We start from the raw sequence: 287,200 nt of genomic DNA on the forward strand, positions 1-287,200 counted from the left end.
TTTGTCAAGCTTTTCAAAAGCTGGATTGTTGATCATCCAAACATACCATGATGTGGGGTGACTTCATCGATTGCTCCCTCGACCAATCAGGCTGATCAGATGGATCTGTGTGAACCTCCATGAATAATGCCTGCACTGCCCACTGCAGTTTGCCAGGCCGTTGTGGATGAAGGGGCACAGAAACCTCCTTCAGGCTCAAGCAATGTAATTCACTACCTTGTGTTCAAGTTTGCTGTTTCTTTCAGCCTTGGGAACACAAAGACCACCTGCCTGATCTGCCTACGCTCCTCGAAACTTGTCTCACTGAAGACTTTTCCTCCTCATCTGAAACTCACGTCTGCTAACCTGTCTGATCTGCTGATGCTACTTGATGTTTCGTATTGCATTACTAAAAGAGACTTTCTGCCATTTGGGCACAAAAACTGTCGCGGCTCAACACATTAGTTGAAGTCGCCATGATCGTTCAGTCAATAAAATCATGCTAAAAGTGCGGTATGAAAAGGGAATAATTGCATGCGATTCTATAGGGAAGTGATACTGAGTAAACAGTTTATTTTTCAAGCACCTGGTTCTTTCATCTCTCACTGACTATTGGATTGAAATCTCTCGTGAGCATCATGTTCTTTCTTCTGGTAAGTAGCTTTGATTCTTACTTTTGTCCTGTAAGATATTTAGATTTATAAGTCATGGTCAGGTAGATTGTTATCAGGACTTTTGTACTGAATAAACAAAAGTTCTGCCTCCATAAAATAATGTTTATATCATTTAGTATCATGTTTCTTGTTCCGAGTGTAGCTTATCAGGGTGTGAAACTGCACCCACCGTAACGACAGCTGTTTCTAACATTTGGTTACCTACAATAATATGCTGATCAGCACTTCCACATTGTATGACTATTTGGGCATTAAAAAAACATATGTTCAAGCTGATGATTAAAACAACAAAACATCTCTTGAAAAATTAACCTCAATACCTCCCAGTATGTGCTGATTCAAGTTTTTCTCAGATGCTTTGGTACATTTCTCAGCTCAGAATTGAACTTCTCAAAACTGTTACTTTCAATTTTCACATTATTGTATCACTTGTGCACATCATAAAGCAGTCTCTCATTTCTTTGAACAAGTTGCAAATGGTTTGGCAGATCCATGCAAGCGATTATGTACAATCTCTGCTGTTTCCGACATTATCAATTACCGTACTTATGTCATGTTGATCAAAATATATATATATAATGAATTCGATCAATGTTGAATTGCTTCACACCCCACAACATTTTGGCATAAAAGTCCATCCATCCGTTCATCCATTATCCCTACGACTTCATCCTGCGGGTGTGCCATCTTTGGGCAGTAGGCGGGGCACAGCCTGAACTGGTTGCCAGCCAGTCGCAGGGCACACATAGACTAACAACCACTCCCACTCCCACTCACAGCTAGGGACGAAATCGAAACCTGCACCTCTGCACCGTGAGGATGACGTGCTAACCATTCGGTCCCCATGCCGCCATCATAAAGCAATGTGACTCTTTCGTCCGTGCACAACGACTCAAAGACTCCTTTTGATGGCACTGACATGTTCAGTCCCACAAATATTTACTTTTGAAAGATATACTCAGGGTTTTGACACCGAAATGGTTTCTGCAGAGGAATCGTGTAGTTTTGTTATTTGTTTATTTTGAGAAACTCACTTACTGTTTTACAAATTTCAATTCCGGTCTGAGAAATGTTCAAAAGTGACTGAGAAACTCACAAAAATTAATCTGTCATGGGTATGTGGGTAGATAAATCCTACTCATTTAAAAACACACAAAAAAGATAATTTGTCATCATTGGATTATATTTTAGCTTCATTTAGATTTTTTCATTTCCGCTCCTTTTAAGCGATGGGAGTCTTGGTGCCATCTCTTGACCAGTATCCACTGCGATTGACTTTCTGTGCTTCCATACAGATGGGCGTGGCACTCCTAGGGCTTGTCGGCTGTCCTTCCAAACGGGCAGCTATCACTTTATACCCCAAAACTCTGCCATGCAGTGTAACTGAGTTCGACAACGGGAGCTCGGTAAAGGTGGACTGCAGCGCAAGAGACCTAAAGGACGTCCCAAAAGGCATTCCAAGAGACACCACCAATCTGACGCTCACCATCAACCATATACCCAAGTTGAACTCTACCTCTTTTGGCAGCTTGGAGAACCTGACTGAGCTTGACATGAGGTGTAACTGCATGCCCGTTAAAATCGGATCCAAAGATCACATCTGCACCGAGAGTTTGGTGATCGAGGAAAATACGTTCACAAGCCTACGGAATCTACGAGCGCTCTATTTAGATGGAAACCAACTTAGCAGCATACCTAAAGGACTCCCTTCCGATCTAGTTCTGTTGAGCTTAGAAGTCAATCACATCTATCAAGTTTACCGCGCAAATTTCTCCACAATCAGAAGCGTTGAGATGCTTTATCTTGGTCAAAACTGCTACTATCGAAATCCGTGCAATTTTTCCTATCAAATCGAAGATGGCGCCTTTTCACAGTTTTGCAATTTGACTCGGTTGTCTCTCAAGTCAAACAACTTATCTCTTATTCCGCACCAACTGCCTACAAGTCTGAAGGAGTTGTATCTTTACAACAATAAGATCGAGAAGGTCACAGGAAACGATTTCAAAAACCTAACCAATTTGGAGATTTTGGATTTAAGCGGAAACTGTCCACGATGTTACAATGTTCCTTTCCCATGCACACCTTGCCCGAATCAGTCTCCACTTCATATAAGCAAGTCAGCTTTTCAAATGTTGACCAAACTCAAGACTCTCCGTCTGCACAGTAACTCTTTGAGGTTTGTGATGCCTGAATGGTTCAACGGTACAAGAGAACTGAGAGTCCTTGATCTCTCACAAAACATTTTAGCAGGAGACATCGAAAGGACACATTTCCCACATTTTCTGAGCAAATTGGTAGAATTGGACCTTTCATTTAATTATGAACTACAGCAATATCCCCAAACTCTAACTTTGAGCAGGCACTTTTCCGAGCTTCAGTCTCTTAAAATCCTTCGCATAAAAGGCTTTGTGTTTCAGCAGCTGACACCGGAGAGCATTGCTTCATTAAAGACTCTCCTCCACTTAGAAGTTGTAGACCTGGGCACAAACTTTATTAAAAATACAAACCTTAGTATCCTAACGGGATTGCCAAGTTATAAAATGGTCAGTCTCTCTGACAACAAAATATCAGCCTCATCTGAAGAGCCAAATGCCGTTGGAGGAAATGAGAAGTCATTGCTCTGGCCTCATCTACTGGCCGACTACCAAAAAAAGGAAGTGCGAGAAATGCGGTACTTCCGATACGATGAAGATGCACGTAGCTGCAAAGCTAAAACTAAAGAATTTGGAGTCGCTAAATCTTTTGCCAAAAAGGAATGCACTAAATATGGAAAAACACTGGATATCAGCAGGAATAACATATTTTTTTTGCATGCGGGTTTTTTAAATCTGTCCGAGCTGCGGTGCCTTAATCTATCGGGAAATGCGATGAGCCAAAGTCTGAATGGTTCGGAATTTAGCTACCTGACTCATCTCAAATATTTAGACTTCACATTCAATCGTCTGGACTTGCAGTACGCCACTGCTTTCCAAGAGCTGAAGAATCTCAAAACACTTGACATCAGCTACAATGACCATTATTTTGAATCCGAGGGCCTCATTCACATGCTGAACTTCACAAAGCACCTAAAAAAACTGCAAACACTGCGCATGAACCACAACAAGATTTCTACTTCGACAAACACCGAGATGGAGAGTGAATCTTTGGAGAGACTTGAGTTCAGAGATAACCGACTAGATATGTTGTGGAGAGACGGGGACACCAGATTTGTCAATTATTTCAAGAAACTGCTGAACCTGAAGGTACTTGACATCTCCAAAAACAACCTCAATTTTATCCCATCTCAAGTGTTCAGCGGCCTGCCAGACAAGTTGTCGGAGCTCTACGTAAAAACCAACAGATTGAAATCGTTTCCATGGGAAAAACTGCAGCTCATACGATCGCTGGAAGTCTTAGACCTCAGTGAGAACAGTTTATCAACGGTTCCAAGAATGCTCTCAAACTGCACCAGATCTCTCAAGAAGCTCTTCTTGCAAAAAAACCAAATCTTGACCCTCACCCCAAACTTCCTCAAGGACGCACATAACTTAACGTATTTGGACGTTAGTTTTAATCACATACAAGTCATTGAGAAATCGAGCTTTCCGGATGACGTCGTCAATCAGATGGTAATGCTACTTTTGCATAATAATGATTTTATCTGCTCATGCAACGTCACTTCTTTCATCACCTGGCTCAACGACACCAAGGTACCAATCCCCAGACTGGCCACAGATGTGACCTGTGCCGACCCAGAGACACAACGAGGCCAGGCCGTGATCTCGGTTGACCTGCTGGCCTGCCAACACAATGACTTGTCCATCATTCTCTACACGCTCAATGCTTCCCTGGTCCTGAGTTTCCTCATCCTGTGCATCTCCAGTCATCTTTTCCTGTGGGACGTCTGGTACATCTACCATTTCTGCCTGGCCAAGCTCAAGGGCTATAGCCGCTTACACTCGCAGAGTGCTCTCTTTGATGCCTTTGTGTTGTATGACAAAGAAGACCCCGCAGTGTATGAGTGGGTTACAAAGGAAATGTGTCTCCATCTGGAGGAGCGAGGAGATCGTCGGGTAACTTTGTGTCTGGAGGATCGAGACTGGATTCCCGGCTACCCCCTGATTGACAACCTCTCACAGAGCATCCAAAAGAGCAAGAGGACCGTATTCATTCTCACCAATAAATACATCAAAAGCGGGAACTTCAAGACGGCTTTCTATATGGCCCAGCAACGGTTAATGGATGAAAAAAACGACGTTATCGTCCTGATCCTCTTGGAGAAAGTGCCTTGTAATTCCAAGTACTTCAGACTGCGGAAAAGGCTGTATAAACGCTCCATTCTCGAGTGGCCAACAAACCCTCAAGCTCAGCCATATTTCTGGTTCAGCGTTAGAAGCGTTTTGGCCACTGAAAGCCACAAGCAATACAACAGCCTCTTTAAGGAGACACTGTAAAATAGTCCAGTAGGACCAGTTTCGCTGTACTAACACCTCCTGCTGCATTCTCCATTAGGTATCTGCTTAAGAGTGATAAATTCTAACTTGTACTTTTTTCTTTTTCTTTTTCTTTGTTTTTTTATTTTTTTGCTTAATGATATTGTTTAACTTCTCTTAATAATACAGTTCAGAATGTCAAAATGCTACATTTCCTGTTCATTTAATAACTGTTATTTTGGTGACAGTTTGAACTGTCATAATTTAACCCTTTCATGTGCCCTGTAACCTGATAACATGATAAGCTGTCCACTGTAGCGACCGCTGTCCCTGAAAGGGTTAATTCACTTTACAACCAATTGCCTACGAGACACTCAATCATTTTCACGGAATTGCGTTCCACTTTGGATGGTCCACTATACGAGCGTTTTGATGATCGTATCGAAATGTCTATTGTAGAAAGGCTCCGCTCTGAGGTCGGCAACAGATCTTCATGCTCAGTCATACTTGTGGGTCAACTTGCAAAGTGTTTCAGCCATCGCCCCTGAAAGCCACGAGCGGTGCAAATTACCTTTAAGATTTGTTAAACGTCCACAAATGATGTTTTGTGCACTGTGAACATTCTACCATCATAATTCAAATAAAAACAACACTGTAATCACATGAATGTTTCCTTGCGGCCATCAAACACTTCTCATTTGTTCACCTTTTTATGAAACAGGGAAGTGATGCACCAACGCACTTCTTCTTCTTTTCTATTTCTGTAGCAGAACTCAGTGTAGGAACCTGTCTGAGGGTTGGCACCTATGTTTGATTAGGAGGGGAGGTTATAGAAAAAAACCAACTATTTAAAAAAAATTTTTTTTACATGTGTTTCCAGCATTTATAGCCAGACAAAGCATTTGGGAATCCAAAGGAATCAGTGAAGCATCCGCAATGGTGAGTGTCACAGATCCAAACTTCTCTATACATTTTTCTAGTTGTAAATGTCTCCTCCAAGCAATACGCAGGCAGAAATGTTTGTGAACGCCTTTGTTCATCTATCAATCGGAGACCTTTGTTTAATAAACCTTGGTTTAAGGGCCACGTGCGTCTGTTCCTGGGCTGAGAATTTAGGAACTCCACCTAAAACGAGTCGGAAGATGCAATAGTTATTCAGTCACTACCATCCCTGAGACCACTTATAGCATAGTTGTCAAACTCAAGGCCCGGGGCCAGATCCGAGTCACCACCTCTTTTTATGGCGCACACGAAATCAAATAAAACCAACTTTGTCTCTTGTAAATTCGATGCATTCCTTTAATTTCTGCAGAAAATCTGGACCAAATTTTCTGTTCAATTTTAACAGATATTGCAAGCATTTTGACTTCTGATCTCCAATCCATTTTATTGTTGAAAATATAACATCAATGCCTAATCAAATGCAGGGCCAAATGTATGTAGTATTATTTTCAAATTGGCCCTCTGAGAAAAACCAACTACAGTGAGGTCTGTGACAAAAACTACTTTTGAGACCTATAATTTACCCAAACTCAAAAGGTTGTCACATAGAGATTGGGGGAGTTGGGTAAGGAAAAGAAAACACAGTTTGGTTTTTCAAGTTTGTCATTTCTTATGGAGAAACGAAAATGCATTTGCTCAGTGGAATATATACTGTATGACTGAAGGTCCAGTTGTTTATATCTTGATTGTACTATAATGTATGTGAGTGCTTCCAACTCTGATTCAAGAAGAAGTACTGGACTTTTTTTTATTTTTTATAGTTTGAACTTTGCCTTTTTCATACAACTATGTGATGAGCCCTCATTAATTATCACTGAGGGGGCTAATAAAGACAAACCAAAAGTGCACACTCTACTGCTATCTGCTGGACATATCTGATACTACTTGACCTGGTGAAATGTAACGTCAGGAAATAGTTCAAGCAATTTTTTTTGACTTACTTTTCTTGTCCATCTACAGACTGCCAGATGTTGGATGAACTTGCTGGTTCTCTGTGCGTATTTTTGGCCTGTTGCGAACAAACCCGAATGGATGTTACCCCAGTTCCCTTGTGATGTCACGGTCAAGAAGACCTCAGAGGTCATATTTGACTGCAAAGGGCGTAGACTCCAAAAAATACCATATGGGATAACAAGTAATGCAACAGTGCTGAAATTATCAGAAAATCAAATCAAGCACATTAAATATACGTCCTTTTCTGGCCTAATGAATCTCACTCATATCTACCTGAACCAGGCAAACGGGAAGCAGTCAGTGAAGATTGATGACAATACGTTCAGAAACTTGACCAACCTGCGTGTGCTGGAGTTGAATGGCAACTGCCTATCGGCAGTGCCGCTCACACTTCCTCTCAGTTTGGATGACTTTGAGCTCAAGACCAACAGGATTTTGTCTTTGGATAACAGCAGCCTGATTGGACTGACGAATGTGACAAAACTATTGCTATCCAAGAATTGCTACTACTGGAACCCCTGTGGGACAAATATGAACATTGCGGATGGCAGTTTCAAGGCAATGAGCAAACTGCGGAATTTGGACCTATCCTTCAACAACCTAACCAACGTTCCCAAAGGACTGCCCTCATCCCTGCAGATGCTACAGCTAGCATCCAATCAAATCCAGTACATATCGAACGATGATTTCCGTGGCATAAATCAATTAAAAATCCTCAAGTTGCAAGGGAACTGTCCAAGATGTCAAAATGCTCCCTTTCCCTGTGTGCACTGTCAAAACGATTCTCTTGCCATTCACGCGGACGCCTTTGAAGATCTCACGCAGCTCCAAACTTTGAGCCTGGCAGGGAACTCACTGACGAACATTACCTCATCCTGGTTCAAGAATCTAAACCAACTTAAAGAGCTGTTCATCTCATTTAACTTCTTACAAACAGTAATCACAGAGGAGGCGACATTTCTGACATACCTTCCCAAACTTGAAAAACTTGATATCTCCTTCAACTTTTTACTGAAGATCTATCCCCAAACATTAAATCTTTCACATTATTTCTCACGTCTAGAGTCACTCAGAACTTTGCATTTAGCAGGTTTAGTATTCCAAGAAATTGGAGCGGAGACACTCAAACCCCTGTACAAGCTTAAAAACCTGTCTGCACTGGACTTGGGGACCAACTTTATCATTCAGTTCGATTCCAGCATATTTAGCAAATTCTCCAACCTGAAGATGATATACCTTGCAGAAAACCGTCTCTATCCGACTAAGGTGAAAAGTGTAATGCATTCGAGTGAGGGATACCACTCCATATCAGCATTCAGAAGCCACCATCAACACGAGCAACTCTTCGAGATAAGACACGGCCAAATCAAACAGGAGTGCTACGATTCCGGGCGAGTGCTGAGCCTCAGCTCAAATAATCTGTTCTTCATCTCCCCGCAGCAGTTTGAAGGCTACATCAACATCACGTGTCTCAACCTCTCGGGGAACGGATTCTCGTCAGCGCTCAACGGCACAGAGTTCTCCTCCATCCCGACGCTGACATATCTGGACTTGTCCTTTAACAAGCTCGATCTGGCCTACGACAACGCCTTCAGTGAGCTTAAGAATTTACAAGTACTGGACATAAGTTACAATTCTCACTACTTTCAGTCCTACGGCATAACACATAATCTAAACTTTCTAAAAAACCTGCCTGTTCTGAGAGTGTTGAATATGAGCCATAACTCTATTTCCACATTGACAACAAAAGAATTGTACAGTCGATCGCTGTCGGAACTGCAGTTTCAAGGCAACCTTCTGGGGCATCTATGGAAAGAAGGGGATCACTCATACATTACACTTTTCAGATATCTCACAAATTTGACCCTATTAGATATATCTGGTAATCACATCACCAGAATTCCCGACAGCGTTTATGAGTTTTTACCACAAAACCTGACAAAGTTACGTATAAGTCGAAATTTCCTAACAGGTTTCGGGTGGGACAAGCTAAACCATTTCCTTCAGCTTCAAAGTCTGGACCTGAGCTTCAATGTCATATCTGACGTAAGAGGTATCAACTGGAGTACTCCCATCACGTTGATCTCCCTGGACCTCAGTCACAATAACATTTACCACTTAGGCGATGGCTTTCTGAAAGGCGCCAAAAGCCTCACGACTCTTTCCCTTAGCTTCAACAAACTGACCCTCATTAATCAATCAACCTTCCAACTTAGCCCTGACTCACCAATGCAAAAATTGTTCCTGGGGAATAACCCATTTCAGTGCACCTGTCACATGTTAGACTTCATTCTATGGATTGAAAACACTGGTGTGCACATCCCCCGACTGACTACTGATGTGAATTGTGACGCACCAGAAAACCAGAAGGGCCGTGCGCTCATTTATTTTGACATCTACCAGTGTGTGAATGACGATCATGCTTTTCTGCTATGCTTGGTCTCGAGTTCCTTCATCATTGTTTTTTTGTTTGTGGTGACGAGTGCTCACTTATTTTACTGGGATGCCTCCTACATCCTACACTATGTGAAAGCGAAACTGATGGGGTACCGCACTCTGAACTCGAGCCACAACGTTTATGACGTTTTTGTGACTTACGACACCAAAGATCCACAAGTCTCCGAGTGGGTGATGAGGAACCTAAGGGTGAAGTTGGAAGAGGAAGGTGAAAAACATCTTCCTCTGTGCCTGGAGCAGAGGGACTGGCTTCCTGGTGTGCCCCTGATGGATAACCTCCTTCAGAGCATCCGACAGAGCCGCAAAACCATGTTTGTCCTAACAGAGGGCTACGTCAAGACCGGGGTCTTCCGGCTGGCCATGTACCTGGCCCACCAACGGCTGCTGGACGAAAACGTGGATGTGATCGTGCTGTTGATGCTGGAGCCCGTGCTGCAACACTCCTACTTCCTGCGGCTCCGAAGAAGATTGTGCGGCAAAAGCGTGGTGGAGTGGCCCAAAACGGCCGCCGCTGAGCCTTGGTTTTGGCAAAACCTGCGTAATGTTATTCGGGTGGACAATCAAGTCATGTACAACAAGACCTACTCCATGTACTATACCAATAGGTGATGCAGTCAGCATTTTGTTTCCAACAACAGTGAGGAAATGGTCTATAGCATGTTGTCAGATTTGTAAAGAAATCGTTGAAGTCTTGCAATTATCCTGATCATGTTCAGTTAATTATGCTTTTTTTTAACTACTTCCCTTTAAACCCAGATTTATGGGAACACAATAAATGAGAATGCCTTTATGTCAAGCCTGTGCCCTTTACTTGATGTCTAAATTAGTAGAAAAATATTTGATGGGATAGATAGATAGATAGATAGATAGATAGATAGATAGATAGATAGATAGATAGATAGATAGATAGATAGATAGATAGATAGATAGATAGATAGATAGATAGATAGATAGATAGATAGATAGAGAGATAGATCTCAGGACACTTTACACATGAAGCAGGTCAAAGATCTCACTTCTCATTTATGAAAAGACAATGTCGCCATTACTCCATTCGCCCAGGCAGCGTCACTGCTGTAGCCTTTTCCAATGCGAGAATGTTTGGGAGCTTTCAAAGTCGTTCACTTGAGAATATTTGAATGTGGAGCAAAAATATTTCCTTTCTTGCACCACAAACTTTAATCAAACTCCGGAAAGAGGAAAAGAGAAATTCATAGCTGACAGACAAAAATGGTTTTATTTAATAATGACGGCTGCTGTTAAAAAGAAAGAAAGAAAGAAAGAAAGAAACGATTCGCACTACGTGTATTGGGTTACAGAGAGTGTTGAATCAATAATTAAAATATTAACAACAATATGCCATTAAAAAGGCGAGCCGCGTCGTGACGTCATGGTTATTTTGCATAACTCATCGTATATAGATGGTACTAACGGAAGTAAACGCCAGTACGCCACTTCTCCCACCGTTAGATTCGACGTGCTACATCGCGCCACAGCTGGTGAGTACACACCTAAAAATAATATATTCTATAGATCTATATATAGAGATAGATATTATGCGTAACGGGTCCTTTTTGCAATTATTTGGTTGACTTCATCGCTTATTTTGAGAATGTTGGTGTGGTGCCACATCCGTTCTGTTATTTCTATATGCGTGTTATATGGGCAACTTGATCTGATGTTCAACCTGTTCGAAGTCGACGTTCGTCATATAGAAAATGACACGTGCACGTCTTTTGAGTACATTACTGTGTGTAGTTAGTTTGGGGGCTCCGGGTATATGCTTTTATGAAGCTCGCACAAAGGGCGTTGGTTCCGCATCTGCACGTTTCAACTCGGCGTCTTTCTTCAGTCACATGCTTTTTGTTTCCCAAAATCTCCAATTTGTTTTCACCTGCATTATCTGCTTGTTCAATAATGCAACTGAAACGACTTTATTTTTAGTATACGCCACCATGTGTGACAAACCAAGTGTCGACGAAGTCACAACCTTTGACAAGACCAAGCTGAAGAAGACCGATACCTGCGAGAAGAACACGTTGCCAACAAAAGAGAGTGGGTACATCTTTTTTTTCCACGAAAATTGTGTTGCATCAATATTGAGCAAATGTTTCTCTTTCAGCCATCGAGCAGGAGAAGGCAGCGTAATGGGCGAGCCCAAGTGCTGTACATACCACAAGCCCTTCGGCTGAACTCCACCTGCAATGACTGGCCAAACGCCACCCCATCACTCGGCTGTTGATCACCTTTTGGCACAGTGAAGAATGGCTTGTTCACATGGGTCCACGGTCTTGTATTTTTGTGGAGGCATCTCCACTGTGCAAGCTCACTGCAATGCCTGGAAATGCTTCCACCTATTTTTTTTTTTTTTTTGGAAATCTGGAATACATGTTTGTTAAATATGGAAATTAAAAATTTATAAAGGGTCAGTTGTGTCTGGATTTCATAAGATGAAATGCTGGTTAAAACAATGTACATGCTTGAATGGTTAATCATGAGACTTGGAAGAAGGTATATTGGCAGATTTGATACAATGGTGTGAAAACGCTTTGAAGCCAACTTACATCTACCCTACTGTGTATCTGGGTGGGGAAATTTGCTTGAGGCTGAGTGATGACTGCTGCATCATGTGTGTGCATCAGATCATTATGCAACTTCCAACAGGCCTGTTAACAGCTGTGCCTTCACAATGAACTCTGCTGTGGGATTGACAGAAGTTCCCATTCAGCCTTATTCCTGGGAGGACTGCATTTAATCTAAAATCAGTCTTGGATTGCAATGGTTTAAGGGCAAAGTTTTTGGGGGGGAGGATTGTATTTTTAGTTAAAGGTCTCACCATTCCTGCCTTGTATGCACAGCTGGGATCTCCAGCTGCAAGAATGTCATGTAATGCGGTAAATGTGAACTTGACTCCTTTTAATAAAAAAAAAATGCCAGCACCTGTCAAACACGAATTTGTAGTAAGGAGACATTTTTTAGCACAAGGCCTAATGCGATATATGGACTACTTATTCCAGGATCAAATTGTCACCATCATAAAACCTTTCAACTGCACAGAAGTGGAAACATTCTGAAATTGGCATACAAATGTGAAAAGGAATCAACCATATCCACATAAGACAACACGGGTAACTTCACAGTGTGATTTTACTGTTGAGTGACTTGTGGACAGAAATGTGTATACAGTACCAACTCACCACTCAGCTAATTTATATAAGACACCAAGCTGACTGGACACTGAGGTCTTGTAAACTGCAAGGACGAGCCAACAAGGGTATTGGGTAGGTCAGCGGTTCTCAAAGATTTTAAACCAAGTACCACCATCATGACCAACATTAAAATACTGAAATGTTGCAAGTTTACTATTCATCAAAAACAAGGACTGGAGTAACCTTAAATACATATTATTGTAAGCTACTCTCAGGTTTTGGACAATCCGGAAAACGTGCAGTATATTAGGGAGGAAATAATCAACATTGCAATCCTGCCAAATCGAAATAAAAGTCAGCGAGGTTTTGTGGGTTTCAGCTCAGCGCACTGCAAGAAACTTTCCCTGTTTGGTTGGCAGGTTTGGGGGAAGGGGGTGGTACAGCGAAAGAATGTTATTCGAGTTAAGGCATTTTGTTGGGGGATGTGCAACCAGCTACTGAGGCAAGACAACAGTCCTATCTGATATAAACAGCAATGTTCTAAATAGCACAGGCAACAAAGATCACCTGTTCAACTTCACAACTGGCATAAAATGAGAACTACAGAGCAGATGCAACAACATCGTGTCGATCAACAAAACTATACTGTTTGAATGGCGAGCTAGGGGCTGACTGCCAGAACAGGAACAAGAACAGGAAGTCAGACAAACACACACTGAGGAAATGACTCCCCCAAAACAGCACAATGAGGATGACAAGACAAGGTTATTCAGACAGATGAATTTCACATTGGAGTCACTGTTCTGTATCTAAATACATATTGGAAAACAAAGAATGACTTTCAATTCTATCGGGTTAGACACATCCAGAGGAAAACTTGAGCAAAGGGTTCGAGACATGAGGAGTTCCACAGCAGTGCCACCGCAATTAATTTATACATGGAAAAAAAAATAAGAATCACATCCGCAGCATATTGCGAAAGTGTGATTATAATCCGCAACGAAGGCTTTCTGTCGGTCTTTAGCGCAGCACTAAGAGAAGAACAATTCCTCTTTGTCTTCATTATCATGCTGGTGGTGGGAAAAATCTGTGCAGCTATTGTGTGATTGACGGACACAAAAGTTGAGGGTGGGAGCTCTCCAATCCAGTCACTACAATGGCTTTCTGTGACCGAAACATTCCTAGTGCTTTATTTCAGGTTTCATGAAAGATTTCTTTGGAGGCGTCTCTCCCGAGAACTTCAAATAATAACCTTGGAACTGAGTTTGATATGATCTCCCGATTTTAAATGTTTTACCGCAATCAAAGACAAAAGAGGAGCATGTTCCTATCTACTTCTTGCCTTGGTGGCTTTTGTAGGAATGAAGTGCATAGCAAGGCGAACAGCCAAAGGCCTTTCTGACTTGTAATGTGAAACATAAGAACTTACTAAGTAAGGGAGGAACAGACAGGAGGGAGACCAGACATTCCGAAACGCTGAATCATATCAACTTGAAAAAAAGAAGAAAAAAAAGTAAAAACAAACACAAAATGTCTCCAAACATCTTAAAAGCTGTTTTTTTTAAGTCAATGGAAACTAACTCAACTCTGTGTGCGTCCAGTGAAAAAATTGGCTTTGTACAATACAGTATAGTACAGTACAAGTGGAGGCTTGAGATCTTCTTCCATGTCCAAATTAATAAGTTCGCATTATTTCAAGTTGTTTTACTTATTTCTACTGTGCAGGGTGATGGTCATCATGAACATTAGGCGAGCGTTGCAATTGCAATATTGAAATGACACGTGCATATGTGCTTGGGTGTAACAAAGTGTACAAGTTAACTTTTTTGAATATGCACATTGTTTAGAGCATATAACTCATTTCACATTGTGGGCCACATACGGCCTCGGTAGATGTCAAGTGGGCTTAACCATTAAAATTATACCATACTCTGCTATAAATAACCAAAATAAGATGTCTTTCCTTTGTTTTGGTCGAAAGAAGCACAAGAATATTCGGAAAATGTTGAAATTTAATGAACATATCTTTTACAAAATATTTCAAGAAGCACCTTAGATTTTCTTAGACATATGTGCAATTGACTTAGACCATTCACAAATATGCATTGCAACTGATCCCACTGATTGTACAAAGGCACAAAATTAAGAAGTAATTGATGTTGAAAAATATAGTAATGCACTAAGATTAAACGAGATTTATAAAGAAAGGAATTTTTAAACCATATACACATGTGCATATAAAATCTAAATTTAATTCCTGCCTACACCTTACAAACTAAGGAGAGTGCTATTAAATGTGTAAAGAATAAAGTATTCACATGCCCTTGACAGTGTCTGCTGTGTTGGGTCTGTCTCAGTGACAGACTGAGGCTGTGCTGCTGTTGTCTTCTTCTCTGATCAAAACAATGTCGTCTTCTACTCTGATCAAAACAGTGTGTCGCCTAGCGGATACTCCATGAATTGCACCTTATTAAAACTATTCATCCCGTGTCTTTTATGCATTTCTTCACTTTTCAATTATCCTGCGGGCCTGATCGAACCTCCTTGGGGGCCGATTCCGGCCCGCGGGCCGAATGTTCGACACCACTGGTTTGGGGTCGCATTTATTTGCATCATGCAAGGTGCCGGTTGTCATGAAAAGCTAGCGTTACCTGGGCCTAGGGCCTGTTTAATTTAAACACAATGCTGATATACTCACGGGAATGGATATATGGCTGGCAATAGTTGCTAAGATAGGTTTATTGTATCTTCTGTCATCAAATGGAAGAGCGTTATTATTCTGCCTTTCGCTCTACATTGCTAGCACAGATAAATACCCAAAGGTATGTTAGAAATTACTCCAAATTGTCAGACAAAACAAGTGCAACTGGATAATTTGCTGATGATCTCTCACGGCACACTAAGCCCCGTGGCTGACGATTACTGCCCGACGGGGACATATTTAAGAAAACATCTAGCAAAACGGGTCTGAAGAAATGACAACATTGTCTCAATGAACCTCGTTCCCACGAATCTTGAAGCGAACACTGTCATATTCTTGTTGTCAAATGTTTTGAGACTCCATAATCTGTATTATAAAAATGCAGTTTTCCCCCCTAAATCATACCTGTACATAAAATATTTTTCTTTACCAAAACACCACAAAGAGACATACATGGTTGCTTTTAAAATGAAAATAATTGTATATTTATAGTTAACTTCCATTTGAGGGGCTCACAAGTGTCTGACAACTGTCTTCTTCAATTCATTCACATGCTATACATGTCAAGGATAAATCTGAACAACTCTGTCAGTCTCCAAAGAAAGCAGCTATGAAGTGAAACATGGTGGTACGAAAAAAAGGAAGCTCATGGAAAGTAGCAAAAAAACAGACAGTGTGTAAAGTCAAAGAGGAACAAACTGAGGCTGAACTCAACCCTCTCAGCAGGGTCACACATTATCCAGTTAACGCAGAAATGATCCACTGAGCAAACCGGAGCCTGCAATCAACGGGACCTGAACAAACCGCATTAGCAGAGCTCAGTTTTGGAAGGATCTAATGCCTAATCATCAGTTTTGCTTTTTCCCTGATTTTATCGTAACTTGGCCACAGACGGACTAGCTACTATTTGTCATCTCTTGTCATCAAAGGCAGTTTGACAGTGGGCCCAGAACTGTTCCACTGTTTCATGAACCGTGAACTTCATTTTGTCTTTATTGTCAAATGTGACACATTTTCTTTTCTCAATACCTCAATGTTAATGTTTTTCATTCATTCATTCATTTTCCGATCCGCTTTATCCTCACGAGGGTCGCGGGGAGTGCTGGGGCCTATCCCAGCCGTCTTCGGGCAGTAGGCGGGGGACACCCTGAACCGGTTGCCAGCCAATCACAGGGCACACAGAGACGAACAACCATCCGCGCTCACACTCACACCTGGGGACAATTTAAAGTGTTCCATTAACCTGTCGCGCATGTTTTTGGAATGTGCGAGGAAACCAGAGTACCCGGAGAAAACCCACGCAGGCACGGGGAGAACATGCAAACTCCACACAGGGAGGGCGGAGCCGGGATCGAACCCACAACCTCTGCACTGTGATGTCGCCACGCTAACCACTGGACCGCCCTGTTAATGTTTTTATTTTATTTTATTAATATATTCATATTTCATTCTGGATTAAACTATTCAGATGACTTTGGGTGAGGGGTAATACCTGGACTGGTCGCCAGCCAATCACATGGCATGTACAATATGGATAAGCATTCACACTAGAGCCAATGGTTAACATGAATGCTTTTGGAACGCGGGAGGAAGCGGCTGTATCTGGAGAAAGGCGGCACAGAGAAAACATGCAAACACTACAGAGGGAGGCTGGAGCCGAGAGTCAAACCCTGAACCTCGGAACTGTAGGTCAGCCGTGCTAAACACTACGCTGCCGTGCTGCCCTTCCTGCATGACTCTTGCGTATTTAAACATCACAAGTAAACATGAACCCTCTGGTTAAATTGGACTGTTTTCTTGCAGCTCTCTAACTTCAGTTCAAAACAAACTGCAGCGTGTCAACTTAAAATATGAGAATAAATTATTTCGCAACATTGTGAAAGACATAGCTGTGAGTTAGTTGAAGGCGAACAAGCTGAGCTTCTTTGAGTTGCTCTTGAAGGTTTTTTTTTTGTTTTTTTTTTGCAATCCAAGTATGAATCAGGCAGATGTGTCCTGGCGGCAATGCGCTGTGGTGTGATTCAAAGTGACATGTGCATGCAACGTCTCAGCAGAGAGCTAGACAGAGGCATCAGCCTGGTGTGCACAGTAGCTGAGAACGCGGCAGCCAAATCCCGCCTAATGTCTCCTTCCACATATAGTATGCAGTGCATGTTAGGACTAGAGTGTTTCAAGCTTGAGCTTGAGCAAGAAGCAAATCACAGACAGAAAGTCAGGAGGAAGTGAGACGACTATCACGCCCCTCTGTGCAAAAGGAGGAAGACGGCAATTGCAAGACAGTTTTAATCATGTGATTCCCCCTAAGGGAAGAAAGGGCTTTGTAGAACATGGTGTATTTTGATAGGTTGCTTGATGTAAGTGTGTGACCTCTGGAGCCAAAACTGACCGTGTGATTTATCGTGCCTGAGAGCAGCTTTGAAGTGACTGATTAGCAATGGGGCTGGTCGCTGATGAAAAACATTGAGTCCTAATGACATTCTAATGAGTATCCTTGACCTCATGATCAAATCGGATGTCAAGTCGCACCGATATTTATCAAACTGTGACTGACCCCCACTCTTATTTTTCTTAGTGTTTACTGTACTTGGAGATGACAAATAAGGCATACCAAAAAATTGTGCGTCAACAGTCGAGAACCTTATCCTCTAAACTACGTGATGAAACATAACTTGATGAGATATCGTGGACTCACAACAGAAGAACAACAAGCTAGGCTAGCAGTTAGCTTATATGCTAACTCAAATGGCCTATTTCTTGCTGTACTTTCTGCCTGTCTGCATATATCAATTTCTTGATATATGTACAGTCACATTGTGACTTTCATTTTGGTATGTACCATGTGAGCATTTACATCACAAGGTTTGAATTTTGGTCGCAGATGATGCACTGCAACAGTATGCAGTGGAACGTCAATTGTTTAACTGAATTCATTCCAAAACTGTTTGCGAACCAAAGCGTCTGTGAAACCAAAGCAAAATGGGTAGCAGACAAAAGGAACATATTGTGGCGTTCACGATGTAGTGAGGAACAACTGCACTTTATTTTCGTAAGCGGAAGGACAAGCTCACATTTTTCATGCCTCAGATAATGACGGGTGTTGGCAAGTTGTTAGCCAGCATGTCATGTGTAATCAGTGTCACCTAAAAACTAAGATTACAACAGCAGACAGAATAAAATACCCGCAAATACGAAACAACTGCAACAATAACTGAAGAAATAAATGGCACAAACCATGCATATAAACACTATTTACATTCTTAGTGCTGCAAAGCATGCTGGGGGTGCATCCATGCTGCCAGCGACGCTACAATGTGGGATCGAATAAATTGTTGTCATTTTTTGTCGACATCGTTGTAAATCTCATGTGTCAAAGGACAGCCTCCAGGTAAACTTTTTCTATAGCTTTGTCACTTATTTTTAAAAAAATAAGGCTGTCACATGAGATATTAGTTAGCAATATGATGAAACTCAAGGTGGACTATCATCCCGTAAAAGACTGTTTAACTTCAAAGGTCCAACTGTTGAATCTACAGTATTTCTCATGATCCTTACAGTGTTAGAATTTTTAAAACAGCTCTTATATTGATACAGTGAATTATATTTCTTAAACAGGGCAGAATTGTTTTTTCACCGCCAGAATGGAACTTTTAGGGATTTAAACACTCCTCATTTAACTGCAATGGCCCACATTTTGGGAAAAAAGTGTAGTTTATATGTCTTTCGCCTTTTTATAGGTAAGACCTTGTCATGATGCAAGCTTGTTTTGGAAATAGTCACAACTCACTCGTTCGCCTGTTGCACACAGCTGTGTTGCCAAACAGGATGTGGCTTTTCAAACGCTCAATGAAATGTAAGAAGCGCATCGGGTAAATTATCAGTAGGGATGAATTTACGAAGAATGCACTGATCCGAGTTTCCACCTGACATTGTCGTGAATGCTTGAATTTCAGTGAAAGTGGACCTTATTTTGCAAATTGTGTCGTAATGTCAACCTATATCTCAGTAATCTCAGTTGAGGCAAGTTTTTGCGTGTGCAAGCCGAACGCCTGAAGAATGTACTTGTCTGCATTCAGCATGCCTAAGATAGAAGCGCGTCTGATGAGCACGGGCATGTGTTGACAGCGTTTTACGATGCTTTGCAAATACTTGAACTTATGTTTCGTTTTTTTTTTTTGTGTGTGTGGGTGTGCATGTGGGTGTGGATGGTGTAATGCATAGTTGGGTTCAAAGTTTATGAACACCGACTCCTTTTGCAGACAATTTCAAGTACTTGTCACCTAAGAGGGGAAATATTGGACAGTTAAAAAAAAAAGTTGAATCTTGTTTGTTTTTTATTTAATCTATGCATAGTTTAATATATTTTACAATTTGTCTCATGTATTTGTGTTTCATTGATATTTTGTAATTATGTCATTCATTTGGTTTAATGTCCTTATCAATTTCCCCAAAGCATTAATTTTAGCTTCATTTAAGACTGAAAATTATCCCTAGGTATGAATATAAGTGTGAATGCGTGTGCAAGTATACCCATGACTGTGCATAGTATGATCTAAATGACTTCTCAGCAATGTTGTTTTACTTGCTCTGGTGTGAGAGTAAGGTCATATTCGAAAGACAGATTCACACCTGCCCCAAAAGACGCCGACTCACTGTACATCTGCGCTCTAAGCCAGATAGATGGCCAGTCGAGTCCTGGCTCCAGCTCACCCACATAAGGAGGAAAAAGGGTATACAAAATGGATGGAAGGATAATAATGGGCACGGCTAGTCTTGTTCCAAAACAAAATGCTAGAGAATCTCAGATGTCTGCCATCCTAGTACGTGTAATCAATATCACTAATATACCGGTAACTGGAAATACTCTGCAATATTAGTTGTTTGCGGACAATGGAATGGAATGGAATTCCAGTTCAAGAGTTATAAAAAATTCAGACTATACAAAACTAATAACGTTCAGTTTAGCAATAACAACAAACTCAGCCCCAGCTAGAAACAGGAAATGAAACTTTTCTTGTCATATTCATAAGGCTTAGTTGATGGCCACATACTTAAAACCAAACAAAGTAGGCACACAGAGGAGCCAACGATTCCAGCAATAATAGAGGTATTACGTTAATCTGATGTTGGAGCAGGTTGAATTGCGCATGTTCTATGAGCATCGAAGCAAGAGAGGATCGGTTCAGGCAACACAGTCTTGTAATTTAGCCCAACAGAACCGGTTGTGTGTCTTTTTTGGCCCTGGAGACATTTTTAACAGATGAAATGCTTCTTCACAAATATATTGATCCTCACAGTAAAGCCATCCTTGTTCATGCAATTGCACTACAAGTTGACAAGTATTTTGCATGTCACATTGGTTGTTGGTGCTGGTGTCCTCATGGCTTCCGATTGTCTGCCAGCTTGCTATATAAAAGGATGGGTTATGTGAAAAAGCAAAGGCAGCTCATTTTGGGACCACCTGCTAAAGCCATTTACAGGTCTGGAAAAGTCATCAAGTCTTATCTGTGCTCAACATCCTTGCTGAACACTGTTTTGATTTGCTCGTGTTGTTATCCTTTTCCTTGGGACAAAGTGAGCAAAGTGTAGAGTGTTTACCCTGTGCTATTTCTCGGGGTGCTTTCTTCAACATGTTGAAAACATCATTCCATGCATCCTTCCATCCTTTATCAAATCCGCTTATCCTCACGAGGTTTCGCGGGCGTGCTGGTGCCTATCCCAGCTGTACACTCTGAACTGGTTGCCAGCCAATCGCACAGGACACATAGATGAATAACTGATAGAGAAATCTATGAACAAAATTGCATGTCTGGACATGCTCAGCGCAGAGGTGTCGGCCGTTTGGACGGAGGGCCTTTTCTTGAGTAATCACGTCAAAGCAAGGGGGGGGGGGGGGGGGCGAAGGCTAGATTCAATCACAGAGTGGGAATAAACTAATTGGGAACAAAGAGTTGTTGAATAGCAAAAGACAGTTTGGGAACAGCTGTCGCGCCCAGGTGGACATTAGTTATCAACAAAATCTGTGACTTGTGTATTCGGGTAGATCAGATCACTACCGAGAGGCCGGACCGGGGGGCGCGGTATGCAAATCTCTGGGGCAGTGTCTTTCTTGTATTTTGCAATAAAAGTTCGAACCGGCGGAGAGGGAGCCGAGTGTGTGATCGCGGAGCAACTAACCGTCGTTCGCTCTCAGAGATCCGCTCCCGCCGATATTGAAGACAATTTTCCTGTGTGCCGAGTCATTTCTTTAACTTTGTCCGAGAAAATCTCTGACAATAACCTTTCCCACTCACAATTATACCAAGGGACAATTTAGAGTCCTCCATTAACCTGTCATGCATGTTTTTGGAATGTGGAAGGAAACCGGAGTCCCCGGAGAAAACCCACGCAGGCACAGGGAGAACATTCAAACTCCACACAAGAAGGCCGGAGCCTACACCTCTGCACTGTGAGGCAGACGTGCATGCTGAATTATATTCTAAATTGTCAATTGGTTTGAATGTCAGTAAGAATAGTTGTGTGACTGTATGCGCTTTCCGAATGAGTGACAATTAGACTAGGGCGCACGCGGCTCACACGCAAAGTCATCTGGGGAAAACGTCCAGTGATACATGACCCGAATGAAGATAAGTGGAAATGATGATGAATGAATTGAATAAGTGTTGCCAGCAGAAAAATCTAAACACACACACAGAGTGAATCCTTTGCAATTGATGAAGTGAGCTCTAGTGAGGTACAATGAGATTTGCTTAAAATGTTTCTGTGTAATTTCTGAAACTTATTTAGGGTAATATTCTATATTATGTGACAATTGGGGCATTCAGATTTTAAGCTTCCACTGTGTCATGATGTGGCAGGAAGTGATAGTCACTTCACCAAAGTACATTTGCTCTTGTTTTGTAACGTGATAGTAGGTCAGCATTACACTAAAATCACTAAAAGAAGGGAAAAAAGTGTTACCACTTGGCATCTGAGACAGAATTAATGTGACACTATCATCTTTTAGACCAGGAAATCCCATAAAAAACAACAACAACGGTGAGTCACTCATGAAGCCCCAGGAGGGGCAGAGGACGTCATCATGAAGCCTTCATCCCCCCTGTGGTGCACTGTGTTTGCTGCTGCATTCGTAACGTGAGGAGGAGAGGCGGAAGACGTCAAGCTGAGGACAAAACAAAGAGTGCGCTTATGCCGTCACAAGGGTAAAGTTTAGAGGGGGGCTGTTGGCATCTGACTATACCCCAAGGTGGTTTGGGGGCTCACTGATCGCACTGGTTTCAAGCCACTCAAAGGCACTCTGTCATTGTGTGCAGCCGATCTAAACAACAACCTGAATAACAGGATGAGAGGCAGGCCTGTTAGGTGATAAGTGATGACAAAAAAAGAGCTCGGAATTGTCGCCATATTTTTTACAATCCTGCACAAAAGAATCAAACTACAAGGGAGAGCATGTAAACTTCACAAAGGAAGGCCTGAATTCGAACCCAGATGTGTTAACAGGAATGTGTGCAGTTTCATGTAATTTGAGCCCTCATCACTTGAATCCTCTAGAAATACAAACATGATAGAAGAGCCAAATTCACCATTGCGCAAAACGACACATTCAAGTAAACAAGAAGTAGAGCCTCGACCTCTGTTGAAGCAGAACAATGCTAAACCTGCCCCTCTTACTTGTTTGATTAACCCCTTCATGCACCAATAATGACAACCTGTAACCTGATAACATGAAAAATTGTCCACTGTGGTAACAGCTGTCCCTGAGAGGGTTTAAAATATATATATAAAGACTTGTTCACTAACTAACTCACTATCAAATTAACTAACTACTTTGTTGGTTAATGACGAATTGACGAACGAACTGATCCAAAGGTAACTTTTCACACTCGGGATGGAATAAAAAGATGACGCATACTATTATATGCCTTCAGCCTCCATTAAGCTGAAAGTAGATAACCTCTAAGTATATTTTATTAGCTCACTCTTATTTCAGTCGGCCTTGCAGACTGTGTATGTCATCTCCTGCTGCTGCGGGCAGGATGTGGTTGCGTTCGCGCATTACAAAGTCACCCATCAACTGTCATGTGCCTCCTTTTATAGTAAAAGCCTCGCTCTTGATCACTCTGAGTGGATGAGCGCGCGTCTCCATGTTGACTGGGAGGCGGCGAGTCCAAGAACGCCATTCACTGCGTGATCAAATTACAACTAATTGTTTGAACGCTCCGTGTCACTTGCAATTGTCTGAATGAGTTTTAGTGGAGCGATGGGGTTGCCCACTGTGTAGTGCTTGGGTTAACAAGGCCTACGACATTACTGTATTGGCAAATTGCATTTTCAAAGACACAGACATGAATATGAGCTATGTTACATATCAGATGCATTAGATGCTTTGGTATTGAACACTTTTAAAATACTATTCGGAAACAGCACACAATCGATGGCCGCCTCGCCTTGCAATTCAGCAAATGACTCAAACCAAATTGATTGAAAAGTATAGTGTCGACACGTTTTTGTAGCTGTTATAGAGCCACCTGCTTTTCACTGGACAGAGACAATACGCAAAGAAAGTGAAGTGGGGCAAACCACGAGGTCCCTGTCAAGAAATACAACTGCACCACCAGATGAAATATATCATCGCATCAAGCCATATTTACATAAAAATATTACAAAGACGAGAAACTATAAAATAAAATAAATACGAATGCTGCAACAGATCAACTAAGCGCCAGTGTAATAATTTAGGATAATCTTTGCCAAAGTTTGTAACCCATATGACAAAACATTGCAACCTTCACTCTGGCCAACGACTGGTTCCTTTCTTGAATGTTGACACTTGTCTCCCCCTAGTGGTTAAAAATTACCTTTGCAATAAAGGTGCTAAAAGCAAAAGCATAATAAGCAAACAAGTTGGATACTCACAAATCGGAACATTTTTGCTTCATTCATCAGCTAAGTTTCAAAATGGCTACTCACAATTTTAATGCTATAATAAGGAAAGAGCTTACAGTACTATATCATAATCAATACATTTTTGTTCCACCGTGTCAAAATATAAAGACTCATTTTAATGTTTATCATTAAAACTAAGTGAAATATCAGCAGTTGCTAAAAAAAAGGGAGGTTTCTGATGGATTCGACAGCTTTACCACTCCGAGTTACCATTGACGTGAACTTGAAATTCGGGGTCCAGATGTCTTTTAGCAGCCTTTAAATCACACTGGGGCCACATTTGAGGTATTGTGGACCAAGCCACAAAAGCCCAAATGGCCACTTCAGCTACACTACAGAGATTTTTCACATGACCTTGAATTGCTTCCTTGCTACCAAATATCCACGATCGCCACGATTTATATTCATGCCGATGTTTAAATACTATCGCCCATGTTCTATTAATTTGTTAAAAGAAAGAAAAAAAACCTTCACAAATGAATGGTTTGATACTTTCATCTTGACACTGATTTTTTTTTTTTATCTTGGATGTTCAAATTCCTATTTGGTGAGAGTCAATGATGATGATGAAAAATGTATTCATATTTAATTTTTTTTGTGTGCCAAAATTACTGTAAATAAATTAGATCAATGAAGCTGATCAATCATTCATCAATGTCTCAGTCACCTTATTTAAATATTTGAGATAATTTATTTCCATTTTAAAAATAATTAGTGTATAATGTAATCCATCCTTCCATTTTCTAATCCGCTTATCCTCACAAGGGTTGCGGGCGTGCAAGAGCCTATTTCAGCCGTCTTCGGGCAGTAGGCGGGGGACACCCTGAACTGGTTGCCAGCCAATCACAGGGCCCACATAGACCAATGACCATCAGCGCTCACGATTATATCTAGGGACAATTTAGAGTGCGATTAGCCTGCCATGCATGTTTAAATGTGTGTGTGTGTGTGTGTGTGTGTGTGTGTGTGTGTGTGTGTGTAACTCTGCCTCGATCAATTCAAAATCGCGTTACCCCACCTGTGCCACAACTTAGACCTGCTTTTAACTACTCTAAAACATAGTGTACTTTTGGTCACCAAAATGGCATATATACAGTGTGTATATATATATATATATATATATATATATCCTCTCCGTGAGCCGTCACCTTACCGTGGTGGAGGGGTTTGTGTGTCCCAATGATCCTAGGAGCTAAGTTGTCTGGGGCTTTATGCCCCTGGCAGGGTCACCCATGGCAAACAGGTTCTAGGTGAGGGACCAGACAAAGCACGGCTCCAAGACCCCTTATGATGAAAAAAATTAAAGGATCTCAGTTTCCCTTGCCCGGACGCGGGTCACCGGGGCCCCCCTCTGGAGCCAGGCCTGGAGGTGGGGCTCGTTGGCGAGCGCCTGGTGGCCGGGCCTACACCCATGGGGCCCGGCCGGGCTCAGCCCGAAGAGGCAACGTGGGTCCCCCTTCTCATGGTCTCACCACCCGTGGGAGGGGTCGAAGGGGTCGGGTGCAATGCGAGCTGGGCGGCAGCCAAAGGCGGGGACCCTGGCGGTCCGATCCTCGGCTGCAGAAGCTAGCTCTTGGGACATGGAATGTCACCTCTCTGGCAGGGAAGGAGCCCGAGCTGGTGTGTGAGGTAGAGAAGCTCCGACTGGATATAGTCGGACTTGCCTCCACACACAGCCTGGGTTCTGGTACTAGTTCTCTCGAGAGGGGTTGGACTCTCTTCCACTCTGGAGTTGCTCATGGTGAGAGGCGCAGAGCAGGTGTGGGCATACTCATTGCCCCCCGGCTCAGTGCCTGTACATTGGGGTTCACACCGGTAGACGAGAGGGTTGCTTCCCTCCGCCTTCGGGTGGGGGGACGGGTCCTGACTGTTGTTTGTGCATATGCACCAAACGGCAGCTCAGCATACCCACCCTTTTTGGAGTCCTTGGAGGGTGTGCTGGAGAGTACTCCTGCTGGGGACTCCCTTGTTCTGCTGGGGGACTTCAATGCTCACGTGGGCAATGACAGTGAGACCTGGAGGGGCGTGATTGGGAGGAACGGCCCCCCCGATCAGAACTCGAGTGGTGTTTTGTTATTGGACTTCTGTGCTCGCCACGGATTGTCCATAACGAACACCTTGTTCAAACATAAGGGTGTCCATATGTGCACTTGGCACCAGGACACCCTAGGCCGTAGTTCGATGATCGACCTTGTGGTTGTATCATCGGATTTGCGGCCGCATGTTTTGGACACTCGGGTGAAGAGAGGGGCGGAGCTGTCAACTGATCACCACCTGGTGGTGAGTAGGCTCCGATGGTGGGGGAAGATGCCGGTCCGTCCTGGCAGACCCAAACGTATTGTGAGGGTTTGTTGGGAGCGTCTGGCAGAATCCCCTGTCAGAAGGAGTTTCAACTCCCACCTCCGACAGAGCTTTTCCCATGTTCCGGGGGAGACGGGGGACATTGAGTCCGAGTGGACCATGTTCCGTGCCTCTATTGTTGAGGCGGCCAATCTGAGTTGTGGCCGTAAGGTGGTTGGTGCCTGTCGTGGCGGCAACCCTCGTACTCGCTGGTGGACACCAGCAGTAAGGGATGCCGTCAAGCTGAAGAAGGAGTCCTATCGAGCCTTTATGGCCTGTGGGACCCCAGAGGCAGCTGACGGGTATCGACTGGCCAAGCGGAACGCAGCTTCGGTGGTCGCCGAGGCAAAAACCCGAGCGTGGGAAGAGTTCGGTGAGGCCATGGAAGCCGACTTCCGGACGGCTTCGAGGAAATTCTGGTCCACCATCCGACGTCTCAGGAGGGGGAAGCAGTGCACCACTAACACTGTGTACAGTGGGGATGGGGCGCTGCTGACTTCGACTCGGGACGTTGTGAATCGGTGGGCAGAGTACTTCGAAGACCTCCTCAACTCCACCAACACGCCTTCCTTGGAGGAAGCAGAGCCTGGGGACTCTGAGGTGGGCTCTCCTATCTCTGTGGTTGAAGTCACCGATGTGGTTAAAAAGCTCCTCGGTGGCAAGGCCCCGGGGGTGGATGAGATCCGCCCGGAGTTCCTCAAGGCTCTGGATGTTGTGGGGCTGTCCTGGTTGACACGCCTCTGCAACATCGCGTGGTCAACGGGGAGAGTGCCTCTGGATTGGCAGACCGGGGTGGTAGTCCCTCTTTTTAAAAAGGGGGACCGGAGGGTGTGTTCCAACTACAGAGGGATCACACTCCTCAGCCTCCCTGGTAAGGTCTATTCAGGGGTGCTGGAGAGGAGGGTCCGTCAGGAAGTCGAGCCTCAGATTGAGGAGGAGCAGTGTGGTTTTCGTCCCGGCCGTGGAACAGTGGACCAGCTCTACACCCTTAGCAGGGTCCTCGAGGGTATGTGGGAATTCGCCCAACCAGTCTACATGTGTTTTGTGGACTTGGAGAAGGCGTTTGACCGTGTCCCTCGGGGAGTTCTGTGGGGGGTGCTTCGTGGGTATGGGGTACCGAACCCCCTGATACGGGCTATTCGGTCACTATACCACCGATGTCAGAGTTTGGTTCGCATTGCCGGCAGTAAGTCGGAATCGTTTCCAGTGAGGGTAGGACTCCGCCAAGGCTGCCCTTTGTCGCCGATTCTGTTCATAATCTTTATGGACAGAATTTCTAGGCGCAGCCGAAGCGTTGAGGGCGTCCGTTTTGGTGGCCTCAGTATTGCATCCCTGCTTTTTGCAGATGATGTGGTGCTGTTGGCTCCTTCAAACGGGGCTCTCCAACTCTCACTGGAGCGTTTCGCAGCCGAGTGTGAAGCGGTTGGGATGAAAATCAGCACCTCCAAATCTGAAACCATGGTCCTCAGTCGGAAAAGGGTGGAGTGCCCCCTCCGGGTCGGGGGAGAGATCTTGCCCCAAGTGGAGGAGTTTAAGTATCTTGGGGTCTTGTTCACGAGTGAGGGCAGGAGGGAGCGAGAGATCGACAGGCGGATCGGTGCAGCGTCTGCTGTGATGCGGACGTTGTATCGGTCTGTCGTGGTGAAGAAGGAGCTGAGCCAAAGGGCGAAGCTCTCAATTTACCGGTCGATCTACGTTCCAACCCTCATCTATGGTCACGAGCTATGGGTCGTGACCGAAAGAACGAGATCCCGGATACAAGCGGCCGAAATGAGTTTTCTCCGCAGGGTGTCCGGGCTCTCCCTTAGAGATAAGGTGAGAAGCTCGGTCATCCGGGAGGGGCTCAGAGTCGAGCCGCTTCTCCTCCACATCGAGAGGAGCCAGATGAGGTGGCTTGGGCATCTGATTCGGATGCCTCCTGAACGCCTCCCTGGTGAGGTGTTCCGGGCATGTCCCACCGGGAGGAGACCCCGAGGAAGACCCAGGACACGCTGGAGTGACTATGTCACCCAGCTGGCCTGGGAACGCCTCGGGATCCCCCGGGGAGAGCTGGAAGAAGTAGCTAGGGAGAGGGAAGTCTGGGCTTCCCTGCTAAAGCTGTTGCCCCCGCGACCCGGCCCCGGATAAGCGGTAGAAGATGGATGGATGGATGGATATATATATATATATATCCATCCATCCATCCATCCATTTTCCGAACCGCTTGATCCTCACTAGGGTCGCGGGGGGTGCTGGAGCCTATCCCAGCTGACTTCGGGCAGTAGGCGGGGGACACCCTGAATCGGTTGCCAGCCAATCGCAGGGCACACAGAGACGAACAACCATCCACGCTCACATTCACACCTAGGGACAATTTAGAGCGTTCAATCAGCCTGCCACGCACGTTTTTGGAATGCGGGAGGAAACCGGAGTACCCGGAGAAAACCCACGCAGGCCCGGGGAGAACATGCAAACTCCACACAGGGAGGCCGGAGCTGGAATCGAACCCAGTACCTCTGCACTGTGAAGTCGACGTGCTAACCACTGGACTACCGGGCCGCCTTATATATATACAGTATATATATATATATATATATATACATATATAGAGAGAGAGAGAGAGAGACTCGCATACACACACACACACACACACACACAGAAGGTTTTAATGCTGTAAAACCATCAGAGATCCAGTGTAAGTTAAACAGACATTGTTGGCTATGAAACAATTGCAATATCCTATTTAACATAATTATGTGGTTTACAACAACTATGATGATTGAAGTTGGTCACCAAATCACCATCAAAGCTTAAAGCCATCCATCTCTGAGGTTAGAGAGGACCAGATGTTGACATGTGAGAGCCCATTCAACACTTTTAGTTCTGACGCCAGTGTGTGTGTGTGTGTGTGTGTGTGTGTGTGTGTGTGTGTGTGTGTGTGTGTGAGGTTGCACTTCAACAATTAACTGCTTACAGCTCATGACATTATCAAGCGCAAACACAGGTCAGGCAAATGCATGTAACATTCTCACATGTAAGACAAAAACTGGATCAATTTGACTTGCTTTCACCCTTTTTGCAGACCTGCAGTAGGAATTCCATGTGGTATGTGTATTGGGTTTCAGTGAGGAGACATAATCCCCACCCCGCTTACAAACCCACCCCTACTTCACCACCAACCTAGTCCTCCTCACTTCTTTATTTCCAGAGAGGAAAGAGCAAATAATGGGACACTGAGTGGGGCTGCAGCTTTGAAGAGAAAGAGCTTTTTTTTTCTTCCCTGGAGGAGTTCTTGTTGTGGAAGTAAATGCAACACAGCGTACAGTGTGCAAATAGAAAAGCTTAAGATCTGCGGGAGCAACTGAGAGAACGTCTTAACAGCAACACAAAAGAACTCCCAGCGATGAATCCAACCACTGTTGTCAGTGCGCTTTTGTTCCTGCTCCACATTTCATCTCAAGACGCAGAAGCACATAGGTGAGTTGCAACCATTATAAGCATTTCGTCGCTGTCCTGAGAAAAACACATAGGTCCATTTTTGCCATTTTTACATGAATGGGGTACCTGTGTTTCAGACATCCCATTAGTGTATTTTTTTTTTAATGACAAAAGTGGACATACGTGTTTTTCACAGGACAGTGACGATTTGTGGGTTCAATGTTTTTTTTTTTTTTTTTTTAAACAGCATTCATTTAACTCTCATGCTATATAATCAACATAATGGCATATTTCACTGTTCCAACTGTCGGTTAAATGGGGCAACGGACAATAATACCTAAAGAGCACCTGTCACTCTCCCGTGGGCTATTTTGGTTGATTTAACTCCTGTCTCAGATTCCTCAAGTTCCGCCGGGGCCGAGACCCCTTTTAGGGGGTCGCTGCCGGCACCCCAAAACTGAGCCCGATGGATGTAAAAACATGGCGACTCATCTCATTATGCATACCTAAAATGTTGAATCTCTGTGTAAAAAGACTTCATTTACTTCAGGTTCTAAATATACACATGTAATGTCACCTCTTTGCACTGTACGTTATTCTAAATGTGATGCATGCTGATGCCAGGACAGAAGTGGAGGAAGATGCCGGCCCACAAAAACAGTCTACACTAGAATATCGCTCATTGGAGCGTACAGACCTCCGCCAAGACCATAAAATCATGGCGCGCATTACTCGAGTTTGTTTCATCCATCTGTTTGTCAGTTAAGATCCGAGCTCTTAGCTCATGGAGGATGACGAGAAGTTGCAAACGGATGGCCAGGATGCCCTTTTATTTGGCATGCCGTGGAGGGTCCCATTGATGGCTTGCCTTGGCATCATCAAAAGTTTTGTAAGTGGCTCGAAATGGCAAAAGTGAAAATAAACTCCTGTATCAACACCTTGACCAAGATCCTCGACAATATTTCATGGCAGGCGCGGTGACATGAAATTCAGTTCCGTCGTATATTTTATGCGTAATCGTGCAACCACTCCAACAAACTGACAACAAAACGGCACTCAGTCGAGTGCATTTACACCTCCGGCCACCGAGGCGGAACCTGTACCACCTGTCATACTGTCGCTGGCAGGAACAACTACAATCTTCAGCTGGTCACTTTAATCAATGTCATTTCTGAAAAACCCGAGCTTCGCAGCAAAATCTAATTTGGCTTGTAAAGTACAAATATTCAAACACAACCATGCGCTCTGTGCTCGGTGGAGGTAATTAGGTGTTGCGTAAGGTGTCAAGGTGCAGGAAGCAGGAAGAGTCTGATTAGGGTGATTTTCAACATCCTGTCAACTGACTGTTGCTCTTTGGGGAATCCCACTTTTATGACCAAAGGAAGCATTGAAGGAGGTTTGACATTGTTTTCATACCACTGCTATAATTAACATGAAAAAAAAATCTGCCAATTTGTTCGACTATGGATATGTTGGTATCCTTCTTTTCTTCCCTTTTTTTTCTCCTTTGGACATGCTTACACGGACCACCAAGCTACACGTGTTTCAATGTCAAGAGAACATTTTGCTCCAAGCAACAAATGCAAACTCTCCATGTGAGCTATAAATATTGGTCGGTCAATAAGATTACACGTCTTACCTTGAACCTCTCTGTTCTTCTCCAAAGGCAGCTCAGACAAGTTTCTACTGGAAACCAACCAGGTGTGTGTCGCTATGGCAGGAGGCTGGAGTGTTGCTACGGCTGGAAGAAAAATCGCAGAGGCCAGTGTGAGGGTAAGAAAGGTCAAGGTTGACTGATTCATTAAAATTCATTATTCATTCATTAAAAAAAAAAAAAAGAATAATAAAAATAATGGGATATTGAATTATCATTGTGTCTTGTATATATCATCGTATATATCATATCTGATACCGATCTCCTAATCATAATCAAAAGTGGATTGGGCTGTGTTGCCTTTGCTCTTCCTGAATCTTACAAAATCCACATCAAACAGAATCATACATTGCGTCGAGAAATTTTGCACAACTGGATACTTTTCACTTTGTGGGACCGTCTGGTAAAGACCAGTCTATGAACAAAGCACGATTGTGCCTTTGTGAACAAGCAAGGGTTTGGATTAGGAATTTGGTATGGAAGAACTTAACCTCAACCACATCAAACCACAAAAAGAACCCTGTAACATGTAAAAGCCATCATTTCTGCTTTTTTTCTTTGTCTCTTTTCCGAGTCACTTAACGGCACCGCCAGAGAATGGAGGAAACCAAGTTGATCCCATCTGTTTTCCAGTATTTTATACGCATGCCAGATGCTGCCACTGACGTTGTCGAGCATCTAATTATCTAACCATGGGATGCCTTGTCATTGTGTGAAAGCACACACACTTGCTGCAACGTTCCACATCGCTAGGTTCTGTATTACAAAGTCACATTAATGCAGTATCTTCTGTTGCAAGTTTGCACCAACTCTGTGTCGAAGTCCATATGGATCAAGTGATAGCCAGGCCATCTCTAAACTCCAATACAAATCCTCAGACAAACTATTTAAGTCCAAATCTCCAAGACGTATAGATCATCGTTGTCCATCATACACACAAGTATGAAGTGCAGTTTCTTAAAGGGGAAGTCAACCCCAAATTTTCTCGACAATATGTTCTATGCGCCTCCACGAGTCGAAACGCAGTATTCTGATTTAATAATACGTTTGTGGAATATGAGTTCAGCAGCAGAATGTAGCCGGTTTTAGCCGTCTCAGGGGGCGGCCATTTTGCCACGTTCTGACAACTGAGAATGACATCACATTTGCTCAGGGCTCAGCTAACGAACAATCACGGCTCACCCGTTTTCTGAAGCCGACTACTAAGACTGATCTGCTTCTTCATGCTAAATGTTTTTTCCAGCTCAGTGTGAGCCAGGCTGCAAGCACGGCGAATGCGTTGGACCCAACAAATGCAAGTGCTTCCTGGGATACACTGGAAAAACATGCAACCAGGGTGAATATGCATTCTCGGTTATAACTTTTGGATTGAAAAGTGCTGCTTCCAGTTGACGAAATGGGAAAAAATACATTTTCCTCATTTGAAGACTTGAACGAATGTGGCTTGATCCCTCGTCCGTGTGAACATCGCTGCATGAACACCCATGGCAGTTACAAATGTTACTGCCTCAACGGATACACCTTGATGACTGATGGATCTTGTGGCAGTGAGTCTCTCCTAACAACTGTCTTTGCAAATAATAATGTGTAAGATTTTGATCAAGGATTTTGTGTGTGTGTGTGTGTGTGTTGCTGAACATGCATGTTAGATTCCAGGACCTGTTCGCTCGCTCATTGTCAGTATGGCTGCGAGGAAGTTCAGGGCGAGACTCGCTGCCTCTGCCCCTCTGTGGGACTGCAGCTGGCAGCAGATGAGAGGACTTGCGTAGGTGAGGAAAAAAAAGTGACTTTCAAAGAAACTGTTGCACAAGTACATTTGTCGAACATATGGTGCAATCAAAGACAGTAAGAGGTCGGAAAAGAAACTCGGGATGCAAAGAGGGGAAGGAATTGACCTTGGCTTGATTCCAATTCGTTGGGGATTGGGGGTTCATGCAAAGTCAACAGCTCTATCAAGATTCCTTTATGCGGATATTGCATGCTTGGCAGGTAAATCAGAGGGAGGCAATTAGGTTTGTAGTTCCAAAGCACGGTATGGGCTGAAACAGAGACAATTTGGTGGGGGTACTACTAAAACATAGGGACAGAGACAAAGGAGTTGGAGGCCTTTCAGATACCTGAGTGAGCCAACAATCATTTCAAAAATGCTGTACATCTTCATATTTCAGCCTATTTGCCATTGCTGACGTTTACAAGGCCCTGTAAGACAGATGCACTCATAACGGGAGGCATCTGGACAAAGAGAGCCTCACCTAAAGGCAAAATAGTTGTCTCGCTGGCTTTAGTTAAACCAGCAGTCACTGGCATTATTTATGAACACGTGCACGCACTCATGCTCCATGTTATCCTATTCAGAGCTGACAAGGTTAAAATGTTCTAGTCAAACGTACGCATGAAAAACATGTCCGATTGCTTCAACGAGCGATAGATAGGATGTCTGTCCGTATGACATCAGTGTGGTTGTTCATCTCCATAAAGTCAGGTGCTGAGCAGTCCAGGTTGGAGGTCACATTTCTCATTGTGCAATTTTCTGGCATTGCGCAATCATGAAATAGAGCAGACAAAGATGAGAAATGTGACTTCCACGGCATTATATTTTGGTGCAGCTGGCTGACTCGGCCCATGATTTTTAGAAGTTGCAGTGCATCCGCATCAAAATTAAGAGGAGGAAACAATTTTTAACATGCAGTTGATACTCCCGGGGATGTAATTGTTACGATTAGTCTCGTGACTTGGCATCGTGTGCTTGATTTCCCCGCAGATATTGACGAATGTGCGACTGGAAGCAACCTGTGTCCATATAACAGGCAATGCGTGAACACCTTCGGCAGCTATTTCTGCAAGTGTCGGGATGGATTTGATCTGAAATACGTCGATGGAAAATATGACTGTGTAGGTAAGGTAACCCTAAAATCATTCAGGACTCACACCGCTGTGTTTATTTATGATCCTAAAGGTACAAAAGGCTTGTTTTTTCCCCCCCAATTTCCAGACCTTGACGAGTGTGCATCCAGCACCAACAAGTGCAGCCGTCAAGCTGTCTGTCTGAACACTCAAGGATCATACAAGTGCAAGTGCAAGTCAGGCTTCCGAGGCAATGGCTTTGAATGCTCCGGTGAGTTCCCAGACATGATATCCTAGACGGAGTTACAAAGCAACTAGTCTCAGGGGTTTCATTTGATATGTCCTAAATCTTCAAGCAAAGTGTTCAACAACATACTACGTCTGTCTTTTTCTGACCACTCCGCTGGACCGACAGACATTCTACGGCTGCATAGTTTTAGTTTGAGTATTAACATATAACCAGTCTGTCCGAGACTGATTTCCTGCACTCGGAGCCAGTAAGATTTTGCAGATGTTGGAAGGAGTGAGCCAGAGATTGTCAGCACACTTCAGTAAATATCTTAGTGTTTGGCACTTGAAGAAAAATGGCAAGACTCATTAGCCTTCGTTCAGGTGACGCTTACGTACAGTAAAGTGATATCGACCATCAGACAGAGGGTCTTGATTGAAATAAAGGTGCTTTTATTTCTTGTAGTCAAGCCGTTTTATCAGAGGTCATGGAATGGAAACAAAGACAGGGCAGATCATGTCCTTAATGGTGAGACTGTGTGGAATTCGAGACGCTGCTTTCACTGCTACCTCCCTGCCCGGCAACTCCATTAACCGCCTGCTTTCTCGACTCTTTCCAACAAGTCGTCTTCTTGACTTTGCTCGTGGCTGGTCATGTCGTCTCACAGCACATCATGTTTGAAATCAGGCCTGCAAACTGCCGCATGACCTTTGACCATATAATGTACAAATATCGGTGTGATTGAATGCTTTTGTCAACAGGTAACAAATCTGAATGACATTAGTATTATGATGGTTCAGTTGCATGTTAGTCATTGCAAATATATGCAGTCTTGCCTTTTTGTTAATAGTAATACGCAAAGTATTCAGAAGATGCGCTGATGCATAACATCTCGTGAAACACTGTCGGTTTGAAGTCCCACGCGCCTAATTTGGTTTTTGTCTTTGCCTATAGCCATACCAGACTCCGAAGAAAGGCCGGGAAATCTGGGCGGTAAACTGGAGAATGAGGGAATCAAAAACATTATTCCTGAACCAGTTGTGACCCCGCCCCCGAGAACACACCAGCAGCCATTTGACTATGCTGGAGAGATCCACACGGGCAATCCAACTGTGGAGACACCAGTGGATGAGTTTCCTGAGGAAGAAGAAGAGGAAGAAGAAGAAGAGGAAGACAACCAGCTTAATCCAAGAGGAGATGTTTTCAGTAAGTGGCTTCTGCTCTGTGTAAATGGTAACGAGAAATCCATTTGTATCGCGTTACCTTCAAGGTACTCTAAGCACTTTAACACTGTGTCTCATTCAACTACGAGTGATGCAGCATCAAGAGCCACTCCGGGTTTGGTATCTTGCTCAACAACACTTTGAGATGGTCATAACTGCTCAAGATTGAAACCAAAACCTTCAGGGTGAAAGACCACACGACCACCGGAGCGTCGCACATTCCAACAAGGCTCTTATTTTAATTGAATCATAGTACCCTGAAATCCTAAAATGCCTTCGGTAGCACGCCCGGAATCATTCAGATACAATTCAAAATGCCACGCCTCAGATCTCAGACCACGGAGACAAGTCTTGTTCCTTTTTCTTCCAGAACCACGTACGTTCATTCTTCTTCGCAAGGAATGTGTCAAGGAAATTCAATCAAAATATTTGATTTCTTAGAAAGTGCTTTGTTGATGTCTTGTCATCAATCAATGAAACCGGTAGAATTCTGATGTGACAGTGCAAGATGATTGGTTCATGCTGTCAAGAAATTGGGGCCGTCTATAAAACAAAAACAAAAAAATGGTGGACAGTGCGGTCTGCAAGTGGTATGTTTGCATTTTACTTTAGGCCGCATTTCACCTGTAATCTTTAGGGAAACAGTCTGTGAAAGACATTGCATAGCAAGAGACAGGCCTTAAGGCATCCATCACCTACTGGAAAGATTTTTTTTTTTTTTTTTTTAACTCTTGGCAAGTGAGAGCTGAGGGATAACACTCGTCCTGGATCAGTTTCCCATACCCTGGGAGAAGGTTAAGAAGCCTTTTATGACGCTTTCCCCAAAACAGCTGTCGTTCAAACAGAGAGACTCCTAGTAGGAAGGTCTGTCGTCAGCACTGGAGATCTTTCACTGCGCTCGACCACTTCAGGTTCAATAAGCCCAGCTGTGACTTGTCTAAATGTCTAAAGCCGCCTGCCTTGGGGGCGGTTTGCTACAAGAGCCCTTAAATGCTTGGGGGCTGCATCCTAAAGTCATAGTTCCTCGCCACTCAGGACACAAGTGACAGCAGGGCAGGTACAAGCCTGTTGGTTGAAAGACAGTGTATGGCTTTGGCGTCAGATGTTCAAGCCAGATAGATGTGTTGTGATAAAGTCATCCACCATTTTTGCATGTATCATGTTCAGCCTTTTTTTTATATAACTGGTACCACAATACAAGATTACTCATACTTGTTCTCTCTCAATGTAGCATCAGAGGACTTTGAATCAGTTTTTGGTCCAGCCAGAGAGGTCAAACAGTTTGAAACAGCGCCACCTCAGGAAGGTATAAAAATGACACTTTTATTGCATGCTTTGGAGTTTAACGTAATTATTTCACTAACGATTAGTCCACTATGCCGTCCTTGTTCATGCTAACCATGCAAAAAATAAAAATAAAATAACCCCCCCCCCCCCCCCCCAAAAAAACACTATTTGAGCTGCTTATACTTCAAAGGGTCACGGGAGTGCTGGAGCCTAACTGAGCAAATATTTTCCATCAATATAAATATTGTATATACGAACTGTTGTACAGATGTGGAAAGAATTACTCTTAAATATAAAACAGAAATACAACAAGAGATATATGAAAGACAAAAATACAGTATGCCAATTTTGTAAGACTTCTTGAAAATGTAGGTCCAAATCTGCATTGATTGACAACCCCTCTTTTAGATCACTACATAATGAGTTTTGACAAATTGGATGATGACAACTATTAATGATGACAACTTTTCTTTCTTGGCACTAGAGTTTATCATGGACTGCAACTTTGATCAGGGAGCATGTGAGTGGGTCCAAGACAAGACTGATGACATGGACTGGAGCGTAGCTTATCATGGAAGAGGTAATGACAAATGTCTTATTTTTACAAATAATGGTCGAAGATTACTACTACAGTTGTTACCAAGTCTATTTAATGGGAGGCAGTTTTGGTATAACATTAAAAAATATTATTGGTTCTGTTTATTACAACTTAAGTGAACCAAACTTGAGTTGAATACAAAATTTAAAGATGACTATTTTGGAGCAGCAAAACCGCAACAAACATGCTGTTTAGCCCAATTTAAACATATATACAAGCAGACACTACATTCAATTTGTTCATTGGCAAATACTTGCAACTCTATGAATATTGAGCTGTTTTTTCAGGGGCTGAGTACTACATGTCTATGAGTGGTCTACTTGGGGAGGAGGAGGACGTGGCTAAGCTCAAATTGCTGCTCAGTGATCGAACCACACAGGGCAGCTTCTGCCTGACCTTTAACTATCGTGTGGTGGGTCATAACGTGGGCACGCTCAAGGTGCTGCTGGATAACAACGCTTACCCGGTTTGGGAGCAAAGCCACAGCAGGAATCAGGAATGGCAGACGGAGCTCCTCACTGTGGCCTGGAAAGAGGAAGCACCACAATCAGTGAGTCATTTGGTGATGATGTATATCATTTCAATACTCCATACAATTCGAAAATGATGTTTTCAGACAAAGAATAAAAATTCGTAACACAATGTACTACTACAGATGATACCAATGAATGTTTTGAATGTCTGATAAATCCTCAAAATTTTAGGCACGACTCTTATCAAACCTTAACAGATTAAACGATTTAGTAAACCAGTACAAGATTGAACACTGATGCTGGGAAGGTGTTGTTGTTGCTAGTCTTATTAGATCTGAGTGCAGCGCTTAATGTGACACGTGGTGTCCCTCAAGGGTCAGTCCTTGTACCCCTTTTGTTCAGTTTGTATACCTGTTACCCTTGAGTCAAATGCTTCAAAATGCTAATGTTAGCTATCATCGCTATGCAGATGCCACATACACTGTAGGTATATTTAGCAGTTTCCCGAAATGACAGCAGTTCAATTGATATGTTGGGTCACTGTCTAAATCCAGGTTAAAAACTATGCTTTTTTTCCACATTCCTTCGATGAAGGTATTGTAAGCATTTTTTTTTTTAATCATTATTCACTGTAAGGTCTGCTTGTAATTTCAGGGAGCTTTTTATTTCTAGCATTTGCTTTTAACTGTCTTTAAATCTTTTGTTTGTAAATGTGTTTAAATCTTGTCAAAGTACATTCTTGTTATCATTTTAATCAGGTACTTCTTTTTACTTTGCCTTTGAATATCTTCAACTGTTGTGTTTGTAAATATGTTTCGACGGTGTGCTTTTTGTGGTGTGAAGCACATTGAGTTGCTTTGTGTACGGTACGAAATAAAAGAAGTTGCTTTGCCTTGCCTTATAGATCATCTTTGAAGCTCAGCGTGGGAGACATGTTGGAGGGGAGATCGGGCTGGACGATGTTGTGTTGACCTCGGGGCCGTGTCAAGAAGATGACTCTCCGATCTTTTAATAATCAAATGTATCAAAGTCATATCGACAATGTTTCAAAAAGTTAAGACATTCTAAGAGTCAGTGATTGCATATTAGCTGAAATGGGATGGCCTGATTTTTTATAAAAATCTTAAAATACTGAAAGGCCAACACTTGATGGTCAAGTTCAGTCATTATGTATAATAGATTGCTTTAAGAATATTTTTTGTTGTGTAATTTGAAACTTGGTGTGACATCAATAGTTAGGCTACTTTGTATGATTTTATCAAAACTATCTGTGGATTATTGCTGTAAATTCTGCTTTCACATCTCTCTGTAGTTTTACATTAAATCTCTTGTTTTATATCTCTGTCTCTTGTGGCTGTACTGTGAATACAATGCATTACAGTGGGCATCATCACAGTTTAATACCATGTAGGAATTGTCTACTAATTGAATGGTATTGACCATGTATGGGCGGCACGGTGAACGACTACTGGTTAGCACATCCAACGACTGGTTTGCACCGCCTGCCACACAGGACAGACGTGCAGGGTTCGATTCCGGCTGCGGCCTTCCTGTGTGGAGTTTGCATGTTCTCCCCTTGCCTGTGTGGGTTTTCTTCAGGTAAAAGTGAGGTGAGGCTGCTATACTTACATTTTGACACGAGTTAGAAAATTATAAATTGGTCTGAAAAGTTCTGGTCCTTTTATGTTTAATGATCACAATATTATAATAACAGTGGCCCACTGAAGACTATTTTTTCAACTGAACTGTTTCGGGAATGCCAGAAAGATTGAGACACAGCCATGAGCTCTTTTCTGTCAGATGCGGAAAAATGTCCATAATGGTTCGAACTCTTAAACTGTCTTGAATGCCCTCACACAGAAGTGTAGCTCTGCCTAACCCATGTGACAATGTGTGACCTTATGGTCTTAACCGGATTCAATTCGCTATGTGTGCCACAGAATGCCATAGATAAGAAAGCCGAGACAGAGAGGTCTCAGTAATACAACAGCCTAGTTCAAGTCACCTCTAATTATCTAATTATTTGTTCCAAAGAGACTTAATCTAAATGGAGAAAAAGACATATTGTAGCATGTCAGAGTTTTCTTTTGTACAAATAACGTGAATCTATCCACTACTTGAAAGGCGCTTATAAATAAAATGTATTATTATTATTACAGTGGCACATAGTGACAGAAAGAACAATGCAATGTTCTTCCACTAGATGACACTAGAATTCCTTTTTTTCTATTCAAACAGTAAAACAGCTGTGTTCAACTAAGCAGGCCCACACTTCACCCCGAGTAATGATTTTTTTGAGAAAATTGAAAGTAGCATCATGATTTCAGGAAATATAATGTTTGTGGTATTTTTCTTTGGTGGTGTGGCATCATATGTGTGCCTTGTTTCAATAAAGTTGAGGAAACACTGCTTTGGACTGCGGTGCATCTATTGAGTTGTTTGTTTCCATATTTGACTGCTTAAATTATGCTATCTTCAGTCGGTTAAAGTAAATGCAAACATGCTTCCGTTTAAAGCCGGTTTCTCATTGAGCGGCGAATGTGCAGGTGTGTGAGATACGGTAAGGGGATACGTGAATGCCGAGGAAAGGTAGTTTCTTCTTTTGCACATACAATTTATGTGTCTTTACTTGTTATCGTATCGTAGAAATGACATATTACCGCGTGCGTGAGATGCCATTCAGCTAATCTTGCAGCGTGAAGCAAGCGCATCTGTCACCTGGGGTCGGGTCGCAGCTAAAATGTCGCTACTTATCGGTTGATTCAGACGGAGTCGCTGATTGGTCTGTTCTGTCACGTGACCGGGACTGTCTGTTGCTTCCAAGCTCGCTATCGTTAGCATCCCAACAGGCTAGGGGCGCTAGCATCGAGCCTTCGGACTGTCAAGGAAACGACCCGTCATTGTCGATCTCGGCCAACGAAAAAAAGGCAAGGAGGTGACACACACATACACCGCACATCTTTCTTTGATTTCGCGGCCAAACCGGCGTGGACGCGGTTAGTTACATAGACCGAACTGCAACGTAGCGATTTTTCTCTGAAGTAAACTTGGCTAACGTCACACAACTAAAAATCTAGTTGCCTTCAAAACAGCAAGCTGTGCAGATGCCTTGCTGTCCTATTTATTGTTTGGGATCTGCCAGACCAAAGCGAGCTTGTGAAGTATTATCCGCGATCGCAGTGTGTCATCGGCATACTACGTACGTTCATGTACATATCGCGTCACAGCTATGCCATTGTATGATTCAACTACATATCGGGGGCGTTTCTATGTAGTACGTTTTTCTACGTCCGTAGCGAGCTGCCCAGTTGAAGAAGCGGTCTCCTGCCGACCATTTACAAGCAAACAGCTGTGTTGTAGGCAGTGCAAGTGGAGTTTACATGGCCGTCCATTCCAACACTGAACAAACGAGCATGTGACTGACTAGCAGGGTCTGCACCACATGATCTGGACCAGTGGAGGAAGCCTAAATCAATCAGTGGTGAGTCTCCAACCAGCCATCACATCTCGTGATTGTGTTTTAGTAAAAATAAGCGCATTTGTTTGTGATAGTCTTGTATCAAAACGACTTGATGTGTTTTGTGGTCAATGGCATTTATTTACTCAGCCACAAAGAGAACCAGTTGACTGCACACGTATGTCAATTAAAAACCCGTTTGACTGCATCTTAGTTCGTAAAACCCTGCACCAAAAATGGCAGATTTTTGCACCAGAAATTAGGGCTGGATGAATATCGAAAATGTAATAATCATAGAAACGTGTCTCTGTGTGACATCCACCACTGTGTGTTGCATGTGTGCATTTTAATGCTTTATTATGTATGTATGAGAGCCATTGATCGTGTACGAGCACTCATCTAACTTTGGTGCAGGCAGCCCGGGGAGGGTGTCTGTCTCTATATGTGCACTGTGATTGAGTGGCGACCAGACCACACAATCACACAGCGTTTATTCGATTGAAGGCTACTATTTGGAGAAATACAGCTTTTCTTGTTAAACAGTGACATGTTGCATCATTTAAACAGGTCATACCTTCATCGCAGTGATTTGCCACGAGCAGCCATGTCGAACAAAACGTCTCTGCTGAAAGTCATCCTCCTGGGCGACGGCGGCGTGGGAAAGAGCTCCATCATGAACCGCTACGTCACCAACAAGTTCGACGCGCACCTTTTTCACACCATCGGCGTGGAGTTCCTCAACAAGGACCTGGAGGTGGACGGCCACCAGGTCACCTTGCAGATCTGGGACACCGCCGGCCAGGAGCGCTTTCGCAGCCTGAGGACTCCTTTTTACCGTGGCTCCGACTGCTGCTTGCTCACGTTCAGCGTCGACGACAACCAGAGCTTCCTCAATTTGGGCAACTGGAAGAAGGAGTTCATCTACTACGCGGACGTCAAGGAGCCGGAGAAGTTCCCTTTCGTCGTGCTGGGCAACAAACTAGACGTTAGCGAGAGGCAGGTGTCCACCGAGGAGGCCCGTCAGTGGTGCCAGGAGAACGGCGACCATCCGTATTACGAGACCAGCGCCAAGGACGCCACGAATGTAGCGGTGGCCTTTGAGGAGGCGGTGCGCAGGGTTTTAGCGATAGACGAGCGAGCAGACCACCTCATCCCCACAGACACGGTCAAGCTCCACAGGAAGCCTCGCTCGGCCGCCACCTGCTGCTCATAACATGCAAGTGGCTGTCCGAAATGTTAAATAATGCTGTTAAAGTGACAAGGCTGTATTAACACCTTATTGGAACTTCTAACATATTTGATTTGTTCTATCAGGGTTTGCTTACAGATGGGTTCTGTTTAATCGGGGAAGCACGAAGTGTGTCTTAGTACAAAAGTACACTGAATCCTTCACTCAGTTCAAAGGTCACGTTTTAAGAATGAATTAACTGCATTTCACATTAGCTTTGTGTGGGTACCTAAAAAAACATGGCTATCTGTAGATGAGTGCAATTACATGAAGATTTTGTTAATATTTAGATTGGAATCTGTTTGTTTTTTTTGAGCGCTTGGGCATGTTACTAACAAATCAACCGATTTTTCACACTGCACGTTTTTTTGCCTCGTGAATTACTTATGACTAAGTCCTCAAAGTACAGATGCTCCCTAATCCATTTAAACATTAAAACTGGAAACTTCTATTATGTTATTTAATCACTTGTACAAGAAATTAAGATTGGAGGACAACCGCCGACTGCCCGAAGGCAGCCGGGCGAGGCTCCAGCACGCCCGCGTAAATGGATGGACAGTATGGGTGCAATTCTGCCGATTATTCAAGATTACCTTTGGATTTTGGGTCAGTTGATTTTGGGGGATTGTCTTGGATATTGAGCTTATTGTTTGTGTTTTTAACTTTCCAGTTAAAGTTTTTTTTCCTAAATGAAATAAAATGCTCATGTGCATTTCTTGTTCATCATCCCTATGCCAACCAACAAATAAAGCATCTGAGAATCTGTAAGTGTGTTTTGTGGCCACTCCAAACATGAACTGATGACCTGAAGAAAGGACAAGCATTCTGGATGTTGAATAAAAGGGTCTTACGGGTCTGACCACCCCAAAAGTGACTTATGTTGCAGCGCCATGATAGAGCCAAAAAATATCTGAAGGGAGATTTTTTTTTCAAAGGTCTTATCGACTCATGAGATAAGAGTGACTATTGATGGACTCATCAGTAGCACGCACAGAGCACCCCTTTGATCATGGCGGAGGTGTTGGGTAATGGCTTGGGCTGATAGCAAAGATTTAACAGTTGGACTTTTTCGGGTCATAAGAGGGACTCAATGTTAACTCTCAAAACTACTGCCAATTTTTAAAAAATATTCAACAAACCGTGGCAAGAAGAGTGATTTTTATGCACGACAATGTTCCATGACTAAAAAGTAATCAATTTTGTGGCTAGCACATAAAATAATGCCTGTTACACAATTCCACGAAATTCTAACAGAAGACCCAACACTTATCAATCCTATCAGTAGTAGGCAAGCAGGCAAACTATTACGAATCAAATTAATAGAAAGGTGGTTCTAAAAGGAACCGGTTTTCGATTCCCATTCAGACTTGTTGGACAGCGAATTAATTTGAACAAAACATCGCGGAAGAAATGCGTTACAGCCTAAGGTGTCACACCTCTATCTCCACTTTAACTGCATTCCTTTACACACGGGCTCCCTCCTGCCTCTGATATTGTGCAGGCTTCTTTCACCCAGTTTGTACGAGTACCATTAATACAGGACAGCATCATGAAGAAAAAAAACTGGAAATTAACTGCTTTTACAGGCTGCGCAAACTTTCTTTTTAAGACATAAAGCAATGACCATAATGCAAGTATTGCAGTCACAAAAATGCTTTATGGACATTATTCACAAGACACTTAAAAAAGAATGCACAATCCAGACAGCAACATTGCATTAATAAACATGTTGCACTGAAAACACTGTGCACGTGACATACTTAATTAAGAAGATGTTTCTTTCCAAGAAACTGCACTTTTCTCTCAAATGCCGTTGAGCGGATTGGTGCGTTGGTCTCATAGAATGGATTCATTGCAAACTGAAAGGCATAGAAACAAAACATTAAATTGGCTAATCACCAACAAACTCTCTGTTGAGGACCGCCATAAGACAGGTGACTAACCTTAATGTATAAATCATACACATCATTAAAAAAGTTCTTGATTCCATCTTCTTGTCGCACATCATGCAGCATGATGAATCTTATATGTATGGCAAGAAATTAAAGAAAACAAGACTACAAATCCATAATGGATGTGGACAAATTGCATACAGTGGGGTGGGGAAACACAACATAATACAATAAAGGATATGTCCTGCAGTGACAAAGGCGGACACAAACCACTCGTTGAACTTGTCCACAGTTTTTAAGTACATGTTGTTAGACAGCCACATGTTTTCATCCACCAAATCCAGGGCTGCATGTGCAATAAACTGGTTTAAATGGCGGTGGTCATCCTGTGCTCAAAAAAAACAAACCGTATCAGCCACTGAAATTACAAGCATCTTCCCTGACAAGTTCAACAGTGGCAGCATAGTCATATTAATCATCATCTTACCTTGCATTCAGGCTTCCCGGATGGTAAGAACTCCATCTCAAATACCGGGTTGTCATGATGACCAACCATGACAAAGTAAAAACAGCCTGACATTTTTTGTCTCTATCTGCCTCTGCAGTGGAATCACAACAAGCGAAATACCAGTGAAACAAAATCCATTATTTGATCCTCTCGTCCTCAGTGAAACAACAGTTACTCCATAATATTAGCATCATTTGTAGCGCATTAACGACAGGCACAATTTGCTAACTACACTTAGAATTTCTGGCTAATGGACACAGGTATATAAAAGTCAGCACCAACACATCAAATAAATGTAGAAATGATATATAGTACATTTCAAAAACTCGCCCATTATTAAAGGTCCGAAACGTTTGTTTACCTGCTGTTGTTACTTCCGGTAAAAGACGACGGCTGTCGCATGGAGATGACGACTTTACATGGGCTTTTTTTCTAATAAATTATTTTCGTGGTGGTTGATAATAATACTAGTTTTTAAAAATGAATGCAAAACTACCTAATCAATGCCGTAAATAATTTTGCCAACATTTTATAAATGCATTACTGCGTCGTAACTCCTGATGACCGTTGACAGATTTAAATCTCAAGCCACGCCTCCTGCGTCACGGGGACTCGATTCTGTCTCCATGCGCAACCTAAAGAATTTAAAAAACAACAAGACCGAGATTAGTTATTATAATGGCGTAACATTGCACAGAAAGATTTACCCCTGCTGACATCGGGTAAGAATGCGCTCTGAGTTACCGAAAGTCGTCGTGTCAATGTACTTCTGATCGCTCGCATTTTAGGACCACGAATTAACCTAATAATGTCAGCCAAGGAAGATGTTATATCCACAGACGAGCTGAGGAAGAGGCTTTATAAAACGCTGAGAGATAGGGGAGTGCTGGATACACTTAAGGTAAGTCATGATCCGTGTCTTAGTCGTAGTCAATGATTGACTTTACTTTCAATCACTTTTTTGGGGTGTGTTTCAGACCCAGCTGCGCAACCAACTTATCCACGAGTTAAAACCAGCACCATTAAGCGGAGCAGAACCATCCCTGAGATCAGATTCATTTTTAGTCTCAGCCTGCAACAACATAGTTGCTGACTATCTTCTTAACTCAGGCTATGAGTACTCATTATCTGTATTCTGCCCTGAAAGTGGCCTGTCCCAAGAGAAGGTAACACAAAATTTATCATAAGCCTTGACAGCCCGAAAAGGCAATCATATTTTTGGATAATACCATATTTGTTTGTATTCTGCTAGGTGTTCAAGAAAGGAGATCTCCTGCAGCATCTCAAACTCAGCCCCGAGTCACCACTTTACAAATTCCTGGTAATAAACAGCAAACGCTGAAATGTGTTGTTGTTTTGTTAAAAGTGAGTCACTGTATTTTCGTTTCTTCCAGTCTCCGAGCATCGACAATACAGGTAGGCTACTCCAAGTATGTCATGTGCCATTCACTATTGCCTCTTAAAGTGGCCTTTCGCAAAGCCAAACATTGTTTAGGGATATACTTATTTAGCCAGGCCTTTACTTTATGATCAGGTGTCTTTTAGGGACTAAAATCTAGCTAGAGCTGTTGTTTATTTTAAAAAATGTCGAAATCCTCTGATTTCAGCTTAGCTATGGTAATTATTCTACTTGATGAAATACTACATTGTTTGCCTTCAGTAAAATGAAGTCATATTTTTGATATGTTTCATATTTTCTAAACAGGCTTTTTAATCAACCTTGTGTCACACGTCACCGACCATCAACCTGCTGTTCTTCACTGCGACGCAGACACTCAGACATACAGCTCAGCTAGTTACGAACAGTCTCTCGGTATGCTTATTTAAAAAATATATTTTCAAAACAAAATGCTGATGTTTAATGTGGCCTTTCTTTGTTTGCATCCACAGTTGAGAAGATGAAAATGATCGACAAGGAATATGAGAACGTGAACTGCAGCGGGGAAAAGTGGTTTTCATTTCAGTCTAAACTAGCTTCCTATCGGAGAGAATTAGAATCCCAGATGCAGACTGAAATTAACACAAAGGTACTGAGAAAAAAACAACAACTCAATCTTAAAATCTCTTTGCCACCAATTTGGCCTGAATGTTGTCGTCATTTGCCAAAGATGCAGCATTTTAAAGAGGTTGAACTCGCCAAGGTGAAGATGGAGGAAAAAGTGCAGTTTCAGAAGGAGTTTGAGAAGTTCAAACAAGAACTGGAGAGAACCTATGAAATGAAGACGAAGGCGCTAAACACCAGGGAGAAACACGCCATTGAACGGCTTCAAAAACAACAAGAGGTAAAAGAACGATGAAAGCCGTTTTTCTCCTGTGGTTTACCTTTCCTGATGCCAATGTGGAAACTTTTTGCTGTCTCAGATCGAGGAAAAAAATGTCTACATGCAGAGGCAAATGGTGCTGAAAGAAATCGACACGCTGCGTAACAGAGAAAATGAGCTGAAGTTGCGAATGGAGTCTTTTGAAGAGTATGTATTATTTAACAGACCAACGTACTGTTGATGACTGCCTAGTCAATGATACTGACCAACATTCGGAATGCAGGACTTGTCAAATACACAAAGAGAAGATGAAGGCCGGCGAAGATCTTCTGAGGAGGCGAGAACTGGCAGTGAAGACAATGGAAGAAATGTATGACCAAAGGCTGAAGAATGAACTTTCCAGGTATTTCAGTTGTCCACCGGGCCACCCTTTTGAGAAACAATTGAGGCATATTTTCCAGATTATTTTTTTGGGGGGGATTCCATTGTGTAATGATCGTAAGACAACCGCAAACCATCTTTCATGAAAGCAGACTGATTATCTTTGAATAAAACATTAAATCAAAATAAAACATTTGCTTTGCCGAGGTAACGGACCACAACAGTACCTGAATAATAATTTATGTTTGTGCATTTTCTGCACTGTCAATTTGACATTATGTGCTGTTTTTTATTTTTAAAGAGGGAATTCAAATCACACCATGTTTTGTTTGAATCGGATTGATTGACTCATCAACAAAATGATCGACACAATCCGCTATTAAATGAATAGTTAATTGCAGTCCTATTACAATGTCTCGTGCATGTGACCTTAGCTATCAGCTGGAGCTAAAGGAGGATTACAACAAGAGGGCAGAGCAACTCGCAATGAGTGAGAAGCTAAACAAAGGTAAATCTTTAAATAAATCCAGTTTTGTTCAATGTCTTTGTCAGCATTCAGATCATGTTTAGCCTTCTTTTCCTTTCTTAGAAGAAAGTATTCGCCTTCGACACGATTCAGCTGCAATGAAAGCCAAATTAGAGGAGTACAATAAAGCCTGTTCGGATACGAAGCGACTGCAGGTAAAGGCCTTGAAACGTTCACGTTACTTAATGAATTGCACGATGCCCGGTTTCAACGAATCTCCATGATGTCCGTCGTCTTCAAGGGGGAGCTCGATGTGGCACAGCAGCAAACGTGTCTGCTCCGTCAGCAGAATGAACTGCTGAGAGAAAGACTGGAGAGTATGAGCGACTTCCCCAGTTTGAAAGACGAAACTGCACGCCTGCAGGGGCAAGTGAAGCTTCTGAAGAAACAGCTGGAGGAGGCCCAGGAGGAGAACGGGCATCTCCGTGCAGGTCAGCAAATACACCCGACGGCCATTTCGAAAAGGGTATTTAACATAAGAGCTATATGATGAAAACAATGTTTTCATCGCCACAGTCAGCCAGGTGTTAATTTAACAGCACTCCAGTAAAATTGTACTGCATCGTAATGATGGCTTTGCTTCCCTCAATTAACAATGTAAAAAGTTATCATCGTTATTTCTCTAGAGGCAGAATGTTTGATGCAGTTCTCGAGTACGGTATGATCCATTATGCATGTAAAAATGCGATAGGAGTGATTTTCTGAGGTTAAATTAGGCGAGACCGAAAATAGCAATCCCGAAAGTAAACTTGTGCTTTTCCAAACAAATCTGTTGGAGTGTACTCATTTATGTTGAGCGTACCTTTGCCAGACTTGGGCAAGCCTTCCGAGGAGCAGCTGGCCTTGCAGGTGGAGGTCCGCAAGCTTCAGAGTGCCCGCAAACTGGATGAGGAGGAGTTTGCGAACCAGAAGCACGAACTGCAGAAACAGCTCCAGTTAGAGGTTACACGCGTTTGAGCCTCAGGCTCGTCTTTTTCTGCTCCATATTTTTTTGCATGGAGTAACGCGTGCTGCATTGCGGTAGGCGGAGCGATGCGGCCAGCTGAACATGCAGCTGACGGAGTGTGAGGAGAAGCTGCAGTGGACCACCGCTCACGTTGAGGACCTCAAAATGCAGCTTCGCCAAACCCAACAAGGTATCTTGCCCGCAAGAACTTTCCTTTGGTTCTCAAGTTGACACTACAAAACTGGATAAAATGTATGAAAACAAAGTTATGAAAAGAATAGGCAATTTTTTTCCCTTGTTCTTCCGCAGCTCTTGAAAACGAAGTGCTGCTCAACCCCAAGCCCTCCCTGGTCGACCTCTCCGTGTTGGAGTTCACCGGCGACAAGCTGGTGCCCCCCGACATCTACGTGGACCGAGCGGCGCCGAGGCCCCCGGCGGCCTACGAGCACGTCGGCGACGTAGATCAACTCGTGCGCGGCGACTCCAACTCCGACTTGGAGATGCTGGCCGAACGTCACGCTCGTATTCGAGAGCTGGAGAGGGAAGCTGAAAGCTTGCAGGAAAAATGCATCAAGTACCAGCAGAGGGCAGCGCGCTCCGGCATCTCAAGGAGGCGCCCCGCGACGCCTTCAAGTCGGGCCGACTCGCCTCTGCTGACTCTAATTTCTGACCTCTCCCACCCTTACACCGCCCAGCCGTCAAAGAGCTTCACGAGGCCGCCGTCTCCTGAAAAAGCTCGAACCCCCTCCCCAGAAGCCTATGATGCTGGAAACGCTTTCCCGGCTGCTCACCACCGAGTGACCTTCTATCAAGACCAGCTTCACAAGTCCTATGGCATGAGCAGCCTTTCGTCGGCAGAAGCTCAGTCTCCGAGGCATGATGACCTCCCCAAGGAGCAACACTCGTTCACACATTTGTCCTTCCCCACCAGGAGGAAGCTTCAGCGAGACACGGATGAAGGTACTGAAAGATATCCAGTGAATCAAATCATGTTTAACGTAATACAAAATGTGCTTCAATTATTCAATGGAGGCGTTTCAGTACTGCATTTTGAAATGATTAGAACAAACTAATTGAATGTCAAAAGTAGCAAATCGAAACAATGTCTAATTGAATAACATTAGTGATTTGGATCTTAACCGAGTTAAAACGAATTGGAATGTGCAAGTGGCAAAAACTAAGATCCTTTTATATTTTTTAGATCTTGATTACATTTTGACATAAAGCTCCACATTCAAAATGATTCATCATCCTTCTAATGCATGTACGGTTGCTGATACATTGATAAGTTCATTAGAATGTTCTTTATAGTGCCAGAAGTTATCGAAAAATAACATTGAATAAGGTTACGTTTTATTATTTCGATTTCGTGTCATTCTCAGCTAAAACGGTTATGACAGAAGGCAAAATGAAAAGGGACAAAAGGATCTGAAACCAATTTGATGCAGAGCAGCTTCACACCATGTTGTTTGATGAATAGAGGGCTCCGTCCTTTTAGCAAACATTATAAGCAAGATTCGTGTATGGCTTGTTTATAACAGCCCTCCAATATGGCCGCCGGTAGTGCATTGTGGGTAATTGCTAAAAGGACGGAGCCCTCTATACCCATCAGACAGTGTCGAAAAATATCAGGGCTGAAATTATTTGTTGAAAAACTAAATAATTCAGCCAACTTCCCCATTTGCTGACTTCCACCCACGTCACTCACCAGGCCAGGCTTCACCTTTTAAAGCCACACGCACTCAAACGTCACAGATATCACAGTATGGAACACGTGGACTGCAGCACCAAGTGGACCATCATCATACTTGCACATCACACACATTGTCAATTAATGATGCAAAATCCATTTTTTGTGTGACTATGGGATAATCGGTAGAATAATCCATTCTAAAAATATTTGAAAGCTGCAGCCTTCATCAAAAATGGAGCAATTTCGTCACGCTAGTGTCTTTGACACATCTCTTGCTGTGTTGTATGCGATCTCGTTAGCTTGTGTAAGTATACCAAATATTATGTCCAGCAAATGTACGTCTTACCTATTTCAGCATTGTAGTGTTTTCAGCAGTTTCACTCTTCGCCGTTGCTAGAAGCCACTTTGTCGCCATTGTTCCGGGACTCACACGACAGCCGCCTCCCCTCGGCCAACCGCGACGACGCGTCCAGCTCGAGTGAAATCTCCCCTGGGCTGAGCTCACCTCGCAGCCCTCAGCTACAGAGCACCGTGCGAGATCGACGCAGGTTACCATCCGGCGCTGCTCTCCCCGTTTGTATTTATTTATTTGCAACAAGAGTGACTTTGTTTAACCTGACAGTGAATTATTTTCCTTTCAGTCTTCCAAATCGACAACGTGTCTCCTCCAGCTCACATTCTTCCCCGCAGCCCGAAAGGATAAACGTTGCGGATCTCACCGGCATTTCACCAGGTAGCCCAAAGTAGTGCTTCTTCTTACCGCTCTGTTAATTCTGTTGACGTTTTTCTGCACGCAGCACAAAAGTGTGTTTTGCGTTGAAATCGGAGGAGCACTTTTGACTCGTCTGCTGCTTGTTCTATACTTTCAAACAAGTGCACTGTATTTTGTTTTGTTTATCAGAAAAAACAAAAAGTCACAAAACTTGAAGACTTTTCCCCTTATTCCAAAATATGAAGAAAAAATCTCTTTGGTTTTAAAATATCACGTTAAAAACATGTTTTATTTTATATCTCGCATTTTTTAATTTTGGAGGGGGTCTAGGATATATATATATGCTTTTCCAAGCTCTACTGAATTGAATGCATTGTGGATTTTTGTTTTTAAAAGGTACTTATTAATTGTATTAATAGTTTTCATTGGGTTTCATTAAAAATATTTTAGTGTAGATTTTCTTTTGTGACTTTCCTTACGATTGCAAAATATCTTGTATGGAGGTTTTGGATGGTGTACAGATCCTTTAATGTGTGTGTGTGAGCAAAGCTTCACACACAAGAAAGAAGAAAAAAAGCCTGTCCAGCTTTTCTGGCCCTGTTTAGGAGGGGCGGTGGGCAAAGCATAAAAGATCCCTTTGTGAATGTCTCCCTCTAGAACCCGGCCACATTCCAGAGCTTCTCTTGGACACTGCCGTCCCTCTCTACTCCTCCGAGGCCCCCGGTGGCCCCTCTGTCCCCTGCCCACAGTCCCCACGGGACCTCCCGGAAGCCGCGACTGAGTCACGGGGCCAAATAGGTGAGTGACCAGAACAGCTGACGAGTACTTGTATGGTCCACACAATTTAATACTTTATTTGTTCCAGAATCCCTCCAAATCTCAACGGCCTCAGAGGTTGAGGATAAAGAGGATGAGGAACAGCGATGGGAAAGAGAGAGAAAAGAAAGGCAAGAAGTGAGGCGACGGGAGCAAGAGGAGGCCAGAGAGAGAGAACAACAGGAAGCGGAGAGACTGGAGAAAGAAACTGTAACTAACTGATTAGTCCTCTATTTTTGTTTGTTTGTGTCTAAACTACTTGTGGCACTCATTGACTGCACGTGTGCCCGCCTAGCTTTTGCAACAACAACAACAACAACAACAGGAGGAGGAGGAGGAGGCAAGGAAAAATGAGGAAGGAGATTGGAACAAGACGCAGGAAGTCCCGAGTGAAAACCCCTTGGAGAAATACATGAAGATGGTTTTGAAAGCCAGAGAGAAAAAACAAGACAAGGTAGATCACTTTTGTTTTCCTTAAAGTAGCAGTATCTCAATTCCCCTTTAAAAAAAAACACACACACAAACTAAATATTACGTTTAGGACATTGAGAAAAATATCATTCTACTGCATTGTACTTTATTTTTAAAAAAACGTATAGTGGTCATAATTACATGGAATGTAAACATTTAAACAGTTGGCGCATCATGCTCTCATGTTTTCAATGCCCATTGACGTTTGTGCCACGGCTTCTGATGTGCTTGTTTTCGCCACCAGGGGGAAGTATATTGCAGACAATCAGCTGCAGTTGTGTTAGGCTCATCTGTTTGTTTGGGTTTGCTCACGTGGGGCAGTGTGTCCATCTTTACAACAAGTAAAAAATAAAAAAAACAAATGATAATTGTAACCCCGCAGTCTTTTAAATTATCGCGTGACAATGATGAAAACGTTCATCGCCACAACATCCCAAACACAGAATCATAATTATGGCAAAAACCTTTGGTACGAAAGCTCAGAGAATCTAACTTTCATTAAAAATGGGATGCAATTTATTATTATTTTTTAAATATGTATTTTAATGAATTAATAACTTTGTTTAACCTCACCAGGGACACTGTGATATACTTCATTGGATGTTAGCACTTAGCAGACTTACGTTAAAAAGTTTTGGAATGATATCACGACTCAAACTGAAGTCTGAATTTTTTACTGTCGTTTAGGTGCGCGAGCGTGTGTGTGTGTGTGTGTATTTATTTTATTTATTATTATTTTTGTCAGAGCTCTGGTGGCGAAGAAGAACACATGAGCCCAGAGGTCAAGAGTTTGTCTGAAGAGAAAGATAATAGGTAGGGATTTCCTGATCCATTTTAATAATACATATATAATCCTCTACAATCCATCCCCAAATGACATTTCATTTATTTTGTGTTTCCTCTTGTTTTAAATTTTGCTTCCCCCCCTCCCCTTCCCATTTAAAGTCCCACTTAATGAGCTTGTCTTTGTTTCCGCAGCATTGCAGCATATTCGCACAAGAATGAAGATGCCGACGATGATTTTTGGTGATTGCTGGTGATTTATTTTTTTTATGCTTTTATAGGGTGTGGATAAATGAATGCATGAACACATTGCCTTGTGAGTTTTTGTAGTAGCATCAAATAAAAGAAGAGATTTTGTTTCACTTTTTATTATTTTCATTTGAAAAAAATAACAGGCCAGTTGTGTGGGGTTTGTTTTTTTTCTCCAGCAAAACAAGATGTTAGTTTGTTTGTCCTCCTGTTGATTGATAGCATTTTTTTTTCTTCTTTATGTTTTTGGTTGTTGCAAAAGGGGACGCTTTCCATCCACACTCTGGCTAATAGCCATGGCATAAATGTCAGTGTTTGTTTCAAAGTTGTAAAATGAGTTACAATTAAGTGGGGGGAAGCCCTTCAACATTGATAGAAAATATTTGTAGAAAATGTCTACTAGAACTAAGATTTAAATACAGTAGGATAAAGTAACATGAACGTATCTAATTACTGAGCTAATCATTTGTATTAAACAAAACAAGAACAGGCAAACAAACCCTGTCTACGATCACAAAGTCAGAATACGCCATCACGTTGCAACTATGCATTCATACTCCAGGCAACAAAAACAAACAAGTTAGCGCGGCAACTAATACAATAAAAGATAACGCAACAGTAAGTATAACACATCAAATTCCGATGCAATTATAAAAAAATGATGAAAAAGTGTTTAGAAAAAAAAATCTGCACAGGTCAGACATTTAAGCCTCTTTAGATCAGGGGTCCCCAACCTTTTTTGCCCCACGGACCGGTTTATGTCAGACAATATTTTCACGGACCGGCATTTAAGGTGTGGCGGATAAATACTACTAAATAATATGCTAAGAGCTGCATGAAGACGGGGGGGGGGGGGGGGGGTTCGAGATAAACACGAGGAGCGTCCAATTTGGCCGCAACACTCTGATCGCTACGGTCTTAATGCCTTCAAAATACGATACAACACAAATTCAAAGTGCATGAAAATCTCAACTCACCACAATGCTGAATCAGTGCGAGCGCCGAGCTTGATTTTCTGCAAGCGGGCGGTCCCATCTCGGGGTAATAGGAGACAATGACACCTGAAGTGTGTGTCTCATGTCGAGTCTACTTCGTCATTTTGTTTTAGTCGCTGTTGCTGCACAAAATCCCCGCCTCACACAGGTAGCATGTCGGAAATGGCAACAGTGCAATTGTGGCGATCTCAGAATATTCAGCCATAACTTGAATCCAGAACACCGGCAAAGTTGTTGCCTCGAACGTACTTTTGAGTCCGCCGACGTTTGCGATCTCCAGCAGTTTACTCATTTAGCAAGCTCTGCTGTTTTGTATTTAGCGTAATCAGTCACGTGACGGAGAAGCGTGGTTTGACGTGTGTCAGGTACCACAACCGGATGTAACGGAGAATCCGGTATTTTTTCAAAATAAAATATCTTTCGTATTCCAAAATAAATACGACGGAATTAATGTAAATTCTTATTGTGCGGGCCGGTACCAAATGCCCCGAGGACCGGTACCGGTCCGCGGCCCGGCGGTTGGGGACCCCTGCTTTACATCATCCAAACTTGTTCCATTGGTACCAAAGCACACTTCAGGTTTGATAACACTGTCGAGTCACTGCGACTCATAATAATGAGCGATAAACAGCAAGTGTGTGGACTCAAATTCTTATTTTTAATTAATAGCTGCAGTCCATATTCAGCAAGCGTGTTGTTATTATGGCAAAGAGTCGCATGCTGTGATGCAGTGTGTGACTTAAGCTATTAAATCGTACTCACTGTCTGCAAAATGACGTTACAGCTGCAGTCTCTAATGCAGGGGCATCAAACTCATTTTTGTCACGGGCCACATTGTAGTTACGGTTTCCCTTGGAGGGCCGCGATGAATTTTGGGAAACCATATAACTGTTTAATCGCCTCCACATATTGCATACACAGCGCACAACAAATTGATGGTTAACCAGTTTTAAAATCTGAAGTCAAGAATAATGACTGTTATTGTGGATGACATACGACAATGTGAAATTTTGGTTCAGACTTTAGCAAGCATCATGGAACTTGACATGCTTGATTTGCTTTCACGGGCCACATAAAATGATGTGGCGGGCCAGATCTGGCCCCCGGGCCTTGACTTTGACACCCGTGCTCTAATGTGAACCAATACAAGAACTGTGCGGAAAAATTCCGTTCAAACATAAAAATGTGATTATTTTTCTTAGGTGTTGTAAATCTTGTATATGCGTGAATATACTCACTATTTGGCAAGTTTAAACGACTTTATATGTGTTCCTCCGGTCAACCAGACAACTATCAGTTACAAGAGGCAAAGGATTTACCTGACTGTAAAGTGTAATATATACATTTAACAATTCATTACTGACATATGCGGCTTGCAAAGAGTTGGGCTCACTATTTGGCAAGCGTTAGGGCAGTCCAAGAGTCGAGTAAGTCTTCATGAAGCAATGGCGAGCCACTTTAAAAGAAAACTCTTAACATAAACTGGTAACAGAGAGATGGTTATCGAATTATTAGAATCAACTTGACGATAATAGAAACAGTATTGTTACATTAAGACTTATTGGACAGTGTCCTTCAAACGTGAGCAGGATTATGACTGTAAAAAATAAAAAGCGACAGCTCTTGTATTGGATCACATTCATGCGTTTCAAACTGCGAGCGCTTTGGGGGAGGCACGGCAACATGAGGAAAAATGATGAAAATGCGTATTCCCTGCCTCCAAACATTTTAAAATAGCTTCAGCTACATTGGTGAGAATAAATTGAAATAAACACCCTGGAACTAAAGAGAGAGCTCATTTAAGGATGCATATTTTTGGTAAGAATCAGCCTCGTTAAACCAATACTTTCTCGGAAAGTGTGAATTTGAAGTGGACAAAACTAGGAAGCCATTGCAACCTCGACAACAGTAATAGGAGGGAAAATATAAAATTTGGACTGTATTCTCTGTTTGGGTGTATCGCAATAAATAAGAATGTCATATAAAAGTCCATTTACTTCAGGAGTTCAATTAAAAAAGGGAAAAGTGTCATGCATCCAAACATGGGAAAACACTTTTGAAAAGACTTTGTCATTTCTTGTGATATTAACCCTCTCATGCCCCCTGTAACCTGATAACCTGAGAAGCTGTCCACTGTCGTAACCGCTGTCCCCGAACGGGTTAATTTGGGAGTTTTAGTCCACTGTAAAATATAATCATGCATATTATTGAAATGTTCAATTGTGAATCGAAAATCGGAGTCTCACAGTTTTTAACTGAACTGCTGAAAACAACATTTCTACAATTGTAATTAAAATTAAGATTCAAATTTAAATAGCCTGGAGGACAATGAGAGTCCCACTCCGAATTCGATTTTGCAGGTCTATTCTTATGTAGCGGCTTCATGAGCAGAACAATGATCATACCAAACTATCGTTTGTACAATACATGTTTGACATTTTCCACGTTCATCCAGCTCCAGCAGACCCCCTGAGGTAGAATTAATGCAGGCCAAAAAGTTCATACGTTTGCACACAAGAGCACGTTGAACTGCCTCCATGCACATTTTTACACTGTATCTATTTTTTTTAACCTGTTCAAATGAATTCACATTGGGGTTTTTTTTTTGTCCATATCAAGATGGATTTTAGCAGACTAAATAAACTTGAGGGGGGGGTAACAATTCAAATGCTTGTCACAATTCAATTTCACACTGTGGTCACTGTGTGTGCAACCCCAATAATAACGTCTCAAGCTTCACCTTGCAAAAAGTGGTTAAAAATGGACAGCCAGAGACAAAACAAGACAATCAAACGCGCATGTAAAAGAAGCACAATACTGCATGTTGAGTTAGTGCAGAAGCTGCAGTGTGTTAGTCTGTTAGTAGGGCACAGGTGGTTATTGTAGCTCAGCCTGGTCCCGACGGGCCAGAACGATCGGCCTCGCGTGCCCTTTGCATCAATGTGTGCGTGTGCGTGTGTGATTCCCTTATGTGTAGGAATGAAGGCATTCCTTGGAGCGTGACGTGATGTCCTGCAGCTCCTGCTCCTCTTTCATTTTGATGTCTTGGTAGGCATGCATTTGACTGGCGTCCTTAAGGTAGGCCCAGTTAGCGGAGAGAATCATGAGGAAGTGGATCTGCAAGAGAAGGGTGAAGGCGGATGGCAGGTGAGCAGGTCAAAGAGAAGAGGGCAAAGCAAAAGTTAGTAAAAAGGAGTCCCAAACTACAGCGCAGTGGACATCTACTCATATCACAAATAGCAAAAACTCCCAAAATAAATGACAGCCTTTATAGTTGCATTGAAAGAAAAACAAAACACGCACACACGCATACTGTAAATATACATGTACGCGTGTGTGTGCGCGCGCGATAGACCCTTTTCGCAGTGACGTCAAAAACTTCAGAGCGTTTTGCGGTGTGGCGAGACATAAACAAATATAAAAAGGTCAAGTGAGATTCATCGTGTTTTTTTTTTGTGGCGAGTCAAGCCACAAGTGGCGATAAATGGGTCCTTCGTATCCACGGTGACTGCCCGGGAGGAGTTCATGAAAGTGTGAGCTGATGAATTTGCAAAATCGCTCAATTCTTGGTTCCACTTTGGTTCGAGAGGCTTTTCTGTGAGTCAGTGTCGTTAGTCAAACTGGTGTCGGAGGCTAATTGCTTTTTGTGGATCCCTGAAATGATCATCAAACTTTGACGCCTCATATTCTGCCCACACTTGATAGTTTAAACAACAACAACAAAAAAAAGCTTTGGAATTTATGGTTGGCCATTTGTGTTGGATGTCGTTCAGCTTTGGGAGCATACAAGTTTGTTTTCGAAAGACCCACCAAAATGACCTCTTCAAACCAAATTGGCCAACTTCTTGTTTCTTTTGCAATATTTTTGGATATTTTTTTTTTTAAATCATGTGGGCTGCATGTCTCCCGGGATTTGTGGTAATCCGACATACTGGTGGAAGAGACGTTTTTCATAACCTCACTTTTTTGATTTGTGCTACCTCAAACGAAAGTTTATTTTCCAGATCTGCAATCCTTTTGTCAAGTAAATGTTTGTTGGTTGGCACAATGACCCAAAACATGTTTTTGTCACCACTCTCTGCCAATTAATCTCACTTTACTTTTCACCATTCATTTATTCACGCTCAAAGTTACAGATTAAAAGTGAAACTCGGAAGTGGTCTGACATCAAAAGGGGGCGATATTTTTTTTTTTTGTAAGGTGTTGCTCCATAATAAAAATTAAAACACTACAGGAATGAGTTTTTAATTGCATGCGGGTGAGTAGAAAAAGAAAGCCAGAGGTTGCAAGCTTTTGGAGGTTAGTGCAAATAGTGCGTGCGCGCGTCAGAATTTGTGTCGCTCTGACACATTTTCATCAGGACTGAAAAGAATGAAACAAGGTAAAATTTCTTTAAACAAAAATGGTTTATTTTATATAGAATGTAAAGGCTACAGTCTTCAAAGAAAAAAAATACGTGGAACGTAATTAAATAAAATAAAGAAAATTGTAAGTGACCATAAACAGACGTTTAAGCATGCAGCCTAGTGTTAAGATTTGTTTTTTTAATGGCTCTTTAATGGCACTTGGAGAGGAAATGAAGGACAAAAAATGTCTCGCGGAGGCAAAACCAGCATCTGCGCTTATGTAGAAAAAAGACAGTAACTCGATTTACTGAAAATAATAATGGTAAGGAGAAGGCGTTTTAGGGCCACGCTGAAACAAACAAAATGCAACGAGAATTAAGTTGTGAAGTGAAAAGAAATCCAAGTCATATTTGTTTTTTTAATTGTGTTTTTTTTAAGAAAAAACAAGTCATAATCGTGAGGGAATGTATTTTTTTTAAGGGAAATGTGTTTTTTTTTAAAGAATAAAGTTGGGTTTACGAGAACACATTGTAAGAAAGAGAATAAGAATAAGTACAGCAAGAACAAGAATAAAGTTGGAACATTACGAGGAAAAAAATCTGAATAAAAAAGTAATTTTATGAAAATGAACTAATTTATGAGAATAAAGTTGCAATATTATGAGGAAAACAAATAGTCATGTTACATCCATTAAAGAAACAATTTTACAAAGAAAAAGTAGTTTGTAGGCCTAATAAAGAACGGATTTATGAAAAAAAATATGTAAAATTTTATACAAGTTGTCAAATATGTCATTGTTTTTTATAAATATTAATGTTCACATCTTGAAAGTACAACTCTTTTAATGTTGCAACTTATTTTTCCTATAACAATGAATTTTTCTTGTAAGATTACTTTTTTCCTGAAAAAAAAAAATTATATTATCAATTTCTTACCAACTCTGACTTTTCTGAACAAAAATAAATAAATAAAATGCGTTGCTTTCAACAATCTGCCTTTTTTTTCCTCACAATATTCTCGTATGAATCCAGCTCTTTCTTCCCCATAGTTTTACCAATTATTTTCTTTTCAGTGTGGCTCTAATACGACATGAAAACGTGACTTATACCAGATATGAGCCCTTGTGTGCTCGATGTAAACTATACAAGACGCAAGTGCTCACGTGACAACTTTAAGGCCTTCAAATTAATCACGTCTGATATGTAAACCATTACAATGATTTGCACTTACATATTGTGTTGCATTTGATCGGATCCAATGACGTCGAGTGAATACTGATGACGAAATACTGTCCTCTCTTTGAGCATGTGAATTGAAGAAGATAAATAACACTGGTGTGGTTTTCTAGGCGTGCACGTTGCGAGAAAATCAGGCGACATCATCTAGAAGCGAGTGGGCCAAGCTAGTCATCTAAACGCTCCATTCTTAATAACAAGTGTCATTAGGCGTCCTCGCGAGAAATTTTAAAAAAAAGGAAGAAAAAAAAAGCAATCAGCAATTTACATTTTGTTCTACGAGAGATTTCCTGTCTATTGTTTTCTGTTGTTTTTTTTGGGCGGCGAGTGCCGCCCTGTTGTTAAAAACAACAATAACAACAACAACAACCAAAAAACAAAACAAAAAAATGAAGTTAAAACTTAGTGCAGCAGTCTTCTCGACTCTTAAACTTCAAAACGGCAAAGTTATAAGTGGTAGCCATCATGTAGATCAGCTGGTGGAAGAGAACAAGAGAAGGTGGTGAGAGAACATGCCGGCGTACTTGGAGCGCTTCATTAAAAAAAAAAAAAAAAAAGTCACCTCACAAAGGCAATGACAAAAAAAAAAACAAGACAAAAAAAAATTAACCCAACAAAATACTTAACATGAACTTTAATATTAGTTGGAGTATATAGTTTTACTGCTTTTATTATGCATCTTATCATGTTCTTCTCTTAACGGCCCTAAGTGGCTGCTCCTCAGTTTGAAGTATGATTAAAAAAAAATAAAGATAATTGCATAAAATAATTTTCTCAGTGCAAGAGTAAACCTTAACAACACAATGTAATGTTTCCAAAACCTGTCCAGGCATGAGTAATGCTTTCTACAACAAACCAGTTTTTTTTTAAAATTTTGTTTTATAGCCATTAGTAATATTTTCCTTTCTGGCTAAACATCACTGATATTTGTCTTGGTTCAGGTTCGAGATTCCTGTTTTTTGGATCATATTTTCTTGAAACTTGAGTCGTTCCATTGCCAAGCTGATTGTGCTTTTCTACAATTTCCCACATAATTCTCCTGAGTGCGCATTGCTAGCATATTTGCAGAGGGATGGCTAAAATGGAATGAAGAGGAACTGCAACATTTACACGTAACACATTTTGTGTCAAGGCTTTCCTTACCAGAGCTATCACAGTGGCTCCGGCTCCGGCACAGGCAACGATGTACAAGTGATATGACAGGTAGAACTGAAAAAAAGCAGAAAACATAGTTTCAATAAAAATGTTAACCATAATAAGAATGTTCTGACAAATGCCCTAGTATCATTGTAAAACCTTTTATTTCTGTAAGGTCTATCAAATCCATCCACGTTGGGGCCGTACTGTTAATATCCATCCATCCATGTATTTTCTATACTGCTTATTATTGTGAGGGCCACAGATGACCTGGGGCCTATCCCAGCTGATTTAGGGCAAGCCATCCTGAACAGGCTGGCAGGTAATCACATTATGTCACATAAATGGAGGATGTGATAGTGTCTCACCTCGCTGGTGTTACAGATGTCACCTAACGTGGATCCACAGGCCTTCCCCGGTGTTGCGCTCCATGGGATGATTCCTGAAATCGTAAGTTACAGGTTATTTTCAAACTCTGAAATTAACACTCACAGTTGAACACATTTTATAAACTTCAAACCGCTGAGTTAAAATTTTAAATCATATTCCAAACTCGGTGGAGGTCTTTTGGAACAACTCTGCTCCCATATTTGTCAAGATGGCTGCCCTGATTTACCGTATTGACGAACGTCCACGCAGATGGAGTCGATGTCGGTGAGGTTGGATATGGACGACTTCATGGTGGCGCAGGTGGACCACATGTTGTAGAAGAGGAAGACGGGCACGGCGGAGAAGCCGAATACGCCGAGCCAGGCCACGCCCAGAATGTAGGTGAGGAACACAAACTGAGGACACACACAGACAACATCAGAAATGGTCACAACTTATCATGTGTTTTACGTGACATTTGTAATTATGTGCGGCACTTTCTTTCATTTGTACAAGCTCTCTAAGTAAAATTGAGTTGAGTTATTTTCTGTCAACAGTTTAAAATGAATCAACCATTACTCTCTTGAGTATAAAAATAATACTGACTAATTTGTAATAGGATTTTTTTTTCAAAGTAAGAATTCTGTCATTTTTACAATAATTATCATTGAATTTAAATTTTTGGGAGCCAACAAAAGGTAGTCATTATTACGATGATGATTATTACACGTAAAAGAAAACATATTGTGCTTTATGAAAGGGTTAGTACAGTATTCATTTTATCTATTCATCCATACATCCATTTCCAGCGCCGCTTATCCTGAACAGGGTCGCGGCGAGTTGCTGGAGCCTATCCCAGCTGACTTGGAGCGGAAGGCAGACTACACCCTGAACTGGTCGCCAGTCCCTCGCAAGGCACGTATAGAGACAAACAATCATTCACACCCACATCCACACCATCACTGAGTCGGAACGGATCCCACGCTGCCCGCACACAAGTCAGGCGAGTGTGCCACTACACCAACAGCGACGTATTAATTTTATGTCAAAGTCAATTAATTGTTAATGTTAATAATCATTATTATTGATGAGAATACTTTGATTTACAAAACTGTTATATTACAGCAATAATAATAATAATAATAATAATATGTTACGTCAATAAAATACTTAAAATGTATGTTTACTAGGAGTATGCTTTATTTTTCATTTCAGTGTGAATCCACACATAAACAAAATAAAAATGATAAATTATATATATTTTTTTCATACAACATAAATATTTCTTAAACAAAATGTATTTATTAGTAATTGAATGAAGAAAAAAATTGTGATTTTAAAAAATGTACAATATCATCATTGTGTGTATTAATACCAAAACAACAATGTAACATAACGTACGTACGTAGGGCCGCACGTGTGCATGCATACATTGATAGATGGGTCATCCATCATCCTGTCGAGAGATTTGCTTTAGCGTGTCTGCAGGCTCAGAGGCTATAAAACCACGTTTGCTCCATCTCATCTGATCTAGTCGTACCTTTTATGTGGGAATTAGCCTCATTTTGTTCCCTTCTATCCTTAAAAAGACCTGCTTAGGATCCGCGTCTGTTTTGGAACTATGAGGTGTGCTTGACTTTCCCACAATTCATCTTTCCTCTGCACGCTCAATAACTCCCAACAATCAGCTGCGACATGCCGACGGGCTGTTTCCAAAAATACCATTCCGCTGATGCAGCGCCCGCAGATGGTGGTCTTGAACTCGCTGTGCAGTTCCTTGACGGCGCTGGTGGTGTAGAAGCCCTCGGCCAGCAGGATGATGCCGTACAGGAAGAAGAAGGAAGCGATGCCGTAAATGACGTACTGCATCAGCTGTATTCTGAAACGAGACAAGAACAACTCTTGGTCCAAGGGTAGAGAGAAACTTGACGATGATGTTCCTGCAGAAGATGGATGGACTTTACGAATCAACAGAGGCCTCTAAAATCACCAAACATGCTCAGCCCTCGTCATTCCTCTTTTATTACAGAGTCTAATGGACGCTTTTGTAACAAGGTCCATATTAGGACAGCTCTGGTCCAGCATTTGGAAAACACAGCGGACTAAAAATAACCAGAATGAAGTCATTCAAGGGGTTTGCTTCTCAGACATTTGGCCTTCTGTGATCCCGGCTGAGGAACGTGACATCACACACTGTGGATTCAAATATTGACGTGCAGTTCTAAATCAATTAATTAACCAATCAGGAGTTGAGCAAGACCCGTGGACTTGTCATCTAAACAGCAAAGACAGTTTGGGGAAACACGCGTCCAACTTTGTGGAAACGCTTCAGGGAAAACACTCTTCTGGTCGAGCATGAAGTCATGCTGCTTTCACGAAAACCGGACAATCGGAAACATCCTGCCTGATATTGGAGCGTGTCGGAGGAAGTCAAACAAACAACAAAACATGACTTTTGGACTTGTTTGGGTTTTTTGTAGTCGAATGGGTTGCAATGAATCCATTCCCAATATCTCTTAACCTCAATAAGGTCACAGGTGAGCTACACACCATCCCGATGTGACGTGGGAGAACTTGACTCAATCTGATAAAGACTTTTGGGAAGAACTACAACAAAGATTAGACCCTTTCTCAGGTTCAAAATGAAAACATCTAACCCAAAAATGGTCATAATATTCAACCAAAAACATATTTGCATGTGTTTTGTATTTAATAAACTGAAATGGTCCCTGACAGAAGAAAGGAACCTCACAAGTGGGAACCAAATCATATTTTCCACCATTCACAACTCCTATCAGTGCAGTTTCCAGGTGTCCCAAAATGATTTTAATATAGGAATTAGGAATTTGTATCTTATTAGGAATTTGTATTTTCCCGCGTGTTGACTGAATCTGCGTATGCGTTTCACTTTTTGAATATAACTGCTAAAATAATGAACTTTACTATTCAACTCAAATTTTCTCATAGAGCACTCCAAAATCAACCACAGCTGAATCAATGTGAAGTTCATGAATAACCATCCAACAATTGAGCATAAACTATTTTTGAAACAATTCAACAATAATTTCATTGGGAAAAAAACAGGAAAAAAGGACAAAGTCTAATACTGAGTTGCCAGCCAAGAGAGTTATACTGTATGCTCCCTCTTACGTGTTCCAGTTAAGAGGCGAGCATTTTAAATCAACTGGAGAGCCTGGCTGACTCCAAAGTTAAAGTCATGAGTTCCTGTTTCAAAGGATTGCCGTGCATCATTCCACTTACATATCGGTGAGCATGGCGTGATCACTGGCGACCTTGGAGAAGTGACTTTCAAGGATGCTGACGGTTCCCGTGAGCGCCACGTGACCGCAGCCGCAGAAGAGGGCCACGCCTGAGAAGCACAAGATGGTCGCCACCAGCGACGCGTACGGCACGCCGCCTAAACATTTGATGCAGCACTCGAAGCAACCTGCACACAAAGCAAAAGCAGAGAATAGCAGTCAGAAAAAAAAAAGTCATTCACTTCATAATGAAGAATGCATAACCACAAAAAATCAATCCGATCTAGGCTATCAGTGTCGAGAATTTGGGGAAAATATGTTCATTTTCCCGAATGGCCAATGTATTTACGGGCCGGTCCTGGGCATCACGCCCTCCTCACGAGTGGTCGCGTGAAGCCGCAATCACATGCAAACCAAACGACCGTGCTTGTGTTTTCCATTTCCTACGCGCATGTGTGCGTGACAGGATGTTGTCGTCTTCGGCGTCCTGCTTATGTTTGAAAGCGTGCGTGCATCCAAATGCACTAAAGATGCTTCGCGATGACATCACCGATGTGCAGTACAACATATGCCTCATCTTGACCGCAACTTTCTGCATGCGTGTTTCTGCTTCTTTCTGCTATCAATTCCCCAAATTTTATTCTTTTTTTTTTCTCCATGAGGCTTTGATAGTTGGAAGCTCAATGTCTTGAGTACATTTAAGCTGATATTCAACCACTGGAACTTTAACTCCACCTCTCATTCGGACTGTTTGTGTAGTCCGGGGTGATGGTAAAATATTTGTCCCAGGCTGGGAATCAGAGGCGTCTGAAAAGTGTTCCGGGCTTTTCTGTTTTGCTGGAGCAAACAATCTGACAGGAAATACTAGCCGGGCTAAACATTTGCTTTCTTTGATGGAGAGCTCAAGGTATAGGATTTTCCTTTGCAAGGAAGAAGCAGAACTTCGAATCTGAGGAGAAACTAGAAGATGATCTACCAAGAAAATGCAAATACCAGCAAATGAAATACACACACCCCAAAAAAAAAAAAAAATATATATATATATATATATATATATATATATACACACACACATACACACAGGATATACATTTTTTTTTTCTTCCCCCAAACCTACTCACCTGTTAACTGTGATCTTTGAGCAGATTGGGTTATAGTTATGCACACCCATTGAAAATGTGAGTAATAAATTTAGTGTCATTTAAAACCACACCGTTGTAATTTTTAAGGTACCGGTATGTGAAGTTTCTACTACACAATTATTACCAAAATTTAAATCTTGCACACATGAAACACACAAAATTTAAAAAAAAAAAAAAACGAATACAGTACTTAATCTAAAACGAAGCATTGTCAAAAAAAAAAAACCTCAAACTACCGGTAACAAAAAGTAACAACCCCACTCTGACAACTACCGGTAATTAAAACTAAAGTTTAGTCATATAGTTTCATCCTGGAAGGAATAAGTGCATACAAATTGTCTCCTGACTTCAGGGCAGCCACTTTAGCACACTTCCTGAACACACTTTCAATGTCTCTGATGGACACATACAGCATAGGGGAAAAGGTGCCAGGGCTCCACACAGGATATTGAGGCCAGCTACAAAGTTATTTGAGACCTTTGAAAGGAGGAAACGGTGCGTCAATGAAGCGGGGCTGACTGTAAATTGGCTGTGATCCATCAAGCACTCACAATGGGAAGCAAATGTGTCGAAATGGATGGATATTATGATGGACCTTTTATTAAATATAAGCTTGATTTGAAACTTTCCCCACAGTGTTTTTTTTTAATATAGAAATGCAAATAATATAGAATATGGAAGTACTGATGGAAATATAATGTTTCTATGAAACTTCAGAAATGTATTTATTTTTTATTTGTATTTTTTTTTCTGTTTTACATTTATATTGAACTTGACTTTGTTTTCGTTTAAAGATCACAAGTAAATAGCCATTCAGTTCCAATACAATTCCGGTGTCCGTGTTTGCTCTACAGATGTATCCCGTGTCTCCTAGTGAGGGCAATGGGGCCCAAGATGAGTCTTTAAGTTACTTATGCACTAGATCCGAGCATGCACTGGTTCATTGCGAAGGTTCGTAAACTTAGAGGGTTGCTCAAATTTGTTGTTCAGGCAGTCCGACTGGGGACACGGTATTTTTTAAAGTGGATCACTTTAAGTAAATGAAGAAAGAAAGAAAGAAAGAAAGACCCACATTTTCCCCCAAATTCTCCCAGTCTCCCCAGGGGGTCAAGAAGAAGAGGACAATGGGAAAAATTAGCTCGGTCCAACTCCTGAAGGAACATTTACCGCAGCTCGAAAGTGTGGAGACTTCAAAAGTCTGCAACCAGTTTTCTCCAACACGAACAGGGGAAAACAGTGAAGTGATGCGTGCATACAATTTGGGAATTTCTGTCACACTGATCAGTGTGTATGGATGGGGATACAAAGACATAATCTATTGGACGGTAGAATGCAAACCTCTACCTTCGGGCAAATTCATACCTTGTATGCAAGCCACTAACACGAACAGTTTGTGAAGACAATATAAACCTCCCAAACACAGTCTGGAGGACGCATGAAGTCAGCTGTTACGCTGCGATATGCTGCCTGGAACAACTTCAATATAAAAGCATGCCAAGGCATTGATGTCAGAATCAGAATCAGAATCATCTTTATTGGCCAAGTATGTAGAACACACAAGGAATTTGTCTCCGGTATAACACGCTGCATTAGTATCATCGTAAACAACAAATCATTGAACCATTTTAGAGTAACCAGTAGCAGTATTTGTAGTACAAGAAGGGTGACTACGTCAGTGACTGTTTAAGGAGTTAATGGCTCGAGGGAAGAAGCTGTTTAAGTGTCTACTGGATTTGGTGCGCATGGATCTGTAGCGTCTGCCTGAGGGGAGTAGCTGGAAAAGGTGGTGGGCAGGGTGCGGGGGATCCAGGAGGATTTTCCGTGCCCTTGTCTTGATTCTTGCAATGTGCAAGTCCTCAAGAGTGGGTAGGGCGGTGCCAACGATTTTTTCCGCCGTCCTAACTGTCCGTTGAAGTCGGATTTTGTCCTTTTTTGTGGCGGCCCCAAACCAAACCGTGATGGAAGAACACAGGATTGATTCGATGACTGCCGTGTAGAACTGTCGTAGCACCTCCTGTGGCACCTCCTCCTCCTTATACCGGAGACAAATTCCTTGTGTGTTCTACATACTTGGCCAATAAAGATGATTCTGATTCTGATGTCCTTATATTACAGTATTTGGTACGGTGAGGTTTATTTTTAAGTTGACTTTCTCACCATGTTAGTGGCGTGTTACTGTCATGTATAGCATGAACTTTGTTTGCTGCGGTTGGCTTGACTTCTATTTCTTGACATTCAGGTAAATAAGCAGGTACTCGAGGTGGAAGAAAAATGCCTTGGGAACAAAGTATTCAAATTACTCACGCGCCTTTTTTTAGGTCAAGCACTCAAATTCTTTCGATGCTCATTAGTGGGGTGTAAAACAAGATTAAAAATGTCTTTCCACATGTGGAGTAGACATGTCAGCTCCTCTGCGATCAGTGTGTGTGACACATACGTTTAAAACATCAGCCATGCACCTCGCATAGGTGGCCCATGCCAGCACTTCCCCTTTCTGGAGTGAACATTTGAGAAGACGCACATTTACAAGCTGTCCTACACAAATACTGTTCTCAGCCCTAGAGTCAAATCAAATCCACACTGCAGATGGCCAATGCAGCTGTGTGAATTTGACAAAGATATATGTTCATAATATACGTGGAAAAACCTACTAAACTGCTGTTGGCTGCACAAAATGGCCCCCGTGAACACGAACAAATGTAACCACAAGCCCATAGTCTTTCTTATACATAAGGTTTCTTAGTTGTGGTCAAACGTTTCAAACAACCAATACTCTTTAAAGTAAAGCAATAAGAATCTCACTGGAAAAAGTACACGCACATGGTGAGCATACATAAATTTCTGGCCACTGCGTTATGTTGACAGTGCAAGATACCGGGAACTGTGCCAAAAATACCGGAAAACAAAAAAACAGCACAAATTGGAAAGAGTCTGGCTCAAAAATATGCTTCTAACATTTCAAAGAATTTTGAACGGTCCTCATGTAACATTGCGTGAGACAGGAGATCTCAGTTCAGTGTTTCTTTTGTTTTTTCTTTGGCTTTTTTGCGCGATGGAGCAACCTCAACGGGGAATGTTAAGAACACAGTGACAAGAAATGAAGAGATGAAGCAAATGTTTTGCATAAACTTTTCATCACATCGGGGGTGGAGCATTGTCCATAATATCACGTGTCGCCTTTGTGTTTATATGATTATTGTACTGTATATATGCTTTCTCATCGAGTTTGACAGCTGACAAATCCCGTGGGCGATAATCAAAATCACGTTGGCAACTTTTTTCCCCCTCCGTCTTTGATGACTTTCACATGGTTCCGAGATCGCCGTTGCAGAGCCCTCCTGCTCGGGTTTAGATGCGTGGAGGCGACAGGAGGATGAGGAGGAGGAGGAGGAGGAGAAGGGGCAGACAACTTGTTTGTGTTGAGCTTTCATTTGTCACGCTGGCATCACAAGGAGAGAGATACTTGTGAGTGTCAGTGTGTGAGAGAAACGGAAAAAAAAAAAAAACAGAGGCAGAGGCCAAGAAGTTTGAAAACAAAGACCCGTCTGTGTGGGACTCTCCGCTCTCCATCACGTCCAGTTCATTCAGAGCTCCACTGAGAACCACAGCGAGGCCTTTTCCGGCCAACCGCTGGGCTCCAACCCGAGTTGAACATGCAGCGCTTGGCATCATGGGACCACTTCACACTTCCCCAAAAAAGTGCCTCCAACGTGGAAGGAGGATGACTCAGAAGGGTAGCTTTGCTTTATCTCACAGAGATCACGCAGGAACAATCCTGCAGCTGGATACCCCCCTTCCTTATGTAAACCCCCTCCTCTACATCCATGCATTCATCACTACCAACCACAACATGACTACGGGCTGTCATCACTGTCAAGCCAAAAACCTTTCAACAGCTGGGAAGTGTAAATAAACGGCACCCTCGGGATTATAACACAATCCAGCCATCCATTTTCTACAGTGCTTGCCCTCATTAAGGTGAGCTGGAGCCTTGCTCGGCTGACTTTTAGTAAGCAGCACGGTACACCCTGTACTGGTCACCAGTCAAATGCAATCACATCTCCACTGATGGACAATTAACATTTGTTAATTTTCATTTTTAATAGAGAGGAGAAAACCCACACACGCACAGAGATTATTGAGATTCAAACCCAGAGCCTAGACTGACTATGACTGACGCATCCAGCAGAATTCAGTGACCTTTTTGTTTAGTGGGACATTGATCTGACTATAATAGTAGTGAAAGGAAATAGCGTACTTTCTTTAAGGAGGAACCCAGGGACAGCAAAAACAATGAAATCATCATGGGCCCCAGAATTGAACCCTGGGGAACACCATACTACAGGGTTGCTGTTGCCGTGTTTGTATTCCTCAACAAGTTTGTGGAGCACAAAGTAATATGCACTGTTAATATAAAAAGTGAGTTAATATACATTGGTATCTTAACATACACATTTTCTGTGTGACTCAGGTTTTTATCTGAATATCTGTAGATTTACTTTTTCTGTTTTATTGGACTGTCATGTAAAATTTATTTGGATATCATCCGTGAGGAGCCCCCCCCCCCGTGGGCTGGTATCACTGTAAAAAAAAAAAAACACCATCCCCATTCTAATCCGACGTGTAGCCCTCATTGCTAACAGATGTGTCTGTTTACAGCACGCTATTGTTTGCTAGTGCGCTGACGGCAGAGCTGCCAAAACACTAACATATCTCTGAGTTTTATTTTCCAGACTCGCTCCACTTTGAGGGCGACCATTAAAAGAGCCATGATGGCCTCTAATGGCCTCCGTCCAGAGACGAGGCCAGTCTGAGTAAGGGGAAATTTGTCAAAAGTGGCCTCCTTGTTTACTTTGCTGAGACGGCAAGCACGAGTTGACCGTTGATAGTCGCTGACTGCACCTCATCCATCCACAGCTGAATACTCAACAATAAAAACGGATTAAACGCATAGGCAAAATCTACAAATAAATCGAGGACAATGGCAACAATGTGCAGTGGGCGAGGTTTTAATGTGCCATTATTGTGGTTGCAGATCACTGCACTGCAAGTTTCTAATATTTGGACTCTCATGATGTTAAATAAGGTTACCAACAATAAAAGCCACATTTTAAGTACAGGTTCTCATAGAGTAGACCTCACTTGTAAGTCATACTGCGCCTAATAAACTGGCCAGTGACCATGGCCGTAAAATGATGACTATATAAGACGCAACGGTTCATGTCAGTAGATATAACCAATATAACTCTCACGATTGTGACACATCTGAACACATGAACAACTGATAGGTTGCATTTCATTGTTTTACTGTATTATTAGTTATATGTCTTTAAACTTCATTGAGTATTTTTGTCTTACTGACGAAGGTAGATACATCATGTCAGTTAAAAATGACACACAATAATGCTATCAAATTTTAGTTTCCATAACGATTATGAGCTTATTGTATGATTTGGATTTTATTTGTACTCTGCACTATTTCTCTATTTATTTGTTGAGACAGATTCTTCATCTCCATTAAAAATTTACTGGCATTGTTATTTATCTGTATAAATGTGCACACAACCAGTAATGATTCAATCCCACAGCTGATTCCTACCACTTGGGTGAGCGAGTGCACGTGATATATTCCTCATTAGTGTGCATGGTACTTGCAGCAATCTGTTTGCAAGACAAGCCATTTATCTTAGTCCTGGACAACCCCTCTCATCCAACTCATTAATCACACATCCCTCACAAAAGACCGATTTAAATGCTCCCGAGGTTTGATTGATCGGATTGCGCAAGCGCGTCTTTGTCATTAAACGTTACGTGACACGAGAAAGATGGCAGTCATCAGCGTGCGTGATGAAGGAGGATGACCAGCTGAAAATGCTCCTCGTTATGATTCTCGTAGATTCACGTCAAGGGCATCCAAAGAGTTAATAAAGGCATAATGCATCCAACCATCCATACATCCACCCATCGTTCCAACTTTTTCAATACAAGTTATCCTATTCAGAGTTGGGGGAATTGGAACCTAGCCTAGCTAACTTTGGGTGAAAGGCAGACTACACCATGGATGGGAGGCCAGTCAAACACGGCACATTGAGAGAGACAAGCATTCACACTCACATTCAAACTGCCGTTGAGTGGGAATTGAACCCAAAAGCGAATTGTAATGCCATCCAAAATCCTACAACCGTTGTCCATGTACTTTATGCCCTAACTTGATATCAGTTATTCAACACGTAAAGAAAGTGGGCTGCTCCCAGACTCTTTCAGAGAGACCAAAGTAGCGCCATGAATATCAATGCAGATAGATTCCTATTGGAAAGGGGGGGCGAACCCAAGTAGGACCCCAACTCTGTGGTGTCAAGAAGCTGTGTTTCCCATGTGAGGTCAGTCAAAGAGGTGTCGGTGATGAGTTTCGTGTACTGCTGTGATCTTCCATTTCATATTTGGGTAAAACAGCAAAGAAAGTTGAAGAGGAACACAAAGAGGACGGTGACGTTTTCGACGGCGCACACAAAGCAGCTTGTTAAAAATAACAGACAGACGAGGGCCGATGGCGAGGGATGACCGGGGCGATGGGGGGGTGGGGGGGGGGGGGGGGATCTTGGCAACGATGTGGAGAGCGGCCCCTGGGGGCATGCTAATGAGAGAAAGGCCTTTCAGCTGGGAGTGGGAGGAGGGGGGGGGGGCTGAATTGGGGTCTTCTCACGGATACCAGACTTTGGAGAAAAAGGGGGAGCCTCAGGGGTCAGGGAAGCGAACTTAGCAGGGATCCCACAACACAGCAACAAATGGCCGCACTAATCTTCAGCCTTTTTTTTTTTCCACAGTCGGCCCTGTTGAACACCAGGAGAGCTGACATCATGCTTGTAAAGACGAGATGCTTCGTTTGAACCCTTTTTATGGTCACGTTAAGATGTTTATTGGATCTTTATTTTGTAATAGCCAAAATCTAATTGCCTCCATGAGTTCAAGCACATATTAAAATGACAGGATGAAAAGTACCGAGAGCAGCACTAATCAGCACTATCCCTTGCAAACATGGAAAAAGTATTTCAAGTGGGATTATTTAAGGTATATTTACAGGGGATCCTTGATTTGCACGGTTGTGACATTTTAGTTTTCATGGATAAACACGCAATCAATTTCTTGTGCCACGGCAATAGAATTTGTGGTCACTTGGCAAAAGAAACACTCAATTTCCATTGGGGGTTTTTTTTCCATATTGACGGCCTACAAATGTTTCTCATACAAATATTTACTGTCATTATGAATTTACTCCAGTGTTAGCATAACATGTGACAGACTAGGACAAGTTTTGACTTACTGTGAGTATGTTTGTGTTATGGCACTGCAGCCATACGCAGAGGACCCTCTGAAATGTAAATATATTGTAGTACTCACAGAATGATACAAGTGACAATAAAGTACCATAACAAAAGAGTAGGAAAGTGAATTTCTCGTCAATTTCTGTCCTGGCTGCTCAGTAAAATATGGGGAATATTAAAATTTGGAAAAGTTGACAATAAAATTCAATAAAAAGAATGATATGTACACTGGAAAGTGAGATTCACCTCCAAGGCACAAGCAGAAACCTCTGAACACGACTCATTGAGCTTGTGGGTTTTTTTGGGGGGGTTTTTTTGCAACAACAACAAGCTACTGTCTTACATTTGTACAAGGCTTACAAAATGTGTCTGTCCAGTCATTCGGAGATGACTTTTTGTCACTAAATGTATTTTTGACACTGATTTTAAAGAAATGCTTTGCTTTTGTAGCACATCAGGTTTTACCATGTGTTGTTGTGGTTTATTATCATTATTATTAGTAGTAGTAGTAGTATCAGCAGCATCAACACCATCATGAAAACATGATGTGCTAGAGAAAAACAAAAGGACAGTGAAGATTTGGAATCAGCACCAAAAAAATAATCTTTCAAAATGTAAAAAAAAAAAGAAAATAAGGTGGCCAATGCTATTATTTTGCCAGTCTTACTTTTGTTGTTTTATAGTTTGAAGTGTCACAAAAGCAGAAAAAAAGTAACTGTTGCCTTTGTTTCTTTTCACAAAAATCTTGTTTTCTCTGCTTTTTGGTCATTAACCATAACTATTTGTTTTTTGGGGGGCGGGTTTTTTTTTTTTGTTGGTTTATTTGTGTTTTGTCGCCGGTGGTTGTATTATCACGGGACATTACACAACAATACTCTGTGGGTCTTGAAAGATTATAAGAAACAATGTAAGGAACTCTGCTTTGAAAACAATGGGCAGTGAATGACTTGAAGGTTTTGTGATTTCAATTTCCATTGGTTTCTATCAGGAAAATAAATTCTAAACTAGAACAACGTGGAATTAATTTACTTTGGAATGTAACGAGAACACACAAAAAAAGAAGAAAAAAAAGAAGTTTGAGATAAGGAATAAGCGCCAAGTGTGAGAGTTGCACACTCAGGACTTCATCTGAATGAGGATGAAGGCCCAACAGAGAAGGCCTCATTGTGGCTTTCCCACAGCGAATTTGGCGGCAGTGAATGCTCCTGTACTCACCCACAAAAGACCCGCACCCTCAGTTCTCAGGCGGCCGATTTGGTGCCATTTAGCATGTCGCAACAAAAGCATAGCAACCAAGAAGCACTGAGGCTGTGGTCCACTGGCAGTGGTCTACTGGTAAACACCGTGGAGTGAAGTGACACAGTTCTAAACGCCAACACACTGTCTGCCTCCAATCAAACTCATTGATTGGTTGAACAAAAGCGCAGGACATCAACTCAATACAGCGATCCATTCATTTGTTTTACTGACCCACTTATCGCAGACAAGTTCGACATGTGAAAAACAAAAAGAAAAACAGAGAGTTTCAGTTGGTTTCAGGTTCGAATGGGCAACCAATCAATCTCGATTGAGTTGAGTGTCTGACGAAGTGTCGGTTTATCTGAGCAGGAGGAAATACGAGTAAAGGGGAGAAACCACAAAGAGTTGATTTATATGAAGCCTCGTGGCTCTTTTGGGGCTCTGTGAAAAAAAGAACGGCATCCTTCTCCGCTCGAATGCCTTCAAAGGCTCTTTTGCAACGCATGTTATGCTCACATCGCATGACTGTAAATCATCAGCGGACTCGTGTTGTTTCAAAGCGGTCAGAAGCTCACAGAGCACCAAACAGAAGTTATTTGGCAGAGGCTGCACTGTATCCAGCTTTGTGCGCTTTCCATAGTGAGCCTCGCTATTGTTGTCTTGAAGTGACGTCACACTTCGGGTTTGTCATGAGTCAGGATCTCACTTCGGGAAAATGATTACTTTGTCAAATCTACAAAAAATATTTTTGTTTTCCATGGCTAATTCACTGTATTTTGTTTAATTATTTTACTTGGGACATAAAAATATTTCATTAGGAATGTTCTGAAATTACATCACTCTTGACCTTGAAAGCATTCTCTTTTCTCTTTTTTAAATGAAATAATAGTTATAGTTACTTTGATGGTTTTCTCCGGATACTCTGGTTTCCTCCCACATTCCAAAAACATGCATGGTAGGCTGATTGAACACTCCAAATTGTCCCGAGGTGTAAGTGTGAGCGTGGATGGTTGTTCGTCTCTGTGTGCCCTGCGATTGGTTGGCGACCGGTTCAGGGTGTCCTCCGCCTACTGCCCGAAGACGGCTGGGATAGGCTCCAGCACACCCGCGACCCTCGTAACGAGAATGGATGGACGGACGTAATGTATGTTGAAACAGATCTCTCAATTCACTTCACAGGGCCTTCAAAGCTGCGCTTGGCTTGCCAAAGTAGTCACATCCTGACCAGAGAAAATTTTGCGGCACTATAGTAGTAGTTTGCTCCTCAAATTTCAACCCTTTCCCACTGTTATAACGAGCCTTTGGTCAAACAATGGCCAACAACAGTGCCTGACTCAGCACCATTCTAATTGTATGTTTGTGTTAACGTCGTATTAGGTCTGGGAACACTCTGCGGCCATGTTCAGTCAGTCCTTCTTCCAAAAAAAACCCCCCACAAAAAAAAGAGCGAATATGTGGCTCATCCACAGGCGCTGTGGTTTTGCTTCGCGGCACGTGGCAGCAAAAGTGTGAGACAGATGCTTTGTGTTACTGTTGGCACGCTTGGAAATTGTGAGCAAACTCACAATTTAAAAATGTTATTTGACTCATTTTAAAGAGGAATGTGCATTGCTCATTGCATTTCCCTGAATAGTCTTTGTACTTTTTTTTTTTTTTAATGTGCAAACATGCAATCCTGTTTCCGGGCTACAGAGAGCTCATCTTACAAAAGCTGACAAAAAAGAGTAACTGAGAAAATACATCATACCTCGATTTTCCACTTAGGATAATGGAGGATAATACGGTTGCTTGCTTTGGAATTCTCAAATTACAGACAAGTATAATGACAAATACCCCCCCCCCCCACACACACACACACCAGTAGAAAGTGCCATAACAGGAAAAAAAGATTATAAACTCAACACATTTGAGTTGCGTATTTTACATATTTTTATTTTTAATTATAAAAGACTAATATAAAGTCATAAAATCATCATGAAAATTTGTAAATAATTTTTAACAAATAAATCATCTTTCTTACTGATCATTTTTAATATTACTTACTAATTGTATTTTCAATTTCTTGTCATAATTTTACTTGGGTTGGGTATTGAAGTGACCATTACAGTATTATATAAAAATCATAAATTATACATCGAATTTCAATTACAATGAAAAATTATGAACCATTTTCGTTTTTTTCTGTGATTGCATTATATCCAGCATGTCTCGAAGCCTTACCTGACAATAAATCCCATTCTGTGCGGTTAATCGCTTACACACGCCAACCTCCATTGCCATAAGCATCTTTATATTTATCTTAGAACAAATCAGCAGGCCTGAGTGACAACGTATTAATCTTGCCCTCCAATCTTTGTTAAATTAGCTGAACTCCACCATTGTAAGAAAAGTCATGCAAGCGACTGTACTTGGAAAACATCCATCCATCCATCCATCCAATTTCAACACCGCTTATCCTAAACAGGTCGCGGGAGGGTCCTGAAGACTATCCCAGTTGACGTCGGGTGAAAAGCGGACGACACCCTGAACTGGACGCCAGTCAGTCTCAAGGCACATGTAAAGACGCACAACCATTCACACCCACATTCACACCATCACAAAGTGGGAGCCGATCCTACGCTGCCCGCACACAAGTCAGGCGAGTGTACCACTACACCATTAGCGACTACCAAGGATATTTCCCCCCGTTATCGGTGAACAATGTGTTGACATAGAGGACCGATATCTGTTATCCCTTACATGGACGTGCATTGTGAACCGTCATTCAACCCTGACTGATTATGACCACAAGTACGTGCAGACCTTTGCCAAATGCTACAATACACACAGTGAGTACATGTTCACAGTTAACAGTTTAAACAGATGCGGGATTCTTGTGGACCGAAGGTATCAGAATTGGACCGCACTTCCAATGTCAGTATGCAGATCCATGCCAACACTCTTCACAAAAGTGGGAAAATAATTTTGGAGTGGCGTATTTGTGTTCATTTGCGTGGCTACTTCCTGGTAAGATAATGAGACCGTACCATATTTGATTCTTGGATACGGGAGAGGGCTACCATTGTGACTCAAAGAATAAAAACCTAATTGTCTTGCAAAAGTAAAATGAAAAACGCAAAGTGACGTACAGTATTTGAGTTTGTTTGTCAATTCCTATATCAGCCGGCTACTTCTTGGTTCAGCGATTCACGTTAAGGAAGATGAGGGGACCATACCATATTTAATCCTGCGGTGGCGCGAACTGTTAAAGTAAAACAAAATTTATTCAGAATGGTGAAAAGTCACATTTGTTTGCTTGTCTTTGTGTTTGCTAGATTGAACCCCGCTTGGCTCATTGAGAATGATTTGACCATATTCATTCGTCAGTGTAGGACGGCGTGGGGATGGGGGGGGGGGGGGGGGGGACTTTCATTGTGACTCAAACAATAATATTTAAATATATGGGTGTAGTGGCATATGAAACAGAAATTATTCTTTGGGGGGGAGCATATTTGTGGTTGTGTGTCAGTCACAGACTTATGACTGGACTAACAATTGTCGCCATGCCCATCTATATTAGGCTATTTCCAGTTTCATGGCGAATAACGTAAGACATTACAAATAGGCTGACTGGAGTCTACCATTTGCATTTGGGGAGGGGGGCGGGGGGGGACAAACATTTTGATTGCCGTTGCCATGGGAAACCAGGCGACATCATTCATTCCGTATGATCATTTCTTCAACACAAACATTCTCACAGCCCAGCTGCTCGCCTTGACACACACACACACACACACACACACACACAGAGCTGCACGCATGCACAACAGACATAATGGAGATAGCAGCGGGGGTGGGGTGACGAGGGGTGTTTCCCATGAACGGAGCGCTCCCTCCTGGGATCTCTATCCGCTATTATTCCTCAACCTCACGCCGCCAACCTCTCACCCCTGACCCACCACTCGGCTCTGTCTCAAACACTCCTGGACACCCCGCTGCCCCCTCTTTCCACAACCTGTCACAACCAAGTGGCTCAGCAGACCTCTTTAATTCGATTATTGGGACAGAAGTGGCGTAAAGCCCACATCCTGGTTCTGGATCCTAGAAGGCCAAAAACCTAGCCAGAGACTGACCAGACAAGGGCAAAGGGGATTCGAACAAGTGGCCGATGTCCACTCTACTGTCCTTCTGTAAGAGTGGCTCAATCCATGGCATTATTGTTTAAAGCGCTGAGAGGCAGCCAGCCGTGCAAAAGAATCCAGTGTGCAAAAGTGAAAGCCATTTGGGACTCCATCGGCTAATTTAATGCAGACTTTCATCACTCTCTGTGTGCACAATCCATCAGATGAACATTCATAACAGTAATGGTATTATTAGTGTGTCTCATTAAATAATGCCATTGTTTCTTTACATTATGAATTTCATGCTGGTTAAATGTTATCATTTGTTGACTATTAAAAAAAAAAATGTGACTGGGTGTGTTTATTGATTCCACTGCAGTGTGCCAGGCATTTATGAAAGGCATTCATTGTATTAGAAGAGAGCTTTATTTGTATAAATATAAAAGAATTAATGTTCTATATAAACAATAAACATTCTGTATTAAACATTGGTGTCGATTTTTTTAATTTATTAAAATTAGGAGGTACGTGTAACATACTAGGAACATGAAATCAGTCACATTAGTAAAAATGAGCCACACAAGTTAAAAAAAAAAAAAGGTTTACCACAGATTCCAACTTGGCTCTTAATGATTTTTTTTTTTTAATTTTGTGACGGTCGTTCTTTTAACACAGACCTACACAACTTCTGGGCAATGTGTTGACAAAAGTATTGGGACAGCTAAACTTAATAAAAATATGCAGTTGGAGTCCACTAAGAGGTCTGATTGATTGAGTGGAAGGCGTGTCCTTCGGGTTTGGCCCATAAAAGGTACGATCACGTGCATACATTCTCCACTTTGGGAACAGTCGTAAAAAGTAGCTTTAGGCTTTCCAGATGATGCAGCAGTCTTTTCCCATACGGTGGGGGTCAAAAAGCTTAAAATGACTTAAGAGACATTGATGTCATATTTATGACAAGACCCTCTTTGGGTCTGTGTGTGGTTTAGGGGGTCACACATCTGAGATTTCCCTGCCCCGAGGCTGCTGTTTGCTGCCATTCATCTTTCTTCTGTAGTTAAAACAGAAGGGGGAAACTGCCATACGGTCGCTTTTTGCCCAAGTCTGCGTCATATTTAAACCTACAGCTCTTACAGATGATCATCATTCATTTGCACTCTAAAAACGCAACTGTTCATGCAATCGGCTCTCACTCCTCCACTCTGCTGTGGCCTTCCAGCCAGCATCTGTCACCGCACAAAAGCTCAACTTTTGCAGACTTTCGACAGCTTGGCAGAGAAGCTTCCTGTGGGCCTAACGCGCCTTCCTCTCGAGAATTATAAGCAGACAATGAGAGCTCTCGCATGGAAACAAGTGAGAGAGAAAGCAGGTGTGTGCAGTGGCCTTTAACTTGGCAGCCTTGAGAGCACAACATCAGGATGAGTCATCAAACTTTGGCGCCATGCTCCGCCAATGAGGAATAACGTAAATTCACATCCTTTATACTGTGGCATCGTCCATTTGCATTAAATTTGAGGTTCAATTTTAGGAGCAATCAGACGGAATGTCTCGGCCAAGTTTGTTTCTAAAAGTCACTTCAGGTGAAACTGCATGGGTGAGGTTGAAGTTGTGACAAAAACTCTTTTTTTCAATTGTTTTAAATTCTGGCACAATCCAACAAAATCGGAACTTTTTGAAGTACCTCTTGAAATAGGAAAAATTACCTTTGAACGGCAAACCAAAATGGCAGACTTCCTGTGCCTTTTGGAGTATGGTTTCTTCGACATTTTTGTGGGCCAACTCATTATGGACATGCCAACCTTGAGACCTTTTTGTGGTTCTGCTTTGTAATAACAAATGTTGTGTGTGCCGAAGTGACACTTGGTTCAAGGTTGAATTAAAACTATTCCGTCAAATTTTCATCGTGAACAAGCCTAGGAAATACGCTGAGCATGGAGTTATTTGGACATACTTCAACAAGGTAACTGTTATCTCACCTTAAATAACACCACATCCTAAATTTTACCAAGGACAGCAGCATTGGAACATCTAGATGCTGCAATACATCCATCTATTCATCCATTTTCCGATCCGCTTTATCCTCACAAGGGCCGCGGGGGTTGCTGGAGCCTATCCCAGCTGTCTTCACCCGGAACCGGTTGCCAGCCAATCACAGGGCATACAGAGACAAACAACCATCCGCGCTCACACCTAGGGATAATTTAGAGTGTTCAATCGCCCATATTTTTGGAATGTGGCAGGAAACCGGAGTACCCGAAGAAAACCCACACAGGCACGGGGAGAACATGCAAACTCAACACAGGAAAGCCCGAGCCAGGATTAAACCCACAACCTCTGCACTGTGAGATTGACGCGCTACCACTCCTCCACCAGGCCGCCCTGCAGAAACACAGCAGCCTTTAATTTTGTCTTCACGCCAGCCACAATGTGCTGTCAGGCTTTGCTGCAAAGGACCGAGCACTTCTCAGTGGTGTGCTCGGGCGGAGGGGGGTATGGGGGGCGACCCAACATGCTTTTGTCTTATGGTTGTTTAGCAGCGTCGCAGAAAGCGGTGAGCACAAAGGCCGATCTGTGGTGCCTTGAATACACTCGAGCGGGCACAAGGCCAAGAGCTCAGTCCTTGCAGGGGTCCCACAGTGGATGAGCCCTCTAATGAATTTGCCTCTCGCTCACTCCCCAACGCAAATGAACTTGCAGGAAGAAATTAGCTGTAAGGGATTCTTCTCTTGCACAATTCATTTCTACTGGTGGTGCTGAATGGAAGAATCGCATGGAACTGGTCACTTGAAGGCTATGAGCTTGACAACCAGATCCAATCCAAGAGCTGAATCAACATTTTTGCTCTTTTTTGATTGACACTGTCAGAACGGGATTCTTTAGTTTAGGTGTTTAGGATTGGGGCGGCCTCACAGTGCAGGGGTTCAGGGTTCAATTCCAGCTCCAGCCTTCCTGTGTGGAGTTCAACTTCATAGTGAGCATCACACAGCAAAGAGTTGTTTCAAACTGAGGCTAACAACTTGCTTCAAGCTTTTTATTGCAACTACCAGTTTAAGTAAATTGTCAACCTAAACATTGAAAAAAAGAGAATTACACGTTATATTTAACCAAACCAAATAACTTTGGCCTTGTGAACGTCCGCGAGCTTAATGTTGACACACAGTGCAAATTATCACAGCCCAAGAAAAGTGGCATTGATTTCGGGCAGTTATAGCCCTTTAAGCAACAGAAATATGAATGTGTGGTGCAGCAACACATGTAGAAAGACAATATAGTAATATTTACGGGCGCATGTTATTTATCCTCTGTGAAAAAAGTCTCTCTGGCCCAGATTCTGACCGGGTTCTCTGGGCTTTTGTGTCTTGGTGACCAGTCTACTCTCTTCAACACTGCATGCTAGCAGCAGAAAATAGACAGTTTACTTCTGCATTAATATTTCCTTGCGTACTGCGCATAGGTGGTATGGAGCAAGTCTACGAGTGAATTCAACTGAGCTTAAATGGCAGTTGAATGTGTCAATGTCGGGCTGCATGCTTCCATTGTGTCCCCGCGGGCCTTCCAGAAGAATCATCTGACTGTGAACAAAAACACTGATGCAGACCTCTACGCCACTGGCAAACAGCAGAAGTACAAGCAGCCAACGTATTGTGGACTCGTAGAATAAGGCTTAATTAAAAGCTTTATGATGCACGTGTGGGGCAAGAGGGTTAAGTCTTTTGGGCAAGATAAAGTTTAGATTGTGTCTTATGCAGTTGCAAATAAATGAAGCGGTCATTTCTAAATTTGCTGAACAATGAAAAGTCAACTGACTTATTTTCAAGTACAGTGCGAGGCACATATACAAACTGTTTTCATTCCTGCACCGGTCACCTGATTTTGTTTCAAATCCTTGGTGGTGGTTTTTAGATCCAAAAAGATGAGAATTGTGTCGCTGGCCCGATATTTATGAACCTGATTGTATGAGACTGGCACTTAGACCATGCGGATACTCGAATAAGACCGCACATCATCACACAGTGGACAGGCTTCCAAGTTGGGGTCAAGGCCAATGCACATGCTTGAGCACAGGCATCCCCAGTCAGGACCTTCGACTGCAATCACTTCACAAGTCACAATAGTCAATGGGCTTGCTTTGTCTTTTAACAGGTCAGAACTTTCCACAACATTAACATGCAAGCAGCGCGGCGCAGTTGCCGCAGGAAAGAACAAAAAGTAAAGCCACAAAAGTCCAAACTTGGGAGTTCACACCATCATGTGCGAAACGCGATGAGGTCTTTTTCTTGTTTTGTTTTGTTTTTTTTGGGGGGGGGGGGGGGGGGTGGACTAATTCCTCTTTTTTTGCTTGATTCGCTCTATTCTGTCTGTCAAAGCACTTTATTAACATGTGTTTTTAAAGGTGCTACAAAAATGAAATTAATTTTGTTGTTATTATTATTATTATTTTTATTATCTTTGTTGCTGTTATCCTCAACATCCTGCCGACCTACTTGATTCCCGCCAACATTTGCTAAGGCGTCCTTGCAGAATCTGCACGCCTGATCGTGAATGACACTGATGGGTTTCATGACATCATCGCTCTTGCGTTGATTGACATCGGAGTTGTTTGGTTTTGCACGGAAAGGTAATGCGCCATCAAATGATTTGCTGTGATACGTCTCCAAGTAGGCTTGGCACTATTTTTGTCGAATAGCACTATAGTCTTAAAGAGCGCACGCCATTTTTAACACTTTCTGGTAGTAAAGTAAAAAGATGTTCGAATAACAAAAACACATCAGGAATGGCTTATAGCATAGATTTGTGAAAAAATATGAAATTTCCCAAATATTATTCTATATGCAATGTTTTTAAAATTGCCTTTACTTTTGATCAGGGACTTTTTCTTGTTGTTGTTCTAATGAAAGCAAGTTGGATATCATTCAGCATCTCAGAACTGACTATGTTTCATTTTGGAGCTTCCACTGATGAGACAAAAAGCAGAAAGGAAAAAAAAAAGTTGCCTCTGTATGAAAACTGAATGCGGTCTACTGTATTTTGGGTCCCAAGTGGAAACGAGCCCAGAAATGATGCAAGCGTGGCAGCAGCCACCTCATTACTGAGAATCATTGCTGCAATTAATGCCAACAAACTGTAGATGTGATGGTGTTTGGGGCTGATTGATGGGGACATACTGTTCAGCCATCAGAGGTAAGCGCATTTGAGGCATTTTTTGGACGACCAAAATGGCGTCTATCTGCAGCTGAAACGCATCTCGTGAAAATTATGGCTCACAAACAACCTTCCACAATCATATCTATGCCTGGACAAGTTAGAATCTTCAAGAACCGAACGTGCCAGGTCAGAGCCCAGATTTGAATCCCAAATTTTAGTACTAACCACTAGTCCACTATGCCGCCCTTGTTGATGCTAACGGTGAAAAAAAACAAAAAAACTTTCCTTTGCTCTGAGTCAGGATGCTGGGTCACATCGCAAACTCTCCACCACCGTGTGTGTGTGTGTGTGTGTGTGTGCGTGTGTGTGTGTGTGCGTGTGTGTGCGTGTGTGCGCGCGCTGACGTGACACTTTCCAGATACCCACAGAGACTGGACAGGAATGTGGAAATCAGAGACGGCAGACTCCTCTTCATCGACATAAAATCATTACAAAGCGCGTGTGCGTGCGTGTGTGTGTGTTATCTCAAAGCGAACTCTGTAACATCTGCACTGTCAAAGGCAGCTGGAAAACATATTTCATCACCCAGGCATTATACGAACGTCAGCTGAGAAGCACTCACTTCTTATTTAATTTCTTGTCCTAAAATCTGGACCCGATTTGGACAACCTTCACCTCAAGCGTGTTCACAACATGGGAAAGGTTCCCGTACAGGATGAAAAGTGCGGATTTTACGATGAGTGTCTGGCTCCAAGTACAAATGGTGTGCTTGCGTTCGATTACATAGCTCTTAAACGTGACAGGTGAGAGAATCTTCACAAAACAAACACAAACTAAGCGCTACAAAAATGTATGTATAATGTATGTATTAATGTGTTTAATGAAAGTGTTTACATTTTTAATGTGCTGTGAGTAGAAAGTAGCTTTAACGTAATTAAATAAAAAATATAATAAAATAAGAACATGACATTATGATGAACAATTAGTCACTGGGTGAGTCAACCAGATGCACAAAGAGACACTCAATTAGATTTAAAAAAAAAAACAGACTGCGGCAGCAATTAACTCGGGACGTAACCGCAATTTTTCACACACAGACATTAAAAAGTCAAGACCATTCGAATGGCACTGCTAACCAAAGCAGTAGCAATTACCCATGCCATTTATTAACAACCTCAACACTTGAGACTTGCAAACAAATTCACTTGACATTTGCTCTTTGCAAAGAATTTAAAAAAAATTCATTTTAGGTTGGGGGAATCTGTCTGTGCATTTTCTGAGCTGTTTGCATACCAGAGTCACATTAAAACACAAAAATGCTACAGCTTTTTTAGGAGCCTATCCCAGCAGGGGTACAACCTTAACTCTTACAACAGCTGAGTTAAAAATGACCCAAATTGGGTGAAATGGCTAACCCAGTGTTGGGTCCAAAAGGGACCAAGCCAATGCAGTATGATATAAACCCAGCACATTGGGTTGAGAGTTTGACCCAGCACGTTGGGTCAAGATTTTAATCCAACAAGGAGTAAAAACTGCTCATACTAACGAGAAGCACCCATTCAATTTCATCCTGGAAAGGGCATATAGTGTAAACGGACCCAACTGGATGCCCTTGACCTAGCTTTGAACCCTGACCCTGTGTCCAAAGTCATCCAGCCACCACCAATGTTTTTGCAAAAATTAAATTCATTTCAACTTCAGAACACAACAAAACTGTCTATAATGGCAACCAGCTTCAGATCAATAGCCCGCCCAAATTAAATCCAGTGAGTGGATGAGGAAAAAAAACAACACTTTTTTTGTGTGTGTGGACTGTTGGCTAGTCAATCACAGGGCACATATAGACCAAAAAAAAAACACAATCACACTCACAATGGATCAAATTTTGCATGTTTTGGGCATGTGGGAGGAAGTCGGAATACATGTGTGACGAAATGGTGGCAACATGTGACCACACAAGGAAATGCCCTGCGGCTGAAAATTTGGTCGGATGAAGGCGAGGCATGAAGTCTCAAGCAACCAAGTACCGCATTTATGATTTGAAAGCCATGATGTTCTCAAATCCCTGTGTTAACCACAAAAAAAGATGTTGGTGTGAGGAAGAAGAAAGAACAGGGGAGTGTGCGGGGATTCCGTTCAAAGGCCATGTTGCTGTGAGACTCTTGGGCGATTCAGTGAACTTGGGCGTTCGTGAACGGAGGCGCCACACAAAGGAGCGCCTCCAAATTAGGAGCACAAAGACGCCACTGTGGGAGCCTCCCAGTGAATTAATGAGCACTGATACATATTCTCACAAACGCCTCATAAGATGGGGTAGTGCTGGGGGGTAAATGGGGGTCACGGGATTGCATGCTTGCGGCCATTTTGTGGTAAAATAGCCCGAAACTGAGACGGTTTGTCGTTACTGTTGTTTACCTCTACAATTTGAATAAAAACATATATTGTAGCCTAATTTATGAAAACATTAAAACATTAATGTCGAACATTAAATTCCTCCGCTCGTACTGATATTCCTGGTGTATGCACGTTAACCACCAGGGGGCAGCAAAATGCAGATATTCAGAGAGACCGGGAGCCACTCAAAACTCCTCAATAAGTCGCAGTAAAATGCGTCAATCTTCACAGAGGAAAAAGAATGTATACCAGTGAGTATTGTTATATTATCTATCTACATGTGTCGCTCCACCATTGGTGTTGAAATTTTAACATTGCTACACTGATGCAATTGGTGTTTCTGTCGATTGGATTTTGTGCAAAGTTACGTGGTCGTTTAAAGAGCAGAATATGTTATTCTTTTCTAATTATCTTGGTAACTCCTTTTTATACTTGAAAGACAGCAAAGAAAACGTTTTATGACTGCATCAGTTTTTCTATGGACCAGATTTCTATTAATTTCTGGGAACATTTGCTTGGGTTTCTAAAGACTGAATTCCAACTTAAGTTTTTAAGATTTTGTAAAAATCAGATAGGCAGAATTACACAACATCAACTCCTCAACTGGTTTGCATTAAACTCTGCTTCAGGGTGGGGCCCTGCAAGGAGATTTTATTCCATTTGCTGCTGATTCGGTTCTTAGATTATATTCCATTTCATGATTTATTTTCATTGGGTTTTGTTATTCTATATCGGTTGTAATTAAATTGGGATTAAAAAATATAATTTTCCACCAATTAACAAGAAATGCATAAAAGAGTATTAGACATGTTTGCATCATAACAAAATTAAAAAGAGGGTTTGCCCAGGGTTTTCCCACTTTTATTAACATTACAAAGAGATTTTTTAACCAGAGATGTCTAACATTACCAATTAGATAGATAGATAGATAGATAGATAGATAGATAGATAGATAGATAGAAATGATAAATATTGGGTGTAGAGCATAATGCCGATGCATTATGGCAGTATTATTCCACACTATGAAAATATTAATCACATCGGAAGGTTGGCCCAGGATTTTCCCACTTGCATTAAGCATTTTAAAATGTACATTTCCCCCTTATTGTTCCGAGTACGTGATACATCAATATTGAGTGCACAGCATAGTGCTGATGCGGATGTGTTTGGGTGTGAGTGTGTCGGTGTGTTGGGGGTGTATGTTAATAATATTAAAAACATGTGACAGCGTTACTTCAGTTAGTGCAGACATGAATTCACTATGACTGTTAATTTACTTTCACCCACTTGACTAGAACAATGCCTCTAGAAAACAATCAAGCACTGAGTGATTGAATCACGCTGCTGATCAATCACTGATTGGCAAAAGCGTGCATCCAGTCTGTGATAGTAAACATTGGGGAGAGAAAGCCAAACGAGCAGTAAGAGTTGAATAGAGTGGGCGAGCGCACACACAGGCACAATCCTGCAACACTTAATCTCTCTAATCCCTTTCCTCGACTCAATCCCACTCTGGACCCAGCGCATACTCCAAAACACAACGCCACTACATTTTTGGGCAGTTGATTCGAAGTTGGAACAGACTATTACGAACGAGAAAAAGTTTGCAGAGTCAAACAAGCAGGCTGCCCGTTGTTTCTTGTGGATAATAAATAAACAAAAAACACAACTGGGCTCACCCATGTTGAATGATCTTCCGTGTGAGTCCGAGGGTGTAACAGTCAGATGCAAGTTGTCGAGCTGTTTCGTGAGCCCCGCTCCTCGCGAGTCCAGAGATGCGCACGAACTGGACGCCCGCAAACACTTTGGAGACAGCCCTGGTGACGTCAACACCAAGAGTGGGCGGGGTCTAGGATCAGGGCAGAGAAGAGAATGAAGAGGGTCATCGGGGAAAGAGTGGACAGCAGAACGTGTGCTAATAAATGCGTTCAAATGAAAGAAATACGAGTTTACAGAACTGTTGTGCCTTTTCATGTCACCCCTCCTTAGAGATAAGGAAAGATAACATAGCATATTGATTTGGAGCAAACAACTTATTTGCTGTTGTGCTAAAATCATTAACATTGTTGCCATAAATGTCGATTATTTACATTATGAAATTGGACAAACTTAAATAAACATTTTAGCCCAAAAAACATGGTTTTTGTTTGTGCTTTTCACAGTGTACTTGGTGTATGAGGGCACACATTGAGAGAAGCATGTTGGTTGAGGAGAGAAATAAAAGAAAAGGAAAAACATCAGCAGCGACAACCTCTGACCATTTGAGAGGAGACAGAGAGAAGCGAGAGAACAAACATTAATAATAAGAAAAATAATTACTAATATGTGGTTTTCAACAAGGCAGGTAGACGAGCAGAAGACAGACAACAACAGCCGCAAAGCAGTTTGGCATCGAGAAGAGATCGTGGTGAGCATCGAGAAAAAATCGTCACTTGCAAAAGCTGATTGAACACGACTTAACATCAACACAATATATACACGAAAAATGTGATTTAAAATAAAGCATGTGCTTATGCACAAACAGCAGACTTCGCTTCAAACTATCCTCAAGTGACCTCTTTTCCCTCCTCGTATTGACTCTGAAGAAATATTTCTCATGTTGGACATGGGCTCAGAGAGCCGACTCAACGATTGTGTGTTGTTTGTCTCACTGAAACCGGTCGCCATCACTTCAGTGTGCAGGCATCCGGTAACCAAGGAGGTCCCGGCGGCCCCCGGGCCGCTCCGGCCTTTTCAGCAGGGGCCAAGTGGGCAACTCTCCATGGGACGTTTCATCACGACGTGATCAGCACAATAGCCAAGCAACACTTTTTTTTTTTGTAAGTGGACCCTGACACCTCCGGGAGTTCAATTTTAAGTCATGTGAGACTTTAAATCTTGAGATATATACATATACCTGTATATCTATATATATATATGCATTCCACTGGTTAGCGTGTTGACCTCACAGTGCAACCGGGTTCGATTCCAGCTGTGGCCTTCCTGTGTGGAGTTTGCACGTTCTCCCCGTGTTTGCGTGGGTTTTCTCCGGGTACTCCGGTTTCTGCCCACATTCTAAAAATGTGCATGGCAGGCTGATTGAACACTCCAAATTGACCCAAGGTGTGAGTGTGAGTGCAGATGGTTGTTCATCTCTGTATGTCCTGCGATTGGCTGGCAACCGGTTCAGGGTGTCCCCCGCCTACTGCCCCAAGACGGCTGGGATAGGCTCCAGCACACCCTGTGGCCCTTGTGAGGATAAAGCTGTTCAGAAAATGGATGGATGGATGGATAGATAGTCCACATGGTACAAAGTGGACAACAGAACTTCAGGTCAGCTAAGCATCCTCCCTTGTGTTTACATCAAGGTCAATGACTTCACTGCTCATCATCTGGTTTAGCATTTGAGAATTGGAAAATTTAGTAAAAACAATAAAAATAAAACACTTGTTGACCTCATTTAAATGGTTTTGACAACAGTCTGTCAGACACGGCAGATTCGTATACAGATGACACCAATTATCCAAGTATGTATTGTGTCTCAGCATTTTCCATCCAATCCACACAGCACATTCTCTGCAGAGCGAACATAATTATTACTCAGCTTTGGCTGGGGGTTCTGCAAACACTGACACCAAGCTCATAAAACTCAAATGGACTAAAACAGGGTTGGGAGGGTACAGCACGGGCCTGCGCGGTCTCCAGGTCGCACAGGAAGTCACATCTTGGATCTTACGGAGTTCTGTATCGCATTCCCGTGGATAAGCGCACTTCAGCCGGGGTGTTAAATTGGGAGAGCAAACACATTTCAGCAGTCCTTCATGCATAACAACGCCACAAACCATATTTGCAGTGTGCCCCCTACTCTCTTTGTACTTCGTACCGGTGCGCTCATAGAGAGAGAAGCCATTTTTTTTTGTTTTTTGGGAGGGGTCACATTTGAACGAGTCATCACAAAAACAAAAGAGCAAGTATGCGCGTCCTCGTGAGGCTAACGCACAAGTGGGTCACCGCGACTCGTTAGTCACCACACAGGATGCATCATGAGTGGAGTGAGCAATGGTTTCCACTGTAAAAAAAAATAATAATCATTTTAAATTGCAGCGGGCCGGCAGCCATGAACTGGAGACGGAAAGCACTGATTCTTTGATGCCATGAGGGGACATGATACAAAACATGCCTGGTCTCGCTTTTTTTTTTCCAACTCATGTCTGAGTTGTATGACCTGATGGTCTTTTTTCGTTCAAATGACCCCAGAAATTAAATTTCATGTCGAAACTGCATTTTGTATTTGCTTGGGTAGTCCCTGTGTGATATTAAAAATAGGTTCGTTGAACGGAAACCTTTGTCTATGATAAATATGCAAATTACACAGAAATCAGGAAGAGGGCAAATACTATTTCAGACCACTAACGCAGCTTTAGAAAGGACAGCAGCACCAGTGCTTTGTATAATGCTGTCATCTAGTGGTATAATGCAGTACCAACTGAAATGAGGTCAGAAACAACTGAGGAAAATTGACACTTTTTTTTTTTTTTGCTTACTTTGCACTGCTGTTATTATCGGGTTCAGTGCAACTCCATCCATCCATCCATCCATTTTCCGAACCGCTTGATCCTCACTAGGGTCGCGGGGGGTGCTGGAGCCTATCCCAGCCGTCTTCGGGCAGTAGGCGGGGACACCCTGAATCAGTTGCCAGCCAATCGCAGGGCACACAGAGACAAACAACCATTCACGCCCACACTCACACCTAGGGACAATTTAGAGCGTCCAATCAGCCTGCCATGCATGTTTTTGGAATGTGGGAGGAAACCGGAGCACCCGGAGAAAACCCACACAGGCCCGGGGAGAACATGCAAACTCCACACAGGGAGGCCAGAGCTGGAATTGAACCCGGTACCTCTGCACTGTGAAGCCGACGTGCTAACCACTGGACTACCGGGCCGCCCTCAGTGCAACTCAAAACAGGTAAAAGAAGAATCAAGCATACCATTAAAAAATCTGTTCAAGAATGCAAGAACTACAATGATATTATTAAATGTTTCATATGTGTATATTAATCGGATTTATTTTATTGTACCGTAATCCCTCGTTTATCGCGGTTAATGGGGACCAAAACCACCCGCGATAAACGAAAATTCGTGAAGTAGCGTCCAATTAACATAAACAGGTAAAAAATAAATAAATTAAGTCCACAAACGGTCCGCGAAAAGCTGCAAAACAACAACGAGTCACATAGAGCAACATATGCAGTACTGTACTCCATGTATATTTTTAAAAAAAAATCCTTATGTTTGAAAAAATCCGTGATGCACTGAACCCGCGATAAACGAACCGCGAAGTAGTGAGGGATCACTGTACTGTATTATTATTATAGGGGCGCCATGACTCAGTGGTAGAGCGGTCGTCTCCCAACCCAGAGGTTGGGGGTTCAATCCAATCCATTGCGACCTTGTTGAAATGTTCTTGAGCAATATACTTCAGCTCATCTGTAGGTAAAGGAGGTAACATTGTAACAGTTCTGAGATTCTGGGTTTGAATCTTGACCCTCATGCATGTATGGTTGTTTGCCAATGTGCCGTGCAATCGGCTGGCGAGCGGTCAGGCATACCCTGCCATCACTCCCAAAGTCAGCTGGGATCGGCTCTACCTCACCCTTGACCCTGATTATTTTTGGTCGATGTTGACATCACAAATGCAGCTCAATACACTGCCTGTAATTTTTAGGATTTTTCAGACTCGAGCGGGGATGGCACACACACACACACACACACACACGCACGCACGCACGCACGCACGCACGCACGCACGCATGTCGACATAAATCAACATTTTCAATTAACAAGCAGCACTGAGATGTGTGTGTGTGTGTGTGTGTGTGTTTTTCTCCCCTGCTTCGTGGAAGTAAATTTCTCCAGAGGACTCCGGTTATGTTCCCTGACAGATTAAAGGAGTCGTGCGCTTGAGTTTACCTGAGGGAAATTATCAAGTCATTGGCTGACAGGCGTCTCATGTTATTTGAACGGTATCGCCCGCCGGCAGGTGTTTGCTCCTGCGAGTTGAAAAAGATGCAGTGTGGTTGGTGTGCAATGTATCTCTGTGCTTTTTCGCCTTTTGAGATCCACCATGTCTGTGCACGCGGCTGATTGTTGGGCAGTGGGGAATTGTTTGAAATGAGGCTCAGAAGTCATTAGGAAGTCTTGACAGCCCATAAAACTTCATTTTTAAAGGACGATATTTTCATATGAAGTCATTGAAATGAGGCAGGCAAAATATTAGGAATATTTTTGAAAACAAATATTTACATTAACTGCGTAGTTTGTATTGTTACCCATCGATGTGTGTTGTCAGTCGTTCTGGAAGTTTTTATATCAAGCACCATGATAAAGACCAACATTCAAATACAGTAGTGTAGTAGGCGCAAGTGTTTCTGAAAGACAAGGCAGAGGTTTTATCCCTAAAAAGTGTCAAATAACTTCTTTATATTAAATAACGCTTTTTGTACCGTGTCACTTAAATATGAACATTATTTTTTGTTAAAAACAAAAATCTTGATACATCCCTTGTATGGGATCTTATTTTGCTGTGCAGAATCAAAATATTGAATGAGAAAAATCAATGTTGTTTCAAATTGAAAATTATGTTTAAAAAAATAGTTGCACGCCTCAATTCTGACGCAAGAATACATCTATTTAGATGATTCCCCAACGACACGATGTCACCGCTGGGTCTGTTCCACACACACACACAGTCGATACTAATTAGAGACCATCACATACTTTATTCATTTTAAGGTTTGCTGACCTTCCAAAGGACATCACTGTGAGAAACACGACTTGTAAATCACAAAGCATTGATTTACTCCGCACCGGTGACGACAATTTAGAAAAAAAAAAAACACGATTTGAGGGTGAATATGATGATAACATTATTTTCACTTTTTTTTTTAACATCAAACAAATCTCACAGAAAAGCCCTTTTCACTACACTCGAAACAATATGCTTTTTATGTCGATGCCACTATTTACGCTCAGGCGCCGCTTGGCCTCATGGGAAATTGCGCTGCTATATTGTGAGATAATAGCTGATTGTCCTACCGCTGGCTTGGTTATCGTGCCATTCATTATGACATGCAATTGTTTAAGCAATAGCCGATGACGCTTTTATGAGCTCATTTGGGATCAGCCACAATGGACTATTTTTGCCCAAATTTCTCCGCCTGCATTGCCTTTTTGCTCTGTAGAACATTACGAGATGTCTGATGTATCATTAAGCACTGTTGTATTTGGCTATGGGTTATAAAACAGTGCTCTATTTGGCTGGAATAGACTCAATGTGCTGTACCCCCTCCCCAACTCCCCTCCACCCTCCCGAATGAGGCTTCATTAGAAAGACATTAGCCAAGGACACTTCATCACACACATTGATCCTCAAATTATAGATCCAAGTAGTCAGTCAGGACATAATACAGGAAGCTTGGATTTCGACAGTCAAATCTGGTTATTTTGCTTTTTGTTCTAGAATGGATTTTATATTGAATAGAGAATACATTTGGGAAATGAATGTTTTTTTGAATGAAGGGCAAGTGGGGGCAGTTTCTCACCAGCTCCAGCAAATGTGCTGCTGTGGAGTATGTGTTTGTATGCATGTGCGTGTGTGTGTGTGTGCCTGTGTGTGTAATAAATCAATTTGTCAATTTGCAGATTTCAATTTTTTTTTGAGTCAAGGTTGGAGGTGAGATGGAGCAGTGCTTCCCAAGATGCAGCAGATGGCACTATGGTGACAAAAAGTTTCCCTTATGGTCTAGTATCGATTTAATATTTTCCACAGAGCAGAAGGATCAGTTTTAAGAGGCAAGGTCCACCACGGACTGGTCATCAGTCAATCGCAGGACCATGGGCGTAGCTACAAATGTTTGCTTGTTATGATGCGGAAGTAATGATTTTGATCGCAAGCTGACTGATAGAAAGGAAGTCTTTACTTCAAAACTTTACTTAAAAAAAAAAAATTCAGCTGAACTGCACATAATTTTTTTTATGCCGTTGATATGAAAAAAAAACAACAAAAAAAATAGTGGTAGCGTATCAAGGGGACTAAGAATACTGCATCTACAAGAAAATGGCAGAAAAATCGCAGATTTTAAAATCTGAATCAGAATCAGAATCATCTTTATTGGCCAAGTATGTAGAACACACAAGGAATTTGTCTCCGGTATCCAGTCGGATCTTCTCAACCTCGCTCACCCAACTCTCTCCACACCCTATGTCCTTGGCCCCAAATGAATACCCGCTTTTCCCTCGTGCGGTTGTGCCCGGCTCAGCCCCATGGGAGCGGGCCCAGGCGGCCACCCGGCAATTGTTATTGTGTCCCACCACCAGGTTTGGCTCCAGAGGCGGGCCCGGGTAACCCACGTGCGGGCCAGCGAAATCAAGGTCCAAATATTTCATTCATTATAGAAGGTCTATGAATATTTTGTCTGATTGCTCATGGTTTTTTTTTGTTTTGTTTTGTTTTTACAATGGGTATGTATTCCTGCCAGGGTCATAAATCTCCAAATAACAGAGTTCGTAAAGGTGACGGCTCTGGGACCGGGTCCCCTGACATGTTTGTATTTTATAATAAATAAAAAAAAGTAATAATAAAATATTGCCATGTGTGCTTCTTCACAGTGTGGTGCAGTCGACAAGCTGTGCACTATGTTTTGGGATGTCAAGCATGTTGTGTGCATCCCATGGAGAGCCCCAAAGGCCACAAATGCAGGGGGTAGGGGGGCGGTGGGGTCTATGGGGGACAAGCTGAAGCATCTTCGAATCCCAAATTATGTTGGTAATAAGAATGCACATTATGTTATGCTGACCTTGATGCATTTTTCAAAAGAAGCCTTATTAGTAATGCGTATCTACCCGACATTATTTAGTGCTGTCAAATCGAAATGTCTCTTATTGTCTCACCCCACCCTACCTGTGCCCTGATGAGAACAGCTACCAGAAGATCAATACGTTCATTTGGAAAGTCAAAATCGAATTGGAAATGGGTGCCTATTTTGCCGACGCCGAGGCGGCTGGCAGCAGACAGTAAGGCGAGGGCTCGATGGCAAGAGCCAGATAAGAGTCGTTCGTTATCTGCTCTGTAATGAGAACTCAAACAGATTCCAATTGGCCGCGTTTAATTGTGCTTGCCAGCCGAAACCCCTCACCGATTTTTGAGCTTTCATTAGTCATCGGAGAAATACAGCTGCTCCAATCCGCTTATCAATGTGTGTCTGGGCCGTGTTTCCATGGCAACTGTGTTTACCACCCCACAGCTTTCTAAAAATGGTACCATGGCGATAACGGCGCAGGGGGGAAGCGGTGCGACGGCGCGACTGCCGGCGGGAATGATTGACAGTTTAGCAACAGAATGTAAAAATTTGCCTAAGTGTGTTCTGAATTTAAAAAGAAAAAAAAACTTTCAGTTTTGGTTATTGGGTGCCAGGCAGTTCTCAACTGAGGGTCTCTCACCCTGCACGCTTCTTGGTAGCAGGTTATGGAGTGGTGGTGCATCTGTTGAGGGGAACAGATTCCAAATGAGATGTAAATTACAAAGTTGAAGTTGTGGCATGAAATATTTCAAAAGGTAATTAAACAATATAAACACATCTAATCGATAAAACCTCATTACAATGACATTAGGATGTCAGGAAAAACAGAATAAAATGATTTACAAATTATTTTCTACCGATATTTAAATGAAAAAACTACTAAGACAAGATAATTATTGTTCAAACTATATTTTTATGTATTTTTTATTTTTTGGCAAATATTCTCTCATTTTGGCTTTTATACCTGCAACAGGTTCCAAAAAAAAAAAAAAGCCGCGACAAGAGCAACAAAAGACTGGGAAAGCAAAATAAATCAATAGAAAATGAAAAATATATTTGTTCCGAATATTCCACAGGTGAGCACGTTCATTGGAACCGGGTGAGTATCATGATTAGATCAAATAGAAGCAACCCCGAAAGTCTCAGTTGTTCACAAGCAAGGATTGGGGCGACGTTCACCAATTTGTGAACAATTGCGTCAGCAAATAGAACATTTCTCAATATACAACTGCAAGGAATTTAAGGATTTTATCATCGGCCCAAAATAAAGGTGAATGAAACTTCGAGTTCTTCGAAACACGAGTTCTTCGAAACACTTTACTCATCCTCCGCATGTAGGTGGTAACTATTTTTAAAAGCACCTCATCCATCGGACCAGAATAGTCTGCCTTCTATAGAAGCGGATGCTTCATGCGAGCATGACAGGCCGTCCTCTTCATGTGCTCTTCACTTTTTGACAGGGCTGCGTGCTAATCACTTTTGTGAAGCCATGTTTGTGCAAGCACAACATATCTCTCGTCTTCTTTGCCATGTGATGGGAGGATAAAGCCACGCCTGATAACGACACTCCCGGGCTATCCACATTGTCACACATTCATATTCAACGCATGTCTCTGTGCGCGGGGGAGATTAAATTCTCCATACATATGTAAAAGCGAAGGCGAATCAGCGAATAAGCTGTTCCTCTGTGTAAATGGTGGCTTCGCATAGTTCTTGTAAGCGCCTGTCAAAGGACGATCTGGGGGAAACTCGCCAAGAAACACGAATCATCCATTTTGCATTAGTCTGACGGCCGCGGAACACGGCGACGACGCTCACGTGCCGGAAATGGATAAATAGTGAGCCAGAGTAAACATGGCTTTGAGATGAAGGCCATCGCATGAGAAACACGGGGGGGATGGTGCGACCGAGTTAAAATGATACGTGAGCACAGCAGGGATTGTCTTTCTTATATGGATTCAATAACTGGGTGAACAAAGAAGGCGACTTTTGTTTTTAAGGGCCAGCTTCCTTCCACCACCACATTGTCACACATGGACACAAACAGTTGGCGTGGAAGGTGGTCTCCAAGGGCCCACTTCACAGCTCTGTGATTTCTCTGGCCACAACATTTCATCTTTTGCCCGCGGAGATCTGTTTGCAGTTCAGTGCTTCGTGCATTTCGACCTCTTGCATGAACTCCAGCAAATCAGTTTCCTCCTACGCCCTGTCGAGGACCGTGCGCATCTTGTGCGCGTACTTTACAGGGAATGAGAAGAGTCGAATAATCAAGTCTGCTGTGCTCACGCCCACAACGGCGAAAAACGCCTGTTTTTACAAAGTAGGCCTCCTGAATTTTTTTTTTGGACCTTTTGCCACATTTCAGGCTTAAAACTGATTTTTTGTTTGTTTGTTTGTTTTTTGTTTTTTTGGTGAAAGAATCAACACAGTCGGGAAGTGGGACCAAATTCATTCAATATATGAAACTGGTTTTTTTAGACATAAAAAGCTGGAAAGCGAGTTTTGCAATATTATTCATATCTCAATTATCTAGTAAATAGAAAAGCTCGATCATCCACATCAGAAAATGGCTGGATGATGGATTGGTATTTGATGAAAGTGACATAAAATTTCCAGACGCATATTGAGAGTTGTCGACTGAGCATCGGTTCAGCATGACAGTCGGTTGAGCCGCCAGAGACATAAGGGCTGTGACTGACAGGCGAATCTGAGCTCAGAGCTTCAGGCTGGGGATGAGCAGGCTCAAGGAGAAGCATGCCGGTTAGCATTTAGAGCGTGCTTCGCTCCAAATTGTTGCCCTCAATGCTGAGAGCGCGTGCTGAAACATACAAGCAACCGAAGGGCTCGGTTTTACGACGGCGGCGGGATTATGATAATTGTGTTGTGGCGCAAGAGAATTAGACAGAAAAAAAAATCCTCTCTTCTCTTCAAGAATCCTCTCATTAAAGCCTTGGCATCCTTTTAGCGGGCATGTTGGCAGCCAATCGAAAGAGCTCCCAGTTATTCTGTTTCATCCGTGCAAGGCCCGAGATCAGCCCCCATGAGTGGTATTAGAGGGCAGAGAGCGGAATAAAGGCATGAGGAATCGATGGGGCAGTGGATATTCCGTTGTCTCAGATCCACTGCACTGGAACGTCAAATATATCGGATGCACGTTGGCTTCCAGGTGAGCTCTTCCGGCACAGTCAAAAACAAGGGAAGGAAATCAATGACAGCCGCCACCAAGGCAGGCAACGTGAATTTTCCAGCGCCATCTGTGTGCACCAAAGCAAGGCTATGATTTATTTTGAATTTGTTGAATGGTACAAATTATTTGGAGGGATCATTTTGAACTCATCAAGTGAGCGGGATATTCTTCTTCGACAACAATACGCCGGTAATCCCCAACTGAATAACAACACCAATTTTGTGCGTACGCGTGGGCAGCTTTAAAATTGCTCAGCTTGTTAAGAGGCTACAATTTTAATGACTGTGTGGATAAATGACATTTTTTGGATGCCCTTTCCCAGACAGACGTTACTTCTCCTCTTAATGATGCGCGGATTTGACTTTCCCTCCTTTAATTGCATGACCCACCTGGCCTAAAGTTTCCCCCTTATTAAACTAATGGCCATTGGCGCCATTAAAATGACACCAGAAGCTCTGCTCTGGTGTCATTATAGAGCTGCAGCAGCTCGGAGACAATGTGAAAAGTCGAAAAGACACCGTGGTTATTTTTGCCACAGATCAGTCGCATAAATCAGGACACATTATGCGAGCCAAGTTTGCTTCACTTCCCATGACGCACTGTACCTATATGACGTCTCCGGTCAAAAGCAGACATTTTGAAATATAGAACAATAACATATCATTTAGGCTTGTTCCAACTATTACATGTATTGTTTGGCTCACGGTTGGTTGTTTGGTTGGTTTGTATGGTTGGTTCATTTGTTCACTCATCATCTGGCAATCAGTCACTTAGTCAATCGAGACAATAGTTTGTCACCTAGCAATTAGTTATTCAAGCCATTCATAAATGAGTCAGTCAGATCGTCAGGAAGCCCACACTGATTTAAAAAAAAATAGCAGCACAGAACAGCATGGTTTTGATGTGTTTTTGTGCTGTTCTTGTTGGCGTTACGAGCTCCTAGCATGCAAGCAGGGCAACTGCGGCATGCTAGACCAGCAGCAAAAGTACAACAAAGGAGCCAACATTCAAGCAGCCAAGATATCAGTTACTGGGCAACCCGCTCTACCATCTGAGCCACAGCAGCCCAGCAGGGCGCCAGCATGTTGCTGGGGCCCCGCTCGGAGCTGGTGATAGCTGCTGACGGCTGAGGTTTTGCTGGTATGAGCAGCTACAATAGCATGTTAGTTCTGTTGGGTGGCTTTAGTTCTGATTGCCCAATCACCAAAGATTTGGTGCCATCCGTGTGTTTGGTCGATGATATCATGCAAAAACTATCTTGAGGGGTGGCGTTGAGTGGCAAGTGGGGGAAAAAGTGTGTTTGTTCTTTTGTTAGTATGCCACTTTTCTGAAGTTGTAAGAATTAGAATTAGCGAGGGAATGGTTCCATTGTCATTATTAGATTATTTTTAATGTACTGTATTGCTGATTTAAAAGAAAAACAAACCCAGTAATTTCCGCATAGGACTTTCTCACAGTAGTGCACATGCAGAATGAAAATTCCATAGCAGGCATTCGGCGTTCAAAGGGTTAAACATGCTTTAGGCTTCTGGTGACACCCAAAAATATATGAACCGACACACAAATAAAAGCTATAAGCAGGCCGCATATCCGCCACCGTGAGATGCAATGTGACACTGGTGACCTCAGCATTAAAAGAGGAGGCTTTTCCGCAGGCTCCCAAAGGCCATGATGATAGGAAGCCGGTTACGAACCGAGCAACACGCCAATATGGCCCTGAGCGTGTCACAGTTTGAAGCACCGTGACTACACTCGCATTACACAGAGGAGAGTGAGCATATTTGGAAGTAACTGGAATACTTTTTAGCTCTGTATCCTTCTGCACGTTCACAAACGAGTCACTTCACAGTCCACTCACACACTATGAGGCCCAAATCACAGCATCTATAGTTGACAGTGAAACCTCACAAATGGCTTGTTCTGTTAACTTGTGAGATTTGAATCGTAAACTTTTTTTTGGGGGTGGGTGGGGGGCATAAATCGTCAGTATAGCTCTTCAGATTTCAGTTTCTTTCAGCAAAAAACACACAAGTACAAAATGAGAAAACTCTCAAGCAGCTGCTGTTGCCCACAACTCACTTCCAGACTCTCACGTGAAGATTAAACAGCCAATCAGACCCGAGCACCTAACAATCAAAAATGAGAGAGTGTGTGAAATTATGCAAACCTATCAGGGCGTTGAAGAGTTCCCCCATTGTTTTCATCCACCACCACGCTCCGATCCGCTTATCCTCACAAGGGTCGCAGGGGGTGCTAGAGCCTATCGCAGCCGTCTTCGGGCAGTAGGCGGGGGACACCCTGAACCGGTTGCCAGCCAATCGCAGGGCACACACAGATGAACAAACATCCCCACTCACACTCACACCTAGGGATAATTTCAAGTGCTCAATCAGCCTGCCATGCATGTTTTCGAAATGTGGGAGGAAACTGGAGTACCCGGAGAAATCCCACGCAGGCCCGGGGAGAACGTGCAAACTCCACACGGGGAGGCCCGAGATGGAATTGAACGTGGTACCTCTGCACTGTGAGGTCGACGCGCTAACCACTGGGCCACCGGATCGCGGGTTGTTTTCATTTGTTTGAGAAATGAGATTCCGAATTAAGGGATCATTCGGGACATGATTCAAGTCAAGTCAAGTCAAGTCAACAGTATTTATAGAGCACTTTCAAACAGCCATCGCTGCATACAAAGTGCTGTACATGGAGCAATTTAACATGCACAATAAACAGTAAGACAAATCGGTAATAAAGGCGGTAGAAAGCACCAAACAGTAAAACCAAGAACAAATCTAAGTCATGCTGAGTCGAATGCCAAAGAATACAAGTGAGTTTTGAGGAGGGTTTTGAAGATGGGCAGCGAGGAGGCTTGCCGAATGTTTAGTGGGAGGTCATTCCAGAGAGAGGGACCAGCAACAGAAAAGGCTCGATCCCCTCTGAGCCTCAGTTTAGTTCTTGGTACTTCTAATAAAGTCTGGTCCACAGACCTGAGGCGCCGGGCAGGTGTGTAGGGGCGGATGAGCTCAGAGAGGTAAGGTTCAGGATTACCTTCACATTTTCTGCTGAAATGCTTTCATCGTTGACTGAAATGCTCTCATAGACAGGACTGAATTTGTTTTCACTCACACGTTTTAGTATGGTGTGTGAAAGGATTTCAGTTGTGTGCTTGACAGCGTGTCAGAACGGGGCATCTAAAATTTTCCGTTTTTTGTATGTGGTGTGGGGAAAAAAATCCATTTTGTGTATGAGAATATTTCAGTAGGAAGTGTAAAAGGTTATCCTAAATTGCACTCCTAAAACTGCCTTTGGTCAAAAGTAAACTAAAGTGGATGCTGGGTCATTTGTACTCAGCGCATTGGTTTGAGGATTTGACCCAGCACATTGGGTCAAGATTGTGATCTAACAACAGGTAAAAAGTATCCATACTGACAAGTTAAAGCTACCAAGAAATGGATTACCAGGCATGCTATCAGTCGTAGTAAAATCAATGCTAATTTGATCACCAACATTTTCTAAGTAGAAGAATAAAAAGAAGAAGCAACTTTCCCCTATAAGGCGTCACCAGAGCAAGTCTGAAAGGGTATTTGAATAATTCAGCAATTTAGCCGCCACCACCAGCCACCACTTTTTAAGAATTAACGTCACTTTGATTTCGGCGGAGCACACAACAAAATTGTCAAAAAATGGTGATCAGCTTCAGCACTTTAGCCTGCCCAAATCCAATCTTTAACCCAATCTGCTTCGTCAAAAACAACCCGACCATGGATAAAAGGATAACCAAACCTGCTCAAACTCATCAAGTGGATTTGGAAAACAAACTAGGAATGTGTGTGTGTGGGTGGGTGCGTATGTGGCATGTGCGGGCTCCCAAGTCGTCATTAACAGCGGTTAACTTCTTTTTACACTTGGATAATAGTCAAAAATATTAAAATGGCATACTCAAGTCATACCCTGCGCAACTCCTAAAGGGTTTATGATGACCACTACGGTAACAGATGATTAGAATTCTAATTGATCTCAATGGGAACTGTTAATCCCGGGGTGGCGACACGAGACACCTCCCGCTCGTGCAGCTCCGCGCAGGATCTCCACCTCCCTGTCTGTCACTCACATTTCATCTCGTCTCGCTCGGAGAGACCAACCTTTGCGGCGTCTCCAATCATATGCCTGAGAATCTGTTTCCACGGTAACCAGGCCACCAAATACTCTCCATCTCACTGACTGGAGGACCCTTTGTTTAAAGTGTGTATGGGCTGTGGCGATGAAACAGGTGCGCCACGCACACACGCGCACGCACTCGCAGATTCTTTTGCAAAATCTGGCAAAGTATGTCTAAAAACGTGCAAAAATAGTCAAAGCACTAGAATGCTTGATTCCAAAATAGATACATCTTTGTTACATAACATTTTATAGAATACTGTACCATGTCGTGTGCGCGTTAGATTGGAACCCAACGCACGTCTGCCACTTGTGCGCGTGCGCGTAAAAAAAAAAAAACTCCAGAGAGAAAAGGCGTTCCTCAGTCATTCTTCCACTGTTAGTGCTTCCCCCAACGTGCCTCCCGCTTCTCCGAGGGAGTAAAATGTTTTGTTTTGTTTTTTAGTTTTCAGCCCCCTCTTCTTCGCGACCCTTTTTGTCCTTTTTTTTTTTTTTTTTTGAAGAGTTGTCTGCAACTAAAGTATGCGGTGGTATGCGTCGCGCGAGAGCTTGGCCATGCGGGAGGAGAGCGCTTTTTGGGTGAGCACTGACAGATGGAAGAAGTGAAAAAGACATCGCCCGGAATGCGTCCCTCTTCGCTGATGATTTGGGGAGCTTTACTCTTCAACTTCAGGTAGGCTGCTGTGTGGAATTGACGCAAGTCTAACGCACTTGTAGACTTTTTTTTTTCTTCTACCCGAGGTCTGACAACGATTTCACTTCAATTTCAACACAAAGCGCGACGTGATGCGCCACGTTCCTTTCTCCTATTAACACGCGCAAAGAAACCACACCGCGCGTCATGCGTTTTAACGCACGGTCCCACCCACCTGACACGCGCCGTGTTTTTGATCGCTGCCGTGTTTTCCAGGCTCGTGGACGCCAAGGAGCACGACCCCCGGTCATCGTCCAACATGTCTCCGTCCGACTTCCTGGACTCGCTCATGGGTCGAACGTCAGGCTACGACGCGCGAATACGACCCAATTTTAAAGGTTTGTGTTCACCTTTGGACTGACTTCATGTAATTAATTCAACACCACTAAGAAACAAGTAAGCAGCTCTTGTAATCGCTCCTTAATTAATTGATTAATTGATTGTTATCCGGAGATACAGGTAGGTAGTAGAATTGTGATTCAATTGTGGACACTCACTATGGCCACTTCATTCCGTACACTTACGCAATTCAACACTCAATAACTCCTCACATGCTCAAGTTTCATTGACACTGTCAGATATAAATTATTGAAACTGAATCTTTATCAATCTGGTTGTGTAGTTTGCAGTGGTGAGCTGACGACTTTGTAAGTAACAGTCAAGGAAACAAAAATGTCACAAAAAAAAGTAAAGTAACCGTATGAAAAGTTCAAATGCAAAAGCAGACATCTGAATTGTAAAATAAGTTATACCTGTATAAAAATAGTCTTTCCAAGAGGTCTTTGATGTCATTTCATCACGAAACCAGACAGCTCCAATTTTTTCACATAACTAAAAATACTTTAATGTAAGTATGCTTCGTGGTATATATAAATAACAGGTGAGTTATGAGAACTACAGTCCCTTGAACTAACCCTTAACTAAAATAAATCTTTAAGAATAGTCCCTGGGCCAAATGACGTTGATTGCCGACGTAATATCTTCTTCGTTGCTGCAGCCCTCAAGTTGCTGTCAACCTGTGTGATTGCTAACAACATCGAAAGGCTTCTTTGGAGAACATATGCACCTTTACTTAGTTGCATCAGAGGGTACAAATCCAACCACAATAATAACAGTGACAGTGTCAAACTAAACTCAGTATTATCATGTTTCTAAATTCTAATACGAGTACCCTAATGAAGTGGCTATAACTTCTCACCCTAACGCTGCATGTTTTCCCCCCCAAACATCCCACCATCATGTGCACAAATGCAAAAAAAATAAAATAAAAAATGCAAAAACTAATGAAAGGAGGTGTGTAAATACCAGAGTCCGCCGGGAGGTGTTGATGAATGCTCGCTACAGGCAGGATGGGGGGTGTCACCCTGACAGGTCCAAATGATGGATGGTGCCCCCATGGCAAGGCTGCAGGCTTTCCGTCTTGTGGTGTTGAGATGCTGCGGAGACACAAACAGCAGCTGTCATTGGAAACATAAGGAGGGTCCCGGCTCGCTACCAGACGCGTCTGGTGGGCAGGGATAAGTCCAGATGTTTTTTTTGGGAGGGTCTTCCTCTAGTTTTTAATTGGAGTCAAATGGAGCAGCTAGAAATTGAGTATACAGGAAGGTGTGTGCGTGGTTTTTTTTTTCTTTCAACGATCATCTGTCACGATAAAGGTGTACCATGACCATCATAAAAAAAGGTGAAAGGACAGTGGGGCAAGGGGGGTTGACATTATGACAGTTAATTTATAAAATTATTTACATAAAGTTAAGTAATACATTTGAAATATTAGGGCTTTTTATAATTTTAAAAATAGGACTTTATTCGTCTCACACCATCTAAATGTTCTCGATTTTTTTCAATGTTATTTTATATATTATTATTATTTTTTGCTTAGTGCTGCAAGCCAAATTTGAATTTTGAGCTGCAGGTATGGCACCACTTGGCGGAAGTGGGAAGGGGAGCGGTGGTGGTGGGGTGGGGGGGGGGCAGTTCAAAGTCATCCATGCACTTCAAATCTGAACAAACAGCCAAATACAAAATGAAAACAACACTTGCAAGAAGCTACAGTTGGCCACAACTCACACTCAGAGAATCACTAGGCCACACCCCTTAAAGGCAACACTACAACTCTTGAGATGTACAGTAATTACACTTGATATCTACAGTGCTGCGAAATAGTATTTGCCCATTTTTTTGTGTGTGCGTGTGTGCCTTCATAAATTAAATTAGCATTTCGAAAATGCTTTTTTTTTTTTATTTCCTTGGGTTGTCTATGTGTGATATTAAAATTCGTTTGAGTAACTGAAACCTTTGTGTTTGATAAGTATGCAAAGGACACAGAAATCCGAAAGGGGGCAAATACTTTTTGACAACACTGTATATTTTTTTTACAGCTCTCTCTTGAAAAAAGTCACTACTCTTGTGGAATGATTCTTCACAAAAAAATACTATTAATACTTTTAATTTAACTATTAATACTTTTTTTTTCATCTAGAGTGTGGCTCTGACTCCATTTTCATAAAATATTTGCCGATGAATCAAAAACACACCTTTTCCATATGAAGCAATTTCCACTCGGTGCTTGTCACACCTTGACAAGTGTGTAGCATTGCTGAAGGATGACCTAGATTTCCTTTTGCTGACATTGTTGTGAGCTGCTTTTATTTTCCTGCTCGCCCCGTTAAGTCTTAGTCAGCTGACAACAAAGCGAGGCAAATATTAATACAGAGTCTGATGCAATATTGATGGGGAACGTGCGGGGAATAGGGCAGCGGCAAAGGCTGACAACCTCACTTTGCGCCTGTCGGAAGTTTTGCTGGGACCTGAAATGGCAAACGCTTGCATGCCTGGCTAGGAGACTTTTACTTCAATGCTCATAAGAGCAATGCTGGAAAATGATCTGATTGAGGCGGGAGGAGACTGGAAGGAAAGCGTTTCGGTGCTCAGACAAGAGTGAGGGGAAAGTCATGTCAAACGGATTTCATTTGGGAGTTATGAAAGAAATTAGGACATTCAGAGCCTTTGCATTTTTTATGAGCACTTTTGCACATTAAAAAATGTCCATCAAGGCATGCATGCTCCCTGGCCAAAACATTAGGTACACCAGTGCACAATCTAATGAGATCCACTATTAGAGCTGTTTTGATTGGGCTTGATTGTGATTGGTCTGGTTTATTGTAACAAACCGACTTCTTCACGAGCACTCTAAATTCAATTTCATTCATTTGATTGGTGGAACGTATGTAAAAAGAACTGAGATGTGGGAAGCACTGTGATCATCTTCAACCCCCAAAATTCCCCTGCAGAGGGAAAATAAATGTCTTTCAATTCAACATGTCGCAGAGAAGAAGAGTGTTAACAAGCCTGCCAAATTTGGAAGTTTAAAAAAAAACCCGCCAAGCACATAAAATGAGTCATAAAATTCTTAAAAATAAAGCTATTGTCTCCGCTCTCAAATGCTCTCATGGATGTGTAAAACTGAATAATGGATGCATACATCCTACGCATCCTTATATGTTTTAGCTGTGAAAATCTACTTGAATATATACGGTTTCTATATATTAAAGCCTTCATTGGCTGAAATATATCCCAAAATCATCGCAGGACTTTAGCATGCCACAACAACAAGTAGCTCCGAAGCAGCCACACCAGCGCAAAGCCCCTGTCAAGATGCTGGCTGCCAAGTCAGACCTAAAAATAAATAAATATATAAATAAAGGCCTTCCTTGATATGGCTGAAAAGGCTACTTTTTCTGTGTGAGGTGCACGCACTGGCAGCTGACAACGAGGCGCTATAAGATGGGAAAGCTAGCAACCTAACTGCATGTCACAATTGATCCAGATAACCATGATGCGAACGAAGATGCTTAAGTTCTCAACTCATGCCAGATTTCACATTACGTTACTGGACCTTATCTTATTTGCTTTTATGTTAGCATAAAGCTAACCTCCAAAACCAAAACACTTGTATAATAAAATTTATATACTTATTGTAAGACAGATTGATTTATTGCTTGTGTTTGTTAAAAAAATACTTGTGATATATAACAATCATATTAAAATCAAAAGATCGAGGAAAAACAATTGCAATTCAATTATTTTTCATAATCGCACAGCCCCACTAAATAGTTCTCAGCAATACATTTTCAACATTTATAATGTGGGTGATGAGAAACAAATCTCTGAATTGACTTTACAGGGTCTTTCTGTCAAAAGTGGTGGGGAGTGGTTGGACTGCATTGGATGGTGTCCCTATTGACGTGTCCAGGAGGTTATAAACAAGCACGCTCATCCTTCATTGCCACTACCGAATCAATGTGTTTAAGGCGTGTCATTGTCATTCCATTCCACAGGTGCCCCCGTAAACGTTACATGCAATATTTTTATCAACAGCTTCGGCTCGGTCACGGAGACAACCATGGTGAGTTCTCCGGCATTGCGGCTGCTCTACTGTGCACAAGTGTGAGTGAATGTGTTATCTGTCCCTCAACCTGCAGGTCCGCCCGTTAACGTTACCTGCAACATATTTATCAACAGCTTTGGTTCTATAGCTGAAACTACTATGGTGAGTTGAGGGGTCGAAAACACTGAGTGAATTCATCATTTTAAAAAAATTGATATATATTTTTTAATCATCCTTTCATAAAATGCAATAATTGAGCGGTGCCTTGAGATACAAGTCTAATTCGTTCTGTGGCTACCCGTCTAACTCAAACCACCCAAATCTTTCGTTATCTTTCCGCATTCAGAATTTGTGTGTGCGCCATGGCCACTTGGGGGCAGTATAAAGCAGATGAGACAAACATGAGGTTTTTACAACTGACTCAATATGCCTATTTTATGCAATATCAATAATTTTAGGCTAAAGGATAAAGAATATATGCCAGTAAGTACATTGTCTTTCTACATGTGTTGATCAACCATTTGTGTTTGAATATCCGTTGCCTAAAGGATAATTATGCAACACAGATGCTATTGGTTAGCCCATCTACAGCATTTTGCATTGTTGATTGTCTTAAGTGCACACGTAATTCTATTTGTTTAGATTGGCAGTAAACATCAACTGTAAATGGGAATAAACTGTTTGAAGCCTTTTTTTGAAGAATAGTTTGCTCTCCGGAAAGCTGATGCTTGTTGTAAAGTCATTTGGGTTCTCTTATTAGCCAACATAGAGTACAGTATTTCAAATTTCTCAACGGAAAAAAAATGTCAGAATAACGGCTTGGATATCAAAAAACCTTGAAGTTGTGTCACTGGTATCTCAAGGTGCTTATACTTCCTCTCTCTCCAAATGACAAAAAAACTGATCACGAGAGATGTGTGGAAATATCAGCAGTTAATCCAAGGATTAACGTGCATGTTTTATTTTTTTTTTTGCTTTGTTTTTTTTTTGTTGTTTTTTTTGCAAAACTTGATTAAAAAAGCTATTCAGTCATCACGAGAAATAGGCGCACAAACAATCATGGTTCCCTGAGCATCCTTCGACTTTTTACAACACTTACACCAAATGATCGTCATCACAAGAGATGTCAGCGAATCATTAAAATACACAACAACACAGTTCAGCAAGCTCCAGCCCGGCCGTGGTAAAAGTGAGGATAGTGGCACACAAAATGGACGGCTATGTTCCTAAATGACAAGAACTGATGTTTCTGTTTGCATCGTTTTCTCAGAGAAAATTATTGGTTAGACTTTCCTTTTTTTTCCAATTAAAGGAGTCTGTTGGAGGATCACGCAGCGAATATAAATGACACATTTTGCTTCCAGCTACCATGATTCCCCTCTTTTTTTTCTCATTAATCTAAAATAATAATTCATTCAGTAAACCCCAGCTGGTAAATCTCCACCAGTCCAGCCAATAACGGCGGGTGGCGGCTTGAGCTTCCAAAAGCGCTGATATGCTAAAATATCCCTGCTGCTAACGGGATCAAAATACCCCCCCAAAAAATGGTGAGGCCGCACGGCAGTGCCCCACCAAAAGCTTCATAATGGCTGCTAATCACCACTTAGATCATGAATGGAGGATGTTAATTTGGGCACGGGCTGGCAATTACTCGGATTACGACACGGGCGCGAACGCTCGCGAGGCGCCAACACGCTGATGAAATGTCAAACAACATAAGAGCATGTCATTGCGCCGACACGTGCTTCCCATTGCTCCGTGCTTTGCTCCTCTCCACGCGCCGTATCTAATAAACACATCATTTGCTTTCTATTATGGCTCCTACATGATCGCGCTTAATGAGAAAAGTTGGCGCAAATTGGAACGCTCCCAACTTTTATTAAAAGCCAACATATTAAAATATTTGACAGGGACATCTGGATGATGTGGATTCATTTTCACTCCTGGTTCATTTACAGTGCATCACGTGTTGTTCTTTCATTTTTGGGTTGCAACTTTTTGGATCGGTGTTGTGAGCATGCGAGATTGTTTTTCTGTTTTCAAGTCACTTGATTTCAACAAATCGCTGTAGTCTCCCGCGAAGCGACAGATACGACAGGTGACAACAGGATTGTTCGTTTTGTCCCAGCAAGACCGATTTTGAATGGCATGAAACACAAATTGGCCGTGTTCAGAAATCAGCCAGTACGTGCTCGTTTTCATTCATCTTCCAGGTCATAGCCCAAAACAGTGTTTCCCAACATTTGAGCCAATGTACATATTAATTGTTAGAAAAAGCGCACAGCACACCACCAAAATATTACCAAAAGCATATTGCCACTAAAATAATGATGATCTTGTCTCCCAAGTTTACTTCCTATGAAAGCTGGACCTGTTGAGTTGAACCAACGGATGCACAGGTTAATTGTACCTTCTGCCATCTAGCGGAAGAGAATTTCATTGTCACTATGTGTCGCTGTCATAGATGACAGGTGAGCAAAAATCTAACCATTTTTGTACTAAAGAAATAATAATTTTCAGAGCAATTAAGTGAAATTGGATAACTTTCCACATTTCAGGGTTAGCAAGAAAGCTAATGATTCCAAAACGTATCTTACCCAAATTGAAATCAAACATCAGCTCAGAAAAGTACGACTATTTGCCGTTTTATCTGTTCTTTACATTATCATGCATCATTTCTCAAGGTCAGACCAAGAGCGCGACATATTTGCAAGAGTACATGGAGTTCCTTACCTGCAGTGGCGGCGTACCACAAGTTATCGGAAATGTGCCGTAGTCTGTCAATAATCTGCGGTAACACATTAGCAAAGTGTCAATTTTCGTCTATACATGTAAGAAAAACCACGGACGCCCGTCGTCATGAACCGAGGACCTCTGTATACACAAGAGCCAATGCGGTAAAATGACTGTACCTGAGGTCAATTATCCTGCGGTACTACTTTCTCGATGCGCTACAAGGCACTCGATTCAGTTATTTTAGCTGTAAATCACTGCAAGCCATTTTTCTTCTTCTGTGTCAAAACAAGACCACGAGAGATTATAAAAGAGATGAGATATATCGATAAAACGAACTGTTTATATCTATACGGAGTTTGACCTCGATAGCTGAGGTTAAATGTCAGATTGATAAGCACACGGAGCAGCGTTGTACTGCACGGAATTGAACTTTTTAGTCGTGATTCCCGCTGTGGCAAAACAATGAGACTATTGATTTTGGAAGGACCCGTGATCCCAGACGGCAGGAGCAGTTTGAATTTGATCCGATCAAAAGCTGTGCGTTGTTGTTTTCTCCGCTCTGCTGGGCAGAGTTGAAACTGAACTTTAAACCTTCAGGCAAATGATGTCGATAAACAGTGCAAGGAAAGGAATGGAGGTTGAAGGGTGTACGACATAATATGGCGGTGGAAGCTAATATCAAATGTCAGATGAAATTACTTTTTTCTACAGGGCGCAGGGAATGCTGATCTTGAAAACATTTAACTGTAACTATTACTTTTCATGTCAAGGCAAGAACCCCATCGATTTCTTTCAGATCGCAAGGGTAGAGGTGTGGTGTCAGAAAACTGAAATTAATTTTTAAATTGCAAAAAAAAAAGAACTTTATGGATTGGCACGGATCTAAAGGTGCATGCTACTTTCTCTACTAAGTAAACGTAAAACATTCGTGCCGTACTGGCTCCGTGTCAAAGCACCAGTTGCTCCTTCAAGCACTTCATTGGCCTACTAATCATTTCAAATTGATCATCCAAATTGAAGGGGTATTGCATTTTCAGCCAAACAAAAATCCTGTTGGTTACAAAGTATCTCTGATATGAGATATTGGAGGTGATTCGGGCTAGACCAGTCGGTCCATTTTGCTTTTTGAAGTGATTCAGGCTGCCGTTGGTCAAGACAAATTGATCGCCTGAAATATAACTTGAAACAAGGAACCTATTGATTTGGGGTGATATCCTCGCCAAAGTCAAATCAGTCAGACTGACAAATTGCAACGTCTATCCTGGGCCAATTTTCCTCACCAGTGATCACTTCGCGGGGATTACTGTTGTCTGTGATATTACCCAGCAATTTCCCAATACACTAAAAATAAAAAAAAATTTAAAAAGAGAGAGAAGCTATTGTATGAAAAAAAAAACAATGCAGATGACTGACTTTGTATCACCAGCGTGCACCCTCTCCCATAAGCCCAATAGCTGCACCACAAAAATATGCAAAGCCGCTTGTCATGTCTGCAGGATTACAGAGTGAATATCTTCCTGCGGCAGAAGTGGAATGACCCCCGGCTGGCGTACAGCAAATACCCAGACTCCTCCCTGGACCTGGACCCGTCCATGTTGGACTCCATTTGGAAACCCGACCTCTTCTTTGCCAACGAGAAGGGCGCCAACTTCCACGACGTAACCACGGACAACAAGCTTCTGAGGATCTTCAAGAACGGCAACGTCCTCTACAGTATCAGGTGAAAGACGACAAAGAAATGATGTTGCAGTTCAGTCGCGTCGGGTCGCATCGCTCAGCGCGCGGCCGGCCTTTGGTCGCACTTCTCAGGCTGGCGCTTGCAATGATAAGTGACTGGTTAAAATTTGTTCTGCCTTTAACTGTGGTGCATTATTAATAGGTACGATGAAAAAAGGAAGACAAAAATGCTCAGTGATTTGATTTAATTTTATTAGTATTTACTGTTAGTTGGAGTTTAACCTACATAAGTGGTTGGTACCCTTCTTTTCTTGCATAAAAGTCAATTAAAAGTAATTTTACATACATGGTTGGCAAAATTGTTAGTCGAATTTATACAACATGAATATTAGTTCATTTCTTTTTCTTCAACATCGAAGATTGAATAGAGTCACTTTAAATGTGATTTGATTCCATTGCGATTGTCCGCTTTGACATTCCGTAATTCACCGCATGTAGATTTGAAAAAAAAAAACATATTTTGATGGAATTAGTGCATGGTAATCTCTGAGAGGTTTGTTAGGGACTGAAAGATTTTTTTTTTAAATAATAAAATGGAACTTCATGCCCAGTTTGCATGGATCCGTGGACTCCAAAAGAGTTCCAGGCAGAACTCGGGACTTTAATTAAGGCCAAATAGTAAGTATGAAAATATTTCATTCCATTTCTGTATCACATCAAACAGCAGCCCAATTCAATCTTCTCGACACAGAACTGAAAGCGTTTCAGTCTATTACGGTGGCTGCTCGGGGCTGAGTGGCGCTCGGGTGGAGAGGCGGAGCGGGTCGACGGCAGAGATGAAAGCTGGTTAGCCTCCATCACTGTTCGCGGCAGGGAAAGATGGCGGGGGGCCCAGTGGGTATCCGAATGCATCAGCGAGACAATAAGTTGCAGTAATGAAAGTGTGATTGGAAGCCGCTGGAGTGAATCGTTGCAGAACCCAAGTATCACTGCGCCACGCTTTACCTCAATGGCAATGCCCGCTTTCTATTATTTGTCTCTATTCATTGGCTTTCTCGTGGTCGTTCTAGGTTGACTCTCATCCTGTCCTGTCCAATGGATCTGAAGAACTTCCCTATGGATGTCCAGACGTGTACGATGCAACTGGAGAGTTGTAAGTATCCACTTTGGTTTGCTACCTATAGCGTCACAACTACCGTAGACTTTTGGTTTTGGTCTCGCCGTAGTCGGCTACACCATGAACGATCTGATCTTCGAGTGGCTGGAGAACGGCGCCGTGCAGGTGTCAGACGGTCTGACGCTGCCTCAGTTCATCATGAGGGAGGAGAAGGAGCTGGGCTACTGTACCAAGCACTACAACACGGGTAAGCGGATGCCGCACGTTGCTGTATATGAACCACAGCGACGTGGTATCAGAAACCGGGCTCGCGATATTTTCTCGACAGGCAAGTTTACTTGCATCGAGGTGAAATTCCATCTGGAGCGTCAGATGGGCTACTACCTGATCCAGATGTACATCCCCTCCCTCCTCATTGTCATCCTCTCGTGGGTGTCCTTTTGGATCAACATGGACGCCGCCCCTGCTCGAGTGGCGCTTGGTATTACCACCGTGCTCACCATGACCACTCAAAGCTCCGGCTCGAGAGCTTCGCTTCCAAAAGTAAGAGCATCATCACTCGGTGTGGCAAGTTGTTATATTCCTCGATTAAACTTGCAGAAGCGCCAAGAGATGTCTTTGTAGGAGGAAACCGACAAAATGCGGAAGCATACAAGGTCTTCGGACTAACGCGGTATCTGCTGTCAAACGCATAGTGTACAAGAATACCTTTGGCGAATGAACCACATGCTGCTTCACCATGTCTAGTCATTATATCTGATCACTTTTTTTTTTGTAGTTCCCAACTTTTTTTTTTTTTAATAGGTAGACTTCGTTTCTTACAAAATGAAAGCATACTCGTCTTCTGGGAAAGTCTGCAGGTGTGAAGATTAAAAAAAAAAAAAAAAAAACTTGAAGTTTAACACCTGCCAGTGGATACGTGATGCCTCCCAATGGTTCTTCCAAACATGCTGTCAGCCTTCGCCGATAGGGGAAAACTCCTTTCTCCAGATCTGATTGGGAACCTCTCCAGGATGTTATAAGTTCTCCAAAGGCTCACGCTCCACTTCCTCACCAAATTGGATGAAATTTGAAACGTTTTCATCTACTCTTCGGAGTCCTGTGGCCTTCAATCAGAATCAGAATCATAATCATCTTGATTGGCCAAGTATGTAGAACACAGAGAAAGAATTTATCTCCGGTAGTATAGGCTGCACTAGTATCGCAATAACAAACAACTACGATTAACCAAGACATGACATATAAGTATGGAAAGACTTTCCGTAATATAAGGGTACCGTCGTGCAGTAGTGCCACCGAGCGACAATGTGCGGAGTCATCGAGCGGAGATCAGTGCTGCAATACAATATACAGTCAAACCTTGGTTTTCGTCCATAATCCGTTCCAGAAGGCTGTTCGAAAATCGAAATTGTTCGAAAACCGAAACCACGCTCTTTTTAAAAAAACACGTTGAACACGTCTGCTCACAATGGAAAGCGACACGAGGAAGCGTCACTTCCTCGTGAAAGGAAAGCGAGAGGAGTCAAATGGTGCATTCAAGTGCGCTCAGTTTGTTCGAGAACTGAAATGTGTTTGTCATCCGAGGCATAAAAACTTGAAATATTTGGTCGAAAACCGAATTGGTCGAGAACCGAGATGTTCGAAAACCGAGGTTTGACTGCACTATGACGGCTGTGCAGTTGGTGCAGATAATCGTTGCACCGTGGTAGACGATTCAACTTTTGTGGATTATCATGACCTGGATGACTGGGAATCGACGCATGACCTTCCGTTAAATGTTACCCGACAGCAACGAGCGTCGGACGCTCTTGCGATCTGATGTCAGTTTCAGCTGAGGAAGATGCAGTTGGGGTGATAAATGACATCAGTGGTGCTTTTCATCACGTATCAAAGCGGTCACAATTGATAACGTTCATAAATGATAGATTTTGAGAGAGAAAAAAAAGAAAAGGAAGGAAGGGCTTTAGCAATTTTAGGATTTAATTTTTTTTTTTCCAGTACGAATGTGATGTAATGTTACGGCCATGGTAAAGCGGTTTTGCTTTAATGAGGCTTTTGGGCCGGCATTGCAGTTATCTTCAGTCTAAGCCAGCTCGAATTGAGCACAAGAACAACGTTTCCATCCCAAGCTCACAACGCAAGTTACTTTCGAAATAAAAGCGAAGCTAATGAGAAAGTCATGTTAATCGCCAGTGCACTGGCAGTTACCTGTGCAGTTTCTATCAACTGCCTCTCGACGAACTCTTCCCTTTGTACTATTTCAAGCAAAGTGTGAGGTGCGCCGTGCTGAGAGATCCGTGTTTTCCCAATTTGACTGAAAACGGGGGCTTTTAAAGGCAGCATTCTGCCGGGGGACTCGTGCATATCTCGCTTCTAAACGCGCCTGCAAATTGTTCAATGTTGCTCGCAGTAAATTCATGAGGGAGGCACATATTGAGGATCCATGAAGTGATTAGTCTGTGTTTGTAAGAGCGGGGGACAGCTCATCAAACACGTCGACGGTCTCGAACATGAAAGACACGTGGCGGTGATAAATATTTCAAATGAAGCCGTGGAGAGGCGCCACTCGCGAAAGCAGGAAGTCGGCGCGCTCGAGTGGTCTCATAAAGCTGAGTTGCGGCGTACCGCGTGCTAAATCGGCGAGGTGACGCTGACATACAGCTTTCATCTTCCTCGCAACGAGGACGGGATGGTATCAACAACCAGCGATTGTTCGTTTCTGAGGCGGTTATTATCGTCCCCAGCGCGTTTACTGTCACACAAACATCAATGCCGCCCGAATCGCTTCTCTAGTTGGGTGTGCATAAGCAGAGAAACGTAGAGTATGATCCGATGTGATTAATTTAGAAAAACCATGGCAGGTAACACTTCTTTTTATGCCAAAGCGCAATCGATCCGCTGGCCGACCGGAGAAGCTGGAATTAAAAAATGTCTCCCACTGCCCGCAGGTCTCCTACGTGAAAGCCATTGACATCTGGATGGCGGTGTGCCTGCTCTTTGTATTTGCGGCATTGCTCGAATATGCCGGGGTTAATTTCGTCTCCAGGCAACAGAAAGAGTTCCTCCGCTTGAGGCGAAGACAAAGGAAGAATCACAAGGTAGACTCTCAACCTCGCTTGTTTACTGAAGTTTGCGCAGGCACATTGGGGCGATGAAGATAAGAAATGCATTGTCAACAGTGAGATTGCTGAACAACATTTGGATTTCTATGCTGTTTACCGTTGGTGTTTGGCGATTTAAGCCGATGGGAAAAGTAAATTGACAACAACGTGTCTCAACCAGTCCTGCATATTCATATAATTTCATTAAATTAATCTCAAACTATTTTACACATCTTTGAAGTAGCCTTCTGGCCATCTTAAGATAGCTCCTATCATTACTAGCATATCCTGTACATGCAAAGATGTTGAAATGATATTGATTGAAGTGATCAATTGAAACCTGTTTCAAATTTGGACCATTGAGTCGAATTGATTGAACGTTCGCATTTTAGGCAAGACGGGGAGTGTACAACTTAATTTCGTCTCGAGTAGTTTGCTGTTGAAAGAAGGAGAAGGACAACATGATGTCAGGCGCGGCAGTCTTATGGCAAGCATTCCGTTCAAAGCCCCGTTTGGGAATGGCGTGGAAACGTGTGGAGCACTCCCGTTACATGAAAAATATTTTAAATGAATAACAAATGGTCAGTTTTAAACAAAACTATTTATCTTTTGATCTGAAACTCAAATGTCTTTACAATTCCATTGCTTTGCATCTCAACTTGCCCTAACCTCCCTCTTTTCGTAGTTTATGCCACCCGAGGTTTAATGTGTCCACGTTTTTTTTTTTGGTTTGTTTTGTTCAGGATGAAGACATGCGTGACGGACGCTTTAATTTCGCTGGCTACAATATGAACCAGTGTCTGCCAAGCAAGGACGGCTCAGCTGTTAAGAATGCTGCTCCGGCCACAAACCCTCAGCCGTCTGTCCCCAAAGACACTGACAACATGAAGAAGAAGTTTGTGGACCGAGCCAAGAGGATCGACACCATCTCTCGAGCCGCCTTCCCTCTGGCCTTCCTCATCTTCAACGTCTTTTACTGGATCACCTACAAGATCATTAGGCACGAGGACATCGACAAAAAGTAACAACTCCGCTCTTCTGCTTGTTTCTCAGACTTAAGATCATTGAGGAGCGCTGCCAAGGGATATTCTTTCAGGGATAAAAAGTCTCATGTTTGTGAACCTTACGGGAGTGTTCAGGTTTTACGGCAGCAAATACTGAATTAGGGAAAACTGTGGGGGGCTTACTCAAGGGTTAGTAGCATTCCGGTTACGGTGGACCAAATCTTTTTCTAACCCTTCTTTGCCTTGAGGTCTGTCCAACTAAGATACAATTTGTAACTGTGCGGTAGCTTCGTTTGAGACACTGAGACTTCTCCAAGTTGCCACGGGAGGAACTTCTTATCGAAAGGGATTTGTTTTATATCCTACTACTGTCACAACACTTCCTTTAAAGACAATATACTGTAAAGAGAAAGATGTATTATATGGAAGACGCAAAAGCACATGCGGCCATGTTATATTACGGATGTGCGTTTGTAATAATTCAAGGATCTCCAGATTAAAAGGGGTCTTACCAGGTTAAAATATATACCGTATTGGTCCGAATATAAGACGACCCCCTCTTTTTCAAGACTCAAGTTTGAAAAAAAGACTTTTTGAACACCAAATTAATTTTTATACAGAAAATAATTACAGTACATCTGAAACAAATGATTATAACAATATATTTGAGAGGAAAAGCATCTTCAAGTTTACACCATAACTTCTCCTTAGCTGCCGGTTAACCTGGCCGATCTTCGGCCCACTTTTCTCCAGATTGTCGCTTCGTTCCTCCATTTTCTGTTATCTCTTCTATTATTTTATTCTTTTCTTTCTTATCGCTATTTTTTATTTTTCTTCTTTGTGCTACCGCTATTTTTTTTTATATTTATTCTTTGTGACGGGTTCGCTTTGGCCTGGGGAGTCAAGTTCAGCATTCGCTTCAATGATATCTGGCGCCATCTAGCGTCGTGAATGGGTAATGTCTAGACCCCAAATATAAGACAACCCCCACTTTTTCAGGCTTATTTCAATGCAAAATACACCGTCTTATATTCGGGCCAATACGGTATATATCTTGAATTCCTTTGGATCTTAACTTCAGGGGGTAGGCTTTGGCTACAAAAATAGTTTGACATCATCATCAGGAGAACACAAAAAGGATGGGGAACAACCAACATTTCTTTGAGATATAATGTGACTTCCTATTTTACTATCAACAGACTGGAAAGTAGCACCAACCTTTAGGTACCGCACCACCGCAACCTGTCAAAAGTGGTTGGCTTACTGATTTCTGACAATGAAAAAGAAAAATGGAGAGAGAGGGGAAAAGGGATCTTTACTGCTTGGTGATCATGGGATTTTTGTCCTTTCCCTTTTATTTGCAAGCTTGTGAGTGTTTGGAAAGACATTATTTCACAATACAGGTTGTCATAAAAGTCACGATAACACTTGATGTCTTTCTATTGTGGTCATTCGGACAGACGTGAGGCCATTAGCATGCGTGAGCTTAGACTTTGCAGTTTTTGTAAGCATTGCTTTCTCTTGCCCATGGCTCACCAATTAGCACCGAAGAAGCGTTGCAAAATTGCCACCCAGCAAGATGTTTTTCTAACCAACCCCCACAAACACACACATTACCTCGCTTTGCGCAAAAACCTGCTCTGGGAGTTTACATTGGTAAGCGTAAAAGAAATGCGTTGGAGCTGAGTGACGGGGGTAAAGCTTCTCAAAATAGTGTCAAATTACTATCAGGGACAGCAAAATCTTGAGTTACAAAAAGTGCAACACCTCAACTTGCCAAATGCTGACGGTCTCACGACGCCAATTCGAAAAGCGGAAGTGCATCGTGACTTTTGGGATACACTGAATAAAGCAAGGCTTTCCAAATTTGGACCCTATTACGGTATTATTTAATATTTATTTATGTATTTATTTTTATTGTGCCCTCGACAATGAGTATAAAATACTCATCCGCTGATCACTAAGAAGGCACACAATTTCTTTTTGACCGATGTGTACATGTCATCATTTTTGTACGTTTGGGTCCCAGGAAGGAACCAAGTTTCTACTTTGAATCTTGAACTGAAAAACTTTAGGGAACTCTGATAAACTATTTTCCAGTTTCAAAAGACATTTTGGTTGTAACATAGTCCATCCAAGTAAAGCACCAGATATCTTTTTTTTTTTTTTTTTTTTTTGTAGCGTTAGTCCAATGAACTATAACTGAAGGCTTGGTTATTTGAAAAATAAATGACCTTTCTGTACACTCGTCTCGCAACGGCCGTGTACCTTTTGACATGTCGGATGGAGACGTACAGTTCTGTACCGCAGAGAGCTGCGGCAGTGGGTGGAAAGGACGACACTGAAACTGTCTAGCACGTATTCTATAGAACTGCTAATGGACCTGAGGAACTCTTTCTTTGAATGCTCCTATTGAAAATGTTTATTTATCAGCCTGAACGTCAATAAACAGAACTGCACCACATTTGCTTCATTTTTCTCTCGCCTCATAGAAGGTCAGCCCAACCATACGCATTTATGAAAAAAAAAAATGAAAAAAAAAGAGATACACTTTATATTGCTTTTCTGTCGTATGAGATCTCAGCGGAAAATAACAGACAAATGCTGCTTTGGCCCGATGGCGGGTCAGATAAAAACTCTCATCTCACCGAGGTGATGACGCGAGCCATGGATGACTGCGTGGCCTGGGGTAGTGTGGATATTATCTGACGGTGGGTTTCCTCCAATGCATAATAATGGACCTTCACCATTTGTGCCGGTTCAAGTATGATCGGAATGGAAAATCCCCCGCGTCTGGTTGCAAAAACAGCAGTATGCCCATTTGGTGTAAAAAAAAAAGGCTCATAAATATGTTGCGATGTGCTTGGCCAAAAGCCGTGATTATACAGCATATACAACGCATAAGGAGACAGGTGAGTGAAGCTCTTTATAGGGGTCGTATTTGCATTAAGAGCAAATACGACAAAGTCTTGGAGCATAAATATGCAAGCCTGCGTGAGTCACCCGGCCCAAATGACAGGAATTGTACACTAATCAATAACATTAATCCTCATGTAGAAAGCCAATCAATTCCAAGTTTACATAACAGCCCATTAATATTTTTTAAATTATGTAAAGCGAAGGAGGGGTTGGGGGTGGAGTCATTACGGCGTGTGACAGCGCCTGAAAGAAAAATTAGTTTCAGCTGCTAATTGCGTTGAGGATCGAAACAACTTTGGTGTACGGAGGGAGGAAGGAGGGGGGGGGGGGCTTTGTGAACAAGGAGAGGTGAGAAATGAGAGTTGCCATGGCAACAGCAACCAATCGAGAAGGCCAAGGAGAGATTGAGATCAAATTGTCGCGCCGGTACATTATTGAAGATGAACGCTATTGTGGCTCAACATGAATAGTGCAGTGAATTAAAAATAAACTAGCGTGGGAAAATTAGGACGGTACAACCAGTTGAATATTGGGGGGGGGCTTCGCACGCGGTTTGCAGTGGCAAAGGATATGCAGCCCTCAGAACTTTTCTCAGCGCCCCATTTCCTTACCCATAACACTAACAAGCTACTATTGTGAAAAACAGGCTCGGCTGCCACGGCTTTGATCATCTCTTCTACTCTTACAAAGTGTGTCGGAAAGGTTCCAGAACTCGTTGTCACAAAAGAACTATTTCTCGTCCTAACTGCAAGGTTTCCCCTGTGAAGAAATTCCCCTGGAGTCAAATGCACTTTCCCAGCCTTTTCGACAACACCTTCATACCCTTCCAGGAAGGATTTTTTTGGGATCCTCCATTGTCATTTCATCTCGTCATCTTTAAACATTGCAGACATGTTGAGCATCTCAATCCATATGGTCCTAAATAACAGTCATGATTTGATCTTTTACCATCACTACTGCAAGAAAGATACACCGCGGGACAAAAGGTTAGGGATCTTCGGCTTTCAAATTCAATTCCAGGCTGAACTTAAAAAAATGCACGACTCATTTTGAAAATGGGACACTGTTTAGCGTTGTGCATGTAAGGAATATAATGCTACTATTATTAGGACATCAGTCTGGGTACAGGTGGCCATGCATTTGGCCCATTATTCATTTTTAATATCTTTGTGCGCCGATGCACATACTTTATTGGTTTCATGGTACAGATACAAGGGTCTTGAATTTGAGTTTTTGTGTAGTTGTGGTTTGCAGTGGAACTTCACTGCGTCATATAGAGAGCTGTTGCTAATATTTTGGTTCATTCATCGAACGAGTAGCAAATTATTCTTTTTAGGAATGGCAATTCCCCAGTCTGCTTAATTCTGTTCAGGGTTGGAAGAGGCTGGAGCCTAAATCTGGGCAAAATGCACACACGGGCTGGATTAACAGAAAATTAGCTGTTAATTAATCATTACATTTTATCGCAATTTTCTGAATGAAACAGAAAAATCTTGAATGTTCGGAACTCCTGTTTCCGTGCCAGTCACAACCCGTTCTACTTCTTCAGGTCACCAACCCCCGGTAGTTGAAAATGAAAGTAGAGCGCACTCCATTTTGCAATTCCGATTTCTGCTGCCCATGACAAATCAATTCAACGCAATTGATTATTATTATGCCCATCGTAATTTATTTTTAGGAGATGGACGCTGAGTTAAGAGACATGTTTTTGTCATTTTGTCACATTTTGAGAAAAAGTTTGACGTCCAAAATAATTCATACGCTGCCTCAATGCATGCATATTCGATGTTCCAAACATAAAGTTGATTGAAATGGTCTTGATAATCCAGCAAATGTACCAAAAAAATAAAAATCATAACTATCTAATATAATTACTAAGTAATGTGCTTCTTCTTTTCTCGGCTATGATATTCTTTTAATGCGACATCATTTTAAAAATCATTCTGTTCGATGAAAAAAATAGTGAGACGTGAGCGTGAGGCTTGGGTAGAGAAAATACAGACATATGCAGTATTTGTATGAGTCCCCTTTGGTCAGTTTATGATAGACTTCTGGTTCGGTCAATCTGAAGACATCTTGTGCAATTTCACAGCAGCATCGTACATGAAACTGTATCGTGTCACCAGAAAGAAAACGAGTGAACCGTGAGGTGGAAGAACCAGTAAAAGCTTTCCCTTGTGCAATTCCGCCACCCTCCCACCGTCATTTCTCACTTTGGGGTGAAACTAGAGAGCATCAACAAATAGTGTGAGGACACAAAGTCTAGAGGATTAAGACGAGCAGCGTGCAGCAGATTGCAGCGATGGCACCTCGGAGGTGATCAAGTGGAAATATGCTCAAGCGGAGACAGGATGTGAAAATAAAATGGAATCAAGTCAGCATCAGTTTGCTCTTGGAGGCCAAATAAGATTTTTTTTTCCAGCAGTAATAGCATTATTTCATCTGAGTCTCCATGAGAGCTGCTAAATCCCCATCAAGTTGGGCATCCGTCAGCTTTTGAATAAACTCGCGATACCTTGTCACATCCACACGTGGGTTCAAATTCCGCATACTCCTCTCCGCGTCCCGTTGCCAGGCGAGTCGACACCTTTGGAGCCCTTCGGGGGTGCCCGGTTCGGGGATCTCCTTGGACCCCATCGTCCTCTCCTCACCTTTCTGCTCCCCGCGCAGTAGAGGTGACACAAATTCCCGTAGTGCCGCCACTTCCTTCTCCAAAGCCAAAGCCAGTACCTCAGATGACCCCTCTCCTCTTAGGCTGCGGATGGGCTGGATGGAGCAGGATGCTGGGAGGTAACCTAGCAGGACATCCAGATGCTGGAGCATCTGCAATTGGCTGCCAAAGAGCAACAGAGCCCGTTACAAACCATTGATGGTGAACTCATATGAATACAATGCGCTCAGTTTGTATTTTATGTGCCCCAACAAACTTTGAAAACGAAATACGGTAGAATTATGAAGCCCTCGAGGTAAAAGTGACGATATGACTGACAGTGTTTCCCGATTTATAACTTGTCATTTCACCTATTTACAGATTTATTCTTGAAACCTGGCCCCTCTTGCAATAACAGCACAGTTGTGACTTGAATGACAAGTTTCACTTGTTCCGCGACCAAGCTAGGAGCTCAATACAATTTGCATCTCAAATCCGTTTTCGCCATTGATATGAACAGAAATACCATTCGTCCATCGCAGCCTCCCCCACGCAAATTTCGGTCATGTCCATTTTTTTAAAGAAAAAAATTATTTCATCATACTGTAAAATATAAATTTTGAATAAAAAAAAGAATGAAACAGTTTGGGGCAGCCCGGTGGTCCAGTGGTTAGCGCGTCGACCTCACAGTGCAGAGGTTCAATTCCAGCTCCGGCCTCCCTGTGTAGAGTTTGCATGTTCTCCCCGGGCCTGCGTGGGTTTTCTCCGGGTATTCCGGTTTCCTCCCACATTCCAAAAAACATGCATGACAGTCTGATTGAACACTCAAAATTGTCCCTAGTTGTGAGTGTGAGCGCGGGTGGTTGTTCGTCTCTGTGTGCCCTGCGATTGGCTGGCAACTGGTTCAGGGTGTCCCTCGCCTACTGCCCGAAGACAGCTGGGATAGGCTCCAGCACCCACGCGACCCTTGTGAGGATAAGCGGATCGGAAAATGAATGGATGAATGAACAAACAGTGGGTAGATCATGATTAGTTCAGTGAACAGCGCCTTCTGGTGCGCACACGTTGGCTACCAGGATGCCATGCAGAAATCATGCACATAAAGAAGACGGTCACAACTGCTCAGTGAGCTGCAGTAATGATGCAGAGGATAAAAAAATTGTGTTTCCTCACTTTTCATGGGTGATACCCCGCATTAAGTGAATTCCCATGAAATACCGGTTGATGTTTATTTCTGTTTTTTGGGGGGTTGGTTACTTTACTGTCCACCCCCTCCATCTATTTTCAAAAACAGTTACTGAGTCACTTTCTTTTCCCATTTATTTTACAAAACGATCAAACAGGTAGACCACGCAAACGTTCCAAAGTACTTTTCCTTGATTCATATAAACTCCTTACCAGCCAGAGTGCTCTGCTTTTGGCACCACAAATGCACACTTCTCACCTCGAGTGGACCGCCAGTTCCCCGTGGAACGGACTGACGCGGCGCCAGCACAGCAGCGAGAGAGAAGAGAGTCCTTGAGAAGCAAACATTCGATGCTGAGGGCTCACTTCTACCCTCTTACAGCCCAGTCTCCTCTGCAGCCAGCCGTCGATATCGCCCAAGCTATGATTGGGAGAGTCTATGCGGAAGACCCAGTGGTCTAGCACCGCCAGCAGACACAGCAAGTCCTCTTGAGCCTCGTCTGGGGTAGAAAAAAAAAAAATCATAAATAATATTTTTTTTTACAAAGAAAATGTCTCCTTTTACAAGGGAAAAAAATGCACAATTTTAGTAATCAAGTATGAAAATATTCCAAAGGTGAATTTTTATTAATGAGAATGGAGTCTTTTTCACAAGAAAGTAATAATACTACAAGATGAAAAAAAGTGTGTATTGTACATGGGCCAAAGTCATAATATTAGAGGGATTAAGAGTTTAAATCACTTGAAAAGTCAGAATTCAAGAGAATTCGATCATAACAGCATAAAAATAAAGTGAGAAAACAGGGACCTGTTATTTTAAAGGACTGAAGTCTACAAAGTCAACAAAGTTGTAATTTCATTATTTTTTGTCTTATTTTGGGGGACTTAGAAAATCGGAAATTGCATCCATTTTGTGATACATATAACCACAGGCAAAAACCCTCAATATTTTTTTTATTTTACATGAATAGTTGCAATATTGAAAAATGTTTCGGAAAATTAAATTATAACATGAAATAATTTGACAAGAACGAATCCAAAATATATATTTTTAAAACTAATTTGAGAATAAAGTCATATTTGAGAATTAAGTCATGAGAATCCAAGCAGCAGTAATTTTTTTTCCAAGAATAAAGAAAAATGACTGCCGACCTCGGACTGACTGTAGAGATTAATTTTATTTCTAACAATTTGATTGGGGAAAGTTGCTTTAAGAGAGAAGAAACTGTCAATCAAGGTGCTACTTGCACTACTATTCGCATCAAATGAATGTTAAATAAACGACTCGATAAATGTGTGATTTGGTTTCCTTTTTAGCATCACCCTCCTAACAATCTCATTGCAATTTACCTGTTTTAAGCTCAGGGTTGTTCAACAGTTGAATTTTGAAGTCTGCGTGAATGTCGACAGTGAGTTGTCCACAATGGTAGACAATCGGTGTCAGTACACCGGCGAGGACTGAAGCGTCTCGTCTCAGGGCGTAATGGAGCATGACATTGCACTTGACACAGCCAGAGTTCAGCAGAGGTGCCAGCCTGGTCACGGCAGTCACGGCGAGTCTGGCCGTGTTGAGATCATTCGAGCCGCCCGCGTCGTGCCGCTTGCTTTTTTTGGCTGCCGGCTCAGGGAAAGTGGCGGCCGAGAAGGAGGAGGCGGAGGGTGAGGGACCGAGCGCGGGGAGCCACAGCGCTTGGCTTTGGGTTTGGATGGCTGCGGGCGTGGAGCCGTGGCCCGCCTCCGTCAAGATGGATAAGCTCGTGCCGACCGCTGGTCTGGAACAAAAATAGTACAGCGCTAAGGACCGCTGACATCATAGGGACGGTCGCGCAGATGTGTGAGTGTGTGTGTGTGTGTGTGTGTAGAAATACAAGCTGGTGATTAACAACAACATTCCAGATGGTGAGAATACATCAGAAATTGCAATGACTCCTGAGGCAATAGATTTCTCTACATGTGCCGGAACAGGTGGCGGGCGATATCAGATTGCTCCCACAAAAGGACAATGTCAGGTTATTTCACAGGGGGGGTTGTTGCCATAGCAACCGCCTGCATTTGTCTCAAAGTCACATAACACTGCAGGCAACCAACAATTATGAATGATACTTTATCGACGACATTCTGTTTGCGAACAGATGTGTTTGATGTAAAACTTCAGCTCATATTGTAGGTGAAACTGTACAATGGACTGACTTGCGCCTAAACCGAGTCATTGCATATTTTGACATCAATTGTATTCAAATATGTGCAGTACTTGTAGAATGTATGGCGAAGCAAATCTCAGAGTTCACTTCACGGGGGGTTTTATTTCTTACTTTTCAAAAGAAATGTTATCATTTGACAAGAATTCAGTCATAGTCATCCGTGGATATTTATTATCGTACCAAACCACGATATTAGGAGGAAGTGGACATTTTAAAGGAACATTTTAACACGCCTTTCCTCTGTTGAACCCATTTGGGAACGGATCACGTTCATGATCTTCAGGAAATGTTTGAGAACCCCACCAGTCACTCAGCTCAAGAGAGTAATTTGATTTTTAGAGCATTTTATTATTATTTTATTGTTAAAACTGTCAAGGCATTCGACTGGAGGTGCCACTCTACAATGAGGTGGGAAAGTATTCGGCACCTACTCAAATTTCCAGTTTTTAGTTTAACATTGAAAATCAAATGTAAAAATCTGACAACGATCATATAAAATTCAATTTTAAATAGTGATTTTGCTCATCAGGGAAAAAAAACTAATATTCAAAGCTACTTGGCCCTGAAAGAAAAAGTAAACGTGCAACACCTGCAACAGAATGTACGCTGTACTGCACTGCATGAAAGTGAGAAACTATTTGGGGTGACCAAAAAGATTAGAAACAACTGTCAAGAAGATACAGTTGCAGCAAACTTCAACCAAAATCAACAGATGAAATCAATCGCTCTCTGATGGGATTTGACAATGAAATGTAATTACACTGAGCCGCCGGCAGCAAGTATCACGCCCACGACCATTCGTGCGTCGACGACGCGATGCCACAGCTTGTCAACGTGAGGTCTGCAGGGCACCGCTGGCACGGCTTGGGTCTCGTCATCAGCGGCCTCGTCCTTTGACTCGTCATCACTCTCCCAAAGAGCGACGAGTGCTTCCTGGAAAGAAAAACGATAATGACTGACGACAAGTGTAAGACAGCCGTGACGGCAAAGGCGGTTTGGAGTTTACCGTAGATGCCAACAAGAGACAATTAGGGTACACGAAGGGTGGGGGGGCTGACCTTTTACATTTGAGCAAGAATCAACATTTTGCTGCGCTGCTGCAAGTTGGCAACAAGACTTTTGTGACATTTTGCCTCATCTTTTCCCTCGCTGTCTGTGGCGGCGTGACAAACAAAACACCGACTGTCGGAACTTATCAATATGAGTGACAGGTGTAAGCGCGAATTTAATGATTAGAGTGGGCTGGCAGCGGGAAGGACTACAATCTCACTGATTCAAGAAATCTTTTACAGTGCGGCCTTCAAAGGCAAATGACTCAGGGGGGGTAACAAATTCAAGTCGAACTAAAAGTCAAACAAAAAAACAAAAAAAAAGGGGGCGGGGTGAGACATTAAATAGTGACAACCTTTACAAGTGTGATCTTTGTACGCACATCTGGGTAGTACCTGCTCTGGCTGTGTGAGCTTCGGCTCTCGATGGTGGACCACATCAGTGAGCGCTCGCACGGACTGCTGCACAACTCTGTCCTTCACTCTCACTTCTCCTTGAAGCTCTTGCAGCACACTCAGTCCACTCTTGAGAGACGGATGACAGTCACATGAGAGAGGAAGTCAAAAGACATGGGTCAGTATTACAAAAATGTGATGTCGGGATTGCAACTTCAGCAGTGATTTTTTTGGGATGTCACCTGCAGTCTGGACTCCAAAGCTTGAATTGTGAGGAGTTGGTTCGCTGGTGGAGGGGGCGTCTTCACCATTGCGCCGCTGTGCTCGCCACGCTAAAATTGCAACATGTTGCCATTCTTGAGATTAAGTGACAATTTTTGACTTGAGACCTTTCTTTTGACATCAAAAGAAAAGTTAACATAAAATGACAAAATAATGCAAGACAACACATTAGACACAGACAATCGTGCAATCTAACCACTTTCCTTTTCACCAGTGGATCAAAGACGTCATGCTGCAATGTGCACACGTCTGCTACAACAAGAAGCTGTAGCATCCATTAACGAAAAAGAGAGATGTTATGGTCAATGTATTTCATCTAATTCTCAAGTGACTTGGGTTCTGTGGTCCTTATCCGAAAATAAAACGGTGAGGCAACAACTGGGACGGTAAACAATAAATCAAATGGCAGAGAGGATTTTGGTGTCATTTGAAACTTTTTGGGGGTTCTTCCCATTACATCCCTGTTGTCACAAGGAACTGCTGAGTCTCATTTTTTAATGGACTGCTATAAAACAAAAACAAAAAAAATCAACGTAACTTCTTTCAGGACATTTTAGCAATCAAGCAGCAATAACTGATTCGGTTTTCCTTACAGAAAAGGAGATCCCGCAGAGGTCAGTTATGATGAAATGTTCCAGCGGCTGCCCCGATACGCAATCATCCTTAAAAATCAACAATATCTGCTCTGTACCGCATCCGAGATAGTCATCCACGTGCACAGAGAACACATTTGACCACTGGGCGGCTAACTGCAAAAGAAAATTCAGGCAAACCATATTGCAATGAATGCATCAGTTGAAACAAGACACTAATATCACTTTCAATACAAGATGCGATTCGCCATCAATCCCTTTTCGAAAGCACTTCTCCTCATTCGGCTCATGAGTGAGCTCGAGCCTCGTCTTCAATTAACCTAACATGCACTTTTTGGGCTTGTGTGGTTCAGGTGGTAGAGACGGTGTCTGCCAAACTGTAGACTGTTAGTTAGCGCGTCTGCCTCCTTGTTCTTAGGTTTTACCCAACCTCTTCCCCAGATTCCTCTGGTCACCAAGGTCAACTGGGATAGGCTCCAGCTCACTGGCCACTGTAATTAGGATAAGCGCTATAGAAAATGAATAGTGCATCGCCACTGCGCGAGATAAGGCGTTGAAGGCAGCACATGCGGCTCATACGTACTTGAAATGTATCCTTCCACACAGCACACACATGGCCCCCGTCGAAAGATATAACAAAGATGACTCCATTTCTTCCGGTGTAGACCACCTGTATGTCTTCAGGTTTTTCGAACGGGAGTGTGCATGTGTCTTCCACCACGCCGTTCTCCAAATAAACCAGTTGTTGATTGGAAGTGGCTGCAAGCACAGTGCAGCGCAGCAGGCTGCCTGCTTGGTGGGCTGACAGCACAGAGATGCACTTAGTGATGCAAATATAAGGGGGAGGTAAAATCACAGCGCCGTCAAAGGTGAGACCGCTCCCAAGCAAATACGCCACAGTCTTCTGAGTGGAACACTGTTGTTGTCCCAGTATGAATACTTGTCTCTTATGGAGGGGAAGCTCACTGATAAGACAATGGGACAGTTGTAGGGGCACCCGTTTGATCCCTCCTGAATCACTTGATGCATGAAACACAGCATCAGCATGTGTCCACAACACTGTCGGTCCCTGGAGAATGCAAACGTCCCCACTTGGCTTGTAAGGGAGTGAGAACTCAACGCGGGGCTCCAGCTGGTTTGCTCCATTGACAGTAAAAAGTTTATAGAGAAAAAAGTCCGCCTTCTTGTTCTTTTTTGCCACAAGGACACACGGCGCGGTGGTCCTGCTATGAACACACAAGACGCTTTTGGACTTTATGAAGGCGTCCACGCGTGCAGCACTTTGGTGGCTGATGACAGCCGCTCCTTGTGATGTCTGCAGGAACCCCGCTTGCTCCGGTTGGAAAGAAAAGCCACGGCACGTCAACTCGCTTATCACTCGATTGTCACTCAAGGCGTGATTAAATGTGATTATCTTACCACAAAACGAGAGTTGGTTCGAAGTCGAAATGGCGCCCTTCATGATGTATTTAAACAACCATGAGTGATGTAATTTCCATTGGGTTTATAATGTAATTCTCGTGTTTATAGTTTTAAAAGCGTTTTAGTGACTTTCTTTCGCGCTCGTATCACTCGAAAGCACCCGCCAACCCGGAAGTGTCTGTTCATGTCAGACGAAGTGCATTGTGGGAGTTGCGTTTTGTCAACAGAGGTGTGCTCATTGGCTTAAGCAAAGTGGTTTACCTTCCGTGACGCTACCAGGTGAAAACGCACGGGGCCTCGTAAGCGATTGATTCCTCGCTTATTTTTATTTTTTTTATCTCGAACACAACGACACACTCCTTCCTTCCTTTGTCCCGTCGCGAAGCAACAACAAAGCGAAGAGGAGTGGCCAACGAGCTGACCCAAAATGGCTTCGATGGGGCGTCAGTTGCCCACTGTACGGTGATTCATCCAAACTGCAGATCGGTAGCGAGCGAGCTAACGAGGAACTATCCGAGGGAAGGAAACGCGCCGGTGACAGTTGAACATGGCTGAACTTGACCAACTCAAAGGAGATCAGGTATTCCAACTGTGAAATGTGAAGATGGAGCGTAGATTGCAATGTTGTTTTGCTTCTTGAACGCGTGACTAAACTTCTACAAACTCTAATGTGGCAGGGCATTGAAGAGAAAATTGAGCAGACGAGAGAGCGATTCAACAATGAATTCCTCAAAGGTAAGGGATTGATGGTCTTTCAAGTTGTCATTTGCCTCATCTTTCACACCGCGTTACGCTTGTTTGCACACACCAACCAGCTATTACATGTGAAATATCCGTACTTACGTGCCTACGATGAAAGCATGGCAAAACACCAAGGTGATCGCATCATGACTGAACGAAGAGTCCAGATAAGCTTCAAATGAACAGCTAACTAACGGTGGCCACTGGCCACACGCCCTTACTTCACTCAGTCTGCATTAATGCTGGCCCCAATGTCAAGTCAAGTACAACTTTATTGTCAAATGTGCAGATGAAATTTCTTCCCTCTGAAGTCAACATAAAACAAGAGGAGCCGCTGCGGGTGTCCACGCCGCCATCAAAAGAAAAGTTAACATAAAATGACAAAATAATACAAGACAACACATTAGACACAGACAATCGTGCAATCTAACCACTTTCCTTTTCACCAGTGGATCAAAGACGTCATGCTGCAATGTGCACACGTCTGCTACAACAAGAAGCTGTAGCATCCATTAACGAAAAAGAGAGATGTTATGGTCAATGTATTTCATCTAATTATCAACACGAAACAAAAACGAGGGACTTTTTTTAATGAAAACTCAAATGGCCCCTTTGCTTTAAATAACAATATTTTCAGTGCTTCCCCAATATTTTTTGGAGCAAAGAAACATATTTATGTGCCTTCTTGCATCCAGCAGAAAAGCATTTTGTTTTACCTTTCAGTATACGTCACCTGCGCAAATAGATGTACAACAAATAATACATTGGTGTTTATCATTTTCAGACCCCCTTATGGTAACTCTGGGAGTTCCCTACACTCATGTATGATACATATTTTGTGAAGCACTTAAGTGTTATTCTTAATTACATTTGTGCATTATCTGCCAGATGATTAACACAGCTTGTGGAGTTAAAATTATCAATTTAAATGTCAGATTCATCAGACAAATATGACCTCAGAGATGTGGACAGGCTGCAGAAGGACAACTCTACGGTGGAGGGCTACCTCATGTGGCGACTCTACGTGGTGGACGACGCCTTGAAAATGATCGATGAGAGTTTCCAGTGGAGGAAAGAGTACGGCGTGAACGGTGAGGGAAGCGGGGGGGGGGGGGGGGGGGGTTTCAACGCAGCCCATCAATGGGACTGTTGATGTCACCTCGGTCGATGGTTGCCAGATCAGCGCCTTTCTCGCTGTTTCTCAGAGATGAGCCTCTACACACAAGAGTTTCATTATGCGTTAAAAATCCTGAATGGGCAGCCTCTAACAACAAAACCCACTGTCTAAATGTCCCGAGGGTTGCCTTTGCTCTGGGGAAGTCTTTAATCCGGCAAATGAAAAATTTCAGGCCTTTGTGTTGACCGGAGTGTGATTTAAAGATCGGTGCAGAAGAGGTTTGGATATCATTCTTCCCTTATTATTCACCCCTGAAATCAAACACTCATTCTTCACTCAGTGAAGTCAACTTGTCAGACTAGTTTTGGTTCCTTTCCTCTACAGGTTGAGGTTACACACCCTTCAAAAAAAACTTCAAAGCATGACAACCGGTGGATTCAGGCAGTTGAGGCAGTGTCTTGCGCTTTCCTTACACGAGCCACCCTTGTCGAGTAATTGTTTGACAGGATTGTTTTCCTCCCTCAGATCTGTCGGAGAGCTCAATTCCCAGGTGGATGTTTGAGACCGGGGCAGTGTTCCTCCATGGATACGACAAAGAAGGCAACAAGCTCTGTATGTATGACACTTGAGTTGTTTTCCTTTCACCCTTCTTAACTCATTCACTCCCAAAGACGTTTTTAAACGTCTTTTCAGACTTGATCCAGAATTGGCTGGTACTGATTGAGTTAACAAAAAGATATTTCGTGCAAATCACAGAAAATAAGGTTGGCCTCTGCTTACTGTTCCCCAGTTTGGTTTAAGGTTAAGCTGCATGTGAAGGATGCAAAAACAATCATCGACAAGAAAAAGTACGTGGCTTTCTGGCTGGAGCGAAATGTCAAGAAAGAACCCGGGATGCCCTTGACGGTCGTTTTTGACATGTCAGAGTCTGGCCTGTCCAATATAGTAAGTTTTGTTTCCGAGGTTTCATTCAGATTGTGGGAAATAGGTTCAAGCCAGTAAAATGCTGGAAAGTTCCCTGCTTTGTGCTCGCGAGGACTGACGATCTTCAGTGGTTTTACTCTTTGGAGATTAAAATAACCTTTAAATCCCGTTGGTCAATTCTTGGGGAGTGGGGGGGGGGGGGTTCTAATCCATGGACGCGCCGTGTCACAGACGTGAGCGAGCTCCAGCACACAGTTCCTCCAAGTGAACAAACGAGTTTCGGACCTAAAGCAGCAAGATGCATAGAAAGAGAAACAGAAAACGCTATTTGGCGTGCATACGAAATGAGGAGTTTGGAAAATCCGATCGGAAAGCAGAGCCTCAGCTTGAGCCGGCGCATCGCTTGTTCAGTATGATCTTGTTAAGGCCGAGGAGCACGGCGACTGCATAGCAATGAGGACTCCTGCCAATTGTGGAGCCCAGTCAGGGCGCATGGGGGGAGTAGGCAGACATACAGTAATTGTATTTTCGTGTGAGACTCGCCCAATGAAAACACAGTGACATGTCAAATTCGGGTATTTTTATTGTAGCATCACACAAAAAAAGTGGATGTTAAAATTCCCAGGCAAACCTAAAAGAAACAAAAAATGACTCATAAAAATGAAGACTTTGCTTTTGCAGAATATTACAGTAATAAAGGCAACTTTATTACTATTATTTCTACATATAAGGACAATGCTGTTTGGTTTGGCGCACAAATTGCTCTTCTAAGACACGGCAATGTAGTTTGTACACATAAAATGTTTAAAATATATATAGATATTTTAAAAGCTCTGAACTGGATCGTATTAGTTATGTTCTATAAACATGTACGTGTGGAAATAGGTCTACATTGCCGACCATCCAAAAGACGCTTTTATGTTGCCGCATAGAAACACAACGATGATTAAAGTCTCACTTTGTTGCAGGACATGGACTTTGTGAAGTATGTTGTAAATTGCTTCAAAGTATATTATCCCAAGTTGCTCTGTAAGTAAAACCTTCCATTTTCCACATTTCTCACTTTGTTTTGCGTGTATTTGAGTTCAAATGTCATCATTGTGTGACTTCAGCCAAGATGATTATTGTGGAGATGCCCTGGATCATGAATGGTGAGATAGTCAGCCCCAGCGTCTTCGGTGTCAACATTTCAACCCTGAAACCCACCGGGCCCCCTCTTTCTCCCTCATGTAGCCGCGTGGAAGATCGTCAAGACGTGGTTGGGTCCGGAGGCCATCAGCAAGCTAAAATTTGCATCCAGATCTGAACTGCAGTCGTACATCGACCCAGAGTACCTCCCGCCTCACATGGGTGGAATGGTATGTTGTAGTGCACCGTTTGCAAAAGTGCCGATTGCAAAAGAAGATATTTTGTGTTGTATAAAGCAGAGAAATATTCAGGGCCACATGCACGATTTCATCATGTGTACTCGCCATGTCAGATTACATGAATCATTGCAATACCAATGGTCAATATAGCGTTCCGTTGACCAGAGCAATGCGTCATTCAAAACTGGGAATTTTCTTTCAATTCAAAACGATCTCCTGCAATGACACGAGCTCCTCCCCGATGTCCCTTTCCAGGACCTGTTCAAGTACAGCTACCCTCCTCTCCCCGACGACGACTTCCAGACGCCCATCGGCGACAACGGACCCATCGTCAGCGAGGACGAGATCGAGAGCAAAGAGAGCGAGCTGGAAAGCAAAGATGGCGTCGAGTCCAGCTTCAACTCAGAGATTGCTATCAAGCCCAAAAAGGTATCTCTCTTTCTCTCTCTCTCTCGCGTTCTCGCTCTCTCAACTACCATCTTTCCACAGTTGGGATTAGGGTTACTCAACGACAGATGGGTGAGGTCTTTCATTTGTCTTTACTTTTATTTTCATTTTATTTTTTTTTTGCAGTTTCGCCTGCATATTACCGTTTATATCCAGAGAAAGTGGAGTTAAATGCTAACAAATATGTCTGTTGTGGACAAGCGCTAGGAAAAGAGTCTGCTGAACAACTTAATTGTCAATGACGCCATCGCAAGTTTAATTGATTTGAGAGACTGGTTATGTATCTTAGCAGCTGATGCTGTTTTGGTTAGCAACAGAGTTCAAATGGGCTCTGCAGTTAACTGTTGAATGGCCGTACAGATAATTGTGTCTTCTGGACTGACGGCATCTTATAGTAACTAAGCATTTTTGTTTCTGTTTAAAGGAGGTGATGATTGGTCTTTTGGTGATTTATGAGTAATTGGGGCATCTTGTCTTTGAGAGAGACAGTCACTATTTAATACTGTATTTCCCATATGTGGTTCTTCTCACAGTTAATGATTCCACAGATACCGGACAGTTGTTCTTCTCTAACATATTCAAAGGATGAGTACAGGATTACAGCGTTTAATCAGACTCTGTGGAGCTGACTGTATTACTGAGATTTGGAAAGCGCCTACTCACGAAGGTGACTTTCAACGTCTTTGATTGCATCGATGTCAAAGCTTCTCTCCTTAGTTCCCATTCATTCTTGTATGGACCAGTCAAGGCCGATGTCGTACTGTATGGCCGCCCCCCCCCCCCCCTCCCAATAACTAGATGCCCACTAAACCCGCCGGCTTTAGATGAATACATCTATGTCCTCTGCCCACCTCCTCCTCACTCTGACCTTCACCGCTGTGGGACTGCGAGCGCACTTTTAGGATTCTACTCTATCCACACGTAAAATTCCAGCGACCAGTCTCAGAATCCATGTGGTTTTTCTTGCAGCTCGCTGTGTGCAAAATAAGCCTGCCTGAAATCGATGCCCGGCAGAAAGTTCATCACTATCAAACAGCCATTTGATGTTCTATTTGCTCATGGGTTATTTAATGTGACTCTGTGTTGAGGCTCCCCCATCAACTTGGGCTCGACCCACATTTTGTACGAGCGCACAAGCACGCCAAGTATTTCTGTTGTCTGCCATCCCCATTTGTGGGGCAAACTGGAACCGCCGCAGCGGTTGAAAACGTCAAATCCCACAGCCTTCAAATTCCAGATGAACAAGAGAAAGCATTGTCGAGTAAAAACCGTGTTGATCATGCACATCGGATGGAGCTTGGCAAAAACAAATGCAAATCAGGAGTGACTAACCTCATGCAAAAGTTGAACCCTTTCAGGGACAGCGGTTACGACAGTGGACAGCTTACCATGGTATCAGGTTACAGGGTGCATGAAAGGGTTAGAGAACCAACGCAGATGTCAAGTCAAGAATGAGGTTTTGAGGGCTGCCAACAGGAGTTAAAGCCAACACTTTGAGGCATTGAGACAGTCGAAGACTTTGAGGTGGCAAGACCAAGGTTTTGAGGGCTCAAAATTGACTTTGAGACAGAGGTAAGGCCAAGGCTTTGAGGAATAGAGACCAAGTCAAGGCATTTGGACATTGAAGACCAACACTTAACGAGTTTAGACAAAGTCAAGACTGAGGCTTTGATGAGATGAAACCATTCAGTTGGAACCAAGTCTTTGACTGGGTGAGACACAGTCAAGACGAAAACCGAGGCAGGTTGAGATCAGGTCAAAAGAGCAGATTCAAACTTCGAAAGGTTTGAAGCACAAATCCAAGGTCCTGCTTTAAATGCATTCAGTTCTAAGATGAGCCCGACATCCTGCTTTGAAAGAGGTGGCGTACCAAAGAACTGATTTCTTCTATTCGCCATGCAATGATGTTTCAGATCAGACAAAGCCTGATGAAATTGAAGCGAGTCATCAGATCTCTGAATAATATGACATCACAGCATACCTACCAAATAATGTCAAATTGGCCAATGGTGCTCCCCCCCCCCCCTTCCCATTCAAATAATTTGTTGTAGCACAGAAGAAGTTTCCCAATTCTCTATTGATGGAAATGTGACAAGAAGAAGGAAAAAAGCACTTGCTGTGGCGGCCCTCTATGCTCATATACCAAGTTGTCTGAAGAAGCTCTCGTCGACCATCTCTTCCTCTTCAGGACAGGATCGTGTTGGGACCCTGACGGGATGATACTTGATGACGTTAATTGCCTCTCTCTCTTTTTTGAAACAAGGGCTGGAGGTGGTGATGCAGCATAGGATCACTGCACTAACACACGGCGTTCACACTGTGGAAGATTTCTGCAGGCCACCGAGGCAGGTGCGCTCAATGCGAGCGCCATCACTGTGAGCCTCTTTGAGACCATCTTGGATGCGACATTTCGATTTGATCTACATTTCAGCGGTTCAACATTTCAATGAGCCGACAACATTTCCGACTCTTTTTCATGAAGAAACGAAGACTACAGGACTGTTAGCCTGTTATTTTTATTTTTTTGCACAGTGTTGATCACGCCCATCAGATTGACCACCAGCCGTCACTCCAGTCAAACATTTCCTTATCCCCCCCCCCCCCCCAAAGGTCCCATTAAAGTATTATAAGTGAGTTACTGTTTTAAAACAGTAGACCCAAGTCAAAAGTATGGAGCACTAAACCCATGTACTTTGGCGGCCAAGCCAGAAAAAAAAAAACACGAACGCCCTCTGTGCCTCGTCCCCAACACAGTGACAAGCGCGAATCATGTTGTGATTTCCTACCCTGATCCAAATGTACTGTAGAGTCACAGTAGCTGCATTTCACTCTTCTGATATTTGCTACAGCCCTCAAGCATTTCAAGCACTCCACATGTGTAAATCATCCTCTCCATTTGTAATTGTTTTGTTTTTTTAATTATGGTTTGGATTGATTTCTGTATTTTTATGGGTTTGACAACGATCGTAGCAGAAGTGCCTTTGATCATCCCAATACTAATGTATTTTGATTTTAGTCTGTCATTTTTACTTACTAACACAGGCATGTGTTCCATGGAATCTACTCTTTTTTAAATTCCTGCTGTAATGTGTGCACTTTAAAATGAAAACGACGAATAAATTGAGATTTATTTTTTTTCCTTCGTTGATTATCTCAATGTCTTCATTTTTTGCGCAAACAGTAATGTCAAGCTGGCATGTTGCTCAAATCACACACACACACACACACACACACACACACACACACACACACACACACACACACACACACACACACTTCCCCTGTGAGTCACTCACTTTCCCATCACATGCAGCGACGTTCTCACCTTTGCTTACCCATCCAAACCACGTGAACGCAATAAACACTCGCTGACCCAAACCCACTCCCCGCAGACCAACCAACGCCACACCTCCCATCTGCTTTCTCTTTCCCTTATTTTCTGCAAACATCTTCAAAATCAACATCCTGTTATGATCTTGCGGTGGGCCGATTTAGGTCAAAGTGTGTGCGGGTGATTGGGTCTTTTTTTTTTCTCTCTCTATCCCAAGTCACAAGTTTGCGGTTTATCTTAGTTCTGCATTCTTCCATAGTCATGCTGTTTTGTTTGTTGATCTATCCATAAATGAGAACAAGAGTCAGGGGCCTTCCAATGGGGAGGCTTCCAAGAAAGAGTATCACGCAATTAATTATTAGCCTTTATGATCTGACAGGTCTCTGCACGTGGAGGCCAATGGGTCAACAAAGCTCCAAGGTTGTTGCTTCCCTGCGTGTCGTTTTGTCATTAAGAGTCCCATTTTCTGTGCAGGTGAATTTCCTGGAAGACAACGACAAGGGAGAGAGCCGCAATAAAGGAGCCAGGAAACCCGTGACCACATTTAAAGGCACCCTGTTGGACATCAGGTAGTCACTCCCCTCGGTTCAGAACAATACATTTCTCCCCCAGAATTGTATCCTCGAGTATTTTACAACAATCACCAGCCTCTGTACTCGTTGCCAGGATTGTCATACAATTCAACAAATATACGCATCTCAGGCGGTGGGGGGTAAACAATGCCGTTGATATCACTAGGTCGGGGGTCGGCAACCTGCGGCTCTGGAGCCGCACGTGGCTCTTTAGCGCCACCCTAGTGGCGCCTCTGGAGCTTTTTCAAAAATTCTTGAAAGAGGAAAAAGATAGGGGAGGGAATTTTCTGTTTTAATATCGTTTCTGTAGGAGGACAAACATGATACAAACATTCTTAAAGTTTTCCAATGCTGTAAAAATGTGTAGAATAAATATTAAATGTCAACATTTCTGTCAACGAAGATTTGCGTCATAGCCTGCGACACGTTTCTATCAGCAGGATGGGATGCCAGGCAGGTGGCTGTTAAAAAAAAGGTGTTTTATGTACAATTCACTCAAGGTACTGGCAAAGAATGGGAATCCGGAAGGCCGAGAGAAGCATTTTTAAACTGTACACGTTAGCTACGATAGTTAACACGCTGCAAAAGTGCGTCCCATGCCTCGTTCGTTTTAGCGGCCGTTATGGCTGTTGTTCATTTTGGCATGTGTGTGTAAGTGCGTGCGTCTGCGTGGGTGTGCGGTAACCGGTCGATCGCGGGAGGTTGGTTGGTTGATCAAAAAAAGCCAACTTAGTCATTTTGATAGTAGGCTAATATAGCGAATATAGATACATACTGCACGTGTTGCCTTCATTATAAGGCGTTTAATTTTTTGCAACTCCAGACATATTTGTTTTTTGTTTTTTTGGTCCAATATGGCTCTTTCAACATTTTGGGTTGCCGACCCCTGCACTAGGTGGATGTTCTGTCCATCTGTGAAGCTTTACCGCAGTATTGCAAGAGTGGTCTTCTGGACCATTCCATATTTCACCGCTGACCCAAAAAGAATTTGTGAGTGCGGAAAAAAAAATGCGGAGTGATAAAAGACTTGTGTAGAAAGCTATTAAGTGGATTTACTGCTGCCAGTGGAGCCATCAAAGATCATCCATCTGTTGCTGTTCGACTGAACCCAATGAAGCAGGATATTGTCGCAACTGTGAACTATCACATTGACATCTCGCAATCCGAAAATTCAATAGCGTCTGGAATATATATTTGGCAGACAGCCACAATTTCAACAGAACGATGCAAGAGAAGTGATACGGAGGTGCAGTCCAGCTTAGGTGAAGTCTCTTCCCATCATACCAAAATAACTATCCCGCCCCTCTTGATAGTGAACGCTTACACTTCCTGCCATTCAAAGCAAGGCACTGCAATACATTCCAAAAAGCTACATGTAAAAAAGAAAAAAAAATGTCTATACGTCATATTGACTAAAATGTATATTGTCACCGAGCCATCGTTGACGTGTTTGCACCTAAATAGCTCAATCGATCCGGCTTTATACGGCGATGGGAAATATGGTTGCCAGTACAGTAATCAATTGGTCATTGAGTAGAAGGGAGTTGCCGCGGTTAATTATGAACAGAAATCAGCGCGAGACAGCGCTCAGTCGTCAATTTCCTCTCTGAGGCCCCCCAACACTCAATCAAATCTGCGACATTTTCTGCCTATTGCTTCTTGGTTTGAATGTTTGAGCTACGTAGCGCAGGATGATGCATGCGTGCAATTTGCAGTTTGAGGCGTATTCCTCGCCGCAAAGATTCATGGCATGTCCAGCTAATTGGAGCGTATTTGTCGACAGGAGGTGTGAACAAGGCGGATTTTTTTAGATTAATCCTCCCATCTTTTGTACGTACCATCTACTCGATGAGCCCTAAATCTTAACTCATTCACTCCCAAAGACGTTTTTAAACGTCTTTTCAGACTTGATCTAGAATTGGCTGGTACTGAAATTAATTACTTATTCTACCTAGATATGACCTGCTTACAACTTTGTGGGAACGAGCTCCAAGGCATGCTTGGATAAGTTTAATGCGGAAGAAACCCCCACGTGCTCTTAGCTTTCTTTCAACGCTTCATTTCTCCATTTCGACGAGGTGCAATTGGCCAGGCGTCCCAATACTACAGTTGTCCGCATCGCGCATATTTTCAATGAGCATATATTTGTCAGAACTTGCTGTCAAGGTCTGTTTCCCCAGCGCGTAGCCGCTTTGATGCAAAGACCGTGGCAGCTGAAGGCTACAAATCACGTCAATAAAAATATCGCAATGAGCATTTAATGCCACGACGATTCTGGGTTACTTTTTAATTCAAGGCCCGAGAGCTTCCCCGGAGAGAGGATGCTTTGATCGACTGTTTCGTCCAAGCCGTCACTCAACTTTGCGATTGGCTTTGAATACCGTGAGCAAATAACACACACGGGACATGAAAAGGAGGAAAATACACAGCAGTTCCTCTTCCATTAGAAGCAGCAAAGCCGCCTTTACAAGAGGCAGAGAATGTATTGCACATTTTTTTTCCTTCCCCCTGCAGAGTACATTAAGAGTTTTACCGCATTGTTTTTGTGTTCAGAAGATAATAACAGTGTTGGGCGTATTGTCACAGATTTCCCCAAATGAGCTCTTTCCTGTTTCCATCGGATAATCGTGTGTAATTCCTGGAAGGGCGTCCACAGTAGCCGACTATCCGAGTCGGGCTGCAGAGTGAGCTGTTGTTCACATTGTTTGAACGGGCTTGTGTAACATGACTGGATATTTGAGAACGGGCAAAATATCAGAATCGACTCTCCTTGTATACGCAATGCCGTTCTACACTTTAGCATACGACCGCCATAATAGTGAACATATAGTGGAACCTGTAAGATGGGACACTTTGCTGGATTTGCAACCAAAATTGAACAGGCAGCATTCTCACCAGGTAAAGGATTAGAAACAAAAGGTTCTTCAGTAGAGCGAGGACTCACCATAAATTGTGAAAATTACAAGAACACAAACACTTGATTTAATAACAAGCGGCGTACGTTGGGGAGTCTGGCCGCATTGAATTTGAATCGGCTTGTGTTGTGCAACTTCCCATGTTTGTCCTGCTCTTGTCGCCTTCTTTCAACTTGATGAGGCCGCACCTTCTCTTGGAATAATTGTCACAAAAAGCCAAAGATACACCAGAACATGTGTCTCTGCTTGAATACTAATATAAAACCATTCCAAGTTGCATTTTTTAGCTCAATATAATATGAGGAGGAGGCTCCTCATATTATACTCCTTCCTTATAGTACTACTATTACTATATAGAAAATTGCATTGGTATAGGACACCTATTTCACCCCCCCCCCCCCCCCCCCCCCATCTTGCAGCCCTGCAGAAGAGCTCAGTTTTGGTTGTGGAGATACAGAGAAGAAAAGCCTCATTATCCTGAGCAATGTCGCGAAAAACCCATTGGCCTTTAAGGTGAGCGCATTCCACTAGCAGATCACCCGTGCGAAAATGGATCACACCGAACTGACCGTTTATCACGGAGATTGGGTTCCAGACCCACCCGCAATAAATGAAAATCTGCCATATATTCAAACCTACATGTATTTATGTACCGTATTTTCCATACTAAAAGGCACACCTAAAAGCTTTCCATTTTCTTAAAAGCTCACAGTGCGCCTTAAAATCCGATGCGCCTTGTCATTCCGGTAATATTTCGACCCCAAAATGGCTCCTTGCTCGAGACATGCTGACAACGCAGAGTTCAAACTTAAGGCGATCGGTTACTCAGTTGAATACGGAAATAAAGCAGCGGCAAGAGAGTTCAACGTTAACGAGTCTATGTTATAACTTGCTGTTGGTTAAGTGAACTGTGTCGCTGCTTTATTAGATACGTTTTAGTGACATCTGATCGTTCTGTTGGCATTTTCTTGAGGGTAGCTCCATCTAGTGGATGCATTGTACATTGCATCTTATAATGCGGTGCGTCCAATGTATGAAAAAAAATGATAAAATAGGCCATTCATTGAAGGTGCACCTCTTAATCCAGTGGGCCTTTTAGTGTGGAAAACACGGTATGTATTATACTGCCTCCTGGTGGCCAAGGGCCACACACCACAAAGAGCAGTACAATGTCCATTGAATTACAGACAAAACTTTTAACTGTTATTACTGCATGGTTTTTTTTCGACAGGACAATACTATAGAGTGCTATTTTTCTCACGAGAGAGTTCCCGTGACATAGTATCTGCTTTCATTTCACTTCACTGGCCACAAAATGGTTCTCATTTTAATGGCTGTTCGTTGACAGGTCCGGACCACCGCACCGGAGAAGTACAGGGTGAAGCCGAGCAGCAGCACCTGCGAACCTGGCGCCTCGATCGATATCGTGGTGTCTCTGCATGGAGGTACTGTTCCAAGTTCACTGGAGCTTACTGAATGCCTCCAAATGATCTCATCGCTCGCCCCTCTAAAGTGGCTGACATTTATGTTCCGCGAAGATGACTTGGGCTGAAGTGAGGACAACTCCCATGATGCCACACATCATCAACAAGCCCTTGTGTTGTTTTGATCGACAGGCCTGCAGAGGCAGAAAAGACATCCGCTGCCTCTTTAAAGACCTTCACACGTTACATGGTTTGCTTTCAATTTCGTCCAGGGTCTCAGGCGTCCCCCCAGGATCGCTTCCTGGTCATGGCAGCGGAAATGGACAACATAGGATCTCAAGAACTTGCGCAGTTCTGGAAAGAAGTACAAAAGACTAAAATCATGGAGCACAGGTACTGTCTTGTGGTTCTACTATAGGCTGCGTAGTTCGCCCCCCGACGGTCTCGTTTAAGGTCCCCCCCCCCCTCCTTGCAGGTTGCGCTGCCATGTTGTGGAAAGCGTCAAACCAGCAGTGAGCCCGCACAATGAGACTGGCAGTCTAGGAAGCAACAACAAGGATATAAACGCAGCGGTAATTACACCTTTCTCACACACACACACACACACACACACACACACACACACACACACACACACACACACACACACACAATACATTGGAACCTCTCAGGTCAAACACAGAAAGAAAAACCTTGGTAGTAGATTCCGCCCCCCCTTAATCCCCCCCAAAAGGAATTGAAATAATTATTTCCAGGTTCATGACACCTTTAACTAAGCTAAGAGCCAGGATGTTTTCACACCATACACTGACTTCTCCTGCCCTGCTACATTCTCATTCGCTGACACCCACGTCACTCACAAGAACAGGCTTTGCTTTTTTTTAAGCCCGAGTCGAGTAGAATGTGAGGATCCTCACCCATACCTGCACCTCACGTGCATGTTTCTGTGTTTAATAATGCAAAATGAAATTTTAGCCCATCAAGCAATCAATTGGATGATCGGTAGAACGCTAAATTCCGAAGCAAACAAAACCTCTCACAAGTCTATCCTTTTGATGCCGTTTCGTACGACCTCTAGGGGCAGTCGACTTCAGAACTCCTCAACTTCCTTGTACTTGTCCCTGAAATGTCCTGTTCCGGTTTTCCTAAATCCTCTAAGTCTGTTTTTCCTCTCCCACCAGCTGATGCGATTGGTGGCCTCCAACTCGCGGCTGGAGCAGAGGGTCGACATGTGTATGTCGGTCCAGAAGGTTCTGGCCTGCATGGTTCTGATTTTGCTGATGATCAACCTGTACTGCATGCAGCTGCTGATGACGGCCCAGCAACTTTCTTGACCACTGCACACCTTAGCCCCCCCACCCCTTCAAAAAAAAAATAGAAAAAGGACCTTTCAGCGCCAAATCGACGGGCACGTTTTGCACTGCCCCTCGACAAAGAACAAAGACACTTTTAACAACTTTGCTGCATTTTTTTTTTATTTTTGGTAGCTAGAAAAGAATATTTATTGCAAAACATACGGCGGAAACATTTATTTTTGTGATCATATTGTACAATATTTTATATGATACTCTATGGCAGATATGAAAATAAACAAGTAATTTTTGCAGTTAGCAAAAGAAGTCACACTTGGTGGTGGAAGTAGAAGTAAAACACAAATGTATACAATGTGACATTTTGACAACTTGGCACAATGTGAAAAAAAGCCCACAAAATGTACTTCTTTAAATTTGCATAGTTGGTATTACTGCTTGACCTTACACAAGGTCAAACAGTTGTTGAGAATTGGAGGTTACTTGACTTGATTGCACTATTTAGTAATCACCCCCCTCCCCCAAATCTAGTATTCCTCAAATATGCCATATATTTTAGAAAAAATTAAGCTGATGAAAACTAAACTAAAATGAAGCATTTTCAAATGCTATTGTAACTGAAGAAAAAAAAAGGGAAAACGAAATAAAAACTATAATAAAACGTCCAAATATGTAATAACCTTGATCGGGACCGAACCCTGCAGCAAAAAAAAAAAAAGGTAAATCTTTACATGTGTAAATGACGTTCCCTTAAAAATAAAAAAAAGTTGAAAATTGCCAATAGATGCCACTGGATGGTGGCAAAGCACTACATTTGAAGCTCCGCCCATCCATTCATCACAGTTCCTTGGAAACAAGATGGCGCCGAAATACTTTTATCGCCAACATTCGATAACTCACATTCAAAACTGCAGAAGCACGATGAGACGTGGAACTTAGAATACATTTGGATCCAGTGACAGGAAGAGATCCATTAAGACCAGGCCACAGATACCAGAGTAATCAATCCACTTCAAGTCATGTACTTTGTTACTTTCCGCCACTACAGTATTTTCTTTCAGTTTCCACATTTAAAAAAAAAAAAAAACACGTGCCTAATTGAAAACCCGGTTGGAGCCGGAGCCGCGGAATTGCTTGGTCTCCATTGCTTTTAATTAGCCACTAAAAATACACTCGCAATTAGAGGCAAGCTCATGGACGACGGGTGCGAGGGCCCCTTGTAGCTTATTGACAATCTGCCTTATCCGCTACGAGATCCTGCACCAAGCAATCAAGTTGGCCACGTGACGAGCCAACATCCCGGTTTGGTTATCAACGTGTGTTTGTCCAAACACGCTCCACTGATGAGTGCAACGATTCCCCGGCAATAATGAGCACGCTAATGCCGTTGATTAGTGGAAGTTTGTTCGCAGGGGCCTGCGAGACTGCTTTGGTCTTAACCTACTTTGGAATTGGAGCGCTTCAGATTGTTGGCAACTTTTTTTCAGATGTAAAACCTGGAATGTGTGGTTACTTGAACCACACTCGGGTGAGAAATAACCCAATTGCGAGTCAAAAAGAGACCCAATGGTACTTGGAACAGTTTGACCCCAAAATCAGGTTCATAGAAAACAGCTATCAAAAATGTTTTGTCCCAAAAAAAGAAAATATTTGTACCAAAAAAGAAAGCATTGTGTCAAATTGACCCAAGTAGTGGTCAGTCCCTTTTTGACCCATAAGTGGATTATTTTTGTCACGTTTTTTTAGAATGAAGTTGCGTTTCAAACCAATTAGGTGCTATTATCGAACGACGTTAATACTGTAGGTTTTTGAAGCATAATGTTGAGGGGAAAAAAATTAATTGCTAACTTTTACAAGTAACATTCACTGATAGCACTTTTTTCCCCTTGACATATATTGAAATGCTCAGCACACAAACCAAACACTAACATTCGTGATGTCATACCCTCGAGGCGGTTTTGCCGGTCATGTGACGTTCCTACACACATTCACGTTCCAGTGATTGCTTCGCCGTCATTAATTCCACACCGCATCTCTCTGCTGGCAGCATTAGGAGCCACAAGCCCCCAGATGACATTGATTTTACATCAAATCAAAGTTGCCTCAATGTTAGCGTGACCGCCGGCCATTCAGCCAAATTGGAGAGAATGGATCAATAGAAAATGAATAAGTGCTGCATTTAAGTCAAAGGATGCTCTGGATGGAGTTGGTGAAATGTACAGTGGACCCTTTGGAATTGCTTATATTTCTGCATAAAATGGTCAATTCATGTGGTTTGATTAAAAAATATAAATAAACAAATAGCATTCACAGGGCAAAAGTAAGTGACCCCAGATCAGACGGACAAGTGATCCGAGAAGTATAAGATGAAATAAGAGTAATTCAACCGACATCTCCAGTTGTACACATTTTATATCAGAATTTGATCAGAGAATTCAGTTTTAAAGTACAACACTTCTGGTTTAAATGTTGCTGTCTAAATTATGTAAATTCAGTTTAAAAGGCTCACTTGAGGCCTAGTTGGGGCGGCAAAAAAAAGAAAAATCTATTTGGAGTATCAACAAGAGGAGATGAAAGCGAGAGGGGGAAAAATGTGCCAGCTCATGAATACAACATGTTGTAGATCGGGGTTGATGTTGACCTTCACGTGACTTTGTATTCCACTTTCAAAGTCAAATTTGGCCTCAAGGATTATCCGAGTGCTCCCTCTGTTGGTACAGTAGAGAAATGCAGCAGCTTCCCTCTGCCGTGGAAAAGTCCGGAAAGCTGCTTTCAAGCATTTTTTTATTATTATCCAGTGTTGGGTCCATATACTAGAGAAATTCTGTCGGCCACAGTCCTTCTCCTAGTCTTGCGAGTGGGGACAAAGAGCGTACTAGTATGTCGACTGACCTTCAGCTACATATTCAAGCTATGAAATACATTTTCAACCTTTCCATAAAAGATAGTTTTGGAGTACTGTGGGCAAGTGGAGGTGAGTGATGGAGCGCAGCCTGCGCTTGCCTAAACTGGTCCTGATGTGGAGACGGCACAGCTGCATCAGCTGTGGGACTCCTGAAGGTGGGCCGCCGCCCCCAAGAGTGAGGATCAATTTGGCTTTTGAACTCTTACTCACAGTGAGGACTTTGGATAGGAATACCTGCGCTTTGTTGGAGCAGCTTCTGCACGGCGCTGGCGGAGGCCGCCAGGTCCAGGGGCCGCTTGCCATCCGGGTTGGGTATGGAGGCGTCGGCCCCGTGCTCCAGCAGAACCGACACCATCTCTGGACTGGACGCACGGACGGCGACGTGCAAGGGAGACTCGCCGGACCGGCCCATGTTTACACTCGCACCTTTGTGAGGAGAGGGGGCGTGGTGAGATGGATGCCGCCAGAAAGGTGTTGATTTCAAAAGAGGAATTGTGTTACGATGCCTGGCAGAAACGCAGGCAGATTTCCTTCTGTTTAACAGTTTAGACAGCTCATCATTTTATTTACCGTATTGGCACCAATATTTGACGGTGTTTTTTGCATTGAAATAAGACTGAAAAAGTGAGGGTCGTCTTATATTCGGGTCTAGACATTATACCAATTCACGACGCTAGATGGCGCCAGATATCATTGAAGTGAATGCTGAACTTGACTCCCAAGGCCAAAGTATGTCACTGTCACGAAGAATAAAAATAAAAATAGCGGTAGCACGAAGAAGAAAAATAAAAAATAACGGTAAAAAAAGAAAAGAGAAGAAAATAATAGAAGAGATAACAGAAAATGGAGAAACGTAGCGACAATCTGGAGAACAGTGGGTCGAAGATCGGCCAGGTTAACCGGCAGCTGAAGAGAAGTTATGATGTCATTTATATTTCAAAAACCAGAAGCCATTCAGATATTAAGATTTGAATGAGGCAAAATAATAATATATTTTCTCGCAAATATATTGTTATAATCATTTGTTTGAGATGTACTGTAATTATTTTCAAAACTTGAGTCTTGAAAAAGAGGGGGTCGTCTTATAATCAGGGCTGTCTTATATTCGGCCCAATACGGTATTGCATCACTTCATGGCTCCAAGACCTTTAAAAAAAAAAAAAAAAAGAATTTGGGAAGATGATGTAACCACAGTCGTTTGCTTTTGGGAAGAATGAAAGGCTTTTTGTCTTGCCAGTGTGAGCACAGACTGATGTTGATGGCTGGCGCCGGTGCCACATTGAGCCGTTTCCATCAATGATAGCATAATAATTTACACTATGGCATTATGGGGGGGGGGGGAATGCTACGTTTGTAGCATTTAGCCAACAAGTACATTTGAACGTATTTGTCAGTGAAAATTTTTTATTCCGCAATGACACTTCCATTAATTAATTAAATAAATAAATAAAACGTCAAAAGTAAGAGCATAGCCAAGACAATTTCGTTTGACGCCTTGTCAGTCGTAGCTAAGCGTATTAGGCCATCAGGATGTTTACCGAGTTGAAGCAGTTTCTTCACGGCAGTCAGCTGCCGATTGGAGCAGGCGACATGCAGCGGGGTGCCAGACTGATCCACGTTCTGATCCAAGTCGGCGCCGTGCTGCGCGAGAGACTCAATGCACTCTGGGTGACCTATGTGAAAATAGGCTACGGTACCGTAACGTGTCATTTGCAGCACTCCTGTACACGTGCGCGAACGCCTTACCTTTAGCTGCGGCCACGTGCATTGGGGAGTCGGACGAGCCGCTCCCCAGAGGCCTCGCTCCATGCCGAAGGAGCAGCGACACGCAGGTCACATGACCCCATCTGCACGCTTCCGACAGCGCCGTTCGTCCATCTAATGTCTCAATGTTGACCTTTTTTTCCGCAAAATAGAATCCCTCATTTAGGACTTTTCTTCCATAGCTAAAAGGATGTTTGTGTAATGTTAATGGAAGTGGCAGCAAGCAAGTGAATGTGCTGACTCAGCACTAATCACAAAATTATGTGTTTAAAAAAAAAAAAAAAGCAGATAGTATGACATCATACTGACATTAGCACCATGTTGCAGCAGCAACTTGGCGCAGGCTGCATGGCCCTGCGCGCATGCTCCATGGAGGGGCGAGACCTGGTCCAACGTGCTCAGGTTCACACATGCACCCTGTTCAATGACACAACAACGGGTTGCCTTTCGATAGTATCACTTCCTGCGAGCAATCACCCTTACGTTTTGTACAAACCCCGTACGAGTAAAATATTGGTGACGGGGGTGGGAAACTAAAGAACAAACGAATTTTATCATAACATTAGTACTCATCTTGCAAAATGTAAACATTTTCCTCAAAATATTGTAACTTAGTTTTTGGTTTCATCTTGAAATGTTACTTTGTTCTCAAATTTCTTTCTCGCAATATTATTCTGATTTTACTGTTACTGAATTGCAAGAGTCCAACTGTCTGTCCTTGTTTACTAATTTTAAAAAGTCACACGTGAAGTTGTTGGCTACGTTTGTGGGGGGAAAAAATGATTGTAAAATGGACTATATCATAAAATGACAGTTACTTTTTTTTTAATAATTGGAGCGTGTCAAAAAATTATATATTTCTCATAAAATAGGAAAAATTACAGTCAAAAATTCTGACTCAATTTACTGATTGAAAAAAAATCTTGGAGTTATGAAAATCCCACACAATGCTAGCAATATAATAAATTTGTTTTAATTTAATAATCCAAATTCATTCTTCTAAAAATAAAACACTTTTTTGAAAAATGGCCAAAATAAAAATGAAAATGTCAACTTTTTAATCACTTACAAATAATGCCTTTTTCTATTTTTTTAATTACACATTACTTGAAACACTGTAATTTTTCTTGCAGCATTATGATTGAAAATGTTCATGTTCATTCTCATGAAATTATTTTTATTATTATATTTCACTAAAGGTCACTATTTTCCATATTAATACAACTTGAATTAGTTTTTTGTCCCCCCTGAATGTTTTTAACATATTTTCATATTGCCATGAGTCTATAACTGTCTTATTTTATTTTCTGTGTGGTTTCGGTCCTTTTGGAATTGCGCATTTAAATGTACTTCTGGTTCAACTTTCATCTTTAAAAAAAAAAAACCTTCATATCCAACCATGTGCTAACTGTTATGTAACATGTACAGTAGTTGTACATTAGTTGATGACCCCTATTGATGTGTAGTTAGTTCAGGAAGTCTGAAAAAGTATTTGAAGTTTGGTTACCTGAGCAATGAGCCTTTGCAGAGTCAGCGTGCGACCGTTGGATGCGGCATCATGAATTGGAGTCCAGTCTGCTTCCACATCTGTGTCAATAACGCACAGACGTTCACATCACATACTTGCAAGGAAAAAAAAAGCCAGTTCCTGTGTGACACTCACCACTCATCAGAGGATTGGAGAAGAAAACACAAGTTCCACTTTGACTCTCTTCATGTCCTCCTGACATTCTTCCCCCTTCACTTTTGTACGCTCTGCTTTCCGCTTCTTTTCGATTCGCGCCTGAAAAACATCTGCTTCTTGTTTTGGATTCTCGGCTTCCAAAAATGCTCGTTGGTGCCGTGATGTCATTTCCTGTTCAAAGCAAGATATTTGCCCTCCAGGAAGCAGAAGGCTTCTGTGGTGTGGGTGTGACTCAGCCAAAGGAGGTGCCACAAATGAGAGGGAGGCCTGTTGGGCAGGTTGGAATTGTTGTGTTGACATTTGACACCAAAGATGTGCCTCAAGACAGATGGGGGGAGTATAGTGGAATGGGCGGTAGTATTCGTGGTCTTTTTTTTGCTGCTGGAAATACTTTTTTAAAATTTTAAAGTTGCATTGTCAAATAACATATGACTCATTGTTTTGAGGGCGGCATATTCAGGTCACATGGGCAAAGAAAAAAAATTAAACTTTGGCATCAGAGTTAAAAAATCACTCTAAAATGGAGAAGTGGGAACTAATCAACAAATTTAAAAAAAACATTTTTATGAAAAAAGAAAAGTTCTAAAAAGGGGGGGAAGACTTGTGAAAATATGAGAATAAATAAATGAAATATTATTAAAATTGTTATTTTGCTTTGCTTTGTGAGTGGTGGGTTGTAAAAAAAAAATGTCTGAATAAAATGAGCAAAGTGACATTATTAAATATAAAAGAAAGACAGCATTTTTCACTGTGACTGAGTGGCAACCCGTTCGGGGTGTCCCCCGCATCCTGCCCGAATCTGAGAATAAGAGGATCAGAAAATGGATGGTCGGCCAACCTTTTTCAACTGAACATAAGTTATTGTTTTTCTGGATTTCTCTGAGCTAACATGGACTGCATGTTTATGAATGATAAAATAAAGCATAGGTGTCAAACTCAGGTCCTGGAGGGCCGCTGCCCTGCATGTTTTCCAAGTCTCCCTGTTGCAACACACCTGATTCAAATGAACAGTTCATCAGCAAGCTCTGCGGAAGCCTGACATTGAACCTGTTCATTTGAATCAGGTGTGTTGCAACAGGGAGACTTGGAAAACATGCAGGGCAGCGGCCCTCCAGGACCTGAGTTTGACGCTTATGAAATCAAGAGTTTCTTGTAAGGAGCCCCGAAGGTGACATTGAAGAAAAACTTTACATTCCTTGGCAATCTTTGCCTTTCCCCACAGAGATTGTGTGAAATGATACAGCAAATATTTTGATATAATATTATATGACATTGGGCATGCCCCCCCTGCTCCCCCCCCCCCCCCCCGCACGCCTCTGGGAGGAGGATCATCTCCCATATACGGCACTGTCCTTTCATCCCTTCCCAAAGAGACTCAATCATTTTGCCTCTAACAAAAAAACAACAACAAAAAAAATAACGGCCCATATTTGAGCCTGACGTGGAAGCACGCCTCTTTTTACAACTGCATGGCATTTTAACGAAGCAATTTTCACCCAACGATTGCTATTAGCCGATAGAGGGGGTGGGGGTGGGGGATTCCCTCTATGCCATCATTACGACTGTCATTTTGCATCCCAAAGGAATACTGTAATAGACACCATTCGTGGTTGAGTTATGCCTCCAATTTAGAGAATAAAACAGTTAGTCGACAACTTGTGATGAATTCAATGGCCTCGGAGTGAAATGACGTCCAAGGACTGGATTCATTTTACTTTAGTATTCTAATTCCAGTTAATGTGCTGGCATTCTTTTGTGCAGTCGTATCACACCCAATGTCGAGTCTTTAAAGTAGGTGAAAAAGTCACCTCGCAGCACCCTTGCGATCACACTCGCCGAGCAGCTGCAGGGGGATTAAATGAAAGCACATGATGTAAACCACCATGTGATCAGTCGGAGAATCGGGTGAAGCGGACTCCTTTTTTTTATTTTCTGCCCCCTTTTCCTTCTTCTTCGTGCCTGTTTGAAGCAAGCCGGGGCCGCCTGGGTGCGTTTGCCGAGTCCGTCATGGCGTCACCGCGGCTGGAGACGTTCTGCTGCTCGAACCGGGACGCGGCCACCGAGCTGGTGGTCACCTTCCAGCCGTTGCTGTTCGGAATCGTGACGGTGGCCACCGCGGCCACGAGCGTTCTGTTGACCGTGCTGCAGCTCCTGCCCAAGAAGAAAGGCTACAGGAGGCTCGGCCACTACCCGCTGCCCAGACCCGCGTCTTCATCGCGGATACTCTTCATCATCAGCCTGTGTGACATTTTGGGATGCACGGGTGACCATTCAGTGACTTTTCTTGTACTTTTACTACATTTTGAGCTAGTTTATTTGCTGTAAAAAGCGATATTTGCTACTGGATGTCATGATATATAAAGTGAATGTTTAATATTGTAGTTGGAATTTCCAGTTGTGTACAACAGTTCTGAATCATACATAAAGTTGTCTCTAATATTTTGGCTGAAATTAACCGTCAGTCAAACTGTAACCATATCCCCGTTTAATGCCGAATATTGGTGTCAAACTTTACATTATTCCAGAATTGGAGGGCATTTTACATTTAAGGTGCGGCGTCTGTTTGTTCATTTGGATGCTGTGGGACAGCATCTATTAAAGCAGTGACCGCAAGAGGAAATTTGATGTCCGCCAGTTCTTTGAACTGACTACTTTTTGATTGACATTAGTTTGGCTTCGAAACCAGTATGAGATTACTTTCTAATCTCTTGCTGGTGGATGAATTTTGTGTTATCTCTCCCAGGCATCATTTTGAGGTCTTCTCTGTGGGTGGGCCTACCCAACACGGTGGAACAGATCTCCGAGGCCAACAGCACCAAACTTTGGCCGGACGTCTTGTGCCTCGGCAGTGCGGTAAGTCGTCCGCAAAGAAAATCACGGCCTCTTCAAGCTGCTCGATGACATAACTATTGTACATCTTGGCAGATGTGGATCCAATTGTTCTACAGCGCTTCGTTCTGGTGGACGTTTTGCTACGCTGTCGACGTCTTCCTGGTGGTCAAGACGTCTGCTGGAATTAGGTGAAGCATGGAATTGTTTTGAAAGTCACTAGAAATACAATATTGCGCGTATGTAACACAATTGTAGTAAATAACTCTACTCGAGGCTCAGCAGTATGTAATATATTTGTCTGACTCGCTTAGACAAATTAGGCTGAGATAATGGGGTTGCACAAGTGTGCACACCCTCTTGTAAATGGGGATGCGGCTCTGTTCAACAATGACATTGAAGCTCACCTTAAAAGGGAGTCAAATTGCCACTATTTTAGGAGCCTATGATGAAATACAGTTCAGATGTTCTGGTAGGCTTTTCCTGACATTTTTGGAGTCACATCTTTCAGCGCGTGCTGTGGTTCACAGCGCTTCTACAGCAGGCGTGTCAAACTCATTTTTGTCACGGGCCACATTGTAGTTACGGGTTCCCTTGGAGGGCTGTTATGAATTTTGGGAAACCATATAAATGTTTAATCCCCTTCACATATTACATACACAGTGCACAACAAATTGATGACTAACTAGTTTTAAAGTCAGAAGTCAAGAATAATGACTGTTATTGTGGATTACATATGACAATTTGAAATTTTGGTTCAGACTTTAGCAAGCATCATGGAACTTGACATGCTTGATTTGCTTTTGCGGGCCACATAAAAGGATGTGGCGGGCCAGGTCTGGCCCCCGGGCCTTGACTTTTGACACCTGTGTTCTACAGCATCAGAGGGGTCTTGTTCAAACGTATCATTCTGGAGAAGGGTCCAAAATTATTCCAACTGGTTAGCGAGTCCGCCGAGAGGCAGACAGCTGCATTGAAGGAGCTGCATCTGCGTTCTTGTCGTTGAGATGTTTAATTAGTTTCATGGTAGGTCTTGTTTTCGTCTTGTCCCACACGTCCGTGTCATCTTGTTTGTTCGGTTTTCATTTCCATCTGTTCTCATCAGCCCGGTTCCTTGTGTCAGCAAATCGGCTCCCTCAAACCAGTCATGTCTTGTGCAGGTGTGCCTCGTCGTCTCGTCAGTTTGCTTGTATTGAGTTCCCCGGTTTCTTTCAGTCTGTCTGGTCGTTGGTGATGGTGCTGTCATGTGTCATGTCACGATTTCCCTGTATTTTGTATTTTCTGTTGTTGTGACTTCATTTATTGGGTGGAAGCCCACTTGCTTTTAATGTTTCTTTGACTGAAAGTAATTCCTTGCTTAGTATGTAGTAGGGAATCATTCATCAAGAGATTTATCATTAAACCCCGGCCCGAGGACAAAGAACTGCAGCATGTGTTGTGGATGTGAGTGCGGTCTCATGAATTGTTCCCTTTCTCCTTCAGCACCATTATCCTGTACCACATGATCACATGGGGTCTGGCTTTGCTGCTGTGTATTGAGGGCGTGGCCATGCTCTACTACCCCTCCATTTCCAAGTAAGAACCTTATGCTCAGCTTCTTCGTCCTTTCAAGACCTTTAACACAATTGTGCTGCTTTGCGGGAACCGTTTGGAGAAAAGCCATTTTTTGTTGTTCAGTGTATGGAACAACTTCATCTAAAGGTCATTCAGCATATTTGTGATAAACCAGACACAGTATTATGACCTTAGGGTCTTGTTCTTTTGCTCTTACGGTGAGTGTCCTGTGATATTTTATCATGTTTTAAAAAAATAAATAAAATTAAATGTGTGAATTTCACATTTGTTCAGCTGTGAACAAGGCTTCCAGCACGCCATCCCTCACTACGTCACCACGTACGCACCCATGCTGTTGGTCTTCGTAGCCAACCCAATATTCTTCAACCGGACCACATCCGCAGGTCAGCGTCTTGGACCGAATCGGAAATATCTGACCCGAATGTGCAAAAACATCTTCTTCTTCTTTTAGTGACATCATTGCTAAAAGGACGTCAAGGAATCTACACAGAAAACGAGCGGCGGCTGGCTAGCGCCATAAAAATACGATTCTTTAAAATCATGCTGGTGTTCTTTATATGGTAGGTTTTTGGTCTTCACTGCACTGTGTTGTTATCATGATATTATGCTATATATTTATGTAATAATCATATCGCTCTGGTGCTCTAGCTGGATTCCCAACATCATCAACGAGTGCCTCCTCTTCTACCTGGAGATGCAGGGGAACATAGACGACAGCAGCCTCAGGAATATCAGAAATGCTGCCCTCATCACGTGGTTTATTATGGTAAAAGTCAAAACACACTAGTTCCTCATATATGGCCAGGGGAATTTAATTGGGGGCATGGTGTTTATTTTTGTACAAATGTTTTTTTTCATGGATAATTAATTATGTCCATAAATAGATATTTATTCAGAGATTGAATTCTTTTCTTATTAAATTACTTTTTTGAGGCGGTTGCCAATTCCAATATTTGGCTGATTAAAATTCTGAAAACCGATAAACCTGTCAATTAAAAAATACATACATAGTCATGAATAACTTCATTTTGGGTACCTTAATGCTTACAACAATAAATCTATTTTTTGTATTTAACTTTAACAACGGAGACGAATCTGCAAAAATCGTAATGCGCTACGGTGTTTAAAAAAAACTGCCAATTTTTGCCTAAAGTCGCTAATATTTTTTCCCACAAATAAATGGGAACACTAAAAAGCACGTTAATGGTTAATATGTTTTGTCAGCTTTACATAATCAGGATTTCACAACCGTTCAGCAAGTTGTAAAAAAACCCAAAACAAATAAAACAATAGCGATCGGATCAGAAAATGGACCGATGTATTTTTAAAAATTGCTGAATAACTGTACAGTAGACCGTTGCTATCTGCCAAAATTTGTGTATAATTGACGGCCATTGGAATGTACACATTGTCCATTGATCAAATATGAAGTTGAGCATCCTCACCGCCATGTGTCGTTTACGTCTCAGGGGATACTGAACCCCATGCAGGCCTTCCTCAACACGCTGGCCTTCCACGGCTGGACGGGTTTCGACGTGGACGTGAGCCCGCGCGGGAGGCGGGAGATGGCCTGGGAGTCGGCCTCCACCTCAGTGGCCAACCCAGAGAGGCACAACACCATGGCGGGCACGGCCCTGCTCTACCAGAGTCACGTGCAGGAGGCCAAGAAAAATATGAATGGCAACGGGCAGCTGCAGTCCGACGCCATCAGCGTCCTCTCAGAAGGTAATCGGCCTCGCGGCGCCGCCAATAACTCGCCGATGTATGAGGGCTGGTGATTAAGGACGAGTGGGCTGCTTATTTTATTTGACGGACGAAATGTGAGGTTTGATTTATGCAGCACTCTGCACACTGTGATCAAGTTTTTGTTTTTACCGGTACTGTTGCTGCCCCCTGCTGGAGATAATGAAAATAAAGCTTGGAGTATATGTAACATCATGTATACTGTAATTGTTTGTTTTAGCCTTTGTCAGTTCTTTCCATTTGTAAGCTAATTTTAAATGTATTCTTTTTTTTTTGGTATTATTGTACATTCGCACAGAAGAAGGAGCTCACTGATAAATGGCGCTTTTTTTAAAATTATATAATCAAAACATAAGATGCATCTTACTGGTGGAGCTATTTTTAGAGTAGGCTTGGTAAACGGGCTACTGTTGGTGACCCCTAAACTGCACCATCTTTGATTGTGGGGCGTGGTTGACGGTTCCATCGTGACTCAAACGGCATCAAGGCCGAATTATCTGTGCTGTACTTCAATTTAACTCCCTTCACAACAAGCATTAGTTTTCACAGCTAGATTTTTTTCCCCCTTGGGAAAGTCAGTTTAGTTTAATGCTAACAAACAATGCAAAAGATCATAGATGAGCTAACGAATAGCAGTGTTGTTGCAGTGTTCTAACTCAAAGAGCAACACATGGAGATATGCAATATAACAATACTTAAAGACATATATTCTTTATCCTCGATGAAAAATGACAAATAATGTATTACTGCAGCTACCTTGTGAATCTCCTCTTTGTGTGTGTCTCGGTGGTTGTATTGTACTGCCCCGAGGTAGCTAAGGAGTACATGGCGTAATGAGCAAATCCAATGAATTGAAGCAAAAAATGTGGCTAAAACTGTTTAGTTCTTTACTTTCTATTCAATCATGTAATTTCTATTTATTTTTATTAAGTACAATATTATAGAGTGCTGTCTTTCCTATCTAAAATAATATTTTTGGGTGGAGGCTGGAACGGATTACAGGCATTTCTAGACACCTCAGTGGGGAAAGAACATTTAAGATCTGGATAGTTTGTTCGTCTGGTTGCCCTTTTTTAGTTGGCAAAACTATTTCGCAAAAAATACTATTTCACTCTATTCACCGGACAAGCTGATGCCGCGGTTTCACGCAAATCTCAAAGGTGTGTTTCGTGTAATCCTGCTAATGTACAGTATGTGTCAGCAAAGTCACAAATGTCACCAAAGCTATATTTCAAATCCAAACTGTCAGTTATCCCCTACAGCCTGAGCCAGGCAATCACCATGACAACGCATCCGCTCAGTCCAAAGTGCGTTGGATTCCGTCAGGGTTACTTTGAAAGGGAGGGGGGGGAAAATGTACTTTGGGTTTAAAATCTATCTTTTGTGACTTATCACATAGATAGCAAAGAAAACAAAAGACAGTGTGTGATTAAAAATAATAGCTCTTATATCAAAATTTGGATCTTTGTCCAAAGGTTTTCATTTCCTGTTTTTGGAGAGGGGGAAAAAAAAACCAACACAGACATGTGATGGTTATCCCGGCGGCTCATGATCATTATTAATAAGACACAGATGATTCCATTGTATAGGCTCCAGCACCCCCCGCGACCCTAGTGAGGATCAAGCGGTTCAGAAAATGGATGGATGGATGGATGATTCCATTGCATTCCGGTTCAGTGAAAGCATCCAATATGTCACAAGCCTGTGAGGCCCTTGCAAAGCGGATCTAAAGTCTGGCGTTGTGCAATCTTTTCGAGATTGTTACTAAAACCCCCCATGTCTCGGCTTGCATTCATCTCCCATTGTTTTGTCTTGTCGTTCCAAGTCGTCACTAGGAAAACCAATGTGATGTCCTGTTCGGAGTAAGACATGTTGACGCAATTAACATGAGGGGAATTGATGGCACAAGTGATAACACATGTTTAACGAATTCATTTAATTGATTTGGTCCCATTTCAAAGCAATTATTATTTTTTGCTCTCGTGAAATATGAGAACGCAACACTTGGAATAGGCTCCAAGGACAAACGCTGTTAGAAATGGTCCTCATCATAAAACATTTACAATTCAACAAGCCATTAAGCATTCTTACTATACTAAGTGAAGGGGGAGTTGGCAATTTTCAAAAAGAATCACGTTTTGTAATATTTGGCCTCGGGCGATTAGGGGTCGGAGATTTACGGGGTGTGAGCAGTTTGGGCACGAGAGCAAGATTTGTTTATTTAAAACTAGCAAAATAACTACGGTAAATGAAATCAAGAAAATGCTTTTTTAAAAATGAAAACTGAAACTACATTTCATGTTCACAAAACTCTCGGATTTAAATTTTTTTTTTTTTTTTGTGCACACAACATGCTAGACAGTACGCAACATTGAGTGTTTTCAATTTACCTTTTGTTCGGCTTTCCCTTGTAGTTCTTTTCCTGGCATGGTCCGCTATCCTCTTCACTCATGTCTGCAAGTGTTCAAACTGTCCACACGAGATGATGTAGTTATTTCAGATTTTTCGGGATAACACAGGCCACAAATAAAGACTTGAGACACATTTCAAAAGACCCATTGACACGTCATAACAACAACAAAAAAATGCAAATGGTCAAAATGACCCCAATGCAACACATACCTTGAGACATTTGCAGCATCTGGTCCCATTATGACCATGCAACGCAATCTGTTGGAAGTTCAGTTTTTCTTCCATATTCTTAGTATAGAAATATTTTGACTTTTTTGCGCCGGACGCATTACCAATGCATCCAATTGCAGTATTTTAGCAAACGTATATCCCAGGATGCATTTGCAATAGAGGAATGCATTTAAGACAAATAAGTAATAAAGTGCCCCCCCCCCTGTTTTGTCTTGCTAGGTTCAGAATCTAGCACAGTTGAAATCCACATATCCAGCGAGCTCCCAGACTATGGCGATATAGATGCTGATGAAGAATCCTTGGGGACGTCAGGGAAGCACTAGCCAACATCACATCGCACTTAACTACTGCTGGTAAAAATAAAAAACACAAAAAAAAGGAAAAAAAAAACTGTAGAACTCTTTAGTCTGTAGACACGTCTCATTTTCTAATTCCCTTGTGAGGCCACTCACAGTAACCTTGAGAACATAAATGTGATGTCCTCCCCGGTGACTCAAAATTAAGAGTTTAAGGTCTTTTCTACTTTTTAAAATGTGTTTTGTGATGTGACGTGACTATATTGCCCCTCCCAATCTTGTATTTTTGCACTTTTATTATTAAATATCAATCCTAGTTCTTACTTTTCTAGTGGTGACTAAAGTTTGTTGTGCAAAGGCACGGCCAAGTTATAATGGTACCATGTTGGTATTTTTTACAATTCTTTTTTGACATTCTAATATCAAAAGAAAAAAAACATTTACAAGAATATTAGAACGTAATGTAAATGTCACAAGGGCATTTGAACCCTTTCATGCACCCTGTATTCTGATAAAATGATACGCTGTCCACTGTAGTAACCGCTGTCCCCGAAAGGGTTAAACTACACTGTAAAAAAAAAAGTTGCCGTGAACTCAAAATGTTAAGGCAACAAACTTTACAATTGTAAGTGGGGCAATTCAAAAAGATATTTTAAGTTTTGATCATGTGAAAATTGGTTTTCTCACATCATTGTGCCGACACTGTGCCATAAATGTCAATAATTTATCTTCTAAAGTTGTTCCAATTTAAATGATAAGATTAGGCCTAAAATAATACAAGTTATGTTTTTGCAGTGTATGAATGAAGTCTAATACAGCAAAAATAAAGAAAATAAATATTTGAATCATGATAAAATTATCAAATAAACATTGTGAGAATAAAAGGAGAAAAAAAACCTTTGCATGAACAAAAATATACAAGAATAAAAACGATTGTTTTTACAATGTTTCAAGGAGGGAAAAAAAACATGGGGAAAAAAGTCAAATTGCCAGACAAACTTCCAATTTCATTTTTGAAAGTCGTGAAGATAAAATTGTAGTCTTGCAAGAAAAACTTGATTTTCGAGAAATATGCAATTGTATGAAGTAGAAAAAAATCATGAGTTCTGACATTCCTGTGAAGTGAAAATGAATGCCTTTTTACATACCACAGATAAATGCTGTTAACCTGCCAAATTTGGAAGGAAAATATTTTACAAAGATCAACTTTATAAAATAAGGCTTGAAAATGGTGAAAAAAATCAAATAAAACATTTTTTAAAAAAGTGTTTCTCTCTGTCCTTAATTGGCATGGCCGTGGCTGCTGAATGCAGGCAAGAACGTGCCGCCCAGCTATTACCTGTCAATCAAAGGCCACTTGTACGACCTTCCACGCTAGCGCTATCCACACCGTTCCTGCCTGTCATGTTGGGCTTTTGAAAAATTTCCTTGACCTCACTCTTCCGGCTTCTCTCCTTCACATGCACATGACCGATGAAATTTATTTCCAAATATATATCAGAGTAGTCATTTTACAGGGGCTCTTAAGTAGCTGTACAAGATGTAGCTGGAATTTTGCAAGAAAAAAAAAGTGTATTTAACATTGCATTCCCTCATTGGATACAGTTCCATTTTGGGAAAAAAAAAAAAAAGACAATTGATTGTGCAAGTGTTCCGATATCAAAATAGAGTGATTTATTTGAGACACTGAACGACTTGAATGTTTTGTCTTGAAACAGGTGATCACACCCCTGGACCAGGGTGTGCCAGAAACATAGTAATAGTTGCTGTCACAGCGGTTCATCCACATTGGCCACCAAACCCACAGCCCAATTTCTCAGTCTGACACAGACAATAATGGCTCTGAAAAAGTCAGAAAAACGAAGGACCACCCGTTGACATCTTATTGTGACATTTGACCAAAAGAAGATGAAAAAGGGGGGGTCTGGGAGAAAGAGTAAATGTCTGCCTTTCACTTCCAGTAAGGGGGCGGGGGGGAGAATCGCAGAAGCCACTGCAAGGAAAGAAAAAAAATGCACTTCACATTGTTTGAGCGCATGTTGATGGAAAGGGGAAAGGAACAAAAGAAGCAGGGTGTGACGAGTTGAAAATGTGTCATTTGCTGCTAAATCCGAAAAAAAAATTGGGATTGGATTCAGATTTGGATGCTTCAATAGAATTAGCTCGGGTTGGAAAAAAGTGGAAATGTTTACCCGCTGTAGCGGTGCAGTCTAACTAGGTGGGTGTGGCTTTGTTTAGCCCATTCAACAGACAATGCGAAGACGCAAGTGAGCGACCGAAGATGAAGGTGACCATTCCGTAAATTTTGCCGTTTGTGCCTTGACTGGAAAAAAAGACATTTTGAATTAAAAAGCGGCCTTGTCGCGGCCCATTAGCAAAGACCGCTCTCGCCATTAGTGAGCCCCTAACGTGACGTCAATAAGGTGGACTGTATATAAACATATATACACAGTATATAAGTCTGTGTATTAATCTAATTTACATATCTTTACATTCTTTACATGTACATCCAAAAAAAAAGGGCAAAATTCTCTTTGTAAACCACACTTTTTCCACACATTTTTTTCTTGTCCGTGTTGTTTCCAATTATTGAGCAAATTGGGCCGGTTTGGGAGGTTTGTATTTTTTTGGTGGACTGGTGTCCTGGAACAGCGCGCTCCACTTTTTTGCACTTTCAAGTCCATCTGTGGAGAGAGGATGGAGGTGGCGGCGGGGGTCTTCAGACGAGCCGTCCCCCATTGGAAGCGGGGCTTCGCCATGGTTGCTTACCCTCATCGTGTCTCCGCTGAGTTGCTGGGAGGAATTCTACAAGCCTTCTTTCCCGTCAATGGCTGCCTTTTGGCATGCGTCTCAGTTAAGTCATCCTTCCTGCCAAGCAGCTGGACCGCAGAGGCCCGCCGCAGCAGGCGAGAGGGAGGGATAGATGGAGGAAGGGCAAATGACAGCGCCTCCTCACGAGATACCTCGTAAAACTCGGCGAGTCGGCGGTAACTCAGATGTTGTCTTCGCTGGCCTCTATTAGGGCTCACCGTCAACATGCGCCAAGTCTGACGGATTTAAGGTGCGCCGACTTCCCCTGCGGGTGGTGGGTCGTGCCTTCCTTTTTTATTTATTTATTTTTTGTTGTTGTTGTGTGCTCCAGTGAGGTTTTTTTTTGTACTTAACTCCATCTACGTGCCACGCCCCCCCCTCCAGGAGCAACGAGAGCATTTGCTGATGTCTAAAGAAGGCAGTCTGTTGCACATTCCAACGAGTTGCTGGCCAAGTCCGCTATTTCCGGAGGTCGAGGACACATACCTGCAGAGGGAAAAGGATTGTTGCAACGTTGTTTGACATAAAATACACGGTTCCTCTGCTTATGATGAATTTCTGTTTGAATGCACCATCCTCTACTGCGAAACAAAACAAACGCAGTAGTTAAGTCAATAATTGTAACCCCACCCCAATTCACAGTGACACACCCTGCCTCAAAAATCTGCTGGCAACTGACACCTCAAGACGTTTGTAAGTCCCTATAGATTAGAGTTGAAGGACAGGGGGGAATTGTGATCCCCCTCCCACCAATACAGTATTTGCATTTTAAATTGGGATTTTATTTTCTTTGTTGACTTTTTTTTTTTTACAAAGAAGCAATAAATTAATATGCTTTACAATTAACAATAGCAGACTTATTATACATAAATATTTTGTAAACCCTTTGTAAATGTTTCTTGTAAGTTAGGCTTACTGTAAAATAAATACAAATATATATCACAAACCAGAATTAATTGAATGAATGAATTGCAGCATTAGGCATTTGAAATTTGGATTTGATTAATTGTTCCGGCAAAGTACTGTCAAAGGGAAACTCAACTCACTCCAACCAACTTCCTTGGAACAAAGATACCACCAAATGGTGCCAAAGTGACACTTATTGTTTTGGCCTTAGCGCAGCACATAGTTGGTATTTGCTGTTTGCAAGGTATTCACTGTACATAAATTATTTGAAGCCTCCAAGCTGCAACGAGAGAGGGAAGCAACTCCTTACTGTCTATTATTCCCACTCCCTCTGGATGGAACTTTTGTCAGTGTAGTAGGACATATCTTACTCCAGTGTGTGGGCACTTACTGAGCCATCCGATGCACTGGCACCGACTTTGTCCCCGGTGCTATTCCAGCACACTTCAAAGATTCCACCAGTACCTCTGTAGCTGTGCACTAAAGCACCGGTCTGAAAGGAAAAAAACGTAATGAGACGGTGCTTTGTGGTCAACCCTGAGGAGATAGGGCCATGGCCGAGACTCACCGTGGTGTTCCAAATGTGCACACATTTGTCAAAGGAGCCGCTGGCGAGGTGCTTGCCGTCCGGGCTGAAGGCCACACTGTAGACGGGCTCCTGGTGCTTGGTTAGTGTGTGGATGCAGACCCCCCGCTCGACGTCCCACAGCCGCACAGTTGAGTCAAATGACGCGCTACAGGCGGGAGGAAAAATGCGGCAAAGAAAAAATACACCGTAAGTGGCTTTTTTTCCTTATCCCAGGCAGAGCAGAACTGAAACAAATAAACGATTAACTGAATGGTGCACTGGTTTACATGAGATGAGGAAGTTGTATCAGAGTGGTGCTGATGATGACAGTTTTATTTCCTGAGTGAATTATCAGCTTTTTGTGTGGGAAGTGGAACACAAGCGTGCACATGTGGGTCAGGGTGCACCACCGTGGGTCACCGAGAGTTACAAGCATTGCAACGCGTTGCCTGGAGTACGAGCTATTTGAAAGACATTTCCCACCTGGCTAGCATGATGTTGGAGTTTGGATTACTCGTGCCGGGCCCGGTCGGACTCCACTTGATGGTGTAAATCTCTTTACTGTGAGCCTGAAGGTCGTGGACGCATGATTCTTGTTTCATACTCCAAATCTGAAACGAAAGGAAGGAGAAGTGAGCACAGAGTGTCCTCCTCCCTTCTTGTGTGTGGTTTGTCTTTAAATCCCAAGACACAGCACTGTTCTCACCTTTAAGGTCATGTCGTCTGAGCAGGAGGCGAGCAGCATTCCCGATGGATCCCACTTAATGGCGTTAACTTCGTTCTACCACACACACACACCCACACACCACACAAAATGTGTTCGTTGATGATCATGGCTCCCCAAGGACGTTATATGAGGAGTTTCCTGGAGTGAAGCTTCTTACAGTGTGACCCTGGAAGGTCTTGAGTGGCCGGTCACTGCCAAGGCGACACACGTGGATGCACATGTCCGTACTGCACGAGGCAAAGGTGGTGTTGTTTTGCCAGTCCACATCCAGAGCCGGAGCTGGAGGATGTTGCAATGAACAATGTGCTCATTTAAAAATCGCTTCTGCTGCAGTCCTTTCGTATTGTCCCCACATGCAACGATCGAACACACTTTACCTGAGTGGAAGGGGAACTGCTGTTTGGCTTCTCCTGTGTGTGCATCCCAAATGATTGTCGTCTGTGAAAATGATCAGATTAAAACAATGCATCATAAATCAGTGTGTAATTGTGCTCTGAGTTTGAAAATGATGTTTCACAAGTGTAGTTTGCATGACAGTGTATGAGGAAAAAAAATAGGAATGCACCGGTGTCAATATTGTAAGTCTCACCCTAAATAAATGCTCCAATACTACGACAACGATACCATTCACCGCCTGGCAGACAGGTGGAGGAGTAGCCATATCAGATGTGTGGAAATACTTTGAGGTAAATTCAGAAGACAAAAGCTTTAGCTGACTTCAAATTATGCTCTGCAAAATGGATGATGAACTTTGATCGGGCACACACAGCCCTGCAGATGCGTGCAACCTGCACGTTGGAGCGGCGGACCAACGGACCAGTTTCTTGAGCCCTTCACCCGCTCACCTGTATTCTTGTGCTGCAATTCTTTTGACTAATCTTATTATAACACGTAGAGATTTCATTTCTGTTTGAAATAAAATATTTAAGATCAATTTCCCACGTTGTCCAATTTCTCCTAAGATTCCCAATAAAAACGATTTCCAGAAAAGATTGTGTTTTGTGTTTTTGAGCAATATTTCATGGAAATCAAAGAAATTTTCATTGCAGGTACAAGATGTAATGGCATGATCAAGTATGAGTACTTAGTTGCAAGCAGTGAGTAAGCGAATGCTTGACATTATACTCATCCTCAGTCTGAATTAAGAGGTACCGGGCATCCCTCAATAAAACATGCTTATGTTTCACAGTTAGCGAACAAACGGTATCCTTAACGACCTTATCTACGCCAGCACTGAGAATGGAGTTCCCCTTCTTGTTCCATTTGAGTGCAAATATGGGCCCCTTGTGCTGCCCCAAGGTGCTCGCCAGATTTCCTAGTGGATGAGAGCAATGTTGTGTTATTGCAGGCAGACACACCATTCTCAATAAAAACACCAGCAAATTAATACCAGGGTGAATGGACCTGCCGTAGTGCACAAACGAGAGAACATACCGTCCTTGGTCCATATCCTGGCAAAACCGTCATACGAGCCCGTCGCCAGGAGCGTCCCGTCGCTCTGTCGGGTGGAAAGACACAGTGGTTAATCCAACGGGCTGATGTCAAAGAAGAAGAAGATGGCAGACTTGTGTGTGGAGGAGCTGGAACCCTACATTCCAGTCTAGTGAGGTGACGTCTTTGTTGCTGGGGACGTCCTGCCCACCTTCTCGGATACAATGGCGCAGTACCAGTTGGGTGGAGTTGGAGTTGTTGTTCTCGTTGAGGTTCCAGATTCTGGCGGTGGAGTCCCCCGAACTGAACCGAATACCAACACCGTTAGGGTTCATCATGGCAACTAGCCACTTCCTATCAGGGGCCGTTTCGGTTTTTCTAAAGCCCTACAAACTTTACAAAAAAGATGCAATCATCAAATAAACGCTCATAAGTACATGGGGGGGCTCGATTTATGAGGTTTCAGAACCGACAAATTTAGGTTGCGACACTACCCTCAAAGGAATGATGCTGCTTCCTAACCCCCCCCCCCCCCCCTCCTTTTGTGTGTATTTGTGGGTTTCAAGTTTTGGGGGTGTTACAAAACGGCTCTTCAGATTTTTTATTTTATTTTATTTTTATTTATGCGTGGTGGTTCACATAAAATCTTATAGCAACTCATCCCATTGGTGTAAACAGTCTGAGCAGTGAATACGTGTTAGGAAACAGAGGCAAGGACTGCACACAAGGAGGCATTACTCATCTGCTCCCCCCCAATTCAGGTCAGCTTTGTTTGTATCTCTCTATCTCACACACACACATTCCCGCACACGCACGCATACACACATACACACACTCACTGACACGGGGCCTTACAGCTTACCCTGAGGCCAGCAGATCACTGACAGGGTTCCAGGCACAGATGAATACTTCCGACTCGTGACCTCGCAATACTGTGGCTTTGCTGGCGGGTATCTCCACGTCCACATCCATCTCCATCGACTCACAATGGTTATCTGAGTGCACAACCAAACGGAAACACAAGAAACGTGAAAAGACGACTTTTTTTTAACTGAAGCATGTGTATGCTTTTTTTCTTTAACTGTTAGTATGTGCACATGATGTCAATGTGGAGGATTTATCCTTACAACAACCCGAGTGTTTCTACAAAGAAAGTAAAGCCTCCCTCACAACTAAACTTGCTCTGCTGCCGAAGCCTTGACATTAAATCCCCAAGTCCATGTTGACACAATCTCTCTCTCTCCCTCCCTCCCTCTCCATCTGATCCACACCTCTCAGGTTTCACTAACACATCAAGCACCAAAGTGCCAACGATAGCACATTCTGCAGGGATCGTATTATTCGCCACTCCTGTTCTTCTGAAGGGGAGGAATTGGTGAGGCAGTAGATAACACAGCATCCATCCAAAAATATCCAGATAAGAATAGTAACCTCAATCTCCTATTATCTCAGTCCACATTTGAATGGATTGTCTGTGAATGCTATGCATTGAAATAAGGAAGAAAGTACAATTAAAAGGTAAAGACTATTTCCTCCTGACTTCCTCCTGCAGCATGGATGAGTTCGCATGGTACACCTGATCAGGCTTATATTTTTGCTGTGTTAGCGGGATGGCTGACAGCTGCATCAGCGATAGAAATAACATGACCGTCTGCGCTCGCCAACAAATGAAAACACAACATCAACTATACACACGCAATATGAGCAACGTTACATTCCTCTGGGTACAGCACATTTATTATAACTTTTTTCGACATGGCCATTCTTTGTCCCCCAAAAAATATTTGCATCACTTCGTAGGGTCTTTCACATACTCATGTTGTGAGTGCCGTTCTCCTCCCCGTTGATGGTGGCATCACCATTCTTTGGCGCGTTGGACTGGTTGCCAGAGGTGGAGGCCGCCATGGTGCAGGAAGCCTGCTGCTGGGCCAGCTTGTCGCGAAAGGCCTGCTGCCGCGTCTGCACCACGTCGGGCATCACGGCGTCGATGAGTGACAGCGACTCGATCGGCCGTCCGTCGAAGACCGTTCCGTCCTGTCGGTGAAATGTCCAAAAGCGTTGGGGGCGAGACTCGTGGCGTGAATCTCCTGTGATCGAACAGATGGAAGCGACAGCAAATACCGTCTCACCTCATTGATGCTAATTTCTGCCTCCACATACTGGAGCCCTTTCTGCAGGATGGAGATGAGGGCTGCAGGGGGCACTAGTGTTCCATTGATGTTGGACTGGCTGATGTGGCTCTCAATGCCAAAGGTGAATGCTGAGTGGGAGAAACCTGAAAACAAGAGTCATATTTATCAGTCCCATACCTTCCTCAGACCCAGTTACATAAACATGTATAACATTCTGAGTGTTAGTGAGACTGTGAATTTCTATGGCCCTTATTTAGAGCATCTTTTCATGAGATTTCTTTTGGGCCACGGTCATTAAGGCTAAAGCGGTTTCCCTCCAACGTTTGTGTTTGGTTACACCAAAGCATGCAGATTTGTGTTATGTGTGGAACAAAAGTCAGAAGAGGCGCCTCCCACACCAAGTCACACAAAAGATGGACCTTCGTTGGAGAGGTGCTACAGTACACTACAGTGATGTCCTGCCAACCTCTGAGGACTGTACATAATTTGAGTTTTGTGCTTTCGTTACAAAACCTTTTCAAACAGACTAACGGGGAGGATTTATTCCTCAATTCATTGGAAGTTACATTTTATATGGCAGTTTAACCACTCCCCTGATCGTAACAGCTGTGAATCAGCCTACTGTGCGATCCACACAAACTAGTCAACAGTATAAAGGCACACCTTAGCAGCAAATGTCAGCCACAATGGACTGATGTGCGAAAATAAAATAACCTTACTCAGAAAATCTATGAAAAAGAGCTCATCATAAAACGGTAGCAGCATAGATTTCAATCATTTGTCCAGATTCTATGAATTTTGAAATGTGTACTGACATTTCAAAACAAATGTATGCATTCTATGAATGATTGAAGCATATACTGACGTTTAAAAAACATTATTTTCAGTCAAATCCATTCCAAAGTCATTATGTGATTCAACACGTCACATAGCATAAAGCAATACACTATAGTCGGTACAGTGATCAATACAGTGTATATTTATTTTTGTAACAATTTAATTTGACAAGAAAAAAGACTTTTTTTCTGTATGCATATTAAAAATTCTCAATTGCAATCCACGGCCCACATTCATGCAGTATTTTATAGTACAGCATGTAAGGGTTGCAGCTCTATTTTTAGAATTGAGTATTCTACCGATCAGCTGTTCGAATAATTTGATCAAAACTGATTTTGTATGACTCAACACAGTCGGACATGCAAGTGAGCTGCAGGCATTATTTTTGTACATTGAGGGTGGGTATCCCCAGCCTTAATTTAAGCTATTGGTACACATGGAGGCTCACGATACCAGCCACCGATACTTAAGGCAAACAAAATCTGTCAGTCCTCGAGTACGTCCTCTCGAGCAATAGTTGGCGCTATACTATGGCAGTTTGACACATTTATGAATCCATCATCTGATTCAAATAGAAAAGGTCTTGCGTTACCTTGTGTGGGAAAGCGTAGATATGCGCTACATATTATAATTTATCTTCTTTGTGCACTACTTCTGAATAACTCTTTTACGTGTATGTCTCATATCTTGGTGATGCGACTACACCGCGCACAATAGCGGTGTGGTAAACGCACATGCTACAACAGTGCCGTGGTGTGCCCCATTGTTTATGCTTTGCAAGTCTAAACAGGAGACTTACCACGCGTGACAGAGAGGGATCATGGTGGTGGTGTTCAAAACCAGGGTTTGGCGAGCCATTTGAATGTAACTCTACTGCCAAAATGGCACCCCTTTTTTATTAGTCCAGTTAAAAAGCGATTGAATCAAAATAAATTGCGTCAATCCCAGCTTTGTGAGACCAACCTGATTCTTGGAGGTATCTGTAGACCAAGAAGTTCACTTCGTCACTGGTAATACTCATTTTAGCCCAAAGAAACAACGGAGGTCTGTGGGAAGGCTCGGCTCACTCCTAGAGAGGTACAAAAATAGAAGCAAGATTAATATTATGTCTCGGCACACAAGTGATTGCAACAACGTCTCTCTTTATCGTTTCCCCACAAATAGCAGGAATGTCAACGGTCTGTCAGATGACCATGTGCAGACACGGTTCACATTTTCGTACCATTGCTGGAATAAACATGTTTGGTTTTTCACGGAAAATCACTTGATGCCCCTTGTGAGCTGGCAAACCACAGAGTGATGGCGTAAGAGCCGTGATAAGGCGCAAAATGCCAGGACTTACACAATTCAAATATTTATGTAGAGCAACGCACACTCTTTCTGATGGATTCTTAATTTCTGGTTATGTTTTAAAAGGAGGAGGAAGAGGGGCGCGGGGGGACAAACTCACCAGCACCTGAAATGAATCAGGAAAAGTCGCTTTGTTTTCTGTTTCAAAATATAGAAATCAAAAGGGTCTGAAGAGGATTCACAAAAAAGGAATCAATGTTGCATCAGGTACGAGGCATGTATGGTTGTCCAACTTGAATTGCTAACACCTCCCGTGGCTACGCCAATTCCCCTTTGGTAACATAGCAACAAGAGCGATGGAGGAAAATACAGACAACCATGTTGTCCCAATTACCAACGAGTGCAAGCCAGAGGGGGGGGGGGGGGGGGTGAACAAGTTCCTCAAAAGGAATTATTAACTCTTTCACCTTGCTATAATCTTTGTTATGGGAGTTCACCTTCGTGCACCACAGCAGAGGTTCTGTAATTAAACCAACATTCTTAATTCATGCGGGCACAATGTGTTTTGTTCCACTGTCTCCCGGTGGGACGAACTGAGCTATTAAAAGGAGGCACCTGATTAAAAATGTCCAAGCAAAAGAAAAAAAGCAGAAGAGGAGAACGGTATTTGTAAGAAATTATTACCACACCTTTCACTACCCGTAGACTTACCCCTTGCTTCCACAGATTCATTTAAAAAGGTCAAATGTCTCTGCCCACTTCTGCGTAGAAACAAAAATACTTGTGTGCCTTAGCTAGTGTGTCCTGATTTGACCACACAGCCCATTAGCTCACACTTGAGGGGCCTCATGAAAGCCCAGTCACAACAACAGCAACAACAACAACAAGCCAAACTGCACACTTAATTCCCAGGAAGCCCGGAGGTGTTCTGGCCCCGCTCGAGATTGTGGAAGGGCAACAGCATCAATCAGACGGGCTATGATCCCTGACATTACTACCTGGGCCTTCATATCTGCTTGAAGGTTTATCCACACTGAAGTGATGAGTGGACTATGAAAGGCTCTCTGCTTAGCTTGTCAGTTCTTGTAACATTTGAACTTGAGAAGAGGGGGGGGGGGGTAGAAGGATGGAAACAGTCTAGGGGGCAAAAAAAAAAAAAAACCCCAGATCCAGATCTGTTTCAACTATTTGAAGAGCAATCCTTTCAAGCGATAGTTAGCCATTCATACAAGTCATCAAACTCTTCAAGTGTCCTTTGTCTATTGTTGCTATTTTTAGGATTGTGAAAGGTGTGAGCGAAATGTGACTTTTATGCAAACACTAATCACCTCATTTGTGGTTAAAATATAAACAGTACACACAAACCATTGTTCGAGAAAACAGCCCCTGCCTACAAACGTTATCTTGATACAAGTGAGTCCTCACTCACATAAACCTTTAAGTGGGTAACCTTGTTGTCATGGGAACACTAATGTCTGCCGTGCTGGACTAAAGCTCAATTTCACTAAACAACATCAATGTCATGAGAGAAAAGCATGGGAAGAAAAAGCCTAGCTCTCTGGCTTGCTTTACAGAGCCGTTCCAGTACGTTTCCTCCATAACAACCAATTAAAAAACGCCAGGTTGCTGCTTCATGTCCAGAAAAACATAACATAAACAGATACATGCATACCAGATTCATCTTTTGGATACCTTTAGTTGGCATGGATGTGGACACTTCACCCAACTTCCGCTGAAGTTACACTTCAACAGACTCGCAAATGCTCATGCCGCCCATTTTCAAAAGTGTGTCTTCTCAAATTCCAAACTATAAGGTTCAAGCGACGCAATTCCTATTTTTTGCTCCCATATGGCCCAATTTCGATATGGGTCATGGCAGCGTAGAAATGAAATGGGATATCCTTAGAGCAGAATCAAGCCTTTTTCAAATGTGGTTTAAAATTACACAATAGGATATCTGCCAATGCGGTATAATCCGAGAGATTGGCTATCCCCTGTCAACTTGAGCCAGGGGTCTTCAAAATATGCCAATATGCATCCCACACACACATGCACATAAACCCCAAATAGATAGCCCCTTCCACCTTTTTTTCTTTGAAAGGCTGCTAAACGAGAATGTATAGACACTCTTAATTAAGGTAGTCACTATCGAATTTTTTGGAGAATCCATTATCCTATTCACTCTTCCATTGACTATTCGCCCAATTGATTGAATTTGCACCCTTAGACTAATGTTTCCTACAAAGTCCAAGGGTTCGGGCAGGAACACACATTTGCATGCCATTGCAAATAACACTTAACTCTGCTAAAGTTGATGTAAACTAATAAACTAAAAATAATCAATTCATAGTAAAAATGTTGGCATAAATGTATTTGAAGCTAAACGAGAGTGGCTGCCTTTCCAGCAGCTCCTATATTTTGTTCTTCTACTTCTTCCTTACATAACTTTGCTGCTGTGAATTGGGAAGTTCTCCATTGTGAGACTGATAAAGGTTTTCTTATCTTATTTTATCTTAGAGGGAGGGGGGCGGCATCTGCACTCGCCTGACTGCAAAAAGTGCACTTTGGCCAACTGTGAGTGCACCCACAGCCCGCTGGAACCAGGGACGTGCGTCATGCTTACCGATTTTTCGTTTATATTTTGTACACATTTTACCACAATAATCACATCACTGACAGTACGCACCCAATCTCGGCTTTGAGATGTTGATCACAGGCATTACTCTCTCTCTTCGTTCGCAGGTGGCAAGCACAACTTTCTTGTAATTGTATCTTAATACAAGCTAGTTTCCATTTCCAACTTTGCACCTTTTACAATAAGCTAGCCCACAAACATCTGTGTATGTTCAAAATATCAATACCAGCTGAACAGAATGTTCCCGAATGGTAGTTTGCATCCAAATCTTGCAGCTGAGTTAGCGCCGGAGCTCACCAACTGCAGCTTTTTGACAAAAGGGACCAGGGTTCAAATCCTGGTCATAAACAGTGAAAGCCAAGTGGGTCCCTCAGCAAGATACGATCCATATATAGTACACTGATTCCAATACACTAACTATTTCATTGCTTGACTCCAATATTTAATGTCCACCAATAAAGCACCGCAGGCGCTGCCCACATCACCAAAGGTGAGCTGAGTCGGAGGTAGGACAAATATTTCCCACGCTCGCCATGCTGGCGAAAGCCAATTTGGCTGATCAAAATCATCCCGGGGTGGAATTCGTGTCAAAAACCTTAAGGTCAAAGCAGAAAATTCCATCCAGTGTGTATGTGTTTGCAAATCGAATAATCCCATAATTGTCCATGCGGCTAGTGACACATATAATCAGTTAGAATATAATAATCACATCACTTGTCAAGCCAAAATTAGGCATTGTTTATGGAGGTGGGTGCCAAAAATGGTGAACAGCAAGGAAAAGTCAATTTAGTTTACGAATTTGTTTTAAAAAGTGAAATTTTAGTTGTATTACTTCACCACACACAATTAGAAAAAAGTTTTCATTTGTTTTCATAATTATGGCAGAAAAACTCACATTTAAAAATCCAGTGTTTCCCTAAACACGCAAACAGGAGAGACATAGCCGTATAAAGAAAAACAAAATAACATCAACGCTAAGACATCCGCAGCAGATCTAAAAATAAATAAATAAATAAACCCCAAACAACAACGCCATAACTGATTGCGGCAATTGTGCCAAATGCTCCTGTCTCGTATTTCTGATCCAATATGCACGCGAAATAGCCAGTGCAGCTGTCAAACTGATAGCGTAAATGGCAGGATATCCTGTGTATGCAACACAAAATAAACAGATGGTACGCAACTACCCACCACAAAAACATCACTGGACAAATGTGTGATGAGCCTTGTGCATTTTGGAGCATTACTGCAATTTCCCATCCCCCCACTCCCCTTTCGCCTTTGCTTTATATGCAGCATTATCAGCGGAAAGGCGAGGTGTAAAAAAATGGTGCAATGTTAACATTTATGGAAAGTGAGCTGTATGCCAAGACATCTTTTGCAATAAAGCAACTGAGCCCTGACAGTGCTGCATTTATGGCAGTCTAAAGTTAGACAATACACTACTAGGCAGCTATAGGCCCCGATTTATTCATTGCTGTACATTATGGTGATCCAAGTAATCATTCAATTCACATGTTCTCTCAAAACGAAGACGGGTGTATACATGCATGGCTTTTCAGATGGAACAAAACGGCTCCGAGTGTCACTTAAAATCACTGGAAAATATCGATCCTGTCACGAACGCGATGCTGATTTGAATGTTCAAAACAAAAAGCAGCCATTTCCAGCACATGCGGCTGTGTGAAAAGAATGCCGCTGAAACCAGCATACCAGGGACCCCATTTTCTCCTGAACAGTCACCTCCTGACAGATGTGCAAACAAGACCTGGAAACAGCAGCCATTTTCTCTTGAACTGCTCTGCTGAGTAAAACCCGCCTTTGAAGCTTCTGGTTGGGCTGCAGTCTTGAGAGGGGGAGGGGGGAAGCTCAGCCAGGGAGTGTGGGGGAGGGGAAGCAGAAGAGAGAGAGAGAGAGAGGAATGGTGGAATGGGGGCAGGGTGATAAATAATGATCCTAAAAACAGGTAATCACAACCACAATTTGTGCACTTCATAGCATGTTTCCCCCGCCCCGCCCTCCTCTGACACAAAGCCGGAAAACACAGGTGGGAACTGATAACACTGAAGACCCCTCGATTTATATCCAAAGACTGCAGGGAAAACAGTGCACTATTTCAGGGTCATGAATTTGAAAAAAAAAGAAAAGAGAAAAAAAAGTGGTTTCAGCCGCAACTTTGCATTGCCAACTTCTGCGGTGCGTTTCCTGATCCGACATGTGCCTGTCTGTCTCTGAGTCACTCAACACCAGCAATGTAGGTCAGCGAATTACCCACTGGTTAACCTTCCTTTAAGTCATGATGGATAATGAAATTACCTGCTGATGACCAGTTGCAAAGCTACAGACTATAGAGCTTTCCTTGGCACAAAGAGGCCGCCCACCCCAGCGACCTGGGGCCCAAACCAACGGCTACTATGAGCGGGTTCACGCAGAACTGGGTCATCGCAGGAATACCGGTTGAAACGGGCTGCTCGTCAGCCAGGTTACAGTGATGCCACAAAAATTTGTTTCAGAGAGTTTCTGTAAACCAACGTTTAAATAAGCACGTTCCTATTCGATAAATGACGGCCTATGCTATTTTTGCGAATGTACAGTATGTGTGTGCTCCCTGCTCGATAAATGGGGGATGGTGACAGACAACAAAGATAGCTGAAAGGATTCACCACGGAAACCTTGATCACATGGGAGCATTTTAGCAAACTTCCATTCTCTGCTCATGAATTTCGCCTCCGTCATTTTCCTGATGTCACACTGGCAAAAAAATACAAAGTCACACACACACACACACCAAGATGTGTAGTTCAGTTCAATTTACCACATTATGGCTCGGCAAACCCTTGTCAGGCTTGCATTTCCGTTGTGGGTGTGTAGGCCAGGAAGTGTGACATCACACCACACCAACCAGACGGGAAGGAAAATGAACATCTGGATATTTTATATCTGGATAACTATTTAATCTGCAAAAGCAAATTCATGTCTAGTGCACGATACTGATCACAACTGTAACGCTTGGTGGAAACACATGGACAAAAAGTATTTTGTAAACATAAAAGAATACATTTGAAAGTACACATGTTGGTGCTTCAGTTGATTGTCAACTCGCAAATACATTACAAGCCAAAGATTGTTGACACGGAAGCATGTGTGCTATTTGTCAATTCGTTTCATCCTTGGATCCAGAACCATGAATTACAAACGTAATTGTGGCTCGGAATGAAGAGCCACAATTCTTCGAATCTGTATTCCAAACGACCACATCGATGACTAAATGTGCCAAATATCTCGCACCGGATTAGAAACACACAAGATCATGTGATTCGCTTTAAAGGCTGGTCGGAAACAAGCTTGCTAAGAAGCGATATTAGGGCAGATTTGAAAATGAGATAGCTTGCTCAGATGAAAGTTAAGTCTGTAAATGGGGATATGCCATGGTCACCCCCCCCCCCCAAAAGCCCATGGAGTCAACAATGACTGAGTGAATCAAATTATGTGGGAAACAATACTCACATTGTTTATATCGAAACATTTGAGAAAAAAAAACATGAACATGCAGCTCGAGACGTGTTTTGTGTTGTGCAGTGCTATCAAGCATGGAGCCATTACGGTTGGCTCATTTCAACAGTCAGATTGCAGAGTTGCTAACCTTAAATTGCCTTCAATCTGACTCATGACGACATTGGCCGTCCGTTTTCCTTTGACAACAGAGAAGGGCAGGAGAGATTTCAGAGCCAAACGTCTGTTGCTTATTACAGATAACTGTACATCCACATTATAAGGGCTCGTTTCCAAGTCAGACACCTTCATTATTGCACTGGCTCAAAAGGGGGTGAAATGCATAAAATGTTTTGACATTGAACAAATGGCCCCCGGGGATTAATCGCCAGCAAGTCGTCCGTTATAACGCGCTCGGACTCATTATCTGGCTAATATAACTGAGGTACAACGGTAGCTCAGAAAGGTCAAACATTATACACATTGATTTTAATGACAAATGCGGAGAGTTACTAAAGATGTGTAAAATGCTTACACTTCTCATTTTTAAACATTGCCACGCAAGTATAAAATGAAATCAACCACAAGCAACAACCGTGTGGCAGTTTACCACTGCACGGCTAGTGTGAGAAGGCAATTATTACTCAAATGCAATTCCTTTTATAATGTCCAAAAAAACAGTATTGAATTAGATCATCAAAATCAAGGTTTGTCCACAAAAAGCCAACAGGAAGGAAGAAAAACAGGAAGCAGAAAAGAAAGAAACTAAAATAGATAAACGCTTCAGGTGTCGATAAATATTTCTGGACAATATATTTTGCCCAAAATTGTCGCGCTAAACAAGAGTATTTGTTTTTTGTTTATGCCACTGATTTTGCAAAGACGTACGAGCAAAAATAATTGAAGTACATCCTTTTAAAGTGAATTGAAGCACATTTGTGACTAATGAGAGTAGACAAGTTCATTATTTCAATACAATAATTGTATTATTTTTTTGTACATACATTTTTGCTGGTTACTCATGAGATTATTGTCATGACAACTAAATTCCTTGGCTGTTTCCCAACAATTAATACTCACCTAAGTAAAAGCTCAAATAAATCGTATACGATGCACTCAGACTGATGTGTTTGTTTAACTCATTCAGTACCAGTCAATTCTGGACCAAGTCTGAAAAGACGTTTAAAAACGTCTTTGGGAGTGAATGAGTTAAATGTATAGCGATTTCAAGCAAGCTGTAAGCTCCTTCGATGTACCGGCATTGGCGAGATACAGACTCGGTGCACTGGATATCAGCAACCATCTCCGACTGGCGTGGCAGTCAAACAATCTTTCGATACTCTGACACTGCCCTTAGTCTGTTTGCTTCAGATGAGTCGATTTACATCAAAGTACCTTCCGGTAACAATTTCTTCTCTTGCGAATATCTGTTCCTTTCGGAAGAAAAACTGTCACACATAGCCAGAGGAAAAAAAATCCTAACATATGCCAAATTAATCATTTGATTCTGGCTGACATCAAGTCAAGTGATAAGCGCTAAAGTCACCCATTATGATTGTTCGATGTTCACAATGTGTGTGACGTTAAGGGCATAGTTTTCCAGAAAATGTCGGCTCATCTACGAGCTTTACAGTGTTTGACCTTCAAAGTACAAGTGTGCAAAACAAAGATGAAACAATTTTATTACCTGAGATGTCCAGCAACCCTCCCCCCAAACTCAACCTGATCCTATCTATTTGTCAAATGGCCTGATATGGATGCTGCTGGGAGGAAGAGCAGGCGGGTTTGCATGTGTATACGACTGCATGGGGGTGGGTGGCAATGAATGAATATATTGTGCGCGTGGTGTGTGGGGAGAAGATTGCGGGACACAGACAGCGCCTCAGTACAACACTCACATAAACAATAGATAATCTTCTATCTTAATAGCGCCTCGCGAAACAAACCGGACGCTAGTTCAACATGGTAGCCATCTTTTCTGCTTCTGTACGCGTAACAAGACGGTAAATATATATACTGGAAACATAAGGCGGGAGCAAATCTAGGCCGCCGTGAGTCAATGTGACGGGTTCTTTATGCTGGTTGATGTGTCAGAGACAAGGATCACATCTGTGATCCGGGAAACACGTATGTAGAGAACAGAGGGGACTGTGACAGTGATGATGCAAACCTCACGACAGACAGGATGTGAAACCATCACTTGGTCTTTCAAAAGGAAATGTTGAAAATGGGACGATTGGAATCACGGTTTCACTTTTTGACAAAAAAAATTGTTACTTGAAGCCGTGTTTTTTTTTTCTTAGTACATACATATTCATTCCAAGTGCACAGTAAAAAAAGAAACACCGTCCTTGAGGTGACAAGTCGTCAACACAAAAGCTTGAGCCGGGCAATTATTTTTTTTTTCCCCCTCTGGCATCATGAGGGCTGCACAAATAAGCTATAAACACGGCGACACGCACAGCAGTGTGGGCAATACAAATGTAACTATGGCAACCGGAAGATCTCGCTTCTCTGTCAACAGCTGCTCATGCCACCCGAAACAGCCCCCACACTCCTCGCGCTTCCCTTCCATCTGACTTTGAGGTCAAACCGAAATACTCATCTTCATTCCGAGCCATGTCTTTCCTCGTATTCGTACAGTGCGATGCTAATACTACACCCACATGATCTCAGTTTTTGTGCATACAACAAGGCAACACAACTTTCTGATTCTTGCTTGCTTCAAAAAAAAGAAAGAAATATCCTCACATTAACGACGATGCCACTTTTTGGGGATGTGGGGGGGGGGGGTATTTGTCTCTGAATTCTTTTACACAATAAGGGCCAGGTAAAATTGCGATTTCATTGGTGTACAAATGACAGAATCAGCAAAACGATCCACATTCACGTTGACTAGCAGAAAATGTCTGTAAATGCTGGAACATGCAGTCGATGGCGATGGTACTTAGAAACTACTCATGAGAGCAAACATTTCTTGTCTTTGTGGACTGAATTGGAGATTCACGGGGCTAAAAATAGTACAGATAACAAATATTTTCCGTTTTCAGGCTCCAAAACACGTACTGTCATGTGAACAAAAACAAACAAAACTGTTTGTACTTCCATTTGGTTAAAAATGATCTTGAGTAAATGTCTCTTCAGAAATATTCACAACAGACCAGTCTGTGGATCGTCAAATGGTACTTGTTACAATGATTATGAGGCAAATGCATGTTTGTATTACCAGTTTTCTGAGGGATCAATTACATATACGTAACCTGTACAACTCAAACGGAAAAAAAAATTGAAATCATTTATGGTGAGGGGGAAGTAACTGAGATAATGTGGTTTGCACAAGTAAGTGCACTCTTATATCTGAGGATGTGACTGTGTTCAGAATTAACCAAATACTCTACATTCCAACTCGTGTTAAAGTCAAAGGAAAGCAAGGCAAATTTATTTCTATCGCACATTTCATACACAAAGGCAACTCAATGGGCTTCACACATCCAAAAGCACAACACCTAAAATCAGAACCGCTCGAGACATTTAAAGGGCAAAGCGGAGAGAACGGAAGTCGCTTATTGAAATGACTAAAAGAGCGTACATTGACAACGGCATTGAAAGTACCTCTGTTTCATCCCAAATCAAGTTCGGATGTTTCCTGACCTTTTTTTTGTTGTTGCTTTCCAGCCAAAGGTACGGCTGGCTGCATTGTGCTTCCGTTTGTGATGCTTTGTCTGTATTATGGGACTCCTTTAGCCATGTTTTCACTCAGTGCTGCAGTTCAGTGAGCCACTGTACACTTTAGAACAGAGGTGGGCAATTTAAATGCTGGAGGGGACAACAATTTTCATCAGTGCTTACTGCGTAGGGGCACTTCCAAACTAGATGTATGACAAAAACGGATGTGCTTTTCATATCTTCAATTTTGAATCATACATTTTTCAAAGCATGGATAAAAGATCCTCTCTCCGATTTCAACAGGATTGACAATAAAATAACCACATTCTGTCATTTTATTTTCTCAGTGGAAAGGGCTGTCTTGTCGTGGGGTGGCATGCGCAGCCAGTTGCCCATCCCTGCTTTAGAAGGTAAACCCCAATGCGGCTTGCGTTTCCCCAGCAGGGTGGCTCACACACATAAAGAGTGTGACATTACAGCAGCTCAACACAGCGGACACCGCCAACAAATTCAACTAAAAAAAGAGACAGTAAAAAAAAATAAAAAAGGACAACAATGGAAGACATCCAACATTTTTGGTTATTTCCTCTTGGCATGAGGAATATTCCTAACATGAAGAGGGCAAGTTTTGTTCCTTGTCAGACTGTGGCGCTGTACCAAAAGTGCTTTGTACACTAATAACAGGGTGCCGAAAAAGCAGAATGGATGTGTTGTTTTGGCATCTCGTTTAAAAATTAAATACATACATAAATAAATAAATAAAGGTGCGTCGCAAATTGCACTGCGAGGAGTAAACCATGGTATTACAATGCAAATGCCTACGTACGATATAATATATGGCTCAAAACAGAACGTGCATTATCCGACGAGGTCGGCCCAAGTTAACAATCGACAACGTTTTTGAGGATGTTGTGACTCTTCACTTTTCACAGGAGCAGAGAGCAGCAAAATAGTGAGCATACGGCGTTAAAAAAAACACTGGTCGTTTTGAGCAGTGTTTCCCAACCTTTGCATACACTAACAAATGAAAATTTCACACACAAAAAAAAAGAGCGATAGTTTCAGCAGAACTGTCCTAATTTTTAAAAAGTAGCAAAATAATATGGAGTGACATTTTGAGAACAGCTATTGTGCAGCTCTCAAAAGTCAGAATCAAAACCCAGCACTCTATTGTGCAAAGTATATTAAAAATACTTTTAATCTTCTCTTGGGTTACATATGTGATAACATAATATTGTATTGCGGTTTTCGGAGTGTTCTGTGTATCCGAAGGTATTTTCTCTCGACAGACTTCATTTGCTATTCATGGTTGGTTACTGATTGCGTCATCACAATACAGAATCATATTTCAGCTCCGTGGTCTTTCAGCCAAAAACTTTCAAGGACCAAATTTTCAGTACAGTGAAAATGATACAAAACTGTACTGATAGTTTAATTGGTGTGTTTCCATTTATATGTCGTCCCATTATGAAAAGAAAAGTCATGATAAATAGCTGTTAAAAAATAATTCGACTTTCCAAAAACATAAAACAATTTTTCATAGATCGATCTGAATTCAACTACTATTTCATTTGCACAGGAGAAAAAAAAGGCAATTCTTTCGAGATATGCTCATGGTCAATCTATTCATTTGAATCCAATCGATGATTGAATGCGCGACTTAAAAAAGGAGCAGAAAAATGTACTTTTGGATGGGAAGTTGCCTTCAGCATTAAGCCAGTCAAGGACGAAAAGGAATATTAGATTTCTGTACTGTTTGGCTATTTTTTTTTTTTTTTTTTTAAAGGGAACATTTCTGATGACAAGAAAACAAGGAGACGGGAAAGCCACAGAGACCTTGGAGTAGTATTGTAATATCTGCTTGCTTACAAAAAAGTATCAATGGCTACGGAATGCCGCCCGGTGTGTTATTATAAAATTGTGTACAGGATCCTTGAGAACGCCGCCTGGTTTGTGTGTGAGCTGCCCTTTCCTGTTCTATTCTGGTCCTGTGTTTTAGGCAGACATTGATCCAGTCGTTTAACCAACAGCAGCCTAAGGTACCACCTCTTCGTGGACCAGGAAAATTCTGAGTTGGTGTGAAGGGATGTTGCGAAACAGCGATCACAGACTGTGACAAAGGTGTGCGACTGAGAAATCGGCGAATGTTACAATTCATACGAAGAGATTATCGAGGCACAATCGCATATGAGAAAGGTCGGACGGTAATTGAATCCAAGATGGAATCAGACAATATTAATCCTCCCTGTCACCTTTAACTTCAGTCTGTCTTCACTCCCTCCAGAGCAGCAGGTACCAAATATCGCACAAGGAATGATCATCCGAGATCTGTGACATGTCAAACCCCCATGTCGAGGTTGCACAGTCTTCTGCTGAAACGTATCCATGCTCGTGCGTCGGTGCTTGCAAAAATACATCTCATCTGGGATCTTATGAGGAAACAAACGTATAAAACAAACATGCAGTTGGATCAGTGGGGTAAAGAAATGACAAAGACTTCATTAAAGTTTCTGCTTTTTTCATTAAGGCAGCAGAGAAAAGTTCAAGTTCTACATTTTCCAACTGATAACAGAGCTAGCCATTATCACATACTGCTTATCTTGTTCCATAGGCGCTGGAGCCAAATGGAGCTGACGACACCCTGGATTGTTTTTGCCCGACAACCACACGGAGAGGATGCTTGGGTCGCTGAGCGCCACGAGCTGCATCAAATCAACCACCTGAACCACAAGACAGAGCCAGACTGATAACTGTAGTCGTAAAAGGTTTCTTCAAAGTAACAAGCTCAGCCTGCTAAATGTTCAAATAGTCCTTAAATCCTGTTTCCATGCAAGTGTTGTATTGAGTGAAAAATGCTGCCCGGACAAGTTGTCATAGTGGAGGTCTTCATGAATGTCCCATTAGCTGACGACTCTTCACAGAGCAAACTACACGTTGAGCCTGAAACAAAATACTTACTTGGGGCTGAACCAATTAGTCAACCGGCCGCTGAGTCATCTTTACTACTCTTCAACGGCCTTTAAGTTCTAGTCAACTCACTGTTAAATCAAGCGCTTTGGCACCTTGTCTTCCAACTGGCCAATTTACCGAGGAATTACGACTCGCCCATCGGATGCCGTCGCTGAACTTACAATTCTCCGTGGAGGGGCGAAATGTCCGACCAAGAAGGCGACACGGTCCTCCAATATCCATTCGCGTCAAAGAGTATGAAAATAACCCAGTTCTGGATGAGAAGAGCTCATTTCAGCTATTTCGATTGCTCATTACAAAATTAAAGCTACAAGGATTTTCCTCCTATTTGTATTCTCCATTTTTCTTGGTCTCTTTTAATACAGTCATACCTCGGTTTCCACCATAATCTGCTCCAGAAGGCTGTTCGAAAACCGAAACCACGCTCTTAAAAAAAAAATCTTTATTGAACACATCTGTGCACAATGGAACGCTACACGAGGAAGCGTCACTTACTCGTCTACCGAGGAAGTGTCACTTCCTCATGTAAGGAAGGCGAGAAGAGTCAAGGGGCGCATTCAAGTGCGCTCAGTTTGGTCGAGAACCGATTTTCGTCGTGATCCGAGGCATAAAAACCTCGAAATTTTTGGTCGAAAACCGATTTGGTCGAGAACAGAGACGTTCGAAAACCGAGGTTTGACTGTATATTGTTTAAATGTGTCTGTATTGTTTAAAACAGTTTTAAAGACCCTCCACTAGTGCAAGTGTTAGGAAAACATGCTTAGCGTGTATTTAAATAGGGAATTCTTCTTGGCGGATTGTCACTTATTGTGTGTGTGAGAGGGAGAGAGAGGGGGGTGAATTGCTGCACCCTCAAATATTTCCTCATCTTGCATCCAAGCCTTCTCTCCATTAGCAGCAACTCTAGTGCATTCTACCACTCCATTTAACTGCTGCCTCTCAAGCCATCAACCATGCCAATTTACTTAATAGCTTGCATAACTGTCTTGGCATCTCTGATTCAGCTCATAACTGGTTCAATTCCTACTTTGCTAATACATATTTAAGTGATTGTTTCAGTAATTATGACTCAGCTCTCCGGTGTGGAGTCCTTCAAGGGCCCTGCCCTTGGGCCAGTTCTCTTTGGGACTTTAGTTCAGTCATCGTCATGCAGCTGTTGCACCGGTGATATAAGGTAAAATGTCCCTGCGGCGTGCGGTGCCAACACGAAGAACAGCTTCAATGAGCCTTGGCTATTTTACAACACAAAACACGCATCCACGCACACACACACACACACACACACACACACACACACACACACACACACACACACGCGCGTGCTTTAAATGAACTGCCTGATTGGGTATTTTGAGGAGGTTATGGAGAGGTTATCAAAATGTCTTCAAACAATGACAAAGGAAAGTGGCGTTTTTTTCCTGGTGTTACAATTCAAACACAACACGAAGAATGTATGTCGTAGGACTAGTGACCACAGTGTTACTGTCTCATCTCACCATCAAACAACCTCTAACTGCTAAGTTAGGCCACTGTGATCATATCGGGCTTTTTTTCGAAATGCAGATCCCAGAAATACATCTAGTGGCTTCATACAAAACTCCGAATACGCTACAGATCCTGTTAATTACATGTTGGAAAAAAAACACACACACCAAGCCTTTGCCCTAGTTACTGTACACTTCAGATCTCTCAATTCGTTCCTAACCCGCAAATTTTCCATATCCTGCATGTCTTACCTTGTATCATTCCACTGCTCTGACTGAAAAGGCAAACATTTCAAAATGTGTCACATCAGAAAGGGATTTTTTTTTTTTAGTTTTTTTCGAACAGTGGTAGCATGAAAACAAATATCCTTGCTCATGAGTGTTTTGGGGGTTTTTTTTCTTTTCATTTGATGCTGCGGTCAGACCAAACATGAGCTGAGCATTTTTGGCGGTGCGTTTCCATTAACAGACTATGCAATCCACGCCGTCAGGCACGGATGCGTGCCAAACGGCGCGGATGAAGCAAAAATGTTGCCTCTTTGCCCATTTCGCCACCGTTTGCAAATGTGAATTTTTTTTTGTCCGCAGCTTCGTGTCACCAACAGCCAACCGGTATCAAAAAATGTATTTGCTACGTCACATCAGCACAACCACAGACAGACACACACGGCGTGCTGAAACAAAGAATTGGGAACAACATAGAAAACAATAATCATTGGCATTTGCGGGACCGAGAGATATATAACACAGCCAGCTTCCAAAAATAGCTGGGATTGAGCCAAAAAGGAGAAGGCTTGGAGAAATTGAAGCAAAGAAGTTGGCGTATCTAGTCAGTGTATTGACTTGTCTACAGCTGTTCAACTGGTCACCCAAGATAGCATTTACTGTAGCGGCCAAAGTAATAACACAACCACCGATCACCGGCGCGAGTATGCGCAAGTATGTCATAGACAAAAGAATGCCGTAAACTGGCTGCAGTTATCGAATATTTTGAGACTCGAGTGTTCTACCAATTGACCCAATGAATAATCGAATTATCTGACCGAAAAATGATTTTGCATTGATAAACAATTACGTGTATGTGAGGTCCAGGTATTATTTTTTTTTTCAAGTTGGGGTGACCATTCTCCCATTATATTGTACAGTAGTATCTGTGACTGAATGTGTTTGGCATTAAAAGACAAGAGCTATCCTGTTGGCTGTCAGTTCATGAGTGTGGAGTTGGATGGATGCTAACTAGCTAACGCGGTAGCCAGTCAGCATGTCGAGTGATTCGGCATGAGTTGTGGTCATGGAAGCTCATGCGGAAATGTTCTTATTTGATGGTTCTCTTACAGTTTATTCAAGAAAGTGATGGATGGAAAGTGCCACGGTAGCTTTGTCCCGTTGCGGAGGCATTAAAATTATTTAACAAGTGAGAGGAGGCAATGTTATTATGTTGATCGTTACTTTCTTTGGCCATCGTAGACGTACTGTTATGGTACACGTCGCGCTTACGTTCCTGTTATGTGTGAAATGATCTCAAAACTTTGGTCCTTCTGTCTTTCAACGTTTCTTTCCTCCTGACTCGCCACCACCCGACAACTTATTTCGACACGGAGTGATGCGGACATGATTTGTCGACATGGAAAATGTATCCCTACAAAGCATTGAGGCAGAGAATTTGCTCTGAAATTGTTTCGTAATCAAATTATTTTATTAACCATTGCAGGCTAGTGTTGATGGTTATGATTTTTTCAGTCTTGAGGCGACTTCATGCCACAAGGCTCCCGTGAAGTCAAGAAGAGGTGGAGTTACAGTATTTAGTACTTCTCAGACAGTTGCGCTGTCCAAGAGATTAATAAATGTGTCTTTAAGCTTGTTTCAACATTTTAATTTGGTTTAATCTAAAAATAAATATGATAATAATAATCATCATCATAATCATAAAATTTTACCATATTTGGACAGACGTTTCCACCCGACAGCGACAAGACTGACATGATTAACAACTAAAACCTGTTTCAGAAATGTCAATATTTGTTTTTCTAAAGTTGCAATGAGGAAGGAGCATTTGATCCCAAAACAGAAGCCACCTTCCAACCTTCTGGATACGACACCGCAAACCCTGGATCGCTCAATTCCACCAACCGCAATCACTCTTTATTGCAACTTTTTATTTACATTTCATCCTCACAGTATCTACTCCAGGTACCAGACAAGCCCAAGACTATAAACACAACCGCACTAACTCTAAAATAAGCGTAAATAAATAATAATTATAGCCTTGCACTGACCAGTACTTGTAAGGACGTTATTTCAGAGTAACCGCCGAGTCTGTCAGTTGGCCGTAGGCCCATGCGCACTGCATGTCCCTTTTGGAGGGAGAGAATAGCCCCCCCCCCCCAATGGCCTATCATAAGTAATTATTGCAACAAAAATATTTGGACAGCTTGATACAGGCATTACAACAGCAGAGGGTCATCACTGGCTTTCTCTGGACTTCCTTGCCCTACTTTTGTACAGGATATAATGGTGATTTCAACATGGAGTCCTTTAAAATCAACCAATGAATTTGCTGCTGTGGATTGCCGCACAGTCCCCCACCAGATTTGAACGTCTTGGCCAAATTACGAGTGGCTATAATCCATCAGGTGAGGTCTTCAGTTTGTTTCTAGAGCATGTTATGGAAATAAGGTGTTAACTTCTCACAGCTCAGGTATTTGACATTGGTGTAACTGTACAAAATTTAAGTGTCCACAGGAAAAAATAAATAATTAAACAACAATTCAAAGCCTATGACTTTCGGGAGATGACACAAGCTGAAGATACTACGCCAACGAAAATCTGACTAACTCATCTACCCCTCAATGAGAGGCATTAATGACATTCAATGTACACACTAACATATTAAATGGGAACATTAGAGTAGTTGCAAGGTAGTCATAAAACACTATTGTTCTTTTAATGGCCGGCACTAAAACAGTTTCTTAAAATGACCACAATTAAGGGTTCACAGCAAATGCTCAATTTTGGTGAGAAAGCTGGCCAACAAGCTGCTTAAGTAGGAAAGCGGTTTGAATTGGATTCACGCCATTTCCTCTCTTATAATTGCACTTTTTTAAGTTGTCCAAGATTTGTAGCAGAAGGCTTTGGGTAAGGTGGACTATATCAACTGTTTGTGACTTTTAAAATAAGATGTATAAGTCACAGGTCCAATAAGACTTATCCATTACAACTGAATCATTTGGCTTGATTATGTGATATCACTTGCCCTGTTTTGACCTTCGGAAGGGACTGACTCCATCTGCAAATATGTGATCTTGTAACTATGATATATGGATTACAATAAGATCAGTTTTACGTTAAATAATAGGATCTGAATGGCTTCAGTTTGACGTATTGGCGCGATTGTTTCATACGTAGAATCGCACATTGCTGGGTTCATTTTGTTTGAACTGAACTCACTGGTGCGTTTACACCCAGTCATTTGGGAGGGGTAACATTAGATGTATGTACAGTAACATGAACGGTTTCTTGGAAACTGAGAAGCAATCTATAGTACAGTTGAATGGTCTTCCCCTCCCCCACTCAACTGTCTCCCAAATCTGCATTGCAATATAAATATTTACCATGTTGCAAAATTATAGGAGAGCAAAGGGAAGTAACAATAGATGAATACGAGTAGGTGTAGTATTGTGTTTTTAAGCTAACGTACTGACTGTTACCCTTTGTCAGAATGACCAAAACGCATCTTGAAACTTGTTTTTGTGGTTACAGCGTGGATCAGGGAAGAGTGTAAACATTCCATTGGGTACGCAGTTATAAACAGAGGCATACGGAGCTAATACATTTGGGAAATCAGGGGAATTAAAGGGGGACAGGAAGAAATTTCAACACACGTGTGGAGTCAATGGGGATATGAGCCGGTAGCACCCCCCCCCCCCCCCCCACACGCACATTCAGCGCCATAAGCACTCGTTTGTTCCTCACAACAACAATAAAGGGGATCCCACGTTTCATTTTTTTGTTTGGTTTTACATAGCGACTTGAGAGCGTACCTTTAGAAATGACGAGAGTGAACTCGTGGTGTCCGCCGCCGCCGCCTCTTCCTCTTCCACAAGGAGATTCTCCAACTTCAACAAGCTAGCGACGACTTTCCTCCCATTTTACTCAGCGTCATATTTCAAATTCCGACCGCTGGTGTATTTTTCTTTTTCGGGGTGGGGGTGGGAAGGGGGCAAATCGGCTACGTCCCCGGTGGTGGGGGAGGGGGGCGTAAAGAAAAAAATAATAATAAAAGGCGAGTTAGCGTGTCGCCACTGCGGGCTACTACGGAGGAGTTCGCCGTTCACTGAGGACAAGGGGGAAGGGGCGGGGGGGACGCGAAAAGAGACAGCAGCAAGCAAGCGCTCAACGCCAGTGGAGAGACCTTCAAATACAACAAGAGAGAGAGAGAGCAAGAGAGAGAGAGAGAGGTGGGGGATGGGAGCTTGCTTCGAACTGACCTTAAACCTGGATACTGAACGCACATATACAGGCGAATAAACTCATTAATTACGTCTGTCTGCCATTTTAGACCTCGTATCTCACACAGCGGCCATGTTCGGCCGTCTTGTGTTTTTATTAAACAAACCCCAAGCTTCCGATGCGGCTGCTTACTTCACCACAAAGACACTCACGCATATGAGGGCTCGATGCTTCACACACGTAAAATAGACCAAAGTGAAGAATGTGGCCGTTTATATTGGGTTGGATTGTAATGCTACAGTGTCACGAGCTACACAGTACAGTGGAGCATGTTAGCGGGCCTCGAGGCGAAGTTCCCCTCCCCCATGCGCGCGGCTCCTCTTTTTCGCCTGCCTGGTCAACCCAGCGCTTGATTAATTCTCCTTTCGCCTTGCCCAGTCATTCAGATTTGGAAAGTAAATAACAAGTTGACATCATTACGGCTCTACACTAGTGTGACACATTCCTTTGGTTACCGTAAATACGATAATATGCGCGCAACAAGTTAGTATTTCACCCCCCATAGTAATTATAATAATCATAATAATAATAATAATAATTCCTTGAAATTCAAACAGCTAATAATATATGTATATAACAGTAGTGCCTTGAAACACAAGACAGTTTTCAAAAAATGTCAAGATACAAGTCGCAGACAGGAAGATTTTTTTGGTTCAATTAGCAAGTGAAAATTTGAGTCGAATGCTGTATGGTGGCAGTGAAGTCAGTTCACTTCCTAACAAGCAGCAGTTTGGCAGATAGTGAATACAACTTAAAAAAAGAGACTTCAAGCTGGTGAACCGTCGACAATTTTCACTCGAAAAAAGTTTTTCATCCACGCAATCATTTACAGTATCCAAATTCTACAACCAATGCGAACTGCAAACTGGTTGTTTTTTTTTTGATACCCCATGACAAAATTGGCATTTGCTCAAGGGACAAGCAGCTTGATTGGAATGATTGCCGGGGGTGCGATGATATTTCTACTACTTTGTGGCTAAGATCTGTGGTATTGGATATTTCGCTTCAAAATCCCTGCTGTGAGTGCAATACAATTATAATAAACTAGGCTCACATTCTTCTTACGTATGAGTGTCTTTTGCACTGAATGTTGTCATTTGCAGATGAATAACATCCAACGTTTCATTAAATTCAATGATCGTTGTCTTGTGTTTCCTGATTCTGTGGTTAATTGTAGCACTATGGCATTAAAGTTATTTCTCACCCACTTTACAAACTGCAAGGGGTCTGGCAGTGTGCTTTGGATGACACCAGTACTACTATCTTCTCAAAAGGCAAAGATCAACATTGGCCTCTTTTTCCTATGGGGATTGTCATTTTAGTCTGGAATGTTGTCACATGACAAAAAGAAAAATGTCAACTTAAGTGGGAGTGGAACCCATTTTATTGTTTGCACAGAGCCACAGGCAGTTCTGGGACCAACAGGACTATACAAAATATGAGAATGCAATGATGGTGAGAACACCAGCTAAGACCTACAACAACAGCCTGGCATTCACTGAAGAGCCTTTTTGTGTCACACATACTTAAAACGGAAATGCCACGTTTTCTTCTTCATTTATATACATGAAAAGACCAAAGTTAACAATTTTTTGGGGGGTCTCGTGTTTTTTTTACTGAAAAGTTACACCCTGTCTTTTTCCATAGAGTGGGTGCAAAAATATTCACTAAATAAATAGATTCGCTTGACAAGTAAACACTAAGTGCCACCAGAATAAAAACAACAGCCACTTCATTAGGTATGTTCATAGGCTGTAACACAAAAGATGTATACATGGTTCTGCCCAAACAAATTCAAGTTGATGATTTTATGAAATGTCCAGTTTATGTACTGCATATAAATGCTCACTGGCTGAAAGGCAGTTGCTAAACAATGACTCTTCAACATGCTTCAATTTGAAAAAATAATGGATTTGTTACAGTTTGTGAAATCATATGCAATTTCCTGAATTGCATTACAAATCAGTACGTAAAAGTTATATTAATTTCTTATTCAGCACGTACTTACATAACTCAACTCAACTCAACTGTATTTATAGAGCACTTTCAAACAGCCATCGCTGCATACAAAGTGCTGTACATGGAGCGACTATCAAATGTACAACAATGAAGCAATATATCATTAACAAAGACAGTACAAAGCACCAAACAGTAAAACCAAGAGCAAGTCTGAGTCTTGCTGAGTCAAATGCCAAAGAATACAAGTGAGTTTTGAGGCGGGTTTTAAAGATGGGCTGCGAGGGGGCTTGCCGAATGTCATTCCAGAGAGAGAGCGGGACCAAAGCAGACATCCTTTTAGCACAGTGTTGGACTCGAGGTGATGGTAACAATTAATATTCTTAAATTTCCTTATACTACTGTTTTATGAGCTCTTGAAAATGCCCTAAGTAAATGAATCATTTGCTTGACATTTACTGAACCTCCAGTTCCTCATCTTACATCATCACCATTTTGTTTTGACACTCGCTATTTGAAACGATCAAACTTTTATGACTTAACTTGCATGCATGGCCGCTCTAAATCTACACATTTGCTGGAGAATCTACGCAAGATGCACCACCCCCACCCGAGGAAGAAGTGCCGTGCATCTCTATTAGGTGCCTTACGGTAGGATCACTTCCTGCCACAGTCTGGGCTGACCTCCTAACAAAGAACAGGTTCAATGTGCCTCCCTTCCCCCACCCGGGGGGAAGCTGATGAAGGTCACATGACCTCTCTAGACAGCACTGAGGAGCAATGGTGATATGTAAGGGTGGGGGAAGAGCGGTGCTAGACACTTATGGAGCTATTAGGGCGAGGAAAGCGTGGGGGGACATGGGGAAAATCCAGCATGGGGATATCTTTTCCTCAATGCATCCAATGGAATATTGGATTGGGTTGCCTCTATTTCGAGTGCAATGAGAGTGGGCCTGTTCGATATTCAGTATTTGTCTGTACGGATAGCATTCATTGGAGAGTAGGCAGAGAGTGAGTTTTGTGTACACAATGTACGACAGTTCCCTTCCCCCACGCTGCTCCCATCTCCAGCGGCTAGACATGGTTTCTGTGGCGCACTGTTATGTCATAGCGCACGTACACACACACACACACACACACACACACACACACACACACACACACACGCGCACACACGCGCACACACAAATACACGCTCGTTTTACAGACAAAGCCAAGCCGAGTGAGGGGAAAAATAGCCAGATTATTTCACAATAGTAAAGGAAAGAGAAAAGTTTGCGGCAAACAAGCGCATTTCTTACATAAGGACCTATTTTGAAGGGACCTCTTTTGCATTTTTTTTGTTCAAGGGTAAGGAATATAGGGCTCGTGGTCCTTCCATGGTCAGAGCGAGTGTGATGCAATGAATGTTCTGCCCTTCTAAATTCGAATTAACTCACCCTTGTGCATCTACCTCCTCGTCAATCGGCACACAAAAGACGATAGGACTCAATACGAGTAGTGGGTTCTCTGTTTACAACATGCTACATGAAAGGTTTCAAGGTTATGAACGTCCCATAATTGTGTGCAGCATGACATTATGTTGGTTGTATTTACTGTTTTTAATTATATGGTATAGTTTCATAATAAATAAGTGTTAATCATACATACAGTATTTACTGTATAGTGAATACTTGCCACTTCACAGTTCGCAATTGTGAACTGACCTCGTGTTGTTGTTTTCTTTCCTGTGGAACCTGTCCTTTGTTATTTGCTTTCTGTAACACTTTAAAACGTCATAAGAGGGCGTCAGATGAAAGTACAGTGTGTTGACGTGATACATCTCGACTGAAAATGTAATATTTTTCTATGTTGGTGAAGAGCAAAGTTTAGCCTGGGTTGTTAGTGGAAGTTATAATTTATAATATAGGTCATTGTAATTCTTTTTGTGGGGGGTGCGGTGTCAATTGCTTGTTTTTTTTTTCTGTGGGTGGCCGAGCCTGTCCTCTATCCCCCATAAATAAAGGGGGCCGGGGGGTTAGTGTAATTCTAACTTTACTACTGCATTAGCATTGGTTAGGAATAAACCGTGGTTTCCGACTCCATGAAAATTTGGGATATTTCACCGCCATTGCAACAGAGCTCTGTTGTAAGCCCTGAGGAAATGTAGTGTCAAATTTGGTTGCGACTGGACAAAATCTCAAACACAAAAAAATGTCAAAATGAAAACCTACTATTACTACTCCTACAAAAAAATAAAAATGTAGTGTCAAATTTGGTTGCGACTGGACAAAATCTCAAACACAAAAAAATGTCAAAATGAAAAACTACTATTACTACTACTACTATTACTACTCCTACAAAAAAATAAAAATAATAATCATAATTTATGTTCATATGTGAAATGAAGCCCTCTATGAGCATAATTAAAGAAGGGCAGAAGCTTAATGTAGTGGATTTGATTATATCATACAAGTGTACCTATTGAAATGTCTAGTGGTTTCCAGCGGGTGTCTGTGTTGCTGCAGAGGGATTAACGGGAAGCACATGATGTTGCTACCATGTGATTTGGCATTATGCTTTCAGCTGCACGCTATTTATGTGAGCACATCTGCTGCTTGCTCAAACATATACCATTTTGTTTGGAGGGGCGAGCAACTGTACAACCCACCTCATATACTGCTGGGCCAGTAGTATGGTTTTTGTCACCATGACGACCAGGGACTGACTACAACTGCTACTACTACTTTTAACTCTGGCGGCTTCTACTTATAGAGCAGTAAAGCTCAGAATGGGAAAAAAAAAGCCAGCACCCATAAAGACAATCAAAGCATTTTCAAACACTTCATAAACTACCGCGCGTGTGTGCGTGTGTGTGTGTGTGTGTGTGTGTGTGGCAAAAGGACCAAGCATAAATATGACTCTACCGCCACGGCATCAACAGCAAGGAATCAAGCATATGCTGCTTATCAGAAGCTCACGCTGTCAACCAACGCTAATCTATGCAGCCAACAAAACTCAGTGTAGGTCTGTTTACCACGACCCTTTGACATGATGTGGATATGGGTGTTTTCACATAATAGTGCCTCTGCATTATAATGTTCACGAAAGTGGCTTTGGATCTTCGTGTGGCCTGGTTGATCATATCACAGGGGGCGGTTATTAGGATGTAAATTTGTCCTATTGTTACATCACAGTGGAAGCCCAACTAATGGAGCTCGCTTTGAGACACATTTTCAGAATAAGGCAAATCATCATGTATTTCGTTATTTGTTTAATTTTAATCATCATTGAAGGGCTTTCCCATATTCAAAAATTCAGCAAATTTTGCAGATATGCTCATCCCACCATGTTTTTCTATAGAGGACATTTTATGGAAAACAGACTTTTTGATTGTGCGTGCCTGTCCGTCCGTTTAGTGAATTTGGCCTGACCTAACTACACTACACTACTGTATACTATATTATACTGTACATTTGCTTGACCATTTTTCTTCTTAAATTGTTGGTCTAACAGAAAACTAGTCATATGTGAATGTTCCTGGAAAACCAAAGTCATTTAGTATGTTTCATTGATTTTGGAACAGTTAGTCAAAAACGACCTTGGCAATTCCGTTGTTAGGTTAACAAAATGGCCCTCGGAGGCCTTGAAAAAGGCTCCCCACCCCTGCTTTTTTTTCCTGTTACTTTAGGAAGTCACATTCTTCCCCCGCCCCTCAGCCTCTGCCGTAATCAAATTCCTTTGACGGCACAAGCGGGGTGGGGGAGGGGTGGAAGAAGGCGGGAAAAGGCTGACAGATGTCAGAGATTCCAGGGTCGAGGACAGAGGTCAAGGGTTGGTGACCTGGCTATACGAGGGACTCCCTGCCCCCCTGCGCTACAATGGCAGCCAATGACTTTACAACGTTTTCTTTTTACAGTGACTTTTAAATCGCTCTGTCGGAATCCCCCCCTGAGGCGGCTGCTATTTTCATCCTCAGCCTTGCCTTTATTTACTTTTAGCTTGGCCATACCGCCAAAACTAAATGCTTTAAGGAAATTCTATACAGATGAATCAAGAAACAACTCAAATCTGCATTTTCAACCAAGGTTACTGTAGTTCACTAAATAATTTATGAACCAAATAAGCATGAATAATGAAAATAATAACCGTTTTTGTAAACAAAATAAAATAAAACCAAAAAATCATTAAAAAAAACAATAAAAACTAACTGAAAGTCCATCTTTCATTTCCAAAACTAACTACAACCACAGTAATTATAGTAAACAACTGTCCTTTGTTCTCATCTTTGTACATCAATGTCATATATGAGCTTTTTTCTGGGGTTATCTCTTTTGATATTGTTAATGTACTTTACACAATACTCTGGGTGTGTCCGAATGTGCACACTTTGCCCAATTCAACGGGCGATTAAGGGGGTTGCGCCATAATGCAGGGGTGTCCGAATGTCCAGGGAGGATAAATGTAGGGCACTCAAAATTACCCACAATGCACTTAGGAAAGTCGTTCGCATCGATGTTCACTCAACAGGTTAATATAGACCACAATGCATTGCAAGCAGGAAAAAACGACACGGTGCAAGCATGAATATGAAAACGATACAGTAACTGCCCAACACGGAAATAAATAATTTTATCCAATTGAAAATACGTACAACAAAGGAAATAAAATGTAGTTTAAACAAATATTTTTTTTAATTCACAATAAATAGTCAGAAATAGTGCATGATGGGAAAAGTAGTGAGCTGGCTGTCCGAATCGCCAAACAGAATGAGGGAACGAGTATACTGTATGGTGCTACGTATATGAGGAACTATATTGGAAATGAGGGATTAGGATATACGGGGTGGACATTCGACTCAGCCTCAGAAACCTTTTTTTTTTTCATTTTACACTTGGTGTAAACTTAGTGAAACTAATATTGAAACGAATACAAAATTACGCTACAACTAATAAACACTAACAAACCTATTAAAATTCACTGAAATTAAACTAGTCAAAACAGAATTAAAAAGTAATGACAATGGAAAAATCCCAACCTATTATAGCCCTGTTTTCCACACAAAAAATAAAAATCAGTCATTTTCTATTCCTTTTGGAGACATGAAGAACACTTTAACATCAACCAAAGAACTTCAAACATCCATCCATCTATCCACCCTTCAGTTTCATGGTGCTTAACTTATTTTTACACTCTTACGCCTCTCAGGCTACTAACTGTTCTGATGGCAACCATTTGGGAGAATTATGTATTCCTTATTTCAAGAAATAAGGAGCACTTAATCATGGGCAAATGAGTGTTTGAATGTCCTGAAACTGATGAAACTTGGCAATGTGTTTCTTTTCCTCCAGGTAGGATTACTTCCACTTAAGCGCACACACACGGTCACGACAGAACAGGAGCCCCATTGCATAGCTTAACGACAAAACACGGGCTACGTAGATTTATGTCACCTTGTATTCCCTTTTAATCTCATTAATAAACACGAATGTCAGCGAGTTAAATACTGTGTGATCTTCTTTTAAAATGTTAAACTGGTATTAATTCACACCACATTTGTTTTTGCGATTCATTCCCAGCCACAACCTTTCATTCCATTCCTCAAGGGTCCATGTTCCACCGATCATCATAGACATGTTTCCATGGAGACCAGTGTATGAGTCACAACCTCGACATGTTCCCACTCGGCAAAGCTTTCACCGTCTATTCATTGAATAATTGAATCTGATGATGACATCTTGATACATCAAGTCATTCTTTTGTGTCGCTGCTAATGGGGCTAAGTTCAGTCAGTTCTGCAGAAACTAGGTTATGTTACATGAATCACTCATCCCCCACCCTTTATTATATATCTTTTTTTTTTTTTTACACTGGCTATAGAGGAGGCGATAATAGTTGGGGGATGGGCTAGAGTGCTGCCTCTTGCTTTGTCAAGACGCAATAATGCTGTGTAATGGCCCTCCATTTAGCCAGACAACGAGCACAGCATTGCGAACGTCACTCAAACATATTCTGCCAACACTGACCTCAATAATCCATATAAGGTCAGAGACATATCGTAGATATATATACAGGATATATATATATATATAATATTCATTCATTCATCCATCTTCCGAACCGCTTTATCCTCACTAAGGAAGGGATTTAGTGAAAATACACAAAAGACAAATGGAAATTTTCAAACTGATTTTCTGCCAAAATTAAAAGAGCAAACATATTTCGCAAAAAAAAAAAAAAAAAAAAAAAAGGACATGAAGTAGGCACACTTTATTTGCTATAGTGGGCCACATAAAATGATCTGGTGGACCACGTCTGGGCCTTGGGTCTCGAGTTTGACACCCGTGATCTAAAGTGTCCATAGGTCTCTGAATGTGAGTGTGAGTGGTTGTTTTGTCTTTCTGTGTCCTGCAATTGCCTGACAACCAGTCCCGAGCGTGTTCCGCCTCTCACACTAAAGTCACCTGGGATCGGCTCCATCCACCTTGTCACCGCATCGAAGACAAGTGCAATAGAAAATGGAGGGATAGCCTTTCAAAAAATATGGTAATGTTTTTGGAATTATATTATGTGGGGGGAGTATAAGGTGTTAAAACAGGAAATATCAGGCACCTGATTTTTACACATATTTAATGTGTTCTATTTTTCAAAGCCATTGTTGGCTTTAAAAAAAAAAGGGGGGGGGGGGGGGTGGGGGAAGCACATTTCCATTGAGTTTAAACGCTGGATTAGACCCCTGGAAAATGTCTGTGTGTGTGGGGGGGGGGGGGGGGGGCGTGTGGGGAGTCATGAATGTTATTTTTCTGTGGTCACAGTGCTCTCTAGTGGCGTAATACGGCACTGTTGCTATTTAAGTATCCCAATCCACATTTTCAAGTCTTCCTCTAGAGCAGGGGTCACCAACATGGTGCCTGTGGGCAATATAGACCCCAAGGACCACACCACTAGCTCACAGGTCTGTTCTAAAAACGATTGCATCATGTTTCTGGGAACCAAAATCATCAAGCCTGATATTACTTCCCATTTGTCTTCATGATTTGCCTAAGCATAGATTGTGCGGTGAATAGCACGTGGCACTTGTGGTTAACATGTCTGCCTCAGAGTTCTGAGGTTCCAGGTTTGAATCCCTGATGAGGTTATCCTATGTGGAGTTTGCCTTGGATCCCCTGGTTCCCTTCTATATTCCAAAAGCATGCATGTTTGGTTCACTGAAGACACGAAATTGTCCATAGGTGTAAATGTGAGTGGGAACCACTAGGCCACCATGCTGCTAATAATATCATATATAATGTATGCCAAAACATTTGACTCGATGACAACCACTGAGGGATAGTGAAGTGCCACGAGACCGTCACGGTGTCAACTGAAGGCACAATTGTAGCTTTAACACCAAAGCTCGGATGTTTTTCTTTGTATGTGAAAACCAGCGAATGACCACATGTTTTCACAACGCCTCATTGTTATGCTACGTGGAAAAAGAAGGAAAGAAAATCCATATAGACCATGACTGGATTTCTTCCATGACAAGTGTATTTTTCCAGAAAAAAAAAAAAGGTGAATGGACAAAAGAGCAGCTGCCCGGGCAGACAGCCTATCTAAAGCCACGAAAAGGAGACACAATATTTGGATAATTCCGGGACACATCCCGACACTCACGGTTCACCTGAAAGGATAGCAGAGCACAACTTCCGAAATATGAATGAGCTAAAGAGGGAAAGCAAATGGACTAAATCAGCAGTTATGTGTTTATAATGGAGCTCTATTTGCCAGTCTGACGCTTGCTCAATGATGTGATTCCCTCCGGTGAAGCCATGTTATAAATAATAAGAAGGGATAGGATGGCTTCCGCATTTGCACCATTTATACAGTCGAATTTCTGAGGCGAAACCAAATCTTGTCCAGAAAACTGCTCAGCCTCTGATTTGTTGAGAGTTGAACTTCTTCCCATAGAAAAAAAAAGAAAGAAAATACAGTCCAAATACAGTATAAAACTGTACAACTTCTTTATTTCTCAACATTCTCCTTGACCCTTTCGTGTCACCACACTACTCAGAGAACGCCGTTCTGTGACTGGCTGCAAGTTTAAGTTAAAAATATCCACCAATTACTTGGGCAGGTCAAACATTCCAAGATGTCAACAGGTCAAAATTACTGTGATGTTTTAAATGCTGATACTTGCAGCAACAGTTGCGTTGCAGACTCCGCATTCTGTTTTTTTTTTGCATTGTCAATAAAGTTGAAAGTGTGTCCAGATCTAACTCCTTTTCCTGCTGTCCCTCATTTTCTACACTATTCCTTACCCGCATTGTCTCTCCTCTCCCGTGTGATCTCACTGCCCTTTGGCTCCATGCACTCAGCGACTAAGCGAGTAAGTGACAATTAGTCTCTGACAATTAGTAATTGCCAGTCATGTGCGGGGAGCTTTCAAGTGGTGAGAACGGCTCCCAATACACATCACTGCTTTTGCAATTCAATGTGTAATGATGCGGCACAAAATACACTCGCAAACTGCGATGTGAAACTGCAATTTGGAGTTTTGAGGTATATGTATAGATAGACAGATAGATAGATCGATAGATAGATTGATAGATGGATGGATGGGTGGCCAAATCCTGATTTGTAAGGCCAAAGAGGAGTTTTGATGGATCGATGTTTGGCTAATTTGTGAGGTCAAAGTGGAGTTTTAGCTGGAACTATTTTCTGATTTGACAGCTAGGGCAATAACCAGTGAATCCAAACAACTAAGACTATGTCTTGCATGTGACTTTTCCCAATTTGGCTGGCGATAAAAGCTCCATGAGTGCAAACTTGTATCGTGGAAATCTTCTGCCGCTGCAGATGTTATCTACAGCATCAATGGCAGAAATGGATCTTTTTAATTTAGTGTCGACGGCTGATTGGCCTCGAGCGTCTTCCTCACAATTACTATCACTCGCAAGATTGGAAGCCAAAAGCCTCTTTAGACGTAATCATCTGGATGGTATCAAGTGCATTGGCCCACCACCGCTGTGGAAGTCTTTGAAGTCGTGTGCAAGCAAGCGTTGGCCCGTTGTGTCGCTGCTAGTGCATGATGGGAGATTAGATACGCGTGTGTAGTCAAGTTGCACATGCTCAAATACAGGCACTGTATTATTTTATGAAGGTCATTTTCTCTTTGGTTGGCTGGCGTATGACTGATTATGGCTTCGTCCTTGAATTTCATGAGGTGATATCGACAGAAAAAAATGTGCCATTTACACAGATAATATCGTTCCCTTTTGATTGACACTGACACTGCCAGTGAGGTATTAATTTCACAGTGTAGCCATTATTGAGGTTGTGCACTGGCATAGAACTGCATGGCGCCATTCTAAGATGTATGCCCCACACGTGTCTAGAAGGTAACCAAAATTTTAAAGTATGTCTCTCTCTCTCTCTCTCCCTCTCCCTCTCTCTATGCCTCCACCCATCCATCTATTTACATATCGACCTCTTTATCAGTCCATAATCTATGCATCCGTCAACACATTTATGCATCTACTCTCTTCATCCATCCATCCATAACTTCAAAATTATATATAAAAACAAATGGACCTTAACCCTGGAGAACCCAAGAACCCTTTTCTTCTTTGGAAAATGATGAATTTTACATTAAATGACTGCTATATGTTCACTGAACACCAAAATATGTTTTTTCAAATATTTAATGCTTTAATCCTAATTGAGGATTCAGGACAAATTTGACCCTTTGGGATTTAAGGGTAGCATTTGAGTAGCAGAATTTATAGGGGGCCAAATTTGACCCTGTGAGTTCTCCAGGGTTAATTCATTTCTTTGATTATAACGTACATAAACAAATAAATTGTAGCAATTGTCCCCCACCATGCTCTTCGTTAGGAATCTGTCCGGCATCTTACAAGAGTGATTAGCGTTGCTATGTTTTAGTTATATAGAGGTTACCTTGCTATACTTGTGAGACGGTTACTGTTCAAATGTTACATACTGGTACAACGTGATCTGCACACTTAATAAATTGGCCGCAGTTTGAGCCTGGAAGAAATGAATTCACTTAGCATTCGTTTGTTACGGAAATGTTACAGAAGCTTGGACTGGGTTTGACTTTTGTACTTGTGTTATAATGTTGTCAACTTTATGGACCATCAGCCCTGCTCAGGTCAGGCCGGTGGAGCCATGGCGTGAAGGGTCTGGACCAGGAGGACCGCACACAGACAGCATGTTTCCTTCAGCGGGCGCTATAACCCCCCTGAGCACACATGGCTGTAATAAGGCAACACATTAAGCCATTATGCTGCTTTTAAGGTACGCACACACATCCGTGTTTAAATTGTTAAGAGTAGCGAGGGATCCCTCGCTCTCCAAAGTTCGACTGTTTGTCTGGGACCACCTGGGAAACCAACACGGATGTCTCAGGATGGGCATACACCTGTGTTCAGAGTAGGAGTAGTGTTTTAATAACCTGAGCAAAATGATTATTTGTTATTTGTATATGCTACATGCAAATGCATTCACAACACAGCATATTCTATCCATTCATTTGGCATCCATCCATCCATCCATTTTCTAATGCGCTTATCCTAAGGAGAGTCGCGGGTGTGCTGGAGCCCATCCCAGCTATCTTTGGACAGTTGGTGGGGTAGACCCTGAACCTGTTGCCTGTCAATCGCAGGGCACACATAGACAAAAAAGGTCACAATCACACCTTGGGATAATCAAGAGTGTTCCATTAACCTGCCCTGCGTGTTTTTGGAACGTTGGAGGAAACCGGAGTACCCGGAGGTACTGGCATGGGGAGAACATGCAAAGTCCACACAGGAAGGCCGGAGCCGGAATCGAACCCTGCGCCTCTGCACTGTGAGGCTGACGTGCTAACCAGTCGTATACCGTGCTTGCATTCATTTGGCAAAATATTCAAATTCAAAATCTTTGTATTTTTAAGAATTCGGAATAATATGAGGCAATGGAATAGATTAAACATATCATATATTCATTCTTAATAAGAAAAAAAAAGTGACTCAACAATTCAGCTGTTAAAAAAAAATTCTGGCTCCACTCAAAGAAGTTGTTGTTGTTGTTGCTGTGTGTATTCAGTTTTAGTTCATCAAGTGGTTGCACAAAATCAAACCATCTGGATCCAGATAAATTTTTTAAAGTGCACTCTTGGTCGACTTGTAGCCTTGTTTAAAATACAATACAACACATCGTTATTTATATAACGCTTTCACAAGAAACTGCAGCTGTAACAAATCGTTTTCGAGAACATTTAACATAAAATTACAACAATGCAACAAAACGCATCACATAAAATATTGACAATAAATATCCCAAAATGGTGAGAAAAGCTGCCCCGGCACAGATGTGTGAAAAACCAACACATATTTCTCTTTTTTCTTCTCTTCATTGTTTGGAAAGCCCATTACAGCCTCAGTAGAGAAGTAAAAACTAGACTCGGTGACGTCCAATAGTTGTTGAACCACACAGATATTCGTGGTGCAAAAACAAAAAAAGAAAACGGGTACCAAAAAGATTTAGGTAGTGTGTCCTTTCTGACTATATGAGGTACCGCAGTACATTTTTTGTATCAGTACAACGGGCAATTCTCATGGTTAGTATGTCTGCCTCACAGTTATTTATTTACAAGATGTAGTTGCGGAAGCCATTTCAGAGAACAGCTTCACATCTGTGTTGCATGGAGTCAGCCATCTTGGTTCTCGCACGAACAAGTCGAGGTGGGGAACGGCGATTAATGCCAACATCTAATGACGGGGTGCGTTTCACCTATAAAAGCTCATTACGACGACAGTGGAATAACACGGCTTGCTCGGAGGAAGTTCTCCTTCGACTGACAAAAGCAAGAGTGTGTCGTAAACTTGTTAAATCAACACCCCCTTCCATCGGGCTCTGATAAATTAGCTGGCATTTTTTTCCCCTGAGCTTTTCCAACACACTCTCTCCATACCGTAGGCGATGAAACTCTGCCAGGATTTGGGAGTCCATCGTGAAGAATTTTAATCGTTTTTTTTTTTAAATCGTTTTCCATGCGCCATTGGAAAACACATAAAGAGACAGGAGGAGGAAGAGAGGGCTTCCCTGGGATGTTGGGGGAAAAAAGGCAGGCCATGGTGGGAAAACTGTGAGCTCTTCTTTTGGTGTGTTGCGTGTCGTCAATAGATGGCAGTAGGTCTCACCTGTTGGCCATTGTGGATTTATGCAGGCAGCAATGGGGAAAGTGGGAAAAAGAAGAAAATAATGCACGTCTGACTGTTGTTTGTTACAGCAGGCAAAGTCATCATGTTCTTGGCATTAAGTTGTCATTTTAAAGTCTCACACAAACCTGATCGAAACTGTTTGAGAGCAGCGGTGATTGTTCCAGAGAACTCGTGCTGCAATATCATCATTCACCATTACAGTAGACAGTTTGGTGTAAAATTATTATGTTTTTATCAATAAAAAAGTTTTGATTGTAATATAGTGACTTTATTATTATGACTATATTCCCGTAAAATATCTTTGCTTTTTTGTAGAGAATACAATGCTAATATCATTCTTTTCGCTACCCCAACAAATTATTAATTTATTTTACACTTTTTATCACATGACCCTTACTTAGCCGACTGATGCTAACTTTAAGGCAGCGATGATAATCGTAGGATGCTTTATATTGTTGCCTTTACAATAACACTTTGAATATGTTATGCCCCTTAAACATATTTTAATAGTGTAATGGACGGACTGTCATGTAGTGCGTGACGGTAGAGGACCAAACAAAGTCCTGAAAACCCGAATCAATCAAAGTAACAAACAAACAAAAATGCATCACAGTAACACAACCAAAGCCCTGAAAACAAAGGTAACAAACAAACAAACAAAAGGCCATAAAAGAAACACAAAACTATGAAAAACAAAATGACAGAAACAAAAACAAAGCAAAATGACAGTAACACAATGGTCCAAGTAGTCGAGCGTGGCTGTCCTTTTAACAAAAAAGAGCTAATGACATGATAACCAACAGGTGTGAGAAGCCCTTCAATGCCACCTGTTGGTCACAAACGGAAAAGAACCATGACAGTAAACTATGAAACAAAACCTAATCTAAATGAAAACAGAATCATGACAGTATCCCCTCCCTCAAGAGACGGATCCCAGATGTAAAAAAAAAAGTCAGCCAGTGGTGGCCGCTAGATGTGCAGCGCCGGAACAGGAAAGGGTGGCGGCTGCAAGCCGTGTGCCACCGGAATAAAGATAGGTAGGTTGACTTCTGCAGGATGAGCACCGCTGGAGCCAGGGTGGTAACGGGATCAGGCATCTGGTCATGTGGGGTCGATTTTTGGTCAGATCGTTCTGTCGTGTAGTGCGTGACGGTAGAGGACCCAAAAAAAGCAAGGAGGCAGGAGAAGCAGGGTGTACTGAACAAAATATATTAACAATCATCATTGGAGTCATGACACGGGCGAATTTTATTGATATCAAAACAGATCCGTGGAGCTTAAGAATTAATGGGCGGGTTTGTGTAAGCAGCCTGAACAGTGTAATCATGCAGTTTGGCCCACCGGGAATTTGACAGGCTAGGCCAGGGGTGTCCAAAGTCGGTCCTCAAGGGCCGCTGTCCTGCCTGTTTTCCAGCTCTCCCAGGAGCAACACACCTGATTTAAATAATCAGGATTCTTCTAATGCTGCCTCAGAGCTGGCTGATGAGCTGATCATCTGAATCAGGTGTGTTGCAGCCGGGAGAGATGGAAAACAGGCAGGACAGTGGCCCTCCAGGCCCGGAGCTGGACATGCCGGGGCTAGGCATATTCACCAAAACCAAAAATCGAAAATCTGAGAATACGTGAATCCGAACCGCGACGATACTGCGATCCACTGCACCGTCAGCAATCCACCTGCCCCGCGCTCCTCGTGCTTGTCAATCACCACTTGTCCCGCCAATCACGAGACGAGCCTGCCCGTGACCCCGCCTCCTCTCTCCTTCCCGTCCCCACTCCTCCCCAGCGTGTAAATTGAAGTTTCTCTTCTTAGTTTCCCGACTCGCAGCATTGCGCGTCAGTACAGCGCGAACCGCGGAGGGATTAAAAACAAGCACGGCGAGTGGAGAGCAGCGGAGCAGCGAGCACCATCAACAACCACCACCACCATGTTCCCCGGGAGGCTGCGGGTATGCGCGGCCCTCTGCGTGTGGATTACGGCGCTGGCGAGCACGCGGAGCGGCGGCGTGGGCGCGAGGAGGCAGGACGACTCGTTCACGGCGGCGGCGGCGGCATCCAGCGTGTACCGAGCCCGGTGCGCGTCGCGATGCCTCAGCCTGCACATCACGCGCATCTCCGCCTTCTTCAAGCACTCGCAGGTACTCACTCGCTGGTGTCTTTTGTGCGGCAAACACAAAAGTCCATGCACGCCAAGTGTAGAACGCATGGGGACACTTGCAAAGTTGAATTAAAGAATTCAGGTTGTCTGATTGCTGCAAACCCCACGAATTCTTGGTTGAAGCGAACACACGACTATAAACAGCTTATTTCGGTCAATTAAACGCAAACAATTAAAATCAATTTTCTTTAATTTCTGGAAACAACTTTGGATGATGCTTCTCAATGAACATCAACATACCCATAACTAGACATCAGCACATTCTCTCTTTCCAGTTATCGAGCTGGAGTGTGTCCCAGCTGACTGAGCAGGGGGCGGGGTACACCCACAACTGGTGGCCAGCCCATCAAAGGGCACATTTGTCTTTGAATTTCTCAAGGTTTTTTCACTCAAGACCCTCTTTGCCACCGAAAAAAGTCCATCTTTAGAAGGTAGATCATGCATGGTCATATTTTGCGACTTGCAATTTTTGTAATACAAAGACATTAATGTACTCTTTTTACACGCTTTTCCTTGGACAATGTGTTAAGGTGGCAAGTATTACGTCTTATCAATCAGGGGTTCTCAAACCTTTTCTGCCAGTAAAAAAATCGTTAAATTTTGAATAACAGTAAAATTTTCAGACAGACACACTTAGTTGGACAGCGACTCCATACTAAAGCCGCTAGTATTAATACTTATGAATCCGAGTTTCTGAAATTTCACATTTCTTCTCAAGCTTTTCCATTTAAGACCGAGATCTACAAATGAGAAAACTTCAAACTTATGCCATGCATTGTCATAATATCGACATATTGAATGGACTTTTCTTTGATTTTTGCCAACAAAATTTGCCGATACGCGCTTTTCAATGGACTTGGATGGTATGCAAAGGTTACAGGTTTACTTACCCTCCTCAATTTATCTCTGAATTTTCCCAAACATCTGCTCGAGACTGTGTCTAGAAATGAGAAAAACCCAAACTTGCACTCTAAAAACTGAACCAACCTGCTACTTGGGCCAATTTGACTCAACGTTTAACATTGTTTGTACAAAAAGACCATTTTTTTGATTATTTTGGATGAAATGACCAAATTTTGCATCCAATTGACCCAAGTAGTGCATCTGTCTCTGTTTGATCCAAATTGGGTTATTTTTGACCTAACCGGTTGAATGTCATGCATCACCTTTATCATCGACATACAAATATTGCACTCACTTTTTTGCTGAGGTGCCAAATATGAATCATAGTTTCTCAAATGTCAATTTTCACCAATTTCGTTTGAATATTCTAACACATTTTCACTCAAAACCCAATTTCCAATTGAGAAAAACCCCCAAATTGGGAAAATATATCTTGCGTTGTCATAATATTGACATATATTGTCCACTAATGAGTGGTAACCCACACCCAAGACCACCATGCACGAGGAACGTGAACGAGGAAGCCTTTTTGCCATGAACTTATGTATCCACTTGATGATGATCCAAACTGGCGACGCATGTCGGGGGGGGGGGGAAAGCCCAAATTTGGGCAGGGCTGCTTTAAAACAGCGGTGATGCTGTTCAGGCGCAATTCAGTGGATGCTTGTCTTGTTTTATTTCTATCAACACAAGTGGGGAAAAAGACTCTGAAGCAACTTAAAGTAAGTTCACGCCAACACCTCCAATAAAATGATGTGAAATGGAACGCCCCCACCACCCACGCCCATCTTGTATATTCATAGGGGGATGCTGTCACTAGTCTGCGGCTCCCGCACAGGGACGCCGGCGTAAAGTAGCTGCATTCTGCGCATGAGTCAGTGTGTGGTGTCACAAGTTGTTTTTCACACTCCGGCGGAATCACCGTTCTCTCCGGGGACGGCGGAGAAAAGAAGCGGCCGCTGATCCTTCAGCTTTCTGTCAGCTTCGCCTCTTCTTGATGCTCATCGCATTTGCATTTGCAAGGCCCGCGTCGAAGCCGAGCCATTGTCTGGAAAGCGTCGCCCGGACCTGGGCAGATTTGTAATGAGGCCTAATTAATCAAGAGGTCAAGGCTTTTGTCTCGGTGTCACTTTGAAAGCGCTAATTGGACAAGTGGCAGTGGTTCTAAATGCGGGATAATATACACGTTGAGTGAAGGAGTCACTTCAGTAATGAGGAGAGAGAGAGAGAGAAAAACAAGCGGTGATGCACATCCAGAGGACACTGTGTTTCTTATTAAAGCGCAACTTGGCGAGAAATGTTGAGAATTTGTTCATGGGGTTGTCCAAGTTATTTTTTTAATGGCTGCTTTGGGTTTGCAAAGTTACGACATTGAATCAGCCACCAGCTGGCTCAACGCTACGACGGCTGATGGAAGAGCTTCCCCCTCGTGCGCTGCAAATATTCGACAGTTGAACCTCTCGGGTCGCACGCCTATCATTCCGGCACGCAGGTCCACTTCCGATTTGGAAATAATTGAAAAGTTCTGTTCCTAGGTCAATCTGTCCCCACCATAAGTGATTTGTGAGCGACCTGATCGATGAGGTTTGGATGATTTTTTTTTTTTTTCAGCTCAACTTTCACAGCAAGCGGCAGTCTGGCAGATGTTCAACAATTCTTCTTCTTCAAAAAAAAAGAGACTTCAAGTGGTTTGTTTGTCTTTGCCTTCGTTTAGCCAACACAATGCAAAACACCACAGATGGTGTCTATGCTTACGAAACTAGCATAGATGTCATCGTGTTTTAACCCTTTCAGTAACTAAGACTGGAACGCAAACAGAACGCAAACTGTCGTCAAAGCAATGTACTGTGAGTGCGATACGCCGAGCTCTTGTGTGGTTTGATCCATGACCACCGCACCTTTACCGCAACGTTTTGTGAGATTTTAGAATCCAGACTTTTCGGGCCATTGCACTTCAGTGCATTTTCGGATAAGCAAAGCAGCACGAGCACCTCTAAAAATAAAAGGCCCAGTGTTGATAATATGCAACTGTCTAATGCACGCTCCTTTCATGTGGAGATGGTGTGTGAGTGTGTATTGGGTGTTGTTCAGGGTCTGGTCAGCTGCGAAAACACATGGCACTTGCCCCCCCCCCCCCCCCCCCCCCCCTTGCCCTCTACCCCGCAATAAACGCAAGCAAATGTTTCTTTCTTGCAGGGAGGTCACCTTCCTGCTAAACGCTGGCGCCTGATTTGCGCGAAACGTGCTAAGCTACTGTGCAGCGTAGCTGCAAGCGTTGTCGCAAACTGCGGGTGGATCCGCTTCCCAACGGCACGGGACAGCCGCTCTAATGGCTAAGGTCTTAATTTGGGGGTCACTTGATGCGTGACGCGGACACCTTACATTTGAATGGAAGTGAAGAAGTCCGCTTTGTGCCGTTTACCTTTATTGCTGAATTAAACGCGTAAATCTATTATCGGGCTATTTTTGAAAATGTGTTCCTCACTTCTCTCTCACCTTTACATCAAAGTTCGGCTAATAACCACCCCCACACCGAATTTCTCTGCTCGGCTCCTGGACCTGAGATTGTCAAATGTTGCACAGAAACACAATCATGTCTCAGCCAAAGGTCATTTAATTATAATAATAATAACAAGAATACATCTTTGGGTTGTAGAGTGCCTTTCATGCAAAGCAGAGCTTGCACCCCAAAACCAAGACCCAAAATGGCGGAGGCCCTTTATGCAGAAACCTGGGAATGGTTTTCAATTGTGAAGAAAAAAAAAAGCACAATCCATCTCCTTTAATGTCACTGTTAATCTATAGAACCTGTCACACGTTCTGCTTTAGCTGAATGAGATATTTCACAAGTCATTTAAAGATCTGTTTCTCATTCTCTGAATCATCTTCACTGGATTGGATTGACATTTGGAGGATTTAGCACTTGCAGATGTCAGTGAGGAACCTTTTTTTTTTCCTAATGTGGGAAGCTCTGAATTTTTGTTTTAAATTTCAGAAAGAAGTTTCGAGTATGCTTCGTCCATCGCTTGCCAGCGTTGTAGACGAGCTAATGATGTCATAGCGGTCGCCAGAAGCAGATTTATTGACACGTCGCTCCACATTTGGGGAATTTGTCACCCCCAGTTTAATTGACAGTGGGGCAACACCCATGCATTCTATAAATATTAGCCAAATGGAAGGGAGCGAGCTGGGAGGCATGCGCTAAGTGGGCTTTCTGAACACTCAGTCTTGTCGTGGATTATTTATGTGAAAAGCAAAAACAACAAAAAAAACAAGGAGTGCCCAGTCGAGCTCTTGTTAAAGCCATAAAAATCTGACATATTCAATTGAATGTTTTATTTCTTGAAGTGAAAGAAATTAAAACCCATCGGAAAGAAAGATTAGCCCTTGTTTGCGTCTTTGACCTAGAATTGGTCTCAGTGGAAATCGGACCTCCACCAGGTCTTCGTCTCGCATGTGGAGGTCTTCATGGCTGAAGACGGTGGATGAATGGGGGCTCTATGTGGCTCTGCCCCCCCCGTCCCCCGGTAAGTGCCTTTGAAGCACGGCACTTGCCCCTGTAAATCTGAGTCACACTTAAACGCTGCACAGTGACGCTTCATTATCACTGGAGACAAAATCAACTTCTAGTTAGTATTCGTTGTCCAAAATGTTGCACTCTACACCTTCATAGATGTCAATCATCTGCTTATTGATGTTGAATCGGCAATCATTCTTTATTGAGAGATGACCGAAATCTTCAAAGTGTAGTACTGGGAGGACGATCTGTGCTGAAATATAAGGTGTGTTGGATTTCGCACACCCTTCAAAACGGTTTCATGGAAATGTGAAGTGAAGTAGCTTTTGCATCCTCCTGCAAAAAACAAAAAACGCATAACGGAGTATACATAACAAACGTTGTGGCTGATTATTTTCTGGATCCGTATTGTTGTCCAGTTTAGATTTGTTAACATGGAAAAACAAAAATACATTTCAATAACATTTGGTCTGCGGCTAGTTAGAGTTTGGTGGATCACAGGACAAACTGATTAACTGTGTGAAACTGGGACTTTTTTTTTTTTGCTCAATAAATTGTCAGCAGATTTCAATGGATGTTTTGGGACTCGAGGACAAATCCTCCGATCACCGTGGATCATTGTCTTTAACACGGACGTTTCTGAAACTCATTTGTTACGTACTGCAGCTTCTTTGATTTGATTCAAGGACAAACGAATTAATGTTCTACTGTGTTCTGTTTGCACGATGTGGATTTTGTTCTTGGGAACATATTTGACTGAAATTTGGTCTGAAGCTTCCTTGGTATGATTCAAGGACAAAATGCTTAAGTTGAGTGGATGTGGATTATTTTGAAGAACTTGCTGATTACTCTGACATTGAGACCCCAGATGATGCGATTTCGTTCTGATTGAGCTCTCGGTCAACAGTGCGGATCCGTGTAATGTGCTTTCATGCGGATGTTTCTGGAAGAAAAACATGAATGGCTTTTAATGAGATTTGTAATGAAGCTTCTTGGGTGTGATTTACGGACAAACTATTGACGGTCTTGTTGATCTGCGGTAAAGATCAGGAAGAGAAGCCATGGATGTTACGAAAAATTGTGCAAGGCTTCCAATGAAAATTGCTATGCAGCTTTGAGAGCCAAAGATGTGGATTTTTTCTTATGTTTAGTTGATTTTTTTTTTCCAACATGTAAAATGTCAGCCGCAGTGTATGAATCAAGAACAAGTGATCCATTGTGACAATTGTGATCTTTTAGTTTCATTTAACGTGGTCTTTATCAGAATTTGTGAATGTATTTTATTGAAATGTGATCTGTAAACTTGATTGGAGCCAAGGACACAAGGATGAATCGATTATTTTTGATGATATTCTAATGATCTTTTATTTTTTCTTTCTTTTTTCAAAATAAACAAAATGATTTCAGCTAAATATGGTTTGTAGCTTTGGTAAGACCAAAGAAAAAATTGGTCATGATAAGACAGAAGGAAGCTTTCTCAAACAATTCAAGAGTGCTACTGCTAATACTGCTAGGTAATATGTAGACGGCCCTCCAAGTGCGGCGAAGCCCCACAAATCCGAAATGTTTAGGGCCGCCTTTATTTAGGTGCAGCATATGTGCCCTTACGTGTGTTATTTTGGTTTTGCCTGAGGACCACCTGTAATGGACACATTGGACACCACTCCCCTTTCAAGTCCTTTTCTCCGTCTACTTCCTGCAAAGAATCTCAAGTCTACCACCTACAGACATACAGAAATGCCATTCAAATCACGGCCCTCCCATGTAAACTGAGTCATACAATCCAAACCAACAGCCCGCAGGGAACAAAAGCCAACCGCTCCTCGAAAGGTAGAACCTAGAGATAAAAGAGGTTTTGTCCATGTTCCTCAGTTGTCTAGACAATACAACACGCCCCTGGCCACCTGCTCCGACTTCTCAGCTGACAAGCGCCGCCGTGTACCTCTGTGATAAATTTCCTGTTTACACGAGTCCGCCAGCGCCAGAAACAACGCACCGGGCTTCTCCGCCGCCTGGGCCTCCTTTTCCTTGACCCCCCCCTCCCCCCCTCCCAACAAATCACACTTGGAGGATATCTGGAAAACATTCATTGGTTGGGGTCCTTGACAGTCGCCACGGCTGCCTAATGTTCATACTGCGGAGGAATGTCATGGTGAGTCAGGGCGATGAAGTCCTGACCTATAATTATTCCCCGTCGGTCACTGACATGGTGGGGTCAGGCCCTGGACAGCTGGGGCAACATCCTGCCGAGATTCCCTGCTTCGGGGATGCTGTCACAAAACCAAATTAGATCCTCGATGGATCCGTGAATGTGGTGGCCCTGTCAACGTTTTATTGATGGAGAAGTGAAGTCACCAGAGGAAAAACCCCCCAAAACAAAACATGTTGGAAGTGGTGTAGAGCAGGGGTCCCCAACTGCCGGTCCGCGGACCAGTACCGGTCCGCAGGGCATTTGGTACCGGGCCGCACAGAAGGAACTTGCCTTAATTCCGTTTTATTTATTTCGGAATACGAAAGATGTTTTATTTTTAAAAATTACCGGATTCTCCGTTATATCCGTCTCTGTCACGCTTGACACGTGTCAAACCACGCTTCTGCGTCACGTGACCGATTACGCAAAAAAAAAAAAAAAAAGACTTGAAAAATTTGTAAAAAAACTGCTGGAGATCGCAAATGACGGCGGCCTTAAAAAGACGTTCGAGACAACTGGATTAAAGTTATGGCTGAATATTCTGAGATCGCCACAAAGCACTGTTGCTATTTCCGCCATGCTACCTGTGTGAGGCGGGGGTTTTCTGCAGCAACTGCGACTAAAACAAAATTACGAAGTAGACTGGACATAAGCCACACACTTGAGGTGTCATTGTCTCCTATTACCACGAGATGGGACCGTCTGGTTGCAGAAAATCAACCTCGGGGCTGTGGTGAGTCGTCATTTTCATGCACTTTAAATTTGCATTGGATCGTATTTTGAATGCATTAAACATTGCCATCGCGATTTGAGTATTGCGGCCAGATTATACGTTCCTTGTGTTTATTGTTATTATATTTCGAAAACGCCACAGCTTTCATGCAGCTCATAGCATATTATTTTGTTGTATTATTTTCGCCACACCTTAAATGCCGGTCCCTGAAAATATTGTCTGACATAAGCCGGTCCGTGGGGCAAAAAAGGTTGGGGACCCCTGGTGTAGAGTCATGACAGTCTTAATAAATTACCACCGCAGGTGTTTGCCTTCAGTCTATAAGTCAAGGTCTTATTTACAGGTTGCCACTGACAGCAGATTGAGACGGGTTGTATTGATCATTCCTCGTAAGCACCACAGCGATTTAATCATCCCCCTACCAAAACGGAATGATGCACTGGCAAGGAATAATTCACTTTTTAATCAACGCTTGGCCAAACAGAATGTTCTATTACGCATAACAGGACTGGGAAGCAGCTGATGCATGCCCCGGCCAAGCTGGTGCTCATTTTTACCCCATGAAAGGAAGATTCCTCATTTCCTCGCCGCTTTCATGCATACATTTTTCATTCTTATCTGCACTTTTTTTTTTTTTGGGAGTGAAAAAGATTCTCTGGAGACGTGATCGTACAATCACAAATTCCTTTGAAGACGTTTGACCAGTACCCTTGACTTTAAAAGCTCAGCACTTACTGGAACTGGATGTCAAATTAAAGCCCTTTAATGATAAATTCCCTCCAAAGGTCTCATGGGATTTTTTTTTCCTTCTGGATTACATTGTGGGAAACGGCTTTGAACTTGACATTGAACTTGAGCAGACTTTATGCCTGCCGACCCCCTCAAGTCTGGCTGAATCCCACAGCCTTGCAGTGTCCACAAGTGAACCTCCGATCCAGGCTATTAACTGGCATGAAAGTTCTTTATGACTTCAATCCAAAAATTTTCATTACGTTTTTAAAATTTTTTTTATGGCCTATTCCTGTGCTGTATCAAATAAGACGGAGATAAGGCTGTGGGGTTTTAACTGACTGAATTTAATTTGAACAATAGATCAGATGACCTCGTGCTACTTGGCAAGAGAATTATTGCCTCACTTGCCTGGACTTGCGGATATTATCAATCCATCGCTTGAGATCAAAAACTAATATGTCTGAAAAGTGTATAATGACGTGTCAACATACTGGTTTAGGGCTGTTACCTGGAGGCACAAAAGTAAGCCCCACTAATAGAACGCAAGGTGGTGAACGTAACCAGCCCTTGTGCAATCAAGATTGCTGCGAAATGCGAATGTGGTATTTCAATCTGAGGAGCCCCTGTACTGTATTTAGCTCCATTCATCAAATATATCAAAAAGTTGACTTGCTGAGCATAGGTGTCAAACTCTGGTCCTCAAGGGCCACTATCCTATATGTTATGTTTCTCTGCTCCAACACACCCGTTCAACGGCAGTGTGATAACGCTCCTGATCACTTGAATCAGGTGTGTTGGATGTGGGAAACATCTCACACATGCAGGATAGTTGCCTCCCCCATCTTTTTTCATGTTGAAACATTTCTGAAAAAGCTCCAGGGAGCCACTAGGGCAGCTCTAAAGAGCTGCATGCGGCTCTAGAGCCGCAGGTTGCCGACCCCCGGGCTAGTCGATAGGTGAATGTGAATCCGAGTGCGAATGATGTTTGTCTGTACGCTGTGATTGGCCAGTGGCTAGTCACCTGGGACTGGCTCGGGCTCATCCGTGACTCTCATGAGAAAGGTGATTGAAAATGGATGGATGGAAGAATTTAATTGTATGGAATTCATTTCATTGCATTTGAAATAGGCTGGTCCTCTGCAAAAGTCCAGTGGAGGGTTGAGACGACTCACCTCATTGCAGCAGTAGGTAGCGTAGGACTCTTCTTCCTAACGATGTTGTGGAAGTGCACTATTTTGGGACTGTGGCTTGCAAATGTAATTTTGGAAACAAAACAAAACAAAAAAGCCTGCGGCGGCAGCCTGAATAGTCTTGCATTTACCCCTTGCGTCTTCTTGTGTGGAATGGCTTTCACGCCATCATGGTTTTTTTCTCAGATAAAACCAGTGAGTTTGCGGGCACCCGCTGCCGTGAGAATAAAAAAAGAAGACAAAGCACAAACATGAATTCAAGTATTCACAAGCGTGACCTAAAACCCCTGCTGCTCTCAATCTGCTTTGCACTAATATCGATTCAACGTATGCATCCGCAAATCCTCTTACAGCGCCTGTTTACCATCCGGAAATCATCCTGTTTACAAACCCCCCTCAACCCTATTGTTTTCATCTCTTTCATGTATTCATCAGCTGACCGCTTCATCTGAAGCCTCTTTCGCACTCGCCACATAAACGCAATTAACCTGGCCGGGAGTGACAACATCATTCCTCACGGTGATAGAAGTCAGGAAATGACCCGCTGCTCTCTCACTCAACGGATATTTACAATGCACAGCACAACACTGGGAGTGAATGATGGGCCCCCACCGTCGCGGGTGCAAGGTGGCACTTCCATTGCAATTAGGGGGAAATGGTCACTATCTGCAGCCCTCGCAGGCACGCTGACATCAGTTCTCGCCTCAATAGCCTCGGGGATGTCTGTTGAGAGATCAAACGGTTCGTAAGAAGAGCTGAGGTCGCCGCGTTGGGATGAAACTGACCAGAGGCTCGCCCTGTGGGGAACTGGAGGGCTGACCCCACTTTTCTGCTTGAGTTACACACACTTAAAGCGCCTCGTGTGTGTGTGTGTGTGTGTGTGTGTGTGTGCGCGCGATCACAAAAAGCTCTGGCTTAAAGTGAGGCATGGCTTCAATTAGATGTCATAAGTCTGATTTTTCTCTTCTTTGTCGGGGGGGGGGGGGGGATGTAAAAAAATCCAAGTCAAAATTTTAAAGAAAACTAATAGCTTCTGAAAAAGTTAATCTTATGAGAATGTATAAATAAAGAAAAACAATTTTTTTTGTGTGTACAAAATGGCTTTTTTAATTTCCTTGGGTAGTCTCTGGGTGCTATTAAAATTGGTGTAATGAACTGAAACCTTTGTGATAAATATGCAAAGAACAAATCGGGGAGGGGGCAAATACCATTTCATAGCACTGTATTATCTATTCATTTGTTGATCTACTGACCTAAAAAAAAATCATGTGACTGCCCCATGTTCAACACATTTTTCTCAACAGGAAAATAGAATATTTCTTGCCCCCGGGCCCGCTGTTCAGGCATCCGTGCCTTAAAGAATGTGTTAATTGTGACAGCAATATTGTGAGCGCATTTTAATCTTTTAATAAGTCCATGCAGTGTGATGACAGGTGCTACTTTTCTCCACAGAATAACGGATCCTTGGTGTGGTGCCAGAATCATAAGCAGTGCTCCAAGGTAATGTGGTTACACTCCTGTCATGAATGCGATGCATGCGTGCCTCATTATCTCGGATGGGGGGGGGGGGGGGGGCTAATACAACATAAAGTGCAGGAGTCACGGCAGGACTAGTTTAGTCACGACCGCAGGAATCGCTCCCGGACAGTTTCACGCAAAACCAAAAAAATCTTCATCATTCAGACTCGAAATTATTCCCAAGAGTTCATGTTGGGTTTTTCGAATTCTTGTTATTCGGAATGTGGATAAGAATGCATTGTTCTGCCCAGCCCCTCCACACACACACACACACACACTCCCCCTGCAGGGCTTGTTTGTGTTTCTTGCCCTCATCCCTAAGAAGTCTGATATAAAGCTGCTGCTGACAGCTCGCCTGAAAAGATGGCGCTGACAGGCCCGTCTGGATCTGTTGACAGGGCCCTCAGAGATGTTTCGAGCAAGAATACTAAGAACGCCACGCCAGCACAGCGTGGTCCAACTTATGAAACGTGAACAATGCCCACTCCAGCTGTCAGAGCCGTTCAACCAGAATTCAGTGCTGTTTGGCCCACGTGGATTTGAAATCAAACACTTTGGCTGAGGAGGGTTTTGTCCTCCTCCTTGGTTTTGCTCCACTATAAGGGCATCTCTGTACAGTTACATGTCAGCTGAGGAGTGGTGAAGGTAAAATATATGCGGTAGCACACAATGAAACAGAATACCCTTCAACATGTTATGAGATGAATATCGTAGTCAATCATCCATTTTCTATACTGCTTGCCCTCATTCGGCTGGCAGGAGAGCAGCCAATCACAGTGCATGTAAAAACAACTATTTAGACCAGTGGTGCCCAACCCTCGGGCCGCGGACCGGTACCGGTCCATGGGTCATTTGGTACTGGGCCGCACAGAAAGACAAAATAATTTACATGACAACATCTTACTTGTTATTTATTTCGGAATCTGAAAGATGTTTTATTTTGAAAATTTACCGGATTCTCTGTTACAATTATCGATAGTATGTCACTCTTGACGCAGGTCAAGGCGCGCTTCTCGGTCACGTGATAGGTTACCGCTAAAATGACACCCAGGAGCTGAGTAAAAAACAAATGTCTTTGGAAAGTTTCTTTGGGAAGGGGAAAATGCCCAGCCAGGAGACAGAAGAACGACTTTCAAGAAAGAGAAGGCTACATTTAATAGACAGTATCAGGAGTCCTACTTAAAATACCGATTTATCTCCCACACACCAAGCCCACTCTGCATAATATGTGGCAATGGTGAGTCATATTTTTCATGCACTTTTTTTATTTGCGGTGTATAGTATCTTATTTTCAAGGCACGTTTAAACATTACCACAGCGACCTGAGAGCTTTGCGGCCTGATCGGACGTTCCTCGTGTCATGATTCGTGTTTATTCGAAAATATCATAGTTTTCTGCAGGGCACATCATATTATTTTGTTGTATTTATTCGGCACACCTTAAAGGCCGGTCCCTGAAAGTACAGTATTGTTTGACATTAAACTGGTCCGTGGAGCAAAAAAGGTTCGGGACTGCTGATTTAGACTGACTGCTGTCCGAGCGGAGTGCCTCATCCGTTTTGAAGAGCAGAACGTGTAGTTGACTAATGAAGTGTTATCATTCGTGTTGACTTGAATGTATCTCAACACGGCTGACATGGCTCCTACTCCACCGGACCGGAAAGTGTATGTCAGGCTGGTGATGTAGTATCGAGGGTCATAGAATTGAGTTTGAGTACAGACTTACTGTATTGGGTGTCGGCGCATCCCTCGATTCTATTCTTCCATGCTCAAAAAGTGCTACACATTTTATGGAGCTAAAACGTGTTTAAGGCGTATTCATTTCATTCAAAATAAACTTTTTTTTTTCAAAGGAATCACTGTAGTGTGTTTTTTAGGGTTAAGAAATTGTAATAAATTCTTGTACAAATAAGCGGAGCGTTTTGCATCGTCACATTATACGCGGCATGTGGTAGACCCAAAGTCGTAGCGTATAGTGTATGATTTAATTTTCCTTAAACAAATTTCCCTCTAACCCTCAGTGGCGTCCCTCCAAAGCGTACATGCTGAGAAATTCAATAAATGACGCTAATTAAGTGGAAATGCAGGAAAAGGCACAGTGGCAGGCATACTTAGTTGAATATGGCCTCGCAGCTGGTGACGGTGTTGATCACACTCAGTGTCTCGGCACAACTTCCTTCACAAAATCCCTGCTGGAAACACGTGAGGATGCAAAAGTAATCATGCGTAATTATAGATATCTTTTTTTTCTTTTTATTTTAGTTTGTTCATTTCAGACGAGAAAATGAAATGCCATTTCTTGCGTCATTATTTTATGCTGGACCAGTGACATGATGAAAACCTTTTTTTTGCCTGTTGACCTGATTTGAACCACTGCTGCACTAGATTCTATAGAAAGGGGTGCTGAGGGGATTTTATTCAAATAAATGAGAATTAAAACCTTGAGAGAATTTGAATATGCTCACTTTTTTCTTTTTCATGCTTTGCTGAGGTATCAGATCAGGACTCGGTGTCACATCGGCTTCCCCTGTCAAAACATGTTCCCATAGCTTTGCTAATGTTAAGAACTGATTACAGTGATCCCTCGCTATTTCACGGTTCGTTTATCGCGGCGTCAGTGTTTTTCAAACCTATTCATTAAAAAAAATAAAAATTATATATATATATATATATATACATGTAGTACGGTACTGTATATGTTGCTCTATGTGACTCGCTGTTGTTTTGCAGACTTTCACAGCTTCTCGCGGACCGTTTGCGGACTTTTTGCGGACTTAAAAAAAAAAAAATATATATATATATATTATGTTTACTGTATTTTGTTATTCATAAACTAACCTAACTTATACATGTTTAAATCTATTAGTATACAGCATTAAGTCATGTTAATTACTTCTACATGCATGTATACCATTACATTTAGCCTTATAAATATAATGTACATGTACCTATATGGAGGGGGGGTCGCTACTTCGCGGACTTTCGTATATCGCGGGTGGTTTTGGTCCCCATTAACCGCGATAAACGAGGGATTACTGGAATAAAAGTAACAAGAATTTTGAAGGCCAGAAGCTGTTTTTTTGTGTTAGACTGGCATAATGTTACACATACACCAATTATCTGTTTGCAAATGTATGTATTGTAAGTAAAAAGTTGCCGGAAAAATGAACACGTACAGTACAGATCCCTGAAAGATGTACTGAAGTCCAAATCCTTGGTTATTTCCCATCACTGTGACTCACATATGAGATTTTGAAACAGCGGCGCTGTTGTGCATGTACGCAGAGTACACCCCATGCGCATTACCTAGTGCGGTGTGTCACACCAATAAAATGTCCTCATCGGTGTGGAAAATGGTAATTTAGCAAAGAAAAGCATGTTGCCTGACAGCCTCTTTAACAAATAATGGGATTTATTGCTTAAAATCCTACTGTGACCCCTTGAGTGCTTTAAAGTTAACAGCGAAGGCCAACCTCCTCGGCGCTGTGAAGACGCTCGATTCTCTGCTTTCCACTCCCATGGCCAATATCGGCTCTTGGCACTCTTGCATTCCCTCGTCATTCGGCAGTTTTGTTTTTGAAAGGGCTTTTTTTTTTGCGAGCTACTCAATCCAAAGTGCGGAACGGTGCCCATACCGAAGCAACGGTCCAAATGCTTTTCGCCTCTTTGTGTGTAGCTTGTGACTGCGATTAAAACAACCAAGTGCTCTTCAAATGTTGGTTTAATTGCATCTTGGGCCCATCAGGATGCAAGCCAGGGATTCATTCAAGGCCAGGAGTCAATATTTGTTAGCAAATAGGAGCACACTTGAGGGCCTCGAGTACCCACTGAGGGCCTGCGCGCGAACAATCGTGACAAATGCGGTACAGTGGCTCTCCGTGAATAGCTCCGGAGTCGCTGATTAGCCTCTCCTCTTCATGAAGAGCGCCCAGTCAAACAGAGGGGACAAAGGCCGCTGGCTCCCCTGGGGTGGTGGAGGGGACGCAAGGCCGGTCCAGCCAGCAGCCACCACAGAGGGGAAGCAAATGTGATAATAATTCACACAAAGACACGGTGACCTCCCCGCTCCATCTGTCTGCTTTTGAGGAACTCCGAGCCTCCTCTTTCCACGCGGCTCCGCAAAGTCATCGCGGTCAACTTCGCATGCGGCGTCCGGCGTGTCGCAGGGTTGCCTTTTTTATCATGCTAATTTGCTCTCTCTGCACAGCGGAGCGTTGTGGCATTTGGGGTCTTTTATCGTGCTGTCACAGCGCACCACCAAGTCCGTTGAGTGAGGAGGACAAAGTTCTTTCTCTCGCCTATTGTGTCCCCTCCACCCCCCCAACTGCTCCGAGAGGACCAAAAACTCGGAGGTCTCCAGGGCACCAAGTTGAATATTAGACTCCAACCACCCCTGTTTAATGCCATCTTTTGCAGGGTCACAAAGGGCTACAGCTTATTCCAATTGACATTGGGAACGGGTTTAGCGGGCGTTGGTCCCCAACCAAGGGACCATTTGCTTGCGTGGGTTTTCTCCGGGCACTATGACCTCCTCCCACATTCCGCATGTTAGGCCAATTGAAGACTCTAAATTGTCCATTAGGGTGAATATGACGGTGAGTGGTCGATTGTGTGTACTCATTGCAACATTCTCTCAAACTGATGCATTGCATATCAAATTGAATCATAATCCCATTAAACGGAACCGAATCGAATCGTCCCACTTTAAAATGAGCCATGCTTGGATCTTCTCACAACCCATTTATTGAAAGACGTATCGAATCGTTTTTAATTGGAGATACACAACGCTGATAGCTACCAAAACTAGTGGGGGTCATAATATTTTCATGTACATGCAGTCCAATGTATTCAAAATAGCGTTTTGGATAAGACCAAGGTCAACTCCTGACCTTGAATGCATGTCGCAGTGCTTTCAATCACTTTTTTTTTTTGTCAGGTTGACATCTTAACGTGAACGTTTTTGAATCGGCAACGGAAAACACAAAGTGTATTCGTACTCCGCACAGGAGAGTGGGAGAATTTTGTCGTTTCTAAAATGCCTTGTGTAGTCTACTCTATTGCACATATTTGGGTTGGCAATTTGTCACAGAAACTAAATACTTCACGAGGGAAGCCAATTATCGTGAGCGACACGAAAGCAACAACAGCCCGCTTTTGATCAGTCCTTCATCCCGATTGGAACATGTCAACTTTGAGAGCCATTTTCCAAATGTTCAGTTTCCACATGAAAGAACCAAAAAAAAAAAAAAAAGCTTCAGCCTGTTTTTAATTTAAAGCAATTGGCCATGGCGGCTGAATGTTGCGCCAAAGTAATGTATATTTTTAAAAGCACACGTCCGATTCAGCTTCCACCTTCTTCCTGAGGAAGTCGGGGTCGTCAAAGCTGTATTTGTCTTATATAAAGAATATATTTGACATTTTCAAAACAAAAAAGGTGGCGTGCTGTTTCTTCGCCGAGAACGGCTTCTCCGTGAGTTATACTGTTGCCATGAGGAGAATTAAAACATCATTCGCTTTATAACCTTGACTTGAGGGATGATGACTTTACCGTACCTTGCATTTTATTTACAAAGAGTCCGCCGAGGGAGGAACGTTTAAGAGGAGAACATTGTCTGCTCTCAGTTTTCATGGATAGGTCACATGTTACACTTTCTACCGAAGCTTCCAATACCAGTTTATAAATAAGAAGCTTTCGCGTGCATTTTAAAGCCTGCTATGTTGAATTCTGTCAGATTTAGTGCAAAGTGAGCCACTGTCATTTGTAGAAAACTGACCTTTGTTCTTACGATTGAATTTTGCGTTTGAATCTGGACACCGACCTTCTCGTGTGGAATTTGCATTTTCTCCTCATGCTTATGAGGGTTTTCTCTGGGAATAATGGCTCACTCCACACTCCCAAAACATCCACCCTCGACCCAAAGAAAACTAAATAAGTAAGTGATTCAAAATAATCACAAGAGGTCACTTTTTTTATGTGTGTGTGGCAAAATATGAAATATGTAGCGTAGTTTCTCCACCGTGATTCAAAGCGTGTTTTCGTTTCTATAGAATTTTGAGCTTAGTAGTGTGCAACTTTTTGTACAATTTTCGGCTAAACTCCCGTGAGAACATCTTTGGAAGGGGGCTTAAAATTGAACAACAGTCTGTGGAATGCTACTGCGTCTCATTCAGAACATGTATCTCAAAGCCCACCATCCTCCCAACCCCCACGTGTTCTCACGCCAAAATAAATAGCTTGAACTTCCTCGCTGGGTGTCTTGCGAAGAGCAGAGACTTCAATTATTCTCAACTAGGAGACATAAGTAGCCACTCAGAAGAAAAAAAAAAGTGTCTCTGGCAGCTTGGAAAGTGTGCCAGCGCCATTTACGAGACGTTTGTGTGGTCAGCTCGTTCGTCTCTGGCGGCCCGGTCGTATATCCCGCGACACACTGCGAAGGCGTGATAAAGTGGGTGCTTAAACGGACTTCAAAGGACCTTTTGGCCCAATCGGGCCAGACGCGGCTCTCGCCTCGCCGTGTTGGCCCACATTAGCGGCATCGACACCTCTTAAGTCCGTCTGGACAGGGGAGCCGCTTGACAAAGTGGCGGCCAGTCAGGCAACATATTCCTCTGTTTTCATCATGAATCTGTGAATTCTGATGGTGGAATTTGCATTGTACGTCATGGTAGGGTAAATACAAAAAAGGCCAAAGAATTGGATATAATGAAATTGGAATCGGGCCCTTTCCGAATGTAGATAAACAACCGCTAGTTTTTGACGCTCTGCCAAAGCGAGTGCAGCGTAAACGCACAGATCGGATATACACTGGGAAGACCAATCGCTGGCTGCCTAAACAACACAAATAAGCAGATTAAACAAAACAAAAATCAAAACATACACACACACATGCTCGTTTAAATCTTTACTAATTTCAAAAAGTTCCAATCAAAATATTCCGATTTTCTCAGTCTCGCCGGTTTGGGTTCAGCACCACTTGACAAATGAAAATCGTTATCCATCTTCGGTTGCCAGAAACGCCGCGCACCAAGTGATTCAAGTAAGTCATAAAAAAGTAAAGTGAGTGACGCGGGGATGACAGATTTATGTGACTCGTCAGAGCTTTTAACTGTCTCGAAGGTGGGGAGGAGTAATTGGTTTAATATGCTTATTTTATTGGCACGCGAGTCCCCACATGTTGGTGACATACGTCATTAAATGTGGTCTAGATATGTTACATTAAAGGCATGTCCTTCATTGTAAAGGGAAAATACCGGTGGCGGTTATCCTCACTGAAAGCAATGGGGAAAGGACTCCGTTTAATATTTGTCCTGTTTGCAATAATTATTATTGTTTACTTCCATGTTTTCACTTGTGGACTTTTTAATGTGCTTTTTGAGTAAACACAACCATATTGAGTATGTGTCACTTGAAAGTGGAAGTAGCAGGTTAAAAAAAAAAAAGGGGGATACGGGTATTAAAAAAAAACGCTTGCGGTGTAAATCCAGCCTCAAAATCATTTGTGTTAGTTTAAGGCTCCGTGTGTGTGTGTGTGTGGGTGGGCACAGGAGTGTAAAGTAGGGCTGGTCAGTCCCAGCAGGAAGGAGCTGATCTGGACATGGTTGTTAAGTTTCATTGGCCAAAGGGGGGGTCGCTTCATTGGCTGCTATCTGTGGAGCTCATTATTCACATGGTGGGTGGCAGAAAGTGGAAACCCCCTACGGCAAAAAACAAACAAAAAAAAAAAAACGCAACGGCAAGGCCACAGGACTGGAGGTGAAAAGGCTGCGGGACTGTTGCAGTTCAGACTTCTTCACCGGTCAAATCTCAAATCGGACAGTAGACCAAAACATGCTTGTGTGTTTACAGACCCCACTGAGCTCATCAACCGTTGGCAGACAACCCCATCCCTCATATTTTTCATGTCAAAACGGATTTAATTCCGTTGTGGGATTATTACAATGAAAGCTGCGGTAAAATCCTCTTTTGGACCCATCGCCCAGACAATCTGCTGTCATCCGAGTGTTTATTCGTCTTCCGAGGATGAATATCGACACACACACACACACACAAGGCTCGTCTTCCTGGTCCATGTTCCCGTTCACGAGACACGGATTCCGCTTCTATTACAAAAAAAAAAAAAATGATGGCGATGCTCCGTTTCTTAATATTTTGCTACCGAAGTGGCATTGCGGCGGTCACGTTTGCCTTAGGGGAGATTAGATCGCAAGGATCTTAAAAGCTGATGTGCTTATAACAGATACAAGCTCATCAATTTATCCCAGCTGTTGCACCCCTGAGCCTGGTGTGTGCATATGAGATGCTTTCAGGATCATGGAAAACCACAATGTGTGTGAGACTGTGTGTCAAAGACTCAGTCATCGACAGCCGTCTTGACCCTTGACCCTTGCAGCAGAGTGGTGTATGTTTTTCACTGCTTTGATTTAAGCCCCCGCTCTCAGTTAGACCAGTACATTAAAGCATGGTACACATATCATTTTTCTTGAAATGTGACAGACAAAACAACACTCCAGATGACCAACGCAGCACCCCAACACCGATATCGCCATAGACAATCGCGAGTCGCCCCCAACTAGATGGCTGTCGTAGTACCAGAATTGATCTGCGAGATGCTGCATGGTGCCACAGGGTCCCCGGTCTGCTGGAAAATACGAGCAATAGGGCATCCGGCAAGTCGTTTATCTCCGTGTCGCTACACCGTGGCTTCAACGGTCCATTAAAATACATCCGAAGCGAAAGAAAAGAGGCCGGTGGACGGCAGCCTAAGATGAGAAGCGAAGTTAGTTAATTTGCTGAAAAACTAATCTATTCGCCGTCTTTATGTACTCTCTGAAACACCCTAACAATCCGCAAGAGTCCACCAAAGCGATGCCTAAATAGGAAAGGCGATATAGCTCAGTAACTGGTGTCAAGGAAGTATTTTGGAGCCTTACATCTTGGAAGACAAACTTTGTATGTCTGGGAGGAACCCAAACTTAGCCTGGGTTGTCTTGGCCACATGTGCATACACATGCCGATGTGCAGTATATATCTTTTTCCAAATGAAATGATCTGTAAATCATTTCTTTTCAAAGGTCATGTTTCAAATGAAATGAAACTGTTTAGGAGATCATTGTTTGTGCTATGCTTGCAGTTTGAACTTTGAAGATTGGCAAAACATTTTCAAGGGAGGCGTCAGTTATTTCTTTTTGTTGTTGTTCGTCATTTGTGACAGAAATGCTCAAATGAGGCCCCATTATCTGCGCTTCAGATGAAACCTTCTCAACTTTTTGAGCAAGTGGAATGCATTGAACCGCTCTGACAATGATCCTGACAATCTGAGCTGCCACTTCTGCCAGGAGCCCATCTCGGGAGGACAAGCAGGATTAGTGGATTCGAAGTGTTTCTTCGACGTGAATAAACAAATGGAGATAGTGATGGAATGTGTCTGCAGCGTGGGATTAGACGACCCCCACCCCCCCCTCCCATCCTTCCCTACTTCCAATAGCGTTGCATGTCTTCTTTACATGCCGTTGCCCAGACCGAAAGCCTCGGGCCTCCTTTCGTTTCAAATGATGGAGGACTGGATGACAGTTTGTCTGTTTTGACTTTTCCCATCAGGGGACGCCACGGCGGGTTGTGTTTCTAACCAGCATGATTTGTACGTCTCTGTTTTTATGCGTGACACCACATTCCAATTTATCTGGACTTCCAATTGTACTGAAGATCTCCGGGGAAATGAAGCATTTTGCCAGGAAACGTTCCCACGCTATAAAGTTTTATATAAAATAAGATTTCCATCCATCCATTTGCTATCCCGCTTATGCTGTTCAGGGTCACAGGGAGCTGGCACCTCTCCCAGCTGACTTGGTGTTAAAGGGCAGACAACACCCTAGAGAGGTCGCCAGTAAATCACAGGTCCCCGTATACCTCCATGGAAAAAAACATTAGAGCACCTTGTTTTTGTACAATGTGACTAATGGAAACAAAAGATGCCAAAAAAACTCTTGTTTTGGGCAGTATAATACCATAGCGTTGGATGTAACAATTTAGGTGATTTTGGTTAGATCTTAAAATTAAACTCTCTGAGCTAGGTGGCCGCGGTGCTCTAGTGGTTAGTGCGCCGACCTCACAGTGCAGAGGTACCGGGTTCAATCCCAGCTCTGGCCTCCCTCTGTGGAGTTTTCATGTTCTCCCCCGGGCGTGGGTTTTCTCCGGGTACTCCGGTTTCCTCCCACATTCCAAAAACATGCATGGCAGGCTGATTGAACACACTAAGTTGTCCCTAGGTGTGAGCGCAAATGTTTGTTCGTCTCTGTGTGTCCTGCGATTGGCTGGCAACCGGTTCAGGGTGTCCCCCGCCTACTGCCTGAAGACAGCTGAGATAGACTCCAGCACCCCGGCGACCCTTGTGAGGATAAAGCGGATTGGAAAATGGATGGATGGATAATCTGAGCTCTTTTTTGTTGTTGTCATCATTACATTTAGCGAAATAAATGTACCTTTACTTGTACTAGGCAATATAAATAAACAACAGAGGAGACAAGGGTGATCTTATAAATTTTCCATGACTATCAAATTATAATAATAATAATAATACATTTTATTTATAAGCGCCTTTCAAGACACCCAAGGACACTTTACAATAACAAAAAACACAAAACAATACGGAAAAATTAGACCAGATGTCCCTGATTGTGAGGGGAAAAAAATGAATTCAACATGGGAAAATTCAGTCTTGATGTTCTGAACTCTTGTCCCTTTGCCATAGGCAAGCAAAAAAGTTGTAGCCCAGCTTCCTATAGCAGCTATAGTATAGCTGCTTTCATGGTGGACTTCTTGCGACCGGAAATGAGTGGAGAGTGACTAAACAGTGCCTCTTCTGGTTGCAGCCAAATACTGCACCCCATTATGCCTCACACAATCAAGCAGAATGCTTCGCGATCAATTTAACCGATTATTGTGCCCATCCCTATCTCTAAAAACTGAACTGGTGTGACCACAATCCCATCATGATTGCAGTAGAACAGATCCAGGTTCTGCACCAATGACCTTGAATCAAACGAACTCTCTTCTGCGTGAATGGCCGCTTCACATCCACGCCAAATTCTTGTCAAAAGTCTTGCGATAAGAATGGAAGCTGCTCTACTTTTCCTCCCGTGCTCAGTTCCGCCTGGCGTAATAGCTGTTATGCGCATTCGGTCTATCTTGTTTGCCATCTGCTCAATCCTCAGTGGCTGCCATGACAGTGATGCATTTATTTGGTCCTCCGTGTGGATGGAGCCAGTTCATTATCTACGCTTTTGACAGTTGCAATAAATGGCTCCGGGCTTGTAGGAAGTGTTCCACGTGATCGTTTTCATCTCTCGCTCCCATGCATCTATCATCGCAATCTTTTCGAGAGCGTAAATCACGCGTCTTGGGCAGATCTGACACGGCCCTCCCCACGAGCAGCGCAGAACAGGCTTTGGCGTTCCCATGCCAAAGACCCAGTGGCCTCCTTATCAGCCATCTGACCTCACGGGATGGATCCGTCCTGTTGAGTCTAATTGTCATGAAACGTAAACTGAGCTTGGAGCGAGGCGATAAGCCGGCCTCTTGTTACGGCCACTGGACGTGGGCTCTTGTCGCCCAACTGACGATAACAACATGAGATGGCAGTAAGAGGAGTCGACCAGGAGGTGTGCGGGTGAAACTTCAGAGCGGTGAAGTATTAAGTGGCGGACAAAGCGGAACTGGGGCCGAGCTGTGTGGGCTTTCTTGCTCATAAATAAGGCAGACACCTCTGATTGTAGGCCGAATGTATAATTCATGGGCTGCCCCTCCTCTTCTTCTCTTCCACACTTGTCTCAGCCTCTTTGTTGTCTGTGCCCCGGCATTTCAATTGAAAATGAAAGAAGCGACGAACGAGCCCTCGCAACCTCTGTTTTTTGGGAGGCAAATTCTCAAAATGCCGATCATATTTTGATGCCATGCTCGCCCAGATTTGAGAGAGAAGGAAATTTAGCGTTGCCAATTTGTTTACGTTAACCGCTTTCGATCGGGGCTCATTTCGGCAACTTCACCAGTCGGAGTTTATCAAAGTACAAACTTTAAAAGTGAACCAATTGGCTGCTTCAAAAATGGATGAAATGGATGACTAAATGTTCAGTTCTGGGCATGAATCCTTGAGACTTTTTCATTCAACTTTTATGACAGATACATCCATCAAATGTGGTATCCAACAGTGAAAGTTATTTTTTTTTCACAATATTTCTTAATTTATCTTATTATTAATTTTCTGAAACTTCCCAAATCCTCGGAACTCTGACGTTATGCTCGACCAACATTAGACTGCCCAGGGAACAAAAATGTATCACAGTGTATTTCGGGAGGTTGCCCAAAATGGCTGCTGCAAACCAAACTGGCTGTCTTCCTGTTCAGTTTTAGGTTTGCATCCTAGAAACTTTCGTCCATCATGTTATAATATTCACCCAAAACTTGTGTTAGGGTCTATTTTATTGGAAAAAAAAAAGCCTTGGCATTATCATCAAACTTGGACGTCATGCTCCGCCCACATTAGAGAGCACAGAAAATAAAAGCTATGCTAATAAGTTCGTTTTTTGGGAGGTGGGAGGTGGTCTTGTTCTTCAAAGTAAAATACATACACCAGGATTTACACGCTTCCAAATATTGATGAGTTTTTTTAGCATGTTGAGGCTCCCCAAAAGGTGATTCATTCAGGAGAAGAATGACAACAAACACATTCCAGTGCCGCGGGCGCAATTAAAGTCACGCTCCAAATCGTATCTACAGCAACACTGGTAAACACCACCCAGCAAAACACAACCTTTTGAAGAGCTAGACATTTTTGAGCAAGCGACCGTGTTTTGTAAACATTGCAAAAATTATAACACCGGCAAAGTTTACTGCAAACATTCCCCGAATCACCCAGTAATTCACTCGGCAATTTGGAGCAACTGCCATTAATCATCAAGAGGAAATTGGAAGCGGCCTCTGTGTGAATTCATTTATTAAACCTTGTTATCGACACCTTGTGTTGCTTCTGAGCGATAAAGAACGCTTCATTTTAGATGTCGGAGGGACCTTCAGGATATTGCTACATGATTGGGATCTGTTCTGGATTTATTTCCATATAATCTGGACATCTGAACCTGAACATTTTAGTCTTTAATAACATAGCTATACTGGGCAAAAAGCATCTGTCTGAAGGTTCTTCTCGTTGCAGATAACAACCACAATTTGGGCTATTCAGTTTACGACAGGGTTATGCTCCACATGAGCAAAAGTATCGATATTGAATGGAAAGGTGGCGGCGACCCGGTGGTCCAGTGGTTAGCACGTCGACCTCACAGTGCAGAGGTCGTGGGTTCGATCCCGGCCTTCCTGTGAATTTGCATGCTCTCCGCGTGCCTGTGTGGGTTTTCTCCGGGTACTCCGGTTTCCTCCCACATTCCAAAAACATGCATGGAAGGCTGATTGAACGCTCTAAATTGTCCTCAGGTGTAAGTTTGAGCATGAATGGTTGTTCGTCGCAATGTACAACCTGCAATTGGTTGGCAAACAGTTCAGGGTGTCCCCCACCTATTGCCCGAAGTCAGCTTGGATAGGCTCCAGGATGCCTTGCGACCCTTGTGAGGATAAAGCAGATCGGATAGGAGGCAAATCTTTTTTTTCCGATACAGCCTTGTATTGGATGTTGAGTGTACCTAATGAAGTGTCCACAGCTGGAAAGCCTATTTTCCTTTCGAAACAAGTAAGCCTTTTGCATATCACGTTGCAAAGTAACATCTGAAGCATGTAAATAATTTTTAGCCTACGTGATCTTTAACGCTGGCTGTGCACGCACACGCGCGCACACCTGTGCCGACCGAAAAAGCCCTGCTATCTCGTGGACTTTGATCATCACGTAAGGCGGAGGAAATGGTGTCTCGACGTTATAGCACGGCTATTTCGCCTCGCTGATTTACTCGTTCTCCTATAACGCTCCTTTGAAACTTTACGGCACTCCAGAGAGACAGCACGGGAACACCTCCGTTTGCATGCTGTTTCGCGCTCCGCTCACTCACGTCTTGAAGCACACTCGCCGCTCGATACCTTTCGATCCGGTTCGCCCCGAGCGAGCTTTTGGTGCAACAAAAAACAAGAGTCTTGACGTTTCAGTTGGAAATGGAGAGTGACTCTTGTAAAAGGCGGCTTGAAGTGCGCCGTGCGGCCTGTCGAGTGTGAAAGAGAAACAGCAAAACCACCGAGTGTGGCTTCTCTCGGCGAGAAATGGAACAAGTGACTGGCAGGCTGAGACTGCAGCTGTACTGCTGAAACATAACTAATTCCCTCTCTAATTCACTTTAACATTCGTTCACTCTTGGCATGATTATTTTGCTTGTATTGTTAGAACAAGGCAAACGTTTATTTAGGGGGAGAAAAGTGCTAACAAAGGCAAAATACTGTATAACCGCCGCATAATTGGCTGTACTCACGACTACTGCCAAAATGGTAACACAATGCTGCAAAACATGTCATCGGTCGTGAAGATTTTTCCATTGACTGTGAACAACTTTTTTCAGTGAGTGACACCAGAACATGTGTGTAACATATCCTTGGCGAGTGTGACTTGCCATAGGGTCAAAAAAAAAAAAAGATACTGCAGCTGGCGAGGGAAAAGACCTTGGCTGTGGCTCTGAAAGATATATCACATGATCGAAATTGTGCCCGCAAAAGCAACACAAGCCTGCGGTTGTCAAATGTATCGTTTTCTGGAGAGACGCTTGGAAACATTAATTTTCTCGACACGAGCTTAATGCAGATGGAAGGATGAAACCGGGGAAGAAAGATGAGTTTCAAAACTGGATTAGAGCGGACGTGGCCTGAGAGGGTGATTGAATGGTTGGGGTGGGGGGGGGGGGGAAAGGGATGTAGCGTCTCAGTGACAGCCAAATAAAAAAAGAAATACAGTGAGGAGCGAGTAAAAAAAACGTGTCTGCAGGCCACCGACTCCTGGATGGGTCAGTTGATGGGAGGAATAAGTGGAGGTGGGCAGCAGGGAGTATGAAAAGTGCGAGGGCAGTGGAAAATAGACCCTAACTCCGTCGGATTCAAGGTGAGATTTGCAATTTTTGTGATCAACACGGAGGGACACGACACTATCCGAGGGGGCGTGACCTTGGCAAAGACACCTTGGAAATGTCAGCTGATGTTACCGAACCATGAAGAGTTCAGTGGGCGTTGAGCAAAGCAGAGGCGCTGTGGATTCAGTCTCAATAGGTCAATAATGGGATTGGTCAAACTGCAATATAAACCACACCCAGAATGGCACTCAAAAATTGTAGTAATGCAGTGGACAGTGAAACATTGAGGTGCTGCTCCTTTGTAGGGAGTGTGCATTACATTGCGACTGCCAGAAACAGTAAGCTTTTAAAAAATTTTTTTTGGGGTTAACCAGCTTCATCTGCTATGTGTCATTGTCCAACTTGGCCCCAATGCAAGCAGACTGCAATGGCAGCTATTCTGGGAAATTATGAGAAAAAAAAATATCTCACACTCTTCTATTGCACCTCATCCTGGATCTTCACAAGCATGCTGCTCGACAGTATGTGATGCAGTACTGATGTTTTTTGTTTTTTTTTGCTTTGGTTACGGTGAAGTAGCATGTGGCTAATTTTTGCTCATCTTGTTTAAAACCCTGTGCTGCAGTCGATGTAAATAATGTAAATAACGCAACATACAATTTTTACAAAAATCTCAAAAGTATTACCCTAAATTATTACTGAATATTTTTTACTTTCAACCACTCAAAATGTTGAGTGGCATCAGCGCTATACATCCACATATAGTTCTTATTTTTTTCTTTGTATTTTTTGCCCTCTACGGACAAGAAAAGCGGGACTGTGCTATGACCAAAACATATATATATACATACAGTATATATATATAAAACATGAATTGGAATATTTCATATCACACAATTTTTATGCTTTGTCTTTGATTTAAAGATGACATTATGCAAAAATCTACAAACATTGTAGAAATTGTAACACAAGGGGATAGTCGCTGGAATCAGGTGTCAAACTCAAGGCCCAGGGGCCAGGTCCGCCCCGCGACATCATTTTACACGGCCCGCGATGGCAAGTCATGTGCGTCGACTTAATATTTCTTGCAAAGTGTCTTCACTTTTCACAACACTAAGATGTGAGATATTACAGACATTTTTTTGTTGAGTACCGTATATGTGAAACGGCGATCATGCGTTTATATGGTTTCACAGTCATAATGGCCTTCTGAGGGAAACCATAACTACGAAAAATGAGTGTGACACCCCTGCTCTATAAAGTCTTGCCTCTGGTCTAGTTTTAAACCACTGTAAGTCACAAAATATTGCTTCTGTCTATCTTCAGTGCCTTGCTATTGCCTGGAGCCATCTAGACTGTTTAAGATCAACACTTGAATGTACTATTGAGTCTGAATTCTTGTCTGTGTGACTAACGTGTGAGTTCCTCGCGCAACAATTAGCGCACACCACTTGTTTTCCTCCTCCACAGTCTCCTTTCAGTCTGCCTTGACAAAGTGAGGATGGGCTGCGGCATCGGTGACCATTCAGTCTCACTCTCTCATCAACACCCCCGCTGCCCTCTCAACCACCACCACAACATTTTATTACAGCGTGAAATGAGGATTGAAAGACGACTATGGAAATTCCTACTTAACCATGCAGAGTGTGTCACTGGTGGGGAGAGGCCGATAAGAGGACAAAGGGGAAATCAGCCACGCAACAACACACATGCTTTTGTCAAGGCTTTTAACTGCTGAAGTGCACAGAAACAACCCCCAGCGCCTGATTACTTCGCAGACGCAGTGTTTCGTTCTTATTTATTTATTTTTAGGGGCCAAATTTGTTCACACATAATCTTGTTGGATAATGAAATGCATTCCTCGGGGGGTATTTGAGGAGCGGGTGATTTGCTCGAGGTGGCCACCCAATTCCACTGCATCCACCAGTGATTCACAACCACATTAGTGTGCCATGGGAGGTCACCCGGTGCATCGTGGGAAATTAACCCTGAAATGTCTAGTGTGATTCTCCGTTGTTTCATTTCCCAACATTTAGGCGCACAAGTCTTTCATGAGTTTTGTCACAGCCTGTGCGGTTGAAGTATAAAGTTTACTTAATCTTGTTAGTACAGTAAACGCAGATCAATCAATTGCCCGCCTCTTAACATTAAAAAAAGGTGTGAGCGCAAATGCTTTTAAAGGGTGTGCAGAGCTTGCGGCAACTAATGTCATGGCACTTTCCCGAACTTGTTGTCGCTGTTGCCATGGATTAGACTTCACATCACACTGTGTAAATAGCGATCGGGCACTTGATTGATGACAGCACCTTTTGTAACCAAACGCAGCCTTTTGTATTATGCTTTGGCGGGACATCTGTCGTCGAGATGCGATCCTCCCCTCCTGAAATGTCGGCCTTTTGCGGGGTGCATGGGCGAGGTGTGACGGTGGTGGGGTGGGGTTCTGGCTGACAGATGTGGCAGGTTGAAGCGCACCTGCGGGGTGAGCCGATGTCTCTCTTATGCTAAACGTTTAGCCGCCTCGTGATCGCAAATGTACAATTGTTGTACATTTAATTCGTTTACATTGACGTAGGCATTCAAAATTGACCTTGGATAATGGCCTGTGCTTATTTGGGTCGCAGGTGAGATGGAGTCTTTCCCGCAAGTGGCAGTGTACGCTCATGGATAGGTCACCAGCAAATCTCAAGCCACGTTTCAACAAAAAAAATAAAAATAAAAATAACATTCACACATAGGAACAATTGAGAGCCTTCAATGACTGTAATCTCTGGATTTTCAAGAAAACCCACAAAATGTACAGGAAGGCCAGAGACCAAGATCAAACCCAAACTTTTAGAACTGTGAACTGCATTATAAATTCATAATGTTAAATCTGAATGAAAATTTAACTCATTCACTCCCAAAGACGTTTTTAAACGTCTTTGGGAGTGAAGGGAGGGAGTGAACTTTTCAGACTTGGTCCAGAATTGGCTGGTACTGAATGAGTTAATAGTGTCTCATGTAGGACGTATGGGAAGGCGTTCCGTTTTGTGCTGAATACGATTATTTGGCTTTGGTTGATGTCTGCATTCTAATCAGGATGAACCCATACAATTTTACTCCAGTAAAGTTGACGATTCAATTATTTGTCATCAATCCAACCCTTTTGTCACCCTTCATCACATTTCCTTACCAAACGGCATACCGAATTGGCCTGAATGACGTGTACAGTGTGGTGCCGAGTCTAATTAGGCTTGTTCATCTTCAGTGGAGTTCTATTATATGTTCTTTCATTGGAACCCTTTTGCACTGAGGATTGAAAGGAGACATCAGGGGAAAAAAAAAGCTTCTGTTGCAATATCCGGCGCTAATTCATGCCGCTTGGCACGCAAGCATGTCGCGGTAATGATGAATCTATTTTCACTTGTATGGATGTGATTGTGAGAATCCAGAAGGAGATTCATCCCAAAGAAAAAAGGCAAAGGAATGCATTGAGCCCGGCGCACACAAGACCTTTCAATGAGTAAAATGAGCCTGATCCTTGGGCTTACTTGCGTGTGTTCAGTGATTTGTTGGAGGGATTTGCTGGGCTTTAGCATGTGGACGCCTTACCAGCAGAGTGTCCTTTAGATGCAGCCATCGCTGACTCCCTTCCGATCCCCGAGGACGGGGATTTGGTGTTATGAGCTCATCGTTTATCATCGATAGTAGATGATACGGCACCCTTGGGTGGAGAGGAATTCTTGGAGGCAGCAGCTGAAGTCATGTTGAAATGTTTGCGGCAAGAGAGCAGTTGACTCTGGAGCTTCCACAAGGTCGTAACTCCCCTTGTCATTGGTCCTTTTGAGTCACACAGCACGGATGACATCATTTTAAAGGACCGTATACCAATATTATCACGAGGCCGCTGATCGAAAACAAAAAAAAAACTTCCCTGAAAAAGCATCTGTGAAACACCCACCACCTGGCCCACAGAGAAGATGGTGTCGAGTTGATCCGAGAGCTGACAGGCGTGGGCTCGCACCACGTTACTCCACAAGCCAGATTTATGTTTCATCATACGCCCACGCTGCGCAACTCCACGAAAAGCAAATAAACTTTTCACTGGGAATGGCAGAATAAACAACAGAGACGCCTACTGACCGAATTAAAGGCTCTTAAATATGAGCTGCGGCCACCTCGGGATGAAATTTGAAATCTCAATGTGGAGGTGCTCTCGTTCAAGCGGAATCCCAGAAAGTTTGAAATCAGCGCTGAATGAGACCATGTTCAGTGTTACAAGTATTATATTCATCTTGTGATTGCAAGTAGTCGCCGTCAAATAGATTTGGGCCTGTTCCGTTATCCCACGCTGCTCTACACCTGGCAGTTCTCCTGGATGCTTTTAAAACATGATAGTTTGCCATCAAAGTTCCTTTTCAGCGCTCTACTAGTCACAACAGATCCCTCTCAAACTTCTAGGGATGAATAATCTCTTTTGAAATGGGGCAAAGTGTTCAATCCATATATATTTTTTTCAGCTTGAGTGACATTGCCAGGAACGTGGTCTACTGCCCGCGCTTTGTCACAACAACAGTCGTATAGATTTGAAAGGACCTCCAGCTTTCAGACGGCACAGAGGAATCCCGATAATTAGTTGGCCTTGGCAGCCAGTGTCTGTTGTAATAACATTTTTGTCGTCATGGCAGTCGCTTTCAGTGCCACAGGGTGGGGGTGGGAGGGTGGGATGGGGGGAGCGTGTTAAACTTCACACCTCCGGGCATTGCGGACTACGCTTTCACAATCGTGTCACCGATGTGATCCTATGCCCAAAGATGGAAAATCGTCGTTCTGACTTCATCCAACAGCGACCAAAAAAAAAAAAAAAAAGTCGGAAAAAATGCAAGGGTTTTTCTTTAACAAAGCATGCATGTTTCCACCCTATGCAAAATGATCGGGGTGTCACGCATCAAGAATGTGTGCAGCTATGTCCCAGTGTCACATTGCTAAGATGCTAAGATGAGGCATGTGCGCACTGAGTGGCTTTGGCTGCGGTCGCTGCGGTTTTGGGCCGCGCTGGTTGCTTCGCAGATGCAGTCTGGCATTGCTTTGTGTGATTTCACAGCAGCCTCAGCACAAGAGACCCTGAACCCCCCACCTCCCCTCTCCTTCTCCCCGCCATCTATCTCGGTCACGAATGAACACCCTCCCTTAAGGCTGCATCTGTCAGTTTCTATTGGGTACAATCACTCTTATTGAATTTGAGTCATTGGGAGTGAGCTGATGTATTAAATGCTTTTCAGGCAAATTCTTCATTATCAGCCCATCATGTTCGTCAAAATGGCTTGGTGCCACACCGATTTGATCCTGCACCTGTGCCAAATGTTTAGTCAATGCGTTCCATGTGGGAATCCCAAGAACTTGAAGGCAAAGCGTGTTGTTTATGAAGCCGCTGGTAAAGGGGAGGAGTTTGCTACTGGTGCCAGATGGACAAAATCAGGCCTGGACATGAAAATGAGGAGCAGGTGAAGAGGCAGAGTGAAGAGTATGAAGCTCAGACAGTTTGCGGTTTGGGTAGTGGGGGTCTCGTGCTGTTAAGGCATGAAGGAGGAATCTGTCAGAGGCTACATCAACAAGAATCCAAACAGCACTAGATTACAAGAGACAGGGCGTGTCTTTCTGCGCATAATAGACCTACCTTGGCAGTGTTTGCTTTATGATAGAGATTATTTATGTCTCTTCAAGGTATGCGGGGCATCTGTAGCAAAAAGAAGGCGTGTGTGGCCTTTGGGAATCAAACATCTTTGATGTCGCTGACACCTGTTCTCTCACTTCTTTATTTGATTTTTTTTACAGTGCCTGGAGCCCTGCAAGGAATCCTGGGACCTCAAGGAAAACCAGTGCCAGGATCTATGCGAGGTATGTCGTTACATGTACACAGTAGTTGTGCTGCCTGATTGAGCACATTTAAAAGCAGAGTAAGGAATTGCCTGAGGTAGAGCTGTTACATTTAATCTAATAACTCGCATAATTGGATTACAAAATAAATCGACGTCAAATCTCGGCCTCCGAACTTCGCAGGAATCATTTTTCCACGCTGACTAATGTTACAGCAGTCACACGCACAACTCAGGGTAAGAAATAAACTGGCATGATGCAGGGATGGGAAATCCAGGTCCAGAAAGTAGAAACCATGCCAAATTTACATTCGCCACCAGCGCTTCGACTCCAACTTTTTTTCGAACGCACCCGGTCTGAACCTACTACAGTAGTACTAAATGTATCAAATAAACACGAATACAATAAACCATTTGTTATAAAAAGAATCCCATTCATTAATATTTCACCAAATGGCATGAAAAATAAGGTAATGAATAAAAACAGGCTTTGAAGTCATTTTCAATTTTTTTTTTAAACTTTTCTATGTTTTGCGTGAAGGGCTGAATGAAAGTTGTTTCCTCATCACTCCAGAGAGATTTAATGCAAACATGAGGATCCCTGACTTGTTTTTTCCTCCTCCTCCTCCTCCACAGCCACTCTTTCCCAAGAAGCACTACGAGTGCCTCACCAGTTGCGAGTTCCTGAAGTCCATCGAGGGCGTGAAGCAGGGCGACTGTCCTGCCCCAGAGAAGGCCAGCGGCTTTGCAGCGGCCTGCGTGGAAAGCTGCGAGGAGGACGGAGAGTGCTCGACCGTCAAGAAATGCTGCTCCAATGGCTGTGGCCATACCTGCCAGCTCCCCAAGAACCTGTACAAAGGTAAATGAAAAAAAGCTTTTACGGGGCTTGGAAATTTGTATCTTGTGAGGTCGGTATTTGAGAAAAGGTGGTCGTCACTAGTCCTGAATATTCATATTGTTATTCTACTCCAGCATATCGCTCCAACAGTTGTATTGTGCCACTTGAGTGGGTTAAGTGAGTTGTTATGTTGCAAAGGTACTGTTAACTGAAAAACCATCGCCCGTCCGCTCCCAGCACATTGCTGTTGTCGGCCGCTCAAGGCCAAAACAGAGGGCAGCGGACAATACGGTCGCATCGATTTTCGAATGGGCTGCTTTTAATCACACTTTGGCAACAGTACACACACAGTCACTGTACTCAGTAATGACCAGCAGGTGCACGCACTCTGGAATACCAGCGCATGGACGCATATGGTGGAAAAATCCTGAGAAAGAGAGAGAGACTCCAATGGTGGATGTCATGCCCCAAAAGGTGAACAGAATGTTCATGTGGAAAGATGAAAAGAGCGCTAACCTTGGAACATTCCATTGACCCGGTCAATGAAAACCATCCAGTGTGTTTTGGAGACCTTCACGCACGGGCCCGCCTATGCCGTCATTGACGGGAGCGCGTGACAGCTCACTGTCGCCGGGGCGTTTACTCCAAATTACGCCGACATTACATTCCGGCGTTCCATTGAAATTGTTCTTGTGGCCTCTCTGTGTCAAAGGTCTAATTAGTCGCTCATGGTTTAAAGGGTATAATTGTTTCTATGTGTGTACAAGCGGCTCATGTGTATGTGTGTGCAGTCATTACCATGATGATCCGTGATACTGGAAGCTATTAGCAAACACAAGCAGAGTGAAATGGAGCATTTCCCCCTGTGAGATCACTCTCAGATGTGTCCAGGTGTGCCTGAGCATTCCGGGACCCCCACCGGGCTTGTGATCGGCAGCAAAGCCCATGTTTGTATCGAATAGCATGTCATAATATTTTCCATCCATCCATGCATGCCGCTTTATCCTCACAAGGGTCGTTGGGGGTGCTGGAGCCTATCCCAGCTGTCTTCGGGCAGTAGGCGGGGCACACCCTGAACCGGTTGCCAGCCAATCGCAGGGCACACAGAGACGAACAACCATCCGCGCCCACACTCACACCTAGAGACAATTTAGAGTGTTCAATCAGCCTGCCATGCATATTTTGGGAAAATGGGAGGAAACCGGAGTACCCAGAGAAAACCCACGCAGGGCCGGGGAGAACATGCAAACTCCACACAGGGGGGCCGGAGCCTGGATCGAACCCACGACCTCTGTACTGTGAGGTTGACGTGCTAACCACTGGGCTACCGGGCCGCCCCCGTCATAATATTTTGCCAATGATAAAGTAAGTGTGCAATAATCGATGTACTGTATTGGAACAAAACACCTCAATGATAATTCACAATGTATGTTAGTCTGGGCGACTGACTGGCGACCACTTCAGGGTGTCATCCCCCTTTCGCCCAAAGTGTGCTGAAAAGGGTCCAGCACCCCCATGTTCAGGATAGACCGTGTTGAAATTGGGTGGCTGGATGTTAGTCTGGCTTGTTCAAAATAGCTCAGTGTAAAGCAGGGGTGTCAAACTCATTTTTGTCGAAGGCCACATTTGAGTTACGCCACATAAAATGATGTGGTGGGCTGGATCTGTCCCCCCGGGCCTTGAGTTTGACACCTGTGGTGTAAAGTTTGTTGTAACACAACCTAAATGTGCTACTGGTAAAACGAACTGGAAAAATTACAGCAAATATTTTCTAGTCTCGTGTTGGTCCTTTGTTGACCTGGATATCACATTTAACCAAACCAGATGTTTTTTTATCCATCATTCTGTGCATCACAACAGCTCATCCTGCAGTATTTAGACAAAACCACGACCCTCATCTATATTCAGATGTTTTATTTGGCAACGCTCAGTTGCTTTCCCTGATTAATGACTTCATGGCGCAACTCTACATTCCCAAAACATACACGGTTGGTTAATTGAAGACTGTAATGAATGATAAATGCTTATTTTCTGATATATTCCCTTCAGTTGGCTGGCGACCAGTCCAGGGTATACTTCAGGTCGTGGAAAAGCCATACATAAAATGGATGGCTGGACCGTAATAGCGGAATTAATAACTTTATAAAAGTTGAGTAATCCGTGCCCTATACTGATGCGACCTGAATGATCATCCTTCATATTAATATGATGGGGAAAAATGGAGCGTAAAATGTCGATGTCAAAATGATTACATCGAATGTAATCCAATGAAAGTTAATTAGCCTATCCACCGTCCTCCGCCTACATAGTGTTTTTATTCCACTGTCTGTGATTAGCGCAGTTTGTTAGCGGTGGAAATGATTATTGCTGGCACGATTAAGACATCAATGCATCCCCCACTAGCCCCCACTACCACCACCCCCACCCACATGGCACGACAGTAGGGTTACGTCATGTTGCCTGGAGTAAGCACGCGGGGCCATTGAAAGACGAACGTTGTGTGATTGTTGGGAGCGAGCCCGATTCGAAAGTTATCTTTGGAAGGCGTAAAGCTGCGAGAAAGTGCATTTGATACCCTCCCACATTTTGCGGAAGAAGCCAGGCAGCAAGCACAGATGTGCGCTGGTGTGGTTTCGTGTGTCTGCACCGGGAGGACTTGGGTGACTTTGTGAGAAGATGAGCTCAGGCCGAGGGGAAGGGAGGAATGCTGCGGTTACCCAGGCGCACGTCGTGGCGCAGGAAATGTGACACGTCGGTCGACTGGCGCACACAAACACACGCAAGCCACGGAGCTGTGAAACCGCAGCGCAATGACCCCCAGCTGTACGCATGTACGACGCTGTTATCGCAGGGACTAAACAAAAGACTCCGCGGGCCGCTCAAGGGGCCCTTTCTTCATCTTCCAGCATGTTCTTCCAATCCCCTTTTATGAGATGCAATTAGATGAAATGCCGTGAAGTCAAAACACAGTCTTGATCACGCTGCCCACCAACAAGCGCTGCGGTAGCCTTGAGCGTGTCTTGGACGCCAGTGGTCCAATATAATGTTCTAAAGGGCTTGACGGCTTACTGACGATGCGGTCCAATCCCTATCTCATTATCAGCAAAGCCGACGCTCCTATCTCCTACTTAATGGCAGCCCATTCGTTATTGGATGAGCATTCGGTTGACCTTCTACACTTAGTAAAACTTCCATTTACCGAAAAGAGCTTTTGCAAGACTGAATGCAAGTGCAGTGATGCAAGTGAACATACATGTGAGCAGCTGCTAAAACACACCACTACGGCCAAAAATCTTACAATCTATCACAGTCTAGAGCACTGGTGTCAAACCCAAGGCCCGCGGGCCAGATCTGGCCCCTCCAGGTCATTTTATACGGACCGCGAAAGTAACTCATGTGTGTCAGCCTGCTAAAATCTATACTGAAATGTCAAATTGTCATGTGTAATAAATAACATTGAGATTTTGCAATAATTTTGTCACCCTGTTTACACTCACTTGAACAATAATTGAACAAACTATTATAATTGACTTGGGCCCCACAGAGAGACTGACCAAAAATAATTTTACTGAAATTAGGTGCAAACTCTTATCTCAATCATAAACGGGGGGAAAAAAAACTATCCACAAGCTTGCAAAAATGACTCAAAATATCAAACCAGTTTGGAGAGCTTCTTCGAAAAGGGATACGGGCCAAATCATGAGACAACAAGCTCCACGAAAGCAAAAGGTGAATTTAAAGGCAATATCGACAATCCTGCTCTTGCTTCAGATTTATTCCTATTTGACTCACATTCACTAAACTCACTCTGCGTCATATGTTGTGACAGGCTCTCAAATGAGGCGATGAAACCATCAAAAGTACTTGGACATGTGCACCTAGCGTAAAAGTCTTAGTCCAGTCCCTATCTCCTTTTCACCTGGGGTAGCTGTCTCATCTTTTACTTCATGACAGCAAATGGCTGACCTCCAGCTCGTGACAAAGCTCACGTTTTCTGCGCACAGCATCTGGAAGGCTGAATGCAGTGATGCAAATGAGCAGCTGCTAACACACCACCGTGACCAGTAAAGTCTCAAAGAGTCACTGGCTATGAGTACGACCAGGTACCCCATCTTCATCTTAGTACGCCTTGCTAATTCTTGCCAATGAAAAGCAGACGCTACCCGGCATTGTTTGTATTACCTGCTCAGCCAGAGTTGTGGGTTGAGCTGATACCGCATCGATATGTAAACCACAGCTGGTTGCTCATTGGTTGAAAGGATTTGTGGTCATCACTGTAACATTTGAGGGTACCAAGCTTGACAAATCAATAGATCAGCCCACTCCCCCGAGACAAAATTTGTGTCCTTACCGTGCAGGAGGCAGAGAAGTAAATGCAAGAAACCGTCATTCTACTTTGTTGATCATTCTGACTGATGCACTCGATACTGTGGTTTTTTTTTTTTGCAATTTGTAATGGAGCATTCTAAAGTGCTTGACAGCTTATTGACCAACAAGTCCAATCTCAATCTCATTATCACTACTCCTATCTCCTACTCCAGAGGAAGTAAATTAAGTCTTGGATGAACATTAGTCTGACCACCTGCGCTGAATCAAGCTCACACACACATCCACTCTGTGGCTTCAACTCAAAGGCCCGATTGCAAAGTGCAGTGACGTGAGTGAACTTTGACGTTCGCAGCTACTAAAACACACCACCGCGGCCAAAAGTGTCACAATGTGTCACAGTCAAGAAAAGAAGCTATTGACCCTCAGCGTGGATCCCAACTATTGCAATGAGATCATGTCTCGTTCTCAAATGGCCGTGCTGCGTTTTATGTATTTTCGAAGTGTCTTTTGCGTAAATGAATAAAACGCAACATTAACTTCCAGACCGCTGTACTCACCGGCGTGTCTTCCGCAGGAGTCCCCCTGAAGCCGAGGAAGGAGCTGGTGTTTGTCGAGCTGCCCTTGGGACAGCTGGAGATCCGCTGGTCATCCAAGTTCAACATCTCGGTGGAACCCGTTCTTTACGTGGTGCAGCGGCGCTGGAACTTTGGCATTCACCCCAGCGAGGACGATGCCACTGAGTGGGAGACGGTCGTGCAGGTGGGTAACCTACAAAAGGCTAGACAGTAATGCCCCGCATATTCGTGGTTCACGCTTCAACTTTTCCGGCTTAGGATTCCACAACATTCCGCCAAAGTCCAGTCTAAAATAGGAAAGTAGTACTGTACATGAATTGATGTTAAGTATGTTAAAGTGACACAGCGGTTTAAACAATACCGTATTTTCCACACTAAAAGGCGCACTGGATTGTGAGGTGCACCTTCAATGAATGGCCTATTTTGTAATTTTTTTTCATATATTGGACGCACCGCATTATAGGACACAATCTACAATGCATCCACTAGATGGAGCTACGCTCAAGGAAATGCCGACAGGACACTACACTACACCCTGATTTATATAGCGACGATCAGATGTCAGTAAAACTTACTGAACAAAGCAGCGACAGTTCACTTAACCAACAGCAAGTTATAACATTGACTCATTAACGTTAACATCTTGCCGCTGCTCTATTTCCGTGTTCAACTGCGAAACCGATCGCCTTAAGTTTGAACTCTGCGTAGTAAGCATGTCTCTAGCAAGGAGCCATTTTGGGGTTGACATATTACCGTAATGACCATTTTAAGGCGCGCTGTGAGCTTTTAAGAAAATGGAAGGCGTTTAGGTGCGCCTTATAGTGCGGAAAATACGGTAATACAGTCAAACCTCGGTTTTCGAACGTCTCGGTTCTCGACCAATTCGGTTTTCGACCAAAAATTTCGAGTGTATAACATTTTTAGTGGCAGCCTCAACTGCCCTTGTTTGCTAATTGCAGCAGGGTTTCCATCCCTACTACCTCCTGTAGCAATATACAGAAATCCAAAATAGATCCAGGCAGTCTTTTTGTTGTTTGCTGTTTCCACCAAGGGCTTTGCTTCCATATCAATTAGTTTCCATCGTAAAATAATGTTTCACCCAAAGCAATCCACTTCTCATTCGAAGGGACTTTAGGTTTCCAGTGCTGGTTGTACACTTCAGAACATTTTTGAGTGGGAAGAAAACATGTTTAGTGAGATGTCTAATCACAAACTATCACTTGCCATTGATCGGTGACCAGTCCATGGTGTAAACAACCACTCGGCCCCAAGTCAGGTGGGATAGCTCCAAGCATCCCTGGTTACCCAAATGAGGACAAGCGCTACAGAAAATCGATGGGTGAAACAAGCCGATCCAAGGTTGACTGATCTGAATTGAACTCTGCCATAACAAACTGAAATGTAAACGCAAAGGTGTTAACGTGGCTTTAGTACGTCACGTGCTGCAACTGTGAACGTGCGGCGCTGCTCTGACGGACGTGTCCATACAGTTGCCCATTCCTCAAAGTCACCTCGTCTTTTGAAAGCTTCGCTGAGGAGAAACACGCGGATGACTGATGTGCCAGCAAACTCACACGAGGGGCTCTGACCCGGCGTGAACCCTGACCCCTGCTGTTCTCTCTCTCCCCATCTGTCCCTCAGACTGCCGAGGAGCGGGTCCAACTGGCCGACATCAGAGCCAGCAGATGGTACCAGTTCAGAGTGGCCGCGGTCAATGTACACGGGACCCGCGGGTTCACTGCGCCAAGCAAACACTTCCGCTCCACTAGAGGTGTGTACGTAAATATGCACGTGTGTTTGTGTATGCTTGTTGTGTGGTCTTTCGTACTAAAGTGTCAGTTCCTGCTTGACACCCGCTGACCTCCATTTGTTGTGCTTAAGACCTCGGAGCTGGTGGAGCTTTTCGCATTGATTTACCTGCTCATTCCCTTGTCAGTGTTTTGTTTCAACTATCAATTTCTTTTTTAAAATTGAAAAATTTAATAAAAAAAAAATCCGTTCCATACATGATAGGTTAAAGGCGCAAACGCCCTCAAGTACAGAAGCCCTCTTTGCCCGCCACTGCTTTCGTGTTAATTTGACGTCAAGCTTTCACTGTATATTAAAAAAACATGAACAAATTATGTCCGCAAATGCAAACTGCACTGGTTCTCAAAAAGTTATGAAGGTGTACCAAATGTTGTGGCCAATGAGATCAAAAATTTTGAAGTGAAACTGAATAAGGCATTTGAGTGCTCAGAACCTTTCGAGTGCAGTCAAATGCGATTACAGGACCACCCCACACCGCCCATCCCGCTTCTTTACAGTTTTGCGTAAAGGTAATATGTCTAAATTAGACGGGTATATCAGCTCCAAAATGAATGCAAATGCAATCTTGGCTCCCGGTGAAGTGACACAACTTTTTTTAGTTGCTGTAGATCTTTGCTCGAGATTAGCGTCATGTCGCTGCCTCGTTGCATGACACTAAGCAAGTTTGTTTGACATATTGGCAGGGCAGTTGCACTGAACTTTTTTTTATTTTTTTTAACAGAGATACCTCATGTAGATTAGCGTACAGCACTGTGAGTTATCATCTGCTTCCTCAACCGAAAAATCCTCAAAAAAAAAAAAAGTTCAACAGTGGAAACCTCTGGAAATGTGACTTTATAAGTGAAAACTGGAATGCTTTTAGTTTCTTTGCATTCTGATCACACAGGCCTGCGAGACCGACTGAAAATGTCTTTTTCATGCCAAGCCAGTAAATGACAATATCACAAACTGCCATCTTTTGACTATATTGAATATTTGTCAGTGTACATGTGAGTAAGGACTTGGGTTAGTAAGTGTCTGAGATCTAATCTTAATTCCAACCTTCTGTATGTCAGATATCATAATTTCTGGTATTTTGGTTTAAAATTCGAATACAGGCACTTTTGAATGATTCTTTTTGTGGTCAGGAGTGGGGGGTTGGGTCAATTATTTGGCCCCAGGAGCCAGTCCCTACTCTGTGCGAATATTTTAAACATTACGTTTAATCGATTAATAGGGAAACATGACCCGGTAATCGTTTGCCTGACCCTTTCCTTTAAAGAGGCCAAAGCCAAGTACATACAGTATGTGGCTGGTATTACATGTGTGTTGCCTGAGCATATGCGCGCGTTGACCCGCACTGTCAATCCTTCATCATGCATGTGCTCTCCAGAGCATTGTGGATGGCGCTCCGATAGAGCGCGGCACCAGGTGGGGAAAAAGGGATTCCGCTCAGGGGGGTGGAATAGAAAGCGATCCCCAATCAGGCCAATCAGTGGCAGGACATTGATAGATTGATGGGAGCTGTCATGGCTCTGATGAGCTCCCGGACGTTCGGTCAGAGCATTGCTATTTACATAGCCTGCCCTGTATCATCTGATTGCAATTTCGCCCCTGCTACACTTTTTTTGTTTGGGCAATTTGTAAGAAGGGGGAGGCTTATTTGTCTTGCGCCGCCAACGTCAGCTGATATGCAGAGCCCATGTGTCCGTCCGTGTGTGTGTGTGTGTGTGTTTGGAGCAGCTTAAATGTGTTTCAGGTGGGAGAGGGAAAGAGAAAGGGAGAGAGAGAGAGAGAGGAGTCATTTTCTCATTATTCCTTGCTCTAGTGCCTGGCAAGTGGCACTGCCTATCTCTCTCTTGCTTTCCCTCTCTCTCTCTGACATCAGAGGCAAGGAGCAGTACAGCAGCAGCCCTGTATAAAGTACAGCACGCAATTGCAGCTAGCGATCAGAGCTGTTGAGATGCATCTCTATTTTGTTTCGAGGAGCATGGCTGTCAACAACATTGTGCATGACACCAACCACATTGCAATTTTCAACTCACTTAGCAAGGAGCTGCAGTTTGGCAAATACTGAACCCATCAAAAAAAGAAACCTCGAGCTTTTCAAGGCCACTCCCAGTTGAAGTTTACTGCCATGCTGAAGAAAAACAAGAATTACACAATATTTTTAAACCTTTAAAAAAAACACCTTTATGAAAAGTCTTAGCTTAGCTTAATGATAACTGACAATAACACGCTAGCATGCTAGCAGTTAGCATTGACAGTTGCGGATATTTGAACATAAATGGTGAACACATTTTGACGGATTATATAAAAGTACTCACCGGCCAATATTCTTGATCGGCAAATCAACGGTCTTAAGACAAGACAATTCTCTGGGTTTTATAAACTCATAAGTACGGTGCGAATTCACCTTGCAGGCAAGGTTATTTTGAAGGTACTATTGTATTATTTCATTTAGGCAATGTAGTACAGTAAAAGTGATTATACAAAAAAAACCCCCCAACAACAACAAAGTAAGGTACGGACCGTGAAAATTCAACTAAAATATAGTCGTGAAGTATTTGTACTTGATTACATTCGAAGACTTCTGGCAAGTGGCCCCGCCTCTTTCTTTCTGACATCAGAAGCAAGCTATAGCACAGCAAAAGGAGCGCATCGAATCCGCTCGCACATTCTTCACAACGCTCTGATGCCGTTGCCAAAGCTGGCCGCCATGTGTTTGTTCACCCCTGACCACTTGTGCTGTCGTAGCCGGGATATGACACCTGTCATAACATCTCACAGTGCATTGTCAGCGGAGGGCTAATTACTTTACATAGTGTCATACCAGTCACCCCTCCACTCCTCAGCCAAAGTGGTGAAAGGCATTTTGGCTCCAAATGTACTCCACCTTAAATCAGACTCGCCCGAAAAGAACCTCGGCGTCTTAAACGTCTGCAGATGTGTGAGATTTGTCACCCCCGTGACAGCGTTCGCTTCTTTGTCCTCCAGACCCGTCCGCCCCGCCGCGCCCGAGCAGCCTGCGTGTCACCAACGTGACGCAGGGAGATGAAGGTCTGGTGACAGTTCGTCTCAACTGGAGCTTGCCAGAGGAGCCCGACATTCCCATACATCACTACAAAGTGTTCTGGAGCTGGACTGTGCCCACCAAGTCGACGGTTCCGTCCAAGAAGAGGAGGAGAAAGACCACCAACGGGGTAAACGCTCCCTCCCAATCGCCCCCCCCCCCCCTCAACCCACCCCCTCATCATTTTCCGCTTTCCGACATTATCTCACTCAAGGTCTCCTCCTCGGGATTCTCCGTTGTTGCATGCAAAGCCATCAATCACAAACAGAGTCAGCGGTTCTGTTTGTTGCTTTTCCTTCCTCAGACTGATTGAAGAACCCTTCAGCGCGGTTACGCTTTGAAGGAGGACACGTTAATTGTGATTCATGCAGTATTTCCACAAAGATACATTATCGGGTCGTTATTTATTGTACTTCAGACACTAGAAGGATGCTAAAAATAGCTCTGGGACTTCATTGATGTCGACTGGCAGCCATCCCTTCTGTTGCTCATGGTGCCTGCTTCTGTGGCTTTATCACATGTAAGCATTTTATCTGCACATACAACAAACGCGTACAAATTGTGAACAGATTAAGATTATGTGATTGTCATTATCGTATCCACTCGGCACTCGGACAGAGATGGTAAAAAGCAGAGAATGAAACCACGCAATATGGTCAGAATGTCGCCTCAACTTGTGTCACTGTGACAATCATGCAAAAAAATGTGATGTAAAACGATCCATAATTTTTACGGATAAACTGGTGCAAATAAATATAGAGAGGGGGCTTGGTTTTGGGCGGTACGGACATAGCGCGTTTCAGGGTTACAAACTGCAAGTAATGAACTAGTTTACACAGCGGTGCAAGAATAAAGTAGCGTAATATGCTAAATCGCTACACCAGATAACCACACGTTGATTCCAGTGCTGCTTCTTTGTTTATAATACAACAACACATGATTGGCAATTAATCAATTTGAAGCTGTGGCTGACATTGCAGAGCGATATAGTTGACTAGTAGACTAGTCCGCTCAACCCCTAGTAGGGATGGAAGGCCGTCAAGAAACGTGGACACCCTGAAACCTCTTCCAGGGTCAGGGTCAAGCATGTACAAAACCGGAAAACGGTGCTACTGAAAGAGACCCTGCTTACGTTACATATTTTAAATTTTTTAAATTTTTTTTATTTTTTTTACGACCACCCCTGGTTGAGGCTGCTCGTTGCTGAACTGACGCAAAATTTCCAAAGTAAAAGCAAAACATACAGAATTGAGCTCCGGTCATGTACAAAGAGGTTTCACGTGATGCCGCTGTTTAGTGTGACCTACAGGCACGTTTTTCCACAAGAGATCAATTGAAAATGGTCCGATCTTAGAGGCTCCGTTATATGGGAACACCTTTGTTTACCATGATAGTTTCCAGGCTATGAATAGTTTGTGCAGCGCTGTGCGAATGAGGTCGGTTTCTGGCTGTACTTAGTGCTCTTCTTTTTTTTTTTAGGGGGATGGGGGGTGTTTTATATTTATGCCTACAATTTTTTTCCATACAAATACTGTAATATTTCTTGCCTATGACATTATTGTAGGTTAGGGAGAGACTACGACGCGTTCCAGCCTCGATACAAGCTGCCAAAGGAATGAAACTCCATCATAAACTGAAAACCTCCTGTTATGTATCGTGTCTTCATTGATTAGACCTTGCTCGGATCAGTTGGTCCCCCCCCCCCCACCCTAAATCAAAGAGATCCTCCGCTCATACTACAGCACATTGCTCCTTCTGTAGAATGTTGATCGCTGTGGAGGATTTTGAGCAGTTTTGCCAAGCCTCATAATTTAAAACCGAGATACTGAATTCGATTTAAAATCATTCTCGTAAATGAGCAGAATAAATCTATGGCTACATGCAGTATTGGTTATTTTCTCTGACATTTACACACCCTGCGTGATGCTGTGTAGATTTCTGGCAAAAGCCATTCCGCTTCATTTTTCTGGAATTCTTGGTTGCGGCTACCAAATGGACTGTGACAAACCACTTTAGGAATGAAACAACGACTCCCAGCGCAGTAATTTGACTAGTCTGAGTCTGTATTATTATTTTTTCCCAGTTTTTTTTTTTTAGATCAATACGGTGGCATTCTCCAAAAGTCAATCAAGTTTGCCAAATTTATGTTAAGGATTAACCGGTGACAGCAAAGAGGAAGAGTGTGATGATAACCAGTAAGAAGGAAATGGAACTTCAACATTGGAAAGTGTCTGGCTGCTCAGTGCTATACAATTAAATTTCAATTACAGGAGTTCCTCGGTTTACAACAGAGTTTTGTTCTGAGCAAGTTTTCACACAAGTCGGAATACAGCATCAGTCTGTCACTTGCTAACCTGTTCTAACGCAGTTGTAAGGTCATGGATTTTTTATTTTTTTTGCAGTTAAAACAACCCATAATTCAAAAGTTTAATTGTATTCCACGCTGGAGCTTTCACCGTATGGAATTTTAACAAAGTAATCCCATGCTATTCGCATGGGGAAACAGACTGAGCCCTGCTGTGAATCGTGAAAAACTGCTAGTAATTGACACCTCCACTAAAAATTGCCAATATAAACCGTTTAAACTGCCAATACTGTGGAACTTCTAGTTATGAACTTAATTGGTCCATGAGCCCCTTTGTAACTTGAAACCCTCATAAATCAAGATAATATTTCCCATTGAAATGAATGAAAATGCAATTTATCATTCCAGCTCCATAATCAAATTATCTGTCCCTTTTTTTACTGATCTGTGGTTAAAAATAAGTGGAATTTGATATCGAAACTAGTGAAAACACACACTATTATATCGAAAGAAAACGCTTTAAAAAACATAACTATTTATTGCTCATTAATGTAACCAGAGGATTGGAAAAAGGGGAAGAGGACGACAGTTCCAAATTGAAAAGGATTCCTTTATAGACAGTGCTTTGGCAGCCTCAGAAAGAGTGCAAAAACATGCATTGGTTCTTTTTTTATTTTATTTTTTTTACCAAATAGCTGGGCATTGATTCCAACAGACAAAAACAAGAATAAGCGAATTCTGGAGTAGTGATGACTGTACATACACCGACGACTTGTGCTTCTTTTGCATCTTTCATCAATCAGCACAAACACGCAGCGCAGCATGAAAATCATTTCATTAGGGACGCAAGCAGAAAGCCTACTCGTCTAGACAGCGCGCACACACCTGCGGAGAGTCTTCTCCTGAATTAGTTTTTCAAAATGAAGAGCAGATGTGGCACCGAGAGCTGAGACACCAGACACCTATTGACACATGTACTACTGGTTTCCACTTTGGCACCTTCGGGGGCTTCGAAAGCACCCCGCTGGCCGAAGAATGTCAAAACAGGCACGCAGTCAATAACGAGAGCTCATCAAGGCTCGCTGCTGCCAGCGGAATGTAAGAAAGCCAAGCTGGGGTTGGAAACCCCGGGAGGCTGTGACAACACGGCTCCCTCACGAGACCCTGAAGGCTATCTCTTCACCACGAGGAGGCCTTCCTCGGCTCCACATGTGTTCTTCATAAGAAGGGCTTTCCCGCAGGCCTCGTTTTGGCACAGGCTGAGCCTGAGCTTGGATGGTGACAAGCATTTGAGAAAGAGTTTTTGCGACACGACTCGAATGCCAACCGCTGTCTGTCGTTCCAGGCCCAGAGCTGGGTGGACCTGGAGGCCCTGCAAGTCAACAGCAGCTACACTGTGGAGCTGCAGGCCGTGACGTATTGGGGACAGGTGCGGCTGAAGAGTTCCAAAGCTTTGCTGCAATTCAGCACCACCCAGAATTCCGAATCAGGTAAACACCAAGGGGCTGGGATAATATTTACTCCTTCCTTCAGCTGCCAGACTTGAATGTCTTAAGAGGTGTCACTGTGACTTTTGTGTTTGTCCAAGAAAGTGGTCGCACTCATTGTCATGCATATACCCGTCTTGGAGAAGCAAAATCTAAATCTAAAAACATTTTAAAAGTTCATCTGGAGAAGTAAACTGGTTTTATGAAGTGTAATTACCGTATCTTTCGGATTATACTTTGCTCCGGATTATAATTCACACCAGCCAAAAAATGCATAATTAAGAAGGAAAAAACATATATAAGTCGCACTGGAGTATAAATCGCATTTTTGGGGGAAATTTATTTGATAAAATCCAATACCAAAAACATACATGTCATCTTGAAAGGCAATTTAAAATTAAAATAAAATGGAGAACAACAGGCTGAATAAGTGTACGTACGGTATACTAACGTTACATGACTGACATGCGACGTAACATCAAGTATCGAGTACAACTTTATTGTCAAATGTGCTACAGCACAGATGAAATTTCCTCTCTCTTCAACAGAAAACAGACAACAAGAGCAGCGCTGCGGGTGCCCGCGCCGCATATTAAGAATTAATCAGATAGCTAGCTTTAAGAACATGCTAAGAAGTTTACCAAACTATCAGTTTCACTCCAAATCACTAAATCCAATGAAATCTTCATCCTCGGTGTCACTTTTAAACAACTCCCCCAACTCGGCAGGTAGACGATGCGCCGGTTCCTCTTCTACGTCGCTTACGTCAGACTCATTGTCGATTTATCAACACGGGCCGAGAGCGCCCTCTTGTGGTTTCATGTGAAAATAACGTGAAATGACATAATCGTGTTAATAATTTCACACATAAGTCGCCGCTCCAGAGTATAAGTCGCACCCCCGACCAAATTATGAAAATAACTGTAACTTATAGTCCGGAAAATACGGTATGCCGAAAGTCATACACAGTCGAGTATTTTTGTGTTGTATTGAACTTCTAGTTACATGAAACACAGTGTCGGTATACATGGATGTTGCTCCCCTAATTATGTGTTATTGTCATTAGACAGTGAACCAGCTGGAATTTAATCCGCAATGAATCCGTCTTGCAGACCGTTTTGCTCAAATTGCTCACAAGACACAATTAATTAAACACACTCAATCGAAATTATGAGGAAGTATGCCCATCCTTAGTTGAGATTTGGAAATCAAATGCAAGACACAGCACAATGGGAATATTTTGGGACATGTCAACTTAAAGTAAAAAATATCCAGACCGGATGGAAAGGGACATCTGGTCAAGAATATGTATAATTTGCCCTCTCCCAAGTGCCCCTTCAGAATTGTGAAGTGTCATTCATTTTGAGACCAATATGGCTAATACAAGCTGACATTTCTAAGCATACACGCCATGAGCCTGACCACTGGCAAAAGCTTGTGAGTGAATGAAAAAAACCAAGCAACATCATACGTCAAGAATGGTTGATTGTTTCTGGAATGAAACGGTATTAAATGTAAAATAACTTCAAATGTAGTGCGACATATTTAAAGCAAACTAAATTGGCAAAGTATTTGAAGAAGTCACGCTCTGTGTGATTTTGCTGATCCGTCACTAAAGTCAGTTTTCCTTAGTTTGTTTGCATTCCATGAGCACAAAATTCTTCTTATTAACTGTTAGCGGACAGACGAGTCCTCAGTGCTACAGGCATACACATTTTTATGTAGTATAGAAGTTGGCTGGATTTGGAATTAAGCCTGTTGGTACCCATCCAGCTCCGGCACACTCATGCATAAAGAACGTGTTGTGGCTGCTTGGTTTTGACAAGGAAACTGTTGTCTTTGTGTCGCCACGCTGCGGCCATGAGAGAATCAATGTGGCGTTTCAACTGCAGAAGAAAATATTTCTCATTTCTCCCCCTAGTAAAATCTGTGCACAAGTCAAAGAAAGAAGAGCTACCCCCCGCTGGACCAACCTTGGCAAAGGCAAAGCGACCTTCTGGCCCGCTGGAGGTGGGCACACCCTTCTACCAAGATGGCCAGCTGCAAGTTCGTGTCTACTGGAAGAACCGCGGCGGTACGAACAAAATCTTTATTGATTTATAGCTTTAATAAAATCACATTAGCACCCCGTTTAAGGCCAGGAATGATGAATGCCATAATAATGTGTTATGCTTGGCTCTCCTCAGCCAAACAATGGAAGAATCTCTTCATAGTTACCTGATTGTGTAGATGGACTAAATGAATCAATGTGTCTTTGTGTGAGGGCTGAAGCGGGGCGGGGGTGGGGGAAAGGAGGTGGGGGGGAAGTGTAAAACCTGCACACGGGCTGGCAGAGCGGAGCCACTGTTTAGTAAAGAACAATAAACACTCCGAGTGGGAGCTGCGCGTTGGGATTTATTGACAGCTGCCTTTAATAGATCCCCGCTCGGGCGGTGAAGCGGTCCATTTTGTCTTGCAAGAGCTGATGTCACGCGGCCCGGGAAGGATCGTGCCTTTGCCTGTCCCAGCGGCGTCCATTCCCCATGTCTTCGGTTAATACCGGAGTGGAAATATGGAAGCCTTGAAAGCAACGCTCTCAGGGTAACCTGTCAAATCCCATTGGCTGCTCTATGTTCTGTTACTAATCTATGTCATTGGGCCAAGCCAAACTCTACATCCCAGAGTCAAGAATGCAAAGCCTGGCTTGAAGGGAAAGGCCTGGTGAGACACCAACTGCTGAATCAGAAGAAAGGGCGAGGAGATGGAGTCGGCCCAAAACTGTTCGCAAATGTTGGCTTGGAGTGTTGCTAACTGCGATCAATCACCGCCGGGGAATCACTGTGTTAGAGAACATTGTAAATCCTCTTCCAGGCTCCTCGTTTCTCCCCGTCTGCAGCGTACAGTATGTGCCGCTGCCATTCATTAGACTTGAGGGATGACCCCGGTCTTTGGCTCCGGCAAGCCCGGTTCTACTACTGTAAACACAAAGATAGCCCGTGGAGTTGCAGTCTAAGGACATCTGGTTTGTGTGACAGACAAAATGAAGGGACAGGTTAACTGGACCGTGATTAAACTCTCATTCATTGTGATCCAAAGCAGCTTGGGCCTCTGGGTTGTCTCCAGAACGCCAAAGCGTAGTGCACCATGTACTTGATCAGATAATATATCGCTGTCTGCCCAACATGCAGACAAAAGGCTGTAGGACGGCAGTGAAGGCGGCAGTCTGGTAGCAAGTGTTCTGACTGATTCCACCCGTCCATTCTAGACTCTTTATCCTGCTCGGGGGTCATGGGTGAGCTGGAGTCTAGCCCAGCTAACTTCAGGCAAAAGGCGGAATACGCTTCCGACTGGACCCTAGTCCATAACAAGCCAAGGGGAAACACACACGCTGTCACTGAGTCACTGAACCCATGCTGGGCCTCTGGTTTGTCTGTGGAACAGCAAAGCAAAGCGCATTGTGTCCCTGATCAGATAATATATCGCTGTCTGCACGAAATGCAGACAAAAGGCTGGAGGACAGCAGCAGGCTGGTACCTACACTTCTTACTGATTCTATCCATTCATCCATTTTCTATACATCTACTCATGCTCAGGATACTAGGGATCTGGAACCAAGCCCATAAGGCAGACCCTGGACTGGTTGTGAGTCGCTAACAAGGCACATATACAGAGAAAAACATTCACTTTCACACAGTCAGGAACTGAATTCATGCCGGGATTCTGGGTTATCTCTAGAACACCAAACTTGATCAGATAATACAGTACAGTCATACCTGGGTTTTTGACCATAATCCGTTCCAGAAGGCTGTTCGAAAACCGATTTGTTCGAAAACCGAAACCACGCTCTTTAAAAAAAAAAAAAATCTTTATTGAACATGTCTGCTCACAATGGAACGATACATGAGGAAGCGTCACTTCCTCGTCTACCCAGGAAGCGTCACTTCCTCGTGTTAGTGCGCTCAATTTGGTCGAGAACCGATTTTCCGTCGTAATCCAAGGCATAAAAAACGCGAAATCTTTGGTCGAAAAATGATTTGGTCGAGAACAGAGACGTTCGAAAACCAAAGGTTTGACTGTATATCCCTGTCTGACTGACACTCAAACATAAGGCCAACAGTACGATGGTGGTCTGGTAGCAATAGTTCTGATTGATCCCATCCATCGATCAATCTGTCTGTTTTTTTTTTTTTTATACTGGTTCTCTTATTTCGGGTTAAATAGAGCTCATGGCCATGCTAACGAACTTCTGGCACAAGGCGCAATACTGCACACCTGAGACTGGTTGCCACTCCATCATATACAAAGACAACCTTTCACACATCGACCGGCATCAGACCTAAAGCCAGCTGAGTGAATCGCTACATTATCACTCAAAATGTATCAAGTGCCCCTCCTGTTGTCTACCTGTTTTTTGTTTCCCGTTCCTTGTTGTACATGACACCTTCTCTCAGTGCCAAACACCAGCTAAGCATATCTTTTTATTTTTTTTCCCTCCCCTGTACTTCCTGGTACTCTATAATTTCTCTCTTCTGCTTCCAAAGAGCTCAGGGGCTCCGAGTGCCAGGGCTGAATCTAAGCCTTCAAAGGGCCCCTTTTATCTCCCCGCCGCAACCCCGGCCCCCGCTGCGAGGCGAGCGGAGCATCGCTCAATTATTAATCAGACACGTTTTCGCACACTTTCAAGCGACACAGTTGAATGAATAATGGGTTTGGTAACATAAGAGGAGGGCCACACCGATGATGAGCTCATGAGAGTACGTTTATGAAGGCTAATGTGTCCAATTAAGGCCATTTGGGCCAAACTGAGGTGGATTACTATCCTATTTTTCAGTCACTTGGGGTCCAAATTGACATTTTGCCGACTTGATGGCAAACAGCTGCAACGCCGTCGTCCGTGCGGCTTGTGCATCTGTCCACTATTTATGTGCTGTTAGCTCTGCTTTAAGTCTCTACCAAGTCCCGGAGGAAATATCTGGAAAGATTTTCAGCTGTTAAACGCTTCGTTCTGCTTACTAGCTAGCCGCTAACCGTGTGCGTTTGCAGCCAAGTGGATAGTGTAAAGTGGGCTTTTAGAGATTCCTCCCAAAAGGCCGCTGCAGAAAAAAAACAAGGGATGGGAAAAAAGAGCCTGACTAAAGCACAAAAAGACGACATTTTCTATCAGTTTAACAATACAGTACATGCATTGAGAAATTTAATCAGTGGCAACTTTTCAAGTGGAAAAGTTTGGACCGCTTTTCGAAAACAGGACAAGAGCGATTAGTTATCTGCATCTCAAGCTGGAGTGTTGTCATTTAATCTTTTCTGCCTGTCTAATGAAATATATCTTTTCTTGAATCAAATACTGTCAGGATCGAAAGGAGGAAAGGGGAGGGGCAACTTTGTACATGGCGACATTACAGACTTGGAGGGGGACTTGGTGTTTCATATATGTGGACATATTTAATACATTCAAATCTCGCTGAAATAATATTGACCTAAGTTGGCCACTTCCATTTTGTCGAGCAAGAGAGAAGTTATCGTTATTGACTAATGTCTTAAGCATTCACTGCATTAAAAGTAAAAATGGTGAAAACAACTCATTCCCCAGACAAATTGCTTGTTTTATTTACAGCCCCACTGCACTAAACCAGCAGTGTTTTTTGTTTTTTTGTTTTTGCTATAAAGAAGTAGTAAAAATGCTTGCCGGCTTTGATTGCCAGTTCTACAACACTGCAAAACACTACAAACAACACTGTTATGCGTTTTGGAGTATTTCATTTTAATGATTTTATCACAATTGTTTTTTTTTAATTTAAAACATTTTCCCTTCTATCTGTCTTATGTTCCAGAGCCTGGAATGAACCGCTACCACATCCAATGGATGCCCGAGTACTGCCACCACAATGAGACGCGGGGACCAGAAAAATCCTCCACGCAGGTTTGTATCCACCGGCCGTGTCCCACCTTTTATGAGATTTGCTTTGGAAAAGTGCCCGATTCCGATTTTTGACTTTGACGTGTAAGTGTACTGATCACCTGAAACATCCCTCATGCGCCCAAAAGACGCATACATTAACAGGTCCAAAAGTGTCCACATCATTCAGCGACAGCACAGAAGTAAACACTAGCTACTTAATAATTCAAATATCACTAGTTAGCCTGGAGTGACTCTTCACCTCCTTGTTTGAATGCAGGCAACATTAGGATTACTCCGCTGACTGCCGTCTCCAGTCCTTTTCCTTATTTAATGGTCCACATAGCTCTAATGTACCATATTTAGACCTTATTTAATGGTCTATGCTTTCATTCCATGCTGCCATGAGGCAAATCCAAGCGGTGCCACTCGGGAGCCCAAAGTTGCAGTTGTTGTATCAATCCAGCCTAAGTCAGGGTTCCCCCCCCCCCCCCCCCCCAAATTTGATTTGTGTTCCAAAATGGGTTGTGGGTCAGTTTTTAAGCAGCTTTTAAACAGACATGCAGTTTCTTGCCAAAGAACTTTTTAAGTTCACGTCGGGTTCCTAGAAAGGAAACTAAATTCAAATTTTGGTCTCGTGCTGAAAAAGTTGGGCCAACTTTGCTGAGGCAGAGCAAAGAGAGATCCTCATCAGCGGCGCTGTGCTATGCAAAGCACGCACCTCCTCTTTTTGTTTAATGCTTTAGCCCGGACAAATCCTCCATTCGGGTGAACCTGAAACCCAAAGGCACTCAGCAAATCAATGGCTGTTGTTGTGAACGCTCTGATTCAGTCTTGTGGTCAGGCGATTGGGGTGATGGCCACTAAAAGGCATTTAATAAAGCAAATGTTCCCGGAATGGAGGACAACATTGACTGTGCCTCCACACCAGGCTTCTTTTCGGAGAGTCAAGGGAGGTGAGGGAGGCGCGGGGGGACTGTTTGTGCTCAGGCTGATACAGGATGGCAGAGACCTGGCCAATCAACACATTCTTTGGGGAGCCCGACTGTGGTTGCTAGGAAATATACATCCTGCTTCTATAGATGGCCGGGAAGGATTCCAGCCTTGTGCTTTCATGTGAGCGCAGCGCCTCATTCACTTTTAATCAAAGCTGTTTGGTATCAGAGAGAATCTACACGACGGCTCTCCAGGGAGCGCCCTGCCCTGTTAATCTAGAAGCTTCACTTTTTCCAATGAGAGATCGAAATTCACACGTCAGCGATATTTCCTCAAAAAGGAAATAAGAAATGTGATTTTTTTTTTCTGTGCTTTGTTTGAGGGTGTGTTCAGATTATTTGGTTCTCTGGTCTGGACCAAAGTAGAAAATTATTTGATCCATTTTCTTCTGTCTTTAACATCTCACCAAAATTTGACCAGTGAAATGCTTTGGGTCAAAATTGCAACCTTGTTGGACCGCTTTTTTTTTTAACCCTTTCATGCACAAACAACATAACCTACATCGGGATTCTTTCCTCAAGTGTTTTTATTAGTCGTCAAGTCAAGTCAATTTTATTGTCAAATGTGCTACATGTGCAACATATAGCATAGATTAAATGACATTCTTCAGGAGAGAGAGGAGCCGCTGCGGGTGCCCACACCGCCATCAAAAGAACAGTTCACATAAAATGGCAAAATAATACAACACAACACATAAGAGACGGACAGTCGTCCAATCGTAACCACTTTTTCTGCATACACTTCAGACATGGGGGAAAAAAATGGTAATGGATGGCAACCCACATAAGAGGGTCCATTGGATTGGTTGATGCACAGTGATGACATTAGAGATTAATTAATATAAGAGAAAACATGTGAATAGCTGTCCACTCTAGTAACTGCTGTACCTGAAAGGGTTAATGTGTACTAAACTCAAATGACTGTCTGTTTAGATGTACTCTATATTGCTAGTTCAAGCTTTGGAAATGTATTCCCGTCATAGGCATATCGAATACAATATAATAAGATAAGATAAGATAAGATATCCTTTATTTGTCCCACACTGGGGAAATTTACAGCCTCCAGCAGCAAGAATGTAGGCAGAAAGAATATATATATATAATACGAACGTGACCAGCACCCAGATGAAAGGGTGCTCAAAAATGATTCAAATGTACGTTTTGAAGTGAACCGTAGATACTGCTTGGTGAGAAAAATGGTTTTAAAATTTACATTGCCACTTCAACAATTAACAGTCTTGGACCTCCAAAATGTAATGTACTCCACTGTATATTACCAGTTAGTGCCATTTGAAAGTCGTTAAATCGCAATATTTCTTTTACCAAACCAACTGCAAACAGAATTTTGAGGTATGACATTAACTTTAATACATCGATGGCCATTTCATGCACCCTGTAACCTGATAACATGGTAAGCTGTCCACAGCTGTGCCCGAAAGGGTTGATGAGGAAACAATGCCAAAAAGATGTATGCATAACGATGTATGGTCATCGCAGGGCGACTCCATTCAACTTTTTCAGTAAATCGGTCAGTAGCATTTCATTCTTATAGCCTTATAGATCGAAACAAAAAGTCAAATCCATATCCCATGAGTTGTATTTTTGAAATTTGTCAATTCTGTCTCATCAACAGCTGGCTCGAAATAAATAAGTAATCACAAACATTCAATGGTCCCGCAATAACATGAACAGGTTTGACCTGAAAGAATTATCGTAGCGAAAAGAATGAAAGTGAGGCTCTCTAATGGGAGCCATGTTCACTGAGCCCGAGCGGGAATGTGATCCGCCTTGGCGCCGCGCTTTTAATTATCTCAGAGGCTCGGCGGGACGTGACCCCCAATGTCATGTCAAAATCATCAACGGGACTCAATGGTTGTGTTTCTTGGCTCAGGAGAACTACATCAACCTCCCAGGCCTGTTGTTCTCCTGCAAGTACAAGGTCACGGTTCACATGCTCAAGTCCAAGAGACGCTCTAAGGAGGAGAGCATCACCTTCCTCACGCCGTCCTGCGCTACCATCCGGAGCAAGACTCACAAACACATCCCCTGCCCGGGAGAGGGAGGCAAGTGTCCATACATTTCGCAAAACCATCTGATTAGTGTTGATATAGCGATTAAACACCGCAAGTGGATTTAATCAAGGTAATGAAAAAGAATACATAAACTATCAAAACAATATTTCAACATTTTGGGATTCTGGCCACCGAAAAAAAAAAATAATTAAAATTCTGATTAGGCCAAGAAATTGTCTGGCACCTAACACCCTGCACAAGTACGATGTGTCGGTTTGTACAGATCTCCGTGGAGCGCATACCTCCTGCAAGGCCAGTGTACAAAAACATGTAGTGTCGATTTGATTGATGGAGGCTTTACAAAAATGTCGTCACAGAGCAACGATGATGAAAAAGCAACGTCCTTGGCGGCGGTATTCAGGTTTGACGCATACTTCACCGATTCCCCTTTTGCTTTATAGATAGCATACCGACCTAAAATGGTATCAATCTTCTACTGAATATTTGGCAAGATACTGAAGAAGTGTATTTTTCCTCTCTCTTTCCGAACAGCTGCAGTACTTCCTAAAGTTTTGGCCAAGCCCGAAAACCTGACGGCAACATTTTCCATCAACGGAGGAAATATCACCGGCAGCTTCCTGTGGCGTGTGTCTCGGGTGGCGGCGCACCAACGCATTACGGGTTTTCAAGTCACCTGGGCAGAAATCACCACTGAGAGTCGACAGAATAGCCTGCCCAACAGCATTATTTCCCAGTCTCAAATCCTGCCTCCGGTAAGAAATACAGACGCTTTGTCACATAGCTCAGCTCTAGTTTCCAGGGTAACACTCTCATGCCATCAAGTTATCTGTCTTTTATTCAAAGATAATTTCCTGAGTATAAGATGCCCCCTAATGCAACCCTCACAGGGTAAGAGCTATGCTTTTGCCACTTTCCCGGACTGATGATTGAGGTATTTCAAAGCATCATTAAGATAAGAAAACCTTTATTTGTCTCACAATGGAGAAATTTCCAATTTACAGCAGCAAAATTATGAAAGGGAGAAAGTAGAAGGCAAAAACTATGGAAATAAATCTAAATATCAAGTATAAAATATAAATATAAGCCGATTAAAAATGGGTGAGTCTAGGTTTTCAGGACCGTCTATTCAAGAGCCTGACAGCAGTCGGCCGGAACGAGCGGTGGTCCCTCTCCTTCTTGCAGCGCGGGTGTATCAGTCTGAAGGAGTTGCCCAGTGCTGTCAGGGTGGCCTGGAGGGGGTGGGAGGGTCTGTCCATCATAGCTCTTAGCTTAGCTAGCATCCTCCCGTTGCCCACCTCCTCCAGAGTGTCCAGGGACAGAGTTGAAAATCAAATTAAAAATGTAAATCATGTTTTCCAAAATCTTGTTGTTGCAAAGTACTGTACCCTCTTTTCGTAAGATGTTTTTTAAATGTCTTAAAAGATGTGAAACACATTGAGGTACCTCTTATGTTGTGTACGTGTATTTGTTGCCCAAAACCTCAAACAAAACACAGTGTCATGACACAATCTAGTAACCAAAGAAAAATAATTACACTTAGTAACGTACATGGCAGCTGGACATATTATTTGACACAAAGTCCACACCCGGATTACTTCAATAATTACATGACGCCAGAATATGCAAATAGCTAACAACCTGCGCCTAAGAAGTGCAGCGAACGGCTGTTGCCAATGCTAGCGGGCTAACATGGCTAACTGTCCCACGACCGTACGGGCGATTATAACTGCAGCACGCGAGCGCAGATCATGTACCTACTTTTCATCATCTCATTATAAAGCCTCATGTAACGATAATTTCGTTTCAGAAGCAAAAATGTATACCTCCACTTTCTGTTCCGTATTGAGGTCTGATTTGTGAACATAAGACATGAATGATTAATTATGATCCTCAAACACTGTTTTAATGATTGACAGCGTATTACTGATTAGTCTTGTTTCTTTTTTTTTTTGTTTTTTTTTAGGGGGGGTGGGTAGGTGGGGGGGTGGAGACCTATTCTAATGGGATGCAGGGCTGTGGACCACCCCAGAACCATGAATCAGAAATCCGTGATGTAACACTTTCTCAAGATAACTACAACACGTAATTGCTTGATGGATTGGTTTTAGCATTTAGTCAAACAATGTCAAAGTAGCGCTTGTGTCCTTGTATCCTTTTTCTGGGTGTGGTTTTTTTTTCTGTTTGGACACACCTCTTCTAGACTAAACTCCAAGCACGCCCACCTACAAAATTGGAAGTGTGGAGTGGCTCACAATGTCAAAATTGTTCAACTAAGGACAAACAAATGGGTTTCGAGCAAGCCCTGAATGATTAATGAATTAAAAATGCATGGATTTAGACAACCACAAGATGATATTCCAGTAGTTCATCAAACTGTATAAACAAGGTTTTTTTGAACCACTTCACACCCGGTCTACAAATTCTGACAGCGCCCAAAAGAAAACCGAAGAAGAAGTACTGCAAAATTATGTTCTTCACCAGAGACCATGATTCACACGTATCCCCTTGTTGAATACATTGAATCAAGAGGCGGTGTTCCTTGTCTATAGAGTGTTTAAAACTCCTGTAAGAGTTCTATGATGAATTATGACAGGTCACTTGTGTTTCCGTGAAAGAAAAAGATCCATCTTTTGTGTTTTATTTCTCAGTGCTGAGCCTGGTTTTGGGTTCACACCCCGTGGCCTTCCTTGGATGAGTCTTTTGTGCGGACAGACACTCTGGGAAAAGCTCCGCGACGTCGTTGTTCTCACACTCTCATATCGTTTCATCTGCCTTTGCGTCTTTTCCCTTTCATCCTTTTTCGAGAACGGCTTCTTGACATCATCTTGCTCCATCACCGACGCGGGTTGCGCCTATCTGCGCCTCCCAGCCTCTGGAGCTCGACTATAAATAACGCCACCCACTGCACGCTTTATCAGGCCGGCTGCAGAGACGAGAACGAGGAGGCCTTATGAAAGCCATGATTTGTTTTTGTCTGAGTCTTGTGCAAAGATACTCCCCTCTCCTGTTTGCCAACTTTCATTAGGATTTCATCTGATTGCGTGTGTCTCTCGGCAGGATCACAATCTGCTGGTCGTGTCCAACCTGCGGCCGTCCACCTACTACAGACTGGAGGTGCAAGTAATAACGAGTGGAGGGGAAGGCCCCGCCACGGTTAAGACCTTCCAGACTCCCAACATATTACCGGTCAATCAACATCGTAAGTGTGAGGTCACTCCTGACTCTTGTCACTGGTTTCATCACATCAGGCTCTTCTCACCGTTCAACTATTCCAGCACGATCAAATCAGTGCAATGTGTACTGCCCTTTAGGGAATCGACCGTTTATCTATTTTCTATTCATGCTGAGAACTGGAGGGAGATGCCGCCTATCTCACACACACACTTCATATTAGATATATATACACCCATATAACGGTGTATGTATATATACCATACCTGTCAACTTGTAAGTTTTCCCCGTATTTTATAAGTTTTTTTGGATCATTTCAAATCATGTACGGCGTATTACAACTTTTATAGGGGAAAAAAAACAAAAACAATTGTGAACCGATCTCACAAAGACCATTTTGGCTCAAATCCAAATCGTCTCACCTGCTGGATAGCATTTTTTTTTTCATCGCTGCGTACGGTCGGATTGATAAAGCATGATGTGCGCATGCGCAGTAAGCTGTTGTACGGGTTTTTGTTGATTTGTAAGGGGAATCGTAATTATTTATAAGGGCATCTATTAGCCGAGGTTGACAGGTTTGATATACATTTAAACACATTTTGTTGAAACTTGTTTCTTCTGAAGAAAAAAAAAAAAAAAGAAATACAAACACAACAATGTACGTCCATATTTTCATGCGCGGATGAAACACAGTATTTTTCTTCATGACTCCAAGCTGCCATATAAAATCCAAACGAATGCGAGCGCGTGTCCGCTTAGACGCCAAAAATCGGAGATGTCGCAAATCACCGTGACAGGCTCGTCTCTTTAAATCAGATTAGCGTTGCGTGCGTTCAAGAATGATTGTGACACTCTGCTTTTTTTTATTTGGTCAGACTTTTTTTACATACATCAGTCTGCAACATGACACGCTAACTGCAATATTGTATTTGCCGACTTGAGGAATCTGACACATAGTTGAATGAGTCACTGGATTGTGACGCTATAACAGACAAACAGACAATGCAAAAGCATATTAATGCTATCCATTAATGGGCAGGACTGTCAAAAATTGTCATTCGTCCGGTCGTGTGTTTTTATTTATTCATTCCTTCAAAGGCGGTTAGGAGCATGAAATTTAGTTGGCGTGTCTACCATGAGTAATGCAGAGCGTGTCAAGAAATCCAGCCCAAAAAAAAAAAGAGAGGCTGGAAGGTCTGACATTTTAGTTTGAAATGCCAATTTTAGGAGTGCTTCAGAAAGAACTCAAGATTTTGCCCAATTCCGACTATAATTGAACCTTGATTCCTCGACGAGTGATTCTCAACCACTGTGCCGCAGCACAGTGTACCATGAGAGATCATCAAAGATTCGTGTGGGAAATGATACTAATTCACTGAATTGGTAAAACATAAATAAAAATGAAATTATCGATTTTTTCATCAGTATGCCAGTGATGGACGGAAAAATTAAATCCTCCTCCACTAGATGGCAGAAGCTACAATTAACCTTTGCGTCCATCTGTTGCCATTCATGCTGCTGAATGAGCAATGGAATTGAGATGCAATCATCAGTATGTCAGCACAGTATTTACACTTTTTTGGACATTTTTCCTTGTTGGTGATGTGCCGTGCGATTTTTCTCAGGTGAAATTTGTGCCCCGGCTCAATAAATGTAGAGAAGCACTTTACAACAAATGTGGACAAAAGAAAAAGTGAAAATATTTCGGGGGGGTTTTACCCATCGTGTGTGGGTGGAGCTAGGAAGTAAAATCCAACGATTCCATGAAACTAATAACACCGCAAGGTCAGAGCTTGACCAACAGTCTGATGTGTGATGAAAACGCTGCTTTGAAGAGATTCGCAGCAGAAATCTAGAGGTGCAAAAATTGCTCCCGACTCCCTGATGTCCTTCAAACGCTCTCTAAAAGAGTCTTCTGTCTTACGTACTCCCTAAATTCCGGCGTGGCTCGCACTTTAATTTGAGCATTTTTTTTTTCCAGGGCCCAGACTCCGGCAATACCATTCGCATCACCAGAAACCATCAGTCGAAAGACACTGAGTCGCAAAGTGAGGCAAATCCAGTCGCTTTTTCCCTCCCATCCGTCAGAGACTATCCGGAAAGAAAGCGTGGAATGGTGAACTCTCCCGAAAAGCAACGCCCCCCGCCACCCTCCCGTTCCATTTATGAAATAACAAGTCCTCGCCCTTCAAGGCACCACAAGACATCCCTTTCCGAACCCTTCTGACTCCCTACGTCAGACCGGTGTGTACAGTTTTCATTTGGCGAAGTCGACTGTTGTGCATTTGCTAGTACGCAGCTCTTAATTGGAATCCGACACGTCGACAACAGCAGCAGCGATCGTAATTTCAAGGCGGTCCGCGAGAACGCGCAACACAGAGAAACGATATGTTCTGTCGCAGATTTGTGAAGAAAATTACGAGATCTATTTATTTTGACCCACGGTTGATGTCACGGTTGTCTAACCCAGAATCGGAGTTCCGTTGCATGTAGTCCATTCAACTTTTTAAAAGAAAAAAAAAGTCGGCGCTCCAATTGGAGAGCTTTTGCATGACGACTGTTGGCATGAAAGAAAAAAAACAAGCAAACTTAAATGCTCCTTTTTCAGTATGTTAGAGATATTCCATTAACGGATTAACAAAGAACTATACTGGGAATACCATGCGATGTTTATTCATGAAATTATAACGTGTGGAAATGATGCATTGTACATCTTGGCTGTAGAAATGTTTGTCGTGGAACAGTCAGTGAATGTCGATATTTATTTATGTGTGTATTCTAGTTTGATTTGGATGTGTGTGGAAGTGGATGTTCCCGTGTGTTTTCGTCTCTACTTTTGTTTTACGTTTTTGTTTTTGGAAGCAACACAAACCTTGTAAAGACACTTTGTAAAAATGGAATTGTAAATACGGTCTTGTGTTACATGTTATTTTTCCATGGTAGAAACTGTACAAACTGCGAAGTAATAAAATAATCCTTAACCAGATCCTCGCTCGTTGTTTGTTCAGTCGGAGTGGGTGAGCGGTAAATAAACACACGCCTTCCCTACCGCGCTGAACTATTTGGCCGTTGACGATGCTTATTTTGGCTCACGAAAACACCGCCGTGCCAGCTTATTCAGAGATGAGCCCAGGAGCCGAGGACATGCGCCCTCCAAGTCCAAATAAACAAGTCATCCGGGCCCCGACAAGCCGAGCGCAGTTAGCACCGCGGAGGACCGGGACCCCTTCATCAAAATGCCCCCCCCCCCCCCCCCCCCCCGCTTCACATAACGGACTGATGCTAAATGCCTCCTACGTTCGGTAGCCCTTTGCCCTCGTAAACCTTGAGAGGGGCAATGTTTTTTCCGAAATAAAATTCGCAATTGAGTCTTAAGAGTGATGCCTGTGTATGACGGTAGCATTAAAAAAAAAATGCCGCTTGGGGGATTCTTGTGTGACTTATGATAGCGACTCCATAGCACAGGAGCGAATGCAGAATGGTGCCTTTTATAACGTTTATATAGTTTGATGTGACTAATTCTTCTGGAAAGTTTTTCTCAAGCGGCGTAGGAGGGTTTTTGAATTCCCAGTCACGCTGTCAGACTTGTTTGCAGATGGTGGCGCATACTATACGTTTCATCAGGAGTATGTTTACCTCTGTCTACGCCAATATTTACATGGTGGGTTTTCTGTCCCATTTATAAAAAAGGACCGCTACATCGCCCATCTGGAGGTGAGCCCATGATGACACAATATGTTGCAGTCCAGTTGTAGAAGATCAAGGGTCCGACAAAGTGGACACGCTTCAGATGGCCTTACGGTGAACCACCTCGCTTCTGACATTCCTCTCGGAATTATGAGGACGAAGAGTGTCAACCTAAATTGGAATCTGGGTCTAGTGGGTGGAAAAACATATCCGTTGACCAGAGCACAAGAGCTTTCGGGAATATTCACTACATGATGTGTTCTGACACGGAATAAAAAAATATCAACACCAAAAATAACATGAAATGTGTAATACAAATTCAAGGTGTTGGATACGTTAGAGTGACGAAGACTTATTGCCGTTACTTGTTCTTGTCAATAAGACGGCGAGGAACACGACTTTAGCGATGAGAAACACACAGCAAACAGACTTTGCCTGGATAACCCGGATGGTCCTTTTTCCCCCCGTTCGCCCGCAGCGCTTGACAAGCCGGATTTAACCGGCGCTCACTAAAACAATTTGAAACGTGGGCTCTTCAGGCCAAGGCACACTTTTCCATTTTGTGTCAGAGGATCTCAGATGAGCGCAAGCTCAAGAGAGACGTCGGCGGCGTTTGTGGATGCTGATGATTTATGGCCTTCGCCTTGGATGGCGGCGCCTTCACTTATGTTTGTAGATGCGGCAACAAACTATTTTTTACTGACATCATTTTTCCAGCGTACTCCTGAGCCCAAACAGTAATATTCTGAATACACTCATGACTAGTTTTAATATGGTGCTGCCTGATGGATAGCAGGAGATCTATTGTTGGTTGTCGACACTTACCTGGAGCTTTTGATGTGTCGTATTCCAGAAATTCTGGTTATTAAATACAAAAAAAATCCCAATAAACACATCTCACTCTCACCGATCAAAAATGTACCCCTTTTTTATTTTTTAATCGTTGCTATGGTCCCATTTCACAAACAGACCCTTGACGGGAAATCGCCTTTGAGCAACACCATTGCAGCGAGATACAGGAAGGCAGTAAAATGGCACATGACCTCTTTTTTGTTTATTTATTTATTTTTTTACTCAATGCTCATGTAGCCAGAATCATACATGCTAAATGAAAGCCATCATTTACCACAAATCAACAGGTCTCTTAACACACATCAGCAACAGAATCAATAAGAGAACCAAGTGTTCTCCAGGTAACTGTGATTGTTGACTATGACAAGTGTTGAAAACCAAGAGGCAAAAGAGTTGCTAGCCTTATAGCGTCTCACGTGTGCGCCAAAGTCAAAAGTGCAAAATACCTTCGGAATGTATTTTGGGAAGCATGTTTCGAGACATGACCATATATTTGAGAATTTTCATTTGTGTGTGTGTGTGTGTGTGTATATATATATACAGTATATATATATATATATATATATATAATTTGGAATTGTCAACCGTGACTGTTTCCTGAGTAGACTGAATATGAAAAATCTTAGTGAGGGCTGCGCAATTAATTGAATTTTAATCATGACTCTGATTTGTCATGACACGATTAAATTAACCTGATTATCAGCGATATTTGTGTTTGAAATTCAGGCTCTGCTGCATATCTAGAATATATTTCATTATCAGAAACTTAAAAAATCAGGCATGGGCTTTTTCTTGTGGGTCTGGGAGTACAGAGCAAAAAAAAAAAGCAAGCACCTAGAACAGTTTTCCCAACTCATGGAAGCAGCACTGTGCGCAGGGACATATTAATTTTTATTTTATTTTTAAACTGCGTGAAGAACTTCACTGAGCAATCGCGTATGTACTAGTTATTGGAAGTTCACACCATCACTCTCACTTGGCCGTCCTGCCCGTGGGGAACGTGGGTGTGTCTTTATGATAACGTTTTAGATGGTATCATCTCAAAATGGCCTGAAAGTGGTTGTGGGGGCGTTTATTATGTAAATTAGCTCCCACTGTTATGCAACGGGGGACAAAAGTGCAAGAACGGCTTATTCATTTTTGGAAGCAGGTCGACAAAATATATACGGTATGATCTTATTTAATTTCACACTTGATGGGTCGGCAAGCACCCAAGAGACCGAATTATTTATATACAAACAAAGAATCAATTGTCCTTAGAATATTCACTGTAAAAGTTACAACATGAACAGAGAGTTATGAAATGTAAGGGGGGGGGGGGGGGGGACGAAATTTAATTGTAAGAGTTCTTTGGCTAACCGGTGGTGATGAACCACCATTGCGCATCAACATTCATTGAATGCATTAAAAAATGAGAGCAGTTACAAAATAACGGTGAGGCTAAGCAGTTTGAAGGTGAAATATATTTGTACTCGATTGAACATGCCGTGTCCCGACCTTTTGGTAATCAACGTGTTTGTTTATACGACATGTAACGTAATCTGCTTTCTTTACCACAACGCTCCTCAACAAGTTTTGTATTCAACACTCCATGGAGACGTCACTCTGCATCATGAACTAATAATTCAGGAATTGCTTCAAAGGGGATTTCAATGGCAAATGTGAGATTTAATCCGCGGCACCTGAATTCGGGTCACGGGGGGGAGGACGCGTTGTTTTCCCGCATTGTGCACCAACCTCCTACGTACACGTATTTCAGTAAATATACAGTTCATGGACGCAAGAAAGCTATTAGGAATCAATCCAAGTGACATCGATTAGACACACGGCCAAACATCACAACAGCAGCGCCAAAACACGAACCGAGGAGGACTTTCACTGGAGCCAAAACGAAGCCTCCGAGAACGCCGGGGCGCTACGATGACGTTAAACAGAATCCTTTGCAATCACGTTGAAAGTATCCAAACGCAGCGGTTGGAGTTTCTCCTGTTGAGCCTTCAATTCCAATGTTCTTTACATTTTCTAACCAATGACTACTTTTTCCGCTGGCAGCGACTTGTATTCCCACAGATAGGTCACGGGGCTTGCAGAGGTTTGTGCATGTATGCAAAGCCCCGAGGCATGTTTTTTTTTTTTTTTTCCTTAATCCATGTATGTGCGAGGGGCCACATGTTGACGTCTCTTTTCATTATCGGTCTCCGTATTTCAGTGAAAGCTGTTCAAGTCATACAACGAGCGTGTAGGGGTGACGCAAAAAATCGTGAAAACCTCGAATGTACTTGGAGAATGCTTGGATTAGCGAGATGGGCTGAACTACTTGAGACTTTAATGTCCGCTAGAAACAAAAGAAAATGATTCTTTTGAACGAGCCAGTCAGTCTTTTCTCGCATTCCATAGCATAGCAAAGTTGACACATCGACAAGTTGACTCGTCGTTCAGATGGCATCAATGGATTCATTTGCACGTTTTGCCTCTTCTTTGGCTTCTTTGGTCACATTTATTCCGAAGGAGTAACCTCAACGAAGGGTTTCAGTGAAGACTCCAGGGTCAATGTAAATGTTGTCATTTTAGAGCGGCTCGCTTCTTTTTTACTCTTGTCAGACAATTACGAATGTCAAAAATTGTGTCCAACTAAGTGACTTGCTGTGGCAAACCCTAATGAAACAAATGGAAAGTCACAAGCGGATAATTTTCTCAATCATCTCTGATGGAAACTGTTAATGTCAACGGATTACTTCAATGCTAAATCAAAAAAAAACATTACAAACCAAATTTTTTTGAACATGTTTCGAAAGTGGAGGATGTTATGGCAACGTTGTTGTTTTTTTTTTTTAAATATAGTGATTGTTATTCCTTGAATTGTTTTTCAATGTTATTTTTATGTTATTATTTTTTTGAAGGACATATATCAGGGTTAGGGAACTTCGGTTTCTTGAGAGTCATATCCTGCCTGTTTTAGAGCCCTCCCTACTCCAACACACCTGATTCAATCGTACATAATTCTTTTCAGGCCACTACAGAGCTTCCTGAGGAGCTGATCATTTGACTCAGGTGTGTTGAAGTCGAGAGGGATCCAAAACAGGCAAGATATGGCGCTCGAGGGAACTGTTGTTCCCTACCCATGACCTATACCCATAATTGAACAGGAAGTCAGCCATTTCAGATCGAAGAAGCCAGATGGATGAATTCCAGGCCTCGTACTTTGACCAAAAAAATGGAGAATTCACTGGAATCAGCCTCAACGCAGCACCGGCACCAGGTCTGTAACGTCCGTTTAATTTCTACAGATTAATTGTCACTTAACTTCCTGCTCCGTTCACATCAGTGGAAATTGAACCAATAGGAAAATGTGAGCAATTTGTCTATCAAAGCGTGTGATGGAAAAGTGGTTAGGACTGCACGACTGTCCGTGTTTTATGTTATGTGTTGTGTTTATTATTTTACTTTATGTTAACTGTTTTGTTAAGCGCTTTGTTACAGCTGCCGCTGTTGTGAAAGCGCTATATAAATCAGCATGTATTGTATTGTATTGTATCAGAAAAATTAGTAATTACATCATGGGGGATACTTTAACTTTCCAAAAAAAAAAAGAAAAATACCGGGTGGCTCAAATGAGCATTGCTGTGTGCTTTTTGCACAAGAGTGGGTCCTCCAATAGCAAAATTAGCTTACAGAGTCAACTCAACTCAACTGTATTTATAGAGCACTTTAAAACAACCACCGCTCTATACGAAGTGCTTTACGTGGAGCAAATATCATATGTACAACAAATCAATAAATTAATAACAAAGACAGTAGAAAGCACAAAAACAGTCATACTAAAATCAATTCTGAGTCATGCTGAGTCAAAAGCCAAAGAATACAAATCAGTTTTGAGACGAGTTTTAAAGATGAGCAGCGAGGGGGCTTGCCGAATGTTCAGTGGGAGGTCATTCCAAAGAGAGGGACCAGCAACGGAAAAGGCTGGATCCCCTCTGAGCCTCCGCTTAGTTCTTAGTACCTCTAATAATGTCTGGTCTGCAGACCCGAGGCACCAGGCAGGTGTGTGAGGGCGGAGGAGCTCAGAGAGATGAGGTGGAGTGAGGCCAATTAAAGATTTGAAAACAAATAATAGGATCTTAAAAAGAACACGAAAATGTATAGGGAGCCAGTGAAGGGATGCCACAGTAGGAGTTATGTGCTCCCTCTTACGAGTGCCAGGTAAGAGGTTAGCAGCAGCATTCTGGACCAACTGGAGACACTTAATGGAGGATTGGCTGATTCCAAAGTAAGCTTCAGATGCTTGCTGAACTGAAGTCTTGGGAAATTTGTGGCAGACCAAAAGTTTTGTTTGACTTAAGAAGCATTTAAATACTTCATAAATTTGACAGGATAACCCGAGTTTGACCCTGGAACAAATTACGCTACTTGCAATACTGCATGGTAGCGTATAATCTTACTTAAGTACTTCATACGGGCAAAACTGTTTGGAAAGTCAAACAAAGGTGATTAGAGGTCAAATGGTATTCAAATGAATATTTTTGGGCGGTACCACTCAGTCGTCTGGGATCGTGTTTATGTACACTTCTATTATGTCAGAGAAGATTAGTTCTACTTAGTCCTATGCTAATCTCGCTCCTTTTTGTCGGCGCGCGGCCAATATTTAGCCAAGGCTCCTTCTATTCAGCCCCAGCCCCCCCCCCCCCCCCCTCCCCGCATCTGTGTGGGCCAACTCTGTTTCGCTCTCTTTTCATCGCTCTCACATAGTTCTCCCTCAGCACACAGCAAATAGCACTGTCCTCAAGTGTGAAAAGTACAAAACAAAAAGGGCCTCCAGCTTGCTTTGAGGCTAGTTGCAAGACGTCCAAGTCTCAGAAGTTGTAAAAGAAAGAGAAGGAGGAGGGTGGTCGTGCTAATGATGGGGGTGAAATGCAACAATTCCATAATAGGTCAGTGAATCCAAACGCTTTGTGTGCAATGTTACCGGGTCTTATTCACTTTGCATGACATTGCATTCCTATTGGACGAGTCAGGCAGGGAATTAAACACGTTGGAAATTAAACACATCATATAGCAGGATTATTTGTTTGGCTCGTCGCTGGCCACGCACATCCATCCATTCTATTTGATTTATAAAGGGAACAGAGGCAGCCAGTTCTTTCGGTGGCGTTGAACAAAGGTGCGCTGTTTCCCTCCCACAATACACACTCAACACACACGCACCCTCCGGCAGCCATTCCTGCAGATTAGCATTGCAACGAGCCGTGCATCGCCATAAGACAAACACGGGCCACCCAATAGCGCGCTGCGACTGTAACGCAACTCCTCAAAAGGAAGTCGGACAATTGATGCAGTGTCTTGCGCTCGTATTTTTCGACCATGTGTCACGCAAAATTAGGATTATATGTCCGAACTTCATTTGGAGTGAATGTATATTTGACATTTGACAGAGGCGAGTAAGGAAGAAGCTCAAATAAAAAAATTGTTATGACAATGTGACATGTTTCATGAACTTTGATTTGGTTGTTAGGGAGGGTGATGACAGTGTGATGAAATGACTGAAATCACAATTGACAAAAGGGAACGATTGGGAAAAACATACACATGCGCGGGCACACACACACACACACACACACACACACACACATACATATATACAGTATAAGTACAAAGTTACAAAGTAAAGTGGTGCATTTGTCCTAATGCTACTAATTCCAAAAAAACGAAGCAGGATACAAAACATCCGCGGCAGGTGTAAGAATGCGTGAATCCCAACCCTTTAGGGCAGGGTAATGTAACCCAAGTCAAAATAGATCATTAAAAAGTTAGTTAATCTCAGTGAAATAAAATTATTTCGTACCGGCATCCGTAGCTTTCGAGATGGTGATACAAATAAAACAACGGGAACGTTTTATAAGTTAACGTACAACCGTACATTCAAACTGGAATGAAAATGTAATTTCATGAAAGTATTTTGATGACTTTTAAAGTACAACGATAGGAGCACAAGTGGATGCTAATTCAAATTAGGCCCTGGTGGGGGCCGGTTTATTATTTTTTGTTTGTTTTTCGTGACACTGATCGTAACCTGAATGATTTGGAATGCTGTTGTGACTCTCAGGTCATAAAGCAGAGCCAGACGTTCCCTGCAGATTACAACCACATGGACTCCATCCATCTACCGTTCACTCTGGGTGTGATGAGACGGAATATATTGTCTGTGAGATTGATGAAAAATAACCGCAATGTTTTCCCCTTCTCCCCTTCCTCCACTGCCACCATTAGGGAAAGCAACGTACCTTTAATGCTACGGTTGGGTGAGAAGTCTGACCTTGCCCAGGGCGGCGGCATGTTTGTGCTTAGGCTCTGCTGAGTGGGAACAGGCCAATGGACAACATGAAAGGCGCTCTGTTTCGGGTTGCGAAGATGTTCGGTGCAAGTTTAATCAAGACCAGAGAGAGTGTGGACCGATCTGAGAATGCGCTTGACAAATCATTCTGCGGTGCGTTATCGCACAAGAATAGTGGTCGTGTTCCGTTATGTTTCGTCAAGATGGATTCGGTCATTAGAGGAGCGGCAAAATAAATATTCTTACCTATTTGGGATTACACATCGGCATTGTCCAATTCGTATTGTGTTTTGGGGGAAAGAAATCCTGGAGCCAGCGAGAAAGCGAGCAGCCGACTTTCTAGTTTAGTTGGCAAGTTAGAAGTGAGTTCTCAAATTACCGGGAAGCTCATGTGGCCTTCGCGGGCCGCATAAAATGATCCGGCGGGCCAGATCTGGCCCCCGTGCCTCGAGTTTGTCACCTGAGATGAAAAGTAACGTAACAATGCTCATTTCACGAGAGTCAATTACAATTCATGTCAAAGATTGACCTCTGCCTAGTTTTACTGAATTTAACATTTATAGTCTAAAATTAGCTTTGAAATTTGAACACATTCACATTTCTTTTTCCGAGAATGGATTGCGTTCGGCCTTCACCGTACCATTCTATCACCTCTGGAGCTGAGAAGAAACACCGGATTTATAAAGACGATTATAAGAGCTGTCAAGCGCATGCCAATGCAGAGTAGCGAGGGGCTACGGATTACTCCATGTGCGCCCAATAATAACAACAGGAAATCGAATAAATTGGCCATCGTGCATGTGGAATAATGATACTCGAGTGGTGTTACTCTTAAACATCACTCTTGAAGATTAAGATTAAACTGACAAAAACAAATCCCCAAAACACAGGCTACAAATATCCAGCACCCACTTCACACAATCATTTTTCTATTACATTGGACCATGATTTAACCAAATGCAGCATTTTTTCCAGTACAAGTGTTCTTTTTTCCAGAGACAGCTTGCTGGAGGTGTTGATTCTTGGCAGGGAAGATAATGTTGGACTGCATTGCAGGGGAAGGGAAAAAAAAGGGCCATTTTCTGGTACGTGGGAGGCAGAATATCACAAGATCGTGCTTCTCATGTGCGGGAATTATACTGTTGAAAATGTGAAGGTCAATCGTCATCAAAATGGATATGCTTTGAATCGTTTTGTTCTCCACCAAGAGATGAGACCGGATTTAGGAATTGAAAATAAATAAATAAATAAATAGAAAATTCAAAGCTATTTTTCAAAGATAGTAATGCTCAGTTTTGCGTGACACTGTATGACACTGTACTCATGTAGCTGAATGATAAACCTTTCGATCACTAACACACTTTAGTAGGAATAGTACACCCCCTATAATATTCCCTAAAAGAAATTTAGTTTGGATTAATTACAATTATTGTTTTGCTGGATTATTAGTAGACTGACGAGCAGTATTTCGGTGTAGGGAAGCTGCTGAAATGGAATAAATCGGGCCTTCCACAATGTTTGAATGATCGCAGAACTAAATGACTTTGCACTGACAAGCAGAAGTTGTAATAGACGTGATTTATTGTATCATCTATAATTATCATTTAGGGATTAAAACGACAATTCAAAAGACCACAACCTTGGATAAGTGTCCTATAAAAGCAAGTTGCACAAATCTGTGGTGAAACACTCGACCGCACGATCCATCAACTTGCAACGTGGGTTGGAAACCGTTGACCCGTGGGCCGTAGAGCATTTGAACCAGCGTGCCATGCCATTTCAAAAAGCAATAAAACCTCAGAGAAAAGAATTTAGAGAAAAAGATGCGAAACCTTTAACCTACAAATACTCATCATATATAACAAAAGAATTGATTTCATCTTTTTTTTTTTTTTTTGCTCAATGAATTATGGCCCTTGGAGGACTTTACCAAAACTGAGCTGGTCCCTGATAGGAAGAGCTTTCCTCATTTCTGGTTTTAGAGCTCAGGCCAAAGGTAAGCAAGAGGTCCATCGTGTTTGTGTTTACAAAGAAAACGACACAAGAGGAGCCGTTATCCAAATCCCTGATTCCAACGCAAACAACCTCACCACAGGCGTACAAAGTGAAGTAATCCTCCAGGAAAGTACCATCCATTTGCCTGATAACTGTTTAGAATCCCCTCGGATTAGTGTTAATCCACTTAATGTGCCTTTTCCTGTGAAAAACAAAACAAAACAAAACACACTTTGACCCATGTGACCCGCCCCTAATTAATGAAGTTTGGACCTTTGCAGCCATGTGCTTCCCATTCCTGCTCCATCTGCTGCATGAAGCGTGAGCCAGAGAGGTTGAAATAGGGAACTTTAGCCTATTTTGTCGGGCCGTCCTCGACCTGGATACCTTTTCGTCATCACCCCTCTGCTCTTATTCATATAATAATCGTCCTCCGTCCTTGTCCTTTTAAAGCGCTTCCCTCCTTGTCCCCCCATCCTACCGAAAAAAAAAAAGTGTCCGGGCATGACGGTGTGGGAAAGAAGGGGGGTGGGGCTGCTTCCTCCTTGGAGATGAATCATCATCAACCACAAATATTGTGTCAAGCTAAGTAACTAAAGATAGGCTACAATTATGGTAATTAACTAAAATAGTAACACAATAAGTATCCTGGCACGTCGACCTCACAGTGCAGAGGTCGTGGGTTCAATCCCGGCTCTGGCCTCCCTGTGTGGAGTTTGCATGTTCTCCCCGTGTCTGCGTGGGTTTTCTCTGGGTACTCCGGTTTCCTCCCACATTCTTAAAAACATGCACGGCAGGCTGATTGAACACTCCAAATTGTCCCGAGGTGTGAGTGCGGATGGTTGTTCGTCTCTGTGTGCCCTGCAATTGGCTGGCAACTGGTTCAGGGTGTCCCCCGCCTACTGCCCGAAGACAGCTGGGATAGGCTCCAGCACCCCCGCGACCCTTGTGAGGATAAAGCGGATCGGAAAATGGATGGACGGATGGTTGGATAAGTACCAGTGATTCGCGAACCACACAGGAAGCCCATGAATGAAGGCAAGACAAAGTTCATAGTTCACCCTGCGCGGCACAGGGGGGGGATGGCCCATGGTGCAAGGAGCCAACTTGAGGCCTTGGGGACGAGGAAAAGGTCAAAGGGTTGAGTTCACTTGGAATCCACAGTAGACATTTTCATCATCAACATTTCCTGCCGGTTAAAGGGACAGTGAGCACATCTGCAAGTGTGAAAGTTCATAAAAGAGCACACCTGCCATCCAAAGGGACTGTAAAAACAACATGTTTTGACTATTGATGCCGATTGCTTTTCAGCGTCACGCTTTACGGTGCGGCTCCTAAGAAACTAGCGTGACAGTAAAAACAATTCTCTGCAGGCCTGTTTGGAAGTTCACAGTTAAAAGTCTTGCATGCATAAGTATGCTCTAAACAACAACATAACACAGATGTCTCCATCTTGATTGTCCCACAGGAAGTACATAGAGACTGTATATGGAGATTTTGTTACCAAAAACAAATGAGGCACTGATAGTATTTGTTACAGTGGGACCTGAGTGTTTGTTGATGTAAGAATAAGAATACAGTGGCTTGTCTTTGGGCCAACACACCCCATGACAACCATCCATTGGTACATCTCTTCGGTCTTGTATGGAAACAGTTTCCCATTAGAATTAATCGGAATATATTCATCAATCCTGTTCTGGTGACTCAGAACCTCACTTGTGCCCAATTCAAGCGGACTGTAACAGCAAAAATGCATTCTTTATTCTGCACTGACTACTAGCGTAGCTTCTATTTACTGGCCAACCACCAAATTGACAACAGAACTACTTTATGTTGCACCCAAGTCACCTAGCACCCAATCGATGCCAATCAAAGCATTGCCTTGGTAGATGAAAGTTTTGAGAATTAATAATAAAGTATATTTATAACTAATAAAAACTACATTTTGGATACATTAAGTGAAATTTAATTATTCCTCTGATGATCTCTTACGGCACCATGACTACAAACTAAATAACGGACAAATTAAAATATCAAACTAACAAACCAATCAATCAATGAAACAATATTGAATAAACCTTGGCCTCTAGCTATCCACATAACTAACCTACTATGCAACAAACAAAACACCTGCGACGACTACTACTACTAGCTTAGCAGCCAACTAAAGTAGAATAAAACAGCCTCAAACAAAACAAAAACAAAAAAAAGAAATCAAGGGTGTGGTTTTTTGGGAGGCGGGGTGGGGTGGGGGGGGCATAACTCCATGTATGCATGTTAGGTGTAAACACAACACGCAGAGTGGTGTCCTCATCATGCGTCGGCACTACTTTTTTTCTGGACGAAATTGGGAAGAGTATGAAAGCATTCAGCGTTAGCACAAAACTAGAAAAGTCGACCGGACCATCTGAAATGTATTTGGGCTTTAACACAGGCGGTTCAAATGGTGGCAGGTGGTCATTCTGGACGTGTGCATACTAACGCAACCGCATCGATGGTCGAATATATTTGGAAATGATTTGTCTTGGTCTCAATTCATATCCGAAAAACACGGCATTTGAACGCGGGTATGGAGACTTTTTATATCAACTGTACTGTACTGAAATAACGATGGTCTTGTTCAACTCACTCACAAATGGACGTGACGTGCGGCCTTTCTCGTTGAACACAGATAATTCCGGAATTCACGGTTCTACAATACATTGATGTTATTGTATTAATGAAGTGACCCTTTTCTGTGACATGAGAGGAGCACAATTTTAGAACCGTGTCTTAAATATGATACAGTGCCATACACCGCTACAAACTTCAACCACAATAATAAACCAATTGTGAAAATGAATAGCTCTTAAAAATTGGCAAGCGTACAACTTGTACGGAAACCCATTCCATTGTGCAGGTGTTCCTAAAGTTGTGGCCGGGTAAATACGTATTATGTAATGATTCGTGTGTGTGTGTGTGTGTGTGTGTGAGTGTGTGTGTGTGTGTGTGGCAGAAGTAGTAGTAGAAAGCTAAGAGCTGATTTCCAGGCCTGATGATCACAGGCCCCATTGATTGTAACATTGACGAGCAGGCCCGCTCCGCCTGTGGCATTCCGAGGCGTCTGGACGTATTTAGAGCACTAACTTTCAAGTTTTTTATTTTATTTTATTTTATTTTTTAAATGCTGGTATGAAGATGAATGCCGATGCGGTGGGCATGTGGTTCTCGTTAAAAACAAACATGATGTCAAACACAGTGAGAGCGTGGCCGTCTCTGGTGTTTGCCAGCGACAGCTCGCGGCACTCCAATCATTTGGGAAGATTTCAGCAAAAAGACCGAAAAATAAAAGTGCGTGAGTCATTTCACAGTTAAATTTCGCACACTTAACCCCCCCTCCACCCCCACTCCCCCACAAAAAAATCCCATAAAGAGTAACCTTTGCGGATTGAGCGTTCACCTCGTTTCATTTTCACATTTGTGAGTCATGCTGCTTTAAACTTCTTATTCGCATCCAAAAATGGATGTGAGCAAGTGATTGTAGTCCCCGCAAAGTGACTCCATAGGATTTGGTTTCTTGTTATGGTGCTGCACTTTCCAATCTTTAAACATTATTCTAATTTGTCAAAGCGAGAGCCCTATTCATTCTGAATGATTCTGACAGTGTATATGTTTAAAGTGGCTGTGATCAAAGTACTATTTACAGTATGTGCCCTTACCAGTCTTCATTTTAATACCAACGAAAGCATTCGGGGCAGCATTGTGTATTCCAAAGCGGGAATTGTATTCATTTGAAAGGAATGGCTAACGGGATGGATGGACAGCTAGCGGTCAAAGTAGTGGAGATCAAAAGGTAAAACTGGATATGCTCTTACCACTAAAAGTTGTTCCATATCAAAGCAAGAATTCTGTTTTTGGAACAAGTGGAGAAACGGTTGGCTAGTCGTCGCCAAAGTGGCTGGGAACCATCCATCTCTTTTCAATCCCGCTTCTTCTCAGTAAGGCCGTGTGTGAGCGAGAGCCGATCCAAGAAAAGGTAATATTGGGCTGTTTTTAACCATTCAGTTGAAAAACAATGTTCTTCAACTGACAATTGTTTCATGAAAAAGGAAGAATGGATGTTTGGAAGTGTCGTGGCCCACGTAGTTGAGACCAAATTCATATTCTACTACTTACTTTAAGACCAGTACTCTTCAGTCTTTGAGGGACTATTGTTTCGTACCAAACAGGGAATTCATTCCATTTTGTCGTCGGTGATTCGACATGACGCCTTCTTGTGACAAGTCAGTCCACAGATCATTTGGAAGCTCCAAAATTGCATTGCTGAACTGATATGTTAGCTTTTCCAAAATGTTTACACGAGTGAAAAAAGTCTGCAGCCTCTCTCTCTTTATTAATTGAAATGAACTGTCATGATTCTGTCTCGTTTGGGGTTTTTTTTGGGGGGGGGGGGGCTTCAGTCTCCAGCTGCAGGGTCGGCATCAATGAGTCGCACTTGTCCCGCAGCAGGCATCGTTACCGACTGCCTTTAAAAAGCCATGCTTCACCCACAGCTAGCTGTTGAATTATTGCCTTGCTCATGACTCTGTCTCCAAGTGCTTAAACTTCTGGATGTTCTTGACGTGTTTGCGTTTTCCTTGTGTTTTTGTTGTATTTTCCTTGTTGTGTATTCTCGGTGGATGTTCTTTTGTGTATTAGATTCTCTTGTGCTTTGAGTTGACAAGCAATTTACGTTTTTCTTGCTTCTTGCCTTTAGCAAACGTTTTTGGGGGGGTTTTGTTCTCGCCTTTTCCTGGTTCTTTGTTACCAGTGTCCTAAGTTGTATATTAATATATTTTTGTTCAAAACCTCTTATCGCTGTCTACGCATGTGGAATCATTATGACACCTGACATGAATGTTCTGTAGGGTCCACAAAAACCTTCAACCACACTATTGCAAAACATTTTTCCCCCCCAACTCTAAACCTTTTTTAAAGAGTCTGTTTGATTTAATGCATCAGAATGGTGATAAATTCATACTTAGGAAGATATCATGCAATGATACCGATAAATCCTACAATTGGAGGTGAAGCGGTGATGCTTCCTGTCACGACTGGGATACTTTTATGTTCCTGTGAGTGACTCTGACTCTGAACACCTATAAATACATTTGCCGTTCCACCTCCACAGCGTGAACACACAAACACACAGCAGAGTGGGGAAAACGTCCCATCATAAATTCCCTTGCACCATTGCAAGCGAGGCTTTTTTTTTTAAATCCAGTTTTATAAACATATACCTGTACTGCTTCATTTGCGCTAAGGTACTGAGTGTTTCTGAGATTTAAGTGAGACGGGGATGACCCCTGGCGATTCTGAGTAGGCCATAACGACCACGCATGCCCAGTGGCAGTGACACTCAGGAGGTGCAAAAACGTGGACAATCCACTTTTTTAAGACAATTTTGAAGGCTGGAGGCTGTTCAGCACCACTCAGTCACCGGAATGAATGACATTATCAGCTAATTATCTGATACTTTTTGAGGATAGTCTGCTTTTCATCAGATTGGCTGGCAACTGATTCAGGGTGTCCCCCGCCTACTGCCCGAAGACGGCTGGGATAGGCTCCAGCACCCCCCGCGACCCCAGTGAGGATCAAGCGGTTCGGAAAATGGATGGATGGATGCTTTTCATCATGTGTCACAAAAACGTGGCTCATACTTTGAAGGCTCCTTGTTTCCCTCAGTACCATACGTGCACACATGAATCCAGTTCAGCGTATAGAGCATAATTAGGTCCTCTGTGCACTGTTTTGCTATGTGCTACTGTAATGCAGATTTTGAAGCACTGCCGAAATATCATGGATTAACATTAACTTAAAAAAAAAAAAAAGGTTTGCAGTCTACATTTGGATCTTTGAAATCGAAGGACACAAATGTGATACATTCTCGAGAAAATGACCATCTCTTATAAGTTCAAAGACTTTAACCAATCATTATGCGTAATGTCAGCAAATCTCATGTGATCGTAACTAAAAGGCTTGTCGAAAAAAATCCAAAGCAAAGTAAGGCAACATCGAGCTAGCAAGAAAGACGCTGAAGTGGTCAATGAAGTGGTTACAATGCAACATTGAGAAAAAAAAGTTGCTTTTAGCAAAATAATCAACCACAAAACAACCCCAAAAAAAAAGGGAAACAGCAAATTTTCAATTTCAAACAAATATGTATTATAAAGAAGGGAAAGAAATGAATAGTGAAATATTTTTTCTTTTTAAAGCAGTACTAGCATCACTCGATACCATGCCAGAGACCCCCCCCCCCTCCCCTTGCCTCCCTTTGTCACCAATCAAATTTTCGGGTTAGAGGGTCTTTGGGTTCAAACTGATCTATGACATTAGCAAATCTCAATTAGTTTGGGTCTGAAGTTAAACATACTTTCATCTACAGGAAACAATCCATCCACTTTCTCCTCACAAGGGGGGTGCTGGAGCCTATCCCAACTGTCTTCGGGCAGTCAGCGGGGGACACCCTGAACCGGTTGCCAGCCAATTGCAGGGCACACAGAGACAAACAACCATCACACTCACACTTAGGGACAATTTAGAGTGTTCAATCGGCTTGCCATGCATGTTTTTGTTATGTGGGAGGAAACTGAAGTACCCAGAGAAAACCCACGCAGGCACGTGGCTAACATGCAAGCTCCACACAGGAAGGCCAGAGCTGGGATCGAACCCACAACCTCTGCTCTGTGAGGTCGACCCCGCTAACCACTGGCCCACCGGACCGCCCCGAAACAATACAATCTATTTATTTCAAGATCAGACCGCTGGTTCACCTTGATTCTCGTTATGCGGCACTGTATTTCTCTCCACAGTCCACACCCATCCAAAAATACCTTAATCTCGTGAATTTAATGACGTTAGTCCTCCACAGAGACAAATACTTCGATATTGTACACATGCAAGAGTCATTTGGCTTTCCAAATGGTCAGATTGAAGTGTTTGCATGTGCTTAAAAAGTCTGGTTTTAATCGCTTGGATGTAGTTTTCTCTGGTGTCAAAAGTATGCAACTGTCCTGACTCTGACTGCACTACACCACTGGATGTTTTTTTTTGGTTGTTTTTTTTTTTTTCTGTGTTATTGATCGATGTTTGACTCCACACAAGAGAATTTGAGAGTAAGCGCAATCATTTCTGCGAAACCACACCATTCCTTTTGGATAGACGTAGCTCATCAGGGGGAAATGACTGCTTAATTAATTTAATTAGCGCTGAGCTACATGCGTTTCCTCTCTAATTACTTGACGTGCCAACTTGACCCCCACCCCCCACCCCCCTCCCTCCCACCACAATGCATCCAAGCGTTGCGTTCACAGTAAATAAAACGACGGAACGAAGACAATGAGATCCGGCGCAGATTGAAACCAGCCCTCCTCGCGCGGGAACAAGCCATCCCTCAGATTTATGTCATTCGGTTTTTTAAAATAGATCACAGTAATTTGATTAAAAGGGATTGACGGCCTGGTGAGTTACTGTCAGCTTGCCAGAGGCCAAAGACTGGTTTTGATTTCTCCCGAGAAGAATCCTTCACCTCCCTGGCAGTTCTTTCAGTATGAGGCCAGTGCCTTTCATCTGCGCCTCCGAGCGAGCTGGGGCGCCTTAATGCTTTGCAGATTCCTTTGCAGCTCCGACGATATTTTACCCTCATCGTTTTAGTGGCTGGCCGGATTGGCTTTCAAATGCTTTTACGCGATGATTTATGCCTTTGGAAGACAGACTGCAAAAAAAAAAAAAAAAAAAAAAAAAAAAGCCTTGTATGAGAGAGCAACAGGACAACCCCGTGCATGGGGAAAACAAAGCCTCATTAATGCGGCTAATGTTCCGCAAGGTTGCAGGTGCATCCAGAAGCAGATAAGAGTGTGCCAAACAATGTTATTTACTTTGAGATGGAGAAGGAAAAAGTCAAGAAAGACCCTAAGTCCAGTACAGACACCTCCAGGATCCTCCAAACGTTGTGAGTTTGGCGTCATTTTATTGCTGTTTCTGTTTCACTGCAAACTGCTGGTTGTCCTTGACACAATATCCCGCACAAAATATTGAATACAAAAGCTTTGCAGTTCATTGCCCCAAAATTGTGGAATCCACTCCCTTATGAGCAAAGAGCTGCCTTTTCATCATGAAAAAAGCTCTTTAGGCTGGCATTTCATTAAGATTGAGAATTGTTTTGATTTCTTTTTTAACATCCATCCATCCCGTTTTCTTCGCTTAGAAAGTAGCTAGTTGTAAGCTAATGCTAGTTATAGCCATTAATGTAAGATATACTGTAACAGCACATCACAATTGTTTAAAAAAAAAAAGAGACCTGTCCATTTTTTCAGAGCCCATATCAGATAAACGCATCGTCAAATTATCAATTCTCAATTAATTGTCATGATCTAAAGTGTTTATATGGCGCTAGTGTTTTTATGATTCAACAGTTTTAAAAGCAGGACAATTGTGACATATTGTCAATGTCTGTTTTTTAAAATCCTTATTTTAGTAATAAAAATGTGGACCAAGTGATGATCGGAAATCACTTCCCCCCCCCCCCCCCCCCGGGACTGTTCAGAAACTACTTCATAAAACGTAAAAAAGGTTGATCCCTTCAGTGAACTTTTCTGAATTTTATTTTTGCTTAAAAAAGGAAGCTGTTCAGTCTTGTCAGTACACAGTAAATATAAAACACTTAGGGTAGGAAACCAATTCTTTTTCAGTGCAACGTGTGTTCAGAGAATGCAGTCCGAATACAAAACATTTCTTCCCTTCATCGCAAAACCAAGTGGTGAAAAATATACAATTAAAACGATCTCTAAAGCCTTTTGTTAAAAAAAAAAAAAATAAATGACACCTTGGGCATAAAAAATATTTTGCTGACAGATTTTTGTTCGTGAGTCCACAGAATTGCTCCATCGCGGCGCCACCTGCATGACGAAACCGCAGCAATGTATCCAGGACCGAAACGGAAACGTTGGTATTGCTATCATCAGGCTAGTATCGAGTCCAAATTGATACCGACTTGGTTTTAATATCGATGTTTGGATCGATCCGCCCACCGCTACTTCACGGCTTTAGCGCAGACAGGCTAAAAGATATGCTAGCCAATAAAAATTTTCATCCAACAAATATTACTTGCACTTGAAATATATGCTTTTCATTGAATTTTGATGATGCGTTATGTTCATTTCCCCACAATCAGTATGACATGATTTGTCATTTTACACAGTATTGTCGCTCTCTCTTTTATCGCATCAATGCTTATCATTCTCCGAATTAACGCACAGAAACAAATAAAGTAACACGAGGTCATAAATCTCATCAGTTTTGATCATTGCGCCAAGTTGTACATGAATTTTTGATCTCTATCAAATTTAGTGTCACCGGGAGGCTCATGACACATTGAAACATAACAGATGTGGAGCATTATTAATACATTTTCATAACTTTAAGCAATAATCATACTTTTACCACAGCGAAGAAACCACATTAACATTAATGTGATTGGGGATAATTGATCTGTGTATTTCGATTACGTAATGCTCTCCCTGACAGCGTCAAGACGATCTCTTTATCCACTTTAGAAATGGGACCGATTCCAGTTGGAGCATATCCGATTCTACGAGGGTTATTTTTTTTCCCTCTACATCGCCGTCCTCCTTATCAGAATTTGGCCACAAGTTTCAATTCTAACAGTTTAAATCCAGCCTTAATGACTTTTGAATCCCACAAAATAAAATGAAGACATAACAAATGTTACCCATCTGGGAGAATTTGTTGTTGAGTAGACTCACCTATGTCGTATTGTTCTGAGTAAAGCACCATTCACATATAAAACAACTATTTTCTGTCCAAGTATGAACGGGAAGCCACAGCCCATAATTCAGAAAGCAATCACTACAGTGACTAAGAACTGCTGCTTGATTTGTTCTTCAGCGCTGACCTGTGCGGACTGCCAAGAATAGCACTCCGATGTCTGATGCGTCTGGTTTATGTCAGCGGCAGATAGGTCAGCGTCAAACGCACTCTCTCGCTCTCTGCTTCTTGATGTTGTGGTGATTTAAAAAGAAAAAAAGAAAAGCATCATCGCTTGCTGATTGTCCAAATGAGCCACCTGGAAAGAGCTCTGGCAGTCTAGTTTCACTTGGATTTTTTTTTTTCTCCAGTTAGTTCTGTAAATTCGACAAAGAGCTGAGGTTTACCGTTTGCGGTTCTTGTGAGGGACTAGGTTGAAGTGTTTGGCGTTCAGGTATGGTTGAGCCAGAGTTAGAGTCGGATAACATTTCAGGTTTAGGGTTGGATCTACGTTTTAGGGCTTAT

At 42.7% G+C, this 287,200-nt stretch overlaps 15 protein-coding genes across 31 annotated transcripts; 10 read left to right on the forward strand and 5 right to left on the reverse strand.

Moving 5' to 3' along the window:
• Positions 1–604: 604 nt before the first annotated feature.
• On the forward strand, positions 605–5,686 carry LOC147198118 (toll-like receptor 7). The gene is made up of 2 exons (XM_086124447.1): positions 605–632; positions 1,949–5,686. The coding sequence occupies exons 1-2, from the start codon at positions 618–620 to the stop codon at positions 5,084–5,086; spliced, it is 3,153 nt and encodes a 1,050-aa protein (XP_085980573.1). The 5' UTR covers positions 605–617; the 3' UTR covers positions 5,087–5,686.
• A 1,347-nt stretch (positions 5,687–7,033) lies between these two features.
• On the forward strand, positions 7,034–10,243 carry tlr8a (toll-like receptor 8a). The gene has a single exon (XM_086123545.1). The coding sequence runs from the start codon at positions 7,043–7,045 to the stop codon at positions 10,085–10,087; it is 3,045 nt and encodes a 1,014-aa protein (XP_085979671.1). The 5' UTR covers positions 7,034–7,042; the 3' UTR covers positions 10,088–10,243.
• Positions 10,244–10,853: 610 nt separating this feature from the next.
• tmsb4x (thymosin beta 4 X-linked) lies at positions 10,854–11,907 on the forward strand. Its single transcript, XM_086123546.1, has 3 exons — positions 10,854–10,977; positions 11,423–11,533; positions 11,601–11,907. The coding sequence occupies exons 1-3, from the start codon at positions 10,869–10,871 to the stop codon at positions 11,624–11,626; spliced, it is 246 nt and encodes an 81-aa protein (XP_085979672.1). The 5' UTR covers positions 10,854–10,868; the 3' UTR covers positions 11,627–11,907.
• An 18,040-nt stretch (positions 11,908–29,947) lies between these two features.
• On the forward strand, positions 29,948–39,602 carry egfl6 (EGF-like-domain, multiple 6). Its single transcript, XM_086123547.1, has 13 exons — positions 29,948–30,067; positions 31,695–31,801; positions 32,926–33,018; positions 33,110–33,229; positions 33,332–33,451; positions 34,444–34,578; positions 34,675–34,797; positions 35,221–35,283; positions 35,710–35,961; positions 37,210–37,284; positions 37,750–37,845; positions 38,151–38,413; positions 39,241–39,602. Exons 1-13 carry the CDS (start codon positions 29,994–29,996, stop codon positions 39,346–39,348), a joined length of 1,629 nt encoding a protein of 542 aa, XP_085979673.1. The 5' UTR covers positions 29,948–29,993; the 3' UTR covers positions 39,349–39,602.
• Positions 39,603–41,151: 1,549 nt separating this feature from the next.
• Positions 41,152–43,784, forward strand: rab9a (RAB9A, member RAS oncogene family). Of its 4 annotated transcripts, none has more exons than XM_086124410.1 (3): positions 41,152–41,263; positions 41,612–41,817; positions 42,361–43,784. In XM_086124410.1, the coding sequence occupies exon 3, from the start codon at positions 42,398–42,400 to the stop codon at positions 43,004–43,006; it is 609 nt and encodes a 202-aa protein (XP_085980536.1). In that variant the 5' UTR covers positions 41,152–41,263; positions 41,612–41,817; positions 42,361–42,397; the 3' UTR covers positions 43,007–43,784. The 4 variants fall into 4 exon arrangements, with proteins under 4 accessions (XP_085980536.1, XP_085980535.1, XP_085980537.1 ...); XM_086124409.1 differs by having other exon boundaries at positions 41,153–41,263; positions 41,633–41,817; XM_086124411.1 differs by having other exon boundaries at positions 41,160–41,263; positions 41,697–41,817.
• Positions 43,785–44,658: 874 nt separating this feature from the next.
• trappc2 (trafficking protein particle complex subunit 2) lies at positions 44,659–49,536 on the reverse strand. Of its 4 annotated transcripts, XM_086123698.1 has the most exons (6): positions 47,949–48,079; positions 45,966–46,056; positions 45,401–45,512; positions 45,151–45,299; positions 44,965–45,046; positions 44,659–44,880 (listed from the first exon to the last, which is right to left on the reverse strand). In XM_086123698.1, exons 3-6 carry the CDS (start codon positions 45,491–45,493, stop codon positions 44,782–44,784), a joined length of 423 nt encoding a protein of 140 aa, XP_085979824.1. In that variant the 5' UTR covers positions 45,494–45,512; positions 45,966–46,056; positions 47,949–48,079; the 3' UTR covers positions 44,659–44,781. The 4 variants fall into 4 exon arrangements, with proteins under 4 accessions (XP_085979824.1, XP_085979826.1, XP_085979825.1 ...); XM_086123700.1 differs by lacking the exons at positions 45,966–46,056; positions 47,949–48,079 and adding an exon at positions 49,392–49,536; XM_086123699.1 differs by lacking the exon at positions 45,966–46,056 and having other exon boundaries at positions 47,949–48,095.
• On the forward strand, positions 46,014–54,372 carry ofd1 (OFD1 centriole and centriolar satellite protein). Of its 3 annotated transcripts, XM_086123689.1 has the most exons (23): positions 46,014–46,143; positions 46,210–46,322; positions 46,399–46,587; positions 46,674–46,742; positions 46,816–46,837; positions 47,127–47,234; positions 47,312–47,448; positions 47,530–47,703; positions 47,783–47,889; positions 47,966–48,085; positions 48,498–48,571; positions 48,653–48,744; positions 48,831–49,020; positions 49,401–49,531; positions 49,614–49,725; positions 49,845–50,495; positions 51,626–51,776; positions 51,870–51,961; positions 52,598–52,738; positions 52,806–52,966; positions 53,052–53,210; positions 53,973–54,040; positions 54,206–54,372. In XM_086123689.1, exons 2-23 carry the CDS (start codon positions 46,230–46,232, stop codon positions 54,255–54,257), a joined length of 3,093 nt encoding a protein of 1,030 aa, XP_085979815.1. In that variant the 5' UTR covers positions 46,014–46,143; positions 46,210–46,229; the 3' UTR covers positions 54,258–54,372. The 3 variants fall into 3 exon arrangements, with proteins under 3 accessions (XP_085979815.1, XP_085979814.1, XP_085979816.1); XM_086123688.1 differs by having other exon boundaries at positions 46,033–46,322; XM_086123690.1 differs by lacking the exons at positions 53,052–53,210; positions 53,973–54,040; positions 54,206–54,372 and having other exon boundaries at positions 46,033–46,322; positions 51,626–51,801; positions 52,806–52,952.
• gpm6bb (glycoprotein M6Bb) lies at positions 53,312–88,770 on the reverse strand. Of its 3 annotated transcripts, XR_015102260.1 has the most exons (8): positions 88,623–88,770; positions 65,603–65,789; positions 64,064–64,220; positions 62,589–62,757; positions 62,341–62,414; positions 61,979–62,044; positions 55,237–58,371; positions 53,312–53,557 (listed from the first exon to the last, which is right to left on the reverse strand). XR_015102260.1 is itself a non-coding variant. In XM_086123695.1 (7 exons), the coding sequence occupies exons 1-7, from the start codon at positions 88,624–88,626 to the stop codon at positions 58,222–58,224; spliced, it is 807 nt and encodes a 268-aa protein (XP_085979821.1). In that variant the 5' UTR covers positions 88,627–88,770; the 3' UTR covers positions 53,312–58,221. The 3 variants fall into 3 exon arrangements, 2 of the variants coding, with proteins under 2 accessions (XP_085979821.1, XP_085979822.1); XM_086123695.1 differs by having other exon boundaries at positions 53,312–58,371; XM_086123696.1 differs by lacking the exons at positions 53,312–53,557; positions 55,237–58,371 and adding an exon at positions 59,642–61,311.
• Positions 88,771–103,489: 14,719 nt separating this feature from the next.
• Positions 103,490–120,304, forward strand: glra2 (glycine receptor, alpha 2). Of its 4 annotated transcripts, none has more exons than XM_086123691.1 (9): positions 103,490–103,797; positions 104,035–104,156; positions 108,300–108,367; positions 112,438–112,661; positions 113,689–113,771; positions 113,845–113,982; positions 114,064–114,278; positions 116,684–116,833; positions 117,580–120,304. In XM_086123691.1, the coding sequence occupies exons 1-9, from the start codon at positions 103,718–103,720 to the stop codon at positions 117,859–117,861; spliced, it is 1,362 nt and encodes a 453-aa protein (XP_085979817.1). In that variant the 5' UTR covers positions 103,490–103,717; the 3' UTR covers positions 117,862–120,304. The 4 variants fall into 4 exon arrangements, with proteins under 4 accessions (XP_085979817.1, XP_085979819.1, XP_085979818.1 ...); XM_086123693.1 differs by having other exon boundaries at positions 112,468–112,661; XM_086123692.1 differs by lacking the exons at positions 103,490–103,797; positions 104,035–104,156 and adding an exon at positions 105,810–108,223.
• Positions 120,305–122,399: 2,095 nt separating this feature from the next.
• fancb (FA complementation group B) lies at positions 122,400–130,691 on the reverse strand. Its single transcript, XM_086123260.1, has 8 exons — positions 129,699–130,691; positions 129,116–129,271; positions 128,483–128,572; positions 128,241–128,369; positions 127,556–127,728; positions 125,945–126,366; positions 124,854–125,094; positions 122,400–123,592 (listed from the first exon to the last, which is right to left on the reverse strand). Exons 1-8 carry the CDS (start codon positions 130,575–130,577, stop codon positions 123,193–123,195), a joined length of 2,490 nt encoding a protein of 829 aa, XP_085979386.1. The 5' UTR covers positions 130,578–130,691; the 3' UTR covers positions 122,400–123,192.
• Positions 130,692–130,743: 52 nt separating this feature from the next.
• Positions 130,744–145,354, forward strand: mospd2 (motile sperm domain containing 2). 3 transcript variants are annotated; one of them, XM_086123263.1, is made up of 16 exons: positions 130,751–130,816; positions 130,923–131,117; positions 131,215–131,272; positions 132,214–132,369; positions 132,921–133,007; positions 133,186–133,340; positions 134,288–134,348; positions 134,432–134,470; positions 134,553–134,677; positions 134,942–135,115; positions 138,939–139,033; positions 142,371–142,464; positions 143,300–143,396; positions 143,648–143,768; positions 143,851–143,947; positions 144,557–145,354. In XM_086123263.1, exons 2-16 carry the CDS (start codon positions 131,085–131,087, stop codon positions 144,707–144,709), a joined length of 1,545 nt encoding a protein of 514 aa, XP_085979389.1. In that variant the 5' UTR covers positions 130,751–130,816; positions 130,923–131,084; the 3' UTR covers positions 144,710–145,354. The 3 variants fall into 3 exon arrangements, with proteins under 3 accessions (XP_085979387.1, XP_085979389.1, XP_085979388.1); XM_086123262.1 differs by having other exon boundaries at positions 130,757–130,836; XM_086123261.1 differs by having other exon boundaries at positions 130,744–131,117.
• A 1,725-nt stretch (positions 145,355–147,079) lies between these two features.
• On the reverse strand, positions 147,080–151,312 carry LOC147198129 (ankyrin repeat and SOCS box protein 9-like). Its single transcript, XM_086123264.1, has 7 exons — positions 151,018–151,312; positions 150,862–150,941; positions 149,664–149,771; positions 149,337–149,487; positions 149,129–149,263; positions 147,825–148,016; positions 147,080–147,739 (listed from the first exon to the last, which is right to left on the reverse strand). The coding sequence occupies exons 1-7, from the start codon at positions 151,082–151,084 to the stop codon at positions 147,612–147,614; spliced, it is 861 nt and encodes a 286-aa protein (XP_085979390.1). The 5' UTR covers positions 151,085–151,312; the 3' UTR covers positions 147,080–147,611.
• Positions 151,313–152,810: 1,498 nt separating this feature from the next.
• On the forward strand, positions 152,811–161,377 carry gpr143 (G protein-coupled receptor 143). Of its 2 annotated transcripts, none has more exons than XM_086123650.1 (9): positions 152,811–153,301; positions 153,782–153,891; positions 153,964–154,058; positions 155,350–155,442; positions 155,716–155,825; positions 155,894–156,002; positions 156,091–156,208; positions 156,933–157,167; positions 160,048–161,377. In XM_086123650.1, exons 1-9 carry the CDS (start codon positions 153,046–153,048, stop codon positions 160,149–160,151), a joined length of 1,230 nt encoding a protein of 409 aa, XP_085979776.1. In that variant the 5' UTR covers positions 152,811–153,045; the 3' UTR covers positions 160,152–161,377. The 2 variants fall into 2 exon arrangements, with proteins under 2 accessions (XP_085979776.1, XP_085979775.1); XM_086123649.1 differs by having other exon boundaries at positions 152,814–153,301; positions 156,912–157,167.
• A 202-nt stretch (positions 161,378–161,579) lies between these two features.
• tbl1x (transducin beta like 1 X-linked) lies at positions 161,580–189,453 on the reverse strand. Its single transcript, XM_086123648.1, has 15 exons — positions 189,114–189,453; positions 170,500–170,605; positions 168,697–168,842; positions 168,382–168,601; positions 167,430–167,562; positions 166,729–166,870; positions 166,571–166,634; positions 166,354–166,451; positions 165,514–165,574; positions 165,294–165,415; positions 165,116–165,190; positions 164,893–165,020; positions 164,410–164,575; positions 164,233–164,334; positions 161,580–163,421 (listed from the first exon to the last, which is right to left on the reverse strand). The coding sequence occupies exons 2-15, from the start codon at positions 170,555–170,557 to the stop codon at positions 163,395–163,397; spliced, it is 1,542 nt and encodes a 513-aa protein (XP_085979774.1). The 5' UTR covers positions 170,558–170,605; positions 189,114–189,453; the 3' UTR covers positions 161,580–163,394.
• A 16,090-nt stretch (positions 189,454–205,543) lies between these two features.
• Positions 205,544–267,016, forward strand: anos1 (anosmin 1). Its single transcript, XM_086124367.1, has 14 exons — positions 205,544–205,858; positions 216,597–216,644; positions 237,521–237,583; positions 238,198–238,420; positions 243,303–243,487; positions 244,945–245,074; positions 248,089–248,294; positions 251,815–251,959; positions 253,878–254,030; positions 257,767–257,855; positions 260,718–260,889; positions 261,391–261,611; positions 263,917–264,058; positions 266,012–267,016. Exons 1-14 carry the CDS (start codon positions 205,649–205,651, stop codon positions 266,068–266,070), a joined length of 2,046 nt encoding a protein of 681 aa, XP_085980493.1. The 5' UTR covers positions 205,544–205,648; the 3' UTR covers positions 266,071–267,016.
• The last annotated feature ends 20,184 nt before the right edge of the window (positions 267,017–287,200 follow it).

The sequence above is a fragment of the Hippocampus guttulatus genome, chromosome 11 (assembly GCF_054856545.1).
Source record: "Hippocampus guttulatus isolate MCC_2025c chromosome 11, RoL_Hgut_1.0, whole genome shotgun sequence".
Classification (NCBI taxonomy): Eukaryota; Metazoa; Chordata; class Actinopteri; order Syngnathiformes; family Syngnathidae; genus Hippocampus; species Hippocampus guttulatus.

Coding starts and splice junctions, on each gene's coding strand:
- glra2 (XM_086123691.1), top strand. CDS start 103,718: ATGGAAGAAGTGAAAAAGACATCGCCCGGAATGCGTCCCTCTTCGCTG. Junction 104,157..108,299: donor AATACGACCCAATTTTAAAG/GTTTGTGTTCAC, acceptor CTCAACCTGCAG/GTCCGCCCGTTAACGTTACC. Junction 113,983..114,063: donor TACCAAGCACTACAACACGG/GTAAGCGGATGC, acceptor TTTTCTCGACAG/GCAAGTTTACTTGCATCGAG.
- gpm6bb (XM_086123695.1), bottom strand. Junction 62,415..62,588: donor CGTGGACGTTCGTCAATACG/GTAAATCAGGGC, acceptor TTACGATTTCAG/GAATCATCCCATGGAGCGCA. Junction 58,372..61,978: donor GAGCCACTGTGATAGCTCTG/GTAAGGAAAGCC, acceptor CTTCTCTTGCAG/ATCCACTTCCTCATGATTCT.
- anos1 (XM_086124367.1), top strand. CDS start 205,649: ATGTTCCCCGGGAGGCTGCGGGTATGCGCGGCCCTCTGCGTGTGGATT. Junction 254,031..257,766: donor CTACTGGAAGAACCGCGGCG/GTACGAACAAAA, acceptor CTTATGTTCCAG/AGCCTGGAATGAACCGCTAC. Junction 257,856..260,717: donor CAGAAAAATCCTCCACGCAG/GTTTGTATCCAC, acceptor TTCTTGGCTCAG/GAGAACTACATCAACCTCCC.
- ofd1 (XM_086123689.1), top strand. CDS start 46,230: ATGTCAGCCAAGGAAGATGTTATATCCACAGACGAGCTGAGGAAGAGG. Junction 47,449..47,529: donor AGACTGAAATTAACACAAAG/GTACTGAGAAAA, acceptor CATTTGCCAAAG/ATGCAGCATTTTAAAGAGGT. Junction 52,967..53,051: donor AGAGACTGGAGAAAGAAACT/GTAACTAACTGA, acceptor GTGCCCGCCTAG/CTTTTGCAACAACAACAACA.
- egfl6 (XM_086123547.1), top strand. CDS start 29,994: ATGAATCCAACCACTGTTGTCAGTGCGCTTTTGTTCCTGCTCCACATT. Junction 35,284..35,709: donor GGCAGATCATGTCCTTAATG/GTGAGACTGTGT, acceptor CTTTGCCTATAG/CCATACCAGACTCCGAAGAA. Junction 37,846..38,150: donor CGTAGCTTATCATGGAAGAG/GTAATGACAAAT, acceptor CTGTTTTTTCAG/GGGCTGAGTACTACATGTCT.
- tmsb4x (XM_086123546.1), top strand. CDS start 10,869: ATGGTTATTTTGCATAACTCATCGTATATAGATGGTACTAACGGAAGT. Junction 10,978..11,422: donor GCTACATCGCGCCACAGCTG/GTGAGTACACAC, acceptor CTTTATTTTTAG/TATACGCCACCATGTGTGAC. Junction 11,534..11,600: donor CACGTTGCCAACAAAAGAGA/GTGGGTACATCT, acceptor TTTCTCTTTCAG/CCATCGAGCAGGAGAAGGCA.
- tbl1x (XM_086123648.1), bottom strand. CDS start 170,557: ATGAGTATTACCAGTGACGAAGTGAACTTCTTGGTCTACAGATACCTC. Junction 167,563..168,381: donor GAACGGCACTCACAACATGA/GTATGTGAAAGA, acceptor TTGTGCACTCAG/ATAACCATTGTGAGTCGATG. Junction 166,452..166,570: donor CAGGATATGGACCAAGGACG/GTATGTTCTCTC, acceptor CTCATCCACTAG/GAAATCTGGCGAGCACCTTG.
- mospd2 (XM_086123261.1), top strand. CDS start 131,085: ATGGCTGAACTTGACCAACTCAAAGGAGATCAG. Junction 131,118..131,214: donor ACCAACTCAAAGGAGATCAG/GTATTCCAACTG, acceptor CTAATGTGGCAG/GGCATTGAAGAGAAAATTGA. Junction 131,273..132,213: donor CAACAATGAATTCCTCAAAG/GTAAGGGATTGA, acceptor TTTAAATGTCAG/ATTCATCAGACAAATATGAC.
- gpr143 (XM_086123649.1), top strand. CDS start 153,046: ATGGCGTCACCGCGGCTGGAGACGTTCTGCTGCTCGAACCGGGACGCG. Junction 155,826..155,893: donor CAACCGGACCACATCCGCAG/GTCAGCGTCTTG, acceptor TTCTTCTTTTAG/TGACATCATTGCTAAAAGGA. Junction 157,168..160,047: donor CATCAGCGTCCTCTCAGAAG/GTAATCGGCCTC, acceptor TTGTCTTGCTAG/GTTCAGAATCTAGCACAGTT.
- rab9a (XM_086124410.1), top strand. CDS start 42,398: ATGTCGAACAAAACGTCTCTGCTGAAAGTCATCCTCCTGGGCGACGGC.
- fancb (XM_086123260.1), bottom strand. CDS start 130,577: ATGAAGGGCGCCATTTCGACTTCGAACCAACTCTCGTTTTGTGGTAAG. Junction 128,370..128,482: donor CTTTGGAGTCCAGACTGCAG/GTGACATCCCAA, acceptor CCGTCTCTCAAG/AGTGGACTGAGTGTGCTGCA. Junction 125,095..125,944: donor CAACCCTGAGCTTAAAACAG/GTAAATTGCAAT, acceptor TTTCTACCCCAG/ACGAGGCTCAAGAGGACTTG.
- LOC147198129 (XM_086123264.1), bottom strand. CDS start 151,084: ATGTCAGGAGGACATGAAGAGAGTCAAAGTGGAACTTGTGTTTTCTTC. Junction 149,264..149,336: donor GCACGTGGCCGCAGCTAAAG/GTAAGGCGTTCG, acceptor ATTTTCACATAG/GTCACCCAGAGTGCATTGAG. Junction 147,740..147,824: donor GCTGCTCCAACAAAGCGCAG/GTATTCCTATCC, acceptor GCCCACCTTCAG/GAGTCCCACAGCTGATGCAG.
- tlr8a (XM_086123545.1), top strand. CDS start 7,043: ATGAACTTGCTGGTTCTCTGTGCGTATTTTTGGCCTGTTGCGAACAAA.
- trappc2 (XM_086123700.1), bottom strand. CDS start 45,493: ATGTCAGGCTGTTTTTACTTTGTCATGGTTGGTCATCATGACAACCCG. Junction 45,300..45,400: donor CCGGGAAGCCTGAATGCAAG/GTAAGATGATGA, acceptor TTTTGAGCACAG/GATGACCACCGCCATTTAAA. Junction 45,047..45,150: donor TTTGTCACTGCAGGACATAT/CCTTTATTGTAT, acceptor TGCCATACATAT/AAGATTCATCATGCTGCATG.